This window comes from Eupeodes corollae, chromosome 3, assembly GCF_945859685.1.
Source record: "Eupeodes corollae chromosome 3, idEupCoro1.1, whole genome shotgun sequence".
Classification (NCBI taxonomy): Eukaryota; Metazoa; Arthropoda; class Insecta; order Diptera; family Syrphidae; genus Eupeodes; species Eupeodes corollae.
The window spans coordinates 122,449,126-122,737,483 of record NC_079149.1 but is presented as its reverse complement, the minus strand read 5'-3'; the positions used below and the strand labels follow the sequence as shown (position 1 = coordinate 122,737,483).

General features: G+C 34.0%; 2 protein-coding genes across 2 annotated transcripts; one reads left to right on the top strand and one right to left on the bottom strand.

Annotated features, from left to right (window-relative positions):
* The first annotated feature begins 46,206 nt into the window (after positions 1-46,206).
* LOC129952828 (protein dachsous) lies at positions 46,207-278,234 on the top strand. Its single transcript, XM_056065679.1, has 13 exons — positions 46,207-47,358; positions 71,520-73,664; positions 219,485-219,665; positions 219,903-220,397; positions 227,728-227,906; positions 228,776-229,582; positions 239,314-239,896; positions 240,749-241,251; positions 244,843-246,142; positions 259,085-259,570; positions 259,845-260,217; positions 269,962-271,364; positions 273,986-278,234. The coding sequence occupies exons 2-13, from the start codon at positions 71,676-71,678 to the stop codon at positions 277,405-277,407; spliced, it is 11,721 nt and encodes a 3,906-aa protein (XP_055921654.1). The 5' UTR covers positions 46,207-47,358; positions 71,520-71,675; the 3' UTR covers positions 277,408-278,234.
* Positions 176,143-178,358, bottom strand: LOC129952829 (myb-like protein X). The gene is made up of 4 exons (XM_056065680.1): positions 178,144-178,358; positions 177,411-178,083; positions 177,228-177,351; positions 176,143-177,167 (listed from the first exon to the last, which is right to left on the bottom strand). Exons 2-4 carry the CDS (start codon positions 178,071-178,073, stop codon positions 176,686-176,688), a joined length of 1,269 nt encoding a protein of 422 aa, XP_055921655.1. The 5' UTR covers positions 178,074-178,083; positions 178,144-178,358; the 3' UTR covers positions 176,143-176,685.
* Positions 278,235-288,358: the final 10,124 nt, after the last annotated feature.

Below are 288,358 nucleotides of genomic sequence, written 5' to 3'. Positions count from 1 at the left end.
GGCTAGGGCCACGAGGGATACGTGTAAGAATTGGAGCAAGATGGTCATCGTTGATCTTCACGGGCAGCCATTAGCGAGCAAAAGTGTAGTGAAGTACCTCGGTATCTGGTTAGATCAGTATTTATATTTCGACAGACATATATATGCTGCTCTGACTAGGGCCAGAGGATCCTTCGCTCTGACGAAACGGCTGTTTTTTAGCGGTCGGCTTGACCCCAGAGTGAAGGTAATTTGCTACATGGCCCTTATACGGCCAATGATCGTTTATGGTTGTCCTGTGTGGTTCAACGTTGCCCCTTCCCAGATGGAGAAGTTTCGGATGTTCGAGCGGCAGTGTTTACGACGCTGTACCGGCTTACATCTAACAGCCGAATCTTCTTATGTGCATTACTATTCCAACGAGGTCCTATACAACGGGGCTCGAATCAACAGAATTGACAATTTCGTGATAAAACTCGTTCGAGGTCACATTGCAAGAGCTATGTCTTCAACCAACAATTTAATTTTCGGGGCGTTTTATCCGAACGACGAGTATTTTGAAAGTGCACGCTTGAGCGGGTTCATTCCACCAGAGGCATTCCTCTTTTTAGACAAATGCGCTCTGATACAGGATAGATTGGCAGTTCCGTTAATCTACCACGTCAGACGAAGAACCGTGGATAGGCGACTCCCGTACAATCGGGACGTCATGGCACAAGGCGGAGCGGAGCTCCTTGGGTTCAGTAGGGCTGTGTCCGAACGGGACCGAACTGATAGGGTGAAGCAGGAGAACCATTTTTGGTGGCTTCAATCGGCACTTGATATTGAGTAGTCGGGATGGGGTTTTAAGCCTTGGCCGGCTTACATACTTGTTTTATAGTTTAAGGGTTTAGTTAAACATTAAAATAAAAAAAAAGAAAACATGGAATATAAAAAAAAAACAAAAAAAAAAAGATTTGCTGCTGTGGTTGTTCTAGTTTTAAGTAGTTTATAGGTAGAATAGGTAGTTTAAGTTAGTTTAAAGTTTTATTTTAGGACCTAATTTTAAGTAGTTTGTAAGTAAAAATAAAAAAGGATATTGATATTAGTTTTTTTTTTAAATTTTTCTAATAAATACAAAAATAAATAAAATTTAAATGAAGTAAAATAGATTCTAGGGCCGAAAGGCATTAGTTTTAAGTGTTATAGTTTAACTTAGAGTGTCTGTATGGGACCATTAAGTTAGTTGTAAGTTATGGATAATTAGGCTAGTTTTATGAATTTTTGTCTAGCTTTAAGATAGGTTTAAGAATGAATTAATAAAAAATGAATTATAAAAAAAAAAAACTGTTTACAGTCTGCAAGGCTGGTGAAATTCCTTAAACCAGCTGTAAGGCACTACTGCTAACATCTGGAGTCTGGACCTTGCAACTGCTACTAAGTTTGAATTTAATTACATTGCAAATTATCACAATCCGCGATGTTGGCCTGTCCAAATGCCAAGTAAAGTGCAATATTCGAAGATGCATAGCAGCCTCACATCTTTAAGCCAAACAAGATCTGTTTCATAATTCGCTTGAACCAGCGTCAGCGCAGCGAAACGCATAAACAGATGGCCGCGTTTCTTTAGCCATCATCATCTGCTGCTCTCAAGAGGACGAGAGCTGCCTTGAAGCCTGCCATGTAGTTTCTTCGAGAGCACATTTTGGTACACACGATGTATCACGGAACACAGCTAAGAGCTTGAGGATTGAGATTAGTGAAAATTTGAATGTGAGTAGTGGAACGTATCTACCTACCTATGACTCTTGGGAGTTCACGGCATGAGGTCGATCGTCGCCGTGGCGGTCGTAGCTTCGCGGCTGCCTAAAGAATCCGTGTATTCAAGCTGATGATGATTTTATGTTAGATGATGGCCAAAAAACAATTGCGAGAAGGTCTTTTACCAAGCCTAGAGCTCTCGTTGTTTTCGCCACTCGTCGTAGTCTTTGTAGTCGTCACGTAGGAATCTACATCGCATCATCGGCAATAAAAAGAGAGAGTGGTAGCGCGCGATTTGTGCTTTCTTCACAAGCGTATATAAAAAAAAGAAGTTTCGCGCAACTAGGGAAGTTGGTAAAGATAGGGTATACGTACCTTGGAACATAAGTGGCGCAGTTTTTGGATTTCCATCTAAATAGTGTATATATGGTCGCGGATCAAAGTTGAAAACGTTTTGTGAATCGGTTTTGCATGCGCACTTTTTTAGCCATATTATTTCATTTCCTTCCATCAGATGCAACGAAAAAGACAACGAAGAGAGTGTGTGGTTTGTTTTGTACTGCAGCGGACGGTGCGGCGTTACCTATGAGTAGCGCAGCGTTCCGTGCATATGGATTTTGCTATTGAAAACAAGCCTTAACCCAAAGCCGACTTGACTCTAGGGGTACCAAGTATATTGTAATCTTTTGTATCTGCGATTCTTATAGCATTATTATTACAATAGTAGTTATCCGCCAGAGTTGAATCGTGCACGTTTTTCCGTCCGAATGTTTTGCTACATGTTTTTGTAATTTTACTTTTTAACGTAGAGAAACGCATTTTACATTTTATTTGTGTTTTCTTTTTGTATTAGATTCCTTAATCGTACAAAAGTCACAATAAACCTAAGGTAATTGTGAATGAAAGTTTGAACCAAGAGCGGTAATAGTAAGACACAATTTTTGTCTTAAATGCAGAAAAATGTAACTGTGCTCGATTTTAATGAAAACAAAACAAAACAACTGAGACTAAGACTAAGACTAAGACTAAGACTAAGACTAAGACTAAGACTAAGACTAAGACTAAGACTAAGACTAAGACTAAGACTAAGACTAAGACTAAGACTAAGACTAAGACTAAGACTAAGACTAAGACTAAGACTAAGACTAAGACTAAGACTAAGACTAAGACTAAGACTAAGACTAAGACTAAGACTAAGACTAAGACTAAGACTAAGACTAAGACTAAGACTAAGACTAAGACTAAGACTAAGACTAAGACTAAGACTAAGACTAAGACTAAGACTAAGACTAAGACTAAGACTAAGACTAAGACTAAGACTAAGACTAAGACTAAGACTAAGACTAAGACTAAGACTAAGACTAAGACTAAGACTAAGACTAAGACTAAGACTAAGACTAAGACTAAGACTAAGACTAAGACTAAGACTAAGACTAAGACTAAGACTAAGACTAAGACTAAGACTAAGACTAAGACTAAGACTAAGACTAAGACTAAGACTAAGACTAAGACTAAGACTAAGACTAAGACTAAGACTAAGACTAAGACTAAGACTAAGACTAAGACTAAGACTAAGACTAAGACTAAGACTAAGACTAAGACTAAGACTAAGACTAAGACTAAGACTAAGACTAAGACTAAGACTAAGACTAAGATTAAGACTAAGACTAAGACTAAGACTAAGACTAAGACTAAGACTAAGACTAAGACTAAGACTAAGACTAAGACTAAGACTAAGACTAAGACTAAGACTAAGACTAAGACTAAGACTAAGACTAAGACTAAGACTAAGACTAAGACTAAGACTAAGACTAAGACTAAGACTAAGACTAAGACTAAGACTAAGACTAAGACTAAGACTAAGACTAAGACTAAGACTAAGACTAAGACTAAGACTAAGACTAAGACTAAGACTAAGACTAAGACTAAGACTAAGACTAAGACTAAGACTAAGACTAAGACTAAGACTAAGACTAAGACTAAGACTAAGACTAAGACTAAGACTAAGACTAAGACTAAGACTAAGACTAAGACTAAGACTAAATGTTTTATATCTGAATTGATCTTCTATCTTATCTCGAAAAGAACCTTCCGATTCCACATCTCAAAATTTTATTCCACCGATTTTATCACTTTATTCATATAACACTCCTCCTGATTCCATTCACTCGCTTAACAACGAATTCAATCTCAGAGTAGAAACCCTATGTTCAATTTTCTAGTGTACCGCTATACCGCAAGGAGTTTATACCTGACTATGCACTTAGAATAATGGATTTAATTACTATCACTTCACCCAACATCCAAGAACAAGAACATACACGGTTAAGCCTAGATATGCACAAAAACGAAAACAATCGAATATCCACATTAAAATTCACCTTTACTCTAGGTTCTATTGGGTTGTAGGTAGATAGATACGTACATAGATGGAGAGTTAACCGAATTCATGTTCCACTTCTGTCTTCCTAAAGTAACAAATTCGATCGCCAGCGTCCTCGATTTCGAGCAAATCTAATGCTTTGTTTATTTAACTTCCTCGAACATCAGCTCGAGCAAATAGCACTTCTTCTATCCCGAGGTTCTCTTTTTCTGATCCCGATTTTCCCTTTTCCTATTTCCCATCATCAGCTTCAACTTCACCTTCATGTATCTTTTCTTCTTCACACGTCTGTAGTACCCTACACTTTGTTGGCTGAGTTGAGAGTGGCTTGAGAAGCTCTCAAATTTATTATCCATTTTGGTAATGGACCTATAGAGAGTTGTAGAGATGAAACTTAACACGCGGAAGAGCCTTGCATCATATCATCATGAAAAGAAGCTAATACAAAAGAGCCAGAGCCTATCGCCACCACTCTAAGGCTACATTAAAAGCCTCAACTAAAGAGCTATGGAGCTATAGAGACTTTACAGAGAGCCGAGACCAAAGAAGACAGGTATTAATGTAAAAGTTCATTATTTGATGTCTTTATACGTAATAATTTGCGACTTTCATGAGATGTGTGTGCACACACCGCACACAGCCCGTCAGGAGCGCAATTCATCTTTGAACCATGGCCATGTGGATGTGTGGATTGGGTAGCCCCGCGTGCAATGCATCATCGCATCTGGCAGTGGTTTGGTGGTGTGGCAACGGCCGGCGGCGCGGCGGCGCGGCGTCCACTACACGATTCGTATATAGGAATTTTTTCACTCTTCGTCATGCGAGCTCCAGAGTCCAGAAGATTCACTTTTTCCCCTATTTTCAATGGGAATTCTATAAGCGTTTTTTCTTTCTGTTGGTATTTTGAAATGGAACCCGCGCGTTCGATGTTCTAGCTCTAGCTGAGCGGGTCTAGATGATGGGATGGACTAGGAGAGGTTCTTCTTCGTCTTCGTTTTGTCTCTTTATGGCCACTAGGGCCATTAGTTTTGTTGCGGTCAATAAATCCAATCCATTGGCTATGGGGCTTTAGAGGATATTGAAATTTGTTGTTTTCGTCCAAGAAAAGGGTCTTCCTCTTCAGCTATGGTCTCTGGTGTAGATGTGTGGCATTTGTGTTGCTTTTCATATAAAAGTGACCAAGCCGCAGAAGAACTCTCGTCGACATACAACGTGGAAGACGAAGCGACGCGACGCGACGATGAGATTATGGTGGAATAAAGTTTAGACGCATGTAAGTGCCTAAGGGGAGTTCTTACGATGTGCATACACATTACACATTACACGTTACACAATGGGACCCGATCACACTTCTTCTTGAGGATATTAGCTCGAGACTGGAACTCTGATGCTTTGGCTAGAAGCAGCTCAACACAGCATCAGACAGCATTGAGACACTTAAACCGAACTGAGAATCTGGATCTGGAGGAGAGTGCTGCGCGAGTTGATGATCCTTTTTCTGCCTTTTTGTCTGATGGGCTACATCATCATCATCATGGCTTTTCATTTTGATTTTATTACTATTATTAGGAGATCTAAAGTGCTAATTGATAGCCTTTCAGAGAGTCTCTAGCAGAAAAGTATTTGTAACATTATTACGTGTGAAGTCGATGTGCTGATCCTTGTCCTTGTCCGCGTCCTCATCCTGAAGTGCGTGCATCATTCAATATCTATCAATTTACATACTAGATGCATAAAGGGCAGTCCCAGAATCGATTACATTTAAATAAAGTGGAAAATGGATTTGATTTCTTAAGACTCTTATCGCCAGATATGATGTTTGTTCAATCGCAAGTTCTTGATAAGACCATCAGGGTTTGTTTTGTTTCTTCTGAAGCCTGCAGGCACAAATCTTAAGTGTGTAGCTACCTGAAGAAAAACATTTAAATTTTAAAAGCAGGAAGCATCATCAGAATGTTGATTATTATTCTGGAAGATGATTGTTGCACTCAGGACTCATAGATATTTTCTAGAGAACAGAGAATTGTTAAAATGATTTCTCAAGAAATAGAACATGAATAAATTATACCTTCACCAATTTTTTTTTAGTTTATAAATACTTTAGAAAAGGGTTCAGAAGTTCAAAAAGAGGCTTTCTATAAACATTCACAAGATCTTTACGATATGGCGTGTCAATTGAAGGATTGGGGTATTTAAGTTCAAGCCCTGTAAAAATTGAATGAGGCTTATTTATTTTTTTAATTTGTTAATTTCTTAAACACCTTTAAAAAATGTATATAAAAATTGAATCTTACTACTGTTTGTATTTAATTTCATTAAGATCAAGATCAGTGTGTCTTGAATTCTAATCAACGTGTTGTAAATATTCGAAAATGTTTTGCGAATTAATAAAAAATTAAAATACTAATCTTAAGCATTCCTTTTTCCATTTCCATTTAGAACTTCAGGAGTGGCCTGCGAACTTAAAGTAAATATTTTTAAAGAACCTTGACTTTTGTTTTAAGTTTCCAAGTATGTTAAAGTTGTGCCAAAAATTGACGTTTCAGAACAAGAACCGTTCACAACTTCACAAGTCGAAAACACCACTATTCTGAAAATTGATTAAGTGACGCTTGACATGGCCAAAAAGGTTTTAGTTCTTGAAGCGTGTAAAGTCTTTATGCATAATATTCATCAACGAAGAGTTTGAGAGGTGCAATTGTTGGGCATGACGATGTGTTGATGTGGAAGGCTCTTTAGATACACTTTTTAGACAATATTTAGCCCTATCACGAGTTTCTTCTTAATCGCAAACTAAATTGAAAAAGACGTTCGTAGTTAAAAATCTAATAAAATTTTAATTTCGTGATACATTTTTTTGGAATTCGTAATAATTTTTCCATTACTTTGGAATTCGTGACAGGCTTCATTTTCTGCTGTACAAGCAATTTTGCTGGAATTTTTACATCTTCTGCAGACTTGATTTGCTCACAAATTTAAACGATTTTTCTGATTGTACTTGTATTTGGACCATTAAATTCACCGAACTAATCACGAAGGGCACGATATGCATTTTGGTTTGACCGTCCTCTTTCATAATAAGCTGGAACAACTTTAACGCGTTGCTTGATTGTGTATTTTTCAACAATTCAAATTGAGTTATTTTAAAATTGAGAAAAGTCAAATGAAATTTAGAAAAAAACTTGACGTTTAGGTTTGGTTCACATTCAACATCGGCCTTTAAAATTTAACCACCCTTTATGTATTTAAAATTGTGCTTTTGCATGTCTAATTTGTGTTTATTAATAGGTAGGTACTTAAGACTTGTTAAAGTTCTAATGTCTGGAAATCGATTCATGGAAACGTTATTCATTTGCTGTCAAAATAAAAATACAATTTGATTTTTCCCTATATTAAAAATGTCGTTCTGAGACAGTTTTTGTTTTAAACGGGCCCAATGCTTCCTCACGAAGTTTTGAAAAGTACAAAGGGCAGTTCTTAAAAAAAAATCTGACAGAAAAATTAACCTAGCCTTACTTAATAGATGAAGAAATGATCACAAGTTTAATTCTCTTGGGAAAGAGAACTTTTATCCCATACAGGGTTAAAAGTATCAGACCTAAGACAAACGCATGGTTTGGTCCTATAGCTGTAAAGATGTTATTGGTGTCAAAGAAGTGAGTTTCTGTTGCTATAAAGCCAACCCTTGTGAGGAAAGCTGGAAAAAGTTCAAACCAGTCAGGAAGGCCTGCAACGCCCATATTCAAAGGACCAAGTTTTTGCATTAAAAAAAAACGGAAAAAAATACTGCAATGTCCTAAATGTAGTAAAAATGTTTGGTCATTTGTAAAAACGTGAGGAATTCTTCTTCTTCCTTGGTTAATACGCTCGTTTTCAATGACACTCCTTTTCGCTAGGCATTTCGCCGCAAATTTTACGCTGCTAGTGAGTGTTATGACTCCGCCTGTACTTGAGCAAGTTAGAGATTCTATGGGACCAATATTTTTTCGCTCGTACTCGTATTGTTGCAAGAGTCCTTAGAGACTAAACACACATAAATCCACTGGTTCAGATGGTATCCCCGCTATTGTTCTGAAGAGGTTTTCTTCAACGCCGGCAACACTACTGCGTAAGCTTTTTCATTTGTCCTACTCCTCAGGGCTCGTTCCGAGCGCATGGAAAACTGCATTTTTCCAGCCTATTCCCTCTAATTACCGATCGATTGCACTTACGTCCCCTTTTCCCAAGGTCATGAAAACGCTGATTAATAATCAGCTCAAGAAATATCTCGAAGACCGAAAACTTCTTTATGACCGACAATACGGCTTTCGTAGCAATATGTCCACTGGTAATCTCATGGTTCATCTCACCGAACAGTGGAGCAAATCTTTACTTCGTTTTGGAGAAAGTAAGATTATTGCACTTGATATTTCAAAAGAATTTGATATGGTTTGGCATCAGGCTCTCTTATCGCAAGTGCGTGTTTTGGGTTTTCATGAATCCCTGCTTCATTGAATTAATAATTAACTTTCGAATCCTTGAATACAAGTTGTATTGGATGGATTCAAGTTTGAAAACCACAAAATATATGCTGGTGTGCCTCAGGGCTCTCTTCTTTCTCCAACACTCTTTCTCATTTTTATTAATGATATCCAACGTTTTCAGATTCAGATCCCTCTTCTTCTGATGTGGAACTGCATCGCCAAAATATGATAAGCTCATTAAATTATGACCTAAACAGCATTATTCAATGTAGAATTAAAAACCGCGTGGAATTTAATGCTTCCAAAACCCAATGCTGTCTTGTATCGTTAAAGCGAGATATACCCCCTTTGCCATTATCCATGGATGAAACTTGCGTGAATGAGACTAAACACCTCGATATTCTCGGTATTCTCACTCATCTCTTGTTGAACGATCACATACTCGATGTCGCCAAAAATGCCGCAAGGTGTTTGTGTTTCCTTAGGCGATGCAAGCAATATTTCACCCCTTCTGATTTGGCTGTTATCTGCAAGACTCATATACGTCCAAAGCTTAAGTATAACTCCCATCTCTGGGCTGGTGCTCCTGCAACTTACTTAAGCCTCTTGGATATTATTGAACGTAGAGCATTTAAATTGATAGATGATTATATCATCATAAGTTAATTTACTTCGCGTGAACACACTTTGTTTTTCCTAGTCATTGTAATATTCAGGTATTCTAAACCAATGAGCACCAACATCTCCTTTCAAACCCTCTATCCTTTCCTAGTGCTCACACTTTGTCTGTAATAAGGGTAGTAATAGCTCCTTGAGTGTGTGCTCATTTTAAAAAAGGAAAAGATGATTAATTTTCCTGCAGCTCATAGATATACAATTTTTCAATAATAAATTTACAATTAAGATTCTTTGTCGAATGATCTGATAAACAAGTCTATCTTGTCTACATCGTTATTTCTAACCTAACCTATAAAAATACTTAGCTTAACCAAAAGCTCTAAATAATTTTATGGATTAAAAAATTCCATTATGAAAACAATACAAAACAGAACCTTGCGTTGCAAGTAAACAAACCATAAATCGTTAATAACTTAAACCTTGTTTAACTTTAGACAGCCGTTCAATTTTAAATAGTTATAAATTATTATTTTGTTTGTCATTGCAGCACTGGGTTTGTTATTATTGTTGTCTTGAACACACCGCATATAGTATTCACCGTAAACCTTGACTAAAGTGACATGTTATTTAATTTAATATTTATTTTTATTTTATTTCTATAACTATTTAAATTTTAGTTGACAAGCATTAAAACATAAACAATTGCACATTATTTATGAGTATTCAATTAATTTTCCGTAATTTTCTGATCGTTGAACGCAAAGAAGTAAATAGATCAAAACTTCAGATGAGGCATTGAAAATCTTTGATTTGAGATCAACTTTAAAGTAAAATCCTTTAGCTTTTGGATGCAATTATTTTGCTTAAAGTTGCGTAGGCTTTAATTCGTTTCTTAAGACCAAAAATACCTCATTAAATTTTGTATTAAACAAATTCAAAATGGTATAACAACAATTTTAACAATAAAGTGCGTGGTGGTGTTCTTCCGCCGCTGCCGATATCCATTAAACTTTGAACATAAAGTGTGCGATTTTAATCTCTGCACAAAGCATTTTCCTTTCAGCAACATTTATTTAACGAATAAATAAATCAAACGACTATAATAGAGTCGGTGCGAGTTAACACAAAAATAAAACTCACCCGTCATCACATCCAAAATCCGCCATCCGCCAGCCAGCCCGCGCTCTATACCATTCTTTAGCGTTAGGTTACGAATATGGTTATCAATGGAGCCCAATTCCGTTCCAAGAGTGAGGCTAGATCCGAGTACCGCACAATGTGAATGTGACTGAGATTGTGACTGACAGCAACCGTGATTTCATTGCCAGCATTTACTGTCAAATATTGCAATTTGTTGGGTACTTTACGCCAAGATCGCTGATCGTTGATCGCTGATCACAGATCCCACAAGCTCGGGCACCAGAGTCGCAGCCAGAGCCACCCACATCCACCATTAACCATCCACCTTAAGATATAACCATCGTAATTGCAATATTAGGTTGATGGTTGCGTTGTCGAATGTCGAAGGATATAAATTTGATGTTTTGATTGTTTTTGTTTGGCAACATGTTGCTATGGTAATTCGGGTCTTCAGGTACATGTTTGGGTAATAATTACAAAATGACTGACAGACCAAAACAACCAAAAGCAGGCGAAAAGAAAATCACCATCAGAATCCAGAGCAAAAGAATCTGTCATTATGGTCGTAGTTTTCCCACAAGTTGCAGAAGTGAAGGGGGAGGGGGGTTGGTGTCTTTTTGATGTTGATCTCTTGCGGTGGTGGTGCTGGATAGACAGGCTTTCGACAGAAGAGTTATAGGAGTTCTTATGTACCACATGTCGATATCCAAGTCGCTGTTGTTTCCTCTCCAAACCCCAACTCTTTGGTGGTGTCTCTGGCCTCAAAGCCGAAAACCATGCCCATGCGTTACGTCCAGATCGTCAACGCTTCATCGGCATCACCGCTGTTGTCGATCGTCGTCGCATCGTCAACGCAACTCAAGTCAAGTTGAAGTCTGTTTGTTGTTTTGTTTTTGGTGATTATTGACAAAAGTGCGTGGTTGGCATCTCTAGTATCTCGGAGTTGTCGTCATCTCATAACATTTTGCTGTCGTCAAAGACTTCGTCTTTGTCGTTGTCGTTTGCGTCTTCGTCTTCGTCTGCATCGCATCGTCAGAGTCAGCTCGAACCGATCAGTGATCGTTGATGCTGCGATGACGACCTTTTCAACATTCGATCGATCTATGGCAGCCGTAGCATCCCCACATTTGGCCATTTGGGCGGATGGATAGGATATGCTCTCGCTGTGATGCTGATGATGCTCGTTGCTCCGTAATGCCTGTGCTGTGTGGTGCGATGCCGTTGTCGTTGCTTTTGCCGATGTCTTGACGGAGTTATTCCCGAACATGATTTGCCTGGAAATTAACAAACGAAACCGATCTGTTCTCCATCGATGGATCTCAGATGTTGCTCTCTGGCTGTGGCTTCGCCGGGCTGAGTGCGTTTGGTTTCGTAGAACGTTCTGTACAGATATTGCGGATGCCGCTGTTGCTGCGCTGCGTCGCGCTGCTTGCATTTGGCAGGCCTAGGCGCGCTGCTTGTATAACTAGTCCCCATGTGGGAGCTGTATAGACATAGGTTAGGTACCTAACGTTCTATATATAGGCTCTATGGGCTGTGGCCAGGCCCGTGTTTGGGATTCCACCTCCGCTGCTGTTCCTGTAGCTGTAGCCCTCTCTATGGATATGCAGAGTTCTGAAGCTGGCTTCGGGAAATTGCTAGATGAATTATTGCTGGCATTTGTTTCGTTGACAGTAAATATGGAAAATAGAGGATATTCAATAGTTATTGCTTGTAATTTATTTCGGTGTGTAGTGTATGCACAGAGTGTGCGGTGTAATGTTCTTCAGCTTTGGCGCAGCAGCGGCCGGCGCGGTTGCGGAGCGTACACAAGCGTTTGTTTTAGCTCGTTCATGGTTGATGGGCTCTTTGGACTCTTTGCTCTTCAGTTTGTGCTGTATGGGATGTTGTATACGTTTTTCTTTTTTTGAATCTTAAGCTAATATAAAATATAGAGTAAAAGTTATGTTCTTCGAAGAGCAGCGCATTTGGCGGTTTGAAGCTTTGAAAAAAAAGAAGACAAAAATTATAATAAATAGAAAAATTGTGTATTTGTTAGGTTGTTAATATTCTTGTCCGAAGGTACTTGGTATAGTTTTTTGTTTGACTGATATTGTGGGCGTATTTGGTAGACATTGAGGAAATATAATATTTGAAATGTTAAATTACTTTGTTTTGTTTGTTGTTTCTCTTTTTTTTTTTTTTTGGTTGTGTCTCTAAACAAAATTTAAACAGGATTTGAAGACATTTGAAAAAGTTGTTTATTAGAAAGAGAGTTGTACAAAAGAATTAAACATCAAAGTTTCTATACATGATATGATACATTCCGGAAAGGTAACATGATGTTGTAAAAACGGTTCTGATAACATAAAGGTTTGGTTACCTTTTGATAGGAGATAAATTACATACATTGTTTTACAACTTAGATAGAAGGAGGCCAAAAACAATAAATCTAAGGGATTTAATTATAAACAATATTCCAAATGGTCTAATAGTCCAAAATTTATAATAGTTCAGATGACGTAATGGTGGAAATGGCTAATTACAAAGATGGTTTTATTTTTCAGATGATTTAAAAGAGTTTAAATGGTATAAAAGTCAGCATCATATAAAAGTCAAGACGAATTAAAGTTTTGATACTATAATAGTTTAATACGGAGTGCTGTAGAGTGTTTAAATATTTAGATGTCCACATAGACTTAAGAATCAATATGTCATAGTTAAGATCTTCTGGCAGTCCAGGCGCTCTTATAGTCGACATTTACCCATTCCTTAGATGGTCTAAAAAGCTATACATAAATAAATTAGGCTACACAAAACCTCGTAGAGAACCGATTAGTAGTAACTTACAACTCTCAGCCTTTTCTGTGTGCGAGTATTGCCGGGAAAGGGGGGACCTACATTTTGTATGTCAAATATGAACAGTAAATTTTAATGTCATGAAGAAGAAGTAATCTTGGGCGATTTTCAAATCCCTTGCAAGAGGCATCAAGCTGCGGTGTCTAAAAGTCTTAATTTTCTCAAATAGTTTGGAGGATGCATAGGATTTTAAAGTCTAAAAATCTAGATTGTCTAACACTGTTCATAGCCTTATGATTTAAAATGCACTTACTCTTGTGGCTTACATAACCCAATAGCTAAAATTGCCAAATAAAATCGAATTGATCGTGAATTATTGGTCTTTATGATTTAAAGGTCTACATTATCAAATGGTCTAAATAATTCAATACTATGAAATTTTGATTGTCAAATAGTCTAGATGGTCTAATAGACTAGAAGGCATAATAGTCTAGATGGTCAACTATTATAATGGTCTATCAGTCTATATAATGAGTAATTTAGACGATCTTTTAGTATAGAAATTATAATAGTCGGATAATGTAAATGGTCGAATAAATACAATAGCAAAGTATATCCAATCAATACCTAGTCAAGATGGTTTAAAAATTAAAATTGTATTATAGTCTTGACAACTAGAATGGTTATTTTTATGAATAGATGGTCTTATAACCCAGATGGCGTTATAGTCTAGATTAAATAAAACTTCTACATTCTGAATGGTGTAATTTGTAGTCTAGATAATAAAAAGGTATAAAATTCCAATTGACTTGATAGTCAACAGAGATAGAGTAGTCCTTTTTTTAGACAGGTGTAACTTGATTAATGATCATTTTGATTTACCAATTCATAGCAATTAGACTTACTTTTATTACCAAATTTTCAGTTTAAGATGGTTAAATTGTCCCACTGGTTTAAAAAGTCTTAAAGGTATAATATTTAATATATTTTATTTAAATGAGTTGGTGCTAAGGCTTGTGTCCAACCTAGTAGTAGGTACTTAAACTCTAAGGCAGTACTCTTGAAAAAAACTAACGCCTCGGATACAACAGTATAATAGTGTAGATAATATTGAACTCTTCATGGTATAATAATCTTGATTTCAAAGTAGTATACTGTTTAATAGTCAATATGGTCTAAGAAATCAGGATAGTTTAAAAGGTAATAACAGGCGATCCATGCAATGTAAATGGTCTAAAATGTCTTTATGGTCTAAAGAGTGTAAATGATTAAAACAGCGCAAATGGTCCAATTCTCTAAGTGTTTAGTTAGTTCGTGCATGACACAGATATTTTAAATATTATTTATGTTGACTAGATCTCTCTGCATTATATTAAGCCTAGCTGTTATAAACAATTTATATAATTTGTGTAGATCGTCTAAAACCTGATGGTATGAAATTTGTAATTGTTTTACCCTTTCTTTCATTTAATTGAACTACCTACTTTTTTTCAAAAGCATCTGACGACGACGCGACGACGTATTTTTTATTCATTGACTTGCAGTCCTTTTTGTCTAGAAATCTTTTTTCAGATGCTCGGTGATGGTATAACAAATAATAATCTGTCAACCAAATGACTTAAATCAAAACCACGTTCTTATTACCAATGACATTTACTCCTTTGATCATTAAATCTTGATCAAAAAAATATACAAACAAAAAGTGAAAATAAATCCCCACAGCACCAACGTAGTATATTTTAATCCTATGCGTCTGCCTTGACTTATGGCTAATCCCTTTCCAATGTTCACAGAATCGCTTGAGCAACAAACCGCTCCGCTCCAATTGCTGGTGCTTCCGAAGCTGACGCTGAAGCTGAAGCTGATGCTGGTGGTGGCGATGATGATGATGGTGATGGTGGCTTAAATCGAATTAGTTTTTGTCCTATAATTTCGTCCGATTCAGATACAATGTTGCAAAAGTTTATTTTTTGTTTTCGTTTTTATATTAACCGATGTCGTCCTGCCAATGTACGTCAGCGTGTTTCGCACTTTTATGCGATGATGAATGCGGACCCCTCTGCTGCGCTCGTATTCGTCTTGGTCTTCATCTTCGTCTGTGGTGTGAACCGCACATGGTTTGGAGCACAAATACCATTTCTACCATATTCAGCCTCATTTGTGGGATTGTGTTTGATAACCCAGGAGAAGCACCAGCAGAAGCAGCACAACAGCAACAACAACAACGATGAAAAAAAAATCCCAAAGCCTCCTGACTCTCGGCTTGGACCGGGACTGAAACTGGGACTGGGATCTGGGACCGACATATATTTCGTCGTAGGATGTCTACCGATATGTTCTCGGCCTCAACGGGAGAAAAGTTGGTGGTTGGTTTGAATAGCCTTCGATTCGATTGCAGAAGTAGCCGGCACGGTGCTGATAGGCCGCAGGAGGCGACACAATTTTCCCTCGTCGCGAAGCGTTGCGTCGTCGTTGTCTTCATCGTCAGCGGTCAGCCTTCCCCATCAGCTGCTAGATCCGTTCTCGTTGTGTTAATTTATTAATAACTGGTTGGGCATGTATAGTTGTTCGTTTCGTATCACAACGACGACGGACAACGATGACGATGATGATCGTTTTGGCTAAGAGGCACCTCTTTGTGCGCAAGTCGTCGCGGAAACTGGGAGTGCTTGGAAGAAATGCGTAACGCGTTACCAATGGTTAGGTGTTGTCTGTCAGCGCGGTGGCGCACCGCACTGGAGATAGAGAGCTCTCTTCCTATTTGGTGGCGTATAGTTGTGGTAGTTGCGTTTTCATATCTGCGGATGCAGACGGACGAACGGTCGAACGCGACTGCGAATTGTGAACCGCGAATTGCAGCGGCACGGCAGCAGCAGCCAGCAATAGCGGACGCGTTGATGCGGACAGCCTTAGCCCAGCTGGTTACCTCTGGGGCTGGGGGAAATTAATTAAGTCCCTTGTTGTGGAAACGTTTTCATAAATAAATCAAAACTTGAATTCACAGCTAATTGTGTGTGAGTACTGTTTAATTTTAGAATTTTTCTTTCATTTTCGTCGTTTTTATTTATTTTTCGTTCGTTTTTTTGGGCGATCGTGTGGTTCTGTTCGAGTCCCGATGACGATGATGGTGATGTGGGGCTAAGGCTGATCAGTTCAGCTTAGAGTTCAGATCTCAGTCTCAGCCATAGTCATAGTCAGTTTTAGCCTCAGCTTCAGCCTTAGCCTCAGCCTCAGCCAGCATGCCGTTAATTGTGTAGGAATTTGAAATGTTGTTGAAGCTACTCGTAGAGATGCTTCCTGTTCATTTATATATTGTCCGTGGTAAGATGACGATGATGATGATGATTTTATGGGAAATACATATCTTTTATGTTTATTAGAGGACCTGAGAAGTTAAATGTTTAGTGTGTTTTAAGAGAGAGAGAAAGAGAGCTTATCAAAAAGATCTGTAGTTATGAATTATAATATGACTTAAAAAAGGTTATAATGTTGATTAGAAGGAAGCAAGCAAATTATTGGTGATAAATGGCCCAGATAAAAGATATGGTAGAACTTGGAATGCCACAGGAAACTAATTTAGCTGTACAATGTCATTTGAAATTAAAAATGACGTGTGTCAATGTAAGGAAAATGTATAGCGACAAGATCCTTGGCAATATTCCAATTGTCACTTCATTTCATCACTGTGATTAAATCTGCTTTTATAGAATTGATACACTTTATAACAGAATTTAGAACTTCACTCAGAACAGGTGAAATGTTTTTGGCTGCCAAGTTTTCCCTGTGAATAACACAATGGACAAGAATCATTTTTGGGTTCTCATCTTAAGCAACCATTATTCTTCCTCATCATACTAGAAGCACCAACTGCAGCGCAAGATGATACAATTTTTCAGACGTATATTATAGAATTCTAAGTAATCTTTAAGCCTACTAAATATATGTTGTGCAGTAGTGGTGCTTTCTTAAGATTTGCATAAAAGCATTTCTTCATGAAATTCACATTCGTCAATATATCTTACATAATTTAAAAGTACGGCTTCACTCAGTCTTAAAGTGGATTCATCCATTTGCAACGAGAAATTTCTTGTTTTTAGTATTTCAATGAGTTGCATTTCAATATCCTCTATCATTTCGTCTATTCTTTTGCAAACAGTATTGTGACTTAGTGGCATATTTTGGACGTCTTTGTCATCTTTTTCCAGAAATGTCTTAAAAAATGTTGATATTGATGGTTTAATTAAATTCTCTTCTATGGTATTACTTTTTCCAGATTTAGCGATGAGTAAAGAAATTCGGTAACTTGCCTCAAGAGTACTATTGATATTTCCATGTTGAGTAGTAAATAGGGTTTTAAGTAATTCAAATTTGAATTTATATGGCTTTTATGTTTCGCCTCCAAATGTACCTGGTTTCATTGATTCGTTGCTCAAGCTTCGTTGGCATAAAAGACAAAAAGGGGAACGTTCAACATGAACAGCAGGTATGGAACCAAATTTTAAGTATTCCTCCAAATACTGCCGAATTTGGTTCTTAATTGAACCACCTATTTCAAAGAAATAAAATAATATATGATTAAAATAAAAACTTTGATGTTTATACCTATCTGTGGGAAATAACAAGGCCAGGCTGATAAATCAAAGTGAAAGAAAAAAACTGATTCATATTTGAAGGAAAGTGTCATTGATTGAAATAAAGTTGGTAACAGTTGATAAAATTGTGAAATACAGACCATTGGTGCGTTCAGAAATATATTTTCAAGGGTTGAAACACAAGAACTATACATTATTCGGTCTAATGTCTAATGCAGCATAATTTTGAATTGCCCCCCTATAAAATCAAATTGCCCCCTGTGGGGCGTGGGCCCAAGTTGGGAAACACTGTGTTAGACTATTAGCTCATGAGTCTTGGTTCTTCTATAATTCTAAACATTGTCTGGTAGGTCTCGGAATTTTTAGTCGCTGATGATGTGAAATACCATTACTTTTAGATGGGATCAGATCCATAATTTGATGCAATATTATGTCAAATCACATAGATAGGTCAGAGTTTTTTCCTAGTAACTAAAATGCTGTTACTTTGCTACAGCAAGTTCTTTTTTCTTTTTGGTGTGTTCTTCTATTTAAAATGTTCATACAATGTCATCAAAAGCTATTTGGCAGTGTTAAAGTAAGTTACGAATATTTCTGTACTGTTAACAGACATTGGAACATTTGTTTCGTTTGTCAAGTTAATGTTCGTCAATTTTGTTTCGTTTAGTTTGATCAGCCATTTTTCGTATCAGAATCATCTAGTACCAATATAGAAGTATTATAAGCAAAGGTGGTCATGATAGCGTTGATGTCCACTGGAATACTTTTTTTGTGTATAAAAAGACTAGGTTGGTCCTAGAACACTTCCTTGTGGTACAATAGGTTCAATTTTCTTTAGTTACGAGTAATTTTAGTAGAGCCGTTTTTAATTTAGTTTACACTCAAGTTTCAAGTGCCCAACACTTTAGAAGCACTTAGAAACTTATTTTTTCTTGAAGTGCCTATTTCACTACATCACCAATTCGATGTTCCTGGTATATCGTGGAATTTATATTTCTAAACCAAAACTGATGGTTCAGAATTAGCCACCTTTTTTCTTCTATTTTAATGAGCTTTTTCAGTAACAGTTTTTTTTAACTTTTGCCATGATTGCTTTAAGTGATATTGGTCTGTAAGATGTTATTTCTGTTTGTGGCCTACGTACCTTTTTTTAGGTATCACAATGACTTCTATAATTTTGTGATGGGGTACATATTTAAGTGTAAGGCATGGACTTATTACAAATTGAAGGATATTTTAGGCATTATGAGGAGTTATAAGATCGTATCATGAAGTTTTTTATTAGATAACTTGCTTCTTACTTTTTTGAACTTGAGAAAAGAAGTCCAAAAACATAAGTGTGCGAACATCAAACTTTTACTGCCCTTTTAAATTTTTCAATTGATACGTGTCATTCCTTCAAGAAATTCTCCATTTTTTTTAAATCCTACCTAAGGTGTCAAATGTCAAACTGCTTCTTAAAGGTTACCAACACTTTACTATATAGAAGATGGTTTCGATACAATGAAATCTCACTAAGATTTAGGACTATCCCATAGTAAACGAATTAAAAAAAGACATTTCCAACAACAAGAATTATGGATCATTCCCATGTTGATTTATTTTCCTTAAGATTTTACGACTTTTTATCACCATTGACAAAAAGTAGTTCACAGATCGAACTCTCCCGTTTTTTTAACTTTACTGGTTTTTCTATTTAAGCCCTTTATCCTTTCAAATATAGGAACCTACCGATATCATTGTAATTGTTATTGTCAATAAACTTTATAATTAAGCATTTAGAATTTTTTTTCTTCAAAAATAGTCGTTTGTCTCTCATCATATTCCTTCAGCTCATTTGGAGTAACTCATTTAACTGCTATTAAATTAGCTTAAGTAATAAAATAAACTAGTTTCAACTCTGCTCTCATATATCTCCAAATACAAAAAAAAAACAACTTTCCTCACATCTTATTTCTACGAAATCTGCTTATCAAAATTTGTTGATAATAAATTCAGTTCTTAGTTCTCTTTTTAAAAAACATATACTAGACTCAAAATATGAACAATAGTCACCAAAAACAACACAATAAGAACAAAACAAGCAAACAAACAAAAACACACACACAACATTTTTTCCCAAAGTAATTACCATGTTAATGATTATCAACAAGCGTTAAATCAACTTTACATACAACTTGTAGCACTTAGGCGTTTATTTATTGCCTTTATTTCATTTTTGGGAGCACAAATCCCCCATCAGTGACAAATAAAAAAAACAAAATAAATTCTCAAATTTCAACACCCAACCATTGCCGCCGTGGTCGCCGCTGCACCGCACCATCATCAACATCAACATCACCATCAACTTTATACCAATAAATTAATCGAAGACATAGAAGAGAATCTACATACGATTGACCATCACCATAGACTATAGGAAGACTACATCTCATGGTGTTTTGTTTCCGACTCTACAATTCAGGCCAGAAGATGAAAAAATGTCTCAATAGACCTCTGTAAGGTAAATAATCACCAAAAAATATCTTTTAGATTAAAATTCAAAAAAACTAACAAAATCAAAGAAGAATTGTTTTGAATTTTCTTCACTTCAAGCTCTAAAAACGTCTATGCAGATGAAGATGATGCGGACTGTGGATTCGGTCTTTGGCGCGGTGTGGACTGTTGGCAGACCACCGCGGCTGTTCTTTTTTTTCGTCTGTTAATAATGACTTAGCTGTTAACTGAATTTAGTCAACACCGTAAGCTAATCAACCATCGAAATATGTAGCTTCTTTATCATAAGAAAAATGTCTTATTCTTTTTTTTCTTTTGTTGGTGATGCTGATGGTAATCTTGATGCGAAAACGTTGAGGACACACGACCATCGGCCATCAACCATTGACCATGCATCTTGGTGGAACTGGAAGTGATCATCATCATCAGTGCAGTGCCAGTGATCATGTTGACCCTTTTTCTTTTTTGTTCTTTGACTTTTCGATTTCTTTTGTATAATTCTTTGGAATCACATTTAAAGAAAAGACACATCAGGCACTTATACTCGTTGTTTTATTCCGGTTTGTTGTGGTGGAATTTTGTGATCAATATTTTTTGAATTTTTCTCCTCAGAACTGTTGGAATGTAGTTTTGTGACATCTCAATATATGCGCTTAGATGATGGGGACTTAAATTTTAATGGAAAAAAAACAATACTTGGATAAGATCTGCTGTTGGTTATGGGAAAAGCTTGAGGTTACCAATAAGTACAACTTAATTCCCTTAACTTTAGTATTAAAAACGTTTAAACTGCAAAATTTTGAAAGACACAAAAATAAAGCTAGCAAAACTGAACCCAAAATAACAACTGTCACTTGGACACTTGACTCTTTCCTATTCTATTGGTATCAAACTTGAACATTTAGTACGGTTAAACTCGGATTGATGTTCAAGTGGTAGACATGTCAAGAGGAAACAAGCGTCCACAGGTTTTTCTCAAAACCCACCTCTGTCTATCAACTCCTACTCTTACCTCCCCGCGGTGAACATCGGGTGCCTAGTACCTCAACTGGAGATTGGGTTCTAACGCCCGTGGAAAGTTTTTTGGGCAGCAAACGAGAGGGGGGGAGCTCGTTTCACACTACATGGTTTTGACCATACGGCAAACACCGGACGGTGACATTTTGTTAGAGGCGCGAAGAAGAGCATATACGGTTCCATATTATATGGTCATGACAAAATGAAACCGTCTACGGCTACTATAGTATACGGCAGCCGGAGACGGCGCGAAAAGCTAAGTGCATTAAGGATCTAGGTGTGATGCCTTTTAAAATACAACTAGTGTAAAAATTGAAGCCCAATGACCTACTGCAACGTAAAATTTTTGGTGAATGAGCTCTTGGATAGTTGGCCGAAGACCCATATTTTTACCGAAAAATTGTTTTCAGCGACGAAGCTAATTTTTGACTCAATGGGTACGTACGAGTAAATAAGCAGAATTGTCGATTTTGGAGTGAATATCAGCCAGAAGCATTGTAAGAGCATCAATGCTTTCAATGCATCGAGAAATAGTGACAGTTTTGTGCGGTTAATAGCCTGGTGGCATCATTGGACCGTATTTCTTCAAAGATGATGCGAATCGTAACGTGTCTGTGAACGCTGAGCGCTACTGTGAGGTGATACCCAACTTTTTTTTACCAAAATGCAAGAGCTTGACTTGCATGACATGTGGTTTCAACAAGACGTTGCCACAGGCAACTCAGCACGCTCAGCAATGAACTTATTGAGAGGCGAGTTCGGTGAACATTTTATTTCACGTTCGGGACCGGTTGATTGGCCGCACGGATCGTGCGATTTAACGCCTTTAGACTATTTTTTGTTTGGCTTTGTTGAAGCTCATGTCTATACAGACAAGCCCGTTTCAATTCAAGGCTTGGAAGACAACATTGAAGCATTATCCGTAAGATACTGGCCGAAATGTTGAAAAGAGTATGCTAAATTGTACTAAGCGGATGCTCCATTTGAGGCGCAGTAAAGGTCAACATTTGCTTGAAATAATCTTCAAACATAAAATTATAGGGAATTATGAATTTTATGGGTTCTTTTTCATATAGCTTTTAAAAAATCACCCATTATGAAGAGCTGTTATTAAAAGTTAGATAACAGATCTAAGAATGTAGTATTAAACTTTTGTCGAACGAAATCATAGCAATTTTCAAAAAAATCAAAAATGGATGTAATCGTTGATTGCACTGCATAATTACTCATTTATGCTTGGTTTACACTTGTGCTTAAAACAAATATTGATTTCATTTTACAGCTGTCAAACATGAACTTAAACCTTTGTATGCGGATTTCTTTTTTTGGAAAATTGAATTTAAATACAAATAACACATTTTTAATTATAATGGAATAGGACTTTTAATAAATCTTAAGTATGCAAATTGTTTGATTCAAAAAGGATGGAAATATACAGGGTTATCCATTTTGAGTTTTCAAAAGTAAACGTAAATAAAACACATAATTTTTAACGTTGAAGTTATGTGTTCAATACTACATTATTTAAATAAGTACCAATCGAATTGTTTGCTAGAATCGATTGTGTTTAGGTAATTTTCGACCACTGTTTGACAAATAGTGGGCGGTATCACCACCCCTACTTGACGAATGTTGCCTTTTTAAGTGCTCAAAAGTTAAAGGTTTCACGTAAGCTTACATAAAAAAGTCCAGCTGTATTAAATCGCATGATTTTAGTGGCCATTTGATATCGGGATATTTTTGTGAAACTAGCGAAACGATGATGCACAGGCCTTTAAATATTTATAACCAATAAATTCTCTTCAAATTTCTTCACAATTTTTCCATTTGCTGGCGTAGTTGGACGATTATGATAACCATAATCTCCTCTTAAAGCACGAAATGTGTCTGTGGCAGAACTACCATTTTTGTAGTTGGTTTTGTTGCGTTATAAATGAACATATTTAATAAATTTAATATATTTAATTTACATTTTTAATAAAGACGATGCATTTTACATCCACTTATTCACTAATATATGTTTTATTTTATATATTCGATTTGACAAATGTCACATTTGGCGGGACAGCCATAGTCCTTCTGACCATGGTTCTCTCTGTCATTTTCGTGAAGGAAAAAAAAAACAAGTTTCGTTTCATGTCACAATAGAGGGATTTTTAGAAAGAGATAAGACGGACGGTCTTTCGGCGTTTACACGAGACCGCGATTTGGAAAATAAAAGACTTATGACCAACGATTTTTTTTTTATCAGAAACCAAATTTTATTTCGGGAATATGTTTCAATTTTTTTTAAATGTCGTATTTACAATTTTGTATAGAATTTTGGTATATCTCGCTTAAAGTAAAATTTGATTAGATAAGTATTTTTTTTTAAAGACCCGATGAAGCCTTTAGCGTTGTTTTTCAACTATATTTTATTCTTCTATTATAAATAATGCGGTTTGTTCTTAACATTTTCAGCCCTTTACGGTTTAATCGAAATACTTTATTTCGTCTTCTCGAATTTTCTTTTGATTGTTAGTTATATTCACTTAAAGTCATTTTCTTTTTTAGGATTCGTTCAGCACTAAATTAAGCAGGACCGCGAGAATCTTATCACAAGTGGCTCTCAACAAAGCCAATTAAGACTGGCCATTGATGAGGTGATTAATATGTATATAGGTGGGCCTAAACTTCACTCTTGATTGGGTTTTTGGAACGAAAGAACGAAAATAGAATCGAAAGGTTAAAACATTTTGGAAATTAAAAATTTTGGAACATTTTTTGGACAGCCATTTTTATTTTTGAGAAAGTCGAGGAGACGAAGAAAATTCTGCAAAATTTGGAGGTTTGATTTTTGAAACGAGGAGTGGTAACTATAAAAGAAAAAGGTTGTATTTAATTTGAACAATTTCAAAAAATTATTGATTATTCGGTTCGATCACATTTTGGCTTTATTTTTTGTATTCCTTGAATAAGACCTCAACGGTCCATCTTGGTCTAGTTAAATTTTTCATTCATTGTATGTACTTTAATTATTTTTCTTTTTATTTTTCCAGTTTTCAATTAGTATAAACAATATATAAAACATAATCATTTGGCCATTTCGGCAAAACAACATTAGTGCAACAGTTTAAGAAATTCTTATGCGTTGTGTGACAGTTAAGCGACCCATTTTCGTAAATGTCAGGCTTTCAACTAAAAAGAAATACACTGGACACTGACGTGTCTACCTCAGCCTCGTGCGAAACTAAGTAAGCTCCCATCACACCGCTAATCCTAGCACACAAAAAAATTGATGCATTGATAATTGGTAGTCTTTTCAATAACCATTTCTGATGGATTTTAACCGCAAATGTGACAATTCTGATAATGAAAATCAGAATCACGGAAGGTTTCGCAAGTAGACTGCAAAATTTGTATCATTCTTCTAGTGAATTTTAATAATTGTAATGAATACTTGAAACGTACATACATCGTTCCATTTTAAGACAAATCTCAAGATATGAAGCTTCGAAAATGACAGCCGGCTATTTAAAAATAAACCTTTAAATGCAAAACCCTTAATAATTACTACAACTTTCTCTATATCTATCTTTAAGTAAAAAAGTAAAAACAATTAATTTTAAAATCTAAAACTCAAAAATCTTATGTTTAAAAAAAAAAACAAAAATAAATACACTAATAAATTCCATTCAACAGATAAACAACACTAAGCCCTTCGATATTCATGAGATTGAAAGTTTTGAATATTGTGTGGTTGTTTGTTATTGTTGAATAAATTAATAAAATGAAACTTCCTCCCACCTCACTTTTTACCTATGCCTTATATTTTTATTCTATGTCATTTTGTCATTAAGATCATAAATAAAATCACTCATATTTTCATCGCCATGAAGTTGTATAGATATTGTATCTTTTTTGGAATTTTTAATTTTGCTACTTCTTCAGTAGGTTCGTATATTTACATATAGTATGTATGTATGTATATGCGATAGAGCAGAATTACAAAACCAAAAAGAAAACAAAAAACAATAACAAATATTAATATTAGCAACATTTATAATCATTAGCTTACAGAAAATATATAAATTAAATTAAAAATCTTGACTTAAAGTAATAAATCTGTTAAATGTCAAAATTTTCATATTAAACTCCGAATTTATTAATAAAATAATAAATTATCATCAATGTGAAAAGTCATAAACCTACCTTCCTACTCAATATTGATGATTTAATATTCTTCAAAATTTTGTCGACATTATGGTTTTAAAAAAGACGAACAAGAAAAGAGATTCACTTTCTGAGTCTTGGAGACAAAAACAAATAATCTAAATCCAAATACCCTCAAGTTTCTCGTTAGAATAAAAAATTGATACAAGGAATAAACTTTAGCTGCATCACATCAATCTCTGACACAACTCGATTTGGAAAAAAAGAAAGAGAGAAAAACTGTAAATTTAGCCAATTAGTCTCAAAACCAAGCCAAATCACTCACATTGTATTCCAACACGGATATTCTTCTTTTTCTTATTCGACGACGACGTCCAATGATGTTTTAGCTTATCCAAATCCAATGGTATGGTAGATAGGTTTGGAAAGGTATAGACACAGATACTATATACTTACCTTTAGCAACATTGTGGACAAAGTTTAATTTGTTGCCAAAACTAGGAGAGTCTCGCAGGTAGGATCCCAAAAGTCAACCAAAAAAAAAAAAAATAAACAATCTTCTCCGAGTTTTCCAAGAATTCAATTTGCGCCATTGCCATTCGTAGGAGACGAAGACGATTCTTTTCCTCTCTCTGTGGTGCGGTATCAAAGTCGTCCGATCTTTCTGACATCACCAACCACCAGCAGCATCAGTTCAGAAATATCGCGACGACCGCGACGCGACGACGGAACCCAGCAGCAAAAGCAGAAAAAGCACCAGCACCATCAGCACCATACCACCAAAAAGCCTTCCACTCTCCAGAGTCGTAGTTGCCGCCACGGACGTCCCAGAACATGTGGGACCATGTGTACCACCTCTTTGGTGGTGGCATAACTTCCAGAGCACTGTTATGATACACTCTCCTAGAGCAAAAGAATCGAATCGAAACTCCTCACTTCACAATGAGACCCTAAATCATCACCATTTGCGCGAGTTCAAGCTTTGGATTGTATATGAATCCATAGCTATGTAGCCAAACGGCTTTTTTAGGTATGTATGTTTGGATGGATACGTACCACTCTTTTTTGTTTAAAGACCTCCTCCTCCTACTCCTCCTTTGTTTTTGTCTTGTCTTTGGTGTTTGGAGATTTTTCGGGTGCTTGGAAATACCAGAACACCAGAGATTCATCCCTGAAAAACAGACAACTCACATAGCACAGCCCAAAATACTCTTAGCGCAGCAATAAAAAAATGAAGTTTACAATAAAAAGGGAAACGAGGAAGACCCGATGACGATTATCATCATTGGCTGCTAGAAGCCATCTCCTGATGTTGCTGAAGCTCCAACTCGAAATATTCAGAAGACTGGCACGACCAAAACAAGAATAAGAAGAAGCTATTCTTGCGAATTGGTAGCCAAACTGTGTTATCTTCAAACAAAAACGGACTATAAACAGGGTGTTGCAGGTGAAATGCTGAGTAAATCAGTGAGCTATTAAATAAAGGGTATCATTAATAGTGAAAATTCAGGGTCATCTGAAAATCAACTGATTTATTTGTCAAAACTTTATATTCAGTCACTTAATCAGGGATAAGTGGGTAAGTAAATTAGCGACTTATCGAAATAGTGAGTTACACAATCAGGGAATCTGTTGATTAGTGAAAAAGTTAATCATAGAATCAGGAAGTCCGTGAATACAAAAGCCAGAGAACCATATGTCAACAAATCATGGATTAGGTGGATAAGTGCAACTGAAAATGAAGGAGTCAGTCTTCAAATAATCCCTGAAAGAACCATAGGGTCAATGAATCACAGAATGTGTGATTAAAAATATCGGTGAATCAGTGAAACACTGAGCCAGTAAAAATCAAGGTGATCAGTTAATTGAGTTATCACAGGATGAGTAAACAAGTGACTACAAGAATCAGGGATTCAGTGAATCAGTTACCCTGAGAATTTGTCAGCCAGATATTTAGGAAGCAAGTAAATACGAATAAGTGAAACAGAGACAAATCTAGGCATTATATTGGTGAATTAGCAAAATAAATGACCAGAAAGTTAATAAATCTATAAATAATTGAGTTAGGAACCAGGGATTCAAGGAATCAGTTAATTCAGAGAATTTGTTGTAAGTGAGTCAGTAATTCAGCGGGCCAGTAAGAAATCTGTGATTTGATGAATAAATTATTTAGGAGTTGCAAATTTTACTAACGCTAATGCATATCAATGGAAAAAACACCCTGTATAACGCCTACATGCTGACATATATGCAGGTGTATCTCTGGCCGGCAGTGTGGGGTGTCATTCCACCAAATTGGCGGTCGGTGATGCTGTGTGTGCTGTGAGCGCGAGCGCTTCTCTCTCCCATGGATCATGGATAACTCCGGGTTCTGGCCACAACTCACAATACGTACGAGTGGTTCCTTTATTCTTTAAATATTGTTTTATTTCTTCAGTTTGATTTTGTTTCCTTTAAGGCCAAACTACAAATGACACGATGATGGTGATGGTGATGGAATGGTAGGAGAAGAATTCTGAAATTGCACCTTAAGTGATCTGGTTTTCGGGTGGAAATCATCAAATTTGATGATGTGAAGATGGAAGAATAAGCAGCGTGTTGCGCGTATCTTGTTCCTTCTGGCTTTTTTTGTTAGTATTTATTCTTTTTTTTATTTCTGAGTTGTTCATTGTGTTTTTTTAGGTTTGTTCTTTAAATCCTTTTGAGATGATTTGAATCTTGAAATTTTGGAAATTCAATTGATCCCAATACAATTCGAGGAGATCTTATGTTATGAATGTAGAGTGAAGAGTGAAATGGTAGTCAAGGCTGAAGGAAAGAAGAAATGTGATTTTTGGTTTTGTTTGCAAAGAAGATTCAATCGATGATTTCCATTTTGAAAACATTGTGAAAAGCCCAAAACACAAAATTATTGTTTTTTGTTCATGTTTTTTTTGAATGGGTTGGTCTTAAGCCCCCGTTGGCGTTGGCACAGATGATCATTTCAGCTTTGGAATTCCTACAAATAATATGGGGATACGAAATATGTATGGAGGTAGAAAGGTATATGGTAAATGGTAAGTTTTATTGTGGTTTTTGTGGATATTTCTTTTTTTTTCAGAATTTGTTCATTTTTTTGAAATCTGTTTGTGGCCATTGGGGTGGCAAATTTTTATAATTGACGTGACAATTTTACTTCAAATAAAAATATGTACCAAATTTAAAGTTCGAACTTTAAATATTTTGAGTGTTTTTATATGGGTTACAATTATCATACTATAGGCGCTTAATTTAAGCTAAGAACTATTATGACTTAGGAACTTCTGGTATACCTCCAAAGTCCAAATTAAATAATGAACTGACTTTTTTATATGTAAAATAAACTTAAGTTTATCATCATTCTTAATGTGATTAAAGATAAATAATGAGATTTATGTATAATTGGAAATTTAAATCTATTAGTTCAGTACGTAGTCTGGCCATCATAAAAATCACACGGACATAATTGGAATCCTTAAAATAGTTGTTCTCTGCAAGGTTATGATTTAATCTTCTGTAAGTTATTTTGTAAAAGGAATTTTGTATTAACCTTTAAAATGACTTCATACAAGATGCTTTTAGCGGTTGTTAAATCCTCGATGGGTAAATTAAAATTAATTTGACATTCTTCAGCAAGATCTTGCTACTCTCGATTCCAAGTGTTTTGATCTTGTATGGATTTTATGTCTACTTTTTTCACGACCCGTGAATCATTAATTTAAAAAACGTTAAGCAGGAAAGTCTGCTTGCAACTTCAATGTTCTTATAAATAAAGGAAAGAGACCCGTTTCCAGCATTATTACGTGGCGTATTTTTCGACAAATTCAATATTCTTTTTATAAAGTGCGTTAGGAGTTTTCAACCGAATTGTACTTTTTACATAACCATACCTGCGATCCATAAAAAAGTATGATCTCAGCTACTGCTTGAAATACTTTAAACTTGCTACTATCTGCTATACATTCATGAAGCATTGTTTCCAGGCCATATTAATAGCAGTTTTTGCTTTAACCAATTTCTACTTCAAGTGTTTATCCATATTTAAATTATTTGTACCAGTTATGCCATTATGGCTCCATTTTTCATTTAATTTATTACGACCATCACCACTTTTAATAACCATAACCTTCGACTTATTTATATTTACTATTAAATTCCATAGCTGACAATACTGGTGAACACTGTTAATCATGAGCTACAGAGTTTCCGGTGAATGCGCAAACATGACTATATCATCTGCGAACAGAAGTGCCTTAATCCGCATCCCTGCGAAATCCACTCCACCCGGCAGATAGTCTAAAAGGTCATCTATGAATAATGCAAACAATGTAGGGCTTAATGTACAACCTTGTCTCAATCCCGATGAGGTTCAAACTATGTTACACTTTTCTTTACTCTTATTATTATTAATTAACACAATTATTAAACAAACGAAACCGACGACGGCTGCGTAACGACGACGACGACGACGACGACGCACGCAACGTTTCCAGCAACTCGTACTCAACCGAGTACGAATGCGACACAAAGAGAGAACAAAAAAAGTGCAACAATACAGCTCGTTGACGAAGCTGTAACCGCGACTGCTCAGCTGGGCTGGGTTCTTTTGGAAGAATTTGTTTATGTAAATTATAACAATATTGATCGATTTTTAATAATCAATCAAATTGCTATAATTTAGAAATATGTTATTACAAGTACCTACAGTGGGGTACGTTGCAATAAAAGTGGGCGCCAGGAATTTTTTTTAACAAAACGAAGAAGAAAATTCCAAAACTCTTATGATGAGTGAAGCGAATAAAAAAAATGACAAACGTTTGACTTTTGACTTTATAAATTTATTCTTTGGGAAACCGTGGGATTGAAGATCCCTGGATTAAAACCCAAAATGTTTTCAAAATAAAAATTAGCGAATCACAAAAAAAATTTAATAATAAAAGAAAGCAAATTAAAAAAAAGAAAATGGGCTTTTACCACCGGACGCGTACCGAACAAAAGAACAAAGAACACAACAACAATAGCTACTTATCTTTTCTATTCCCTCCTCTTAAAATTCTCACACCTCGATCCTCGAATCTCCAATTTGTATTCTTTCTTCGAATTCCTCACTATCTTCCTTCTTCTCAATCTTTTCCTTTTTCCTTACAAGTTCCTCCTTTTCAATTCCTCGAACTTTCCCTTTTTTTTCTGGTTTAATCTTGTCGCTTGTAAGGCTCTTACTAGAGTGCCTTCCAAGCTAATTTTTAAAACTACTTTTTTCCTCCCTCGACCATTCCAGTCACACACACATTCATACAACACAAGCATCCGTTTTCGTGATTGTCGGTCACGGTATCGCGGCTTCCTGGAAGCTTTACGCTCATCAGGAAAGCCACCGTTGCTGACTCTCAGCGAAACTTTACTTCCACACACACAATCACGGTTTCAACAAGTTATTGGCTGAGTTTCCAAAACTTGCCGAAACATAATGGCGAGTTCAGACCCCTTCCCAACTATTCTTATTTCTCGAGAAAGTTCAAAGAAAAAAACAAAAAAATCGAGAAGAAGTCTAAACTAGGCATTTTCCTATTACAAATTACAATTAATATTACACGCGAGATTCGAGGTGTGAGTTTTGTACCAAAAATGAAATTAAGCGACTTTAAAAACGCGGCGTTAAAAACCCATTTCTTTTTACAAGATATTAAATGTTAATTATTGATTCTACGTTAAGAATTGTAAATGTTAAATTAAAATAGATGTGTTGTTGTTATTGTTGTCTAAGTAAGGGTCCGCCTGACCTCATACTTCTTCGGCTCATCCGCCGGCATTTTCGACCTTGTCGAAAGAACTCGTTCTCGATCACCTGTTTTTGTTGCTTTTGCAAAATAAAGGCTAGGTACACCTGTGGTTGATGAGACCATGGTTGCCCTCAACTTTGCCGATATTTTGCAGCCACAACGGGAAAAAGAAAACAGCCAAAGGCTGGTTTTTGTTGCGGTAAAATTTACCGTAACAACTAGTCTGAGAGTTCTTTACCTGTCCATACAGCCGCCCTTGTTCCTCTATATAGGTGCTCAATAATGTGACCAAACTTCAATGATATCCCAAGACTATAGAGCTTATAGAATATTGCACTTCTATCGATAGTATCAAAAGCTGCTTTAAAACCGATAAAAAATACATACATACAGCTTTTTACTTTGTTTCAAGAAATTATCTTCTAAGCTCCTGAATATAAAAATGTTATCTATTTCTGAATATCCTGGTCTAAATCCAGCTTTGAACTCCCTTATCTTGTAAGATGCATTTAAAAAGGAAACCCCTCTGCATCAAATAACGATCCTCTTTTTGTGTATTGGAAATATGATAGCATCTCGAAATTCATCTGGTGTCAATTCTCCTCCAAAACTGTATTGAAAAGTCTTATAAGGTGCTAAAAAAAATGACATTGGAATACCATTCGAACCAGCTGCTTTACAATTTTTAAGCGTCTCCAGCGTTTCTTCCAACTCAATAAATGTAAATTAACAGTCCAGAGAGTCGACTTCGAATCCAGGTGCTGCAAATTGCCACTTGGTCGGCGTTATTACAGGATTTAAAAGATCCTTGAAATGGGAAAGCATTACATTTGAAGACAGTTTTGTGGGGATTTAAAAATCAGCTTAGTTTTGATAAGATTCTAATCGGACTGCTTTTTTTTCAGCGTATAACTTGGTTCCTCGATTCGCTTTTTTGTCAGTTTGTTTTTGTATATATTCAAAATGTAGTTTGACGTTCTGACAGAGCTGAAACAACCTGGTAAATTTTGTACTTCTAGTTATGAAATTATTGTAATATCTGACAGTTGTGTGTACTACACGTAAAAATTAATGGAAATTGTCAAATTGGATTTTACAGAAAACGGGGTTGTCAATTTAAGACTCCCCTTAAATTAAAAAAAATCTCTAAACAAAAAGAGAAGTGTCTATTCTTAACACGTGCCTTTTAAATGTCATAACCTAAAGTTGTTATTACCATTATAATTTTCTACAAGATCTTATTGGTATACATTAACGTGATTTTATATTATAACTCAAGTATTGAGAAATATAATAAAAAGAGTAAACCACATAAATGTGGTTTTAATAAATTCTAAACTCTACCATGTAATCAAATGTTATTGTTATTTGCCCGTTTATCTGGTCTTAAAACCATTTTAACAACTCTTCTATCTATTCATAGCCATTATGAATATTACCACCATTTTCATTCTTCATCATTTGACATGAGAAAATTAATTCAAAAAACCTTTTATATTCAAATCTTAATTTACATTTATGAAATAAATATATCAATCTTTTTTTTTCTGTATCCCAACTGTGATTATGTGTATTTAAATTAACTTAATAACTTTTTATTACTTCCATTTGTACTTTTACTTACCTTGAGAATACAAAACTGAACTGAAATAACCAAAAATTGTATTTTTCTCACTAAATAAACAAGAACAAAAAAATACTATAATTCTAACGAAGTCATATTTTTATGAGTTGTCATTTTGGAACTGATGGGTGGTCATCATTCTTCAAACCAAACTAACAAACCAACAAACTAAAAACCATATAACTCTCCAGAAGTACCTAAAGCAACTAATTTTATTTTCTTAACTATAAAAAGTTAACATCGCTTATGGGTTCATGTTCTTTTGATTCATAAAACCCAAACAAAAATATATAAAATAAAAGAAAGGATAAAATTTCGATCAATTAAATATGAAAGGAAAAACGATTTTATTGCCTTACAACGTGTTGCATCGTCACCAAATATTACCACTTTTAAAGAAAATAAAAATAAAATTTAACAAAGAATCCCCCCCCAAAAAAAAACGGTCCTCATCGGCTCACTAAAAGCTTACTTCGGCTTCTCTATGAATATATCGAAGGTATCTCCTTTCCTCCCACTTTTTTATGGATTTTTGAGGTTTAATTGTTTGTAGTTCGATTATGTTGGTTATTTATTTTTTGGGATATATTTTTACTACCATGATAGATAAGCTATATCTGCTTTGTCTCCTACCCCAGCAAAGACTTAGAGAAGGGCTATAAAATGACAAAAATTTGATTGCTTTTTATGTTCGTATAGGACGACAACTACACTCCTCCCTAAAATACCAAACATTGTATCGATTTTTAGGGTTTTATTACCTCAATATACCTACCAACGGAATTGTCTGAAAGATGGTGCTTTATGGCCTTTAGAAAAGGGGCTTTCATCGTTGAGCCATACAACTTTGAAATGGAATAAAACAAATAAGATTTTGACAAATTGACATAAGATTTACTTTATTCGAAACACGATTTTTTGGCATACGACCGCCATGACTTTTTACAAAATTTTTGACCATATCTCCTCTTCAAGTGGCTTATCAGAGCTGTGGTGGCGTAGCGACTAGCGATTTCATATATCCCCAAAGAAAATAGTCAACTGATCTGCCCTCTTTCATTGCGCTGTATAGGAGTGGATTCGATTAGTTTTCATGTTCTCTACGTGACCGAGACACTTCTGGCCTTGGAGTTGTATCTTTTTGGCTAAGTCTACTTCACTGTAAAGCCCATACAGCTTGTCGTTGTATCTTCTTCTCCTCCACTTACCTGCTATTCATACGGGAGCGTAAGGGATCACGCGAAGGACTTTTCTCTCAAAAACGACCCGAGCTCCTTCTATCCGCTTTTGTCATAGTCCATGCTTCTACACCGGGTAGGACAACGGTTCTTAAAAACGACACTTTGTTGCTAGAAAGAGGACTTTAAAACTGGATTGCTTTCTTAGCACAAAAAACAGAGGTAGGCAAAAGTAATTTCGGCACTGGTGTCCTTAACTACCTTAAAGATATGTGGTGTTGTAGGCAATTTCTTGATGACAACTTGTACTTTCTTTTTCTGTCTGTTTTAAAAATTATAAAAGCCCTACACAAAAACAATGTTAAAGACATGACTAGGCACCACCCTGTCCTACTCCTCTTTTAACATCAAAAGGTTGTTCCCAACCTTAATGGAGCAGTGGGCATTCTCCATGGTCATTCTGCACAAACATACGAATTTGGCAGGAGTGTCAAAACTATACATGGTTCTTAACAGTTTGTCCTTGACGATGCTGTCATATGAGGCCTTGCAATCAATGAAAAGATGGTAGGTGTCGGTTTGATGTGTTTAGGCTTCCATTTTTACAAAAGAGGACTTCATAGCTAACCATGCGAACCATGATTTTGGGGCATCTATTCATGTTGAAATGTCAAACCAAAATAAACTTGACAGCTATCAAAATGGATTTAATAAGAAAACCCTATCCCTAAATCTATTCACATTATTTGTATTTTCCAAAGTTCCAAAGGCACAAATCTCGGCAGTCGGGTGTAGGCCTTCGACTTGAAGAAAAAACGTCTTTTTGTTGGCTTGCGAATGTGTGTTTGGCACACGAAATTTCTTCAGAAATCGATCGCATGCGATATAAACATTTAAAGAATGCCAGCGAACCTCAGCTTTCAAGGTAATGATGAGGTAAGATGGAGATCCGGAGAGGTAGTAAAATTTCATCGAATAATTCCGATAGAATTAAAGAGCTGGCCAAAAATCATTCCGGTCATCCTCCGTTCCCGATCCATCGGCGTCCCGATTCTCAGCAAGTCCTCTGATGCAGAGCTTAAGTCGTAACTCTTGTGCTATCCCCATCTGAAGATCAGCGTTGATGCGATGATGATGTCTGATGAACGACCTGGGCCCGTCGTCGTTTTCGTCGTCATCGTCATCATCATGGGCCGTCAACGTCTCCTCATCTCATCTCCGTTTCAGAGTTAAGTTTAGTTTTGTATCCTTTTCTTCTTTGTTTTTTTTTTTGCAATTACCAGAACCAGGACCATTGGTTTGGGGGATTTGACTACCTTCATACTCCTGATGGTTCTGGAGTTTGAACTGCTGCGGAACATGTATTGGACCTTATCAAGTCTACTCGTATATCTGATGCCAGTGTTATTGTTGGGAGGAAGTGCTGGTGCTGCTGCGGCTGCTGCTGTTGGTTGTGTTGTATTTAGCATCGATTCCAGCAATCGAGTGTGTAAATGAAATTATCACTTGAAGAACGAAGATGAATATATCCGAGTGATGATGCACCAAGAGTTCCTCAAATCATTCAAATAAAAAATAATAATAATATGCATATGCACATTGCATCCAGCCTCAAATCACACTGAAGATGCATCAGAGCGTTAGCGTTAGCGTCAGCGCGTTCTGCAACAATGTAACGTTTGTTAGTGCTCCTGGAATCTGTATATGCATAAAAGTTCCCTAAAACCTGTGGAACAAAAGACTGAACCGTACCTAACCGATCTTTCTTGGGATAAGTAGTTTTCAATTTCAATTATGATTCGAACACGATTGCACATCGCAAGGGTAATAATTTTCAGTGATTTCTTTGACCATTTTTTTTTATTTTTTTCAAAAACTCGAAAAGGAAAAATAAACGAAAACGAAAACAAAATTAAAATACGGGACTGCGGCCGCCAAAACGGTTTTTAGCACAAAATGTGAACATCAACCACTTCACCACAATTTGAGCCCATTAATCAGCAGGAGGTCCGAAAAATTAACTGCGTTCAAGATAAGAGAATGAAGAACGCGTTGTGTTCATTAGTTAATCGAAAAGAATGAATGAGTTATTTTTCGTTGTTGTTGTTGTTTTATATTTCTTTGGATTTTGATTAAATTTGTTGTTGCTTCTCCTTTTAATACTTAGATAGAAGTTTTATAATGATGGGATTTTGATTTTTCTGTTTGTTGACATTCAATATCAAGTAAAGATGAGATATTGGTTTCTAATTTCTTTTCCAAAAGAATAATAGAAATTTTATACATTTATCTGATTGAATTAATTGTTTTTTAAAAGGTTATTTGTTGGAAGTTAGAAGATCATGATTTCTAATCAATTACTCAAACTCAAAGGTGGTCTGATTTGTGAGTAGTCAAATATGAGGAAACTTTTACGCATTCATAAAAATTGATATGATAATTGAAATTAAGTAAAATACAATTAGATTAATGGGGGATTTCAAGACTTGAATTGTGAGACTGATACATTTTCTTCTTTTATAACTTTTAAAAAGTAGTTAAGCAATCAAAAACCATGCGACTCCTCTTTATAAATACATTTCTGCTTTAAGTTAAAAAATTTGACTTTTTCTCATGAAACCAATATTAAACTTAAAAAAGGGGCCGGGATGCGGCCCATCCCGTTTGTCGGTTTGTCTTGCTTAAGAGATTGTCAGCTGAATTATTCTTAAAAAGATTATAATTATCAACAATATTTAAAAAAAAAAAAGTTTAGTTTGAAAATCTAGTCTTGTTAAATAGATTTTTAGTCAAAAAAAATATTACCAATCTTAGTAGCATTCCTTAAATTTTTACAAAAGGGATGGACGAAATTAATTTGAAAGATTTCAAGAACCGAACATCAATTTTTACCAAATTTTCGTATAATTTTTTGTAGATTATATTTTTTACGATAAAACGTACTGTTGGATTTTTAAAAAAAAAAACTGCTGAATATCGAAAACAATGTTTCATGTGAAATAAAAAGAGTTTAAAGACAATATTTTTAATTTTTAAAAGATTTTTGAGTAGTAAGTAAATTTTTACCAAGTTTTAGCATTGTTTTTTTGTTAGGTACTTATTTTTTGTAAAAAAAACTGTCCATTCAAATATTGAAAACAATATTTTTTTAATAGATAAAAGTTATTTAAAGCCAAGATATTTGAGTCAAAAATCAATTTTTACCAACTTTGAGTAATGTTTTTTTTTTGAGGTTTTTATTTTTTATAAAAAAAACTGTCAATTCGATTTTTTCCAAAATCTTACCAGATGTTAAAAATTTTATTGTTCGTAACAAAAATTTTTGGAGATAAAATCATTTTGTATTCGTAAAAATTTCGAGGTGACAATTTTTTTTCAGTTTCTTTGATTTATAACAAAACGTTAATTGGAATTTTTTCAAAAAATATATTTGTTTGATATGACGTTATAGTATATTATATACAATTTATTTCAAGTCTCTTGCGTTATTGGTTCGTGAGACATTTGGGGTTCACCAAAATTTTCACCTCTTTTTAAAGCTGCTATATTAAAAAATCCACCGACGCAATTTTTTTGAGAGCTGTTTATGCATCTTTCTACATTATTATCTGTGTAACTAAATTTATTTGAAGTCGATATCTCTTCTGGTCCTTGAGCTATGGACGACGAAAAAAACGTCACGCACAGATATCTTTCTAAAAATCTTTTAAGTTGACTCTACACCTTCAAACTTGGAGAAATGTCAAAATATTCAGTTTGTCAAATCGGACCCATTACAATAACTTAATATGGGAAAAGTTAATAAGGTCGTTGTCAATTCGAAATTACTGTCATATTTATTAAATTGTGCTTATTTCCTGTGATACTCTTTGCGTTGACCGTTATTGAAACTTGATTAATGACTCTGTTCGACAGTGGAAATTTTTCATTACTTTAAAATTTGGTTAGCTTGAAAAACGAAAAAAAAATGAAAGTTGTGCCAAAATCTTTATATTTTTTAGATTTACATTAATTTTCCAAACAGAAAAAAAAATGTTTGAGAGAAAAGTTGTCAAAAAAGAAATTTTTCTAAAGATTTTGGAATCAATCTTCTGTGTCTTTATCATATTCGAAGTTTCTAAAAATTGTTAAAACATAAATCTTATCCTTTTTTTTGTAGAGGTTTCATGGGCGCTGATTCTTTAAAAAAAATATATTTTGAAAATTATTGGTTTTTGAGACTGAAGTTTGTGTTATAATACTTAATCTCACTGTCTGGAGCGCATTTTCAGGTCTCATATTGGTTGCTTACCAATCAATGTATTGAAGGGAAGAATGATCTGATTCTCCGGTATTCACTATAAAGGCTTATTTTAACTTGGACTTGAAGGTCTTTCAAAATCAAAAAACCTTTGCTTCGTCTCAAAATTATTGCGGATTGTTTGAAATGGCATACTCTAAAAACAGAAACTTAAATATGTACTACGTGTGGAGTCACGATTTATTTTATTTATAAACACTTTAAAAACATAAAGAATATTGAAAACATAGAAAGTTTATTAAACTACATTTATCATTAAATTTGATTTGATAAATTGATTTTTGAGCTGTCCAATATCCATTGTAAAGAGCCATATTTGAACTTTTTTCAAAAAGAGGTTGCGTTCGTTTAAAGTTCAAATATTTTGATTCAGTTTATTAAAAAGTTTAGGTGCTATGACATTTAAAAAATTTCGAGTATAGTGAGTTTTGTTAGAGGCTGGAACTTTAACTAAAAATTTGCCATTTATTCACAAGTTGTACAAATTTGAGTTTCGAATTGCATAAAGAAAATTTGAATTAATTTATAAAAATAAAGATATTTTAGCGGTAAGATATGAAGATTTTTAAATAAAGGCTATTTCCTGATAAATCTGTTCTTCTATCAGATAATTCTAATTATATGCTTTTGAGACAAAACAAGATTTTCAAGTGTATTGCATTGAGTGCCTCCCCAACAAGACATACCATATTGCAGCTTCGATTGAACGAGTCCATAGTATATTGTTACCAATAAAGATTTTGAGCAAAATGGTGTTAACATACAAAGTTTCGAGTAACAGATAACATGCACTATTTTAACTGTGATGTGTGTAGATAAACAGACATCATTTTCGTTGTAATTTTTGCTATAACAAGTGTGCGTCGACATGCAAATTTTCTTACGTTGTGCAGAGTGAAAATAAATGTCGTAATCAATTGCTTTTACATTTTGTAAGCTGCAAATCATAAGTTTTGTTTTTTCGCTTACTCATAACTCAAATCAAATCAAATGGGGTGGCGCAACAGTCCGTTGTAAACCAGGGCCTAGTGACTTACAACTCTCAACCATTCCTGCGTGCGAGTACTGTAGTCAGGAATGGAAGGGACCTACGATCTTAGGCCGAATCCGAACGGCTAGTTTGAGAAAGCACTTTTTTCATGACAAGAATTACTCTTGAATGATTTGTCAGTTCCTCGCAAGAGGTAGTACCCGCGAAAATTAATTTTTTTAAATTAAGGTGGCACAGGCAGGGATTGAACCCAAGACCCCTTGCATGACAGTCCAACGCACTAACCATCATGCCACGGGTACTACTAACTCATAACTCATGTAATAAAAACCATCGTCTTAAAACTTGCAAGTCTTTTTGTAGTTTAACTAATTATTCAAATAAGTGACTGCTTTCGTAAGTAAAACCCAGATCATCCAAAAGCCGTTACAGTACTACTAAAATGTTGCTGAAATATGGAATTCACATATATTAAAAACAAAACCGGACCCAATACAGAACCTTGTGGCACACCAATACTAATAGTCATGACCTCGCTAAAGACATTTCCAATTTTTACTTTTTGAGTTCTGTGACTTAAAGCAAACCTGTTATAGATTCCACATCTGACACAGCTTTATTAAGTTTGTTCAAAAGAATATCATGATTGACCATATCAAACGCTTTGGTCATGTCAATAAATAAAGCTATGGTATTACTTTTTTTTTGTTAAAACCCTCGCATATTTTGTTGAGCGACCTTTACGAAATCCAAATTGACCATCAGTTAAAAAACCTGTTTTATTTAAAAATGTTCCCATTCGCAACTTCAAAACCTTTTCAAATACCTTGGAGAAAGAAGGAAGTATAGAATAAATGGACCTTATATTGGGTTAAATATTTTCTGCTGCCTTTCTCAAACAATGGAATAACTTCCGCAACTTTTAAGGGTTCTGGAAAAATACCACAAGTAATACTCTTCTTAAACAAGAAGGCAATATAAAAAGCAATTATTTTTTAAAAAGATTATGGTTATACCTCGGAGGTTTTTGAATTTTTTTTTTACACAAACGACATTATACATTTGGAAACTTAATGTGATGAACAGGGTTCAAAAACAAAACTATTATATTGAAAACCCTAACAAGCCAAATAGGAGAGCGCATGGTTTTGATTCAGTTGCAATAGGTACAAAAAATGTATTGAATGCATTTGCATTGAATATTTGATTTTCCACTTCAATTTGCAGTGTATCTTCTTTGTTAATTTGCCTATTTAAGATAATGTTAATAGTTTTCCATTCTTCTTTTATATTTCCTCTGAAATTTTCAAACTTATTAGTGTACAAATTCTCGCGAGACGATTTTAATTCCTTTATAACTTTCTGATTAAGTATTATGTATTTTTGTTTAAGTCTTTGGGTATGAGGATATCGTTTACATTTATTTCTCATTGTATTCTTTTTGTTTATTTTAATAAGTAAACTTTCCGTTAACCATTGTTTAAGTCATTTGAGCATATAATTTTTATTTGACCTAGACTATACTATAGTTGAATTTTTAAATGCATTTTCAAGACTTTAACGAAAATGTCATAAGATGATGATGTATTAGGTTCTCTATAGACTTCGTCCCAAAACTCAAACTCCAAGTCTGTATTTAATTGTTCAAAATTAATTATTTCTTTGGCTGGAATCGGTGTGTTCCTTTTTTTCTGTTCGGTATGAATTTTTTTGTGCACTTTGAAGGTTTTGATCAACTTCTTGAGAATAAATGTAGTATAAATACGTGATACAAAGACATTCAATCTTTTAATATGAATATACCGTGATACAGCTGTAGTTGGAGCTCTTCATGGAGAATTGATAGTTAAAAATCGACAAATCAAGGATTTTGAAAAATAAATCAATATTTCAACTAATGCAAATTTTCAGTTGCCACAACAAATATTATGGTCTTTTCAAGCTAATAATGTAAATGCTTGTTAGAGACAGTTTTTATATGTCAGTTTCGGTTAAGAGACACAACACACTGTTGTCTTTAGATTGAAATTTTAGCAGACCAATTTGCTTGAAACTTTGGACAGAATTGGAATTCCAATTATTTCCAAAATTGATTAAAATAAATCTATATTGAACTTCTTCACTCTGACGAACTTCTTTCCAGGCTTTCAGCAATTATAACGTTAATTCACGGAAAAAATAGTGTGTGGTTTTTTTTTATTTTTTATTTGAAATTTAAAATAGAAGTTATCATCATTCCTTTTATTTTTTGAAAACAAGAAAATTGGAATAAGGTTATGAAGAACAAATCACTATGAAAATTGAACTTTCAAAAACACCTTTCCATCCATAAATTTGTTTATGAAATTTGATTTTCGGTATGAAAATCTTAAAAAAATGCAATTTCATAAAGGAGCACTTAAAATAAAGTTTTTACATCTCAAATTCACGTTTGAAGAAAAATTTAAACAATGTATTATCAACCGGAAACAACTACGAAAAACTTTTAAGACTAGGAAATTAAAAAGGATAACTTTATACACTTGTTTTAAAACTATAAAGTAATATTTTAAAATTTTCTCATAAGGCAGAAACGATTCTAATCGTGGGTGGGGGGAGGCACTTAGGTCACTTCATCGTTTCTAAAACTGAACTGCTTTTTTTTTACTTTAGATAAATACGACTGTTCTTTTGGTAACTTTTGTTTAACCCACTTCCTTCCCCATTGTAAAATGTTGTCAATAAACTTTCTTGTCTTTATTTCAAACAAAAGTTGAAACAAGTTAATGGAATTTTGTTGAGTTCGCGTTGTTGACAGTGTTTGTACACGTTCAGTTGGTTGACGTTAACATTTTCAAAGAGTTTTATCCAATAATTAACAAGTAGAGTGTGTGTACCTAAAAATCTATATCTATCTACGAATGTAGAAAACCGCACAAAGTTTGATTCTAAAAACGTAAACTATGGTTTAAAGTACAAACTATTCATGGCTAAGACACAAAAAGCGCAGTGTATAAGATCTAAGATCTAAGAAAAAAAACTCACCAAATTATTATTGGAGTAATGAATTGGTTGTTGAAAATCAACATTAAGGAAACACTTCTGCAAAACAGATTAATTTCTCACACATCTATTCTCCCAAAAAAATCTTTGCTCATCACCACTTATTCGATACAAATAATTTTAAAATGTTGATTAAGCTGACTCACTTCTTGAGCTTATGTGTGCATTTTATTTAGGTAAACAAAATATGTTAAGTTTAAGGAATTCTAATTCTGCCCTTCAAATATTTACTCCAACAGTTAAAACTAAGTCAAATATTTTGTCTTTCCTGTTGACACAACATAAAAAATTCCATTCAGAGAGTTAATCCCTTTCTTCTACAAATATGTGTTATCTTTCAACAATCCCCACTAAAAACCTCAAATAAAGTTAAGAAAAAAACATACCTACAAAGAGGATAAAAAAACTTGCTCCTGGAAAACTCATCTTCATAATTCATGCGCATAGCATTTAAATGCTTATTGATACCATCACCAGCTATTTTTGTTTCTAAGCCTTATATACCCACTTCCATGGTTCTTTGCTATCATCATAATATCATCCCATGACCAGACCAACAATACGTAAACATATATCCACTTTGAAGCAGCATCAGCTCAGCATCATCAACCCAAAAGGTACTCCGATACCTACTCTCTCATGGCTCAACAACCAACAATCCTACCGCTGCGCTGCGTTGCGCCGCTGGCTGCCAAAGAGAACCTTCTTTGCGGGCTGCTATTTGTACAATACACTGTAGAAAAATGTTTGTCAATTCTTTTGGCTGTTCTTTTTTTGTTCTTCTTGCTGTTTGCTGTGCGTCTTCTTCTCACTTCTATCCCTCTACTCTAAGCCTTTTTCTCGCAAAGTCTGTCTGATTCAGGGACGAAACAGAAATAAAACAAAATACAAATAAAAGAACATCCAAAACAAGGAAACAACGACATAAGGGCTCAAAATTGGCCATCTAGCCAATTTCTGTTGAGATGCCAAAGCAGCCAGCCACCTAGCGCACGGCCAGAAACACACCACAATTTGGTGCTCCACCACCGACCGAACGTCTTCTGCGCCATCTCCATCTCTCCATCGTCGTCTTCCAACGTCCATCGTCCATCGTCCGTCGTCGTCTGCCAAGTGCCAAGCAGCCGCAAAGGACGTTCGTTCGTCTGTCCGTCCGTCGATGGAGACAAATACTCCAACTCCAGGGAGAGATAATAACCATTGCCGCCGCGCATGCACACCATGTGATGCCTTCAGAATGATTACTAATTCCAGTTGGTATTTGTTGTTGCTCTTGTGCTCCTCTTTAGGTATAAGTCTCCTCATCCACATCCTCATCGTCATCGTCGTCGTCTTCGTCTTCGTCTGCATCTTCATCTTCATCTTCTTATAGCCATCTAGCCTGCTTGCTTCTTCTTCTCATCCTCTCGATCATTTTAATGAAACTCCATACATGTGTGCTAAGGAATTTGAATTTCACACACGGGGAATCTTTTTTTTGTGGACTTCTTTCAACTACCATTTGGTGGTGGAATTGAACTGCTTGTGTCCCAACTCGTATATAACTCGACTGACTCTTGAAGAACTTGCGATGCTGATGCTAATGTTTTCTTGGATACTTTGCTGGGACTAGGACTGGGGACGGGACTTCATCGTCGCTTCGCTCGACCATCACAGCGAGGATCACAAAATACTGTGTGTTGAAATTTGTATTCATACAAAGATAAATGGAAAATATTCGGAAATAAGGAAAAGGGAATAGAACAACAACAAAACCCTATAGCAAAAAAATAAAACGCACACACATGAGCAGAGTTATAGATTTTTGTTTGCTTTTTCTTTTTCTTTTTCTTTCGTTTTTGTTTTATTATTAAATTCACCTCTTTACGGAAATGGTGTGGAGTTGAAGAAACCTGTTCTTTTTTTCATTTATTTTTTTTCTCCTCCTATTTGTTCCCTTAGCGCTGTTATATTTGTTTGTGAAGTTTCTTTTTTGTGTTTGTTCTTATTCTTCGAGTAAACTTAAACTATTTAATTTCCATAGAGGGTACAATATGCTTGGGTGTATGTGTAAAAAGCAGTGGTGTAGAAATTGGTCATGAATTTTTAAAAATTTTCATTTCAAAAAATAACTTTTGATAATTTTAGCCCAAAATAAATAAAATCAAGAAAAAGTATTTTAAGGTTTGGATCTCAGCTCTTTTGATTAGAAGTCAAATTTGTTTGTTTTTATGCAAACGATAAGGTTTTTTTATTTTGGCTATTTCTAGTTCTAAAATCAAATGAAAACAAAACAAAATAAAACATCTTGAGGTTTGTAGTCAAGTCAACAAAAGCTTTAAGAAAAATCTGTTTTTACTTTCGTTTTGACTTTCATTCGGCGATTCAACAACTCTCCTTTTCAAAGATATAGAAAACTTATTGAAGTAAATAAAACTTCAATCCCTTAGATTGTTTATTTAAATGTAATTATAGTACGTGATTTGCTAGAAGTTTAGCAAAGAAAATATAATAATATGTTTACAAAATTCTTTTGAGAAGTATTTTGAATTATACATTACAATCACGCACCGACAACACAAAAATTTTTTTGTTTTGTTTGAGTGGAATTTAAATTATTTAACTCTACGTCTATTGTCAATCGTCTATCGTCTATCGTCTGTCATCTATCGTCTATCATCTATAGTCTAGTGTCTATCATCGAGGGTTTCTTTAAAAAACAAATTTATAAGGGTGTTATAAACCCCAATTCGTCTTTCAACCACGCAGTCAATGTTTACTTCTCTCAGGTTTCTCATTTCTTTAGCATTCCCTTCGAAAAAAAAATCAAAAGAAAAATCTCAAAATACAAAACTTCCTCAACTAAAAGGAAAAAAATCAAAGAAAAAAACGACAACCACACACAAAACAAACTGGAATAGTTTATCTGCCTAGTTGGTTCATGCTTATAGTATAAAATTTATTTTCTCTCTCTCTGTCTATATCTCCAAATATTGTCCTCCCTAAGCACTTACAACCGAATAGAAAATAAAAAAACAATTCTTTTTCTGATGTGTAGTGTGTACCTGTGCGCTGTGCCAACTTTTCGCTCTCAGGAAATTCCATTCTTAATCTCACCACTCCAAATTCTCTCTCACATATTCTCATACTCATAGTCTATATAAAATAACAACAAAAACTACAACCAAATGATTTCAAGCCCGCGACCTCGCTCTCTATCTCTTTCCATTCCTCCATGGGTTACTTTACTTTTAACTTCTTTGAAAACTTCTTATATTCCCTCATATTCAAACACAGTTACCTAGCATTATCTTACCTTTTGTATTTAATTTGTGCATACAACAAGTTGCTGCGTCCCCTTCCTTCCCGCATCCCCCGCCCTCGTCGAAATATCCAAACAATTCACTGCAGTCTCTCGCTCTCTATTCATATAATGGAACTGTGAAAATCCATTAAAATACCACACAATCATGGTTGTGTGGGTGAAAATGCATACAAACACAACGAATGCACCACGAAACGAAATGCATATTTTTATTCACCTCGTGCTCTCACCATCAACGGACTGCGCCTGGGCCTCACTGCGCTGAGCTGGATTGCTGCGTACCTGTCGAGCTGCACTGGCCAAACTCTTCGCCCACCACAACCTCCAACTCCAACTCGATATAGCCCTTGTGTATTGTCCATCTGCAAACAGGTATTATGTACCTCAACACTCACCTTACCACCGTCGCCGTCACCGTCAACGCCACTCTCTGGCGTTCTCTCCTCGCATCTATCTGGGTATCTAATCAGTGTGGTTGGTGTCTTCTGTGGTAGATTTTACCTGAGAGCAGAATACAACCAGCAAAACAAATAATCACCACACCGATCTTGGCCAGCTATGGTATGGTCAACTGGATGTGCCCGCTTCAGTTCTTCGATCATACAGTTTCAATGTGGAGGGTCTTTTGTCGCTCGTGAATTATTCGATTTTTTTAACCATCAATTTTCTGCAAATCTTTCAAGTTTAACAGTTCGAATTCTGCATAAAAGTTTTTGCAAAGTCATAAATCAAAGAAAATTGCAAAGTCGATAAATGCAAAAATATTCTAAAAGTGTTTTTGAATCAAAAGTGATTCTTACCATTTTTGTTTTTCAAACAGGATTTCTTCGGATCTAGTGGAAATATATCGTAGAAGAAAAAGCCGTCGCGGTATTTCGTTGGGAATTTAATGAAATTTTCTATCAAATTGAGTTTTTTTTTTAAATTTTACTGAAGAAATATTTTTGAGTAAAGTGGATATAAGAAGAAATTAAAAAGAATACAAGAAGAAAAATCAAATTGGATAAATCCAAAACCAGTGAAATGATAATAAATGTATGTACGGAGAGTGCAGAAAACGAGTTCTCCCTGATTGTGTTTGTGTGAGCAAAGAAAATCCTTGTGTTGCTCTGTGATTCAAAAATAAAAGAAGCAAAAATATTTTCCATTTTCTTAACCCAAAATATTATCTAGTTTTTTCTTGTGAAAAAAATCAATTTTTCGATCTTTAAAAGGAATAAAAAAGTATTAAAAACCTCAACATACGGTCGTAAGTAATATAATTAATTCCAAAAGCCCTCCTCATCATCTTCTGTGCCGTCGTCGTCGTGGATAATGTTAAATCATATCAAATAAAATTTGCTAGTGTATACAATTTTCATTCGAAGAAAATCGAAAACTTTTAGCAAATTCGAAGATTCGTGTCGGTCGAGAAAATTGTTCGCGTTCGTAAATAAAGAATAAATACGAAGAAAAAGGGAAATAGATTTATAAATATTTTATCAAAGAGAAAATAAAATCCCTTTTCGTGTGTTTCTATAAAGAAATTGATATATTTTCCATTCAATTCTTTATATTATTGGATTACCTGTCATTGCCTTGTTTTATTTGTGGGATTATTCTGTATTTTTGTCGTCGTCTTTTCGTTATTATACCTGTTGGCTTCTTCACAGTTGGATACATATAAATATATACCTACATACGTATGTAACAAAAAGAAGTATTTTCCATCTACCTGATATAGCAGTTTTCTTTTGTGGATTATATAAAAAATAATATAAAAGGTGAGACAAATATTTCATAGACAGAAAAAAAAAGAAAATATCTATCCTAAGGGAAAATGTGTTTTTTTGGGGGCTTATAATAACTTAATTGAGGTGTAGAAAGGAGAATCAATTCAAGTTAGTTTTTGATCTAAAATACAAATATGGCAAGAAATACAAAACTTGTTATTTAAAGCCACTGAAAGAAAAACGATTGTCCTGATGGTTGAAACAAAAGAGTTGAGTTTCGAACTTGGGAATTGTAATTCATAAATTGTATCGTTTGATTCGGTTCATGTGAGCCTTTTGAAGTTCGTACGATTTAAGGAATTTAAAAGAATGTACACTTAAGTGGTGAAGTTTATTATAGGGTTACAATGGCTTAGAAGTAGCGCTTGAGTTTCGTATTAAAAAAAAACGCTTAAATTGTATTTGGGATGAGAAAAAAAGCTTGAATTGGATTGATGCTTATTTACTTATCTTGCTTCTTAAAAAAATATTAAGAATTTTTAAGAATGATACTTAAATAGGTTCATTGTAATCTTTAATTTTTTTTCAAATACAGATTAAATGTGTTGTGGTTGTTTGGGCTATAAATCACTCACAAAGTCCCAAATCCAAGTCACTAAAGCCTCACAAAATAATTTTTATTTTACTCAAAACTTGTCAGTTCTTTTTTCTGTGTTTTTCTTACATTGAAAGATTTCATGTAACTAGAAAAATTGAAGTCAAGAGACCATCTTTTGACTCTAAGTTTAAAGTCATTGTAATGGGTTCTATGAGTCGAATGCAAAACTTGATATAATTCTACAGGATTCATGGTCACTAGATTCTATATACTTCAATTGAAGAGAAAGTACGCCTTCGTATATTTCGAAAGCCTATTTTGTCTCATCATATCTCAAGAAAAACTGTTAAACAATTAGATTTTGTTTAACAGAAAATAAAATGAAAATATGCTAAAATTTCTTTAAAAAAAACTCATCAGATTATCAAGCCAAAAGTTCGTTGTTTTCCTTGCATGTTCTTAGAATACAAAATATATTGCCTTGAGAATAATTGTACTCAACCAAAACTGCCGTTATTAAAATCTGTTAAAATGTTTAAAAAAAAAATAAAAACCTACCAAAACTTATATTTAACATTTATTTAGCATTGTATTTAGAATAAAATGTCTTTAAAAAGAAAAAATGTGTTTGTGTTGATAAGAATTTACAGACAGTTGGTTATTTTCTTTACAAAACTAAATGAAGACCTTTTAAACATACTTTTAAAAGGTTGTTTAATGATAAATTGGTATATTAAAAAAGACATCAGGTGTGATTATTGAAACCAATATTTTATTTCTAATTTAACTTTTGTACGCTGTGTCCTCTTGCAACTGATACATTTCCTATTTAGTGATTGCTTTTTGGTGTTCTATTTTCACATTTGTGTATTTTTTATTTTTGGGTCAAAAAGGTCCTCCTCTTAACTCTAGCTTTTTTCTCAACTTTTATTTTTTAATATATAAATTACTGAAGTATATTTACTGTTGAAATGTAATTAAAATAATCATTTGTAACCGAAAAACCCAATCTCCTTCATTGCTTAAAATTACTTGTTTTAAATTTAAATTTCAAACTCTTTTAAAGGCTAATGAACTTTCATTCATAGATTTGCATTGGGTTAGTGTTTTTGTTTTTTAAACACAATGGACAAAAGAATTGGACAAATTTGTTCGCAGTTAACTAATAATAACAGCATAATTTTAAAATAAAACTCTTTCATTGCCACCGCAAGTTCATGGACTTAATTGATATTCCCGTTCATTAAATCATTAATGGTAGTTTTTAAGATGAACCGCAATTTCAAAGTTCAAAAAACCTTTTAAGCAAAAAAAAAGAAATAAGAAACATTATATCCGTTGAAATTACTTTTAAAGATTAGCTATGTATCTGCCTAATCTGTCTTAGTTTCTAATTGGACTTTAGAACTTTCACCTTTTGACCTAAAAAGATTACATGAACTTAACTGAATTTACACTTGAAACAAAAAAGCAATTAAAATTAATCTTAGTCACATGTATTTGATGATGCTTTGACTTTAATTCACACAAAAATCCCATAAAATTAGTAAAATAACAAACATAAAAATCAAGTTCGCAACTCAACTCTTTTGTTTTAAAAATTTGTTCTTTCATTTATTCTATAATTTTGATCCAATTAACACATTATATTATAACTTCAATGCACCCTCTTTTTCATAATAATTTTTTCTCACATATAATCCGTGCATTGTATATTCTAATTGAATATTACTAATCGACATGTTTTGTACTCATACAAGTGTACCAAGGGTATTATGTATACATTCCTAGCGCCTCTGAATTAAACATTTATTAAATTCTTTGAATTGTTAGTTGATTTTTTTTTGTACCTGATGTCTGAGGGTACTTATCTTCATCCTTTGTTATTATAAAGAAATATTTTTATTAATAAGATAATTAAAAGTCATTAAACTGAAAATTAAACTCTTGGAATTTTCATTTATGAATGCACAAGCTCACATGACTGTGACTGTAAATGCGTACGAGTAAATGAGAATGTTTTTTCTATGAAATTTTAAGAGATATCAAAAATTCATGCATAAATATAGATACATACTAATGTTAAGGGGGGTGAACAAAAAAGCACTTAGTAATAAAAGAAATTATAAAACCTATCTTAATTAATGGCAGTGTGGTTTTACGTTTCTAATTTAATATTCCTTTTTTGTTTCAAAATTGTTTTATTATATTCATAACATCAAAATCAAATGGGGTGGCGCAACAGTCCGTTGTGAACCAGGGCCTAGTGACTTACAACTCTCAACCATTCCTGTGTGCGAGTACTGTTGTGAGGAATGGAGGGGACCTACAATTTAAGGCCGAATCCGAACGGCTAATTTGAGAAAGCACTTTTTCATGACAAGAATTACTCTAGAAGGAATTGTCAATTCCTCGCAAGAGGCAGTACCCACGAAAATTAATTTTTTAAATTAAGGTGGCACAGGCAAGGATTGAACTCAAGATCCCTTGCATGACAGTCCAACGCACTAACCATCATGCCACGGGTACTACATATTCATAACATGGGTTAGTTAAAAGTATTAGTTTCAAAGCTAGTATACATTCATTATTATTTTTGTATTACTCTATGTTTTTAGTATCACCATTAATGTCAATTGAATATTTATTTGTCATTTGTACAATTGTGTTGATGGGGAATATTAAAATTATTCATTTGTAATAACGTAAATTATGATAAATTAAAGATCTTCACACACATAACTTATTTTTCTATACGATTGTGAAATTTAATATAGAAATGAAGTGTATGCTTAAAAGTAGATATTTACTTTGGCAGATAAGTAGCAGGTGTTTGTTTATTTAAATTTGATCTTTGTCGGTTAAAACTCTGAGGATAAAATGGTACTATGTTTTCTTGAAGATTATCAGTTAGAGCGGATGTTTAATTTTCAGTAGGAAATTCTCTCTTGTATCTTGACATTTGTTTGTGAATCAAAAAATTAAAATAACAAAAATTACTACAAGAAGGAATAGAAGCATCTGTTGTTCTATTTTTTAGTGTTATACAGTAAAGAATTGGATCAGAAATTCTTAGGATTTTTGAGATTTTAAGTAGTATTTTTTATAATAAAAATGTCACGAGACCACTTATAGAATTATAATATTTAATGGTTTATAGAGATGTTAAATGTATCATTTTAGAATAACTTTTATCGGACCACATTTTTTATATTTTGATTGTTCTTTAGCATTCAGGAAGAATATTTAACATCATAACATGAAATTTAGATTCTAAAATCATTATTTATTACATAGCTTGCAAACTAAGGTTTAAACTTTGTTAAACGATCATCAAAACAAGTCTGCCACTAGTTTTAGGTTAGTTTTAAAAATCTCTTAGATGGAGAAGTTTAAAAGGGTAATGTTGTCTCTGTGTATGGTCTTATATTATTTCATCACAACTTAAGTCTTAATGAATAAATCAATTTGCTTAAAATTAGGTTTGAACTATTTTTTTTAATAGAAATTTGCAAATTTAATACTTTTTGGTTTTAAGTATTTAAATGCATATAAATAATAGATATGATCCTAAAGTCTTTTAGAATACTGTCAGATTTCTAGGTTTCTGTGTATCGAATGCTTTGAAAATGTCTGTTAAAATTACTTATGAGAGTAGAACGTTTTGTAGAAAAAAAGCCAGTTTCACTTCAAATTTGATGTTAAGTAGAGAGTTTCTATTTTTAGCGGCACAACAAGATTGTGAAAAACTTTACCCTACTTTGTTTTTCCCTTCTATTTTATATATCCCAAACTTTAAGACTATGGTGCATTAATGTTTCTTCTTAAATTATTTCCTATTTTCCTAACTCTCTTACTGTGATTTGACATTAAACAATGGTTCTCATAACCCTTTTGAAAACAAAAGAATGAACATTGTGTCGCATTTACGATTTTTTACTTAAGTATTGAGTTTTTCGCAGTTCCAAAAAAACGTAGCTTATTTATTTATTGATTTAATATTCTAAAGCTCTTAAGTAGGTACATTGAATTATGTTTACTATTACGAGGGTTGCTACTTATATTTCTGGCCTTATAATGAAAAAACAAAGAATGACGATTAAAATTGGTTTTATTGTTTTTCAAATTGTTCTCCATGAAGAGCAATTTTCGTAGCACTTTTTCCACTCCGATTGAGGTACCTCCAAAACATAGTTGTTGAATGCATCAACGGCGAATTAAAAGAAGTCATTGATTGCCAAATCAAAACTATACGGTGGATGACTCTATAATTCGATGTTTTGGCTGGTCAAAAATTTCTTTGTTTCAGCCGATGTGTGAGAGCTTGCATTGTCATGATAAAGAATGATTCGCCTCTTCTTCTGATTTTCGAATTTCTCCAATGACTTCTATCAAAAAATTGACATATACCATTCAGAATTGACCAACTTAAATTGCTCGTTACTGTCGATACGTGAACGGTAATGCCGAAGAAACTGACAACCATTTGCTTCGATGTGCTTCTTCTGCGAACAACTTTTGTTGGATTTGGATCATCTTGGAAGACCCATACAGTTGATTGCTGTTTTGTTTCGGGCTCATGCGCATAGATCCATGATTCTTCAACTGCGCAGATATTATACACAGTCTTTGATGCACCTTGACCGTATTTTTCTCCATTTCCTTGCACTAATCGACACGAGCCTTCTTTTGAGCGTTTGTCAGATTATGTGGGATCCAACGCGAACAAATTTTTTCACGGCCAAATGTTCATGTAATATCTTATTGATGCTAGTCATACTAAAGCCTAAAGATGACTATATGTCACCATATGTAACATGTTGATCTTGCTTTATCAGTTCATGCACAGCATATATATTTTGTGGCACAACAACCGATTTCGGACGACTATGATTGAATTCGTCGCTGTAGAAAGAATTAAATTCATCCCTTTACTCTTGTTGAGATAATCTACGTCAAAAGTTATGAAAAATAATCACACGAAAATGTTCACGAGTTAACTCCAGTTTTTGCCCGAGATGCATTTTTCAAGTAACTGTCAACAACACAAATAGCACTTAAACGAAACATGTTTCGTAGAAGGTTATGATTAAAAATTTCCATAAAATGTCCAAAAAAAATGTCAGATGGTGCCTGCCAAAACTTACTTTTACCTAGGCTAGAAATATAAGTAGCAACCCTTGCTATTTATATACAATAATTTGTTCACAAAAGTGAATCGATTGCAAACAAGATAAACAAAATTGGTCTTATAACACTTTCTTGTGGTATCCCAGCAACTTTTGTTTGTAAATTGAAAAAGTCCCTGTAACTTATCTGGTATAAAAGCTTGTAAGAGTGTGTTCTTGAAATATGAATACTACTCCTCTCATTTTTTGCATTTGTGAAAACTTAGTAATGTAATATTTAAGAATGTTATTAAAGTTGAAGATGATGTTCAATAAACATTAGACGAAACATCGAATAAGTCGTAACATATTAAATGTGGCAGTCCACGATTTCAAAATCAGCAGAAGAAATATGAGCTTATCAATTTAAATATCGTATAATATTCGGCGTAGGAACTGGAGTTAAGATCCAACTAATCATATAAGAATTGTCAATTTCCATCGATTTCTCTAACCACACTTTTTTCTACCATAAAATTTACAAATACGAAAATTAATTGTGAAACATTACACCAAAATGTGTTAATTTTTAATATTTGAATAAAATCAATTAAGCAGGGTTTCCCACACTTACCGCCATAGAAGACTTCTTTTTTAGAGTTACGAAAACGTATTCATATGATTTGCTTTAACTGCTTGTTACCTTAACAAATTGCAACCGAGATTTGATGTTCGTGTTTCATGTAAACAAGACTATGTAAACGTTTACGCTGCTCACAAAACTTATTTTAAATTTAAATTCAAATAAATTTTTTAATTTTACGACTGTTATTTCTCCTGTAACTACCATTACTTCAAAAAACAAACATGTTAGGACATTTTAATAATATAAACCCATTTTGTTTGTTGAATTAATAACTTTTTTTTACACACCGACAATTAGAAAATTAAAAATATTTATTTATTGTGCAAATATGCACCAAAAGCCTCTTTTTCGAAATTGGTACCAATTTAATTAAAATCGGTTTTAAGTTTCATTTTGACCAAGTTTGTAGCTTATATATAAAAGGCACCTTTTTTGAAACTGAATAATTATTTAAAAATTACATATTTAAATACCTTAACTGGAATCACTTTGGCCATGCTTTAATACCATTTTTAAATATTATTCACCATAACAAGAGTCACACTTTAAATCGCTCTAATAGCTAATATCTCAAACATAATACAAATTTATTAAGAAACAAACCAAACAAAAACAACAACACAAAATACATTGAGGCCAAAACCAGTGTTGTATAACGATTTTTCTCACATTTTTCATGCTCGAGATCATTTCAATAAAAATACAATCCATACAAAGACATTGTTGCCACTTAAAAAAAAAAGTATTTATTATATATGTCAACCTACAAAGAAGACAACAACCCATCATCATTATGCAGACTTTTAGCAAAGAGTTAAAAATCATGAAATACATTCAAAATTAAATGCCAACTATGGTTATTACCACTTTCAATTCATACTGTGTGAAGTTAGCAAATTATGCACAAAATAAATCATTATATTGAATAAATACACTACCAGTAGCCAAATGTATTCCGACAAGCAATAAAACATTTATTCAAAAATCACATAGTAATAAAAATGAATTAAAAAATGTATTTTAGTAAAAAAACACCGCCATTTAACAAAAAAATAAAAGAAATAATTAATTCAATTGTTTTTTTATATAAAAATAAACTAATTTTATAAAAATAATTTTAATGAAATAAAATTGATTTTTGCATTTAAATTGTCAAAATATTCAAAATAAATGTTTAATTTTCATTCTCACGAATTTTATAATAAAACTAAAAGCTTCTTCTTGAATAAATAATTTTTGAATGCGAAATTTTTTAGAGTTTGGGCTATGAAAAAAAAATGGTTATGAAATATCTGACAAAGTTTAATTATTCATTTGATGCTAGATTAACAGTTAGATAATTACCCTTTTTAAGCTACCTCACGTCCCATAAAGAATAACAAAATATTTACTACTTGAAAAATGTATTTTACTGCTGGATGGGATACACAAGTGAAGAAAAATAAAAAATAACCACAAGACTATGCGAGAGTATTTGATTTTCACACGAGTGTAACTAATTAATTCTTGTATACAGTTTATCACCATCTTATGCTTCTCCAAGCATGCCTAAACTATGAAGATACAAATTCATACATCTCTTCTTAACTCATTACCAGCTATTGTACTTAAGAGACTTTATGGTACTTGTATCTTTATGGTTAACTGAGAAGAAGAAACAGAATACAATGAAAAAACCATCTCTATTTGTTGTTAAGTTTTTCTTGCAGAATACCAAATTGGATGTTAAATGGTTTATCCATCCGTATACACAAACAAAATACAACACACTGCACATAACATTTCATCAGGTTTCCAAAAAGAGACGAGCCAATTGATCATCATCAAGCATAAAAAGAAGTTGGCTGCTATACTTTATAAGGATTAAACATCATGTTGTTTATGGTTCTTTTGCGAGCTCATTTAGAATTCAAATTCGTTATCTTGTCTCCTGTTTTGCATGATGGCGATGGTCTTTTACTTTATGTTTGTTCTTGTTTCAATCCAAAAAAAATACAGGGGGTGTTGAATAGTAAAAACATGCATATACTGCGAGAAGAACTAAACCAAACAAAAGAGCTGAGAAGCGAACTCGAAAAAAACAATATAACAAGCAAGACATTCCGACTTCGTGACACGGTAGCTGGCGGCGGCATTGTTTTCTTGTTCTATTATTTATTGTATACACTATGTTAAAGGAAAGCAAAAGTTCTTCTAGCACTTAACATAAAAGCATTACAACAACAAGAACAGCAACAACGATCACTAAACAATTACAAGAACTACCAACAAGAACACTCGCTCGCTTAACAACATAGCAGCTTCAGAAGCTGCTGCAGCTCAAAAAACTTAAAAAAAAAACAAATAAAAATACTTAAACTATTGTGTATTTATGTCACGAAATTTTAATTTCTACTACTTTTGTACCCCATAAATCGTGTGTATTGCAAATGAGGGCGAAAGAGGCGAGTGACTTTACGGCGGCGGCGGAGCAGAGAGTTTCTATATACCTGTACAGTACCTGCGACTTTGACATCGATGGTACGACTTGTATATATACAAAACATTTGCCGCTATTGTCGTGTGTCAGTTAGTTTTAGCACAAAAATAGATCGTTAAATGACGATAAAACCCCCAACAGAACTTAACTGAGCGGCACTTGTGTATAATTCAATAATCTTTATGTCATCTGACAGCTTGTCTACTCTTTGCGCCACCATACACTATACCGAATGCTCAACTCATGTAATAATTCAATTTAATTGTTATTTTTATTCATTATTTTGTTGGTTTTGTTATTCTCCAAAGATCACGCTACTCTACTCACTATATAAAGCTTCCAAGTCGCAGAAGTAGGATTATAGGAAGTAAAATAAATTGGCTTTAAAAATTTAAATTTTCATCTTAAAAGTGTGTTGACCATTTTGAGAACATCATTTTTATAGCTCTAAGATGCTTAGATGGTATGAATGTTTTCTAGTTTTTGTTTGGTATCAACTTTATTTTCTTTTTTTCACATCACCTTAATCTGTGTTTTTGAATAAAAAATAGGTTTAGCTATTATTTTTGATGTGTGGACCTCTTTTATTTGACATTTATTTTTATTACCATCTTTTGTTTTGAAGAATCACCATCGTCGCGTCGTCCATGAGGTTTAAGAAAAAAATCTATAAATCAGAGGACAGTGGTGTCATAGGAGTAGGTACCTAATTTTAGTATTATTTTTTGTATAAATTCTGAACCAAAAAGCTTTAATCTGTGTTGAATGATTAGGAAGCAGAAAGAAGCTTACATGAAATTCCTCCCACTGTAATTGCTCTAAGATTTGATGAAACCACTTTTTTCGTCTAATCGTTCCTTTTCCTTTGTTTGTTTCATTGTATGTGTATGTGCAATTAAGTCTCCATATTTTGATGATTACATCTTCCTTTGGCTAAAATATAATTTTATAAATTATTATGATGATGATAGAAGATGATGTTGATGGAAACAGCCTCAACAACAGCGCAACACAAGAAAAACGAAAATAAATAGGTTTACCATTTGGAAAGGAAAATTGTTTTTTTTTTAGGAGGCATTGTGCGTATAACTACCTATATAGTAAATATATATATGGATATATTATATAAAATAGCTGCGTGTGTGGTCTGGTTTTTGGTTCGTGATCTAAGTACCTAGGAAGATGTTGTTTGGAGAGTTTGAAGTTGAGCAATTTAAATGACATTAGCTGATCTTGATGTTATACCAACAACAAAAGGCAGCAGCTGAAAAGCTAAACATCAAAAATATTATAAATATGAAGATGAAATAGAGAAGATATTGCATTTGTATAATAATAATAATACCCTATGAATGTAATGCTTTTTCTTATGTTTGTGAATTAATTTATGTTACTATCTTAAAATTATACCGGAAGATGTGTAATGGAAATGGAAAAACAGGAATGAAAATAATGACACGCATTACGGAGAAAGCTTGGAAGGTATGTTAGGATATTTCGAAATTAAGCAAAAAATTTGAAGAAGGCTTAAAAATTAAATTAGATGAATAAGTAGATATTGGCTTTAAAGGACTCGGAATATTTATTGCGGTAGAGAAGTAACATTGAGACTTATCTTTTGAGTTGCTGATGGCTTTGCTAATCGTTAGGGTATTAAGTCTGATATCAAACATACATGGGAAGGGATATACAAATAGACAGACAACTTTTACTAACGCAGTAGTATTTCATGATTCTCGAATTGGAGTATTAAATGGATTTTGTAGGTCATTAAAATATTCTTTCAAAAATACGATTCCCACTGGACAAGCTTCACTTCTGTATCATAATTCAGCTGAACAGTGTTATGAAATGTCACGGTATTTTTAACACTCCATTGGTCTGTTCTAGACGTTTATGTTTGTTTTGCATATGATTTTTCTTAAACCTTGTTCAAACTTAAATTGACCGTAAATGAAATGTTTAAGTAATGTTGTAAAGATGCACTTATTGGCCACGACATTTTTAAAACTAAAAATTGAAATAAATCACAAAATATTGTCAATATTCGGTATGAAACAATTCAAATTTAAAACTGTAATAAATTGAATATATTGTTTTCTACACTCAATCGGGCCTTAACCACGTGACTGTGGAACTTTATTCGTTCCTTCATAATTCACACATTTATAAAAACACAAGTAACTCTATAAATATTGAAAGCAAATAATGTATTTTTGTTTAATCGCGTCTATTTTGAGGTTTCAGAAACCTACTGTTTATTTGCATGATTTCTGGTTATTGCTACATCACTGTTTCTCTCAAAGACGTACCTAATTCAACACTTTTTTTCATTTCTAGATAAAAAAAACTCAAGAACTTTATTAACTAAGTTCCTAATTTTAGAAGCATTTTGATTTATTTATAGACAAAACAAAACTCCAACAAATCTATTAAATTAATTTTATGATCTAAGATATAACCAATCAGAACGAGTTTATTATATACTAAATAATTCAAAAATAAGATATTAACTTTTGTCTTTCTAATTTACCGTTATATTCAACTATATAAATCATTTTACATAAATACACTCTCATATATAGTATGATGACGATTAAAAAAATATTTCTGATATTTTACGACCATAATCTACATAATTTTCTTCCATATATTTTCGTTTTGTGGTTGTTGGTGTTGTCTTGAGAGTTCTAAGGCGTCTTCATCACAAATCATAACCTATAAAATTACAAGACACAGAGAGGACTAAGGTATATCTTGAGGAAAGTTGTTCTTTCTTTTTTGTTCCTTTATAATTGAGATCAATTTTCCCACTCATCATCGTAGCTTTGGTAGTAAAGCATATTTTTTGATGAAGGTGTATAGATTTTCATCGGTTTAGTTTTTTCTAAGAATTATTAAGAATAATCTCCACCTCACACCCTACTTTTTGAACACTCAACGCATCAATATGTTATATCTTTCTTTTTTTTAAATATATTTTTAACTCTTAATAAATGAACAAGAACTTGTGTTACCTCATTAGCGCAGTAACTCGTAGTTTTATTGGCTCATTTGCTTGCTTTGAATTTAATTATTTTTTCCCTATTAATAACAACTTATTTCAACACCAAACCAACCTAAAGGAAGATTAAGTTTAAAAATAAAAATATTATTCAAATAAAAAATAACAACACCACTTCTTCACTCTCTGTGATGATGATGATGATGGAGCTTATCAAAAAATTTTCGCTGTTTTTGTCACGTTCGATGATGGAATTCACCTTGGGGATTGCACTCTCTGTCTCTCTTCATCACGTCTCTTCATAACTATAATACACCATGTGGCTTTAGTTCGCTGAAGGTTTGCTGATGCTGGGTATACTTAGGAAGATCCAAATGAATTCAAAATCCGGATGAAGATAAGGAAAAATTCTCCAGCCACAGGCAGCAGCACTTCGTATATATGTATGTACATAACGATACGCTCAAGAAGTCTCAGACATGAGAACATGGCACAGGTTGACTTGACTCATCCGATCGCCTCTGCGCGCCTGTCTGAATAAGAGATAATAAAGCCACAGAATGATGCAGGAAAATTGACAAAAAGACGAATTAAAAGAAGAATAAACCATCGATGGAACATCGCACGTCGATTAAAGTCGTGAAATTCTTATTAGTAATAATTACAAGAAAAAGGATGACTGTGTTATCGGTCTTAACACCTTTTCCTATATAGGTAAGGTTCGGAGTGGAGTCGAGTGCGAATCAACACCCAAGATCTACGGTACAACTTTTTTCTATGACGGATGTCAGTGGTCGGTGGTGGTGTGATAAGATTTCGGTGGTTGTTCTTATGCATCTAATTAGAGAAATTCAAAGACTATTTTTAGAAAAAAGCCCAAGTGTCAGTTTAATCGATAAGGTTTTTTGAAGAGCTGTCAATCATTTCTTGGTTGCATTTTTTGCAGTGGGATAGGTTTGCTTTTACGGTTCCTAATTAGTTGAAGAAATGCACCATCATATTTTTTCTTATCGTCTGTGGGTAGTATCTGTCTTTGTCTGTTTGTTTTTTCTCCCGCTGCAGTCTCGCTGCGCTGCTGGGATGCTCCAAAACAAAAACAAAAACTGGTTCAAACCTCTGCGGAAAACCAGATTTGAATTTTTTTGATTCCGACAAGTCGTCAAATATTCAGACACATTCATGTCAGAAACTCGTCTTCATCATCATCATCTCTCTATGGGTACGGGTATATACGAGACAAGAGCAAGAAAGCATCACACCACACAAATTCTTCCTCATTTCCTGAGTGCCATCATCATCGTGCGTCCAACGTCTTCTTCGTCGTCGTCATCGTCATCGAAGAAACCCCAGTCCAGGTATCTAGCTAGCTTTGCGTCTGCATCTCACATTTCTTGATTTTCATAATTCCGGCAAATCATCTTTTTCCCCCAATTCTTCTGAGACTGATGCTTTTGGCCATATGCAGAGATACACTAGGTGCCATAGTGCCAGTTGTTGTTCTCAGTGCCAGTGCCAGTGCTAGTGCCACAGCTCGTACCAGGGCGAAGAAGAAATGTCCATCAAGCTGAAGCACCACCAGGATCCAAGTTCGTCTTGGTCGTCATGGCCGTCAGTCGTAGTAGTCATCATCTTCGTCGTTGTCTACGCTCTTCTGATGCACATCACGCAACAACAACACAGAAAGTTAACAAACAAAACGAATGCAACAACCAAACCAACTAAAAAAATCGATTTAATTAATTCTTCTCACATTAGGAGTGAATAATTACATGGAAATCTACCACCATTCTCCACCATCACAGAGCACATCAGCATAGAGTACTGTAGGTATCACCGAACAGCACCATCACCACCACCGTCCCAATACTAGACATTTTATTTTTCTGTGGAGCGCACCGGAATGGCAACGGCGGCGGGCTTGAGATGTTCTTAATCTCTTTTACACTGAGAAATTCAATATAGCTTTGCATATGACTTTGGTATAAAGTTGGTGTTTGGAGTCTCATACACCTACCCAGAGACGGTTATGACTTGTTTTAATGAATGTGGTTGATGGCGGTGGTTTGCGGTGTTAGAATCTGAGAATATGTCCACATTGTACATCGGCATTAGATGTTGGTGCTTCTTTTTTTCTTCTAAAGAAGAAATATGCAACGACAGCGATGTTGGAACTTTGAGTATTATGTGTGATGCAGAGGTTTGCGTATATATAAAACACCTTTAACAGCAACGATGAGCAGACAATCCACGTGAAAGGCTGTCAAGCTGCATCATCATGTCAAATCCTACGGATTAGATGTCATCATTACGATTTTTACCAATTGACGAACAAATAATATATAGTTACCCTGCTTCCAGCTATATAATTACATACTCTAATGAAGAGTAAGAATCATACTCTGAAGCGATGAGTCTTTTCGTTGTGTAGTTTCTGAATATAAGTTATGGGTCTATCTCAGGAAATTCAACGCTTGATTAGTGTTAGTTGAGCTTTAATGCAATGAGCTGATACAATGCATATTAAATATATGTTTTATTGTTTTTAATAATTGGGTATGCACCCAACATGGCGGCAAATCTAAAGGAAGGACCACATAGTACATAAATATTTAAAAACAAAGAGTGCAGTTTTAGAATGTTGGTATTTTGGGTTTCCTGCATTCCGGAAAAGCTCATGTCTATACAGACAAGCCCGCTTCAATTGACGAATTGGAAGACAACAATGAATCATTTATTCGTGAGATACCGGCAAAAATGTTGGAAAGAGTATACCAAAATTGGACTAAGTGGATGGACCATTTGAGGCGCAGTCAAGTACAAAATTTGGATGAAATAATCTTCAAACATTAAATTATATGGTCCGTACTATCGATTCAAATAAAGATTTCATGTATTTTTTTGAATATTATGTGTTTTTCGTTTAAACAATTCTATAGCTTTTCAAAAATCACCCTTTATATATGTTAGTAAAACTTGACTAAGCCATTTTTCAAACACATTGAACAGGCTCCTCACCCAATATAGGAAGATGCTATATTTCTTTCAAATGTTGACAAAAGTCAATTTTACTTTGACGTTTGTCAAGTAAATAGAAAAAGCACATTAAGAGGATTTGTAAGTGAACTAACTCTTAAATATTGTTTTGGTGAATATTTCTTTACCATGGAGGTGACAACTTTTTGCTTGCGATAAGTTAAGACTTTTGTGTCACCTTCTATAAAATTTACTTTTTTACCACAATGCTCCAACGGCCTTACGTTGATCATAATCCCTTAGATCTCAGAAACTCTAAACATCATTATCAAACAACCATCATAATGATCCTTATTTCTAAGTAGACGACTGAAAAAGACAACTTGAAGAAAAGACTCAAAGAGAAAAAGGAAAAAGTAAGCAGTCTTCTTGGTGTGGGGGTTCCAATTTCAACTTCCACATGTATTTCTTTTTTTTTCACTGGATATGCATAAGCAACAGTTATTCAAAATCATATTATTTCCTTTTGGGTAACTGTTTCATGCAACACTCATGCAACAATCCACCATTAGTCGACTCAACAGAAGACGAAAAAAATAACGACATTGACGATGATGCTGACTAATGAAACCATGTTGATGGAATGAAATACAAATATGTGTATATAACGTCCAAAGAATTCCAAAATATTTTTTTTTATGTTTGAAACCTTTACAAAAACAAACTAAATAAAAAAGAACAAGATTCGAAAGGTAAAGAGAAGATTTACTCATAATTTATCATTCCTATTGGGGGCTTGTCGTTTTTTCGGGTTTGAATAAAATCTGAAGGATTCTTTTTGGCGAGATGGACAAGTAGGTATAAAAATAAACTTTACCGTTAACTGATTGACAGAACGTAAGAAATAAAAAAGGTCTGAAAGATGTAGTGTAGGTTTATACTTAATCTATTGAAACACACTTATTTTGTCTTGGTTCAATTCAAAAGGTCCAAGGGTCCTTGTTATTAGCAGAAATTTTATTTGAAATATCAATTTTAAGACAATTTCTGTACCTGGCATAGAAGAACACACACTTTTAAAATCTTACTCATGAGTATTGAAACTTAAAATAATAGAATTTGTCATGGAAATACTAAAATTGAAAAATACATTCCTCGGAAATAAGATTTCTAGAGGATGTTTGCGGTTTCTTCAGGTAAAATTCTTAATTTCATTGACCAGTGGAAAAATTGTATTGATATTGATGTTGATACCGAACACAAGAAGGTTTATTTCAGTTTTTAGTGTCAATTAGAGGTTAGCTATTTCACTGTTTTTGCAAAATAGTAAAATAAAAAAATAGTCAAAAACAGGACATTTAGAATACCATATATTATTTTCGAAAACGGTGGTTATTGTTAAAAAACTTATGGAAACCCTCAATAACATCTTGAATAATGGAAGCGTGCTGGATGAATTTAAACACGCGATATTATTCCCAATCCATAAAAAAGGAGATTTATAAGATCTAGACAACTATCGAGAAACTGTTCTTTAATTATCTTATGAAGTTTTAAGGAATCGCTTAACAGTTTGCAATAAGCGAAGTGGATATTTAACAAACAATAACATTTTTGTCCTAAAAAGCATTGTGAAAACACTCTTGCAGCAGAAAAAGAAGCCGTATCTCCTATTCATAGATTTGAACTCCTTGAAATTACTAAGATTTTATGTCAAAAGATGTTTTTAACTAAAGAAAAATACGTCAAATTGTATGGTGATCATTCAAACTAGACTGTCTCCGCTCTTTTTTAAAACGATTAAGCTACATAATGAATATCTTTTGAAAGTTTTTAGCATGTCCTATCAATTATTGCCAAAAGTTATAGCTCTGTATATTATTCAAAAGGAGAGTCTTTGGTTCGAGAAATAAAAGGAATTTTACCCTCAACGAGCAGTCATGCAATAAAAGAGATGTCAGAAATGCACTCTATGATCTCATTGCCAAATTAGACAAAAAATCAGGCTTGAATGTATCCGTCAAGCGATTTTATCTGTACATAAAGCCACATATGTATTTCTTTTAATCTTTAAAACATCATTTACAGTGAATGAATTATGTCAATTGCTAAAATATTTTTGCATCTAAATAATTGTTAATCGATATTTTGAAAATGAAATAAATCTAAAACAATCTAATTTCAATCTGTCAATTTTTGAGTCCTAATTTATTTTACTTTAATTAAACTTCGTGTTGTCCTTAAATGGTTTGGTAAAGTGAGTTTGATATGTTGAGCGTTTTTCAGAATTTAAAAATTTGACGTTTATTTCATAACTTTATTTTAAGACGTATTTTATTATTATTAAATAAATCCCTATAAAATTTGACAAAATTGAAGTATAAAGATTTTTAATTTGAATAATTCCATAAGTTTTTAGCCAAATTTAACAAATGAGCAAGATTTTGTATGTAATTATTTTCAATTCTATACACGATCCCATTTGTTCAAACTTTGCCTTTTAAAGCACCCCACAGATAAAGGCCGTTGAAAAAAACAAGCAGATAGCTTTAAATCCGCATTTTTGAGACATCTAATTATTGGAACTTGGTCGTAGTGCAACGCTATGAGCAATGGTTTTTAATAAAGAATCTGTGGGTTCTGTGTCTTCCAAATTCGTCAATTTTATTTATTAAGGCCCATCAAGAGGAAAAAGTTAGAATGTTCGTCATTGAAATTTTGTCCCAAAAACCGTCAATACAATTTTATCCTAAAAATTAGGGTTTGAATAGGTCATTAAAATGACAGAATTGCATTGAAAAAATGTATTTATTTGTAAAAATCGCCAAAAAATGGTGGAGTTATATTAATGTTAAATAGGGTACATCCAGATGTGGGACAGTTCTTCATCATAAATGTCCAAAAAGTAATTTAAAACTTTAAAAAAAGGTTGAGAAAACTATTCCAGTTAAAAATCACGTGTGTTCACAATGAGCGAACTGAAATATTTGTCTGGTAATTAAATTGTTATCAAAATGAATTGAAAGTAGGTTACAACTTACGACTTATGTTGACAACTTTTTTGTTTATTATCAAATACGTAAAACTCTAATTCGAAATAAAAGCAAAAACTTATTTCATAATTTACCTAGAAGAACAAAACAGCTACCATCCACATCTTCCCAAATATAGAAACACCTTCTTTTAACTTCGGCCCAATCCATATAACAGGTCACCAAAAATATAGAATCATTATACAACAACAAAACAACGTATAGAGGAAAAAAAAGTAAGAAATAAAAATACTCGTCCAAAAAAAAAGAAGACATCTCAACAGAAAGTATAGCAACAACAACACCGGTGGCAGCGGCGGCGTTCAATGACGGGTGAACGGCGGCGGCTAGTGCGGTGGCAGTGATGGCAGCAGCGCGGCAATGTGTTACGCACAGTGTGTGTGGATTTAGAAGAATTCACCACCAAATACCTGTTTCTGCGGGATGGTATTTCTTTTTATTACCTTATTCCATTCCATTTTGTTTAAGCCCAAGATCGCTCTTGTGCTGTGTTGTGTTGTATTTTTATTTGTTGTTGTTTTTCCTTAACGTTTTTAACTCTTTGTATATTAATGTTGTGCGCCGCACACTCTATAGTGTCCTCCGCGTGGTTCAAGAGGCTAACTTACTTCGTATATGCTGTTTCTCTTTACTATACTTTAACACTTACACTACTATACTACTATGAGACTACTGATGTAAATGTTGTTGTTTAAGTTGTTGTTGTTATTATTATTTTTCTGAATGTAAATAGAAGAAAAAAGTTGAGAGAAACAAAAAAGACAAAAAAAAAAGAAATACCGCGCGCACTTCTTTCACATTTTGCTTGAGATTCTTCTTCTTTTCTTTTATTATTATTATTCATCTTCTCTTTCTTTTCATCGTTTTTTGCGCTTGCTTCTACAATGGACCATTTCTTGGCAATCATCATCATTTCTTTGACTCTTTTTGAGATGGTTTTGTTTGAGATGAATTTTGTATTTCCTTTTTATTCTCTTTATCTCGCTCATTCTCGCGTTTCTCTATTTGGTTCTGATTTTCTTATTCGTTTTTATTTTGTTTTAAAGTTCGTTTTTATTTTTGTGAAATTAATTAAAAATTGAAAGGTAGCTAAAACCAAAAAGGAAAAAAATATACAACCTTAGAATGGTAAAAAAGAAAATACAAAAACACATTTCCTTGGATTTAGAATAAAACGAAACAAAAAATAAGGAAATAAATGAAGATTAGACTCGTAAGTGAAATAATTAGAAGAACATAGATTAATTAGATATTTGTGGTCATCTGTCTTTTTATAGAGTGTGTTGAGAGAAGAAGTGCTGAAGTTCCTGCAACTACACAACAGCAGGCCAAATCTATAGAGAGTGTGGTTTTTCTTTTAACAAACTCGCAGCCGATTCGCAGATTTGTATAAAGAGAGTCACCGCCACCACCACTGCTACGCTCGCTACCTTCAACCACGTTGACGATGACGTCTGAGCAAATTGAGATTGTGCACCAGGCACACGGTTTTTCTATGTTGCATTGGAGGTCTTCTAGTTTTTTGTTTCAATCTCTTTCTTTGGGAAAGTTAGATTCGTTTGTTAGGAAGTAAAATAAAATACTTATGGCGGCTGTATATGAGATAAAGTTGGATTAAGATTGAGTTTTCATGGTAAAAGCAATTTTTGTGCTCTACTTGTCACCACAAGAAAAAAAAATGGAACACATCACAACCAAAAGGGCACAGAAGGGAAAACCAAGATTTAACTTAGATTTGTTCGTTTTCTGAGAATGACTTTCTCAGAAATTTTACATAAATGTCTTGAGAAATACTTTAAATTTGACATTTTGTTAAGGAGATAGTGAACTTATTACCATGAACTAGAAATAAAAAATGTTGAATTTAAATTTCAGCTTAAGAAACAAAAGAGTTGAAGTACGAACTTGAATTTATATTTATCTACGTTTTGTTGTAATAGGTAGATTTATATCACAAGGAGTCTTAATATTTATTAAAGTTCTCATATTTTTGACACATTAGATCAAGCCATTTAACTATCAGCCATATCTATGGATGAACAAATCCCACAAAATGCACTGTGGTGTCATATTATAGGTGCAATTTTAACAACTTTATCACATTTGAAACTAAATGTTATTGACACCATCAACCTATGCAAACACACTTTAACTTAATTTATTTTTGGAGGCATTAGAAAGACAAAAAAAAAAACATATTTATATATTTTAATAAATGCAAATTGCTAGTAGTTCATTAGCAAAAGCAAAATCAATTTAAATTTTATTTTTTCTTTCATCTAAGAAAAAATTAGCATGTGTCAAATAAATTTGACAAACAAAGCATGAAACACACAATAGAAAGATATGCCGTTTCTATTGATGTATTCAAAAGACATTTATGCCAATGTTTAACTAAATCTTTTTGTATTTTTTTTTTGATTTTTTGGTTCTATTTTGGGGGATTGATAGCTTAATTAAGTAATCGTGTGTGTGTGTTGATTCATTTAAATGGTATTCTGCTAATATTGAGCAATTATTTAAATATTCGATAAAACTTTATAATTTTGGAAATAAATAATAAAATAAATTATGTGTTGATGTATAAATATTTTTGGAATAAAATATATTAAAAATCAGTTTCAGTAGATTTGTATTTGATAAATAAAATTGATTTAGGAATTTCTTTTTTTAATAAAATCACTTAGGGCCTTGTCTCTGATATTTGTCAGTCGAATGAAAATAATAATTTTTGATGATTCATTATCTTGGTATGGAGTCAGAAATTCTACTCAATACAACCACTTCCAAATATGTAGAGTTGAATCTCGTGTTGGGCGCCACTCTCTTTTAAATTGAAAGTGAAATAACCGTTTTGGTTATATTTAAAAAAAAACAACAAAAGAAAACATGAACTTATAATAGTCAGCTGAATTTTGTTAATGTTACATTTTATTTTATTTATCAAAATATCCAACAACCTCATTTATTATCTATTGTGTATATGTATGAAGTATTGTGTTGGGCGCCACTAAACTCACTAGAAGCAAATATAACGAAGAAGTTATCTCTTCCTATTTTTCCAAAGTTCGCATTGTGTTTTAACTTCAAACATATTAAGAATATTATTAACCCCTTGAGTGCTTGTAAATTAAAACAAAAATCTGCGAATGCTAGCTAACTTGACTTAATCTGTTCACGCTGAAATAAATAAATTAAAGTTATCTAAGATCCTAGAATATTAAATAAAACCACAATCAATAACTCCACATTATTTCTGTCAGCGATTTTCCAAAAAAAGAGGAAACACAGAATATTTTAATAAAAGGTAAAGTTTCCGAAGGAGAATGCCAAGTTTTTAGAAGAAAAACAAAATTTATCCCAGAATGTATATCTAATAAGCCTTAACCGTCAACCTTTCAACTGTTCAAAGATTTGTTAAGCCTCACGTTGGGCGCCACTTGGGTAATGTGAAGGCAATCATATTTTTTACGAATCATCGCTTGAAAACCAACACAAAACTTCTAACGCAAGTACAAACAGAAAGAGTGGTTGTAACTGAATCCCATGTTGGGCGCCATTATTTGAACTATGTATATAATAGAAAAATAAGTAAATTTTTGTTGTATTAAAAATTCAAAGATCAGTAGCTTCCCAAGAATAAAAATTCTTTGTTACTTTTAAAGTTAAGTTTTCTAAGAAGCATGCTGTCTTCTAAGAAATCGTGAAAATTTCTTCTACTTTTTCTAATTGAAACTATCTCCACCCTTTTTAATGTAATTCCAGCTCAAGCATTAACTTTAAAATAATTCGTCTTTTAATAGAAACATTACTTGTCCCAAAATTACGAATATATATCCTATTGACTACTCGTTGTGAATATGTTATCTCCAGAAGCTAATTTCGTATTCATCTGATCAACACTTCACGTCTTCATTAACCGTTCCAAAATAAAAATAAACTAAAATCAGAATATTGTTATGTATGTTGTCAGAACACATCCGACAATCTATAGGCAGAGAGGATGCAATCGTGTCGTTGTCTTTTATATGCACCATATAGCGCGCATCCCAGTGTGTGATCAGAAGAAAAACAGTAGATCTACTAGCAACAAAACAACTATACAGAAAAAAAGAAAACCTTTTATTTCTGTTTTGTTGAGAGAGCTCGATTCCAGTGAAATAGTCATTTCGGATGATAAATGTCTTCCTTACGTGCATCGAAATCCAAAACCATAAGAATAGGCCAACAAACCAAAAGTAACAAACAGAAAAATAGAAAAACCTCTAAAAAAAGACCAAAATCCAGAATAAGAAAAAACATGAACCACCAAAAAGGTAAAATCCTAGTTAAAGGCCTAAAAGCATTTAACCCCCACGCTTTGGTATCTTTCTCTCTTTGCCCTCGAACGCATTCCATTAAGTTCTTTAGGTTTCTTAAGGTTAAGACACAGCGTTCCGTCTCTATTTTTTTTGTTTTGCGTTTGGTATGCTTTCAACTTTCCTGTGTATATGCATCTACCTACCTACCTTGCTATCTACCTAACCTACCGAATGGAGGAAAGGTCGGTCGTCCATCAATCTCCGGTCCAAAGTGAAGTGCCTATTTGTTAGAGAATGAGAATGAAATTCGAAAGAACAAAACAAGATATAAAAAAAACTTCGGATCTTTTTCTTTCCATTTCATTTGTTTCAGGTGCCTTTTGAGTCTTTTGGGGCAATAAGGAATCTTTCCAACGCCAACAACAACAACAAAAATCATGTACAACCAAACACACAATACAATTATTACATTTCAGAATCTGAATGACGAGGTGAATTTTTTATTCGTAATGAAATTATAATTCGAATGAAAATAAAACAACAAAAATAAAAATAAATGTTCATGTCTGAGACAAGGAACAATTTATTTTTGATCTTCAATTTTCATGAGTGACTATGCAGGTCTTTAGCCGGATTTTAAAGAACAAATTGCTTGGTTATTAAATCAAGTTGCATGAAGACAACAAAAAAAAATATAAGAAATTATGGTTCTTAGAAATTATTGTTTGTTTCGATTTTTGATCATATTTGCTGATAAATTTCATTTAAATTTGATGAAGTTGCATATTTTGTTTGAGTTTTTGGGGAAGATTGTGGTGAACTTAAATTGAGGATCACTTATCGTCTGGGTGATGACGTCGTCATTGGCTTCTGGAATTCATGTGAGAATTGTTCTTTATTATGATATTTAAATTGTGGTTAGAGATAAGAATGGAATGTTCTGGTTCAATGAAGAAGAAACACAACCTCGAGTACTTGGTATTCTCGAGATTGAATTTTGAATGAGAGCAAGCGTGAGAGAGATCCAAGCGATAAATTAAAGGGCAAAGTCCTTGTTCTTATCTAAGACTAGTACATTCTCATAAACATCTTGAAGAGCATAGTTCAATTATAGAAAAGCTTGTTTAACTTATTGAATAATCAACAAAAATGTGCCTTTCATTGCAATTCATGGAATTTACTTACTTTGCACAAGTAAGAATTGTTCAAATATTCATGTTGTAAGATATCCCTAGCTATAGCTGTCTAATTGATACATAAATACACATTAGAGTTTTATATTTTGTTACGAGATTAACGTCATCAAGTGTGAGTTATTTTTTCATCTACTTATATGAAAATTTTGGCGAATCAATGTTTATTTAAAATTGCTTGATTTTTATATAATAAAACATCAAATTTTCTTTTTTAATTTACCTGACTTAAGTTAAATCCTACAAATATAAAATTCGTTTTCTCTTTTGCTGAGTCTTAAGGATAAGCTGTGCCCAGATTGGGATTTCCATATAATTATTATATATACCAGAGCTAGTTGCATCTGTCTTAAATAAAATATAATCGAATACTGGGTTGATTTAGATTTGTCAACTTATTTCATATTATTATCATTATTTCATATGAAAAAATGGCGTCCAACGTGAAATTTCCCTTTGCAAAACTACCCAACAAAATGATTACTCTTTATTCTGTAGCAAATATCGGCACTAGAAGGATCTTTTATTTCTTAAGACTAGCACCTTTTGAATCTCAACATGATCTTTTTTAAGAAATGGCGCCCAACGTGAATTAGATATTTGTTTGTTGATCTAATTTACTAGGGATATATTTCAAATTTCATATTAAAAGCATTTTTTTAACACTATGCTCTCTGAATCTTTGCAAGAAGCCCAAAACATTAAAATTGCACATAATACGAAGCTCTTGATTGAATATACATATGTCATATTTCATATTATTGAATAAACATTGTATCTAATTTATAACTTTTTAGTTGTATTTTCCCTTACAAATATTCCATCAAACTAAAAGAAAACATCGTTTGTCATTTCAGATAATCCTCATCATTGGACATTTTAAGCTTGCTTTGAAAAATATAATTAAACTCATCAACTATGTCACCGTCATCCCTCAATCGGTGATCTTTGGATGTTATCCTATCGTCAAAACGACCAAAACGACGATCCCTAATGAATCACACGCGAACGAAATGTCAAAGGATTATCGAAGCCACATGCAAATGGGCTTCGTAAGAATGGCTCAATATTTATTTTGTAAAAAATCCAAAACCAAGTCAACAATAAATAAAAAACAAATACAAATAAAAACAATAAAAACCCATACAAATATTAATAATAATAAAAAGAACTTAAGGCTGACAACACATCATTACCATCAACATTATCATCATTACCATCAAAATAAAAACTACGACTTAAGCATACAAAAGAGCATCAGGCGAAATCCCATGGTTCTATGGATTCTTGTGATATGTATAGTGTTTTCAGCGACGGGTGGTGCTGCAAGCGAATATGTGCGAAATTTGGAAGTGTCCGAGGGGGTGCCGATCGGGCGTCAAATCGGTTTTATCGGTGATGTTAACGGTAGGATTGACAGTGGTCCGCCATATTTGATAGTGCCTGTGCCGGGTAGTGCTGTTGAAACTGATTTGTCGATAGATCACACAACCGGTGAGATACGGACTAAAATCCAGCTGGATCGAGAACGTCGTGCATCGTACAGTCTGGTGGCGATACCCCTCAGTGGGGATAACGTCCGCGTAGTGATAAAAGTACTCGACGAAAATGACAATGCACCCACATTTCCAACACCCGTCATGAATATCGAATTCCCTGAAAACACTCCGAAAGAGGTAAAACGCACATTGAATCCGGCGCGAGATCTCGATCTGGAACCGTTTAACACGCAGTCGTATAGTATCGTGTCGGGAAATACGAACGGAGCGTTCCGTTTGGCGCCACATCGTGAAATGGACGGAGTGTACTATTTAGACCTACAGATCTTCGGATTCCTCGACCGGGAGACAACGCCAAGTTACAGTCTGGTCATCGAGGCAGCGGACGGTGGCAGTCCACCCCTGAAGGGCCAAATGACCGTCAATATCACCATCCAGGATGTGAATGACAATCAGCCGATTTTCAACCAGAGTCAGTACTTCGCCCAAATCGCCGAAAACGTGACGGTGGGGACTAGCGTGCTGCAGGTGTACGCTTCCGACACCGACGCCGACGAAAACGGCCTGGTGGAATACTCGATCAATCGACGCCAAAGTGACAAGGAGCAAATGTTCCGCATCGACTCGCATACGGGCATGATATCCGTCAACAAGCCTCTCGACTTCGAAGCAAAGGAACTACACGAACTGGTGGTGGTGGCAAAGGACCACGGTGAACAGCCACTCGAGACCACCGCCTTCGTGTCGATCACAGTGACCGATGTCAACGACAACCAGCCCACTATCAATGTTATCTTCCTCAGTGACGACGCTACCCCGAAAATCTCCGAAAGTGCCCAGCCCGGTGAATTCGTTGCTCGAATCTCAGTCAACGACCCCGACTCAAAGACCGAATACTCAAATGTGAATGTCACGCTGCAAGGTGGTGACGATCATTTCGGTCTAACCACACGTGACAACATCATTTACCTGGTCATCGTTGAACTGCCACTGGATCGTGAAATGCAACCCAACTACACTCTGAGTGTTGTGGCCACCGATAATGGCAATCCACCGTTGCATGCCTCGAAGACGATCTACCTTCGCGTGACCGATATTAACGACAATGCACCGGAATTCGAAAAGGACGTCTACTATGCGAATGTTATGGAAGTAGCCGATCCGGGTACCTCAGTCATTCAAGTGGTAGCCGTCGACAAGGATGAGGGCAATAACTCAGCGGTGATTTACTCCTTAGTTGATACGCCCGAAACGCACTCGCAATGGTTTCAAGTTAACGCACATACTGGATTAATAACAACACGAGCGCATATAGATTGCGAAACAGAACCGGTCCCGCAATTGAAAATTGTCGCTAAGGATAATGGACATCCACCGTTATCGTCGACAGCTACCGTTTTGGTAACAATTCACGATGTCAACGACAATGAGCCTATATTCGATCAGAGTTTCTATAATGTTTCAGTGCCGGAGAAGGAACCATTGGGAAGGTGTATTTTAAAGGTGAGTCTTTTATTTGTCTTATTATTTGGTATTGTATAAGATGTGGGTTACAAAATTATGGGGAAAATGTCTCTCCTTTTTGTTTCTGAAAAGGTCTATGGGGAGATTGTTAGAAAAATCAAACGTGATGATGAAGAGTTTAAGGAAGTTGAACAAAATGAACCATGTAACCTTCCATTAACCATCGCTCATATAGAGGGGCTGCAACTATCAAGCTTTAACCTCAAGTCATTCCGGCAGTACGAAAGTAGTTATTGTTTTTTAAACGAGCCATTTAAGATAATTGAAAAATTGCAATGGGAATGCTGCCAACTAGCGAATTACACCCTTCGAGGCAAAAATAAAAAGAAACCAAAACAACGAAGAATTCTATTGTTCTTTTGTTTTTGTTGGCTTTGTACGTCTATGAGGCCTGAGCAATTACTCACTGACCACAGTGAAATTGTTTTTCCATCTAAGCTTATTCAATTGTTAACAATAACAACAACAGTGGTAGATGGCGGTGGCGGTGCCGGCGTCGCAACATGACACATTGAAGGGTACAAAAACATAAGAAGACAACAAGAAACTTAAAGGAAACAATTTTTGTATTTTTGTTAAGTGGAATTCTACAAAACGGTCTTCCCACACACAATCGACTAATTTATCTTGGTACTTGTCTTTCGGGTTGTCAATCAAATTTTCAATAATTTTGTATTCGTTTTTGTTGTTGTTTTGTACTTGAATATATTTTGTTTTAATTCAATGTCATGTTGGGTCTAAAGATATCTCCCATATCTCATTACATGTAATCGTAAAAAAGCTTTCTCTTGTCAAATTGTGAAATATACAAAATAACTATGGGTAATCCTATTGTTTTGAGGTGTGTTTAACTGACCATTTTTATCGATAATACCAAATCTATTGAATTTCATTTGTGCCTGTGTTTCCCATTATGATTATTATTTTATTTTAAGGTAAGATGAGGCAACAGTTTTTTTTGTTTGTACTTTAAGGTTTGAAACGATAGATGGATGCGATGTATAGAGACTCACGACTTGGCCTCAAAACAAAAATATGTCTGAAGTCAGATTTTTCTATGTTTTTGATATGATGATTGAAGTTTTTTAGAAAAGCAGAAGAAGAAGAAGAAGAACAACTAAACAAAAATTTTGACAACTTAAAATAAATTGAAAATATGTTTTTTTTTTTGGAGTTTTTTGATGGACATATTTGCTAAAAACAATGAAATTTCATAAATTATATTTTCGTCTTATTAAAAAGCTTTTAGTTTATGCAAAAAAATAAATTAATAAAACAGCAGGGAATTGATTAATTTGGAGATATCAAATTTTTTAAGTGCTTGTTAGTTAAAGGAATGAAAAGTGATGTCTTAATAGGTTAAGTACTTTGATGATTTAGCAATTTTTAAAGTAGGTAGTTAGGCATTTGGTTCAATCACCTTAACATCACTTCTATAAATAAATAGACAATGGGCAGCCACTTAGGTATTTTTTGTTGTTAATTGCCATTAAGATGTCATTGTGGAATTTTTAAAATTTTAGATGAAGGTATAGACTATTGTAATCCTGAAAACAGTGGATAATAATATAAATATACCCGAGAAATTATAAATAGCTCAATTTGGCTGTAAATTCCTTAAGATTATTAAGCAAGAAATCTTTTATTATTTGATCAATGTATGTGCATATTAAAATTGCGCTCAATATGAGAGTTGTTTTAGTTAGTTATCTAAAAACAAGTTGATTGAATTACTGTACAAGAACACGTTGCAAAATGTAGGATTTTTTGATATTTTTGTGAGGTTACCTGATTCTAGTGTAGAGTAAATGGCGCCCAACAAGAGTTTGCCATTTTGTTTCTGTTTGCCATTGAGGTTTCTTAATTACTAATTCTAGTAGCGACCACCAGAGAATGTCGCCTATAAACAACTTTTAATGTACATACATTAAACTATTGATAAGTTGTTTAAAAATTGTTGCTTAACGCAATTTCTGTTTCTCTGTATAACTAAGACAACTGTATTATCTTTCGAAATAAAAATGGAGCCCACTGTGGTTTTTATTAAGGTAAAATTTGAATGTTGAGACGGTAGCTTTTTGAATTTGATTTCTATAGGAGAGTTAATTGGGGCCCAACATTACATTTCGTTCAGAAACATTGACTTTACATATATTAAGTTAGTTTCAATTATTTATGTTAGGAAGTAGATTGCTTGTTATTAGATCTACTTCAATTTATTTATTTGACTAGGCGAAATGGGTTTTGGGCTTAAGTCTGTGCGATTTGTTTGGAATTTATATAAATTTCATGTTATTGGGCAATTTATCGAATAACTGTATAATGTTTTTGCATGTTTCATACTAAGTTATTTGAAACCGTGACCCATATTCAGTATCGGTATTAAATTAAAAGTATACAAAAAAACCGAAAATTCTAACTCGCTTTCGTCTCGTGCCCGTTATTTTCGGTACAATTTAAAAGAAAACCCAAAGTCTAAGCACCTCTTTTGTTAAAACAGCTGTCTTGATTGATTTTTTTGAGAATCTCAAAGAGTTCTTAAGTGCGAAAGATTAATGATTTGTTATATTTTACGAAATTAACGTCTGCAAAACTTTAATTTATCTTCGAGCGAGTAACAGTTATTTCATTTGTTTGCAGATTAATAATGATTTATTTCTGTGTTTTTATTGGTTAACTATTAATAAGAAACTAAATTGTTTTATTTTTTTTTCTCCGAGGCAATCATGCCTGGATGTCTCCTTATTAAACCTTTCATCCTCCTTAAAATTATTTTAAAATGAATGTAGCTTCTCAACAAATACTTATTCAATTTAAAACTCCCAAGGCTTCCCAATTCTTTGTGTTTAAATAAGAAAAAAATATCTAACCACTTGCATTGAGCTTTAAAATTTTTAAATGATCCTAAAACATTAAATATCTAATAAAATTAAACAAAAAAACAAAAAACAAGAACCCAAAAATGGTTGGCGGCCATGCTCGCATGCTCTCTCACAAATACACATACACACATATAGCTAAAAACAGCCTGCTGAAAACCATCGTCATCATCATACAACTTTGGCCTCTTATTCTCTTTGAGTTTAGAGATTTGTCTTAAATTTCAAAGACATTCACCATCAAACAATTTTCTTCTTTAATGCAAACTTTGTGTCTATTTTGCTATGTGTGTTTTAATACACAACACACTACATCATGCACACATTTATTAAATTGTCTAACACTACACTAATACATTTTTATTTCTTAAGAAAAAGAATAATACAATAAGAATAAAAAGTAAGAAGAAAAAAAACAACATTACAAACGTGAACGTGCCATTAAAATGGAATTTCTTACAAATCTCAATTTAGTATGCCCATGGGTAATGGTCCACACACAAGCCCCACAAGTTTTATAAGGAAGGTATGCCTATAAGTTTTTTTCTCTCTGCATGTTATTCACTATATCTCTTTTTCCTTTTTCTTCTCTTGTTTTATATTTCTTCTATTTTTTGTATCTTTTGATGTTGTTAATGGTTATATTCTCGATTCTCTCTCATTTCATAGCCATCTCATTATGCAGTGTGGTGAGTTTTGAAAAGTATGACAAAACAACAATAACAAACAACAAACAACAACAACAACTTGACAAAAACACACCGGCACATAGAGATTTTTACGATATTTCAAGGCGCACGACCGACACACCAAAACCAAACCAAACCAAAGACTCCAAAGCAAAACCGGGCTCTTGATGTTTGTTGCTTCTAAACTTCCTTACCTTACTTTGCCTTTGACTTGAAAGCATGTTCAAAATACAGGTACACCGAAAGAGAGACAAACAAAATACAAAAAATTAAAAAAAAAATGAAGAAAAATGAGAGAAAAACAAAATTCAAAAGAAAAGAAAACCGTTTTAACCTAACCAAGATGGCTGTATCTTGTTTGTGTGTGTGTGTGTAAATCTTGTTCATTTGGCATACAAAGAGCGAGGTATGGTATAATAATAAGTGAGGAATGAAGCACCGGTTTAAAGTAAGATGCCTACTCACTACTTGAACTCGCTCTATACGATGTCTGCACACACAGAGTTGTTAGTGAGGGTGTGAGAATTTTTCATATAGAATTTCTCACTAAGATTGATGGAAAATCATATCATTAATTCAAGTGCAAGGATGGAATTGGAATTGCATCAAGAGGCATAAGAAAATTTGAATATGTTGAAAATAAACAATAAAAATGTTTGTGAATTGTTAAAATCGAGTTCGGATACCAACTCTTTTGTTTGAAATGATTGATTTATTTGTTTTGGTGGCGTATAACTGATTTTTTTTGGTCAACAAGGTTGTTTCTACAATATAAATATGCAAGTTCAAATGTAAATTCCCACATCAGCTCTTTTGTTTGAATAGTGGAAAGTATTTTGTAATTTTAGATTATATTGAAAAGTTCATGAAATTAAATTATATTGCTAATGATAAACTATAATCAAGTTCAATGCTCAGCTCTTTTTTGTTTTATGAAATAATTGAAAAAAATGTTTTAACAAAAAAATGAAAGCAAAATTACGCAGCTTCTTGTTTAAAAGAAGTACATAATCGAACTTTTAAAAGATAAGATTTCAGTTGTCTTCTGTGTATTTGAAATAAAGAAATCATTAAAGCTTCGACAGTTAACTTTGAAACAGGGGTTTTAATAACTATGCCTCAAAATAACTATGGCACCCCACACCTTTTTAAGTGAGGCAGTCTATAAATTTCAGATTTAGATGCATTATTAAAGAAAAAATATCTTATATCCCGAATATCTAAAAGCTAAGTGAGGAGGGGGATTGAAAAAAAATGTATTATCGAAATTTCAATTCAGAAATAAGTCTCAACCTAAACCACTCAATATTCCCTTTCATTAACACAATTTTAATCTTATTCTTTTAAATCTCACACCATAACCTAACCATAGTAAAAACTCCATTGTTGCCACATTTTCTTTCTTATGCCGTAATTATATCCATTTTCGCATTCTTCTCTCTATCTCTATTATTCTTCTGTTCTTTTTAAGTTTTGCTATTTAAGTATGAATGCTCATGCTCATACCTCTACTAGTTAATTCGTTTATTTTTAAGTCTTCGTTTTATTTTCTTTGTAGAACAAAAATTACTGTGAGTTTTCTCTAAGTATTCAATGTCTACATTTTTGTCTCTCTCTCCCTCTCCCGGGCTCTCCTTCAGTGTCATCCTTCACTCCTTTGGCTGCAATTTTCTTTCTTCTTCTCCAAAACAAACCAAGAGTCTGAGTAAAAGAAGAAGGAAAAAAAGAGGAAAATTAAATTTTCTTCTATTTTCTTAATGGATTTTCCTTTTTATCGAAAATTCATTTAGTTATCGTTTTGTTTTGATGGTCAGTTTTTTTCTTTTCTCGTTTCGTGTTTCACTTCTTGTTTTTGTTTTTTTTTTTTCATTTTTAACATATTTTATGTTCCACTTTCATTCGTCCTACCGTTTCTCAATAATAATGCTGGGGTTTAATATTTTAACACCGATATACCAACCGACCAAGGAAAGAAAATAATAATGCAAATGTGCAGTAGCCAGTTAGCCTAAGGTGGTGTTCTTGTTTTGATCAAAGCTAAAACAATGTTGAACGCACGAAACATCACACAATTTTTATATATACGTACATCCAATCATCGTAACGTCATATTGTTTTTGTTGGTGTGATCGCGTCGATCGTCTTCGTAATTCTGGAGTTATGGATGTATTCATTTTAGGTTTGATTCGTAAGAAGTGCATAATATCAGGAGAGAAGTATAAGATGGCTGGTAAAGCTGTTGTTTTGTAGCCTTAACTCATATATATGATACGGGCTATACTCTCGCTTAGGGTAGAAGTTTCATTTTCTCATAACTTACTTTATTACTATAATTATGTTTATAGTGAGTCATTTGTCACTTCATTGCAAAAGTGGTTGTTGCCTCTGTGAAGATGGTTTTCTGCATCAACATCAACATCACCATCAGCAGCAAGCAGCATCATAACCTCTCTATGCAATGCAGGTGTAATGGATTCATATGGATGATGGGGCATTATGTTTGATGATGGATTTTCTTTCAAGTAAACAAAAAATTTTGTATAATTTATGTTTTTTTAATTTTATTATATTTTTATTTTTTGAAAGGGAATATAATAACTTTGTTTAAGATTTTTTGGGAAAGTGATTTACAACTTTTAATGAAAAGAAAAACACAAATTTTGAAGACAAAATAAAAATTATGCAATAACTTGGTGTGCGTAGAGCTACACTGTGGCGCTGTATGGAGGCTATAGGCTTATGAAACTTAAAACATTGTTTTATTTTAATGGTGGACAATTTATTTTTATTGGTAATAAAAATCTTTTCTTAAATTTTGTGTCATTTGACATTTAGCCCCCATAAAATGTTTTAAATTATTATGAAAACAAATTTTTATGGTGGTTTATAAAGCGTCTGTTCACTAATTGATTTGTTATGAGAATTATGAAAAAAATAAACAACACACATAAATATTTTCAAAGAAATTTATTGGTTATAAAATAATGGGGTCACAAATGAGAATGCATTAGTTTCAGGTGTTTTTTCCCACCATACAGTCTTAGAAAATAAAAATAAGCTTATGGTTTTATTTGAGACACCCATTAACGTTTTCAAATAAAACACAGTCCTCATTCCGAAGTCCTCTTAAGCATGATCAAGAATGAGATATATATTTATCATGACACAAAGATCAAGCAAGATCAAAAGAAATAAGGAACTTTATTACGGAGACGTGTGGAGGTCTTGGAGTCCTTACAAATGGGGTTTTCTAGAAGCTCTGCTGATGAAAAGGAAGAGCTGATCTTGTAAACATACATCCTTTTCTATCACAAAGAAAAAGATCCACTTAAGAGACTTCTAGTATAATTAATTGTACCTAAAAATGTTTCATTATCTCCAAACACAAGTATCAAGTACTATCACAACGGACTAATTACTGGTTCAAATATGTTAGCCATTACTGCCAGTAGGCACTTTTGCTCTCTCTACTTGGACCTATAAGGAATTTTATTCAAGTTCGAAAACCAACTCTTTTGTTGCTTTGGTATTTGTTAGCTGTCAATTAGGGAAGAATAAGTTTATTTTAGAAATAAGCCAAAATTTAATCAATTAAGCAGAATAATGTTTCTGATGATGTAAGTTCTGTCCATTCCGAGTTATGTAGTTCACCAAACAGGAAGTGAAAAACAAGACTTCAAATATTAAAAAAATCATTTTTCAGCTACATTTCAAGAATATGCAACTCTATTTTTCCCTACCGTTTCGAATACTCGTCCCTCGTTTATTTAAATTCAAGGACCAAATATCCTACTTCTTAACATATTCCGCAAAAAGAACTTGAAATTCAGATTATATCTCGTAATTTAAGAACAACAAAAAGATATCATATTTTAATGAGCTCGATTTTGTTTAAAAGACGATTAAAAAAATAAAGATTATTCCAAAGAACCAATCTTGCGCGTAGAGTACTGACAATTTTCTTATATAGACCTGTTACTTTGAATAAACCAATTCACGACAAAAACAGATTCAAATAAAAATAAAAATAAATTAAACAACAAAAACGTGGTTTCTTTTCTGCGAGTTTTCAGTCATTCGTTGATGGACGATATGGTTTATTTTGTGACACAAACTTAAGAAACAACAACAACACCAGTCAATGAAACAAACGACGAACGTCGTCGTCGACGCGACATTGGTACACACCAATAAATAAATAAAAAAAGTCAAATAAAACACCATCCACATCGATCCGATGACGACGAACGGAGGGAAGAGGTTAGAGTTGCTTTTTGATGCTGCTTGTCCCTTTATTTCGTGCGTTTATCCTTTTGCTTTTGTCGACAACGACGATGACGACGACTACGACGACGATTTAACCAAATATATTTTTTTTAATTAGTTAATTATTTCTTTTGGTTCTCTGTTTCTCTGTGATCTCTCTTCTTTTGGTGATATAGAAAACTCTGGCTGTTTGGTGGTTCGTGGATATGTTCTTTCAATTCGTTGATTATGTGTTCTTTTTTCTTATATTTTTGGTTTAAGAATCTGTATCCGTGGATCTTTTCGATTCCTAAAATGTCATGAATTTTTTCGGTCTTCTGTTGGCAAAGAAAATGGCTTTATATGACAAAATAAAAAAATACAAAACAAACAAAATAACAGTGTAAGCAAGTGTCAAGAAACTTTGTTTCGAAGAGATGAATGATAAGAGCATCTTTTTTTCGGTTCTGTTGGTGTTGTCGTCGTCGTCGTCTTAGTTGACCAGCATAAGAATTTTAAATGAAAAATTTTAACAAATTGCATTGATTTATGTTCGTGATTAACTTAAAGTGAGATGCTGTCTTCTTTTTGTCTCTGAAGTTTTTTTTTGTTCTGTTTTTATGATTTAAGTGTGAAAAAAAGTTCGAGTGTCAACTCTTTTGTTCTTAATAATTTGAATTTCAATTCATGTCACTACAATTTAATTTGTTATCAATGTGGAAGCAAAAACCCAATTAATACTAATTGTAAACATTATTTTCAAAAAACGCTTTCAAGCGTATTTCTTCGAATTCACTATTATGGCAATCAATTGATTGATCAAAACTTGAAAGAGATACAAATTATGAAATCTTTAAGTTGAGATGAGTGTTTGTCTGTTTAAGATTCATATTATTGCCTTTGTTTTCATGCTTTTGATGACATATTTAAAACAAAGTTCGAACGTCAACTCTTCTGTTTTGATGTATTTAAGTTGGTCTTAACCAGTTTGAATATATTTTAATGAGCTACGAAATGTTGTAAATCTATTAAGATACAGTTTGGAATTTTTATTTAAAACATAATATTTATAAAAATATCACTTTTAATTTATGAATTAATAAACACAGAAATTCCACGTGGTTCCATTTTCTCCGAATTTTGTGTCGTTTTTTATTTATCCTAAAACATCAATAAAGCTATAAATTATACGTGTGCTTCATTCGCGTCCACATTCAGTTCATAGCTCTTTGGTTTAAATTATGACGGACAAAAATAAATCACTAGTAGGTCCTAAGTTTGATTTTTTTCGACCTTTTGATTAAATTTCAATATTAAAACTCATAATGAAGATTTCTCAAAATAATAACTACCATAACACAAAAATTCGATCTTCAATCAATTAAAAGAAAAATGCCTATTGAACAAAATCGTGCTAACACTATACAAGAAGATATTTTTGTTACAAAAAGTAAGAAAAAAAACGATGGAAACCAAAATTATTGAAGATGGAAAAAAGCTTGTTTCATTATAGGAACACGTATTTATATACATTTCGAGATACTAAAAAGAAACCGGAGGCTATTCCCAACCAATTGATACACAATTTCTTTTCAGCTGCTTGTTGGTTTATGATTGTGGCACCGATATAAAAATGGTTGAATGTCTTTCTTATCTTTTTAGGTTTAAGTTTATATTTCTTATTTCTTTCTATTTTTCCTGTCTGTCTATCTGTCTGGATATATGTAAGAGGGCGAAGCGCATTGCTTTTTATTCTTATGTATTTTTGTATCTTCGTGTTGCTTTTTTTATTTTATTCTTTTAGATTTAAGAAAAAAAAAAAGAATATTTATATTTATGTATTTTTATTTTGTCTTTTCTGCTGTGCAGCACATTTGCATTTTGATTGAGACCACACGAAAAAACAAATGGAAAAAAAATATACATCTACATATTCGTAGAAAACATAAAATGCATAACAGAGAGAACGGAATTTGATTATAATATTTAAGTTAATATATTGGTGTACTTAAAATGTTTGTCTGATTTTTTTTGTTTTTGAAGAATAAAAGAATAAAAATTGCGTGTTGGATTTATTAGAATTTGATTTTATTAAGACCTTGAAAGGTAGGAGATAAGTAAATGAACGAAAATAAAAAAAATATTAAATCAATGCAATTGTTAAGAGAGTGAGTTCTTTATGCTCTTTAGATAAGACTAATAGAATTGTTTTTTCTTTTTTTTAATACTGTTTTTAACTTTCATTTGTTATTTGCATTTTTCCTCACCCACATTATTTTGTGTGTATTTTAATTGAATTTCATGAATTTTGATGGTGGGTGTTCACAAAAATTTGATCTTAATGTGGATTTAAATGGAATATATTTTAATCATTTTTTTTCTTAAATTTTAAATGGGTCAGATTTTCATTCATTAGACTACTAGATAAGACAACCAGACAGAAGAAACTTTCAGAAAAAGTTTGATATTTTTTGAAATTTGCTTTTAGACGAAAACATATCCAATTAATTTTATTCTTACATTTTTGAGTATAAAATTGGATAACATCGAAGTAGCAGAAAAATATACTCAGAAGATTAATTGATAAATGTTGAATGTCCGTAAATATTATGTCTTAAAGAGCTCACGGGTTATTATTGGAGGCAGAGCTAAAATGTATATTTTAGAATCTCGTTAACATTGCTCTATTACCTGAGATCATTGATGGTAACAATCTCGCTTCTTTTCCAATTATTACTAAACTAGCAGCAGCAATAGCCGCGTTTTATTATCACCATGATCTAATCCAGATCATGGATTTACATGCATTACAACAACAAATCAAGATCCAGCTTTGTGTTTGGATCTTAATCTGAAATCCAAAATGTATTTCTCTATTTCGCACAGAGAGGGATGCAATATGTAATATAACATGTAAATGTTGGTATCACTACCAACTATTTTAAATATAACCCATATTGCCATAGTTACATTTCCATCCGACTGAAAAAAAAAAACCAAATATTTAGAAAGTAAGAAAAATTATTTTTATTTACTTTTTATATCAAACACACAAAACAAAAACTTTTGACAAAATAAAACATAAATTAGTGAACTTAAATTGAATAGGTGCAAAAAATGTATATTTAGCCCAATTAATGGATATCATTTTTCCCTAAAAAGAACAACAAAAAAATATTCATGAAATAAAATGTTCTGTGGGCAACTCTGCCCACACAAAATGGAAAACACAAATTAATTGAAAGTAATTTGTAAATTAAATATTCTATCTATAACTTCAAATATGAAAGTTTATTATAAAAAGACAAACAAATAAAACTAAATACTTAATAAACCACAACAGCTTCCATTTTCGGCTTTTGATTGTTTTTCTTGCTTTATTTTAAAATTTCACTTTTGAAAGAACGAATTTGACACTGCTGCCAAACCTAAAATAATAAAAAATATGATGATCCAATGCTGTTTTATTATCATGATCTGATCCGGATCAGATCATCGTGATAATAAAACGCGGCTTATAATAGCTTCCTTGCCATAATTTTTGAGTCAGATTATTTTTTTGTCCAAAATCTTTACTTCTTTATAGTAGTGAACCTTGGCCATTACATGAACCATCTCAAAAATATATTTGCATTACTCTTATTCTCAATTCTTAAAAGAAAGTTTTTCTTAAAGTTTAGTCTTTTAAATTTTGAATATTATCACATAATATGTAGTTTGCTATTTAAAACAAGATAAATTTTGCATATTCGTGTAGTCCAGGTAGAAATAGATCTCCGTACTTTACAGTATTTTAACATTTTGAAGTACATTGCAAAAATTTCGCTAGGCTCTTGTCCACATTATTAATTTTATATTTGAATTGGATGTCGAAGAAAACTATATCATTAAAATGATGATAAGGTGTACAGTGTACACAGAAGATTCAATTATCAATAACAATATAAACAAAAAACGTGGTCCTTAAAGACTGCTCTAAGGAACACTGATTACGAAAGAATGAAAATCTTATTTTATTCTGTTAAAAATAATTATAGAATAATGTCAAATTGAATTAACGAGATGATAAAATATTTTGTGTAAAAATTTTGAATATTTTTAATTGTTATCATAAGTTTAACTCACAAATTCAGTTGATTGATTAATCAACGATTAACATAATACAAACGTTACTTTAACCATCAGTTCAATGAATATTTATATAATTTTTTGTCTTCTTTAATCGTTTTGCATTAGCACCTGCAGTTCTCCAGATGTTATGGACATTTGTCATTGGTATTTAATTTAATTACCAAACATGCACAAAACATTGTATATAATCAAAGCGACAAGAAAATGTCCAATAAGTAATAAACAAAAAAAAAAAAACAATGAAAAACAGAAGAATACTCACTGCATAATTTTGAGAGAAACGGACAATCACAAAAAAGATACCTTAAACGCCCTGAAATGTACTCGCGTATAATAAACGAAACAAATCGAACAAGTTCAATGGGCGAATTTCCATTATTTTTGGCCAATTTAATTTTTTTATATTTTTCTTCCGTATACACTTATATACATTTTGTTCCCTGAAGCCAATAAGGCTTCCATGTTCCGTCAATAGCAGCACATTGGACGCCGCCACCACCATCATCACCATCACCATTGCCGCGCCGCCGCCGTACCGCCGCTGTTGTTTAATATAAACTATACAAGAAAGAAGAAAAATCTGCAACATTGTTGCAATTCAGCTCAGACAAACAGAAGACATTTTGGTTTTTATTAGGCTTTTTTCTCTGTTTTTTGTTATTGTTTCTGTTTAATGTTTTATTGCAAAGGTCTTGTCTTGAAATGGTACGTGATTAACAAAGAGCAGCGCTGAGCTTTTTTTTTACTTTGGCTCTGATGATGATGTGGCGGCCTCAGCCTGACCTATTAACATGGCACATTTACTTTTCCATTCGCGCGCAATATAGATATTTTTATATTATAGTTGATTTTTTCCCTTTTTGAACTGTACAACTTACGGTTTTTGCTTCCTCTGTCTGGCACCTTTAATCACATCAAATCACAGAAAGCGACTTCTAGTTGGATGCTGCTGCAAGTATCCTTGGAATTCAAAGAGATTATGCACCATACCTACGTTGCTACAACTTTATTGCCATCAATTTTATTTCATCGCCTGCTTCAGAAGGTCTATCCATTTCTATTTTGAAGATACCTTCCTTCTGTCCAGTGGATGAGAATTGTCGATGGTGCAAAAAAAACAAGAGAATAAAAAGAAAGAGAAAAATCGCGTAAATACAAATGGATTAGATTTAGTCCAAAGTGAAGTGGAGTTGTATATATTCTCTTTTAAATGAAACAAATAAAAATCGGAAATTGAATAGCATTTCACAAATTGGTCTACAACCAACCACTCAGACGTACATTTATATACTTACAGCTTCACCCAGATAAACCAGCAAATGGAATCGAGAATCGTATCGAATTGAATTGAATTCCCAATGGTATCAAAAAATAAGAAACTTGCATACATCATCCATTGAGGCTGACCTAATATCAAGTTCAAAAGTTGTTTCTTATATTCCTTAGTGATCTTATATGAATGTCTGTATCTGTATCTTTGTCTCTGTCTATCTAAAAAAGGTATAGGAGTATGGTTGGTATAGGTATACGCTTGAGGGAAAATGATGATGGTAAGCTAATGGGAAGCCCAACTAACCTTAGACGGTATTGAGGTCAACCACTTAGAACATAGCGGTAATTTTAAGTACCTAACAATTTACCATTTAACAAAATGTAACGATCTTTCATGAAACAGAAACAACTATCCAATATGTAGGTACTATCGTATGTATAAAGATTCAAATAAATCTATGTATATCCAAAGCCAAAGCTACATACCTCGGCTTACATATAAGCACAAAACGTTTTGGTTATGGTCAAACTTATGGATATTATTTTCCTGGAATTCTATTTTCATCGACAAAAAAGAACAAAAAGTGGTTACAAAAATAAAAGCTATTGGATTACGGGCAGCAGGTCGCTTCTTTTACTTTATCTTCGATTGAATTCATGCATCAGATTTATGAAACTAGTGAGCCGAAAAAAATGTCTATCCATGTATCGAAAAAATGTCTATCGTTTTACTATTTAGCCACCACGAAGTGGTCAAGCTTGTCTCTCCCGGTCCAGCAATGGTCGAAAGACAGACGGCGGCGATTGACATTTTAATTATTATCTGTCAATTTATCAAAAGATGATAGGGGAGAGTGAGAGAGAAAAAAAAGGAAGAACAATTTTTAAACTAAAAAAACGGAAAAAAAAGAAGACATTTGTGTGTTTTATAGCGATGGTTGCGGTGTTATTGGCAGATTGCGTGATGCTAGCCAGTGCGGTAGTACAATTGATAGTTAGCATCAGACTCAATCTCTATTCAACCCAAAAGTATACAATTCTGGTGGTGGTTATGATGATCACCAAAGTATCTTTGAGTAGGAAGTAAGGTCATGATTGTGGCAGCGGCAGTGATTTCTCATTTTGCTATTGAATCACTCGGACAATTGAGTTTTGGAGGTCTTTGTTTTTAACGTTTTTATTGTTGGCGTGATAAAGTTTTTCAGTTTTTGTTTTGTTGTTTCTTCAAACTGGACTCGTGGTGCAAATTAGTAAAACTTTAATCGGTTTAAGCTCAACACAACACACATGTGATGTGGATTTTTTTTTCTTAATCAAAGCCAATTAGAATCACATTTACACGGTGCTATTAAAGTTTCCTTGGTTTGTTTCTCTAGAGAGAAAAATATTATTGTTAGCCTCTGGTGAGTTAATGGACACGCAGAGATAGAGATTATTTAAGATTGAAATATAGAAAATAAAAGTTAATTGAGTTTCTTTTTTGTCAATTAAGTTAATAACATGCGTGTTGGGAGTCAAAGATTATTTTTTTTGTTTTTATTAGAGATATAAAAGTTTGCACCTCAACTCTTTTGTTCTTTAAATTGAAAATAGAAAATATAATGTATTATTATGATCTGATTACTTTGTCCCTGTGGCTTGAATGCGTATAAAGAACATTTTAATCTTATTTTAAAAATGAATTGAAATTTTTTTGAAAGCGAGACTAATTTTAAGCCTCATTGATAATGAGTTTAAAAATTATTAAAAATGATTTTCTAGGAATTTATTTGCTTTAAGCTGGATTAATTTTTCAACTTCAAACTTAGACAAATTTGAGTTTAAAAGAGAACATTTCGTTTCAAGCTTATCTAATTTCCTTTACCGATTTTAAAGGGTTTTGCATATTTCAACAGGTTCTCAACACTATTAAAGACTTAAAACTGCATTAATTGGCTTTTTATTTTGTCATTTCTTATTTCCTTTTAATTTTTATGAATAACAACATGAATTTATAACCAGCGATTAAGTGTAACTTAATATCCTTGTCCTTCGTTTACAAATATGATATATAAATATAGCTTTTTTTTACCTACTTACTCATAATGCAGAAACAAAATATTAAATACAAAACTCATATACCTATAAACAATTAATCAAAGCTGTCATGTGCACCATTATATGACCACCATGGTGGATGGCGGCAGGATGGTGCATTTTGTGTTTTTGTTTGGCATGTTTTTTTATTGTTTAACTAATTATTATTGCTATCAAGAAAGACAGACACTTGCAAAATTCCAATTATAACTTATGAAGGTATAACCTTATTAATTATGATTATAATTTTAAAGGTAATTAAAAATAAATAAGAAAACTGAATTTAAAATTTGAAGAAACGATTTTGTTCTGATTATTTGAAACGATTATTAAAAATTAAAGTTTTGTAGTAATATCTTGTTTCAAGAGAAAAATTTTGAAGGAACATAATTGAAGAAGACACTAAGTCAATTTTCTGAACAAAATTGTGGCCTTAAAACTCCTATTAGGGCAAAATTAAATCTCAATTTTATTTTTTGTATTACTTGAACAAATCAAAACTAAAATACCAACATAGCAAGATTTTAAATTCTGTAAAGAAATCGGATAAATAAGTACAAAACTAAGTATCGTAACAATTTTGAAATACTTGTAGCTAGGTTCCAACTCAGTTATAAAATACAGGATATTCTTCAATGTTAAAATTTGTTAATTGTTTTCACCTAAATTATTAATCTTTCTTAATTTAGATGTGTAGGATATTTTTTTTTCAAATATAAAAAAAAAATATAAAAATAAAAACTAAAATTATTGACGCATTGATGCACATTTTGCTTGAACGTTTATTAATCCAAAGAACACTGAATATTCAATATACTTCTGTGTTTGCATTAACTTGCGCCTTTATCAATCCAAGCGAACAATTCATAAAAATTAAAGTTTAATAGAAACAAAAACAGAACCAATAAACAAATGTTTAACAAAATTTTAACAAATTTAGAAAAGAAGTGAGTGAGTGAGTGAGAATAGAACCTTGTGGTACGTCTCTTTTAATAAGAACATTTGGATAATGCTTCTTCAAATTTGAATAGTCCCTATGTTACTCTAATTAAAAAACATTCTCCTTTTTGCTTGTGAATTTTTAACTAAAATTATGGACAGGATAAAAGCAAGGCTTGGAAAATTCTTTGATAAGACTCGGTCGAAACGAGATTTTCCTCGTTTTGTCCATTAATAATTTGTCTCTTTTTCAAAGATGTGCTGCTAAGAGAAAGAATATTAGAATAACTTATGTAAAGAATAAGACTCGTTTCGAAACTTGATTGTTTGTTTTAATGTTTTAAGTTTCTTTGGTTGACTTTCAAAATCTGAGATTTAACCTACTTTTCTCCCAAAAATATTGAAATATTGTACCATAAATATAAATTTTCCCTGAATCATAAATTTCGTACAACATGCGTTTAAGTAAAAAGCCATTATTGAATCTTTATTGTGATGACCTGATTTCTGAAAAATACTTATAATCCCATCGAATTATTAAACAATTTCGATAATTTCGGTTAAAAATTTTTAAAGCAAAATTTAAAAAGCTCCCATCAAATTAAAATCTTGATAAAATCATTCATTCATACTTGAACATAGGAGTATTGAATCATTCATGAATTTATTTCCGCACTTACCAACAAAAAGAACACTCTTAATGGCAGCAGATATAGTCCCGTTTTAGTAGTTAGATTTTATTACCATCTAATGGCAGATATTTCTTTCATCTCCACCTTTACTGTTCGTCTTCGATTTATATGTTTTCTTCTCAAAATTCGGAGAAATTCATAATTTACCATCAGTAATTTACTCTCAAATACAAAAACAAATTCAAATATGTATTAAAAAGCAAGAAAACTGAACGCCATAAAATTCCAATACCACATCATCTTCAAGAAACATGATTCGTGTGCTGAGTTAAGTTGTGTTGAGTTCTTTTGCATTTTTTTGTATTTCTTTCATAAAGAAATAAAATAAGACCCATAACCATGAATTATATTTCATTTCAGAAACTTCTGAAGCATATCATTTTGATTTTTTCGATCTTAACATTCCCGAAGGTATCAATCTCAAATCAATTCCAGAAAACCAGAACAGAAAATACATCAAATCGCAAAAACAAACCAACAACAACAATAACAGCCGGCAGAGGCAGAATAAGCATGAGCAAAGGATAAATACAAAAAGAGCGAGTGTATATATAGAAGAAGAAGTGACCATCAATAATTCATCCTTCGCGTAAAACACACAAAACCAGTGTGCGAGATACGTGGATTTTGTTGCAAAATGTATCTTTGAGTTTGAAAAATAAAAACAACAAAAAATAAAAGAAAATCAAACCAAACCAAACGAAGACTTATCGCACATGCTTCTTCCCCAAACAAATCTTAAATCACAAATGAAGAAGCCAGAAAAGAGCTCAATGTCACGTATATAGAAGACGACGACTGACGACGAACGATGACGGGTAGAAATATTGATCCACCACCAATGTTGCATCAGTAGATCATCATCATCTCCAGCTTCATCGCCATCATCGTCTTTTGGAAGTGTTTTAGTATTCTTTGAGCAAAGTTAAGAGATAACATAGAGGGCAAAAGTGGAAGAATCGAAGACAAACTGATGCTGATGCGAGAAACTCTGTCAGACATTTGAAATAATACAAAAATTGATATTATTATGCGCGTTATATTCGTGCTACCTACTTCTACCACTGTCTCAACCAACATCCTTTCACCAAATCCAACAATCTATTATTATACCTTCTTCCATCGTTGCTGTTTTGGATTTTGATAATACTTTGGTAGATCAAACAGAAAAAGTGACGATGATGTAAAAGACCGATACTTTGATTTCATAAGCAAACCTTATGTAAGCTTTATGGTTAAAAAAAGGAAGGCAACGCCTCGAGAGTGCATTTCAAGTGTGAGTCAGAAATCGTGTTAATTTGATTTGGTCTCCCTTCGATTAGCAATACCCTTAGTATACTTTCCAAGTTTATAAGGTCTTTTTATTGGTTTTCTCAAATTTTCTATACGTTAAATGTCAAGCTTTCGTAAGTAAAGGGTTTCCACCTAGAATTGACATATTTAAAATCTGGTTGATTGTATCTAGAGTTCTGTTCAATAGTTCTCAGCGGTACTGTTTACAACTGCTTGAATTAAAAACATAATGTGGACTATTGGAAGAATTTGGAAAATTTGGTTGTCATCTAATAGTTGACAGCAAATATTGGAAGAGTATTTGTATGTTATATTTTGCAAATTGGACGAAATTCCGAAGAGAAAGAATCAATATTAAACCTGATAGAACTAAAGACTTACAGAGATACTATTATGTCGTCAAAAAATAGTGAAGAAAAATATTAGAATTTTTTGTGTTATTTTCAAAAGATCTAAACTATTCAATCTTTCTAAAAGTTGATATTGAAGTCCTCGCTTTGGGGAGCGTGGAGCTGCTTTTGATCTTTAACTTTTGTTTTCTGACATTTGTATCAGTTTTTTTAATTTGAATTTCTGAAAAATTGATAATTTATTACTTTTTTGGCAAATTGCAGGTTGATTACATATTATTTCAATTAAAAGTTCATGATTTGGCAGATATAGACAACCAACTATATTTTGACATCAGTTTGAAATTTTTTGTTTGAATGAATTGACATAAAGCTTTTCGTATCATGATGGCCTGCAAAGTAACACTTGGTTTCTAATAATTTTTCTAATATAAAATATTTATTCAGTCTAGAGATCAAAGAGAGAAGGGATTTAATGACATAATTTTCAGCAATTTAGCCCTAACGCTTATAAAATTAAATCTTTTATATCGTTTCTATCATTCCATTATGTTTATTTTCCTTTTTCAAGACTTCTAAAGACTTTTGAAACTAGAAGTTTCCAACTGAGCTCTAGTTCATATTATTTAAAAAAGTATAAGCTCCTGAAATGTTAACAGTTCATAAATTCAATGCTCCTGCTAGAAAATTTTAAAATAAATCAGCTATTTCTGACAACCTTGTGTAGCTCCTTAGCTTATATTTGCTCAAATATTTGATATCAATAAATTGCAGTTATAATCGTGCAATGTCAAAAAATGGTATCTCCCTTTCAAAATGCCTTAGATACTTTATTTTTCTTTATTTTGCTATCAAGAAACAATTATAAATTTATATATTTTTTCAATTATTTCTTTTTAATTTAGAGCATTTTTTAATTGTACTCATATATAGACTTATATCTATAGACTTCCCTAAGACACAAATTAAATACCTTTATCAACCAAGAATAAAAAGCAACAGAAAAACCAAATAAAAAAAAGAAGGAAGGACAGACCTCCGCATTTACCATGAAGAATCTGAGTTATTTGCTCCCAGGCGATATTATACGACATCTGCACGTGATGGAATCGCTACCATTATGCCCAGCAGCAGCAACAACACCAACAACAACAAACAAAAACAGCAAAAGCAACAGCAGCAATAAAACTGCTCCCTGTTCACACCTACTTTCTTGTATATTGAACACATATACTATAGGGGGGCTCTATATTTTATGTTTGTATTGGTGGTAAATGAGTAATGTTGCAGTGGTGTTGAAGGAATGGATCATTATGGTTTTTTTGTTGTTTTGTTTTATTTTATTTTCATTTGATTATCGATGGTGAGGAGTATGGTGTGAGTTGCAATAGTTTACCATCGTCATCGTACGTCCGCCGTCGTTTTGGTCTTTGGAGTCTGTCTGTTGGTTGGTTTTGGTTGGAATTAGACAAACAACGAGGAATCGATTGATTGCGCACTTTGGATAGACTTTAAACCTGGCTCAAGTCCCGTTCCAGCAGAGGTGGCAGTACGGCAGCTTCACTGTAAATATATAGATACACAAATGGAAGTAATGGAATATCTTCTAGATACATTATTTTCCTTCATTTTATTTTTTTAAACTATTGTTGTTTTTTTTATTTGTTTGGCAAAATAAACGATGTTGGTAAAAATTGATATTCGAGTCGAGTGTGAAATGAAATGATCATTTATCAATTTATATTATTTCTATAGATTCTAGTAATGTTTCTTGGTTGTTGTTGTTACTGTTGTATAACTAGAATGAAGAAAAATAACCAACAACAATTGAACAAGAAAGAGAGTGCAGAAAAATGTTATAAAGTTTTTTTTTCTGTAGAGGTCTACTGGGGTTACGAAAGGTATTTATCGCCCTCGACTCATGTATCCGCATTTTAGTTGTGTATTTTATATCTCAAAGCCTTAAATCTGTTTTTTTTTTAAAATAGAAAGTGTGAAAAATCATATTTATGTGCGCGCTTTAGGGGGAGGTTGTGAGGTTTAAGGTAAAATGAATCTATGATTTTTTACAAAGAAAACAAAATGAAAATACGAAAAAAAAGCAACTAACTTAAGTGCAAGGTTTATCAGTATTTCGTGATTTAACATCCAAGAAACACTATTTGCAACATTGTTGTCAAACAAATACAACAATAAAACATTCACTCAGCTCAGATTTGTAGCTAAACTGTTTTGTCATATGTTTAAATTTTAAAGAAGAATTAACACATTTTTAATATCATGGGTTACCTTTTTTTAATGTTAATTTAATATAGCCCATAATTTACTTTAGACCTAAGTCGCCGTCCCTAAAATGACACAAGTAAAAACAAACAAAAGTTGCTTTTGCTTCAAAATATGTTTGCTTCCCAATCGAAAGTAATGTTTTCAACTTGTGCAAGTTCATAAACAGTTTAGTTCTGTTACGTACAATTAAACTTTTATCGATTCTTTTTATTATAGTGTTGACTATAACTCTTTTATTTTTGAAATATTGATAACCTCTTAATTGAATTTTGTTTGAGGTTTTTATTTATTTTCTACTGCGTTTGAGTCAAATTTGTTTAAGTTCTGCGATTCTTAAAATGTGTCCTTTCAAATTTTGAGATTTGTTCAAAAGAATATGAAAACTTAAATTTTTAACTAACGTCTGATCTCATAACGAAATGCATGAAAACGGTTTAAGTGTTTACTTTGTTAGACAAATTTTTTAAAATTAAAAAAACTATTCAAAACCCTAATCTTAAAGCTTATTTTATGAAATTTGTTTGGCATCGCATCGGTATAAAAACACCATCTTAAACAAAATTTTAAGGCACCTATCCTTTTAGTAAAAATATATTTTGATAGACAAACAAATTAAATTCCTGAAGTGCATTTAAAAAATTCATCAAATGTAAGAAAATCTCATTCAATTGAAGTAGAGCTATGAATTTTCATATAAAATCTTTGAGTTATCAATTATTAATTATCATAGTTAAAAATTAATTTTATCTAAAATTCAAATTATTTATGCTTATTAAATTTTGTACTGCTTTTCATTTTTAATAGTGTTCGTAAAGATGAATATTTTTCCTTCAACTTTGCTATAAATTTGTCTCAAATTCAATTCACAAAACCTTTAAATTTTTATTAGAAAACTGTAGCTAGAGAAATATGTGTACAACATTTCAATTTCTTTCAATTACCTAATTTTCCACTAAAAAGTTTGTAACTCCCATAAATAAAATATTTAATTTTAAATATAAAAGGCCTACGATATATAAATAAAACATATATCTAATAAAAACATCAAATAAAACCGCCATAACATTTTAAGTACAACAAAAATTGATCTCTTAAATTCATCAACAATACACTAAGATCATTTTTCAAGCTTAAACTGTCATCGAAAAAATTGACTAAAAGTAAAATATACAAAACCAAAAAATGAAAAATATAGATACAAATACAAAGTAGGAATAAATTTGCATATATTTTCCGCACCAATTCCATAATTTTCAAGTCACGTCGAATCGTCGTTGTTTGTCGTCTTCGTCTTCGTCTCCGTCGGTCGTTGGTTTTCTAAGTTGTTCAATCGACTATACTCGTATCTGCTGTGCGAAACTGTTCTTAAAGATATGATTCAAATTTAACAACAACAACAAATTAAAAAATAATGTCAAAACTGATTAATGTTAGTTCCTGGTTCTATAGATACATTTATAGATACTTCTACAACAACCCATAGTCATCATCATCATCATCGTCATAATCGTCGTGGTCGTTCGTCGTCGTCATTGCGCCATCATCATCATCATCATCTTATATAGAAGTTGTTATAATCTTTGTCGGCTCAGCCCACAAGAACCCACCTCGCGCAGCAGTCATCATCTAAGAGTTATATACGAATATGCAACACCACACCGCATCATCACATCCAGTTTCGCCGTGCCACATCTTCGCACTTCATTATCGATTATATTGAGAAATAGAAAGATTTTTGTTGTATTTCGTTCGTCTCGAGCTCGAAAAAAAGAAAACAAATTAAATTATTTTAACCGCGATAGAATTCGTCTCCTTAATCTCGCTGGCTGTGAGTAGTTTCGAATCCTTTCAATAAATTTCACCAATTAATCTCAATTAAATCTGACTTAAACACTCGATCTGCATTCCAAAATGTGCAATAGGGGTCACAACAACAACACCATCTCCCAGGATCGCCCATGTAGCCGTATAGCCTCATCTTTAGGCACTCGAGAGTCGAGACCGCTAGTGTGGGGATTGCTCTAATGTGGTACATATGTATATGATGCTTTAGGCTGGAATTAGAGCCCAGATGGGAAGGTGGTATATAATAAGTTGGCCAATGCAGCGATATTTTTCTATGAAAATTCCTCATCATCATCTCCTGGTCATCATCTTATGGCCATGTCGTCGTAGTCGGTCGTCGGTTGTAGTCATCATCATCATCATCATCATCATCAACATCGCGGATCGTGGATCGTGGTTGGTCGTTGCATCCTATCCCGTTTTTATTCTCTTGTATAGTTCTTCATCTCTAATGGAATATGAATTTTCTTATATTTTAAGATTTCTTCTTTTTTTGATACAAAACGAAGAACGAAAAACTTTGGTATAAATTTCAATATCATTTGACGTCGGATAATTAAAGCAATAAACCATCGTGTCAAATGGTGTATTCCTTGATAAAACTATGATGGACCACAGCATCACTCTCCCAGCGCACTCCCGAGTACCTATGCGTCGAGTGGTAATGGATATCTTGTTGTTTGTGGTGATGTTGTTGTTTTAGAGGCTTTTGGTGGTTATGGTGTATAATCTATATGCGAGTCTGCAAGAATGTAGGGAAATATGTTAAATTGAAAATTATTTCCTTCACAAGCGTTTATCTGGACTTAGAGCGTTTGGATCGGACATCATCATTCGCGCACACACGATGTTGCGATGTTACGATGTTGTGATGATGCTGCGGATATTACTGCAACGATGACGACGACGCTACGGGTATACGACGACGACGATGCTATAGCTTGGTTGGTCCGTTTCCCGCTTAGATACACATTTAAGTATTTAAGCAAATTTGTCGGCAAGGTATATTCATAGATATGCTATGGAGTGCAGAAAAAAAAGCGAGTTGCAGCACAGAAACTGCACACTCGCGCTCATTGCTCGTTCACCTCACATGAGATACAAATTTGTTCGGTTCAACAAATGTGAGATTTATGACTATTTCGATTGCTGGTTTCGGTCGTTGGCTAGCATATAATACCGTTTTTCCTGGTCTTTGGGGTGCAGTGCGGCAGTGAGTGGCGGGCGGCCGGCCGGCGCTGGAATGGGATTCCCGCAGCTTCTCACAGATTGTGGTGTACCGTGGCTGATGTGGTGCTATTGCTGGTGTGTAGCGCAACATAGTGCAAGATGATGATGACGATTTATTTGCATCTTGCATAAGTATATCTGCACATTAATATATCAACACTCTTATATGCATATAGTCTTATTAATTTCTAGCACTATACTTCTCTCCTGCTTGCACTCACTCTATAATGGTGCATGCAGTGTTTTTTTTTGCAGTTTTTGGTAAGTTATGTTGTCTGCACCGGATTGTATGATGAGGTAAGTCCGTGTCCATCAGAATGTTACGATTTGCCGATTTGCAAGAAGATGACAACAGGAAATACATTCGTTTTGGTTGGTTTGGCTTGGCTCAGCTTGGTTTGGCTATTAGAAAGATGCAGTGTGAGCTTGTGGTCTTCTTGTGCAGTGCAGTGTGATATGATGCCCACCGAATATGGTTATCTCACCTGCTATCATGTGTGTTATGTAATTATAAAGTTATTTTTCCGCTTTTCCTTTGGTTTTATTTTTTAATTTCGTTGAACATTAAATTTGCATTCAAATATATTTGATAGGTTGGATGAGTTTTGATAGGCTTTTAAGATACAATGTTACAGTCACGATTAATTTGAGTGCGTTGTATAGAAATTAGAGAAGTTGTCAGTGTGTTTATTGCCAATACAAACACTTAGACATTTTCTGCACCCATCATCATCATCATAATCCAAGGATATGAAATGGAATTTTGTTGTGTTTTTTTGTTGGCTTTGCTTAAGTTAATGTGGTGATTAAATTTCTTACAGTTCACTTAGTTTTACGATAAGATGTAAGTATAAGTCGACTGTCATTTGATATTTCAAACAAGTTTTTGAAGGATTAATAATTCAGAAGTGGTTTGAAGTGCTGGGTTTCTTACAAATTTATCGCAAAATGGAAGCTAAAAGCTCAAGGATCATGATTTTATTTTTGTTGTGGAAAATATGTTTTCGTATTTCCTACTGTTGAGTCGTTAAATTAACCAAAACTGCATTTTCACTAAATTGTGAAACTGATTTTGTGTGTCATTATTTGATTTTGTAGTTATGCATTTTGATGGTTTTGTAAAAATTTATTTCTGTGTTTTAAAAACCATTTTCAATTTCGGTTTTCCACTTTTCTTAATAGGACTTTGACCATCCAACAAATCAAATACATTATCTGCTTAAAAAAAACTCTCCACGATTTTTACACAAAATTAAGTCTTGCTAATATTTTTGCGAAATATTAAACTTCCCCGTTTAACTATGGGCAATAATTAATGAGTTTTATTTTTGTCTTTTGCTTGATTAAGATATTAATTTCATAGGTTATAGTTTTTCCTGTAAAAAAAAAATAAAAACAAATTGCAATACGAAAAATCAAAATCAATTTTCAAGCAATTAAAAGCAATGATGTTGTTTTCTAGCTATTTAAAGTTGTTGATTTCCTTCATCTTGCTACATATACGTCAAAACCCATTAGATGGAAGTTTTCAGTTTTATTGTTTTCTTGCCTTTAAAAGAAAACATAAATAATTAAAATGAAATGCCGTGAGCCCATTGCAAATGTTTTTTTTTTCTTTTGTTATATTTTTACGACTTTCCATCCTTGGGCCTTTAACTTTACGTTTTATTAACAATAATGATTGTTCTTTAGCTTCTCATGGGTAAAATAATAAAAATTCCTCAGCTTAATTTGATATTGAACTATTGATTTTATGTTTATAGACTTTTTTATATGTTTTGATGGATAAACAACAACATCAAATTTTACACATGTTATGTATGTACTTTGATTTCTTGAAAAATAAATAAATATGCTAAAACAAAATTATTAACTTCGGAATTAGATGTTAAACATTAAGATGGAGGTACAAATATAAATTGATATGGTGAAAGTATAAAACTTTTACCTAAAAGTAAATGGAAACGGGAAAAAATAACTAGAAAAATACATTTTGAAATTTATTTGACAATCATCTTTAATATTGTATTAAAGTTAAAGTTTTAAACATTTAAGGAGATAGAGGTTACAATTTGCCTATAGGTTGTTTTATCATCCATACATTTTGAAAATATTAATAATTGTTTCTCGGAAGCACAAAATGTACCATTTTAAATGACACCTAAGATTCCTTAGAGACCTTACCTCTGAAAAAGAAAATTTCAAAGAATACATTCTCCATAAATTTCTTATAAATAATTCTTGAAGATTGGACAAATTCCTAGGGATTCTTTTTTCTTCACGGTAGCTCCTTTGTTCAGTATGATTTGAACTCCCTTTTTTTAATAGCTAAATAAAAAAAATACGTACGAAATATTTTTCCTCTTGAATTTAAGTACAAACTAACTTTATTTACATTAAATAGTTTTGGCCTCAACTTTTTTGTTCTAACAACCATACAATTTAATTTTAAGGTCAAAATCGAAGCTCAAAATTTTATCTTAATATTTTAATTTTCCCTGAAATTTTAATTTAAATCTGTAGTAGCTTATCTTTGAATTTTAAAAGTTTTGGTCAAAACTCTTTTTTCCTTCAAAAATATAACATTGGATTTCAAACATTTTCCCTTGACATTTAAGGTTAAAATCACTCTCAACTTATCCTTGACAAATTTCAAAGTTCTCAGTTCAGCTCTTTTATTTACATAAACGATTCTCAAAATATTTTTTTTTTAATTTTCAATTTCCCACAAAAAGTTCATTGGCAAAACATAATTTGCAATTAACTTTCGAAAAAATCTCAAACAAATCGTAACCATTGCCCCTTAAAGTAATTTGTAATTTGATGTGACATACCGAATTGCTTCGACCTACCACCGTACATTTTTCTGATGTTGGAAATAAAAATAAATAAAAACTGACAAAATAACGGGTGGACGAGGACGACGGATAACAACGCACATAAGAAGAAAAACGATCGAACCAAAATACAAACAACAAAAACAAAATTAATACAATTTATATATTTCTTTCATCTTATATCCTCATTAAATTGCACGTTGTTAATTCACTAAAGCAGTTTAGGGCATCGCATCAAGAATCACCAAACTTTACCAACAAAAAAACAACAACAACAACAACGTACAACAAAAAATATGTCAACGGCTTTAACCACACTGACCTGTCCAATTTTTGCTGTACAATGTACACCCATGCCATACTCGTTTCAGTGAAAGAAGTCAAAAAGGAGTCCTCATCCTCATCCTCATGGTCTTTTTTGGTCTCTAACGAATAAGTTGTTCATTCTTTTTGGGTTGCCAATATGTTTGCACTGGTACATTATTATATTATGCATCATCATCATCATCACCATGTTGTGGTGTAGTTGTTGTTGTTGGCCCTGTTACTGGTGCTGTTACTGTCGTCGTTGTCTTTCGTTTTCTCGTCGGTATTTTTATAAGAAGGAGGCAACCAGCAACGTAACGCACTCTCGCAAAGTCCTTTTCATTCTTCAGAAGAATTTATTACGCGACGAGACCCCCGAAAAAAAAGTTACATACGTCCTTATAACTACACCTATATTTTTTGGTCATAAGAGCAAGGAACTGAGTTCAGTTTAGTACCTTATACCTTATACCTACTCCTGCGCAGCCTGCGCTGGTCCTTCCCTCTTCAGCTGAGAAATAAGTTGATACATGAAAAATTAATCATTGAAATGTGATATTTTTCCGCTTAATGAAACATGTGCACAAATTTTAGTCAAACTCTTCTGCCGGCTTAAAAAAATCCCAAACCAAGAAAAACACAACCTCAAACTGTGGTGTATTTATGTGTATCTTAACTCAAACCCAAGGGATAGGGATATTGTTACCGGAATAAAAAAAAGATAAAAACAAAAAGTTCATCGGATTTTGCCTTCGGTAAAAGTTACACATTAACCATAACCCAAGAGGGCATGGTATTGGCTTTATGGGTTCCTCACCATTATCAATTTGAACAAAGCGCGATTTTTGGTCAAGTTCGCCAACTCAAAATCATCCAAAAAATAATATACCTATGGAGGTAAAGATTTTGGGAGCGTATTGAGCTGGCTTGCTCTGAAGTAACAATTGCATTGGATTTTTTCTTAAGTTTCTTAACTTTTGTGGTATTTACTTGAATTTTTGTGGACTTTACGTAGATGCCTTCGAGAGAAGAACAACTTGAACCCTAACAAATAAAAAAATCTTTTCATGTTTGTATAGGCGAATGAAGAGAGGGGTGAGGAGGGCCTTCAATCCACGCCAGGTGATTCTGATTTGGATGGCTCTTGGCTTATTTTATTTTTATTTTTCGTTCTCATGGTTATACTTATTTTTTGGGGGATTTGCGATGAAATTTATTTGAGGTGAAGATTTTTGTGGCCTGTTGGCGAGGTGTTCTCTTATTTTATTTATTTAATTTTTGGCTGGGTTAAAAAATACTTGAGCCTTATTGGAGTGAATTTATTTTTTGTCAGAATTTTTCTGTTGGTTTTTCGGAACGTCGTCGTCGCTACAAGTCAACGATGATGACGACGGAACAAAAACAAACAGACAAAAATTTCTTAGCTTCAGGACATACTGCCGCTGCTGGTTTAGAATGGCCGGTGGCGCGGGGCGGTTCCATGTTGTCGAATTTACACACAACACGGATATAAATACCGCGCATGCGCAACGCGAATTTGCGTTGGTCGTTAATTTGTGACCTGATCTTGATACCCATATCCTGATATACGATGCACTGGTGGTTTGTACCATCTGACAGTTAGCATTGCTCAGAACATTGAAAGAGAATTATTTCATTTGAATTCCTTGGAAAATTTGTTATTGCTCTCGGTGTTGTTTCTGTTCTGTTCCGTTTTTTGGGTTTTACGGTGCGGTCGGTGGTTTGGTACGGTCTCAAATTATGTAGTACCAACTTCTTCGTATACTATGTGCGGGTTGTGGTTTAACATTTTTGGATATTTTAATTTTTTGTTTGTTATTTAAACGACAAGCGGAGGATGTGCGTGCTTGTAGGACATAGGTTACATTAAAAGATTTATCTTATTGAACTGATTCATATCATTCAAAACGAAAAAACCAAACCCTTAAAAAAGGTGAGAATACTTTAGTAGGTGATAAAATGAAAGTTTTGGATTTTTGTTTTTTTGGCGTTATGCGTGGTAAATGGAATGATGAAAGGGGCTATAACTAATCAGACACGATGGGTTGGAAATCAGATTAAATTACAAAAAGGAGTTTGAAATTATTTCGATTTCTTGAGAGTATAACGAAACACGGAATCAAAATGCACATATCACTATTGAGACTCAAGAGATCTTCGATGAGAACTTCAATGTTTACCTCAACAAACAATGTTGGCGTGGCATAAGGTGCATTTTCAAAGAAAACCACAAGATTTCTAACAAATTGCAAGCTTTGTTTTGTCATTCATTGATGAGATATCTAAGAGAAGAGGGAGTGGTAGAAGATGGCGATAGTTAATATTTCAACGACCGGCATAACACCTTTTGAAAATTCTAGAATATTGGTTTTGAAAACAGGAAATAGTTTGAAATTATTTCGATTTTTTGAGAGTATAACGAAACACGGAATCAAAATGCACATATCACTATTGAGACTCAAGAGATCTTCGATGAGAACTTCAATGTTTACCTCAAAAAACAATGTTGGCGTGGCATAAGGTGCATTTTCAAAGAAAACCACAAGATTTCTAACAAATTGCAAGCTTTGTTTTGTCATTCATTGATGAGATATCTAAGAGAAGAGGGAGTGGTAGAAGATGGCGATAGTTAATATTTCAACGACCGGCATAACACCTTTTGAAAATTCTAGAATATTGGTTTTGAAAACAGGAAATAAGGGGAAAAATATGAAACATAAACTAGTTATTAAAAATACAGAATTCTCTATTAACTATAGATATTATAATGAAGATTGAAGATCAAAAAGTTTGAATATGGCTAAAAAAAAAAAATCTGGGATCAAGTACAGAAAATAAACTGCAAAATCGAAGACTTTTCAAGTCCGAAATCTTCCCCATTTTGATTTTTGCCTATTTTATTTGATGCACAAAAACAAAGACATCAAATTTAGTTCAACCATTTGAGTGTTCTGAGAATTTACAAAAATAGAGCTGCAACATTGTCTTGCTTAACTAGAGATGAAAACCCACAGCAAAATTGTCATTTGAATGGTTTTGTTAACAGCGACACCTATCACATAAAATTTCCCAACCCTCTCCCTGCAATGCACCAAACCAACTTTGTCGCTCGTTGTCATCGCTTGTCTCGTTGGTCGTCTTGCCATATTTAATTTCATATGCTTTCAGTTGATTTCTGTCAAATTGTAATTCAAGATTATTTTGCATTTGCATTATTTGCATACACATATAACATAATATATGAAATGACATTATTTTGTCAATTTCATTTTGTTTATAATCCACTTGTTGCCTCGAATAAAATAAAATTATATTGTATAACTTACTCAACTTGCAGAACAAAAACAAAAACCTCAATCTTTATGTCTGTAGACTTCTCTTATGCGGGGTAACCACAGAATTTGTAGCATTCAGTTTGTCATTTGTGATTATTTTCCCTTTCATTTGGTATATGATATGACAATAGCAACAACAATAAACTAAAAATAAAAATAAAGACAAAAACTGTTTTATGCACTGCATGTTATTGCAGTGCACAATGTCATTACACGTTGTCATGTAATTTTCGTATTCGTATGACTTTTTGTATGCGGTGCTCTCATTTTCTGTTGATTCTGTGTTTTGAATTACTTGTACCTCAACTTTATTTAAAACTCAATCATCACCGACCGCCACGCCGCCGCCGATGGACCATATTCATGTGGGCTTACATGTTTCTGCATCTATATATATGCAGTATGCTGCATGCAGCAAAATAGTTTAAGATGCTAAAAAGTGTTAATGAATTACTTCGAGGACGTCTGCTGTGGCTCTTGCTGGGCTGGATTTGGCTGACTTAAGATTACACCATCAAAAATATAAAAGGATCAACACAACGCTATAACTCATAGCCCGCTCGTCACCACCGCCGCGCTTCTACACCACCGCCTTCAGAGAGTAAGTCAAGTCAAGTCAGTGTGTTGACATAATTTGATGGTATAATAGCATTGCATTGGCATCGTATCGTGTCGAGACGAGGGGTATTGTTGTTTTGTCCTTTTGTTGGTTTTTAATTAAGCAGATATGTGGTTTTCTTATTTGTCACCTGCCACCATCATTGCTGCAGCATCATGTCATACGGACTGGACGTCCAGCGGCGGCTGTGCTGCGCCTCTGAAGGGAGACAATTATTCTTGTTTTGCCATCATCAGAAAGTCTGTATAACATTTATATGTGTGTATGATTCATGGGCTTAATTGAACGATTGTCCAATCTTAATTGACATTCAAATATTGAACGAGATCCCCTCTGATGTTTATTTTAGGATTCTTATATATTGACTTGTAAATCCTTTTTTAAAGGTTTTAGTTTTTGTTTTCGTCTGTTAAGTAGATTGACAAGACTTATTGTGGAAGTGGTGGTGGCGAGACCACCTAAATCGCAGCCATGACAAGTGAAATCTTAATGGCATTGGCACTCAATCAGAATTGCGTATTTTTTGTGTGTCTTTTCTCCTCTTTTTTTTGGTAAATGAAATTGTTTTAAAAGGTTATTGAGTTGAGGTGACAGTGTGAGAGACGCGATTAAAGGACTAAATTAGCTATGGTTGGAATGAAAACTATGCTTACAATGATGCAAAAATGCGTATACTGAATCTCAGACAGCTGTTAAGCATTTAAACATATTGGAAGAGCCTTCGTACAAGACCTTCTAACTACAGTCTGCATAATTTGCATAAATATTCGTATGATGAGGCTTTGCTGTTATCTCCTTCGGACTCAGTATATAAACAAAATGGAAAAATGCAACACTTCTTAACTGTTTTTCAAATCAATTATACATTATGTACAGAAAAAGAAGCAATAAGGCTTTTTGGGTATTTTAACACTAAATCAGATAATTTTTTTTCGAAGTGGTTCGAATGTGCTTCGAACATTTTAACATACTCTATAATTGGTATACTTAAAAATTAAGTAATTTAACCCGTTTAAAGCTTTTTCAACATTTCCCTATTAAGATGACATACTAAGAATAGTATTATGATAAAATACTTATATAATGATACATTAAAAAGATAAAATTACTAACTAAATCTTTTTCTTTTTATTCCAGGTAAGCATCTCTGACTATTAAAATAAAACTTCTTTTTAATCTGTAAGGAAAGTAAGTTTTGATTATGTATACTTTAACTTTTTTCATAAAAATATTATTGCAGTTTCAAATCTCATAATTATTCAAAGGTTCAAGTTATTACGTTGTTACACATGTACATTTACAGAAATCCAAATATCAGTCCAGTGAAAAATTAAATTTGGACTTTTTTTGACTACCCACTTTAAGCTCAAAAGGCATATCCTTGAGCAATAGGTACCTTTACTTAAATCATTAGCAAGGAAAAAGAGAAAAACGAAAAATAGTTAACTCTTGATACTCGCCTTCAACATTTTTGCCATTTCTCAATTAAACGCAGCCACATTTCACAGAAAATCATGACTCAAGTTGTAATTTTTACTTCTTTTTTTGTTGTTGTTAGTGCTGCTGCCACAACCAAAGGTTTCTATATTTTATATCTTTCATTTCGAAGAAACTAAGAAAACAAAAACAAACTTATATTTTTCCAACAACCTAGCGAGGTGCACAGTGCATACATAAACTTCAAGTCTCTCTAAAACTTACTTAAGATCCACATAGTATATACTCCTTGCAATAACAACAACAACGCCACCATCATGACTTGAATTCGCATCGGACATGAGCATGAGTATGAATCTACAAAGTTGTGCGAAACCTTGTGTACGAGTATAAATGCCGCGCACACGTTTCCTAATTCTCCTTCTGATGCTGGCTGGCTAAATTTCTGTGTTGTCTGTTTTTGAAGTCTCTAGCTTATAAGATTGGAAGTGCCCCCGAAACAAAGTTGCACTGGAGTATCATAAATACTCTGACTAAGCTGAATTTGTTTTCCCTTTTTTTTCTCACACAATTCTTGACTGTAAGGAGTTTTTTCATGTTTTTCAGTTGGAGGTTTTAGAGTGAACAAAAAATAAGGAAGCAATCAGCTTTGGTCAAAAGATGTTAACAAAAAAATCACTTTGATTAAGAAAAAAAAATATGAATCTTTAGAAATTAGCAAGAAACCATAAAATTTCTTGTATGTATTTATTAATATTTATGCCTTAAAATCTAATTGAAGTACATGGCATATAACCAATATCCTCCCTGCGGGTCAACACATGTTCTCTCCCATCAAAATCTATGAAAATCGCAAATAAAGTATACATTTTTATAACGAGTAAGTGCATTCAGTAATTAAAACGATTGAATTCTCAGATTGTTATAAAATACCAAACTCAGTACTCAGAGGCACTGCATTTTCCTACTTCAATTGAAACGATGAAAAAATATTATGTTGATTTTTTTTAATATATAATCGTAGACATGCGTCTAATAGAATTGTTTCTTTTATACTTGAAAGTATTAAATTCATAAATTATAGACTTAAATGGTTGCATTAATACGATAAAAGTCTATGACAGCCGCAGAGAAAAAAAAGAACATCATCAGCAGCAAACCTAAAATTTATATTATACCAAAACAGAAAGGGGATTAAGTTGTGCGGGTTTTTAATTAAAGGTAAGTAATTAATATTGCTTGTCTTAAAAAGATTCGATAAAATAAATAAAATGTAATGATAAATGTTTAAAGATGACTTGAATTACACCCACGGATATATCATAAGAAAAATTGATAGTAAAAAATAACTAAGCACAAATGTTGAAACAAAAGAGCTGAAAACGAACTCGAAAAAATGTATTGTTTTGTTTTTATTTTTGTTAGCGGATGTTGATGACAAATTTAGTCAAAAATTGATGGGTTGGATGATTTGATATATTTAAGGAGTCTGATTTTTTTTGTTCAAAGTAATGCCTTGCGCTGATTTTTGATTCCATCAAAAAATTTGTTTGCTAAATTTTCACTGAAGGTTTTCATTGTTCCGATCGTAAGTTAAAGAAGATTATTTTTATCGAAAGAACCTCGAAAATTGCAGTCAAAAAATTTAACTGTCTTTGAAAATTCATATCGATTTCACAAGCAGTATTATTTTTATACATAACCTGGATTCAACCTTAATCCTGATGTGAAAGAATATTTATTTGGGTAAGTTTAACCTACAACTTGTTTATTTTAAGAACAAGTTCAGCACAATTTATGTCTAAAGCCAAATTTAATTTTATATTCAAAATTAAAAACTGGCGCTTACTTAAATAAATACAAACCATTTTAATTTTTGCTTGGAATAAGAGTTCTAAAAAATTAGCTTTACATTGTAATTTAAAAAGCTGTTAGCTATTGAATTTTTCAAGGTTTTTCTGATTTTTAAGCTGAGTTTTCAAAGATCTTAATGCGTTCATCAACATTTCATTCCTTTTGAAAGATCTCAAAAATTGCTTGTTAAATATTGGACTTCCAAAAGCATTGAGTTCATGGCTATTTTAATCTTCCTTATTTGCAGGTTCCCATCTCAAATTCTCATCAATATTTAAATTTTTTCATTTACTTAAACTACCATACGAAGGTAGATGAAATTGGAGTTTTTCTTTTTCTTTTTAAATTTGTATTTTTATTTATTTGTTTTTGTTTCATTTTAATTACCATCCCACATTTGTGGTAATTGTGGTTACCTTGACAATTGCTATCCTCTCTGAAATATGATACATGTACAGACATATGCATACCATACAAACTGATCGTAGTTGTTGATAGTAAATGATGATGTGACCACAACATTCAACTTATATTCCATCCGTGAGTCTTTTGATATTATATATTTTATGTATAATGTCCATTTGCATCCATACGCTGTCCTTTTCAATCAAAATTCCTTCAACTGAAAGACATGACATTATCTTGCTTTATATAAATTTTCTTCTGACGAAAGATATACTATACACATTGTATAAGCATCTTCCTAGTTGGACATATATGTACATATCGAATCAGATAGAAACGTTAATTAAAAGCAAAACAACAAGAAAAATATAAACTCTTCTATATCTGACCATCTCATCGGGAAAAAAGACTTTTTAACCAAAGGAAATGTTGCTGCAATTATTGAAAGTTTCATATTTCATATCAACATCTTCCTTCGTCAGTTGTTGTTGTTGTTTTTGTTATTGGTTACAAAGTAAATAATATGTTTGTATATTGCAGCGAGTGATGCTCTTGTAAAAATGTCACAGAAAACTGTCAATGTCACAGAACTCAGCTGTCTGTCAAAACATTTTCATCTTGTGGTTATTTTTTTAAAAAAGAATGAAGGAAAGAAAAATCATTGTATGTTTTATTTCGAAGATGTTATAGAAGTCAAGACTTTACAACATAAAAGTGAATTTCATATCCTTTCGGTCTACTATACTAGTTTATAAAGTTTAACGATGCGAATGAGTTGTGCAAAAGTTTACAATAAAGTATAAAATATTGTTGTTGTCTTCGTAAAAATCGGAAAAGCACAGAAATCTCATTTACAATTGACATTTCAAGTTTCATTTTACCTCTCTTTGGCTTTGAGATTGTTTTGCTAAATTATTGATGATTTTAACTAAGTAAGGTGGTTAGTTTCAACTTATTTAGTTATCTACTTACAATTTTTTTTTTATTTTGTGTTAAGAGAACTTTAAATGCCGTAAGGCCTTAGTCCTTATTCAAAATACGTTATAATGTCGTTTGTGAAAAACTTTCTTCGATAATTCTGGGTTTTTGTTTAAATAACATGCTTCAGCAGAAATGTTATGAACTGTTGTAATAATTGCTAACAGCTAAAATTTTTCTAGCAGGCTGTTTAAAATTTAGAGGCAAAGTGTCGTAGAATAAGTAAAAATAAATTCTTCGACTCCACGGAAAATATTCTTAAACTTTTTTTGTCTAAAGCAAAAAAAAAAGATTTTGTTTAGCTTCTTATTCCATTTATTTTTCTTTATGTACCCTATCCTACTTTCTTTTTACAAAATATTATATTCCCATGAGTATTGAGTACCCTCCTCATTTGGCCTAATCCCAAACGAAAACTCTAACATACCACAAAGAACATTTGATATAGTTTGACCCAGACAGGTTAGATAGTTGGTCGCAATAGGCCAAACAAACTTAAACATTACTCGAAATATAGGTAAACCCCCCAGGCAGGTACATGGCCACAGTTATATTGGACTAATGTCGCACATAAGGCTCGAACTCGGGTAGAAAGTGAATTTAAGTATACATTTTCGACGTTGCGTCGTCCGTCTAAAAAATAAAAAAGTCCTTCTTTCCGAAGTATTAAATGACACAGACATCAGACTTGTTGAAAGAGAGGGAATCAATACGACAGGGAAAATAGTGTTAATTCCACTTCTATCCCTCGCTACATAGCTCATCTAAGTCTGTAAGACTTAAGTTTTTCGATATACCCAACTAAAAACCCAACCATCGAATGTGTGCAATTTCAACCTCCAGACTTGGAAGTCTATATCATTTCACCTTATACAATAATTTTTGCAAAATCAACCCCTGCTGAGTAGCTATCAGGCTATGGCGGGGCTATACGTTCGAATGTGAGTACGACTTGCGAGTACGAGTAATAGAGTTAGTTGGTTTGAGATACTATTTCGAAATCCACCCGTTTCAAGGGGACATAGAAGTAGCCGCAGTCTCAGAGAGTCACAAGAGTATGACTGGCTGACTTGAGACTATTGGGTTGGCGATATGTGCGAGTTAACAGATTGAAATGTGCACCTAGACGCCAGATTATGGTGTCAGCATGCTGATACAAGCTGCAAGACATAAGCGGTAGTTGAGTAACTATTTATACCTATATTGTTTTCAAAACGTATAATATCACACGCTATACGCTTTATACAACCACAGCAACGTTTCATCGTTTCGTCGTCTTAACGTTCGGCATTAATGCACTTTGGTCGGTTTTTAACGGCAGCGTGGTGTCTCGGCACGGCGGCTCGGCGGCGCTGAGGCGGGTGGTTTTCAATTCAGCATTTTTATATCTGTGGACGCATATACCAAACACAAAAAATAAGTGTCATGGTAAGGCAATAGGTAAGGTATACCGTCTGCCAGCCACCATCATGAGACCATGGATATACACCATAGACTAAACTCTTACATATGTTTCCTAGCAGGTGGAAATAATATTAAAATACTCAATGACAAGAGCTTTACATTACCAGAAATAGGAACCATATTCGATTGCAATAATAATGCACAGCTCGCACATCGTTGTTCGTGGGTGTTGAAGATTTTGTACCCATCTCGATTTCAGTGGTGTGGGCAAAAGTGGGTATATCAATTTACCTACAAACAACAAAGTATTTACATTATATATGTATTTACAAATAAAAAAGGCACCAAGTACAGACTTGGCCTCTTGTTTTTTTTTCTTTTGAAAAAATGGGGACGGTATATGAAGATATTTTGTCAAGCAATTGGACTTTTTTTTCTTTTCAATGACTTGACCAAAGAAGATAAAATAGGTTCAGTTATGCTCTACTTCGATGACTGCTTTTATATCTTGTATTTTTATTGAAGAAATATGTGTAAATCAACAAAAAAAGAATTTTAAAACAAGATTTGAAAAATGTTAGCAAAACTAACAAAAATTTAGAACTTTGATTTATAACAGTGTATGCTTAAGAAAAATTGATTATAACACAAGATAAAAAAGTGTTTCGATATCACTCACTCTAAAAAGTTTCAAGCACTTAGTTCTATAGGAATACTAATTTTTCAACTGGGAAGAGATGACTTGACACAAATCGAGGTCATGGGGTCTATTATTTATATTCAAATATGTCAGTGCCAGTTGTTCGGAAAATAAACTGTCCTATTTTCGAAACCGAAACAACCGAAAAGAATATAGGTAATATACAATTAGAAAGCTTTAAAACTCTTGCCACGAAACTTCTTATAATCATTCAGATTTTTCGAATTGAAAATATATTGACATTTCTCGTCTTTTCAAGAATATGTGTAATTCTATCGTTTATAGAAAAATGTACGGTACGTAATTTTATTCCGGATATATATTAAGGATATTTAGAGATATTGACTTCAAATAATGTTTGTTTGAAAAGTGAACAATTTTTAAAAATCTAACGAACAAGTAGTATTTTTTTGAATAAAGTTTCAATCTATGTTTTTCAACGTCTAGAAAATTAATATTGATCGTTTTAGTGCTCTTAAAAACATGTAAAAAATCTCATTAAATCTTGTGCCCCTGTTGCAAGCTATAGAAAGCAAAGCGTCAAGATTTATCAATTTAAATACATGAATTAAAATTTTATTTCCACAAGTAAATTCAATCAATCAGTAGTATCACATTCGTGTAGTACGGCTAAAGAACTAATCTTTACACTTGAAATACGACCATTCCTGGATTCGAGAGTATTGAGGTTGAATTGATTGAGATGAATAAAATGCATTTGGCTATTTCTATAGACCTAGAGCATAGTCTTTTGAAATAACAGTGAGAAGAGTGATACAAAAAAATGTAGGATGGCGTTTGAGCTACGTTAATGATTCGAAAATGATACAATAGCCAATCAATTTAAATGCTTGACGTTCAAGGCTTTCCAAGAGACTTAATTAATTTGCAGGAGAATCAGCCCAGAGATGGAAGTTATACTCAACCATTGGACGTATAAAAGTTTTATAAATAGCAGCCAGATCAGAGTGGGAGACAAACATTTTGCATCTTAGGACATCTAAGCACATAGCGACATTTTTATCAACATGGCGTATGTGATTGTTCCTTAGAGCTGATTGAAAAAAAAAATAACTAGAATTTCGTAGTTTTCAGCTTCCTTGATGAAAGTGCCAGTCAAGGTCAGTGGCTATTGGTTATCTTAAACGATAGTAGGCAGCATTAAGTTTTCGACTTTTAACTCCTCTTTGAAAAATGCTGCCAAGATCAGAATTTACTGTGCTAGAATTTCAAGGTTAATGAAACTTAGAAAAATATCGATTTGTATATAATCACAGAATATACGTCTTTCCTATAGTTTTCTTGGGAAGTTTGTTTGTTTTAATATATCTTGTAGATTTTTTAAATAATGTTAAGGCTTTAAAAAAAGGTTGCCACACAAAAACATGCAAACTTCAAATTCCTTTATTTGTATGTAAACCGATCTACTAAATTTTGTTCCAAAACGATAAAAATAAATGATAAAAATACCTCACCAGGCCTAGCCTACATCAATATATGACTCTTCAAGGTCGTCAGTCATGTATACCTCGGAAATTCATACAAGATCGAGTATATCTCTAGTCACACCTAAATCATAGCATTTAATTGACTGTCATTATTTTTTCCACAGAAATTCCATGCCACCAGGGTGACTTTTGCCTATACCTTCATGTGGGCTATTTATTTTGGAATAAAAATGTCCACAAGATCATGCGTCTTTTCAAAAGAAAAAAAATATAAAAATAGCAAAAGAACCCCCTGGTGAGATGCCGGAGATTTTGTGAAGCGTTTGCTCCTATTTATAAACAAAGATGATACATACGAACAAAAAGACGTACCTACAACAATATCACCGAAAAGAAGTATCCCGCGTGCGTCTGTCGCGTCGTCGTTGTTGTTATGCGTCGTAAGTTGTTGGGAGAGTGCGTTAAGGCCATAGCTTACCACAAAAATATAATCAAGACAACAACAAAAAAATAAAGTCTTAACTAAACGCAGTTTTTTACATCCAAATCATATTTCTTTTGTTTCTGTTTCTGTTTCTGTTTCTGTTTGTTGTTGTTGTTTTGCTTTTGTATCTGTTTGTTATTTCTTTATTTTGTTAAAAACTCTAGCCCCATCAAAATCAAAAAACATAAGATACAAAAATATATGCATGCGCATTCTCTACATGCCCTTGGCTTCAAATTGGAGTTCGATTGGTTTCTTCAGTTTTGTTTTTGTAGATTTAACTCGAGGCAAGGCTGTTACCTCTTGTTGTTGTTGATTTTACAGGTTGTATGGTGGATCATTTTAATTTTTAATCGGTTTTAGAGAGCAGCAGCGCAACCACAACATGTTCCTTCCGTACATGGTTATGCGATGCAGGCGGGTGGTAGTATCTCCGTCTGAAGACATATACCTTACCTCTTTGTAGGTACTCTTCTTAAGTAATCATCAAAAGCTTGGTGTGGTTTTTTTCACTATGATGATGCACTTCTGCAGCTTGTCATCATTTTTTCAGTCGATGTTCCATCAATTATACCTTATAGATACTTTTGTATCTTTTATAGATACATTTCTATCTATCCGCCACTATATACTGTTTACGCGTACCAACCTATAGCTTGGTATGTTGTTAATTTTTTATCTGGAAATGAAAGGGAATTATTCTCATTTTGAGAGATTATTTGTAACTTGATACGAGAATTCGCAAAAATTAAAAATAATAAGACAAAGTAAATCGAGGCTTTTCCTTGAACAATCTGTTGCATCGTCGTCATCGCTGCTGCTGCAAAAATTCACCTCACCGACTCACGCGTGATTTCGATTTATTTGAGTTGGAGAGCTGTTCATCTGAAAATACCATAAGAATCATCAGAATTCGGTCCTGGAACGTGCGGTTCAAGATCCGCATTAGAGCGAGAATCGTGAGCGAGCATTAAATAATATAGGACGAAATTTGATGACTATTTGAAGGCTTAAGTAGTCTTAAGTAGACACATGTGATGATGGGATGTACCAAGAGAATATATTTGTTGGGTGAGTGACTTCTCTCTTTCTCCACGATTTCTTAGAAATATATCCGAGTCGACTCTAAAGACCTATAAAATCTGTCTGATAGAAAATCTGATCGGATTATGTATCCAGCGCACAGTGTTTAATTACGTATGGCTTGGCTGATGGCTTTGTGCACATTTTGAGTGCATCAGATCGAAATAACTTGATCTGTTCACTCTTCTTCCTCTTTACAATTTATAATTAAACTTACGTGATCGAGAAATTAATATTATTAAAGTTTTTGCAAAGAATAAAAAATAAAATTCAAGAGCCGATGATAAGATTTGAATCTCAGAAAGGACTTATTATAGGAGACTTAACTTAATTTGCAATGAAAAGGTTTTTGTTAAAAAGGATTCATAATATTGTGGTGAAACTTAGATTCCATTATGTCCTTGAACTGGTGATTGGTTGTTGTCAAATAGAGGGTTTAACTAATCTTAGACTATCTTTCGATCTTAAATGAAGACTTTAGCTGAATTGCTTTCAATTCTATTTTTATAAAATAAAAGTACTTGCCAAGTTTCGCTTAAGGAATAATTTTGTATTACTAATCTTTTAATGCTTCAAGTTGATCATTGTTTTATAAAGTTGAGCATTATAATATAAAAGCTGTGTTCAACTCCGACTTAATAGTTAGAGCCTATACTGTTTTATAAATATGACCTAGGAGTTAAGTTTTTTTTAATTTTCTTAGCAAAGAATAACTAGCACAGCTATAACAACTAAACACTTTAAGAGCTATCAGTTCGGTGCAAATCAGGGATTAATTCATTTTCAAAAAAGATATCTTATTGGCTTATAAGTAAAATTGATACACTTTTTGAAGGTTGCTAACAATTTTCTTCACAGATTTTGGAACTTGAAAGTACTTGGTTCTTGAAAGTAATGGGTTTTGAAAACAAAGCCCTTTATAAAATATCTATACCAGTTAAATCATTAGACCATTTATTAGCACCCAAAATACCTTCGTTAACATTGGATACCAAAAATTACTACAAAATTACTTCAGCCCTAACAGCTGGGGTCTATTGATACAAGATTAAAACTTTTGAATAACTCATCATTTTACAAATAACGTCCCTTTTTTTAAAAGGTTTGTCTTTATCTATTATGTCCACTATTTTAAATCCCATTTGATGTTTTACAAGCAATACATTAACTTAACTTCAGTCTGAAAACTACATCCAAGTTTAGGACTTCCCATAAAATTAATTATTTTGTAATTGAAAACAAACAAATTAACCATCTTCCTACAACGGTTTCGAATCTCAACCAAGAACCAGAATCTTCTCTAAAATCTTATTTATTGTTGTTTTCGAATAAGTTCTTAGGCCAAAACAACCTTTAGCGCATCAGGATGGGGACTTTAACATCTATACAAAATTTAATTACAAAAATTGTAAAATTAAAAAGAATCTGAGAAAGAGAAACACAGAAAACCATCAACTATTCGTATACTTGAGCTGAGGCGATCCGTTAGAAAAGTTTACCTTTGATTAAATAAATAATAATTTTTCCATTAATGTGGTGAAAGCCGAGGTATAAAATAATAACAGCTGCTGCTGGATGTTGGTATGAATCCTCTGCAGTCCATCTTTCACCATAGATACTACCTCTTTTTAGTTTTGACCGGTTTGCGCGTTTATACCTCAAAAAACAAAATAACAATAAAAATGAGAAAAACTATCTTATCCACCCACTGTTGGTATTTTGCAATTTTTATAGCCAAGTCATACCAATGCTTCATAAACTTATAGACCATCTGCAACTACTTTTTGAAATGGATGTTGCAAGTGCTGACGCTGGCGCTGCAGCCGCCGCCGTGCAAACGCCGCCACTGACACTGCTGCTGTGCTCAAATCTTTCAATCAAAGTTTTCATCTTCCGCATTATTGTCGACAACAAAACCGACGACGACCAACCATCGCGTCGTCGACCGACAGAGGCATATTACACTCTCGCGTAGCTGTTGATCATGTTTTTGTTGTTGTTGCTTTTGGAGGCATGTACTACATTCGCCTATTAGTGATTTACGAGAAATCATACTCATACGCCAGAGTAGCTATAGAAACTTTGGTATATCCGCACAGTCCGCACATAAGTGGGCCGGCGGCTGCGGTGCATCGCCATATTATACAAGGGGATTAAGATGCGATGATGATGATGCAAGCAAAGTGAGGCGATACGTTGCGAAGCGATCCAATACGATGGAATGGATTAATTGCAAAAAATTCCATAAATCACATTTAATTGAAAACCGAATGCATGCTGTGATCACAAAGCAACCATCAAAATATCTGAGAGACGACCATGGCATCAGGCATCATTCGGGAGAGTTTTCCTTTTTCCACATGAAATTGAATTTAATTTTTCCTCAACGAGACGCTCTGAGCGTTGCGACGAAGACTACATCACTTCCGCAGGTAAAAGATGAAAAGTATAAAGCTTCTCGACCAACTCACAACTAGTATTTTTCAAAACGGAGAAAAAGAAGTAGAAAATGCAGATCGCAATCGCGTTACTTACCACTTAGAGACATCATTAGAATGTCATAAAATTGGTTAAAATATCGACGTCAGCTACTTAGGAGGAGAAAAATGAAATTTTTTAAATCCTCGCTAAACTCTGATGCGATCCTCACACAACTTGGGTGGCTAAATGGATCAAATGAATGCGGGATAAAACCTCCTCTGGTGACAGCGAGATCCTAGACTTCATCAAAAAAAAAAAACAACCAACTGCATCTCCCAAGAAGATTTCTTTCATTTTGTTTGTTCACCTTCTTGCAATAATTTATTGTTATTAAGTTGAAGAGTGTGGTGATGGAGAACAGTGGTAGGAGCGGAACATAGGACTTGAATTTCTTATATTCTATATCCTGGTTCTTGGGTAATTATTGCATATCCATGATTTATATTTATTACATTTAAGATTCAAGATGAAACAGATGTTGAAAGGGGAATATAGGAATGGTGATGAGGGCGAGGGTGACTTCCGAAGTAATTACATGGAGAGGAAATGCTGAGGAGTCAATCCATATCTGAGCACGGAATCAAAATATTTAGTCGCACGGTCGTTCTCGTCATACAGCGGCGGACGTTGATGGTATATAAGTATACCATTCTCTCTGGCCCACAAGATGCTGATGATGATGATGCCAATGAGAACATCAACGTTGAGCAGACAATTCCAATGCTATGACAAGGTCAACCAAACCTACGAAATACGAATTAAAATCATCGAAGATGGCGCTCTTGCTCGATCGCCTATAAAAACACTTTAATGGAAGACTTGATGATGTCTGGAAGTGAACAGGTTATATCCCAGCATCAGGATTTGTCGAAGTATAGTATAATGTACGTATGATGATACACATTTTGTGTTGAATATGTTGCTTAATCTTTAGTTCTTAATTGTTATTATTTTTAGATTTTTTTCTTTTGAGTATTATTTACTTTTACGATTGTGGATTGACGGAATAAAAGGAAATAATTATTGTCATTATATTTCTGCAACAACAACAAAAAAGTAAAATAAAATTATGCATACTTGAAGAGATCAAGCTTTCATTTTGATGTTGTCATTATTTGTTTATTATTACATGAATGATTTGAAATATAAGAATGTGTTAATTTTCTGCACTAAACCTTACATTTAATATACCTTAAGGGTTTTTATTAAGAACTTCCAAAGTCTCTTATTTTCAAAAGTATAAAAAATCCTGATTGAAAATTTTCCTTTGTTCTTTAAGTTCGAAATTCAGTTCTTGTGTCGACTTGAGATTTTATTATGGTTTCTTAACATAAATGTTGAAAAACATTAAAAATCTATTCAAAATTGCATTAAGATTGGAAACGAATGATAACTAATTTTCAAGTTCGTTGCTCAGCTCTTTTAACTACAGAGAATTTATTAAAATTAATTCAGCTAAATCTATCTAAATAACTTGAGGAATAAAAAAAGTAATTTTTTTAATAAAATTGGAATATGGTCTAAATTTTGAATTTAAATAAATTTAACCATTTAAAAGAATTTAATCTAAAATTACAAATACAAAGGATACATTTTTGATCATTTTACGTTTTCTGTTTCATAGTTCACTTTACTTTAATTTTGTTTTGATCTTAAAAAGGATAGATAAATTGTTTTTAAAATAACAAATGTGCTGTATGTTTTTATTTTCCTTTGTCAAGTTTTGTTATGCGGTTTAAGTTCTCGACATTTTACCGTTAAAATGATTCAGTGGTGTCTTTTAGTATGTTTTTTTTTTCAGGGGTTAAAATGTGTGTTTCTTATTAAAATAGGAACATTTTTTCTAAAAAGCTTTAACGTTCAAACCAAGGGAAAGTAACTTTCTATTTCTATGTCAATTTTTCTTCCGTTTAATATTTTGACTTAATTTTACCGTTGATCTTAAAATATTATTCTTTAAGCTATCTAAGAAATCGATTAAATATATATATTGAAAGAAAAACAGATGCACACATTGTTATTTTTTGTTTGTGACAGAAAAACAAAATTTATATTTTACATTTGAATCCAACACGTGTTTTATTTTGTGTGTTCTCGAGAAATGCTACTACTTCTTTGTAAAATATTATAATTTTATACAATCGCAATCACTCAAAACAAGTTACGACTCCCTAGGGGGGCATATGCTTATTCTTATACTGATGCTGATGCTTGATGTTAATGCTGATGTCTCATAATCTAATCAAAATCTTCGTTATCTTTTTTTTCTTTCTTCTTTATCTAATTTCGAATTATTAATTGAGATTTCAAACAATCATACTTATCTCATTAGTTAAAAATTAGTTTATAAATGTTACATTTCCAATCTGTATTCGTTTTTGTTTTTTCTTATCTTTTTCAACCTTTAAGCAATTTTGATCAAATTTTTTTCAAACTTCTATCAGTGTAGAATTAATTTGCTTTGAATATTTATACCTAATCATCATCATCAAGAAACAGGTACATTGAACTCACTTAAAGCTTCTTTTTTTCTTATAATTTGCAATAAAAAATAATAATAATTTTTACAAAAAGAAAAATAAAATAAAATTTAGTCGATGAAATCTCAACAAAACAAAGAAGCTACCATATACTTTTGTTATGCTGGATATGATGACTATCAACAAGTCATAAATTAAGATTATACACTGAATTTTGAATGAATTAGTATATTTAAAAGTTTCTTTTCTTTATTATTTTTTTCGTTGTTGTTGTCAGAAAATTTATATTTTGCATAAATTATTTTATTATTGTTCAACTCTGTGTGCTGAGTCTCTGTTCCTTTCATCTTCATCTGGTTTATAATATTGGTTCAGTGATCCAGTTAAAAAATCGATTACTATACTTATCTTACTATATATATATATATTTTTTTTTGAGACAAGTTTATGAAAACATTTATTGCTGATAATTGCTATTCTATAGTTTTTAATTTAAAAAATATTCAATGAGCATCACATTGAAATACAATTTGTGATTAGCTTAACTAATGAGAATGGCAAAAGGGACAATAATTATAATGGGGACTTTGAGAGTGTATCTAAATTAGTTTTAATTAAGAATCTAAATATAAAGTTGTTATTTTGTAGCATTCTAAAGAGGGAGACATATCTTGAATTTAAGAAGAAAAAAGGTATGATTTATGGGTATTTTGTATAATATATGCAAACGGTAGTTGGGACTAATGTAAACGCCTACAAAAATCATCGATAACTTAATAGAGGAAACTGGATTTGATTCCTATGAATCATTTATTGATGCGTGTCTTTTAAAACCACTTTGTTTGTAGCATATTTCTTCAACTCAACAAATATCATTCCTAAGCAGAACAACATTTTCAAAATTTATGGGTGGTCTAAAACAAAAAAGTTCATTGTGTTATTATGCCTACTAGATAGTTGATATTTACTCTTACGATATTACTCCAAGCCCTGCATGTGTTATGCTAATAAATCACCATGATCTTTAGGACCTAAATAAATACGTTATAAGCAATACACAACGAATTTCACTCTAGGAAATACCCTGATACCATATTTTAGCAAATATTTTTGTTTCAGGAAATATCCCTTGAACGAAAAAATGTGCAAATTATTCGTTTATTGTAGACATTCATTCAATCAAAGACGTCAAAAATATGTAAGTATCTTCTTCAAGCAAACAAAAGAACCGAGCAGCGAGCTTTACTATAACGTTGTCTGATAAACATTTTAATTTTCCTCCGAGAATCCACAGTTAAATAATTTGTATTTTAATATTCTCTTAGTAAAAATATACATTCATCCATTTTCGTATAAAAAACAATTTAGGATTATGCAAATTTGGAAAAATGTACATTTCGATGCCGACAAACACTCTGCACGTGTATACAGACAAATTTCCCTAAAAATAACAACAACTAAAAAATAAAATAAAATACAATAGATGATGAAAATTTGATGCTTAAATTTACGATGGTCATAATCCAAGCTTATCTTTATTCCTCAAAACTAATACGTATTATAATATATCTGTGAGATTTTCATCATAAAACTTCGAATAATAAATTGAATGTTTTTTTTTTCATTTCATAGTGTTTTATTCTTTTTCCCATCAAGTTTATCAAATAAAAAAAAGAAGAAAATACCCACACAATCAGTTATTTTATTCTTAAGTTTTAAATCAGGTAGTTCCAGTCAGTCAGTCAACTTGAGAAGCCACACCATAGACAGAAAGATAGATCTATAATGCTTCTTTAATGACAATCCAGGTGCCAGGTTGTGCTGTGTGTTGTGTTGCTTGATGGGGCGAAACAACAGCATCCAAAACAACGACAACAAAAAAATCTAACACTAACTCTGTCCCAGATCAAGTAGTGATTCCCTGGCATTATGTCAAATTGACGACTCTAGAAGAACAGTTTAATCTGTGAAAATTCTTCTATACTATAAATCCGAGTACCTCCATCAAAGAACTGATATCGTTCCATCCCGTCAAGTCATCGCCGTTACCAGTATGTTGCAGTTGTAGTTGTAGAGTTGATTGAATGAGTGAATAGGTATTTCTTCACTTACACTTCGTGTAAATGATTGCAATTTTATGTGCGGAATTACAGAATTACAGTGAGTGGATGAGTGTTGTGTTGTTTTGTTTGATGAAATTGCATCAAAGACTCACTGCCATATGGTTATTTGCTGCGAACAGTTCTAGCTAACGGTATTTGGCAATTATTAGCTACAAAAATCACCTTCTTGAACATGCATTTAAACTGTGTTCCGGTATATCATACCTCTGAGATTTATATAATTTGATGATAAAACCGCAGAGGACAGCAGCAGTTGAAACAATAGAAACAATAGATTTCCAATTTAATTTTGTTCATCGCACACATACTGAGGTGCACAGGTAGAGTCAGAGACAAAGTCCAGAGAGTGTAATAATCCTTTTTGCAGTATTAGCCATAAATTCTCATTTATAATGTATCCTTTTTCACATCCAATAATCCCCGTATCTTCAACAACAAACTTCTCCGAGTTCCTAAAACACATACAAGACCAAGCCTTAGCTCTGCAAGAGGAGATTCTTGAGGCTGGCTGTAGTTTTGCAGTTGTTTGGTTGCATAGGGCTGACTTACTGGTGTTATATGCGCGCAGGAGCACACGCACGCACCCGATGATTGCTCTTCATCTATATTTTCAAGCCTTAGCCACAACCTTCGGCTTCTTTACCGCCACCGTCGTCGCCGCACCGCAACAGCAGTCATCCTCATCTTCATTGATTGCATCGAGAGCTAGTCGGTTGGCCAGTCGCTCGGTCGGTCATCGTCATCTCCGTTCGCGTCGTCGTCTTCGTCTTCGTCGGTCACCGCACCACCGTTCGTAGGCAAAAATTTGTAACGTTTAGTTTTTAAATGGTCAACCATTTTAATTTTCAGCTTCGGTGCAGACTATTAAAGCTCATTAAAGTTGATTGGGTTTTGCATTTCGTAGATACTTTTTAATGATTAGCTTTGATGCATGGAAGATGGGAGGCATTTTCTATATTACAAAAAGTCTCTCTCTCTCAGGTTAGCCAGGATGGTTCCGTGGTGGTATGCTATACGAATATGTTATGGTGTCGCACGGTTGGTTTATACGAGTATATGGTTAGGGTTTGTTAAAGTCGATGATGGTAGAGAGAGGAAGGAGTTTTTACTTTTTTTTTTTTGGGTTGCACTTGTATCTTAAGCATAATATGAACATGAGTTCGATGATGTTCGACGCTACTGCTTCAGTTTTTATTTTGGTTGATGATTTTTAAAACTTTTTTTTTCTCATTATTAATTCTGTAAGGAGATAATGTTTTTTTTTTGCATTTGGCTGCTTTTGGAAAACAAGTTTGTTTGGAGGTTTGGAATCCTCTGCATGTTGTGGCATCTGTTATTTTGATTCAATGTTGCAATTTAATTTCAAATCTTCTTCTTTTCGACGTATTTTTTGTATCGGCTACAACGATATTTATGGGATAGTTAAGTTTGGAATTAAATGAGAGAAGGACAATATCGAATGATGGGGTATAGATGGAGTATTAAACAAATTTTTACAACCATAGTTAGAAAGGAAAAATGGAATGCAATTAGATAAGGAATGCTAATTGATATAGTGTAGATAGGACGAGTATGTATTATATAAAAATAATAGGTTATATAAAAAGAATAGGTTATAGCAATATGCTGTTTTGCTACAAGTCACAAATCGGGAAAAATATCTAATTTATGGAACATTTCAATGAAATGGGATGATAAGGGAGGATGAAGTTCGCATGGATCTATTTTTGAAGGGGTTGACATCTGATAAATATGTTGGTTTTCTGACGTTGTCTTAAGTATGTGTTTAATCGAAATCGAGACGTTTTAAATTTTGTTTGAAATTTAAAAAAAAAATATAAAATTTGTAGCTTATGAAAATATTAAGAAATCATAAAGTCAGCGTCCTTATAATGAAATTCAATTCTTGTTGAAAGTTACGTCGAACTTCCATCATTTTTATTTATTTTTTATTTTTGAGAAAACGTTCTAAAAATTATGTCATATTTTATTCACCTACAACCATAATATTTGTCTAAGGTGGTTGCACGGCCTTAGTATCTCATTTGTGGGATTTTTACAATAATAAAAATTACCACTCATAAATTCAAAAATCCCATAAATCAAAGGATTTACAAGAAATTATAAATGTCACTTTAAAAATTAGTTGATTTGTTACAAATACAAAACTAAATGAGTTTTAAATATAAGATGTATCCCACTTGGAAAATAATAAATAATAATTTGTTTGGTATTTTCAAAATAGAGTTCCATTCTTAAAAATCACAAATATTTCTTAGGGATATCTTTTGCGGGATTATAGAATATTGTGCTGGAAATTTAAATTAATAGTCATCAAAATTCAATTAATTGTATTGATTTGCAATATTTAGATGATCATTTCAATAGTTTTTTTTCAAACAGTTTTGGTCTATCTGGGATTTTCAAAATTTTAGTTCTCCACTTAAGAAATCATTAAATATTCATAAGATTTTAGGAGTTTTCGAGGTATGGTGAAATAAACTCCTTATAAGTGGGATTATTGAAAGAAAAAATGAATATCCCTAAAGTGTCAATTACATGAATTGGAAAAAATCACTTGCTTTTCATCTTGAAACTCGAAAAAACATTTTTTGTGGTCTCACTGTGAGAACAGTAAAATTTCTTAAAATATTTTGTGTCTCCAGGTTAAAAAAACCAACTCTATGATTATTTTAGTTTATAAGTTGTATGGGAATAACTAAGTTCAATCAATAATACTTTGTATTTTTAAAAGAATAAAGAAAATATTTGCATTTTTGAAAATTCCAGCTTGTGTAATTTCCAATGCGTTTAAAAGTGTTTTTACTTTAATAAGGTCCATACATAATAATACATATTTTTCTAAAACAAAGCCTTGAAACCTATTTAAGTCTGTTGTAATAGTATTTTCGAGTTCTACATCATATTTCACCTCAATACATAGCATTTTTTTTTCTTTAATTATTCTTCACTCAAGAATACAATATCTTTAAAGACAAGCTTCCAATTCAATTAAAAACGCGTTAATTAAAAAATTAATTAAAATTCTGCACATAAAGTCAAATACAATTATCCGCCTAAGAACTAAAAAATATCTTGTTATTTTCATATCAAATATATTATACCACATCAGACACAAAATGGTGTTATTCTTTTTAGATACGTGAATAGTAAAAAATGCAAATTTAAATCGATGATTCACTGCGAAAAACATGCAATCCGACCACAAGTCATTCTTTTAAACCTTATTTTTGCTCCCTCCACCACACTTTAAATTTGCATTCAAAAAAGTATTCTAATCAGCTCCGAAGCATGTTTTCACACCCTCGGTTGATCTCTTTTTGCGACTCTAAATTAAACACGTGATAATTAAACTCAGCAGCAGCTCTAGCACCAACACCAACAACAGAATAAAGAATTATTGAATCAATCATAGACCAAAAGTCCTTCAAACCGCCAAAGCAACCCACAATGTTATTTGTATGTTTGTTTTTTTAATAAACAAAACTTAAATGTTTATAAATACGTATAAACTGAAACGAAAACAGATCAAACCAATTCCAATTAAAAATGTGCATAAACACTTTTTTCCCCTCCTCTCTGCCTCGAAAACATCATCAACCAACAACAGAAGTATTCGATCCTACCAACAACATTCTTTAACCAGTCAGAGTCTCAGTACCACCAGCAACTAATTTATGCAACAATCAATCAATTAAGTTGCCAGGTTTAGTTGCCATAAATGTCATGTTTAACCAATTCCACGAACCTCTTTTGGTTCAATCTTAAAACTTCCCACCACTCCACACACTTCATCTACCTTCCATCTTGATCCGTGTTCACAAAAATTCATCATCATCCATCCGAAATGCTAGTTACAGTTTTGTGGCACAGTCTTAGACTCGGTTGAGTTCTCCAAAGAGTCTCCGTCGACTATAGGCTCTTAATGGAATAGCGTTTTAGGAATCGGAACAACACAACCTGCACTGCATACCTGGGGTGTTATGTTGCTATGAATTTTGGATCATACTTATCAACTTGTCACAATGCCCAGCTATTCGCTTTGACTATCATCTAACTGTGTCCTTAAAAGTGCAAATCTCAAATTGGTGTTAATTTGAGTGCAACTTGCAAATAAAACAACCTGTAATCTCAAGACCTGCAACTGTCAACTCTGCAAAATGCAACTGCAACTCCAACTACAACCAAAGATGCAGAGATCCTGATCACAATTACAATGCCTAAATAAATGATTGATGGATATTTCTCCATCGGATTTGTAGTTTTTCGTTTTAATGAATGAGAAATTGAAAAAGACACCTCAACAGTAAAACCCAGTTAAGTTGTTATTTGAATTTTGAATCAAATGAAATTTCAAGGTGCGCCTCCATTTTGGTCCGGTGGTAAATCATCGATCAGTCGGTGATGGCGGATAGGATTTGCACGATGCTTCAATACCAACACGATAACGACGCGACGCGAAGAAACGCAGACGATGGTGTTTTGCAACGGTTTTGCTATGCAAACAGCGTTAAACAATTAAAACACACTAGCAACCATTTAGGGATGTGAAATAATTGCACATCACTATAATTAGGTCATAGCGGCGACAAGTATGTAATGTTCGGGCCTTAAACGGCTAAAACGTGTTTGCAAGCGGCAACGGATCGGACGGACTAGACGAAATGGACGGACGGCCGGATAGACAGATCGGACAGACGTTTTGTTTTTCACGAGACAACGATATTTTTCTTACACCTAATGACAAGCTTTGAGAGTAGTTGAGCTTGCGCTTGCATTTGAAACAGTGCATTCTGCTACCACACACTTCATCCTGCAATCGCTGAGAAAATTCGATTACTTTAATGGACAAGACAACAATCGTTTTGCTGCCAAAGTCTGCCAAAAACTGATCGATAACATGTGTCAACATTTTCGTACCTCATTTGAGTTGAATTCGATGCTCGATGGTCCTACATCAGAGTATTGTTGTTGGTTTTTTGAGGACAGACGATTATTTGGACTTCGATTATAAGTGGCTATGTTTATCGGAACAACGGTCTTCTCTGCACGGGGGGAGGAAATATTAATGTTAAACGTCATTTTGTGTGACCAAATTCGAAGTCACGTCAATATACACAGCGACAGTGGTGTACCAAACCATTGGCTAGCGCAAAATGCATCTAATGATGAAATATTGCAACCGCAACTCAGCAGCAATATGCAGCAGCGCTGCAGTGCAGTGTAATTTATGTTGATGCATATAAGATGGATTTTTCTTGATTTTATGGTTTTTGAATTGGATTTTGGATCGATTGTATGTGGTTTTTTTGAGTTATTTATTTGCGTCGATAGATTGTATTATTTTTATTTTTTTCGAGTGACTTCAAGACCAATTGTAAGAATGTTGAAATGATCCTTTTACCAAAAGTTAACTGCGATTGAATTGATTTTTGTTGTTCTGTGGTTGAACGAGAGTGGCTGTGGTCTCTTCTATTAGACGCATGATGCAGTAAGATGTCTGAAGCTTTGTAGTCCATATTATGCAAATGGAAATTACGTTCGATTAAATCGAATGTGCATTATTCAATTGAAACAGATTAATCGATTGGTTTTATTTGTTGTTGTTGGTTTTTCGGATTGCTGATTCGGATGGGCGTGTTAACTTGGTTTTCTTTTGCAGTACCGTTTTGTATACATGCCTAAAAAAAGAAGAAACAAAAACAAAATTCTTGAGAACCAAATGTATCTGATTTGAGAAAAAGAATTTGCAAGTTAGATGCCTTTGATTGGATAAGGTATGAGGTGCTACGAGTATATCGCATTTTCTGCATACTCGAATACTGAACTAGATTATAATGTTGGTGCATAATTGAGTAGATTTTCAAATGAATTCTTCATCCAATAATGACAGCTTTAGAATTTAGCATTTCTCTTTTTAAGGCGATAATAATGTAATTCAGGTGATCTAGGTTATTGGAATACTTGACTCAGAGTTATGCCTGATATCTATTAAACCTAGAGACTTCTTTCGATTAAGTTGAGTAAAAAATTTGACTTGTAGAATGACAAGAATTTGGTCTTCATATCAACATTTTTGTTTATTTTACTTGTTTTGATGAAACTTTGGTATGTGTAGAAAAATTGGGATTTGAATACAAAAATTTATTCTAAGAGAATGCGTAATTCCAAAAGAACATAAATAGCGCAAAACGTTGAAGGTCTTAGTGTAAATATGGACTTAATTGTATTTCGAGCTTAATGCTTGATAAAAGAAAGAATTTGCATGGAATTTGGTACATTTAGACGCTTTTAGTATCAAGTGGAATGCAACCTTATCTAAATAAAAATACCAACTAATTATCGTGGCCTGCATTATTTTCTCTTGAGCTCATGCTTTTAAATGGGAGATTTGGTTTTTGAGATATTTGAAGGAAAATTCCCGTATTTAATATATTATAATGCCTTTAAAGAAGCGTCTTCATAGGTTTTTAGCAGTCTTTTTTTGAAATCATCGTCTTTGAAGGAATGAGACCAGCCCATTCTCCGAGGCTCAGCCTCAAATCGATCATTTACGTTATTTTAATTGGTAACATTTTTCTAACATTTCGGACTATGCCTTAAAAAAAGAGGCTGGAATGCGACCCACACTGATAACTTCCCACCCCGTCTGTCGATTATCATACATACATTGGGTGGCGCAACAGTCCGTTTGAGAACAAGGGCCTAGTGACTGACAACTCTCAACCATACCTACAGACCTACAGTTTTAAGCCGAATCCGAACGGCAAATTTGAGAAAGCACTTTTCATGACAAGAATTACTCTTGGAGAATTTGTGAATTCCTCGCAAGAGGTAGTACCCGTGAAAAAAACTTTAGGTGGCATATGCAGGGATCGAACTCAAGACCTATCGCATGACAGTCCATCGCAATAACCACAGGCACGTCTGTCAATTTGTCTTGCTTAAAAGTTTGTGTATATGTATCAATGTTTACCTAATTTGCGTACTAATTTTTGTAGATGTTATTTTTTTAAGAAAAAACGGACTGTTGGATTTTTATAAAAACATTACTGAATATTGAAAACAATATTTGCTGTGAAATAATATAATATTTTGTATTTTTGCAAAGCTATTTGATACGAAATTAAATTTTTACCAAGTTTAGTATTGTTTTTTTTTGTTGGAAAAAAAAACTTTCATTCGATTGATTTTCAAAATTTTACGGTATGTTGACAACATTTTTTTTGAATGATAAAAGTAATTTAAAGCCAATATCTCAAGCTTTAGAAAAGATATTTGAGTCGAAATTCGATTTTTACCAACTTTGAGTAATGGTTTTTTTAGGTTTTTATTTTTTATAAAAGAAACATTATTCTTCTTTGCACAACATTGTTTTGGAGATGAAATTATAGGTAGTCGTAACATTTTTGAGGTGACAAATTTGTATTTTCAGTTTTTTTTTTGATTTATAAACATCTTATCATCTTTGAACAAATACTGTTCTATGATTTAGCCAAACTTTTTACAAAAGTTTTTAATATAAGACCGAAGAGCTGCCTCAGTATGTCGAATAAACTGACCATAAAAAGGAAGAAGCGCCATGAATTTTCTCAACAGAGCACTTATTTTGTTCTCTCGCACTTTTTCGTTAGATCAATAAATGAATCACATAATTTCATTTAGTATTGTTTTAATTAAAAAAGCTATAATATGTCATCAGTTTCTTTAAAGTCTTCTTATTTTGAATCTCAATTATTTTTATCAAAACCCTAAAATGAAAAACCGCGATTTCGATAGAATGAATTGTGCTTAATCACTTTGATTTCGATAAATGGAATTCTTCCCTTAACTTAATTTAATTTACATCAAAACTTTTTAATACAACATTAAAAATTTCAAGGCACTGAATTTTTCCTATATACGTTTAATTTGCTTCGATTGATGATGGTGGGTTATTTTTATCACATGCATGGTTTTTAACATTCTTCATTTACTGGTATTAAATTGGTTAGATTAGATAATCTATTCTGGTTTATAGACAAAGCTTTTATTATCGTAGCATCTGCGAAGACCCTTATCCTAGAACTTTAATTTGAAAATCTTCGAACACCTTCCATTACATACATTCTTCTTTTTCATAATTCAAACTTCTAGCGTAACAACTTTAATAAACCCACTTCTACACTGTTTTTAGTTGATTTCTTAAAAAAGACGAAGTATATCCGTCATATACGTTAGTAGAAGAAAAATAAAGTGCATCTATCTCACATAAAATGATGTTGGAAGATGTCAGGTAGGAGGAGTATAAGATTGGTACTATACAAGCGAAACTTAATTTGATTGCATTACATAGATAGCGTGCAAAAAAGAAGGCGCACCACTTTTACAGAAATATAGATTAATTTATGCCTCTCTACCCCCCCTCCACTATATCTATACTCCTATATCCATACGCTATAATGTAAGCAGATGAAACTAGCCTATCTTTTGGATAGATGGACATGGACATGAATACAAGAGAGTAGGTATAGTGTTAGGTAAAGACTTTTAGAAGGCAGGTAGAGGAGCGGAAGAAGAATAATTTTATATGAGTAGATATGTAAGTCCAAGAACCATAACAGAATGCAATTAACGGCAGATGCTGTCTAAAAGTAAACTTCAATTTCAGCCAGAAGTCAGTCCATGATGCGGTATAAACCTATACAAGAGCGCCGCCATCGTCCGTCGTTCGTCGTTGGCAACCTGGACGTATACCATTTGACGTTCACTTGCTGAAATGAAGACGACGCATGACGCGCATGAGAACGGACATCTTCGTCGTCGTCGTAGTCATCGAGAAATTGACCACAATCGGCGAAGCACCATCGCGGCTAGATAGATAGGGATGATACCAAAGTTTTAATACCATATGCAGTTTTTTTTGTAATGCTTGACTCTTTCCCTCTTTTAACTTCCTTTTACCTGATGATGAACCTGATGAGTGTGCTGTTAACATTTTTTTCACAGTTTTTTCCTTCAATATTTTTGTAATTTTTTTTGTTGTTGGCTTATTTCGGGGCGTTCCATTTATGATATGCGCCAGATTATTATAAATGCACCACATCCATCGATAGACAGAGAAAGAATGAATGTGTCGAGTCCAGTCGAGTGCAATGAGTGAACATATGCCCATTAAAATGTTTTCCCAACACACACGGTACTGAGGATATAGAATGGAAAAATTACGATCCTGATACCATCCAGCCTATTTCCTTGAACGATAAAAGCCACCAGTAAGCTTCTTATACTCCTTTTCCAACTCCACAACTCACAATCCACATCCTCGCCCCAAAAGAGAGTTAACATATTTTTTAATTGTTGCTACCGCACCATCCAGCTCCTGGTGTATATACAAGAGCCAGAGTGTACATCCAAGCGAGACGACACAGAGGGTTCATATAATATTTTTGTTGGTGATGGGATATAACATGCGTTGTGTTTTTCTGCATATGGTATGGTTTTGGTCTTGCCTTCGATATGTTTTACCCATGTTCAACCGACACCAAAAATTAAGGATTATTAATCGCTGTTCCTAATCAATTATCTTTCCATCTTTAATTAATTTTCTATATGTACGACCATTAAACAAGAGTCGAAGAGTTGAGCTTGAGTTTAAGTTTTGAGTACGCAGCGAGGGCACGTACTTGAATGTTAATTTATCCTCCCTTCATAACGTATGAGTGGTGTGGTATATAGAATGCTGTAAAGGTAACTAACTGGATGTTGCTCTTAAGACAAAAACCAAGGATGACCATAAAATATTTTTTAAATGATTCGCACATTAAACATATTTTTGGACTTTTATTTTTTTTTCTTAAGAAGCTTTCATTAAAATGCTCCTAACTTTTTTTTACTCCTTTTGCGAACTTCAGGTGTAATGGGTCGTAACAGTTTTGTTAGGTCTTCTTTTTTTGAGGATTAAAGGAGGTGTATCTAGAGGTGATAATGATCTTGTTGATTGGTGGTTGTTAGTTTTTTTGAAGTACAAAAAAAGGAGAATCTCCTATACAAACTTCTGAACATGATGGCTGGGAGCTTCGTTAACTGATTTTCATGTCTTAATTTCCGGTAAAAGGTAAAATTTCAAAACAAAAAAATAAAGATAACTTATACCTAGTTTACTGTTTTACTATCCCGTTATAAGATACCACCCACTCGTATTTTTTTGGCCGACAAAAACAAAAAAGCAAACCAAACGGAAAAATTATCTTCGACAGCCACAGAAGATGTCAATTTAGGTGAAAAGCGATAGTAATGTCAGAGAGGAAGGTATAAAGTGACAATAGGATAAAAAACACAAATGTACAGTATACAATGGTTAAGGCGATGGTGGCTACGCTCAAGTGAACGCCACCGACTTAGGTATAAAGCTGCTGGCGTTTTTTCTTTCTGCTACCTCACTTAAAAATGTCAACTGCTTCAGTAGGACACATAAAATAGCCAAACCTATATTAAGGCAATGTTTAGAAGTGTTTTCTATTATCTGCAGGCTGCTAACTGGTGGTGTGGGGTCTTTGGATAATTTCAAATGTTTGGCAATCTAAGGGAATGTGACAGTTTTATTTCTTTCTTTTCTTTTATTTTAGTTTTTGATGTTTATGTTTTTTTTTTTTAATAGAAAAAAGCTAAAAGTAGTAGCTTCTTCGACTCATGTTCTCCGTGTGATATAACCATTTGAAGAAAGAAGACACTTAAGACTGTTTTGAAGTTTATGCGTCTATCTAAAACAGTAGTGTCGAAGATGACTCCATTAGATTAAGAGAATTTTTAGGAGGGATGTTGAGATAACTTTCCTTTTCTCTTGAAATTTACAAAACCAAACTTTTCCACCTTAACTAATTTTTGACTAATATGACACAATTTTAGACATAAGTTTCGAATTTTGTGTGTCTATACAATGTTTTGTTTGCAAAACTCCGACAATTTCATAACTTGTCGATGAAAACTTCCAATTCATTTAATAATCTATTGATAAATTTAAAATTTGAAAACATCTTGAATTTACTTAAATTTCCGATATAAAATGTAATCATCCCAAAACATCAAAAACGTACTGAAAGAGTTTTCTACATGCTTCACGGCTTTGTATTGTTAACTGATCTGCCGAAGAAACAACTTTTTTTAACAGTTTCGTTTCAATTTTGGTCACACACAACTTACAAACGGTATTGAAACACTAAGAACAATGTTAACAGGTGTGTTTTTCAACCTGTCATTTATCCCAAAATTTGTTTGCATCATTTTTTTCTCTCTTGTTCTCTTAAGGACCAATTTTTTTTAGAAGAAACCAATTTTTCTTCCTCCAATCTTTTTATGATCAAATTAGTTATATGTATATTATAAAACTTTAAGCAAGATTTTCTTTCTTTTTTCGCTATATTCGGTATAATTTTGTTGGTCATAAAATCTGCAACATTTTGAAAAAATCAATCAGTTTCAGCGTATTTATGTATGTTTTTCCCTGTTTTTTTTTTCGCTTTTATGGTTATAAAAATAATGTATTAAGAGTCATTATATCAAATTTGATTTGGTAGAAAGAATATATAAAATACATTAACAATATAGTGTTCATATATAAATTTATGTGTTTTTCTTCCTTGCAATATTTTCTTTTTTATTTTATATAGTAATTTTACAAATTGATCTTTAAACAGAACAAAAGAGTTGACGCACAAACTTTTGTATGGGAAATTGTATGTTCATATTAAATAGTTATAACAAAACTTGAAAATTCTTAGAAAATATGTAGGAAGTATGTAAATTCAGGTTTTCATATAAATCAGATTTACGCGAATTGAATACGAAGTAATAAGAAGCATTTCACAAAATTAATACAAATACTTTCTTTTAAAATAACATGAGTTCAATGTCATTGCTTTGTTGTGGTTTTCGTTTGGTTTCTTTATTTTAAAAATTTGTTGAATCATTCAAGCACCTAGTTAGAGATACTGCAGACTTAAATAATGAGTAATATAGTCCAATAACTTTTCCATTGAAAACGGTTTGTCTCCAGGTGACAGTTCGTTAAAAAAAGCAAAACCTTAATCAGGGAACGGATTTAAGAAAAAATAAATTAGCTGGCGCAACAGTGCGTTGAGAACTAGGGCCTAGTGGCTTACTACTTTCAATCATTCTTGTGTGCTAGTACTGTTGTCAGGGATGGAGGAGACCTACAGTTTTAAGCCGAATAGCAACGGGAAATTTGAGAAAGCATTTTTCATGACAAGAATAACTCTTGGATGATTTGTCAATACCTCGCAAGAGGCAGTACCCATGAAAAAAACTTTAGATGGCACAGGCAGAGACCAAACCCAAGACCTCTGGCATGACAGTTTTACGCCCTAATAATCATGATAATATCATATCAGAAATTTAAAAGTAATTTCGACTTATCAAACCACTTAAAGTTAAAGTAACTGCTGTTAGACTTTAACTTCCGTAAAATGTTTATCGACAGTAAGATCGTAAAATCATCTTTTTTACTGAAACAACATCCAAATTGCTTAAAGTTTAGTTTTGTGAATTTATTTTGTATACATTTTTTTGAAAAGTTTAAATTTTTATAAAATAAATTTAATCACCTCGGTTTAGGATTCATTTCAATAAAAGTAAAAAAGAAACAAGTTCGATTGTATGCATATTAAACAGGAAATTAGTTCATACTAAATAAATGTTTTGTTTTTCCAATTACTTATATGCACTGCACATATCTGTATGCTTTTTTCAATCAATTTCTTACTAATTCTTTTTCTTATTTCTCTTTCTAGGTAAGTGAAAACATTGTACATACTATGTAAGTATATTAATTGATAGAATTAGCTTGAATACTTGAAAACTTGAAGAACATCAAAATAGCTGTAAAAAAAAACAATTTTGTATTTCTTCTAAATTTTGTTAAAAAGTTATAAGATAACATTCAAATTGCAATATTAATTTAATGTCTATTAAGATTCAAGGCTACCTACGACTAGTAAATCAATACTGACAAAATACAGTGACCAACTGAAAAATAGAAATAATCTCAAATCTCGAACTCATATTTCCGTTAATACATTCTTGCATTAAAAACTTCTAACTTATATCGCACAAAAAAGTAGACGAGTTCGCTTTAAAATAACAAAATTTGAAGACATTTTATGTAAATATACAATTCGCCATGTTTGTGCGTGGAGTATACCTACCTCATCAGTGTATCTTCAGTCAGAAAAAGGACCACCCCTTTCATGATTCGCTGTTGTGTTTTTTGTTCAAATAGCTTTTTTGTTCTGTGTGTTTAATTTAAAATACACACGTATGCCTATCCTTTATACACTTTGTATACATCTCTGTACTCTTTTTTGTATCATTATTTTACCACAACTCATAATTACCTTTCGACCATCACATCAAGAAACATCAAACAAGAAGACCAAAAGACAAAAAACAATATTTCGTTGCAAAAAAAAACAACAATAACAAAAAAAGCGTTAAAGACTCAACCAACGAAGAGTCACCACAAGAAGCCAATGGAAGCCATTTTACTTTAAAGTTCCGCCTTTAAGATAGTTTTTTGTTTGTTGTTTTTGTAAATCTTTTGTGTGTAGGTAAATGTTAGTTTCTTTTTTATTATTTTTGCTGTTGTTATTTTATGTTTAATCTTGTTGGCCGTTTTTGTTCTCATCATTATTAACTCACTCACTCTTGACTCGCAAAGACGAAAAAGCAAGACAACAGATGACAGAATATACTTACAAAAAAAGGTTTACAAAGAATGAAAAAACACAAATAACACACACACACATTGAGAGAGACACCAACCAACCAACCTACCATACTCCAAGAACCCATGGATGGATAATTTAAAACCACTGAAGCGTATGCAGAGTGAAAATTACACATTCTAGAATTAATAACAACAACGACGACAAAAGTAACAACAAGAAAGAATAAAAGACACGATGAAAATAAAGAAAGATATTTTGTGATAATGGCTGATACGATATGACCAAAAAGAGAACGAGTCAGCAGCAACAGTTAAAGGAACATCAACAGCAGCAGAAGCAAAGAACACTTAAAAACCCAACCAAGCGCCACTTTATACTTCAAGTAGACCAACTTACAACTTTTAAATAGCACAACGGCAACGGCCCAGCCCGGCCCGGCCGGCTGGCTGGTCTGGCTAAAGCGGCTTGTATGAATGGTCTAAAAAATATAATATGTCGGGTGGGGCTATAAGGGTTTTTTCTATATGAGATAGAACTTGAACAATAGTTATCTATAATACTCGGCCACAGGTGAACCAACAAGAACAGACACAAAAAGAACAACACTCCTGATTGTATTTTCGTTCTTAAAAGCTAAAGTCAAAAAAGAATGGAGTTTACGATCAAGCTATTCATGATGATGATCATCATCTTCATCACCATTGTCATCGTAATCATCATCGTCTTCATTGGCTTCCATCATTATTATCGCGCGCATCATAATTCCATGGTGAATTGTAATAAAAATGATGGGATTTTGTTGCTCGTATTTTGCTCTTTTTATTGAGTTTGTTGATTTACCTTTTGTTGGTTATTTTAATTTTTTTTTCTTTGTTAAAAAAGATAAAGAATTTCATGTTTTCTATCCAAAGAACTTGGAGTAATGGATGATGATGATATTATCAGGAAGAAAAGAGCACAACAATTTTACTTGAACAAGAAGAAGGCGGTACATCGTTTCATAGTTTTCTATGTTCGTACGAGTATGACCGCCAACGAATATGTACGCAATGTTTGATGTCACGTTTCTCATCACAGAGAGTTCCTCCTGCAAATTTCTTTAAAATTCTTCAAATACAACCTTTTAAAACCTAAGGAAATTGCTATTACCTATCCAAAATTGAAATACGCTCTGAGGGGAATAAGAGAGTAATTTTCCGTCAAATAAAATTTAAGGAAAATTATAAATTTCTAGAATTTCTACGTCTTTGTATTTTTGGGGATCATCACGAAGCCAGTAATTTATATTTTCGAAACAGAAGAAGAACCTTTCTCTTCTTTCTTTCTTTGCATATATAATTATGCTACTTTAATTTTTGTATCTACAAATTATAGGAAAAAAAACCATGGACGTTTTTGGACTTAGTCATGGTTCTTTAATCATGAGTTTTCTATACTCTTGGGTTTATATTTTGAGGGAAAAAAAACCTAATTTTGTGCCGATGTATCAAGTTAAAAAATTATATCTAATTGCTACTTAAATTGTTGCTTAGTTAGTGTGAGGAAACTAATAACAATTAAGATAATAACATTTGAAAAATAAAAGAACATTTACTATATCAACCCACATTTAAAATTATGTACATCGTTATTTTACTTTTTTATATTTTAACAAAGGGTGACCATGGATAGCAATGAAAGTTTTTTATAATATCATTTTTCAGCAAAAGTCGAAGTTATTAAAAAAAGTCTTCAAATTTGAACCCAGTTTTAAAATAGCTAAACTTCATCTTGGGATCGGTTGTGATCGTGGTTTTGAAGCTATGGACAGAGTCTTATCATGACTTAATTTGTTTGGACCCTACTTTAAAAGCCATGAAAAACTTAGTAAATTATTAGTTCATAGGAACAAAATATTAATCCATAATACGATGTTAGCGATAATAAAATGACATAATTCATCGACTTTCAAAATCGCATTCGCACTGTGAAAAAGTCTTAACCACATATCACTTTGTTTATTTGTATCATTTATATTAATTTGTTAAACTTTTTTTCTATACCAAATGTGAAAGAATCAATATTTTCTCAAATTCAAGTTTGTTGTTCAGGTCATTTGTTTCAAACAAAGTAATACAAACTCAATGTTTTTTTGTAGATTACTTTGTAATTTCTGTATTCACCTTTTAATTTTTTTCCTTTAAGTGGTTATTATTGTGTTTATAATAACTTGAAAATCTTAAAACTGTTTGACTTTTATACCAACTTGGGCCTATACACCGCAAAAGTATTTGAAATTGGTTATTTTTAATATTGCATTTAAATAAACGACTATGTTAAAAATCTAAATTAAAACGAACACAATCCATTGCAACTGTCTTACCAAGCATTAGTATATGCATAGTTTTCTGCTCTGTATTGCATTTATTGCCCGAAATCACTAAATATATGATGTTTCAGTCAATAATTTCAAGTATTGGGTGATTTTTAAAAACTTTTTGAGGCAAATAACTCGAAAATATGGAATCCACAGAGTTAGCATTAAATTAAAATGAATTTTCCGAGCCTGAACCACAGTTTCCCAATTTTATTTATAGTTAAAAAATGAAAATAATTCTGAGGAATTTTTAACTTCTGAATATTCGTTTACTCGTATTTCCTTATCTATTTTTCTCGTGAAAGGCACCGTCATTTTTTCATTAAAATAACTTTTCCAAGGTAAAGCAAAAATGTTTACTCCACCAAAATTCTATTAGAACCACACACATTAATTTATCTTGAAAAAAAAAACAAGAAAACCATAAGAATTTCAATTTAATTGTTTCATGATAGAGTGAAATTAAATAGAAATAAAAATTTACAAAAAAAATCTTCCAAAAGTGTTTCCCAACACACACTGTCGCGGCGGAGTTAAAACTCGCTTCAACTTAATTCTACTCATTTAGCTTTAAGAGCGTAGCCAAGCCGTAGCGTCGTAACCCCATCATACCACACAAAAAAAATCTCTTGTGTGTGGCTTAGCCATTTTAATTGCTCAACCGATATGGTTAAATGAGTGGTATTCACTCAGAGAAGAAATTAAAAATAGACAAAAACTTACAGGAAAACAACAAAAACAAATCTCTTATATGCCTATAAGATTAAAAGAAATTCAACAAGTTTTCAACTATTGAATTGACTCTATACTCACAGATAAAAAAAAACTTCGATAAGACTGAACTACACTAACGCTAAGCGACGCAAAGCAAGCATCAATAAGAAAGCCTTATACATTCGCCTTATGCGACTCTCAAAGTAAATAAATTGCAAACAAACTCATAACAGCTTTTGCTTATGTGAAAAAGTCCAACTTCAACTCTCCAACCTGACATAAACCGGCCATGTTTTTGATTATTACCATTACCATTATTAATATTAATATTATTATTATTTTTATTATTGCTACTGCAAAGTCATAACTATCGGAAGTTTATTTATATGCTCGCGACTTGCATAAGACTTCTTCTATATATGTGGATGTACCTCTCTGAATGGATGCAGCAGCAGCGTCTCTTCTCTTGCAAGAATTGAATTGAATGCAAATGGAATCTTGACATAATTACCCGATAAGTTATCCTTTCGGATGCTTAGAAATTGGTTTTATTGGCGCGTACTGTGAAATGATGTTTAAAAGCTGCTGAATGGGATGCGCAGGTAAAAATGCATGTTAAATTTTTGGTTTGATCGTTCGCAGCAGTTTTATTGAAGAGGCGATTTAACTATGCAAATTTATTTGTCACACATAAAATTATATATATATATATATAGGTATGTAAGTAAGTGTGTGAGATAAAGTAAGTAAACACTCTAAGCATACCACATGGCTTGTTTGAAGAGGTTTTTTCAATCGTATAATTTATGTTTATGCGGAAACAACATTGTAGCGTAAGTTAAGTGTTGTTTGTGTTGAGCTTTCTTGTATGTTGTTTATTCGGAAAGCTAAAAAAAAGGAATAAAGTTGTATAATTCTTCATGGTGTTTATCTTCTGTTTTATACAAGGTCAACATTCTGAAAGTGCGAAAAATCATGCGAGATTCATACTAGTGTTCTGCCTCTACCATCAATATTCTCCCTTAACTTGTGCTCAAACCTACGAAAATCTATAATTCTATATTACTTCATTCATTTTTATTATTTGTCTTCATTTTTCCAGCACATTTCCAAACTAAATCCAAAAAAAAACAATTTTTCACTCAAAATCAAGCTCGCTACTCAGGTCTTCTGTTTCAAACTAAAACAGAATAAAATAAAATGCTTCTTCTCTCGAAGTTCACTTCGCTATTGTATAAGAGTTGTATGTCGATTCAAATATTTCTTCAAATGCTTAACACTGTTTGCCTTTTATGCCAATTCTAAAAGTTCATTACACTGCGGCTACAAAGTATATACCTACATTTTTCTATATTTATATAAAGGAAGGTATATATACAGATTTCTGAACAAAAGCCACAGAGAATATTATCTCTCTCGCTCTTCGGATACTGATACTGAATAGGGGGATACCTAAATGCTTGCCTCATCGTCGTCATCGGTCGTAGAGAAGATGCGCATTGCATTTTGTTTTTGGTGTTGATTCAATTAGCAAATATCTCTTCATGAAAATATATTCACAAAGATGTGTGATAATATTAACTCAGAATCTACACACCACACAATGCTGATGATGCAGTCCACTCGCATCCTCCAGTGGCAGCATCAGAATCAGCATCAGCGCAAGGGCCAAAACATTAGCAGCAGCAGAGCAGGAGCAGGAGCATCAACATACGGATATAGCATAGAGCATAGCGCAAACACCATGCTTCGTCATTGCAGTCGTCCCGTCGTCGTCGCCGTCATCTTGGGTCGTGCGGTGGTTTTTGGTTTTCGAAGAGTGTAGTGTGGTGTGGTGTTTTTCTAGTCAGCGGGTTGCCGTATATGCAAAATAGTCTCCACAGATTCTCGTACTTTTCTATTTATCTTCTGTTTTTTTTTTGAGTATTTTTACCAAAGCTAAAGAAAACATAGACAGCACTTAAGAACAACGAAAAATTTTCCGTATGAATAAATGGATAAAATGAAGAAAATAATAAAAATCCTAGAAAATAGCACAAATAAATGGAAAACAAAAAACCGAATACTTTACACTGCCTTTCTCTCTCTTTTCCTCTGGCATTCAATTTATATCTCAAGCTTTTGTTTAGTTTCATAAGAACTTCTTAAATAGCGAACACACATCTATGGTGTTTTGTTTCTCTGGCTGATGCTGCAGCTACTTTTGCTGCTTCGCTGCTGCATGTGATGCTATGCATAAAGGCAATGTCACGACAATGCAAATTTTCCTTCTTCATTCCATCAATATAACTAAAAATATATGAACAAACGTATGCAACAAAGTCGCATGCATACAACAAAATTGAACTCAGCACCATCATCATGGTTATGGTGATATTCCATTAAATCTATTTTCCATCGGAATGGTAAGTAGCACAAAAAATGAAAGAAACAAATATTGTTGGTGGTAAAATGCTCACTTTTCTCAATTGTCCCTTACTTGGATGGCAGATACACAGTAGTTGGCGATTATATAATTCCAATTTTGGTTCGAAGGATGCTAATGCAATGTGCACAAAATTACCCTAAGCTTCCTTTTTGGTGTTAAAATCGAATCCTGTATAATGTTCGAACATGAGCTCTAGAGAGTCTATCTCTTCTCTATTTCAATGCCACTAAGATTCTGGTAGGTAGGTAGGAGAGTGGGGGGGGGGTAGGTGGTGCAGGAACATGTGGATGTCCTTTGCATACACGAACAATGAATGACTACAAAAGACTACTTATACGACACCGAACATAAAATACTTAGCCATAAGGGTTATTAGTTAGTTAAATATACACCGAGGACGGTATAGACGGAAATTCGAAGTATCCTCTACATAGTTTTGTTGTCCCTTCTAGCCACTTTACGTCGATCGATTGAAGCGCCGCGTCCGAGCCAGCCGAGGCAACGCAACGCTGGCTATCACAACCTTAACGCACTGGGAACTCTTTTACATTTCTCTTCCTCCACCAACTCTCTCCCGCTTTTTGAATGAATGGCATTCAAACAAACAAACAAATAAACATCCACTGCATTTGTTTTTATTTATTTCTGTTTTTTTTTTGGTATTTTTGTATGTGTTACCAAAAATGGTAAGAAATTTTAAAAGTGAGAAAAACAATTGCATCTCGCATCGCATTGCATCGAAGAAGATGAAGGAAGTTTCCATTTTAGTTTGAATTCTTTTTATTTTTTCTTTTTCTTTTGTAAACTTAAGAAGAAACAAAAAAAGAGAAAGGAAGGGAAAATCAAATGAAAAAATATATAATTTAACAATCCACCATTGATATCTTTATTATAAAGAGAGACAAAAAAGAACCTAGAGTCAGTCCAAGCCAAAAGACCAAAACATATCGAGCACGTTCCTATATTGATGATAGTTTGGAAAATAGATTTCTCTATAAAGCACCATCACCACCATCATCAGTAATGAAGTGATTATATCGCTTCGTGGCTATTGTTTTCTTATTTTTTCATTTGTATTTGATACGAGTGTATATGTGTTACTGTATGTCTATTAAGTATTTTCTTAAGTGGTTTCTTAGTTAATAACAGTAATAATACCACCAACAACAGTAACCAGCAGTAATCCACAATATAAACAGAAACGAGCAATATACCGGAAATTATTTTTACAATAATTGGTACAAAGGACTGTATTTGGTAATATTGTAACTTTCAACTGAACATTCCTTCATTACTTGTACGAGTCTCAGGGGAGCATATTATTATTGTTGTTTCATGCTATAGGTATCTAATAATTCGATGAAAAACAAACATTATACTACATGAAATAAAAGTAAAATGTTATTGTAAATTTGAAAAATCAGTTTCAATTGGGTTCGTAATTTGACATTTCTGGTGAATGTACTCTCTTGTTATTTGGATTTAAAATAACTAAGAAGTTAGATTGTAGCAATCGTAGCTAGAAGTCTGGGTTCAATCCCTGCCCGTGACACCTAAAGTTTTTGTCACGAGTACTGCCTCTGCAAGGCATGATATATCTTTCAGTAGTAATTTTTTTCATAAAAAGTGCTTTCTCAAATTTGCAGTTAGGATCGGTATAAGCACTGAAGGCCCTTCATCCAAAGAAAAGGAAGACAGCAAACGTTGATTTCCCAAATTCTTGTAAGAACGTACATTTCTGTTTTGAAACCGAAACTTTCCTGCCCTTTGTATCAATTAGATTGTATGTTTTTGTTTTTCAACTTATTTATTATTTCCATTTCCAAAGAAACACTAGTTCATTTTTTTCCACAGAATGTGAATGATTTTCATATTTGTAAAAATTATAAAAAAGCCTCAATGCCTCATTAAATCCATTGTGTCCAAAATCATGTTTAAATTTGTTGGACTATCAAAACTTTGTTATAGTAACACTACATTTATAATCATTTTAAACACAAACTTAAAATCCTATACAGTTTGAATTTTATTGGTTTACTTAAAAAGTTCACACTTTTCTTCAAGTAATCTCAACAAAGAAAAGTTTAAACGAATACAAGAATTATACCAATAGCTTTGAATTTAAAACTTTATCTTCAATATTAATTGAAATGTGATAATATTCTATATAAATAAATTAGGTTTAAGTACATTTTATAAACATTCTTTAACAATTATACAAACCAAAGAGTTGAGCTGCAAACTTGATTTTGTAATAGTAACCTAAATATATCGAATGTAGGTCACAAATTCTCATTTTCCCTTCTAAACAAAATTATTTATGAGTTACAACATAACAAATAAATCAAACTAAATTGACAAATAAATTCCAAAACGAACCTAAATCAAAAGAAATGAGTTCCGAACCTTTTTTTATTCCTATTTAAGCTAATTTATTACTTAATTCTAATCTTTCTACCTTAAATCTCATCATCATCATCTATTCGTATGTAGGCAAAATTAAAACAAAAATAAAGTGAAATATATATAACATGATTTAACATATGCATCTAACTAATTTTGATGTCTGCTCCAGTATCCATGATCAAGCTCATGATAACAAAACAAAAATTAAAATAATAAAACAAAAAAATGTTTTCAAAATGGCCTTCAACAAAACCATATCAAGTTTCAACCAATAATGGTGACCATCGTTGTCTTCGTCGATTGGACAATGTCAACAAAATTAAAAAAGACAAACACAAAGACACTAACAAGAGAATCATCAGAAGAACAAAAAATTAAATAAGAAGAAGAGGAAAACTGAACCACAAACTGACAGCAACATTGGCTAAAAAATCAAGAAGAACAAAAAAAAGTTTTAAGATGAAAAAGAAGAAGGGCTAAGAAAAAAATGTCCTCAAAAATTGTTGATTTTTTCTCTGCTTCTGACGTCGTTGTAGTCGCTCATCGTCGTTTGGTAAGGATCCTACAGACACCACATAGGAATCGAGAGGAAAAACAAAGTGACTTTGAAAAAAAAAAAACAAAAACAAGAATGTATGTCTTCAAATAAATTGATGTCGAAATCTAAACAGAACAAAGTATATCTTGCTTGAGATATACGTCGCTTTGTCCTCGTCTTCGTCTTCATCCCATCGTCGCGTCGTCTGTTGCTGGCCTGTCCCTCGGATATTCTTTGCGCTTTGGTTGGGCTAACTACTTGTATAAAGGACATTTTTGTATACCCACTGCTCCACAAAAGTAGCCTGCGCTTACTGTTAATGCTTATTCCTTGTCTTTTTTTCTTTCTTAACTTTATTTTGTTCAATTCTATGAACTGGGATTCAGCTAGTTTTTTTATTTGTAATTTTTATTTTGCTTTTGCTTCTGCTTTGCATTTCCGAAAAATGTCAACTGGTTATTTTTGATTGAGATTGACCGCTGAGCCGTTGCCGCCGTCGTCGTCGCGGCAGTAGCCGCGGTCGACCGAATAACTTTGTTGAGGGCTTTTCAGATAAATTTACCGTCTCGGTCGGTCTTCGTCGGGTTACTTTTAACTTTGTCCACTTGCGGTTTCTGTTTTCAATTGTTTTTTTTTTTTTATTATTTTATTTCAAACTGACACTGACTCTTTCTTGATATGCAAAATGATTGCAACTGACTTATGAAGACAGAAATTGTCTCAAGGAGACAAAATGTCAACCAATCGGTAAAATGCATCGAAAAAAGGAAGGAAAAGAGGATACCCCAAAAATTCATAGATGCTTTTCATGTCAAAAGCAATAACAACAACACCAACAGAGGGCAGATTTGCATGAGGCTATAGGACTATGAGTTATGCGGGTATGTGATGCCAAAGGCCAAGTGCATCTGATTGGGTATTTTGTATAGATACATTTACCGACATATGTAACATTGGACATATATATATGTTTTTTCATCGATGCAACTGCATCGATAAGGATTTTAATTTAACGAGATATGTCAAGTGGGTATTTTGAAATGTGCTTTTTTGCCCATTTTTCGTTTGTAGGTTTTTAAAAATGTCTGATGTGTCGTTCTTGTTTCTTGTATTTTTTTTTGTTATGTATACTTCTCTGAGCTCTGAGAGATTTCAGAACATAATGACAATACAAAAGACTTTTGAAGATATTCAAACTGATTTTAATCGTAGTTTTTCAACAACAAAAGATACGCCATTGACAACAAACCAACAAAAAAACAGACTCAAATGAAATGAAGGAAAATAAGAAAACAAAAACTCAAAACAAGAAGACAAGTTGCGAGAAACAGATCCACAAACTAACACAAACCAGCGCGGCTCAGCGATATGTTTCCTTGTTTTTGTTGTTATGTATATATTTTTTATTGTATCCTTGATGTAAAAAGATGTTGCCCAATATTCTTCTAAAGGTGGTGTCGTAGTGGTGCTGAATATAAAGCCCCCTTTTCTGCCCTTTTCTGGTTCTATATTTATGCAACTTTTTTTGGTTGTTTTTATATTCGCTTCTAGTTTGCTCTGAATATCTGTGGTCTTTGGTTGATGATGGTTTGAGAAAAGAATACATTTGTATTGTTTATTTTTTTTTTTGAAATCTGTCAGCAGGTGAATTTATGTTGGGTACTTGACCAGACTGTAAATCATTTGGTATGACTTTCTTCCTTTTTTCGTATAATTTGTATTTATAAGAGATGTAGATAGATTTGCATTTGAAAAAAAAATATTTTTTTTTATTTTATTTTGTTGGTCAAGATAAAATGTAAATTTCGTATTTTTAAGGGTTCCATCTTGAAGTGAGTGCCTCTCAGACATTACCACATTTATATCCACATTATGGAGAGCATCTTCAAAGAAATTTCAATAATTTTTAGTTTAATGTTTCCGTTTTCAAAAACTTCAAAACCAATCATCAGTAATTATGGGTCACATTAATCCATCTTTACTTCAGTTTCTTAGAAGCATTACCGCTTTTTGTGGCTAAATAAAACAATTCAATTCATTTAACACTTTTTTTTATTTTAATTAATACCTTAACAAAAGAAAATAAAAACAATAAACATTGTAGGTATGTATTCAATATATTGCTGCATTATGTATATTGAGCCTTTAACAGAAGAAGACACGAAAAATGCATTGTCATTAAATTAAATCTTAGGTTTTGTTGTATGCGCGCCACTGGTATTTCTTGTTTTGATTTTAATTTAATTTTCTTTTTTTTTCGATTTTTTCTTTTTGTTGTCTTTAATCCCAATTAAGCCAAAAGAATCAAGACACAAAAACAAAATGACCATAAAGTTTTTTGTTTTGCATATTGTTAAAGCTTACTGGTCTTTAGTGACAACCAACGACGCATGGCGGCTGCTCTGCTGTGGCATAGCCACCAATGACAGTTAATTCATGAATTTATGTCAATAATTGAGAGTTGTTTTTTTTTTATTTGGACTTTTGTTATTTTGTTTTTTATTAACTGCTAAATGAATGTTATCGTTGTTTAAAAGGCTTCGAACAATTGCTTCTTTTTTGTATCTTATAATTTTGTTATCTTTATGCAATTTTTAATAATTGTGTTTCTTTTTTTCTTGTCGTTGAGAGAAGCGTGTTATTGTTTTTGTAATCAATGCAAAATTGGCTTAATTTTATTTAATAAAATCTGTTTTTATAAATAAAGACTAGAACATTTAATTTCGATTTTTTAAAAATTTTATTTCTAAGGTTTTATATGGACCATATTGTCATTAGTCTTTAAGTGTTGCAGCTTCGATGGGTAACACTCATCGTCAAATTTTCAGAGTGACTCATTGCAAATGCATTAAAAGTAAGTATATAGTTTGCCAAACATCTAAAATTTAATTCAGCTCGGAATATTACAGAATGCCAATTTTTAAGCGTTTATATAAGCGTTTAGAGCGTATAACTTCGCCATAGTAATTTCTGAAAAATAAGTACATTTCAACAAACTTAAGGGCAGAAACATTATAAAAACTGTCAATATCTAACCTTTGTCCACAATTTAAACTTATATAACATGGGATCTTTATGAATTTGGATCACACCACTTTCCATTTGGATTACACCACTTTTTTAGACATTCCATGTTGTCTGTAATAAAACATCTTCAACTTATTAAACAAAAATTATTTGTCTTAGAAATTTAGACCGCCACAAATATTTTTGAACAAATTTTACAGCTTGAAATTTCTTGATAAAGTTTTCACTTTCAAAATGACATTATCAGTAGTTCCATTCATGCATAAATAAACATAGGGTTTGTTCCATGCTATTTTATGATACTCATACTTATATACTATACGATTATTATATGGTTTTATTACCCATGTACCTTGAGTATAGAAACTCAATGAAAATATACACTTTACATGTATCGACAATATCTCTGAGTTAACTTTCAACAACTAAATTATCAATTTGGTCTTTAAGAAAAAATCAAAATAAAATAAGAAAATCAACAAGCAATCGTGTGCTGATTATATTGTGCACACAGGTTGAAATAAAAGAAAATCATAGGTTCATGCAACATGCTGCATATGTATATTCACTGCACATACCACTTCATAGAGTACAGTAGCAAAATATTTGTGTTGTTGTAAAAATAAAAATAGGCGTGCGTTAATGTTAACGTACCTACCTCTATCTACATACATACATCGAACTCTATGCTCTGACTAGTCATTTTCAGTTAGCCATTGGTAATAACAGGATTTTTATTTTATCGGAGATATAATTTTTTAAGCAAATAAACAGAGGACAAAAAAAACACACTAAAATTAAAAAGCACAAAAACCACGTAACTACGTACGCCGGCCGCGCCGCTACCGACGTCTTTGCCATGCAGGAAAACGGAAAAAAGGCAAACATAATATATTGGCAAACCAATTTGGTCTGCAGCATAAGACAAGAAAAAAATAAGGTACCAAAAGAAAATTGTTAAAATAAAAACGAGGGCAGATTTAATTGAAGAAATGATTGGGCCATTTGCCATTTATAGATGTTATTGTTATTGTTGTTATTATCGTTGGCAATGAGATATGAGGCTCTGGAATGTGTGTTTAAAATATTATAGTGATGGACATGGTTCTGGTTCCTCAATTCCTATGTAACATATATTATTTGATCTTGAATCTGTGCCAATAATATGTGGTGGGTTTAACTCAACTTTACATATACTCAGTGCAAAGAACTGTTATTACCTTAACATATTCTTGTACGGTTATTTTACTTTACCTCTTTGATTAAAACCATTCTTTCTTAAACATTTTTAAATTTCCTCTGACTAGCATATACGTCCACAGTCCACAGTGATATAAATAATACCGCATTTCTGTCACTTAATATTGCGTGAGTCTTTTAACAATAATAATTTAACTGTTAACTTATTGTTGGCCTATGTTTTGAACCAGTTAGTTTCTGCCAACGGCTATTTTGATATTATAACTCAAAGATGCCGATAAAAATATCAGTTAGCTCAACAGTCATCAAATAGCCTTTCATCTGCACCTGCAGTTTTTATAAAGTATAAAAAAAGTTTTGTATCAATATAATAACAGTAAATATGGATTACATAACCCTATAGACTTTAAGGTATTAGGTTTTCTATTTTACAGAAAAGTTTGAACCTGCAATACAACTTGAGAACTCTTTATAAGAAGTATGTACTAAAACTTCAACTGGTTACGAGGGTTTTTTCAGGCTTTGCATCATCTGTACCACTCGTTTTGATTAATACTATAAAAAGTTACTAAACTGCAGTAATATTTATCAAAACAGAAGAGCTGATGTACGAACTCTAAGTTGAACATTTTTGAAAAAAAGGTTCAGGGCGCAAATATTTGCATTCAAATCTATTCAAATAAAAGAGTTGATGTGCAAACTTTATTGTGCTAAGTTTATTATTTATTATGAAATTGTATTTGAATAAGATAATGCACAAAAGTGTTGTAAATCTGATCTTAATAAAGGGACGGTGTCTCAATATAGCTCTTTTTTTTTGTGTTAATGTATCTCAACTAGTAAAATTCTTAAAATTATGAATCTGAACATATTTGACCATGACCCATAACACACTGGCGCCAATTTAAAATTCACTGCTATTCGCATAAATAACCATAAATACCACTTAATATACATGTGATTTAATTTCGTAATATTTTTTTGATTGATGAAATATTGTAAACTACATAAACTTTACTAATTTATCTTAAAACACAGCAGTTACCCAAATCAATATAGATTTCTCATTTTCTCACTATATCGCGTATGAACCGTTAATAGGTTAATTTTTAGTTATTACACGCAGACGTCTAGCAAGCTGAGAAAAAATATTGTTCATATTGATTGCGAAATTTTCCGCTTACATCATTCATTTGTCTTTTATTTCCAATATAAAATTCTATATATCTTCTGTACCTGTGAATATGTGTGGTACAGTGCAAAACGTTGTAGCTTGTATAAATCCCCTCTCCCGCAATATCGCAGGTAGTTTAACGGTGCGCGCGCTAGCTTCACAATTACCGTTTTATTTTTGCGCAATGTCTATTAAACTAAATTAGTCATGCTGGGTGGTAATGAAGAGAATTCTCTAAACACACTTCAACAAAAAAAAAGGTATATTGCAGAGGCATAAAGTCTTTTAAGCCATCCTCGCGGTCGGGTCGTTGCATTATATGGGTTGAATTGGCTTAAGACTGCAGCGTTGCAGTGAGTGTGCCTTATTCGCGGAAAAGCTCAATTTATACACCTCATTGAACTATTTATCAATTTTCGTCTGTGGAAGATTGGTATTTGGGTGAATTGATGTCGGGACGCGCCCACAAAAAATCCCATTGAAATCTATGCCTTTAAATTTTGTTACACGAGATAGGTTAGTGTTTCCAACCCCATATACTAACGGAAAATACATTATGCCAAATATAATTTTATTTTTTACTAAACAACATTCCAAATCCAATCAAATTCACTCATCATAAACATTTTTGTGTTTTTGACAAAAAAGAAAAAGAAGTTAAAAATTGAATTTGAGTTGGATTTTTGATGTTGGCTATTCAGCTTATAACGACGTTGCCGGCCGTCGCATCGTCGTTGTCCGGCTGATCTACATGTCTTCTATGCTCTATAACATGAGATAGAAATTGAAGTTAAAACTTTACATACACGAGTCGATTATACATATATACACATTATATATTGAGAGAAAGGTTGATTGCATGTCTTTCACGGTAACATGTGCTTGATGTGTGGTTTGTACAGTCTGTACCACACTCATGTAGACACAATCGGTGCGAGAGTGCAATTTGATGTTTTAATGGACACCCGGATATGATCTGCCATTAAAACAGGGATTGATTGTAGACGAAAAAGAAATAAAATACAAAAAATACCAAAGCATATTAGACAAATATTTGAACCAAAAGACTATGGAGCTTGCAATGGACCAATTACACGAGTTATTTTTTTTCTTATTCACAAATTACGTAAATTATAATGGATAACATATAAAAGAGAATTAGAGCCAAAGTGAGATGAGATCCGTTTTTAGACTGCATTAAAAAGATGAGTGTTTTATTGTTCTTCAGGCGGAACAAAATTAACAAAAATCGAACAAAACTATCAACATTTTAGCGCTTTCACTTGAAATCCACAAAAATATATTTCTCACTTCTTTTATGACTATAAGGCTATAAAAAAACAAAAACCTACACTTACGAGTAGATCTCAATTTTATTTATAGGCTTGCAATAGCCGCAGAGCTTTAAGATTCAGACCCAGACGTCAGACTATTGGTTAGGTATTATGTTTCTTGGGATAACTTAACTCTCAAAACTCTCGCAACCTGTCTATCATCATAAAGCCATCGTAAGGGTATCACAATTTAAGTTAAAAGCAATCTATGAAGCAAAACCATCATCATCATCCATGAGGTACCACAATATATAAAGAGAAAGTAATATAATGTACTCGTATAGTAAATTATTTTTGTTTTGTCTACATGAAATTTAACCCGAAACGAAGGAGAGTTTTTTTGTGTACGTAGTTTTTCTTGATGTTAAGACTCGCAGTTATTGTATTATAACTATCAAACATCATTTCACATATATTGACAGGTAATATATGAAGTGTTCATATATAATAATTTCATCCATCAGCTATCCATATTTTATGCCGTTAGGGTTATGGTACTTCGTTTTTGCTTTCAATAAAATTGCGCTTTTGTTCGATTTGATATAAAAAGAAATGAAAAGTAAATTCATGAATATTTCTTTTTTTTTTCAAGAAAAATGGAATATGGGTATCATCTTTTTCGAGAGGGAGACGAATTGTTAAGGTTGAGGAATTTTTTGGCCAAGTTAATCTGTTTATTTTATATTTAAAAAAAAAAGACAAATGAAATATTGACAAGTTGTTATGGCCGCCGTGGTTCTAGTCACATGACTGATTATTATTTAAAATACAAAAAATACATCTACAAAACAAATCTTGACCGTTCAGAGATAAGTTTCGAGAGAGAATTCAGCCTAAAACATCACTTTTATGTTCAAAAGTGCACACGAAAATCATTAGCAGCCCGCTTTCTTACCGGATATTTGTACTTTAGGTTTTGTTAAACTTCAATATCGTACTTAAGTTTGAGAGGGAATACTGTCTATTTCAACAGTAAATTGATAATATCATATAAATATTTTATTAACATCAATATCAATGAAAATTTTGTTCATTGATGACCGCCAGACTAAATGGAAGGACGAAATAACTTTCGGCAATGGAGACATTTACATAACTTAGCCCAATTTTTGTCAGGATCAAGAGATGATATGTGATTGACATACTTAGTACTGACAACTAATTAGTTAATAGCCGTTTTTGGTGTGGATAACAATTTAACAACAAAAAACATCATCATTCTTTCTGGTTGAAGTTCTACATCTAAAGGACAAAAGTTTTAATCTAGAAACGAAACTTTTGTAAGGCTTCGGAACGTTATTTTCCTATGTCTTCCTATATCAATCAGGATTCATTGATTTCCATATGGATGGATAAGTGACCTGCTTTTAAGATTCTTAAGCTAATTTTTTCAGAAGGGTTTTGTTCTTTCTAAAAAAAGTACGCGTGGCATGATGGTTATTTCGTAGGAATGCCATGTCTTGCGTTCGATCCGTTCCTATGCCATTTCACGGGTACTGCCTCTTTTGTGGAATTGACAAATTCTCCAAGAATGATTCTTGTCATGAATATTGCTTTCAAAAATTAGCCGTTCGGATTTGGCTTAAAACAGTAGGTCCCTTCCATTCCTGGCAACATTATTCGCATAAAGGAATGGTTGAGAGTTATAAGTCACTAGACCCTAGTTCTCTAGCCACCGAGTTAAACAAATAGTGTTGTTCTTTACTGGAATGTCTCCCCAAATGTAAAGAATTTACCTTTAAATCAAATAAAGCTAAGAAGTTGAAATAAGTTATTTATGGTTAGATTATTTGATTTAAAAAGAGTTGAAAGAGTTGACTCACATAACAGTGAACTTCAATTTTGAATCAACTTTTATTTTGTGTGATCTCTAAACTATCGATGTAAATAGATTTATAGGTTTGAAAAAACACTGTATTTCATTTAGTGTTTGAAATTAATCTATCCCTAAGAGAATGTAAGCAAAAACACAATAATGGAAACCAAACTTCTTAGGTAAAATCAGTGAAGGTCAAATTCATTTATTTTGATTAATTTCCATTCAATTTTAATTGATTTTTCAATGATTTACAATCCCAATACACTTGCGTACTTATTTAACATTATTTAAAAAAAAAACTCTTATGCCAATCTATAGTTTTATTGTTTGTGCTCTTAAGACCTCCATTCACTAAAAATGACCAATAAAAGTGAAATTTGTATTTTATTTAATTTTTTTGTTTGTGCTGTTGTCTGTTGTCTGTCCTCTGCAACAAAATCGTGCATTGTATATAATTTTCATATGTATACTTGCATACAGCTGCTGCACTGAAGAGAAGAAACAAAAATAAACGTAAAAACAAAAGACTTAAAATGCAAGACCAACGAGTAGGTACTCAATTACAAATAATTGCACGCACAATCTTTGTTTAACATTTTGCATTCATTCGTATTATGCGTACGAATTCGTGTTGTTGTTTTTACCATAATACAAAGTCTGTCTACATGCGGGACGTTTGGGGTTTAACAGTGCAATGGATAAAGATAGGTAGGCATAGATATAGGTACTCCACCTATTTCTGCGAGGGGCTATGAACGTGAATTCACATCATCTGAAGGTTTTCAGTTGTTGTTGTTGCTGATGGTGGAATTCAAGCACTTGTCCAGCTTCGATAATATCCATATATAAACATACATATGTAGGTGCATTTAAAAAGATATAGTGGATCGTATTCCTCGCCCCCTCGTTTCGGTTACATTAAACAATAAAATCATTCGAATTACTATGTATAATTCTTGTGTCGGTCGATTGGTCTGGTCTTCTCAGGTCTTGTCTGGTCTGGAGCCCTAGATGATAGGTCTGATGATCAGTCGGTTTATGTGAAACAAGTATTGAACGATATTTTTCGTCTTATCCCACATTTATGTGATGTTCATGCTGCATGCGCAAGCATCGCAAGCAAATTGTAATTTTCTCTTCATCTCTCATGTTGTTAAATGTATATATGTAGGCATCTTTATTCATATATATATATATATACATTGTCGGTAGGCTATTATGTTATTTAGATATCGTTTCAAGATTACAAAAAAACATTAAAAAAGTAAAAGCAAATAAATTAATATTGAAGAATGTATAGAGGGTATTAACTACACAGTCTCCTCAATTGATTATTGTAATTACTTAATTTTTACTTATACATAAGTACATACCTACATATATAACGCATTACATATATGAACATATTTTTTTGAAGTTAAAGGCTTAATTATGATTGTTGTTGTCTTGCAATTATTTTTCCAGTTTTCATCATTAAAGAAAATATAATTAAATTGTCATCGAAATGAAAGAGCTGATCCGCGAGCTTGATTTAATTGGTTTTTTTAATCAAGCGAGTTTTTTTTTAGTGCGAAAAAAGAAAATAGTATTGAAATTGATTCAAATGGAACCATCTAATAAAAAGTTTTTTAATAGTTTCATTCGCAACATTCCACAGTTTTGATGTGCTGCAGAAAAAGTATCTCTTTACCTTAAACTAAAATTTAATCTAGGTTTATACACAAAATGCATAACTAGATGTAATTGACTTACATTTTGGTCAAAATGGTATATCGTGTAATTAATTGCTTTATTTGAAGGAGCACAAGAAACACTCTAGTTTTTATTTAATTTTTGTGCAGAATAACTCAATCTTTTTAAAAGAATTTAATGCCAAATTTTAAATAAATTCATAGAGCTATTCGTCTTTTATGTCTTCAAAAATAGTCCTTCAATAACTCACATCCAAATCGAAACATGCATACACATAACTCCTGTCCTTATTTGCATCAAGTTTTCAAGTTGTCAGAAAAATTAAACTTGTTACACATTTGTTTTAATTATTCAACGCATTTTAATGTTGATTTGCAATCAAATTGACATATGTAACTAATCCGCCATATAAATAAAACTCGCAATTTTCATGCAGAATCAATGTTCAATTACTGTTGCAATTCCATATAAGAAAAACATTTTTAATTCCAATCGCCCATAAACTTTTGAAATAATTGGTTCAATAAATAGAAACCAACACTTTAGCACAACTTCAATAATATAAATTTCGAAATAATATTTAACACAAACTATTAAAAAAAAAAAAAAAAGAATCTAAACAAACCAAAAACTTTGAACCACATAAATCCAAATCATCGACTCATAGACATCAATTGACTAAAACTACAAAATAAATGAATCTTAGTTCAGCCATTGACTGGTAATTGCCTTTAAATGTTGCTATTTTTCACACCTCTCTTCGTTTCGACACTAGAGATATAGATTTTGTTGTTATTACATATAGGCACCTCTTTGAACGGGTATCCCAAGACGGTATACTAAAAAGCAGCACAGCACCATCACCAGCAGTGTTATGGGGCGATGACGATGTCGCTTATGGCCGGGTATTGAGTGAATTTTCCTAACTTCGAATGGCAAATTTAATTGCCAACAACCATTCTATTTGCGTGCACAAATGTGATTTTTTTTCCTCGAGAAACTTGTGGAGTCACATGTACAGAGTGAAGGGACATCTATTTCTATAAGCCACCATCTTAGAGTACTTTTTTTTGACAAAATAACTATTTCCAGCTCCTAAATCAGAACCAATCCTTAAAAGACAACAACTATTTGGGCTTTAAATAGCCGAATCCCAGAGTGCACCACATAAATCAAATTTTTCATACAGTCAGAGTTGGATTTTGTGTATCAAGATACATATGGCTATACTTAGAGCCGGGTTTGGTATTTAACTTGCTCTAACATCCAGTCAGCAATACTACTAATAGCATTGGTGTAGGCTGAATTTGGAGGCCGTGATGTGGTTGCATTCTGCACAGGCACACATATGACTACCTACAATCGGCGCGACGGGACAACGGCGACGGACGGACGAACGACGATTGACGACGACGTGTGGCAGGTATTTACTCTCGTTTTGTTGTGCATTGAGTTCCATTAGATATTTTTATTTATATCTTGACGATGCGAAATGTTGAGTGTGTAAGTATTTGTTGTACGATGACGCAAGTTTACGTATCTCATTTGGTTAGCTGAATTATATTTTTGACAAACTAAACAAAATAAAACGAAAACAGGAAAAATTTAACTTGCTCTATTTCTTGTAGTATTTCGATGCATATATTTATTTCGACTAAAGCTATGATAAATGTTGTTTAACATTAAAGATAAAGGTATATTTTCCGCTTAAGGGATTCAAGAGATTCCAAAGGTTATTAGTGAAAATATGTCAAAGGACATACGATACAAAATTAGACATCAAGTTTATGTCCTCATTTGATATCTTTATTTGCCTTTTGTAGAAGACTTTGAATAAGAAAAAATGTTATGTCCAAAATAAGGTTTGTATATTAGTTCTTTTATTTTATCTTTCGCACAAATAGTTGACTTTTTCTATATTTTTCAAAAAAACAATTAATTTCGAGTTTGAGTATCAGCTCTTCTATTTCCACAGCGTTAATGTGTGCCTATAGTGCTAATGCAGTAATTAAAGATGAATGCTTGAATGAACAAGCAGTCGGTAAAAGTGGACTTCCGATATATTTTTGGTGTGGTGCTTTCGAGAGTCTACCCTTCTGTGTGTCCTTGTGCCTTATTCCTCTGCAATTTGTTTGCTCTCTTAGTAACTAGCTACTTGTTTAAAATTTTTCTTTTAAAAAGGATTCTTTTGTGATCTTAATGAGGAAAAATTTAAAAATTGATTGCCATGCATTTCAGACCGGGAATAAAGTAAAACATATTTTTCTTTTCTTGATACAAAAAATTCGTTTAAAGCCTTTTATCAAAATAAAAACTTCTCCAAGGGGATCTACTTAATTTGCCTTTAAAATAATTAATTTAATTAATAAGTTCTTAGAAACTTACTATCAGAGCACTCAGTTAGTATTAAGGTCTTGCTTGGGAATTTGATCCGACCTTTTTGTTTCAGCTTCAAATAAATCAACACATTTTATCTGCAATCACGCAACATGTATTGCCCTCCCCGAGTTAATTTTTCAAGCAATCGTGGTTTACTTCTTTAGTTTTGAGTAATATTTTGAAAAGTGAGCGTATGTATAATTATTTTTTCATATGCTCTTTAGTTTAACCTCAAAAAAGTGCACGATAATTTTTTGGTTTTCGATTTTGGTTTTTCTAGGAAGACACTATCCAAAATCAAATCTCAAATTACCTTTTAGAATTCACTAAGTCATGTTTTTGTTCTTGCATTTGAAATAGACATGCGATAAATATTTGTCTGCATATCTTAAAAGTATGTAAGTCTTTCTGTACTCGCATATAGAAAAACCAAAACAAAAACAAAATTGAAATAATTATAAACCTACGTAGTCGTCGTATCTGTTGTTCACGCCGAGCGTCAAATGGCCCAAAAGATACATGACTTACGATATTTTATTTTGTTGTGTCTATATGTGGTATTAATTATCTTTTGAAGAAAAAAAACCTATATACACCTACATCTCTTATTCGATGCTCAAATTCATTCAAAACGTGATTCTTAAAGCTAAAATGCCAAATTAAATGAAGTCTTACAAAATATAATCACACGCGTTAGCTTTAAGAAGGTGGTATATAAATGTTAATCTATAACATACAGTACACATTTCGAATATATTGAGTGGGAACATGGTTGCAACTTTACTATTAAATTGATGATAGCTTTTTTTACAACTTATATATGTACATATTTTTTGTTTGGTTGCCTGCTTGACTGCCTGAATCACAAATTTTACAGCTTCATATATTCGTACATAGAATGTGAGGATAACGTCTGACTGACCCCACAAATGTTACTCAATATATTCATGGATTTTTTATTTGATTTTGTTTTTTAACTTTTTTTGGATCGTTCATTTAATTTAAACCTTAATAGAAGTCTCAGAAATTGTATAAAGGAGAATTAAAGAGCTATGTGGAAATATCTCACCATGGGGTGGTAATTGGTTGTTGGTACATAACTGTATTCGAATCAAAGAAAATACTGCAAAAATGCTGTGTGAAAATTTAAATTGCAATTTGTTGCGAAATTGATGGATTTATTTCGACATCTTGAACAAAAAAATGAAAAGTCACAATATTGCTGCAACTTTAAATACAAAATATATCCAAATGTCGTATTTGGGCAGGCAGTTTCAATGAGTCCAAGATATAATGTTTTCAAGAGGACCTTAATACAGGATCTTAGAACGACGAAAATCGCCTTGTTTTTGAAGGCATATCTGTTAAAAAGGCTGTCATTTAAATTTGGTCGTTTTTTTATAGGTTGACATAATTGTTTTATGTAGAGGGATATTGGCAGCATGGTGACAAAATTTGATTTCACTTGTAGCCACTTAGTCCCGGAAAGGTACGATTTTGTGAAAAAATTGTCCCTGTCGAAAGTTTGCATTAGAATGCGATCAACCTATGTTACGTAGAAAACTACATCATCTGCACCCGCCACAAACTCAACTAGCCTAAAAGAAAATAATCATAGAAATCGACAAAGTGTGTTTTTAATCTGATTCGGATGATATTTGCAAACTTTAAGGAGTTTTTTTTGACAGTCCTTTCAAGAAGTCTGAGTTCAAGCCAACTAAAACTTGTATTAATGGGTCTTGCTAGGAATCGGTCCTTTAAGAGTTATTCTTGTCATAAAAAGACCATATTGAAACGAATTCAGACAAATGCCTTTATTACAATTATGTTAACTTTTATAGAGTCGTAGCTGCTACTCTTTTAACTTCTATTTTAACAAAATGTTGTCTACTTCAGTTTGACATTTAAAGTCAGTCGCACAGTTTAACACGTGTCTATTATTCACAAGCAATGAACCTGTTCTTGAGTATTTTAACAAACAAGAAACCTACATGTCGAATTATTGACTTCTTAAAAATCTAAAGGCAAAATAAAATGGCCAATTTTATTAATCAACATTCCAACGTTCATGTCAATTTTCATTAAATATAAAAAAAAAAAACAGATTGTATTTCGAAATTTATATAATTAAAAGATATCTAAACATAAATAAACTTGCTTGAAAAACACACTGGAATACACACTACCCATATGCACTCTTATAGTCAATCAAATTAAACAATAAACAACATTCCGGACACAAATTCAAATTGTTGTAAATTAAAATTTAAAAATCCATATGTTTTATGCATGTTGGTGCCTTTTTTGACTCAAAACTTAAAAACAAAAATAAAATTCCATACCACTGTTGATTTTGGTTTGGTGAATCAAGTATTAGCCTCGAGGATAACCAAAACCAAAATCAAAACCAACATCCTCGAATGTGAGACTCTTTTGCGTTTTTATAAAGGCGGCGATTTATATAAAAATGGAAAAGAGTCTCACAGACAACGTGTTTAACAACGAATTTATTTTATGTTGCAAACAAACATATGTAACAAACGTGTGTTTGAGTACGTATAGAATTTGTGTAGGCCAAAACTGGGTAAAGTTGACTCTTTAACTTCATCTAAAGTATTTTTACACTGGATGTAGTTTATCTAGGTATGGAGAGTCCAATCGTATCATAATATGCCCAATGCCCATATGCATACAGAGAAATTGGCTCATACATGTGGAATGCCAGACGGCGGCATAAAAAAACTGTACGACCGACAACAACGATGACGGTACGATATTATTACTCTCAGGCCCCCATGCTTCCTACAAATATACTAGTGTGTAGCTGGGGATTATATGGGCTCTCCAAAGTCTAACCCATAACCAAAAGCAAAAATCAATTTAACATTAATAATTAATTTCTCTTATCGCCGTACTGGCCATGTCTTTTAAATCAACAAAATCAATATTTAAAATCGAATCAATTTTATTCCGGGCCGTTGTCGTCATCGTCGTCGCATTGCGTCGCGTCGCACGTTGTCCGACTCTGGGGCACCGCACTGACTCTAGCTAAGACCAACACCAACCACCGACCGTGGTGTAATTTTGCAATTTTTTAAGCTTGGCAAACGGCAAGGACGTAAAGCGGAGGAGATATATCGCATTTGCAGCCGGCATCGGCATCAGCATCGGCCTCAGTGGCGCTGGAGGACAGGCTGAGTATGGTGAGAAACATGTTACTTGGCACTAATGTGTGCCCGGCAAGCTTTGCGCTCATTTTTATTTTTGTTTTGATTTTTTCGTATTTTATCACATTGAGTTGTCGTTAAACTTCTGGTACATGGTTCCGAGATAGTTGTAGACCCAACGCCAACCAATGGTGGTGTTTGGTTGGTGGTAGTTGTTCGAGAGGCGACTAATGGCAAACCATTATTAGACACTGGGATATATCGATTTATTATGATATATCAACAATTTTTGGTTTTTCTTCGTCGTGCGTCGTTGCCATCACCAACCATACCACCGACCATACGTCTCTTCATCTGTCCAAGTCCAAGTCAAGTTTTTGGTCATGTTTTTTGGGGAAACAACAACTTAAAAACTAAAAAACATCTGAAAATAGTACGTAAACATTTCGAGAATAAGAGAGCTTGCTTTTGCTTCGAGAGAGAGAGAAAGGTGAGGTGATGTGATGGTAAAGACTATGCTGCGTTTGCAGAAATAAAAAAAAACTAAAAGTTAAACGATAGACAGAAATGCTTCGGCAAATTATGAGATAGTTAAATCATGTTTTAGTTGAGGTTGTATCTACGGTTAATGCAATTTATTCATTCACTAAGATAAGAGTGTTTTTTTTTATTACTTCACTATGGCAACTAACCACATCAACTTAACTATGGCGACGGACGACGACGCGATGCTTGGTTCTGGTTTTGAAGTTGTTTTCTTTTTTTATTGCAAAGATTTGTGTTTATATGCACCTGCTGATGGGAAGCAAATTATTTATTGATAAGAGACGATGAGGTTATATTTATCATATTTTTAAAAATATTTTTGTCTTTCTATGGCTCTATGAGCAACGTTATAGTATTTGAAGTTTCTGGCACAAATTGCTAGTAGTTTGGAGCAGATATCTCTCCTGATGGTGAATAGAGAAGGCTTTGAGGGGATAGAAAAATAAAAATAAAACCGAAATCCAATTAGTTGAATGAAATGAGAGTAATTATTCTTTTTTCGATTTGAAGTCGAACTCTGCTGTGCAAGAGTAGTAGCTGCAAGCTGATGGTATTTTTCAAAACTTTGTTGCACACGCCGGTTGTTTTTCGTTTATATGCAATGAAATCCATGACCTAGATTAAAAAAAAAGAAATGATTAATCTACTAAAAGTTGCAGCGATTTGCTAAATGACACTAATAAGCTGTTACACACCGTATACGTATACTGTAGGAGTTTATTTCACTCACGAATTGTGGGTAGGTAATATTGTTACTAGAAGAGGTAGAGAAATAGGAGTAACTTTAAGCTAATAATTGAGTTTGGCTAAAAAAAAATTGCTGTCGAAGAAGCAATTAAGTTCATTTTAACTTAAAAGGTTATGCTTTCAAAATGTGACTAAAAATTAAAGGTGATGCAGTCATGTTAAAATCACTCTTCATCCCTATGTAGATTGGTATTATGCAAAATTCGACAATTTTGTTTGTTGTTAAAGAATCCTGCGTCCGAAAAAAGGGGAATTTCCTGCAAACTTTCATGGATGAAGCTTACGTTTAGCCCACATACGGTTGTTGGTTCATCATTTACTAAGCAGTGGAATAAAATGTATCCACTGCACTAAGAAATAACAATCTTGTTAGGATTTCTTATTTGGTTGAGTTTGGCAGCTATCGACTGTCAGAGTTAAGAAGTCCCTCTTAGAATTACACATTTTTATTTCTGGGCTCAAAGAACCCTCTTTTAACCCAAAAACTTAAAATCCCAATTCTCTACTGAGTCAGAAAGTGTATATTGAAATCAAATCTTATGTTTTTCATCTCGAGCAGGAAATCATCATTTTACTGCATCAGCGTAATTTAAAATTGTATTAAGCATATATTTTTCCACACGCACGCAAACGCACACACTCCTTTTTTTCATACACAATCAAAACGATGACGACGTGCACTGCATTCATCTCATTATTATATATTTTTTTTCCGCTGAGCTTTTGTTGTTATTGCTGTTTTTTATTGTGTATAACATAATCCATAAATATTTCGCGTTTTATTTGATCAACGATACAAGAATTTAATTTCCTCACAATTTACGTTCTTGATGGTTGATGGTGATGCGCCTTTGGTGAGGGCATGCCATGCCGCCATAGCCATAGCCACAGCTACATCCATAGCCACAAAAACAGGACGCCCGCCCGCTCGCCTGCTTGTTCTGTACTGTTGTTGATTGCTATAAAATCGTCATTCTTTAAAAGATGGATTACAATTTGCAGCCAGAGTCGTCAACATTACAACTATACAAATAAACCAGGAACAAAAACTCATCACCCATTGGAGAGATAGAATTTTATGCGAATACCACAGAGGATGCGATGAAATCAGATGAAAGATGAAATTAAAAAAAAATAATAAAAACAACAACAATAACAGAACTGCTTACATACTGTATACTGTTATACTCGAGTATTCGAGAGATAAGTGATCGTATAATGAAGAAAGGTGTGTACTTGCTATAATTTGAAATTCCCATCTTTGGTGGATTGTGGCATTTTTCGACAGCCAATTGCAGTGGATTGTTGGTTTATTTTTGTTTCTGTTGGTTCCTTTGGATAATGTAGGGAACAAAAATTGACGGATGGTAGATTGATTGCGTATATATACATCTTCTTTTTCTTTCTCTCTTGACGACTGTCAAGTTCTCTTTCTCTGGGTTTTCGAGTGTGTGTCTTGTGTTTTTGCTTTATTCTGTCCATCCTTTTATTAGAAGTGAATTTTTGTTTACTTCATCATCATCATCATCCTCATCATCTTGAGGTTGCTTGCCTTCAGCGTCTCATAAGACTTCCATCTGACTTAAGAGCACCATACCACCAAAACTATATGCACCCTCAAAAAAGAACAGAGCAACTACTGATAGCTATCATCGTCATCATTATACCCAAAAGTAACCATTAAGAAAAACTTTATTATTTCCCTTACCCTTTGAGGTCTCTCTCTTCCCACTTCATTGCGCTGTGCTCAGCGAAATGGGCCCAACAACTGAAGTATGCACATATTTGGAAGATGAAAAGAATATTTTTCGAGCAAATTGAAAGAGACAGGGGTTTCAGATTTTCAGTGATTACAAAGTCACTAACCACCACAAAACCCGGTCAAAGTAAAAATGACCAAAAGAAACCTTTTTTCCTTGGGTTTGATGTTACTTCTTTTGGCCAAGCATTGCGAACACCCAAAGCTTTCAGCACCATCATGGTGCTACATAAAAATTAAAGAATGATTTGATTGTTGAAATCAAGAGAGAGATATCCCTGGCATCATCATCAGTAAGTGAAAGAAAACACAACAAAAAATAAACCTTCGGACAAATTTTCTGAGACTTGTTCCTTATTTTTGTCGTTTTTGTTAATTTTTTGATTTTGTGCCCGCCGTTGATGATGATCCATGTGTCAGTGGCGTATACGGCGATGGCAATAGCGGTGGCGATGGCGGCAGCAGAAGCAAAGTCCCCTCAGTCAAATAATAAAGAACAAACGCGAGATATATATACAATTCACTATACACCACCAATCACCTTGGCTGATGCGCGTTCAGGATGATGTACGCGTTCCTTTATACAGTAAAAGCAAAAACAACTGCAACAGAAACATCAGAAGCAGAAGCAGCAGTAGTGTTGTTGTTCGACCAAATGAAGCTAACATGCTGAGAGATATAAATTTTGCTTGATTACCCATCCGCCAACAAAATGAGATAATAAAAGGAACAACAACAACAAAAGAATCCTAAAATTGAAGGAGTAGATAGTTATATACCACTACACATACACACAGGAGTTTATTCTATAACAAACAAACGAAGAATGGCAAAAAAAGATCATGCAGAGTAAGGAACATGATTATGTGTAACATAAAATTCACCTGGCCTTCTAATTGGACACATATTTGACATGCGCTTTAATGTGTGCTTTCGCTTAGGTAAGATATATATGCACATATGTATGTAACTCAAATTTAACCTGTGGCTTATTGCACAGGCATACACAAATTAAAAATAAAACCCAAAAAGCAATCAATTTTGTTTTAGGGGTAAGGACATATTGATGAAGAACACACAAGTTTACTAACGTTATATGTAAGTCTGTGTGTGTGTGTGTATGTATGGGTATATATGTATTTTATTTATGACAACAACAATTATGTCAAAAATTATGATTATAAAACATCATCTTGTGTCGTAAAATTGATTTGTAATTTTCTTTTTAATTAATCAGAACGAAAGAGCTGAGCTTCAAACTTTTTTTGTGTGATTTTTGTAAAAAAGGAAAGGTGAAGAGAAACAAATTGTATAAGTTGTAATTTTAATTTAACAATCAAAGATATGCATATTTTTTTGTACATTTCCGATGAAATGATAAAGTCATGCTGTCGATTTTACAATAAAAGTCAGATTTTTTTCCAATTTTTGTTTGGGCAATTTTGCGACCTTAAAATATAAAGAACTGGACTTTGAATCACCGCCCATGCTTTTACTGCAATTTGAGGCTAAGTTTAAGCCAGTTTTTTTTTATTTGAAATTCGGTATAGAAATTTCTTATGTTATTGAATAGAGAAGAAATTGCAAATTTTTGATTAAGATGATCTGAAAATTGTAGTTTTCTTAATGGTTTGTATTTCCTACCCATTTCCTCAAAATAAATTGTAAACAAATTTGACAAAATTTATTATGCTTAAAGTAATTTCAACAACAACAAATTAGATTTTAGTTGAAAAATCACTTTTGTAAAATAAAATATATAATGTTTGTGTTATGCTCTCAGGACTTTAAGAAGTATTGTGTTATTTTCTCCAACATGAAATTTATTTTGACACAAACTTCAATCTAAAAAAGAACATATCCTGTAAGTTTTTATAGAAAGTTTTGTTCTCTAAATAAAGAAACATTAATTTAAAAACCTTGTAAGTGTTTTTTTATTTTCTTCACCGAATTCTAAAAATGTTTATACTCCTGGCCACATATCCTATAAGCTTGCAATAGATTTGCTTGTCTACGATTTTTTTTTTTAAAAGAACCTTTATTTTGAGTTATTATCTTAAACTCGTTTCAGATAAAGGTTTGGTTGTTAAGTATTTTTCAAATACCTCTTTTAAAGATTTTTTCTCAGCAATTTCGTTGAAACTTCCGTTGAATTTTAAACAAAACATATACGTTCACATGTGAGATAATACTTTTCTCCTATTAACAAAAAAAAAACAAAAAATAAGATTCTGGATGACGACATGGACGACCATATTCCATGCATAGTGGAATGGTACCTCCCTCCGTCATTTTAATATGTAATTATCTTTCATCTTGAATTGAATTTTATTGCCACAGAACTGCCCGTACTAAAAATACCGCATCATCAGCCAAAGCACCCAGACCCTGAGTCCCTATTACATATTATACTTTCTTGCTACCACCTCTGTACACTCGTACATCTCGCAGATGATGATGCAGTAGGTAGGACTGTGATCTCTTCTATAGCAGCAGTAGGTAGGCTCATATAGGAAGGTACCACATCTCGCTCTTTCTAGTTTAGTTTGATTTTCCTTTTTTTTGTTTAATTTATGATACCATCCCAAATGGATGCAAGTCGAAGTCAAAGTCGAAGAAGAACTACGAGATTTTTCACAACTAGCTAGCTATGTATTTCCGTGTGTGTTTGATATCCCACAAAATGGCTATGGGCACACCATCATCATCTTTTACACAACACCACAACTCTATATCCAATCACTTGTAAAAACTTTATAAGAAATAAAAAGGAAAACACTCTCGTATGTACAAATATCGTCGAGAATGAAAGCAAATTGTATTGGGAAAAAGGATGATGATGGCATGACCTCAATGCTAGTAATAACCTATAATCAATGGTGGAACATCCGCCACCGCAACAAAACCGAAAGGAAATATCAACGGCAAGTCAATTCCCAGGTGCGGGTATAGGCATAAAGGTATACCCTTAGCTATGAAATGGATTTACCACAGTCTCTAAGTTCATGATGGCTCTCTGGACTGGAGATGGAGACTTCACCATCAGATTAATTCTTCGTCTTTGGTTTCTTATTTAGATGTCAATTTGTGTTGTGCAATGTGCGATATAAGATGAGGTGTGGCGTGGTGTGATGATTGCCTCGCTCTCTATACTTGTCGAAAGGTGCGAAATACCTAAAGTTTGCACAACTGGAATGTAACTTATGATGCGGAACACGATTGTTGGCTTCCACATCATTCCAAACCACAAACATTATACACCGTCCACACTACAGTGGTTGATGGTGTGGCCGACGACCGACGTGGTGCGGCGCAGCACTAATCGAAAGAAGAGCGAGTGCAACCCTTTTCCTAACAAGCTGCTGCACAGCGACTCCCCATATGCACTGAACCTTTTGAGTCCATCCAACTAACAAGAAATCAAAAGAAGACAAAAACAAAAAAAAAAGTTAAGAAGAAAATGATTCTTCGTCATAATTTCCCTCCCCATCCATTATTTATGGCGCCAAAAAATCAGATAACAGCTGCAATTCACAAAAAGTAATTTCCGTTGATTTCCGATCCGTTGTGTTTTTGTTTTTGTTGTTGTTATTGATGTTGGATGGCAGGCCGTGCCGCACTCGCATATCACATCCCCAATCGATACCACTCGCGCATCCTCCCCACAACAACTCGATTCCTTCCTCTCGCTTGATGATGATGGTCCATCTGATGCTTGGTCGTCTTATGGCTGGTTCTTAATCCTTTTGAAGCGCGTTGACCACAACATGAGCATGAATGAGGTCCAATGATGATCGAAGATTCAAAAAAAAAAAAAACGCAACAACAACATAAGAATCATCATCAAGCCACGTCTTCGTCATTGGCGGCGGCGTCGATCGTCGTTCGTCGGTCGTCGTCATCATCATCATCATCATCGTCATCATCTTCCATAGAGAGATGAACTGGACATGATGGGCTCGCACTGAGAGAAAAGATGACCCAGCAAAAGGCAAACCATCAGCACTTAACCATCCGTGAAACGTCTTTTGTGTGATTTTTTTTTCATGGAATTTAATTCGATTATTAAATTTTTGTATGTATATCAATTTTATTTTTCGTTGTTCAACTTTCAATCACTTTTTTTATTTTTGTTGTTGTTTATAAAAGAAGAAGAAGAATTTTTTCATATACAAAATAACTTCCCCAGCGAGAGAAGAGAGAGTGTGCACTCTGTGGTTGAAGCTTAAAACTGCTCCTGCTTCTGCTTGATGCTGCTCCTGTGATTATGGATGGTTTTTCTGTGTTGAGCCGAGATACTTTGTTTTTGAGATACATTTTGCGTAAATAGATGTTCCAAATGGAATTGATGGTAAAATCATGATATATTCACATTCACAAGACCGGGCGATCGAAGAGCGCGTAAGTGGTTTCACACCGCAACTTCCTGGGCACGTACTTCAAGGAGAAAATTGTTTTTGAGGTGTTACTCTACAATTTTAAGCTATTTTATGTTGATTGGATCAATGGTTCTAACCGCGATTCTATATAATGTACCTTCTCTTATAATCTGTAGCTTGGTTTTTTGATTTTGGTAAAAAAAAAGTAATAATAAATGATCAACATGCGCATAAGAAAGAAATATTCCTTATGCTGTAACAAGATTGGTGGTTTTTCTTGTGTTCTATGTGATATTATGTATGGGGTTGATGGTTGATGAAGAATTAAGAATGAAGCACCATCATCAATTGGAAGTTGAACAAGGAGTTAATCTATACGGAAATTGAGATTGACTTGAGTTAAGATTGAATTGGTAAGAATTAGAAGTCTGTAGAATAATCTGGATCAAGTCATCGGAAAAGGAAAAAGAGTAAGAAACATACTAAAGCAGCATCAGGTTTCTAAGATGCATTCTTCATCAGGTGCTATTAGTAGAGTTTACACTGGTTTTTTAGTCCTATCATTTTTTCAAAACCAACTATTCTTACCTGTTTAGTGACGAATACCATTGATATTTTTAAATGCTGCCTTAAATGAAACAACCCTCCGTAATTGGATCGGTTCCCTGAAAGACGGTGATTTTAAAGTTGACAACAGTTTTGGTGGAGAGAATCTCTTCTAAGACCCTGCAGTGAGAGAAGTGGCACCATATAAATGATTCAAACACAGAAAATTTGAATTACTTATGAATTGCAGCAAAGAGACCTTGAGTGTCATTATTTTCCTTGAATCTAGCTAGCCTAAAAATAAACAAAGTTTTTGTTTTTCATCACTTGAAATTTAAAGAAGATAAAGTCATTTACTGTCATTTTTTATTGTTAACGCGTTAATTTTGCTGAATATTTAAGATACACATTTCTATATGTTTAGTTAAACCTTACTAACTAGTTAAGTTAAGTGGTGAATTGGATTTTTAGATTAGATAGATTTAAGATTTGATTTTTATTTGTATAACGTTGATCAAAATTTGTTTACAAAGTTTAAAAACAAAACCAAAAAGAATGGTTTTACTGCCGTCTGCCTATAGTTAATAAATCATAAAAAATAACTTAGGTCAATAATATATTTAAAACCTTCAATTTATAATTCTACTTCTATAGAGAAGAGCTAGTCTGCAAAATTGATATAATTTTTTAACTTCCATATTGTTAAGCAAGAGTATAACTTGATTGGAGTCAATATTTCGCTACCAAAATTACTCTTCTTATTTCTTTAAGAACTGGGAATCTTCCAACAAACTGTAAAACATCTTCCCTTTCCTTTAAATTGCGCAATGAGCATATAATTGGTAAGTCATCTCTATGAGGTATAAAATTTAGCTGCATAACTTCAAAGCAAAAGGTTAAGTGTCATTCCACATTCTCTTGCCAAATTTATCCAATCAGCACACCAACTTGTGTTAGTTCGTATTACTTGAAGCGCTGCTATCTTCGGACATTGCTCATCTTTATAACTTTCAAGATGTAATCGACTTGAATTTTTAGGGTTCGTATGAACGTAGGTGATAATCCTAAATCCAACATAATAACATAGTTGGTTGATTAATGGCAATCTAAAAATTCGCTTAATAAAGTATCGCAGAAGTTTCTCAACTGTTTCGTATTGTTTCGTTCCCCAAGTGTGTGCCGCGTAAAACATGACAGACTCAGATAAAAATATCTAAAACTTTCTGCTATGTGCTATACTTTTGTTAGAAAAACATATTTTCCAAGTTGCTCTAATTGCACCATTAAACTTGACTAGTGTCCATGTTAAAATTTTTCGTTAAGTAAACTCTAAGGTATTTAAATTTCGTGACAACTTCAATGACCTGTCCATTATTGAACCATTTTTCTTTCGCCGAATTGCGGTATCCTTAGAAATCAAAATTTTGGACTTATTAAGATTCACCGTTATATATAACATTGATACAAGCCGTTTATCATTAACTACAATGATTCAGGTGATACTGCCAAAAGAACAATGTCGTCCGCAAACAGCAATGGCGAGGTCAATGCCACCTGGTAAGATCTTCAATAAACAAGGCGAACAGACTCGGACGTAATGTACAGCCTTGTCTGACTCCCGATTGTGTTTTAAACCCTCTCAACAACTCTTCTCCATTTCATACCTTAGGAATTGTATCTGCATATAGATTCTGAATAACTCTCCCAAACTTCCATGACATTTGCGTTAATATACAGCTTGTAGATAAGCGCATGTCTATCGATCATATCAAATACAGATTTAAAGTCAACGAAAAACGTATATAGCTTCTTGTCCTTATTAAAGAATATTTCTGCGATACTTTTAAGGGAAAAAATGTGGTCAACCGTCGAATAACCTGTTCTAAAGCCTGGTTGAAATTCCTTTAAGAGCTTTTTATCTTTTATCCATTTATTGAAACGTTTTTGCAAAACCAGCTTGAATATTTTATATGAACATTTAGAAAGGATATTCCTCCATAATTATACACATCGGCCAAACTCCCTTTTTTGTGAATCGGGAAAATGATAGACTCCTTGAATTCTAGTGGTATCATTCCTGTTTCCATAAAATTGTTATATATAGTTGTCAGTCGGTTGATTAACTCTAAGGTGCCATACTTATAAAATTCTTCTGGTATGCCATTCAGTCCGCATCTTTAAGTTCCATTCTACTTCTATTTTATAATTTTAAGTTATATTTCATAAAACATCAGTAACAGATTTATGTTTTTTCAACTAAGCAGTCGGCAGATTGCCATGTTTTTTTCTTTGATTTTTGTAAACAATGTAAAATATTCAAGGCAAGCAATACAATTTATCTATTTAGATCGGTTCAGCAGTAGAATTTTAGAATAGTAAAACTTTCTTTCTTTATTTCTTTGAACTCTGAAAAATATATAATATTAGAGGATCTTTTGACATACATATATAGAGTGTAATCTAAGCCTCAACTTCACGAATGTTGGTTTTTAAGTGCTCAAGAGTTTAAGGTTTATCTTCGTTAATTTTTCAATTTTTCCGTAGATCGACAAAAAAAAACGTAAACCGGTGTCCAATCGCTTGATTTTGGCGGTCACTTAATATCAACATGACGAGAAATTACGCGGCCAGGAAATTTCTCTTGCAATAAAGCCATAGTTGTGTGCAAGTGGCACCGTTTTGTTAAATTCACATGGTATGAGACCCAGTTGTATCCAATGCATTATGAAAAACCATTGTTTGGTGAGAATGTTGGACTCTCCAATGACGCCAGCTTATATTTGATTGTAACCCATTGTTTTTTTTTTTTCAAAGCACAACTTTCAAAGTAGATCGATGATAATTTGTAATCTCAAAATCCTATATTACAACATTATTTACAAACAAACACTAATTGGTTTGTAGTGCTATTATCGGTACATTTACAGCGCCAGCAGAACAACTATCAAAATGAAACCTGATCAAAATGATACGTAACGTTCTTACACCTACATTCGACTTTTTGTATTAAAAATCAATAGATCGTGGGTGATAATAGCTCAAGGAATAAAAATAAGGAGTAGCTTCATGAGTCTTTTGAAAAACAACAAAAACATAAGCATGAACATTGAACATTGAACTTAAGCATTATAGATTAATTCGCTCTTGAGTGTCTACAGATTTTCATCGAATGCTTTTGATATAGAATTTATTTTTATCCTCAGAACCAGCCTAGAATATTTTTTTCACTTTTAACGTTTTTGTTGTTTTTCAATACAAAATACGTATGGTGGTGTCTCGTAAATTTTAACCGAAGCCTAGACCATGAAGAAAAACGCACCTCAACATTGCCGCCATGTTTTGTTTTACCTTTTATTTTTGTTGCTTTTTTTTTGTTTTTTTTTTGTCTTTAAGAAATGAAAAAGAAAGAAGTTAAAAAGATATCAACTTTATAAGAATAGGTTACAGTTGGAATTTATTTTCCAGATACGAATTTGCATTTTGTATAGCTTCAGGCAATTTTTTTCAATTTTTCTTTTATTTTGAAATTTATAATCGATGCGTGGGCACATCATACTGAACTGTGTGTGGGGATCGGGGGCTTTATAGTGTCTAAAAGTCGTTATTGGATTTAAACTCTTATGGGCTCTTATGAACTCTCGAATGCATATACGCGTGTGGTCGTTACATACTCTTCAAGACAGACAAAATAAAAGTATAATTAGACTTAATGGGATTTATTGGATTAACACAATTATGCTTTGCAGAAAATCTGCCTCGCTGCATATTATTTACCAAAACCATTAAAACTCTCTTCCATACACTAAATCAGTGTTCTCTCAGTTCTTTCGAAAAAATAGTAAGAAACACAAAAAACCTCATTGCATAAACTCCTTATATGTACATATCAAGTCTAAATTCGCATCTATAAGACGCGACAGCTTGTAGCAGTTTACTAACAACAGAAGCAGCATCAGCTTCAATAATATTGCAACAATGTTGCATGATGATGATGAATAATCTGGGGAATCCAACTCCTGTCCTGTCCTGGATGGCTTGGTTCGAAGAATAAATTCAGAATTATTCTTCTTTTGAAGCTTCCACCATCATCATCAGTATCATGACCAAGTCTTTGGCTACAAGGAACCACTATAGGTGCAACATCACGTGCATGGCTTTTAGTAATGGTGTCGTGCAATCATCATATGCGCCTCTCTTGTTGCAGCATTCTTCTATATTGTATTGCAGGTAAAGTCAGCGTGAAATCGATCATTACATCCATCCAGAAGAAACCTATGCCAGAAGTTCCATATAGCAACTCAGACTTGACTTGACTTGACTTGGTCTGATGATGTTCTAGCTTAATGCCAACAGCAAACGAAAAAAGGAAATACCGCACGTTTTGATCTTTAATTTAATGTTGTGATGACATCCGAATAAACACCGACATGTTTAGATTAAATTACCGTCTTTTCTCCATCATCATCATAGGAAACACATAATACATTGTCCGCGGCCATATTGTGTTGAAGAAGCTGTTGAATGCCAAGAACCTTTTCCAAAATTAGATCCATCGAGGATTTACCTCTACGAGCTCTCGAACGCAACCACACCCAATATATTTTCCCTTCTCTGTGTATGGAGGTGAATGTGGTGAAATATGATCCACAACGGTGAAAATACTTCATTACTTAAATTCCATAAATTTTATAAATTACTTATTCAATCCCGCTCCTTAGCTGCAGCGGCAGGTATGTAAAAGCGCAAGACGAAACTAAAAGGCGGCCTCTCTCTAATATGCGATATGCGGACTTTTGGTCTCGGTTTCGGTCTAAATGGCTTTCAATCCTCCTCTGGATACGCCAGTATATGTTGTGTATATGATTTGTATGCAAATGCCATTTATCCATTGAGCTAGTGTAGTGCTACTGAACGCGATGCAGTGCAGTGCAGTGCAACATATTATATGCACGCCATCGACAGTGCAGTGCGCAGCAATGGACCCATTGATTTCTTAAGATATTCCATCTAGTGTTTGGCATTTGTGTGTGAATTTCCCGCATTCGCACACATAACACACAACACAACACAGAAGGATAGTGCGACGATTACGACGACGACAAGCAACGCGACGCGACGAATGCTCTTTGTGCGCATTTTATGCAAAATCAAACGTCCAAATCCATGAGCATGCAAATAGTATTCTAATGCGAACATGTTGCCAACCATAATGTATCTTGGTATAGATTACGTCTTATGTTTAAAAAGCACATCGTAAGTCGCGTCGTTGCCAGTAGCATTCTTAGTTTTTTCGAACTTAAGTCAACTGAATCCTTAATTGAATTAAAAAATAGTTTGTTTCTTTATGAATGGTGATTGAAAATGAATTTGAAAGTTTTGAATGAATATTTTTTCTTCAACTTCATAAATATCATATTACCAATTAGCACAGATATTTTTCTTTATAAATACTCAAAAGTTTTATTTAACTGTTTTCTTCTTTGTGAGCAAGAAATTAGTAAGACTGAATTTCTTATGGTATTTTTTTTAATCCAATAAACTTCAATCCGATCAAAGATTGTATCTTTTGGATATTTTTTGTATCTTGCTTTTTTTTGGGGGGCTGAAGCAGCTGTCAATAATTTAAATGCCAATTAATTAGCGGTGGGGGCTTGAGCCTTCTTTTTGGGGAGATTTTTTTTTTATATTGGGTTTATTTTTGTTGATAGGATTTAACTTGGCTTTAGCTGCAGAGATTTATTAGGTATGCAAAGAATATAATATATTGAAGCCAATGAACTCTTAAAGCTCGAGAGTTATATAATATTAAAAACGGAGATGTTATTTTTTTTTTAAATGATACACACCTCCGTTTTTTTTCTGGATTTTTTGGTGTTGATGACATTTGAGCATTTTGCTTGGAGCGGAAATAGAGTAAATTAGGGACATTTCATTTACATAATACTTAGATCAAATAGACTGCAGTGCGGATTTAAGACGGGTTATCCATTTTGCGGTTTCAAAAGTATATAGGGCTGGAATTCGGCATTTGTCAAACAAAGTTGTTGAACAAACTTTTGGTTTTTAGTTGAAAGTCTGACATTTATGAAAATAAATCGTTTAACTACCGCAGAACGCGTACAAATTCTAATAATTTTTGTATTTCATACATTCTTCCATTATCTCAATATTCTGTTTATGAAGCTCATATAAATAATGTTAAAGATATTGCAAAAACTTTGATGAGAATAGTTTTATTATAATCCTTGGAGATTTTAATTAACCAAATGTAAAATGTTTTTTTTTTTTTCAAATGATGATGAAGAATATTTTCCTTATAACGTAACTAAAGATTTTGAATACAATGTAATTAATAGCCTATTGGCATTAAATCTGCCACAAACTAATAATGTTCAAAATTTTATTGCTAGAATTTTAGATCTAATTTTTATTGATAAGAATCTAGAAGCTCAATTAGATGAGGTTAGTTTCCTTTTGGGTGAAAATAGTGTTCATCATAAATCGCTTGAAATTAAATTCAATTTTTCTGTTTTAATTGAATCACAGTTTTATTCCAATATTATAGCTCATTAACATGGTTTTAAATGTACTGATTTTGTTTATATGAACTGATATTTGGAAGGCGTAAATTGGAAAATTATTTATAATTGCAGTAAGTTAGAGATGGTTTTTGCTATGTTTCGGAACATATTAGATGATGCTGTTGCTAATTTTGTTTCTTTAAAAAAAATCGAAAATTCAAAAAGACCAATTTTGTTTAGTAAAAGTTTGTCTTGGTTAAAAAATTTCATAACTAAGCTTTGCAAAAAGATTAAGATTTCGAAACAATTTTAAAGATCTAGGAAAGAGTACAAATTCTTAAAAAAAAATGTATTTGGTCTCTTGAGTTGAAAATAAAAACTATTTCGAAGTGTTTTTGTTCATTTATAAATACTATCTAAATGAAAATAAATGGTTTTTTTCTGAAAACTTAGAAGATATTTGTAATAACTTTGCTTTATTTTTCCAATCGAACTTTTCTGATTTTGGTTTAGATTATAATTAAACACTTAGTTTCAATTCTAACACTAATGTTGACCTTTCTTTATCGACAGTTGATGTATTAAATGCTTTATCGTCGCTTGATATCAGTTTCTCTGCCGCACTGGACAATATTCCACCATTGGTTTTGAAATTTTCTAAATATAATCTTAAAACCCCACTTTGCTTTCCTCTGATAACTCCTTTGCATAAATGTGGATCTAAGGCATCTTTGGAAAATTGTAGACCTATTGCTTAGCTTCAGCTGATCCCGAAATTATTTGAAGCAATTGTTAAAATAAAACTTTGTAGTTTAGTTCAAACCATATTTCCCTGCATCAGCATGTTTTTATGAGTGGTAGGTCTACTGCAACAAATTAAGAAATTTTTACAAATAACTGTCTTGGTTGTTTAGAAAATTGTACTCAAGTGGATGCAATCTACACCGATTTTTTCAAGGCGCTTGATAAATCTTCTAAAATGGATCAGAAGCTATTTGGTTGGACAAAGACAATTTGTTAAAACTGGTGATGTTCTTTCCAATGAAATACAAAATTTGTCCAGTGTACGACAAGGTAAATTTGAATGTAAGATAGTGTAGTATTGTAACGTTTTCTAAAATAAAGGATATGATATGTTTTGATTACAAAATTGTGAATCAGTTCATGATGAGGTTAACGAATCACTTTGGTGTGATTTTTGACTTGAATATGAATTTTTATTCTCAAATATGATAATGTTATTTCAAAAGCAACCTGCAATTTGGGATCTATTTCAAGAACTTCCAAAACATTTGAAGAACCTTATACTTTAAAAACTTTTTTTTGTCCCTTGTAAGACCTTTAAGTGAATATTGTTGCATCATATGGAATCCCTTTAAACAATGAAGTATTTTAAGGATTGAAAAGGTTCAGAGGAGATTTATAAAATATGCTTTACGAAAGCTTTATAATTATTCAAATATGTTGCCTTATGAGACCAGATGTGCTATAATTGACTTAAAACCTTTAGTATCTCGAATAAAATTATATTCAGTTCTCTTTGCTTACGATGTGCTCAACTATAACATAAATTGTTCATTTTTGTTGTCTCAGTTTAATATGTTCGGTCCGGAGGAGTGATTGGACCTTACTTCTTCAAAAACGACGACGATGGGACGACTGTTACCGTAAATTCAGATTGTAATGGTCACATGTTAACCGGCTTATTCTTGCTGATATTGAAGAATTCGACTTGGAGAATATGTGCTTTTAACAAGACGATGCCACATGCTTAATAACTCGAGCGAATATGGCTTTATTGCAAGAGACTTTTCCTGGCAGTGTAATTTCTCGTCGCTGCTCGAAAGAGCGTGTTTATGCAGATAAGCCTTTAACTCTTGCGCACTTAAAAACTATCAGTCGTTAATTTATTTCTGAGATACCGCCCAATATGTATCAAAAGGTGTTCGAAAATTACCTCAAAAGAATCGATACCCGGAGATTTAAATGATGTGGTGTTTCACACATATCTAATGTCAACATTCAAAAAATCATAAAACCGAAAAATGGATAACAATGTATTGTTGATAAGACTATATTTAAAATATCAAGAATATTTATAAAAATCAATGAAGCAATGTTTACAATCGAAGTTTAAAAACGCCATATTTTTAAATTTATCATTGATCAATTGAAAGTTGTCGAATTGAGGCCCAAAAGTCATCAAATAACACCCTAGTTCAAACCGAAAGTCACCAAAGAATTTCTTTAAATCTCCAATTAAATGAAACTTCAAATTAGTACTGTTCTGTTCCAGAACGATATTGCTTGATGTGTAGAAGACCCTTTTGGCCCAACCTTGACTTTTTTCCTTACGATAAAGGTTCTTCGAACAATTACAAAAGTTCTTAACTAGTTCTCAAAACAAATTTATAAACACAATTTTACCAGCTAAGATTGAACTGATACTTAAGTGGCCATTACCATCTAGCACGGGGCACTTAAGTGTCACCAATCTTGTGTAAAACTGTGCCTTCAATTTGACTCATATCTTCAAGTTTATCCTTGTTTATATTTTTTTGAACCTCTGTTACTTTCATGGCTTAAAATGTATTCAATTTGTTATCTTTGACGAACTTTTGGCTTGTTTTCTTGTTTTTTTGGCTTTTGGCTGTTTCTTGATTCCTGTTCTGTGAAATCACATTCTTCGATTAAAACTTCATCACCACTTGGCATAGATTGATTGGAACTTTCAGCTGAATGATTTTTACACCTTGCTTTTTCCCTCTTCGGACCACATTTTTGATGCTGACTTGATGGATTTCTACACCTTGCATTTTCTCTCTTCTGACCACATTTTTGATTCTGGTTCTTAGAACATCCAAAGACATTAGGGCATTTAGAATTACATGCATTTAAATGTGTCACAGTTTGACGTCTGTTCAACAAATTATTATCACTTGAACTAGATTCATTCTGCCTACCACAATAGGTCTTACATTTTGACTTGCACTGTTCATTTTTTCTTTCTTGTTTATTTTTTTTTATCATTTCACAAAGAGTTTGCATTTTTTCAGTACTGCGACGATCATAATATGATATTCCTGTAGTCAAAATATTATTTCAAAAAAATTTTAGACTGTTGAATCATTTCAAGAACTCACGGAATTTCAAATCCTGATGGAATTTCTTCAAGACATGTTCAGAATGTCCAACTTGACAAGAAAGTTTATTTATCTTGTCAATACAGCATGCAAAATATCTCACAAATACATCCGTAAAAGCTTTCTAAGAAAATGAAGAAAAATTTAGAAGAAGTTTGCAAAGATGGAAGAATTCTGCTCAACTTTAACAACTTCTTCGAATGATTCTCGAATCAAATCAAAGAGATCTTCACAAGGATCTTCATCTTCTCGATTAAGCGATGATGTTTTATCCCCCTTGTCATTTTTACAGGAAAAAGATGAAGCAAAACGAGCACATTCTTCTTCTACTTCTTCTTCTTCTTCTTCTTTCTCTTTCTCTTTTTCTTTTTCTTTTTCTTCTTCTTCTTCTTCTTCTTCTCCTTTTTCATTTTCATTTTCTTTTTCGTTTTCTGCACAACAATGTCGACAGCATGATGAACAACAAGAAAGATATTGTTCGGAGGGTCTTTTTCTACACGAATTGTTGGAAACTTTTTCTTTTGGTAGCTGTGGAACTTGTTGTTGTTTTTCTTGTTTAGGCTTTTCTTTTGTGATCTTCTTCGGTTTTTCTACTTTTTTAGGCTTGGTTTCTTCTGGTGGTTTCTCTTTTTTTTTTGTTTTTCGCTTAGGATCATCAATTTGAACATCCATAGCTCTACTTAATTTAATTGGTTTTTGAATGAATTCAACGCATTCTGAATAAGTTAATGGTCTACAATAATTAACTAGTGAATTTCGGCAAGCCCTTTCGCATTTTCTAAGCAAAGATGGCCTGATACAATTCAAGTCTGGTTCTTCAACGTATATGCTTCTTTCCAATTGCATCAAGACGTGACTGTAAATTCAAGAATTCTCAAGAAATGAGCTATTAGGGGTTTGTTGCTTTTGTACTTACTTTTATAAGATTTCTGTAAGGAAATTAAAGTGCCGCATCGACTTCTAATTTAACAGTTCTTAGCAGAATATTTTTCTTCACGATTTTTTTGAATTTTCCTTAAAGACATGCAATTTGACTTAAAATTTTGTATAGAAGATTTGATTGAAAGACTGTCAAAAAATTTCATAGACTGCTTGATTTTGTTTATGTATTTATAAAAAAAGTATTTTTAAAAAATCATTATTCTGTTTAATTTGGGAATAATGAATAATAACTCAATAAAAGGTTTTTTTTCAATCACGTTTTGACAGTTTTGAACTTTTATTGTGAACGCACACTTAAACTACGAACTAAATTTTCAATGACCATTATTTTCATCAAAGAGTTAATTGTTGGCTAAGGGCCTTTGTGTGTTATTATTCTAATGCTCCAAGGGCCACAACAAGTATGGAGTAATTTTACTAACGATGGTGCTTTGTTTCTGCTGAATTGTTTCCCTCACAACAGCACTCGCACGCAGGAATGGCTGAGAGTCGCAAAATCACAAAGGCGTAGTTCTCAACGGACTGTTGCGCCACAATTTATTTATCATGGTCCAAAAGATGGCGGTAGCTTTTTTCTAAACGTGTTGAAAACTGTTGATATTGTTTTTAAATATGTTGTCATACATTTTAAGAAGGTTTTAGCCAACGATTTTATCGAATCAAGTTACTTGTCTTCATTCCACGGATGGCGTTTTATGGATCTTAGACTTTTTCATCTACTAATTATATATAAGTGAAAGCCTGACTAAACTACTATCGGTATATCTTAAGACTGCCGTGACTACTATCTCCAGGGCTATAGCATAAACACATATCAACTGAAAATTAATCAATTTTTTTGACACAAGTCAACACTAATATTGATTGAAACTAAATGTTACACTTTTATCTTTTAAACAAGCACCTACTGTAAACTCGATAAGCTTCACTTTGACACTATAATCTGAAAGTCTAATCAATTTTCATTGGCGGTCTGTGTTATCTTTAGCTTAGCCTTAATTTCTTCTTTTTAAAAGACATTTATTGGAAAACATAAATTAATCACTCAACGACAAACACTCTTTAAAGAAAGTTCCCGGAAAATGTCTTTTTTTTTGAAAATTCAAAATATTTTGCATGAGTTAACCATCAAACAAATAGGATACAAGTCGAGCTCACACTATTTATTTTTCGATGCATAACATAATCAAATCCTCTTTCTACATACGAACCGAGTATATCTTAACATATTACACGACACATGATGCCTCAGCAATCCATTAAAATTGTCGCATTCAATCTCAAGCAAAAATCCATATAACTTCTTTTCCTTTTTTCGTGCTAATTATTATTACGAGTTTGAATACAAACATATTTTCCCCCATCATCATTCAACATCCCAGTTTAGGAGCTAACTTGTAGTCTTATAAGTCATGCATTTTGTTTTGATATGAATCCAATCAATTCGTCGCGTCCCGTTTTTTAGTTGCAGCAAAAGACAGCTCTGCAGCAGCAGCAGCAGCAATAATCTCAAAACCAATCAATAAGCGAAAAATGTGAAAGTGCTATATCATGTGTCGCACACGAACCGAATGTCACTAATGTCGCCACTAAACACGACACAATCATCCTCGAAAAATCTTCACTAAATGTCCCCCTCTCGCTAGAAACCATACACTTCTGCAATAGGTTTTTAGAGAAGACCGCAAAGGAGTTTTGAAAATAAAAGCCTAAAAAGTGTGCACACATTTTTTGATATACATTATATGAGTAGCTACCTTTACTACTTTCTAAATCGATTATGACATCTCTGGCAAAAGGCTTTAAAAAAACTTACACAAAATTCAATACAAAACGATATTCGATTCATTTTTGTGTGATGCAGTTGTAGTCAAATCTAAATCCAAGCCGACCAAAAAATAATCCAATATCTTTTGCGCTCTCTCACGAGCACGACTTTTCTTCCTTAACTATTTTTTTTCCTGAAGTTGAAAATCGAAATACAAAACCATCGCATCGCATTGACGGAAGCAGCGGACGACGAACGACGGACAAAACGGTCTCTTAACTCTAACTGCCATAGAATTCGGCTTAAAGCTTATTGAGCGGAATCAACATGGAGTTACGTGTGTAAAAGGTATGCATGTTGTTACAACTTATAGCGGCTCATATCTTTTTGGACACAGTATCGGCCATAATAAACGGTCTCTCTGGTTTCTTGTTGTTCGCTGCTTCTCGCGCAAAGACCAAAAGACAAAAAGAACTCGTTCGCGTTCGTAATAATAAGATACGAATATAAATTGAACAAGCCTTACATTCGCATGGTATTCGAATAGGTAGTTTGGGCACCCGTATAATTCACATTTAGCGCGACTATATCCAATTAAAAGCCACAAATCAAATTATAAAAATGTTCCTCAATAAATTCAATTTATAAATCAATTAAATTGCATTAATAACTTTTATTATATTTCTTTTTCATTACAGGTGAGTGAGTGAGTGTACCGCGTTGCTTTTGGACATCTGAAATTGAGAGACTGAAGAAAAACAAAAAAAACTTTCACCCTAAAAAGGCGAAAATGTTAACAGGTGGTATTTTAGAAATGTAAGGACATTCAACTTATCGACTTTAGGTTATAGGATGAATTAAAAGTTGATCGTGTTATAATAAGCATCAGTTTATAGTGGCGACAACCACCAATTAGTCGCTCAGTGGGTAAGTCTTTTTTAGGTATTTTTTCTGTATAAAGTTTCATATGACCACCCAAAGTTGGTTGAATTGTTAACTATACTCTTTGATAGCTGCTTATGGTAACCTGATGGTTGTCCATGGTGGCTTTGACTGAAGCGACGCATGGTGGTGGCGGCGGCGTACAACACTATGGTGCTACTTCAATCTCTAAGTGGATGGTGGCCTTTTTGACACAATTAAATCAAAATGTCTGCTGCAAGTCACAGGCAATTACACACTTCTTGGCAATGTCTTTCCTCGCATTGGTGTTTGGTGTTTGGTGCACATGATGGGTATGGGATAATACAACAATTTCAACAACAAAAAACAACAACAAAAAATTAAGACACATACAAAAAATTGAAGCCAATTAAAATATTTCTGTAATTGCGTCAATTGCTATGGCACACCATGTGTAACATGTTTTATATGTATGTACGTAAGTACGTAACTTTATTCACATCATCAGGTATCGCCAGGCCAGAGTCAGAGACGTAACGCAATCGATTGATGGTGGTAAGGGTAACAGAACAGAAACAGAAACAGCAATAGCAGAAAATTCGGACATCAAAATGTGAAATGATCCTTTGGAAACAAACATAACAATTTTTTCCATGCCAACTTCACACCGCCACCACACCGCAGCGCAACCACTGTCATTTCATGGACTCAGCGTAAGCAAAGGGTGTTCTTGGCTTCTATTAGAGAATGAGTCAGCGGTTTAATAAGCTGTCGAACTTAAGGTAGCTTTGTCATATCGTCTGTCAATAACATTGTGTTGGTCTACGTCGACGCGAGTGTTCTTAACTTGTTAAACGGATAGATAAACTGACAGTTGACAGATTAATTTCAAATTTGTTTACATTTAAATTTAATTGTCAATTCCATAAATGAATTGATTGATTGATAAATAAATGTGAATTTAAATAAGTTTGCTTAACTTTTTCTGTTCGTAATAATAGACAGTATGATTTTTTAAGAATTGAAGTAAACCATCAAAACTTAAAATCAGCGTGACAAAATCTTACAACTTAGCGACTTATTGACCTTTATTAGGCTGAAGGAATCAAATAGCTGGTTGTCAAAACCTTACGGTCACAGCAACACTACGAAATTAATTCAATCAGATATTATCTCGGTAGACACTGAGTACTGCATTCCTACTTTAAACCTTAGTAAGGGTTTTAAGGTTATTTTAACATCGAGAGAAGATTGGGAGGATGATATCGTGTCGTCTGACGTCTCAAAGATGGAGTGCGGAGTTGGTTCTGGAATCTTTTCTGAGTCCCTAAATGTAGCCAAATCCTTTAGGCTTCCTGACTTTGCTAGCGTTTTTCAGGCTGAACTGCTGACAATAAGGGAGGCATGTAAGATACTTAAACAAAACCCAAACCAAAACCGAAATGTGGCTATCTTTACAGACAGTCAGGCAGCTGTCAAAGCCATTAACTCGGCCATATCCTCATCTAAATTGGTCCAGCAATGTCGCGATGAGCTTGCGAACCTGAATATTAACCTCGGGTCACCCTGATCTGGGTTCCAGGCCATAGTGATTAGTGGTATCGTGGGAAATGAACGGGCTGACGAGCTAGCCAGGCAAGGATCGGCCCTTCATAGCTCACTTGCGGAAATGGTTAACATTCCTCTTGTTGCTATGAAGAGTAAAATCTTTTCTATCTACCAAACTGAATCAAACTAAAGGTGGAGCAATTTAACCAACTGCATTATATCTAGGAAGATATGGCCCACCTATTACAAAACCCATACAAACGATCTGCTATGCAGGCCAAGGCAAGACATAGCCAGAATTGTTGCGGTTTGTACCGGACATTGGCCTATAGGAGTTCATGCAGAGAAGTTGCGTATCTCTTACAACACCTTTTGCCGTAGTTGTAGTGCGACCAAAGAGAAAGTGAAACCATAATCCATTTCCTCTGCAAATGTCCTGCTTTTACAAACACCAGAATGAAATTCTTTGGAAAAGCATTCTTTCAAGAACTCGATGAGCTATCTTAGGAATATATTAGAGACCTAATCTTTTTTCTCACTGCAACAAAATGGCTCTAACATAATCGCTATGAAGCTTCTCTATCAATCTATCCCTTTCAATCAAAGGTCAAACGAATTTTTGGTATCAAAACGGCGCACTACAGCGCTAATTGGATCTCAGGCTAGGTTGCCTTGAGATCGACATTTCTACCTACCTATAGCTTACTCTGCTCATTTTCCATTTTCCAGCTTAAGAAAAATGTATTTTAATTTTTACTCGAGAATTTTAGCAAATGCCCCTTTTTAAACCTTTCATTTTTCTTTCTTGGCCATGTTCCGATTAAGGCTGTCTCAATACCTCCAAATCAATCTCAATAGAGACTTGTATTTATATACAAGTTGTGTAAGCTCTAAATTGTAATCTAAACGTATTATCGATTGCGGAATAACCATGAAAAAGAAGAATGTAATGAAAACAATCATTTTTGGGAGTTAATGCATTCCCCCTTTCCCCTCCCTACTCGCTACAAAACTATTCTCTGGATGTATGTGTTTCAGATCATAAAAAAATCAACCATTTATATTTAACTAAAGTTCTATTAAATTAAAACGTACTTTACTAAGAAAAACTAAGATTTATGTAACCATCACAGAATTATCAAAAACATATTTTTATACACTCAGCATTCGTTCCTGTTCACACCGATCAATTAATTTCGAGAACTAGATCCGAAATAAATCATAATTTTCATTAAAAGTGAGTTATAGCAAGGAAATCACTGCAGTGCAAATCTAGAATGATTTAACAATTAAATCTGTACTGATTACTTATCTAAGTTACCAACACTGTAGCCATAAGAGAATATTGCTGACAAAATATTTAAATTGCGGCTATACGTATTAGCTTCATTTGTCTGTGATGAGTACATTAAAATGTAATGAGTACATAAAACGGTAAAACTTGCATAAATATTGACTAATGACACATATAATGTGTGCTCAGATAAATTAGGTTGCACAACAGTCCGTAGATAACCAGGGATTAGTGACTTACAACTTTCAACTATTCCTGTGCGCGCGTAATTGCAGGGATAGAGGGGACCTACAGTTATTATACCGAATCCGAACGGCTTATTTGAGAAAACGCTTTTTCACAAGAATTAGTCTTGGAGTGAAAAAAACTTTAGGTGGCAGAGGCAGGGATGGAACCCAAGATCTTTTGCATGACAGTCCAACGCACTTTTTTTTTAAATTCATTTTTATTAATTCAATCTTAAACCTATCTTAAAGCTAGACAAAAATTTATAAAACTAGCCTAATTATCCATAAAACTTAATGGTCAAATACAGACACTCTAAGTTAAACAACAATACTTAATACTAATGCCTTTCGGCCCTAAGATTTATTTTAACTTCAATTCAATTTTATTTATTTTTGTATTCATTAGAAAATTTATCCAACGCACTAAACATTATGCCACGGGTATGGCATGATGTGTGCTTACATTTCTAAATTGAAATATAAGTCGAGTATAATATTATTTCGATTGCATAGTAATTGAATTTTAGTTATCTGTAACCAGTACATAATTTCAATATTTTTATCACATGAATTATTCTTCTGAAAAAAAGAACACTTGTTTACAGTTCAACCTAAACTTTCACAATGCAAAGATTTAACTTTCAAGTCACTTGTTGAACAAAACTTCCACCAAAACACCCTGTATTAAGGTACCTTATAATCTCAATCCTAACAAGGGAGAAAGAAACAATTCAATTTGAAAAATGAATGAATGTTGTTCCTTCTCCCGACAAACATAAACCATTCAAACGGAACAAAAACACAACAATGCCTCCTGATCATCGTCTCATCGATCGTCATTGAGTTAGACGACCAAAAGACAATAGAACGTAACGTACAAATACAATACGGACGGACGGACGTTGAGCTAGAGACAGAGACGAATTGTTGATAGACAATTTTGTGATTCGCCATGTTGTTGTTCAAAAAGAGAGGAAACAACACTCTTGAAGGAATCCCTGGGTCTTAAATGAACCGAAAACCGTAAACAAGAGCCTCCAAAGTTTCAGGATTGTAGTTTTTTTGTCCAGTACTTTTAAAACAAAACATCAACATTACAATTGTCCATTCATCTAATAATGCAATAGAAAAGGTATAGTTAGTAATTCTCCTGAGTTCAAATTTACCCCGGGTGCTCACACAAGACGTTCAAGACTCAAGAGTTAGAAAAATGTTTCTGTTGTTTGTGCAGAAATTATACAGAAAAATGAAAATCAAACGTTGTTCTTTTGTTTGATAGAAGTTTGTGGTTGGATTGTCATTTGGATCTTTGACGACTTATAGAATAGAAACGAAGGATGTCAAAGACATCCACAGAGTATCACTTTGGCATAGTAATGAGAATTACCATCACCAGGATGACAGGTGGCGTGGTTGGCGAAGCGGCTGAGGGTGATCAGACTTTTTAAAAAATTTACATAATCTACAACGTGAAATGAAAACAAGGAAAACTGTCTATAAAATAAATAGAAGTCCTTAAGGCTCTTTGACACTAAATTCTATTCAAACTACGTGCCAAATTGCCATAAATCCCCTGTTTGCATACTTTGACATTGAAGTTGTTAATGGCTTCTTACCAAATGTAGACAAGCAGGCAAAAATATTGGTAGCTGCTAGTTTGATAGTTTGTAGAGAGAAGCCACAATTCGCACCCATTTTGAATATTCCACTCTTTGTATGTTAGTGAAGGCTTGACCAGACCATCAGGCCAGACACTACTGGTCTTCGGATGACTTCGAAGCGATAAAGCATTAACCAAAAATAGTCTCTCCACTCGCACAAAACCGAGAGGTTAGAGTCCATTCACATTGCGATTACGAAATATTCATGTGGTCTTTCGATTTGTTTTCAGTTTTCGAATACACTTTGAGTATATGGAGATCCAGGATGATGATGGGTTTCACTTTATCAAATTTCAATGAATGCGTGTGGGTTGTTTTGCCATGGATGGCGCATGCACCTTTACCAAGTGGTATAGCTTATAAGAAGATGGAGTGGCAGTGGCATGGCGTTTCGGTTTAAGAAGAATCCACGCATTTGGACATAAAGTTTTGTGTCGCGACTGTTGACATTTCACGTTTTTTTATATTTTAAATGCCTATGGCGTTAACTTGGGTGGAGTTTTTTGATGCTTCCGAATTTGGAAGTCTAGTATTTTGGGTTGCATAATTTTTGTTGGTTTTGGTGTCTATTTCAATTGGAAATAATTTGAATTACATTAATTTTTTGGTACATCAAAGACATATGTGAGCTCGTTAGGTGAGAAGGTGGAAAATGGTATGCCGCGATGCCACTGCCATGTAGTGGTGCGATGTGCAACAGAGAGGTATTCTTTCTTTTGGGAGTTGAGGTATTCGGTTTCACATTGGGTTGGGACATTATGTCAACATTCGTTTTATTCAAAGTATTTCAAAATTCGATTATACTTAGATGCAAATGGAAGTCGAAAATGACATGCAAAGCCGTGCTTATTTTTCTACGTGGAAACTCAAAACGAAATTGAATTAGGATTCAATTGTACTTATGTTTGGTTTCAATTAAATTTTCTTGTTTCGATTTGCATGGGTTTCAGTTGAATGGATTAAAATCATTCTAGTGGGACAAATAAAAAAAAATTAGATGGCAGTTGGCATTCCTTAGTCCAAATATTTTACCTGAATCTTAATTGAACCAGTGCTCGATTTCAATGATAATTCTCTATCGAATTTAAAAAATAGAATATTTAAGGAATGGAGATAGCATTAAGTTTTCTTTTACCAAGATAATTTAAAAACTGAACCCAGATTCAACCAGAATTAGGATGAAAGTTGGTTTTCTTCTGTCAAATTTGGACTAAGTTCAATCCGAATTCAATCCTGTGTGAAGTTTGTTTCATAAAATCGAATTTTTCGGTATAAATTAATAATAGAAGAAATTTAAATTGATTTAGTCAAAATTTCTATAAACTGAACCTGAATTAAAAGAGATTTCTCAGTCCGGTTTAGAAATGACAGTTGGGCTTTTAAAGTCAACGTCTTTATAAATTGAATCCAAATTCATCAGGAATAGAGTTGAGTTTTTTCTAGTACGAAAGTATTGCTTAGTTTATGTCCAAGTACGGTCTCTTTTTAAGGTAAACAAATTTAACCAAAACCTTAATTAAGGATCGGAATCTGTCAAAGAATACAATCTGTTTTGATTTGAATACAAAGCTAGATCAATTTGTTTTTTCATTCAAATTGAAAAAAAATCAATCTAAGTGACATTTAAAGCTGCGTACACATTTATCATATGCTGATTATTCTCTATGAATATTTAATGTGTTTCAGACTTAATCAAAATTTAAAATATAGAATTTTCATATTACGAACAAATACTAAATTGCTTCTATTCATCTTTAAAATGGTCATGCGGGATATGTATAACATTTTTTTAGTCTTATAAACTTTTGAATGACAGTTGTAAAATTAATGAATGCTAATCAAATCCCAGTTAGAAACTAATTTTACACAAAAATTATTCAAAATGTCATTTTGTGCAATGCGCAGTGCAGGCATTTATGTATTTATATATGAATACAAATATAAAACCAGTCCTATATATTTATCTAATTCAATCCATATCAAATTGCCGTTACATTCATTGTCCAATTAAATCAGATTTTTCTTTTATTTGATTGACATAAACCTTTCAAAGACTTATATTTATTTTTTTTCTTGATTTTGTATTCGTTCTAGACCAAAATAATATAAATTTTCATGACTTTAGGCCAAGTCAAATTATTTGTATTTTAAATTTTAAATCAAACGAATTAAAGGTATTTTTCTAGCCCATAATGTCAATTGATCGACAGTCATCGATGGAAATTGAATGAAATTTACTTTTCCAGATCAAAATTCATTAGGCATGCATTTTTGTTGGAATTGTGCAATTTTGAAAACATTTTCTCATGAGACTGACAGAGATACAAAAACAAGAAAATAAATAAAGTTGAACCAAAGTGAAACCTGTGCCGTCGTCAGATACAATTAAAGTCACATACTTTAAAATCCCACTAATTATGTCGGGTGATGGTATGGTGAAATGTCATTTAAATTAAAGATGACCGCCCACACGCAACACTGAGACTAAAACTGACTTAACTCGTACCTTTAAAAAAAAGACAACAATATATATATACTATACGATATGTGAAATGTAACCAGCTCATTTTCTCGATGTCTCAGGACCGTTCCACGATGGTTGGTTTGACTTAAGTTTGGGTTTTGGTTTTGGATGAGACAGCGAGAGGGCGGGCGCGTCGTCAGCTCACCAGTCCCAATCATTCCAATGTGAGATGTTTTGTGTCACCTTAAGTTTTAAATTGAGGGGGCAAAAGTGTATCTTAGTATGTTGATGGTAGATATACCCGTAAATTAATTGGACCCTTTTGTCAGCAAAAAACAAAAAAAGATACACGTGGGGATCTTTTTTGCTGGATTGCATTTAAAGACTTTTTTAATTTATCTGTGTTTTTTTTTGTACCTTTCCTGTGGCAGGGAAGCGAGAAGTTTTAAACAAACAAACAATTAAGAAACAAAATGTGATCCTGTTTGACTTTTGAAGGTGGCATTCAAGTCAAGTGGAAGAGAAGAAAATATTTATGTTTCGCCATGAAAGCGATTGTCGAATAAATTGGATCGCTCTTGGCGTTTAAAAAGGTTAAACTGTAATTTTGTTGAATTTTCAAGACTTTGACAGGTTTCATTTAGCTACAGTATCTTTATAAGAAACAAGGGTACAGTTAAGCATTAGGAGAAGCTCTCTATGGTTTTTCAGTATTATTAAAAAAAGACTTGTTGATAAATTGTATAAAGAACTAAAAACTCCAACGTAGAGTTAAAAATGTCAATTTGGGAGTTTTTAAACCAACATGGATAATTTTAAAAGAACAGTGATAACAAAACCTAGTTTACATGATTGGATTTACAGATCGAGTTGAATCCGATTGCAGTCAAGATAGTGCAAAATAAAAGAATTCAAAGAGAATGGAAGTTAAAAATTAAACAGACATTTTTCGTTTCAGTGTAAACGTATGCTTAAAATCATCAACTTTCATCTCAAATTAAGCGTTATCAATTATTATTTTAATTTATTTGAATTTGGATTCAATTTGTATTTCATTCAAGCAAACTCAACTCTATTTATATGAACTTAGATAACTTAAAACAACATTGACATTCTAAACCTTAAATTAGATCCGAAAATCTCATTTCAATCATACACATTGACAGAAAAAAGGCAACTGTCATTCAACTGTTAATCATTTCAGATGGTAAGAGAAAACAAGTCCAAATTTATACATGATTCCATTCCATTTATACAAATATCTCATTCTAAAAAATGATTGATGTTAACAGGACTGAATCCAGATTGAAAACATTCAATAAATTGGGTGGCGTAACAGTCCGTTTGAGAACTAGGGCCCAGTTACTGACAGGTCTCAACCATTCCTGTGTGCGAGTATAATGTTGTAAGGGATGGAAGGACCTACAGTCTTAAGCCGAATTCGAACGGCAAATTTGAGAAAGCACTTTTCATGACAAGAATTACTCTTGAAGAATGTGTCAATTTCTCGCAAGAGGCTGTACCCGTGAAAAAAAAAATCCAGATTCAGCTGACGCATATTTTGACATAAGAAAACCAACTGTTATATCCAAACCAAGATTTAGACCGAATCGAATTCAAATTCTTGAAATCGAAACTACAAATTTTTGATATTGACAGGACTGAATCCAGATTCAGTTGAGGCAAATTTTGACATAAGCAAACCAACTGTCACACTTATTTCAAGATTTAGACCGAATCGCATTCAAATTCAGTTTTTATCAGTTTTGACAGAAGAAAGGCGATACTGTCATTTTTATTTTTTTATTCTTAAATTCTTAAAAAAAGACAGCTAACTGTCTTTGTCATTTCTGTTCTCGGAAGCAAACACAAAATTTCAACCTGACGCAATTTTGTGTTGACAATCGTAAAAATTACAGCTGACAGAAATTGGCCAGTTTATATATTCAAGTCGGTTTTCAAATTAATTTTTTTAGGGTGATTTAATCTGTCGTCTAAAATGTATTTCCTTAAATCACTTGAGTTAAAATAAGGCATAAGGATGAAGCAAAAATGTGTAAATTGAAAATTATTGAACACAAGTGTAAAAAAAATGTTAAAAATATTCTTACACGAACTCCGGTCATAGAATTTTTAGGATTACATTTTTCAACAACTCCCTGCCTAAGAAAATTCTGAGACTGTTTAATAACCATCACATTAGTATTGAAAATAAACGTCAATGAATCTGAAAGAAAATCAAAAACTCAGTATTTTTTAATATAATCAAACTGTCAATTGGAAGTGTCAAAATATCACATAGTATTCTAAAAGTCTTTTTAATAATTGCAAGTTATAATATGATCTTTTGATGTTTTGTGCGTTATTTCCACTGAACTTCTTGCAAAGGTCATTTTAATTCTATACCTAACAAAAATATTTACGGATAATTTAAGAGTCGATGTATTATTAATTTTATTTTAGCCTAACACTAACATTAAACAAGAATGGAGAAAGAAGCGCAGTGTTTTAAGTCATTTATTCGTCAAAAAATATCAAAATGTCAAAGTTAATTTAGCTAATTTAGTCACTTCCCTAGTGCTTTGTATGCTTCAAATCTCTTGTTCTTCATCGGATACAAGATAGAGTTTGCTCACCTAAACAAAACAAAAAAAACTATCTTCCATCATGAATTAGTGTCATCGTAATTTAAAATGAAAATTACACTAACTGGTGATTTCGTCTACTCTATCCCACGCCTTCATTCATTCAGAACTAAAACTTCCCTTCAAGCAAGACAAGACAATATTCTAGCGCGGGATCTTAGTCAACCGGCTTCGTGGCGGAGGAAAAAAGAAGCATGAAACTTTATATTTTTTTCTATGTTATGCTACTCAAAAAATCATAGCATATCACTCGACATCTTCTAAGAATAAAATGTCAAGTCATCAGCACAAGAGCGAGCGTAGAGTTCTGATTTGATGCCGATTCGTTTTGATTTATTTTTTTAAAACTCTTCAACTCTAGATTGGTCATGGTTATGAACTTCTGATTTCAGTTTAAAGTAATCTTACCTTCCTTACTTCCTATCCCCTTTAGATCTCATACCTATGTTTTATGTCGTTCATCATGAAGGCTAAAAGTTAACATCAGCAGCAGCCAAACATACTTGAAAACTCACAGATCTGTATATTTTGTATTTTGAGAATTTTCTTCCAGAGCCTAAACCTAACCTAGACATAGGTATACGAGTATAGAGGGTTAAACCTTGTTGGCGATGTTTGAATGTAGTTTGAGTTTATTATTTTTTTTGTATTCTGCTTCTTATTCGGTGAGATACTTGACTTGATGATGCGAGAGGATGAGGACTCTTGAAAAAGCAAACTTGAGGTACTTTTACATCCTCTTTTCTGACTTCTTTCACGTCTTGGCCAGTTGGTCTATCCGTGTGTCCATGTTCCACAGCTCAGCTAGGCTACCTATCTTACTCACCAAACTCATAAAGGTGGTGTACCTTCCTCTTTGATTATTACTATTTTTACTGTTCTTCGGTGGTGTAAACGGTTGTCATGTTTTGTTAGTTTATTATTCTGTGTCGGTTAACCGACTGCTCTTGTTGTTCTTTCCGTTTCCTTAACTAGCTTGAGTACCTTACCTTACCATACCTTACCATACCTTACCATACCTTACCATACCTTACCTATGTCTCTCTGTAAGTTTGTTGTATATTGTTTAATATGAACTGAACATTGGAGGAGTGAAGGGGGCAAGACCATACTCAGATGTACACTGTTGAAATTTTCTATCTTTGAAGTGTCGTAAAATCAGTCATAAAGTGTTCCAGTAATGGAAATTACAACTAACTTGAGCCTTGACAAGACTTTAAGAGAATTCTTTTTTCTTTTTCTTTTTTAACGTTTATAAATGGGTGCTGCATATTGGGAGCTGTTGTTCAGGTAATAAGAAGTTAGAATATTCTGTCCACCTACATGCAGTGGCAATTAGAAGCATTTTTTTTGTATTATTTGGTTGAACGGAAGGTACGACATAAAGCGAGTTTTTAAATTTATTGGCTAAATGAAATTTTGTTTTTCTGAAAGCAACACTTAGAACTAGTTTCGTTTTTCATAAACAGCACAGGTTATAATAGGTTGGATAATAAGGCTATTTTTGAAACTCATCAACAATTTTTGAAATTCAAATTTGTTGTAAGAAACATGATTTAAACTTATACAGTCTTATTTTCTAGACCATTTAATAATCGACACAACTTTTGAAAGTTTTTGAACACCTTCTTACTCTTCTTTGAAAGTGGATTTTATTTTATTTTTAATTTGTAAGCTTTCAGTTTTATTGTTTTTAAAATCGTTAAGCATGTTTCTTTGAAAAAGTAAGGTTACGCCCTAGATGACAAATACTTGTTTTTTTCGCTGTTGAAGCAGCTACATGACAGCACATCGACTGTCATTGTCGAAGTCATCTTATGGTTTCGAAGGTTTCGGTCGAGTCTCTTCTCATTTTGACGCACCAACGAGCATTATTTTCCAGTCATCCTGATAAGTCGTATCAGCTTGGTAGGGATACCAAAACTCAACATAGTACGGTATAGTTCGTTCCTCTCTACACTGTCATAAGCTGCTTTAAAATCATTGTAAAGATGATGTGTTGAGATGTTATGTTCTTGGGTCTTTTCCAGGATTTGGCGTAGAGTGAAAATTTGGTCGATGGTACATTTTCCAGGCCGGAAAATATCTTGAATGTGATGATTAAAAGTCTAATGCCTCTGTAGTTGGCGCAGAGAAGGCGGTCACCTTTTGTATGGACCGGGCAGATGGTGCTTAGGTTCCACTTGTCGGGCATGCTTCCTTCCGACCATATTTAAGATCTGCTCCAGTGCCTGCAGACCGTCTTCACCGACCGCTTTGTTCGACTTCAGCTGGTGATGGCTAGTGCCACCTCACTCTGGTCGGGTGGGTGAGACTCCAGATCGTCAACCAAATGGATTTGACGTGGCTGCTCGCTGGCGGAATCGTTGACTTCATCACCATTAAGCAGCTGGTTGAAATTATCTCTACAGATTTTTAGCATTGACTGCGTTTCAACTACCGTATTCCCCTCCTAATCTTTGCAGTCTCCAGGGCAGCTAGTAAATCCTCCTGTTTTCTTTTTAACTTAATATAAGAAATGATAAAATACTATTTGTTAATTTAAGTACAAGGCGTTCTATGGCATCAATAAATAAACTATTCAAGTAAATATTAGCACAGAAAATGTATTTAAATTCCATATTATTACCATAAGGCTGAAGAGTTTGCTTGTTTGTTCGTTTGTTTGTTTGTTTGTTTGTTTGTTTGAACTCACTATTCTCAGAAACGACTGGTCCGATTTGAAAAATAATTTTAGTATTAGATAGATCTATTGGGGAAAGCTGTATAACATCACGCTTAGACTAATACGAGTCGAGCCCCAATAGAGAAAGTTTAAAAAAAGCGGATTTTCGTTCACTTTTGAGAGCTTTTATAAGTAGCCTATTTTTCTTAATTGTATAGAAAACGATTTCGGATTAACTAACAAATTGCCAAAACATGCAAGTCAATGATTTCGTGATGGTTACTTAAATGTGTATGAAAATTAAAAAGATGGAGTCTCCAAATTCAGTTGTACATAGTATATCAAGAAGAAAACTTCTTATTGGAACATTTTTACTTACGACTGTTTATCTCCAGCTTATAATCGATTACTTGACTCAAACTTCCTTTTTAAGAACACTAGTTCGTATTCTTATCAACATATGTAAGGCACTATTGTTATCCCTCACTCATCCTAAAAGTGTGCCTTTTTATTTAATTAATTTAATTTAGGTTTTTGAGTTTTATCTTAAACCAGAAAAAAACATTTATAATTCTCATCGAACTCATCACCTATGTAGAATCCCAATGCTAAATAAATTGTGGACACACCCTTTCGACCTTAGCTAAGGATATCCGCAATCCATCTTTATATCGCCATCTTATATATATACATATGTGTATATATATATATAAATGGCATACCTACCAAAACATAAAATATATCTAATTCGTGATTTATTCTCATTGTGGTATCTAATGTTGAAATTGAACATTGAAGTCGTGCAATCAATGTAATTTATTTAACAGTTTCATGTGTATATAGGAGCATAATATACAATCGATGGACGACACTACCTTAAAGCATCACACATTCAGATACAAAGTTATATTCGTATATTCACATCATCAAAGATCTAGACAGAGAGGTGTTAAATGCGCGAATGTGAATCTGAATCCTTGTAAAGGCGCAGCTGGTCCAGATGGGTCCATCGTGCCATCATCGCTGCCGCTTCTGCAGCGGCCAAACGTCGTCGGTCATAGTCGTCGTCTCTCAACAAAAACAAAATCACCAACAACAACAACAACTGACGGCCGAGCGACGACGCGACGGTTAGTAGAAGATTCTACCATAATATGAATTCGTACATAAATTCCAAAAGCCTTCGGAAGACAGACCAAAAACTCCGGAAGACTTGTTCTTTGTGCCTGATGCCCGAGCACAAAATAGATAGCTCTCTTTCCCTCTCATGGCAACGTTATCTGGTGGTGCCGGTTGGAAGATATAGTGTGAGGATGTTATGTTTTGTTGCATTGCATGGCAGCAATAATGGTAGATGGAGGTGGTGGTTGGTGGATGGCGGGTGGCGGTAGGCGACACAGCCTAAAGTAGGCAGGTTTGCTATAGACCATCTCTCTATTCATATGTCATACTTTGGTGCAACTTCTAGTGTCCGTTCCGCTCTCCACTTCACTCCTTGATGATTCTAAAGCAGATGTCTGCTGTTAGGAGAACTCCTTGTATTCCTCCTCACCACTTCGACCAGCAGCGTAGCCAACACTGCTGCTATTGCTGCTGCTCTTGCTGATGACGGTTTTGCTGCGGTTGTCCAAATGGTCATGTTCTTTGAAATGCCATCGTACCGACACCCGCCATCACACCACCCCTCAAAATAACAAAAAAAAACTCAATTCTGCATCTAAGGCCGCTAACTTAGGATTAGTTCCACTATATACGAGTATAGTTGGTCCAAAACTAAAACTTGAAGCTCATCACTAGCAGTTCCTTCTTTAACTTCTTGTTCTTCTTCTTTGATTCTTTCGGTCTATGTACCATCTCTCTTGAGAGTATAAAGAAATGGAATGCATTTTCTATGTACACTGATGCGCGGCACCATCATCATCATCATCAACATGATTGCTCTTTAGTGGAAATCTTTAAAGCGATAACATCACTAAGAGAAAGAAAAATTGTTGGAGACAGCAAAAGAACGGAAAAGGTTCTGAGAGAAAATGCACCAAAGAAAAAAAAATGAATAGAAAATGCGGCGAAATGTAAATTTTGTTCTACCTCCTCTCTCGCATCACTTGCTGTTTGGCCTTGGAAAAATGTGCGAACATTTTCCATGTTTAAATTTTCTTCCTCCGTCGTCGCTCAGAAGAAACTTTTATACCTCTTGTGTTGCACCGAACCATCATTAAGGTATAAAGGGAAAGGTATTGGTATTGTCATTCAATAACTCAACATTGGCAACTTTAGTGCTTTTGTACTATGCTGTGTTCTGTGCTATGGTACGCTTCTCATTCAAAAGCAACAAGTTCTTCGATGTTGCATCAACCACAGAACCAAGACGACCAAAAGCTACGAGAATGACGATACATGATATAAACAGTGGGACAGCATGCAATCTATTTGCTTTGCATAGAAGAATGGCCGAAGTCGACAAAATAAATGGGGTGCCTCAGGATTCAGTTTTGGTACCGTCACTTTTTTTTAATACTACCAAAAAAATTAATAATCAGTATTATGCGTTTATTTTTGGACTATTTGGAAAATTATCTTAATTGTAGACGATTGTGCAGTATCGGCATATGACTTATCTTTCACGTGCCCCAAACAAGATCACAAGTCCTCAGTGTCCTTCTTGTGGCAATCTCAAGGCGGTCTGAAAACAAACTTTTCTTGCTAAATTTCGATTATTTTGTTGCTGTTCCTATTTTGTTTTCATACCACTCATTTGCTTAAAATAAAATGAAAGAATTCAAGTTAAAGAATATTAAACTTCTAAAATTCGTATTTTTTGTCCCACTGTCGGACGACGATGACAATGGTGTTGGTGGAGTTGTTGACAAAGGTTGAACGTCGTCTTCTTCGTTGTCTTGGTCGTCAAAATCGTGGAAAATCATGCATCGTCTCTTGTTCATCGCATCGTTTTGTTGTTATTGTTAAATTGTGTTTTCGTTGTCGTCGTCATCATCATCATCATCATCATCTTCATCACCATCATCGCCATTGTCACCAAAATAAAAGGGTGAACCAACAACACCATAACACTATCGTCGTCGTTGCCACCAGCAACATTCGACTTGATGCAAAAATACAAAAATTGTATCTCAAAAGAAAAAGAGTATAAGCTGAGTATAGAAATCTCATTACCATTAAATCGATTGTGTGGAAATGTATTTCTTCCCTCCTGCCTACAGGCCTCGGTTAGGTATACCTTATAGCAGTTTACCTTTAAGGTTTTTTTTTTGGGTAAGCTGCGGAATCTTGGCTGGCTTGCAACAACTTATAAAGCTATGACTTAGCTCCTCCTCCTCACCTACTTGGCAATATCCTATCCATTAACCGACGACGCGACGGACGAATGAAAGGAACGAAGAATAAAAAAAAAGTATCTAAAAAATATATTTCCTTCGTGAAACCTATTTTGATTAAATGAATGAGATATCATATGGAAATATGGAAATTGATTAAATGCCTAACACTCACTCCATACGAATATTATATACGATTGCTATAGTAGTAGAGTACTATTGGCACTCATGTATAGAATTTTCAAATAGCCAAATTTTTGTATAAGTTAGACAACAGGTAGAATGTGTAGGAAAGAGAAGGAGGGGAGGTGGGGAATTACTAACTTTTTTTCTGGGTGCAGGCTGGAACAAAACAAATTGCAACACTTTGTCATGCATTTGGCACTGGTATAAGAAGTACTATACACAATATACTCTCTACGTAACGTATGAGATATAATGTACGTGGCTATAATATTAGATGTATAACGGTGTTTAAGTTTGGTGCAATCAGAAGGCTTGGTATTCAAATATTTTATTCATTTGCATTTGACGATATTTTAACAGAGATTTGAATGACTTATTAGGTAATTCTAAACAACACAAGAGAGGTGGCCAGAAATGAGTTAACTCAGAAGAGAGCTTGGTACCAATGAGTTTACCACCTTATTCATATGTGTATATATCTCCCACCAGAAAATCAAATCTCCATTTTGATTGTACTTTGAAACACAGACTTTAAACAACATTTGTGCTACAAAGTTTAATAAAATTCGGTTAACAAATATTCTAAAGCAAATGTGTAGAAAAAAAGAGATTCGCAAAAAAACTGAAAAAATAACCATTAGAATCCGTCAAATGCGTTGCATTAAAATAGAAATGTTGACTATGACGGATGTAAAGGACACGTCTAAAGATTATGTTAAATATTTTGAAATACCTTAATTTATTCAATATGTAACCAATAGACGATCAGAAAGCGTAAAACGAGTCTTAAAAGACTATTCCTCACGTTGGGCGCCAATTTCAAAATTAAATTGTTTTAACTATTTCAACTATTAAACGCCTCAACTTTTTAAACATGCAAAAATTGACGATAAACAAGTTTGAAACGATTAGTAAGATACCTCTCCCCACGTTGGGCGCCATTTTTAAAATTGTATTCAAAAACAATTTTTGTCAAAGCTAACTGATATTTAAAGGACACTTTTGCAATATTGTGAAATATCAGATAGTCAAATCAAATCGGTGCTGGCTTCATTTTACATGTATATCCATTTATTTCAATAGTGAGCCGACGCCATACATTAGCGCACTCCAAGGCTTAAACGCCATCTCTTCAGTTAATGCGTGGTCTGGCACGCTGTCCCCTACCATACAATTTACTACAAAAACTTACCAAGCTGGTTCCTCTTCACTTATGTGTTCTAAGTGTCTAAACCTACCACTGAGTTCAGCGAAAGGATTTAAAAACCAAAATTAGAGAAAATGCGTTTGTTTGGAAAATTCATGAAAACGAAAAGGAAAATATGTTTTATTATATGTACATTGGTGTATTTGTAATAAAAAGAAGGTGCTACAAATTTTAACGTTACTTAATTAGGAATTTACCCTTAGTACCTGTGACATGAAGGTTAGTGCGTTGGACTGTCACGCTAGAGGTCTTGGGTTCGATCCCGGCCTGTACCACCTAAAGTTTTATTCACGAGGACTGCCTCTTGCAAGGAATTAACAAATTCTCCAAGAGTTATTCTTGTAATGAAAAAGTCCACTCTCAAATTAGCCGTTTGGATTCGGTATATAAACTGTAGAACCCCTACATCCCTGCAATTACTCACACGAAGGAATGGTTAAGAGTTGTAAGTCACTAGGCCTTGGTTCTCTACAGACTGTTGCGCCACCTAATTTATTTATTTTAAATTAGGAATTTTAGATCAAATTAGTAACTTTGAACCGTGCTCAAATCTAGTGATTGGAAAAACTTTCATAACTTTTGTGTGCTAAATGTATTTAAGGCAAAATTACTTGAGGAAGAACCTGTGAAACAATTCCTTTTCTTCAACTTCTATAAATCTTCTTCTCCTGTCCCCAAAGATTCCTAACAAATCTGTTAATTAGTTGTATTGTAATACACAACGATGCAAATTCAGAGAGCTCTATGATTCCATAAACTTATGTGTAGTAATTCTCATATCTCTTTAAACTTTCCGTCATTCCAAGTCCCTAACATTCCTGAGAACAACAAAAAACACGTATATTATATGTCTAACAAGTCTCTCATCTCTTTTTTTCGCAAGTGATTTTCTGTCCTTAAACAAAATGATCCATCATAGAATCACCTCCGTACACATCCCTTTTAAACATTTACCTAAATAAAATTCAATATGGAAAAAAAATTAAGAACAGATCTCACATGCCAATTTAGTTATAGGTGTGTTTAGTTTTGTATCCTTTTTTCCTTGCGTATAGTACCACAACGTAACCACAAGGAAAACTCCTCGACAAGCCTCAACCACTACCTGTCTTCAAATTGCAATCATTATTACCGATTGGTAACTAACTTACTAACAATCCATCATCATCATCGTCATCAGCAAGAGAAGAATAACCACAATATATATGAAACTAACAACACACAGCACACACACCTATCACACCGCACTCTTCAAGTTCACTTTGTACAACTCTCGCACGCATCTCCAACTATCCCCTGAACCCCTTGAGAAAAAAAACCGGAAAAAAGCCAAAGGAGATATTGGAATAGGAACATCATGAATGATGATAATAACAATGATGACCAAACCATATGATGGTCAGAGATAGGTTGTTGTTTGGCGTTTGGGATAGTTGGGGATAGCCAAGCCACACACGCGATATCCTCATTTTCACCAAATCCTTATTTATATCCACACCATCGATGACTTTTTAAACACTAGTCAGTCCGGAAGAACTCCTGAGGGATTCGAGATGCGTTGCACTACAGTTTTTTGGGTCTAACTTCGATGGTATACTCGTATATCTCCATGTGAGAGATATTTATGTTGTGTTGTATCTTTAGAATCATCATCATCAGCATCAAGAATATACCATCGCATGATGTAAATCAAAAATCAACTTATCAAATTCTCGAACTTGAAGCTAAAGCTGAAGCATCAGCAGCATCCATCCCACTTAGTGACTTAGTTTGTTTCTCTATATATTTTGTGGGTATAGTTTTATGCACCACCATCGCAGAGTTCGTGTCTGATGTTGAAGTCGTCGTCGTAGTCATTTGGTCGTGTGTACTTCATCTCGATGGTGGCTCCTGATGGCCATGCAGCAGCGGCGCAATGGCGGCGGTGGCGTAGCGGTGCGCTGGGTGCATGACGGGATGATGTGGTCTAAGAGGAGGTTTTAGTTTATTTTCTGGTGGCAATGAATTTTTCATTCTATCGAAATTCATTTCACTCTTTCTCGTTTCGTCATCATCCGTTGGTCGTCCATCGTCCATCGTCCATCGTCGTCGTGTCGTCATATAATCGATCAACCCCCTAAGGGTAGACTCTGCAAACAACTTACCGAACGTAGCTCATAGCCTACCAATGTTATTTTTTTTTTTTGTTGTACTTCTTTCATTTGGGGAGATATTGCTACCCGTGTTTAGTCTTTCCGATATTCCCAACTTAAAGTAATTCGAAAAGAGAGAAGTTTTGTTGCGTACTAAGTTTGTTTGTTTCTTTTTGTTTTTATGTTGTCTGATGATTACATCTCACAGTTGGATAGAATTATTTTTGCAACATAATATTTTTGCAACATTGTAGATGGGAAAATTGATTTATTGTTTTGAGTTACATGTAAAAACAAGCTTTAAGGGAAACTTGAAATGTTTGTACTGTCGTACACGAATAGATTGGGTATGGAGTGTCCTTACGAAATTATTAAATGTGAAGGTTAAAAACGGGTACCGACATATTTTATAAGGTTTTAAATAGGGTTACAAGATCTTTATTGGTTTTACTTTTTGTCACTCTTTTATGATTTTTGGCAGGTCGTAAGTCACTAGGCTCTGATTATCTACAGACTGTTTCGTAACCTAATTTATATTTTAGAAATATATTTAAATTCTTTTTTGACACTTGTATACTTTCCAATTCACTTAAAGAAGGAGCCTTATTGTTGAGAGCAGTATTCGACTTTTAAAAAGTTTATCAAGCAAAACGTTTTTGTCTAATAAATATAGCATGGGAGTTGTCTAATTATATTGGACTCTCAAGCACAAAAACGAGAGAAAATGATCTTAAGATACGGAACCTTGCTCGACTTCGTGCTAAAAAACAATATAACCTTTAGTTATAGACAGTTTTCTAAACTAATTAAATGACAGGCTATTCGTCAGAAGTACAATTAACAATATTGCTTCTAATAACTGCAAAAGTTTGAATGTGATTATTGATAGAACTTTTAAATATCAGAAGCTTAAACAAATTAAGAACTAATATCACAAAGGTTTCAATTTGTAAAATTTTTAAAATTTGGCTAAGCACTTTTTTAGGCTTTCTTAATCACAAAAGGTGTCACTTCCTTGTGGTTTTTAGTCTTTCCTTCTAAATATTCATCTATTCTAATTTATTATTGGGATATAAATTTTTACCAGAAAATACCATCAAGATTTAAAATTATAGTTAAAATATCAATGATATGCTATTACTGCTGCACTTTATAAGCTTTATAATTTAAAAGTATTTCGCTTTTATAGTCAGATTTTGTTTATCATTTTTTGCTATTGTGGAATATATTCTAAAATATTGCTTTCTTAGTTAAGTGTTATTTTGTTTTGCTGGTGTTTTTATTCTTTAACGCTCAACACCTCATCACCACAACCATTGAAACCCTTTTTTTGCAACATTGTAATTTTGTTTAAAATCTCTTCTGACATAGAACCCATTTTATTTTTTATATCCCACAGTTTCATTATAGTCTGAGGGGTTAGGTTGGGATCACCCAAAATTGTATCGTTCGATTGTGGGGTTGTTAAAATAAAGTTCCTAGAATTCTCAATAGTTATACATTATATTCTATATAGGTTCGTCAATGGAAACGGTTTTGTATCAAGAGTATCTCAATATAATCGGCACTTTATGCCATAATTTAAGGTCTTATTCTCTTTAAAAAAAAAAATCCGAATTGTACACCTGGGCGTATACGTACTTTTTCCATATTTCTAACAAATTCCTTTTTCTAAAATAAATTAAGAGACAAACAACGTCTGAGTTTTACTTTGAGTTTCTACCTTGCTGCTAAATTTTTGTTTTCAGCGAACTATGCATCGCTCTGCAAAATCCAACTCTACCCCCTTGAACTATTTTGAAAAGGGCCCGCGATCTCGTGCAATCATTCTCATTTCACACCTTTCCTTTTTGATTAGTCAGTGGTTTGATTTATTTTGACATCTTATCAATTCGGCCAAAGAATTTATTGCATATTACCTACTATATGGAAGAAAATCTACACATCACGTCTTTTACCGCGCCATCCATGCCGAACTTATGTGTGAGCGATCGTGAGCGCGTTCGTGCAAAAAATAAAAAAAAAAACTTTACAAATTGAAGAGGAAGTTAGTCTTTCTTGACTTCTTCATTCAACTGGTGGATATATTGCATATGAAGTTAAGCATATAGAGAATAAAAAAGGAAGCTTCAAGTCAGAAACCGCAGGTAGATTGAACAATTTTAAATGAGTTATTTCTAAGTTGGAAAATTAGAAAAAAGGTGAAAAAATAATTTCAATTAGAAAACTGAAAGAAGTTGAATTGAGTTGAGTCTTTCATTTTATGTTATATTTTTTGTTGCAACTACATATATCCATCCCCTGTCGCGAAGAGTCGCGCCACAACTGTTAAATTTGTATATACATACTTTTGAGTATATATGAATTAGGTATATAAAACTTGCGTAGACGTAAGCCTATCGTTACCCTATAAATTCTAAAAATATTATCTGGATTGATATTTGATTTATGAACAACGAGTGGGTAATGAATTTAGTGTGCTGTTTTTTCTGTTGCTTTCCTTTTTTATTATTATTTATTTTCATCCTATTGCACATTATCCAATGAGGTTTACGGTTATATTTTCCATGCTCGCCGCAGCTTGCTCAAAGGTTTTACTATAATCCCGTATGTGCCCGTATGGCAGTTGACATTTTGTGGTTGTGTTTTTCGTTTTAATTTATGCACCGGAATGCAAAATGAAAATTATTAGACAGACAATATGAATATTCAACACAGAAAAAGAGAAAGAAAACCGAAAATGAACTTTAAAACAAAAGAGTTGAACTTCAATGACACAAACTATGTAATATAGGCCATTTAGTGTTTTTTTTTTTTGTTCGAAATGTTATTGTGTTTTCAAGGCTTATATAAGAAAAAGAATTTAATTTTAAAATAAAGGTTTTAAATATGAGTTTCATATGATTAAAAGGGTCATGGTCTAGAATTTATAATAAAGTACTTTAGTTAAAGATTGTTCAATTATTCATGATAGAAAACCATTCGACTCTCACGACTTACTTAATCCTGGAGTGCAGAATCAGAAACCAATAATAACTGCTTGCTTTTCAGTTACACACCTGCTGATTAAAGCCTTCGTTTTTGCATGGTTTTCATTCTTTTCGAATTAAATACCCATCAAAGGTAAAAATTGTAGAAAATTACCATTAATCTGCGCTACGCTGTAGCAAACTCCTCACACACTATCCAATCAACTAAATCCAAACATGAAAGCAAATCAACAAGACTCGAAAAGATACATACACACAATACAAAGAAAAAAAGATACCCACAAAAGAAAAGATGAAGAAAAACAAAAATCCAACAAAACAAAATAAAAGCCAAGAAAATTGATAGCAAGAGTTTCTCTTACTCTGGATGTGGTTCTGGCTATCCTAGCAAACAAACAGTGATACCCTTTTAGAGATATTGCATATTTACATAATCTGGAAAATTTTTATTGATAAATCATTCAAAACATTGTACGCGCCTGTGCGCTGTGTGCTGCGCTAGGGCAAAGATCCCCACTACACATCTATCTCTACTTTTGTATGCCTTACCAAAAGGGCAACATTTTGCAACAATAACCAAAAGAAAAAATACATAAACTCTCTCTCACTTAGTGTGCATTGTATCAGCCACTAAAAGTGTAATCGTACAGGAAAATAATAAAAAATGAAGATCCTTTGGAATCGTGGTGGATCTGATGCGAGTTTATAGAGAGTGCGGATTGGATACGGATAGACGTTGAACATGGAAATAATAGACCTTTAACAAAACGCAGTTCACACATTACCACACAACACACAATGGATCTTTCAAGCTTTTCACTGTTCTATGGAGTGTGTTATGTTTGATATTTAACCAATAGTTATATAGTTGCTTAGTTGATAACAGGGTGTTTTTTTAGCATCTCATTTTTCACCAAATAATTTAACAGAATTATCGGGGTTGTTTTTTGAACTTAAATGTTTGGTTTTTAAGAGACAATTATTCCTCCATTCTTTCAACATCATCTATTATATTGCTTGAGATACAACTTTTTTATACACCCTGTAGATAAAAAAGAAGTTTTTGTTCAATAAAAGTCTTTGACATATACTACGGTACTGACTGACGCTTTAAAATTTGCCCTAATTTTGCCATTTGGGCATTTTTTAACAATATATCAGAGATTTTCTCATATGGTTCGATTATTTTCAAATCCGAAATAGTTATTAAAAAGCTAACCATTCAACTGAAACACCCTGTTTCTTTATTGAATTAGATCCTACGATGATGCATGCGTCTTCTAATGGCTATAAATGGTTTAGCTGGATTATAATATACATGCAGAAAGGGGGTGAAGTATAAATTCTTCCATTTCGAGAAAAACAAGAAATCGTAGTATCCACTGCAAACAAAACAAGACAAAGAAGCAACAACAACAACAAAACAAAAAAGAATCATCATGAACGCGCGCATTCGTTTCAACTCAAAAGGGATGCAAATCAACTTATAGAAGATGAAGAATGTGGTAGTACCTATCTAGCAGAGAGGATGAGATGATGATGATGGCTAAGGCTAAGGCTAAAACCTAACATCTCTTAGGGTCCCGTGTGTTAGCTTGTGCAACACAAAACAAGGAACTCCCAAAGCAAGTTTGTCTGAGTTGCATTTCTGTGTGTATTTGATGTCTTTTATACTCTCAACCTAACTCCAACTCGACTCGATCGTACTGCATCAGGCTTATTGCTGGCTGCTGGATGATGTCCGTTTATTATTTCTGAACTGCGATATTTGTTACACACCCCACTACCCTACCCTCTAGGCCGTGGTTCTTGGTTCCTGCAATGTATTATTGTTGTTGTTGGCCTCCTGCGAGTTTCATATATTCGCCAGTGTTGATGGCCGTTCCTCTTGAATTCTTCTTTTAGTTTTATTTTTCCTTTGTACCTATAATGTTAACCGAAGACAATAAATCATTAAGATACATGCACGATGATGTATTTTATTGCGAAAAATTTTTATCTCTCATTTAACTGCCTTTAAAACGCGCTGCATATGAAATGTATCTTTTCTGTTTTTTTTTTTTTGCAATTTTTTTCTCGCAAGGAGAGTTCTTCTTCATCTTCTTGGAGTTTTCATTGGATGTGAAGTTATAGAGAGTTCCTGTTTTGGAAAGAAGAAGGAGCAGTTGCAGCATCAGGCAGTGGTGGGTATATTTACGCTCAACCCGGGATATCTATACTTTTCATTTGGGGTTCTTCCTTAATTTTTTTTCTTTTTGTGTTTCTATCGAAGTTTTGAAGTTTTATTTTTATTTTTCTTGCAAATGTTTATTACTGCTGATGTTGTTGCGTATACTCAAGACGAACAGAAAAAAAAAGTGAAGATAGATTCTAGCTTCGCGGCAATGTATTGAGTGATGATGATTGTTAATGGAAGCTATTTTGTAGAAGGCGGTTTATTATTATTTTCTTAAGGTCTTTTTTTTATATTTGTAACCGTTGAGCGTGTTTGTTGCGTGTATAAAGCCTTGAATATGGATTATTTTGTTGATGGGTTGTGAAAACCACTTATTCTACTTAAAATTATGATAAGATAATGTATATTTTCCGAAACGAAGTGAAGTTTTAGTTACCAAGTAAAATATATTTAACTTGACTCTTGATTGCTCGTGCTCAACCTGATGACGGTGGGCTCGATGTCACAAAAGTATTTACGTATGTTCGTTTCTATAAATGTGTGTCATTTGTGGTGGAATTACTTTCACAATAAAATATTGTTTGATTAATTACAGCAAGATTAATTGACAGGACTGTACTTGTGCATGATTTTAAGAAAGGTGGAGACTACATGCGTATTTTTTGAACTGTACTTGTTAGAGAAATTACCAAACATGACTGTCATGAGAACACCATGTGTAGTCTTTACAAATCAGTTTTAATTTTTGAAACAAAACCAATTAAAAAAAAAAACAAGTTCTTATCTCAACTCTTTTGTTTTGTATATTTCAATGACTTTTAAAAAGATATAAACCATGTGCGATGTTTTAGGAAATTTAGATATGAGTTTAAAGTAGATTAAAAATATGTATTTATAATGTCCGAGGTTGCTGATATGTCCACATGGGAAAATTTTCGATAAAGTCTATTCTTTGAATTGGAAATCATTGTTGACTTATCTACACATTTCGACGAAAACGGATGCTTTATTGGGTGGCTATTTCTTTATAAATAAACTTTAAAAGAGATTATTTACATGATCAAGAGTTTTTAATAAGACATTTTTCCTACTGATTGTGACTTAACAGTGATTTTCAAAAATACCAAAACACAGCTCTATTATGAAAACTCCACCATACATTGTGCTGTTTCTTAAAGCACTTTAATATTTTAATCTGTTGTTACAATTTATGCAAGAAAAAAACAAAGTTCGCTGTTCAGCTCTTTCGTATGTAAATGATCAAATCAATTCAAAAAGCTCAGTATTTTGGAGCTTTGATATTTTATATCAATTTATAAGTTATTTTATAAAAATATGTTTTCAAAAGAATCTCAAATGAATCACCCTACAAGACATATCACAATTATCCATTCAAATTAAAGAAAAAATACACAAAGCACACAAAAAAAATAAACTCTCATCGTAAGACCCTTCACAGTCGGATGCAGATAAAAAGATTTATTACCATTTGAAGAGATGTCTTTTATGCATATACAATTTTATATTCGATTTTTCTTAAATGAGTTCCCTTCTTCACTTTTGTATATTTCCATAATGTGATCGAAACTTCTTGAAATAAAGACCAATTGCAAAGAGAAGCAAAAAAAGAAAACACCGAAAGGTGATGAGAAGATTGAAGAAGATGTACGAAGCAGTAAAAAAAAAAAAAAAAAAAACAGAGCATATCCTGCTGTAATTTGTTGCAAAACGATTTCCGATAGGTGTCAGTGTTAAGTTTACAAGTTTTCTTTTATGGAGGGGTTTGTTATATATTCTTTATTTTTATTCAAAGGAAATCCTCTTCTTCTTATCAAAAAAACACTTTCGATAACAACGCACTTGAAACATCATTAACACCTCTTCTTCATCCATCATCACAACCAAATGCAACATTATAATATTATAAATATATGGATGATGATGATGGTAAAAAAGAAGTAGAAGAAGAAACGATTGAAGTTGGATTGGATTGGATTGAATTCAGGTGATTCAAAGAACAAAGATGACTCGACTTTTTAATTTTGTAGCTAATTCTTGGTGTTAAAAATACATAAGAGAAGAATATTCAAAAGGAACAAGAAAAAAAATCTTTGATAAAAATATAATAAAGCATCAAAATGTTCAATCTTTTTTCTCAGATGAAGCATAATAAATTCCAAAATAATTACAAAGTGATTCAGCTGTAAATTATATCTGATTTTGTTGCAAGTGCACTTTATACCTTCACTACCACTAAAAGGCTACCATTGTTCCTGAAAAAGAGTGTGGTAAAAGCTTCTTAAACTGCACCGGCTGACCGAACGACTCATGCAATTCAGAGCTTCTACTTTTTTCATTCTATTTTAAATTACATGTTGAAAATGAAGAAGTCAGTAAACCTTATTTGTCTTACTCGTTTTATTTTATTTGTAAATTACACAAAGAAATTTAAGTCGGCGATGATGATGAGATGATGGAGATGGGTGACATGAAACAAATTTTAAAATTGTAGCTAGATGTGGTAAAAAAGCAAGAAAAATTTAATAAGCATATGAAAATTACTGCGTTGTTATTTATACCTGTAGAGTAAGAAAACAAAATGAATTTTCGCACACGCGACTATGTCTTGGTCGAAGCCTGGATAGAGATGAGTAAATTACAAAATTGCATTTATAATACAGAAACTTGTATCATTAAAAAACATTCATGACCATTTTTCTGTTTTGTATTTGTTAAAAGTGGTAAAATCTAAATGGCAACCACTTTAAATGGAATAAAAAATTGATTACAAATGTCATTGCTTGTTTTTTTTTTAAGAATAAATTATAAAAATAGTCTCGTGATTGTGTGATTTGTAGATTTAACAACACTATTCTCAACAACTCATCATCATCATAGTTTGTATAAAATAATAATGAAACATTTTCAAAAATGTTAGTTACTCATTTCTCTGAAAGGTGGAATGCAATCACTTCTATTCATTTATTAATAATTTGAAAGTTTTAAATAGTTTGGCAAAAATTCGAATTCTAAGAAAAATGGTAGAAGACTTATTTCTGATTTTTATTTTGTAAGAAATTGAATTTCATTAAAAAAGTGTTTTGAGATTATTATAAAAAATGTTTGCTATCGGATCATTCTTTCATATTTTTTCTGTGTTTTGCTGATATTTTTGTCGTCGATGTTTGGTTCAAAAAAAGTCAAGCATTGTACTTCAAAGTATGTCCATCAGTTAAACCTTCATTACAATTTCAAACTTACTGATACGCATTGATATTTTTTTTGTAGCCGTACACCAAGAATGTGAAATTTCTGACCTTATACAATGTTCTATTATTTTGATATTGATTCATTGATATAAATTTGTACAGCTCTGACACTTCGAGGTGATTTTGATATACCACATATTGACTTGATTATATTCGAAGAAGAATCCTGCCTTGAAACCTGTCCTCATTCTTCACAATCCTTGTTCTTCTTACAGCAAACAAGTTGTATTAAAAACTCAAAAACTCAAAAAATCGAATTCTCGATTTAGTCTTTTCTTCTGACGCTTAAGTACTCCTGTTCTAGAATCTAGATCAGGAATTACTTGTGTTGATAAATATCACCCCCTCTTATACATTTTATTTTTAAATTAAGTAATCACCTTACTGAACACAGTAATTCCTTTGATTGCTTATATAATTTTGATTTCAGAAGTGCTAATTTCCAGCTGTGGTCTGAAGATTTAACCATTTCTAGAATTGCTGATACATTAGCATTCTCTTACATTGACGAAGCAGTTTCAACTTTTTATACGATCCTTCCTTATTTTTTAGAAAAAAAATGTGCTTTTCAAGAAATCATGAAATACAAACTTAAGCCACCCTTAGTACACGAAAGAATTGCGTTTATTGCGTAACAAAAGAAGTAAAGCATGGACAGCTTTTCTCAAAACTCTGTTTCCAACCAATTTCTCTTTTTTTATGTTGAACTCTTTAACCAATTTAAGTCTCTTTTTAATTTTATGTATGCTATTTATGTTACTGATATGGGCACCTCTTTGAAAGAGAGTCCTAAAAAATTATGGAAACTTGTAAACTTAAAGAAAAAATCAGATGGCTTTCTGATGCACTTACAAAAACCTTTCATTAGATAAAACTGTTGATATCTGTAACGCTTTCGCAACAAATTTCCACGAGTCATTTGTTAATAACCTTGAAGAAGTTGATGAAGTATATTTTCATAATCTTCACTCCTTTTCGCAAATTAGCTGTAGTCACATCCCTGTGCTACAGAGTACGATCATTCGCGTTGAATGATGACTGTTCAACCGGTCCCGATGGTGTTCCCCCGATAGTACTTAAAGAGTGTAGTAATGCTTTTGTTCAACCCCTTACGTTCTTATTCAAACTTTCTCAAAAAACATACAAATTTCTAAGTATAAGGACGAAGTCATTTCTAACACCATTTTTCAAGAAAGGTAACAAGGCATATATAACCTATTACATGCCCATTGCAAATCTTTCTTGCATTCCTGAAGTGTATGATTAAGTTTTTAAAGAAAATGTAGCATTTTTTATGAAAAATCTCATTTGCAAACAGCAACATGGTTTTGTAAAAAAAAATGAACCATTACAAATCTCCTCACTTTCTCAAACATATTTTCAAATGATTTAGAACAAGGTTATGAAGTTGACTGTGTATACATTGACTCTTCTAAAGCTTTTGACCAACTAAGCCACGGATTTATTTTATTTAAACTAAGGGCTCTTGGTTTTCCACCATTTTGCAATGCCGTTTTTACCGTTTAAATAACGATAAAAAAGGGTCAGACAAGAGACCTTACTACGATGTTCAAGCGAAGTAAATGCACTTATGATGATATCATCTTCTATCAATTTAAATGCTCTACGTTCAATACTATCCAAGAGCTTTAAATAAGTTGCAGGAGCACCAGCCCAGAGGTGGGAGTTAACTCAAGCTTGTAGATAACAGCCAGATCAGAAGGTGCATAACATTTCTTGCATCACATAAGGAAACCTAAACACCTTGCCGCAAGGATCGTTCCACAAGAGATGGTTGGCGATAAACATACCGAGAATATCGAGATGTTCAGAGCTTATCATATTTTGTCGTTGCAGTTCCGAAGAAGAAGTATATGTGTCTGAAAATGCATATGAAAAGCTAAGAGTACTATCGTCAGCGAAACAGTGTATTGGATTAGAAGTTGCAGAAAGGAGATCATTAATAAGAATGAGAAAGAGTGTAGGAGATAGAACAGATCTAGGGCACACCAGAATTTATTTTATGGACTTCAGACTTAAATCCATCCAATACTACGAGTACTTGTATCGAACGATCCGAGAGGTTTTTACTAAACCAATGAAGCAAGGATTCATGAAAACCGAAAGCACGCATTTTCGATAAGAGAGCCTGATGCCAAATTCTATAAAATATTCTTTTGAAATATGAAGTGCGATAATCTTAATTTCCCCAAAGCGATGCAAAGATTTGCTCCACTGTTCGGTGAGATGAGCCATGAGATCACCAGGGGACCTATTTTTCGAAAGCCGTACTGACGGTCATTAAGAAGCTTTCGATCTTCAAGATATTTCTTGAGCTGATAATTAATCAGCGTTTAAATGACCTTGGGAAGAAGGGACGTAAGTGCAATCGGTCCGATCATTAAAGGGTGGGCATATAGTTTTCTATACTCTTGAAAAAGCTTACACCGTGGTTTTGCAAGCGTTGAAGAACACCTCTTCAGAACAATAGATATTATCCATACCAGCGGATTATGTGTGTTTACATCTCTAAATACTCTTGATTGGTTACTCGCTCAAGTACAGGCGGAGTCATTACACTCACTGGCAGCGTAGAATTGGTGGTGTACTGCCTAACAAAGGAGTGTCATTGACAACGAGCGTAGGAAACAATGAAGAGAAAACAATCTTCTTGTTTTTTACAAATGGACAACAAATTGTACTGTCTTTTTGACATTGCAGTATTTTTTGCCGTAATTCTTGTTTATGTAAAAATTTGATCCGTCGAATATAGGCATTGCAGGCCATCCTGGCTTGTTTGAACTTTTCCGCTTTCCTCTGTACGGTTGGCTTTTTAGCAACGAAATCTTACTTCTTTGGCCTAATAACCTCTTTACAGCTCTCATCAATGTTTTTCTTCGGTCTGATACTTTTAACACTGTTCGGGCTTCTTCTCGTATTGCCAAACGGTTCTCTTAGGAGCTCTTATTTAACTGAACAGTTTTGACACGAGAAATTTGCTGATATAACACAGTAGTACCCGTGGCATGATGGTTAGTGCGTTGGACTGTCATGCCAAAGGTCTTGGGTTCGATCCCTGCCTATGCCATCTAAAGTCTTTTCACGGTACTGCCTCTTGTGAGGAATTACAAATTCTCCAAGAGTAATTTTTGTCATGAAAAAGTGCTTTCCTCAAATTAGCCGTTCGGATTCGGCATATAAACTGTAGGTCCCCTCCATTCCTGACAACATTACTCGCCCACAGGAATGGTTGAGAGTTGTAAGTCACCAGGCCCCTAGTTCTTCATGGACTGTTGTGCCACCTAATTTATTTATTTTTAACACAATGGTCAGATGTGCCTAGAGGAGATAGAACATTAACAGTGTATTTATCAGAGTCAGAGGTAAGAAACAAGTCAAGTGTGTTTTCTGCTCGACCTTCCATGTCCGATTATCGGGTGGGCTCGTTGACCAGCTGAGTTAGGTGGTTTAACTCAGCGAAGATTTCAGCACACACTCGTGGCCTAAATGTTGAAGCCATGAAGAAGTGTGTACATTGAAATCGCCCGTAACAACGATTTCAATGTGAGGATAGGATGAAACAATTCTTTGGATGGAATCAGACAAATAATCAAATTCACGACAGGTTGATACTCTGTCTAAATTAATTAAATTTCACCCTTAGCCAAGAATTAACAATAATCTACTCTGAATTGTCCAGTCATTGCAAAATAAAAAAAATGTCTAAAACCAAACAGATAAAATTATTTAATTTTTTTTTTAATTTGCGTATCTAAAATTGTACGGACAAAAATCATTTTTAAAACATAATTCTGTCTTTATCACAACCCGCCCCTCAACCCTTCAGACTTTGCAAGAAAAATATAAAATCAAAACTCTTTAAAAACGAATATAGGCTTTCAGATTTTCAATATTTTCTGATTTCATTTGAAATATTTAACAGAAAACGTGGTTGCCACTGAAGTTGTTAAGTTGTTAGGGATAGTCTTCTATTCTCTGAAATGTCTCTTTAAAAACGAATATAGGCTTTCAGATTTTCAATATTTTCTGATTTCATTTGAAATATTTAACAGAAAACGTGGTTGCCACTGAAGTTGTTAAGTTGTTAGGGATAGTCTTCTATTCTCTGAAATGTCTACCTTATCATTTCTAAATATATATTGGTTACAAAAACCAATGGGTTACTAAGTTCACTGTCACATAATTACTCGTCCGGGAGTTATCCTGAATCTCACCTTCTTTTATTGTTATTTCAAAACCCTTCAAAGAGGTTAAACGAAGACAATCGAAATAAATTCCCATTCTTTCTAAATTGCAAACATTTCACATATTTTATTTCCTTCCATACTAATTTACAAAGCCTCAGGTCAAGTTTATTTTTATATATCGACATTCGAAATTATACTAACCCGCAGTTCTACAGGAAGTAATTTATATCAAACACGAATATTCTCTCAATGACTATCATCAACAAAACAAAATGTATTCTCTTCATAAAAGAAACCGCGAATCTAATATAAAACTACTTCAAAGTTGTATTTTTTACATATTATTTGCCACAACAATAAAAAATAAAAAAAAAACAAAAACAATGTAATCACCTTCCCATTTAACAATGACATTAAATTCAAAAATCAAAGAAAACATTTAACAAAAAAAACTTCACGCGCGTGCATTTATAACATTACCCGTAACTAATTCAACCAAATGCCATAAGGGCATGTAAAAATCAACCATTTAATGCTTAATAGCATTTGGCCAAGTCTCAACTATACAACAACAGCAAAAACTATAATAAATAAATAAATACAAGACTCAAAGGCAATCAGAGGCAATTATTGCAGCAGTGCTACCAAGCAAATTGAACAACAATGCCGCGCAAATACCATCTTGACCAGATGAAAAGATGAAAGGGTGAGCGGCAGTGCGGTGACGGGAACAAATATGATGCCCTCTCAATTCAATTCTGAGGCTGGGCTTGAACAGAGACTTCAAAAAAATGAAGTTGTCAAAGTTATAATTTGGTCGAAAGGCTTTAATACACAAACTGAGAAGTAAGTTCATGAACATCTCCGGCGCGCCATCGTCACCGCTACAACAGAGCTTCTGAAGACCATCGCCAGCGTTGGATATATTTTGGGTTCTCGTGGCCAAAACCACATCACATGTACCATCATAAGTACAACGTCTTTGCTGTCGGTCGGTCCTAATGTGCGAATAATTTCTCATTCTTTATTCTTCTGCACAGATTTATCCCACCGCACCGCCACACCATAGCGCGCTGCTTGGATGATGTCCATCGCTAGTACCACGATGGTAATTTGCATCTCTGACCGCTAAGATGAACTTAACACCTGACCATATTGAGTACCCAGTATGGGGTTTTCCCTCTCTCTCTCTGCATCGATCTTTGGAAACGTTTGCATCAACTTGGATCTTGAAAATTTGTTGAGCAAGCGTTTTGAGTAATACTCTTGACTTTTATTATGCAATTGACCACCCACACAACAATTGATTTGATTTGGTGCTGCAAAACGGTATGTTTCTTAAATTTGTAGTCCTCCATCGTCGTCGTCGTCCACATATAAATTGCAATTTAAAGAGAACACCAAACAAAAAAAAGGACGACGACGTACTTACTTCTTTCTTCCTTAATCCAATTAAAATAAATCACTTCTGTCCTGATTTGAAGTCCAAAAGAGAACATTTTGAGCTCAAACGAAAAGTAAGAAGACCCACAAACGAAAAAAAAAAACATATAAAGAATCCCCAAAAGCGGCTATATGCGCTCATTTTTATCCGCTTATAGCCTGGAATGTAATTTACTGTTTGAGCGTCATCGTGCGTTGTGTCCGTGCGTCTTTCGCTGTAAGCGCATTCGTCTTATGGTGTGCCACATCAGCCACAATGCATCTCATCATAACATACCTCTATACAAAATTTTTGCTAGAGGGCCTTCACATTATATACAACGGGTGCCCCATCATTCAAATTTTCGGGGATTAATTTGTGGTCGTTAAGGATGGGTTTATGGGTGAATAAGAGGGCAATAAAAGAACACATAACTGCATCTGCATAGATATAACTTGAATATTGTACACTTATGATGATGACGAGAGAAAAGATGAATTGACAGGGCAGGGATTTTGTTCCAGTTAAGTGCTTGTGTCGGAGAGCTTTAAGAAAAAATCAAACAATAAGAACGAAATAAAAAAAGAATACCTTAACAGAAGATCAAAAAATTTAAGTCAAGCGTCGTCGTCGTTAAGGAAACGACTTTATATCTTACTTTTTGAGAACTCAATTTGCTCAAAGACCCAAAAAGACGACGACGAACAATGATGACGAAAATAACGACGACTCAAATGACAAGCAAACTTATGTTTTAATTTCAGGTTTCGAAAGATGTGAAGTGTTTTGGGAATGTTCGTTTTTTTTTTAGTTTTTTTTTTTTTATTGTTATCTGGTTTTTGAAGCGATTAGCGTGCAACATTTAACACTTTGAAGGTTTACAAGTGTTGGAAATATTCGCATGCAATGTTTCAAGACAATAATTTTAAGAAACTAAATCATAAGTATGACTTATCATTTAAATTATATAGTGTTTTACACATAATCTCTAAGTTCAAACTTTATAAACAAGAATAAATACTTACTTACTTACTCAAGGGGGCGCTACAGCCCGGGGTGGACCTGGGCCTCAACCAACATGCGTCTCCAACTAGCTCGGTCCCTAGCTAGCTGTCTCCAGTTTCACACGCCAAGTTGGTTGAGGTCTTCACCCACCTGCGAGTGCTATCTGAGTCGCGGTCTTCCTCTACTGCGCCGTCCCTCGGGATAAGATTGAAAAAACTTGCGGGCTGGAGCGCTGATGTCTATTCGCGCTACATGACATAGCTATCTAAGCCGTGATACTTTAATTCTGTTAACTAGGTCAGTGTCACTGTTCTCCTCCATTCTCTATCTATGCGTACGGGACCAAAAATCACCCGAAAAATTTTTCTCTCGAAGCATCCTGAGCCGCTATAGATGAGAATCGGGTTGATGAGTGTCTTATAGATGGTCATTTTAGATGCTCGAGAGAGAACTTTACTTCCCAATTGCTTTCTAAGTACAAAGAAGCAGCGTTTTTGCAAGAGTTATCCTTCGTTTGATTTCAGATTTTAGCGCTGGTGTCGTTTTCTGTGTTAATAGCGGTGCCTAGGTAGACAAAGTCCTTAACTACCTCAAAGTTATAGCTGTCCATGGTGACGTTTTGTCCAAGACGTCGTTGTTCAATGTCCTTTTTTGATGACAGCTTATTCTTGGTCTTGCCCTCTTCTTCGCTTCGGTTGCAATACTCAAAAACGATTCACTTACATCACGTTTTGATTATGTCAATATCATCTGCGTATCTGAGTAGTTGGATGGATCTTTGGAAGATTGTGCGTCTAGTGTTGACGATTTCAACGGTATTGAAGAAGTCGCACGACAGTGCATCGCCTTGTCTAAAACCTTTTTTCGACCTTAATAGAGCAGCGAGAATTCTCCATTGTCATTCTACAAAGACGGATAAGTTTGACAGGGATGCTAAAACTAGACATTGCTCCGTAGAGCTCTTCCCTATGGATGCTGTCATACGCGGATTTAAAATCGATATAGCTGTTCATTGTGACGTTTTGGCCCAGACGTCCTGGGATCTGCCGTAGTGTGAATATTTGGTTGATAGTGGACTTTCCTGGTCTGAAACCACACTTATCAGGACCTATCAGATTGTTGACGAACGGCTATAGACGTTCACGTAATACGGCAGAAAGGATCGTATATGCAATGTTAAGAAGACTGAGGACTCTGTAGTTGGCGCAGTTTAGAGAGTCTCCTTTATTATGTATCGGACACACTATGCTGAGATTCCACCCATCGGTAATGCTTTCCTCCAACCATAGTTTGCAGATGAGCTTGTGCATGCTTCCTACCAAGTCATCGCCTGCTGCTTTGAATAGTTCAAAAGCGATGCCGTCAGCTGCAGCCTTGGTTGAGTGGTTCTATCTCCCTTAAAGTGGAATTCGGTTCGTTATCGCCATTATATAAAAATCGGACCTATTAAGATATATTTCCTGTTTGAAAATAATCCCAAATCGAAGAAATCAAACTCAAAATAATTACAAAATGATGCATGGGCAAATAAATTAATGGTCATTCAAAACTCATAAAGTTTACTTTATTACTTGATGTCAACTTTTAATTATTACCTATTTCTGTAACTTCATGAACAATTTACCTTGAAATTCCATCCCACCTTAAGTGTCAAAGTGTTAAATTTAATAAATCAATAACAATCAATTTTATTATTGGACAACTTAAACAGCTCATTTAGACAAATCTAATCTATGTCAAAGGTTAATATACGTCCAATACGATTGGCGTCTTACAAGACAAATAAAATAAAACAATTATTGTTAAATACCAAAGAAAATTAATTTCCATCACCTCGCAGTTGAAAACCCATTAAAAAATACAAAACAACAAAAATACATGACGCCAAATTACCCGCTGAGCTGCTGCCGCCGCCGTCGTACACATTGAATTACATACCCAACTTAGAATCCAAAAATGACTTTAACTTTAAAAAATAAAAATTATTCATTGCCATTCAATTTCAAATCTAATTTGCAAAACAAACATAAACTTTCGAGTGCAAATAATAAACAGCACCACAAGCCCCAACACTTCAATCGATATACCCTACCCTACCCAAAAAACCAAAGACAAAAATAAGGCAAAAAGATCAATAAATGCAGCTTGTCCTCCGTTAAACGGATGGAAATTAGAAAAATCCGTCCACATCGATCGAAATACTCGTACCTCGACCAACCAAAGAACCAACCAACCATCAAGAGAAACGAAAAAAGAAGTGTTAAAACCATTTAACACTGCTGCCAGCAGTGAGTTGTAGGTTTTTGCATATAAACGTACGTTGAGATGAAAACAACGCAGTTTTTCCACTCATGGTTTGAAGCTGAAGCTGAAGCACAAAGCAAACTTGAGTAAAACACCCCCCAGGCTAAACATCGTACACCCAAGTCTGTTAATAGTCGCCTTTTGGAATTTTAATTGATCGCAAAATTATTTGCAACTTTTTTTTCGAGATCGAATTGTGGTGCATTTATGGTAATATAACAGAGCTGTCGGATGATGAACTTCACTTGGAGTTAAAAAGGAAGGCTCATATTAAGTACTTAATCACAAAATAGGTTAAAGAATTTCCTGTCCAATTTCATATGAAATTTAAGCCTCAAGAAAAGGGTTCCACTTGTGTCCTAAATCTTTAAAAACCCATCAAATTTTCACCAACTTTTTCTAATTCCAAACCAAAAAAGAGGTTGGAATGCGACCCACACTGATAACTTTCCACCACGTATGTCGATTTGTCTTGCTTAAAAGATTTGTAGATTTTCGTGTGGGGTAAAAAAAGTTGTCAGTTGAACTATTCTTAAAAAATTTAAAATTACCATCAATATTTTTGGTATAAAGAAATAGTTTGGTTCGTAAATCTAGTTTGGTTAAATAGATTTTTATTCGAAAACAAATTTTTACCAATTTTAGTAGCATTTCTTAAATTTTTATAAATTGGATGAATTAAATTATTTTGAGAGATATCAAGAACCGAACATCAATATTTACCAAATTGTTTTCTCATAAAAAAGTTACTAAATATCGAAAACAATATTTTCTGTGAAATAAAAAAAGGTTGAAGACAATATTTTTAATTTTTGAAAAGCTATTTGAAAGCTATCGAAAGTAAATTTTTACCAAGTTTTAGAATGGTTTTGTTGTTAAGTTTTTTTGTAAAAAAAACTGTCAATTTGATTTATTTCAAAATTTTACTGAAAGATAAAAAAGCTAAATATAATTGAGTCGAAAATCAATTTTTAAAAACTTTTAATTATATTTTTGTTTAGATTTTTATTTTTTATAAACACAAACTGTCAGTTCCATTTTTCTAAAAAATTGTCTGAATGTTCATAACAATATTTTTTATAAGTTAAAATTAGTTGAAAGTTATAATCTCAGAGTTTTGAAAAGATATTGGTGTCGAAATTTAATTTTTAACAACTTTTGTTAAATGTTCTTTTAAATTTGTATTTTTTGTAAAAAAACTGTCAGTTTGCTTTTTCTCAAAATTTTACCGAATGTTAAAAATTTTTTTTCAAAAAATATATTTCTTTGGTACAACTTTACAGTTTATTATATAAAATTTAATTCAAGTCTCTAGAGTTTTTGGTTCATGATATATTTATGGTTAACCAAAATGTTCACCATTTTTTAAACTCCTATGGTAAAACAAACCAACCACTTAATTTTTTGAGAGCCCCTTCAGAATCTTTCTGTTTTATTATCTGTATGACAACATTTTTTTGAAGGCGATATCTCTTCTGGTTCTTGAGCTATGGACGACGAACATCACAGACAGACATCTTTCTAAAAATCTTTTATTTCGACTCTAGGGACCTTGAAACGTCAAAAAATGTAAACAAATTTCATTTCGACAAATCGGACCCATTACAATAACTTCCTATAAAAACAACCTCCAAGAGTACTTTATTCCTAATTGTGTTATCAAGACGACAGCCCTGTTGGCTATGGGTTGGTTGATTGCTAGCTCTATAGAAATAATAGATAGGTAGGAGGAGGTGGACTTTTTAGCATTTATGATCTTTAAGACCCGACCTATTATAACAAGACACATACCCGAATAGAGAATGTGGTTCCTTTTTTTTCAAAACCTATATATTTTCAAAAAAAGTCTAAAAACAAAAATTAAACTAACGCAAAATTCTTTTTCATTTTTCTTAATCTAAACAGGTGTCTGCAAGTGACCCAGATTGCGGAGTAAATGCAATGGTTAATTATACCCTAGGTGAGGGTATAAAGCAGCTGGCGGAGTTCGAAGTACGCCCCGCATCCGGAGAGATATGCATTTCTAGTGACCTGGACTATGAGAAGCGTTCATCGTATGAATTTCCAGTCATTGCAACTGATCGAGGTATGTGCAAACATCCCACTTGTCTGTCTCTCTGTCTGTCCGTCGTCTGTCAGTCCATCATCACCATGCAAGAAGAGAGTGTGTATATTTTGAGGCAGGCTTTCGCTTAACTGCTGCTGTGATGATGATGATGATGATGATGGGTGCTTGGATGTGCAGTGTGCAGAAAATATAAATTACCATAGACAAACTAAACCTAAATTCTTCTTTTCTTTTTTCTTGGATTTTTCATTGCAGGTGGTCTTAGCACATCGGCCATGGTTAAGATCCAACTCATCGATGTCAATGACAATCGTCCTGAATTCTACCCAAAGGAATACAATGTGTCGCTGCGTGACACATCGACAGGGTCAATGTCCGATGAAACGCCAGTTGTTTCGGTTGTCGCCACCGATCCGGACTCAGGTCGTAATGGCGAAGTGACCTATCGCATTGTGGCCGGCAACAAAGATGGCATATTTCGAATAGACAAAATGTCCGGTGAGGTATTTGTTGATCGTCCGAATTTGCTGTCCATGTCGATGCGCAGTCATCCTTTTCACATATTGAATATTTCTGCAACGGACGGAGGTGGCATTAAGACTTCACAAGATGCTGTGATTTACATTAGCATAATTGATTCGACACAGAGACCGCCGATTTTTGAGAAGTCGCGCTATAACTATTTTGTTAAGGAAGATGTGGCGCGGGGGACGATAGTTGGATCGGTAATGGCAACCAGCAGTGATTCAGGTGAGTCTTAACTTTCCATATGGATATTCGTACCTATGAGCATCATTTAGATATACATTTTCATAAATTAAGATGGAAATAAAAAAAGATATTTATGTATAATTATAATGCAGGTGGATTTTATTAAGTATTTTGTGCACAAATGAAGGAATTAAGAGAGACAAAAATCTTAAGACTATTTTTTTATTGCAAACAAAAATGCCATCTTAATAGGAGCTAAAATGCCTTGAAATAAAGCTATTATGAGTAGGCTGCTGAAGGCAGACGAAACTATTCACATAATCATAAGGGGAATAATTTATTGGAATTATAGGATACTTAAATAAAGGGCTAACTGGTAACATTACAACTTTGTTAGCAGAGATTGAGACATGGAATCATCATGGTCTGCTAAAAACAGACGTTGAGACAAATTAAAATGGAGGTATTTTACTTTGCATAATTTGGCCACAGAAGCAAATAATTTTGTGTACATTTTTGTAACATTGACAAAAGTAGAAAAAATTTCTCTGTTCTCTTTTAGTTTTCAACCTAAGCGTTGTCTTCGTAAAGAAACGATACTATCTTTTTATATATTATGCGCACTTAAGGGGATATGAATACCCATATAATGATTCTGCACAGTGCGAGTGATTAGGAAGCGAGGATAGGATTTAAAAGGAGATACCGATGCACGTTGGTTTTGACTTCCTTCACATTGTAATGAAAGGGAAATATTGAGTCAGTTAAATTAATTTACATTCGTGTAGTACGACTAAAAAACAGAATCTCTGTACTTTACAGTACGACCGAAATTGGGCTCAAGAGTAAGCTGATGGGCATTCCTAAAAGAACGATTATTATGGTTAAATTGTAGAGCGTTGCTTATAGAAGCAGCGATAAAATAATTAGAGACATGAAACCATACAACGGTGTTCTAGCGATGCAAAAGTTTTAGTTAGACAACTGTCACCTATGATTTTAAGAGCTCTCTTTTGAATTCTGCCTAGAAGACTCAGTGGGTTATAGAAGCACCTTTCTAAATATGGGAATTGTACTCAAGTTTTCGACGAATATAGGCTTTATAATTTATAGCTAGATCAGAATGGGTAAAAACTTTCTGCTTTGTCTGAGAAAACCTAAAGACTTAGCAGCATTTTTGGAGGTGTCAAATACGTGATCACTCCACAACAAGTGGTTTGTGATGCACATACCTAGGTTTGATAATTGTTTAGTCTCCTCGATGCAAATACTACTCATGGAAAGTGGCATTGGGGAAAGGTTAAGCTTTTGCTACAGTAGACAGAGTTGAGTTTTCGAAGCAATAAATTCTAAACGGTTTTTGACTCCTCATTGAACAATGCTGTCAAGATCAGAATTTAATGAGCTTATTATACGCTGCCGTTGGTAGTCCACATCCGAAGAACAATGATGAGAATCTAAAACCGAATATGAAAAACAGACGTTACTGTCATCAGAAAAACAATTTAGTGGGTTAGAAGTTTCAGACAAAAGATCATTATTAATGAATATGAGGAAGATAGTTGGAAACAAAACAGAGCCTTGGGGCACACCAATGTTTATTTTGTGGATATCAGATTTGAACCTGTCCAATACTACTTGAATTGAACGGCCTGAAAGGTAATTTCTTACCCAACGAAGAAGGGATTCATCAATACCAAATGCACGCATTTTCAATAAGAGAGCTTGGGGACGAAATCTATCAAATGCTTTTGAGACACCGAGTGCAATAATCTTACTTTCTCTAAAACGATGTAAAGATTTGTTTCACTGTTCAATTAGATAAACTATGAGATCACAAGTGGACCAAAAGCAATACTGGTGGTCGCTAAGAAGCTTCCGTTCTTCAAATATTTCTTAAGCTGCAAATTGATCAGCGTTTCTATGACCTTGGAAAGAAGGGATGTAAGGGACGATAGTTAAATTGTGAGAAAGATTCATCTTTTTTAGGGACAAGCTAGACAAATGCACTTTTCCATCCACTCGGAAAGATACCTGTACATATATAAAAGCTTATGCAGGGGTTTTTCCAGCGTTGAAAAACGCCTCTTCAGAACAATAGTGGGGATGCTATCCGGGCCAGCGGATTTGTGTACATCAAGGTCTTTTAGTACATTTGCAACTGCACAGTGCGAAAAAAGATTCGTCCCATAAAATCGTGTACGCTCTGAAGAACCGGAGGACGCATGGCACTCACTGGTAGCGTCAAGTTATCAGCAAACTGAGATGCAAGCCAATTGGTTTTATCAATCGAGTTCACAGGGAGTGTCATTGTGGACGAGCGTTGGAACCGAAGATGTCGTGGTGTTTCGTACGTTTTTTACAAATGACCAGAAATTTTTATTACTTTTGGAATACTGTAATATTTTTTTCGTTAATCATGCAAAAACTTGGTTCCTCGAATATGACCGTTGCAGGTCTTTCAAGCTTGTTTGAACTTATTCCGGTTTTCCTCAATTGGGTGGGCGTTGCGATTCTAGAAACTTACATTTTTGATCCTAATAACCTCTGTCGAAATAAACCATGAGTTCTCTTTGGGTTTGATATATTTTATCCTATTCTAGATAAAATTTCTCATTTTGCAAAGATTTAAGTGAGTAATCATATCTGCACTGGAATCCACGTCACTATCGAGGAAGCATAGTGACCAGTTAAGGTTCCTGAAGAATTCATTGAGCCCGTCCCAGTTGGCTTTCTCATATTGCCAAACGGTTCTCGTAGGGTTTTTTCTTTTTAACTGGAGTTCTTTGGCATGAGAAATTAGCATATATGACACAGTGGTCTAATGTGCCTAGAGGCGATAATTTACTGACCGTATATTCATTAGGATCAAAGGCAAGAAACAAGGTTAGGGTATTGGCGGATTGACCTGCAACGTCATAAATCCGAGTCAGGTGGTTTAACTCAGCAAAAATCTCAACATATATTCCTTCGGATGTTGTCTGACCAGAATAACGCAGCCACGAACAATTATGTACATTAAAATCGCCCGTAAAAACGATGTCACTATGCAAAAAATGGGATACAATTCTCTGGATAGAATTCGTTTGGAGTCGAATTACTATCCAAACTTATGCTGCGATAAATAAAACAAGTTTAAATGATGCGCCTTTAAACAGTAAATTTGACCCATATATAATTAAAATTTGTATTAATACATTGGCCATACTGTGGTAGAAGCTGGTAGGCAACATTATTACGCACGTAAACGTCTAGACCGTGTTGAGAAAAGAATAATGGCACTAAGCTATAACCATGAAGGTTAAACTCCATATGATCAGTGTTTTCGCCAAATTGGGTTTCACTTAGTGCTACAACAGCTAGAATGTTGAAAACATACTTCATTTTAACATTGAAGGGCACAGTTGACAAGCGATCTTTTTGAAGTTAATGTTAAGTCTTTTTTTTAAACCTTGTGTGATATTCGTAACAGAATTCCACAACTTTAGGAAAAAGTCTTTACTGCTTTTCTAATATCAGTTCTTATTATTATTTTAAAATTTCAACTTGCTTTTCTATTTTTTAAAAGAACTAGAAATAATTTGGTTGAAATGGGCGGATACCACACCCTTCATGTGAAATTTTGAATTGTATAACTTTGTACAAAATTAAGGCGAGTGAATTGATTTGGATTACGACTTTCGTCAGTCTTTTTGTGCTATATTTCAGCAGTCACTAAGAGACTAAGCTTTCGGAAGTCAACATTTGAGTTTTGGGAGTTAAATTATTTCTTCAGTTGATCCCTCGTGATCTAGGGTGATATTTCGAAACTAGCTTGACTATTATGTAACTTAGCATGTAGATTTTTTAATGCAACTGCGAATATAAGTGTCACTAAATTTTAAAACTGACATTTCTTAACTTCGAATTTAAGTTCTTTAAAGATTCTTATCTTCAAAATGGCAAATTAAAGCCCAAAAAAACGTTCCATTTCGTCCCAAGTGTCTTCTGCAATTAATACCATGAAAGTAACCTTCAGCGATGTGTTGAATGCTGCTGAACTAATTGCTAATTTGAATTTGCCCAAAAATTGTTTGTTCTCGAATTATGCACTTCTCAATCCGTTGACAGTTCGTTTGGTTTTTAACTTGTCAGCATGTCATCAGTTGACGCCAATTTTCTGCATTTTGCTTTCTCCACACATGATCAACAGCCCGAATTTGCATTATTAAAAAAACAGAAGAAATAACTGTTAAAACCAAACTGGCGATGCGCATAAACAAATCCCATTGCTAATTTAAATGTGATACCCTAAAGTACCACAAAAGAAGTACATTCACCACACACCATCAGACTAAGAGACCATCAAGGACCAGCATATCATCATTCTCATATAAGAAACAAATGACAAACAAAAACAAAACAATAAGAAGGAATAAAAGAAGGCTTCTGTTTTATAATAATTGGTCTTTTTTTGTTTCAAAAATTGAATTATTTTTTCTGCCATTATTCGAACAAATCTTTCGCGCATCCGAAAACAACAGAAAAGATAAAATAATATCGGACTTTTGTAGAGCGCATCTCATACACTGCAACATATTGATATAGGACACCATCAGTAACTAAAGCAGCACCAGCAGAACAAAAAAGGACATTTCTTCTGTTATGCCATTGATTGATCGTGATATGGCTTCTGCAACTACTGCTGCACCACGTTGGCGTAGCTTCGCTATACAGCAGCGTAAAAGAGGTTGCCGCCACCAATTTTGGTCGCATTTCTTCCAATTTCAATTCTTTCCTGTTTTTCCAATTTTTGTTTTTTTTTTGGAACCTATAGATTTCTTTTTTGTGTATCATCATCATCTCTGGACCCCTCAACTCTCAAAAAAAAAACAACAACAAATATCTTCGTTTATTTTCTGCAATTTTGTGTTTCGTCAAATAAATTGCTTTCAGTTGAGTTCGTTGTTGTCCCGATGCGACGCACGATGTGATGGTCTTCCTCCTCAGAGTCATCATCTCACACACAAATGAGACCAACGAATTTCAAAAAATTAAAAAAAAACCTTATTCCTTTTGGATTTTGCAAGTTTTTAAATTTAAGCCGCTTTTTTCAATCGAAAGAATGAAGTGAAGTCAAGTGACCAAGACCATCATCAGCTTCTTTTTGTTTGCTTCATTTCTGTGGAGGAGCATTGTAGGCATCGGACACATCAGTTCAATGATTTGGAAACTAAAAATCTGCACTTTTGAGGGACAGGATGGGAATTTAAATATTGTGCATTGTTTGTCTGACATTTTGGGTGAAATTTCAAGAGGTCCAAAAAGCAAAAAAAGAACGCAACTGAATAATGTTGATTTTAGACCAAAAACGTTGTCGGCTTGGGTTTAACTTGTGCCTTGCTGATGTTGGACCAAAAGGAGATTGTCAAAAATCTTCGTTGATGTATGCAAAAAAGGATCTCTCCGGGAAGCATTTCTTCTTTTGACATCTCAGAGCATATACCTGCTGCTTTTGTGTGTGTGTGTTAAAGTTCTTGATGGCACAGATAAAGAGAAGACTGATACAAAAAGAAAACGGTACCATCCTTCACCACCGTCGTCGTTCGTCGTCGTCGCCGTCATCGCTCTGGTCGTTTGGTGAATCAATTTTAATGATCTTTCAGAAAAATGGCTCCCACATCACATATCACCATCAGCACACACAACACACATCGTTTGTTTGTTTATTTGAATAAAATGAAAATTGTATTTTTTCGTGCATGAAGCCATTAGGGCTAAAAGTTGAAAAATAAAGACCAATATACAAAAAAAATATGGCCGCATTTCTTCCATCCATCGTCATTGCCAAGAAGATTGACCCAAACCATCATCAACCGCAGAAGAATAAATAAAGACACAAAAAACGAACAAAACTTAAAGAAATAATTGCTTCATTCGAAGTTATACTAAAAAATGCAAAGAAAAGATTTTTTTGGTTTGAAAAGTGATGAATTTGAAGAAGAGAGACATATTTCCAAGAAATACCATTGCGGTGGTAATCAGGAACACAACACACAATTTTTTGAATTTAACTTTGGCCAAAATAAAAGAAGATTAAACTGAGATAATTCGAAAGGAAAAATAAATACAAAAAAGAAATCTTTCAATTGTTATACTTAAGTTAATTTTTTTTTCTTTTCCATTTCAATCCAAATCGGTGTGATATAAAAGTTTAATTGGAGTTGAGTATTTTTTGATGTAATATGAACTCAAATTGATGCGATCATTTTCGATTTCTATAGAAATATTTATAGTAATGATGCTTGGTGATGTGAAACTCTGATTGAGAATCATATGACACACCTCATTGGATTTTATTTAAAAACACAAACAATAATGATTAAGTGTAAATGGCGCCCAATGCAGAACACTTTCAAGTTTCTTTGCTCTGCTTGCATTCTTTTGGAAACAAAAATAAAAGGTTTAACTAAGCTCATTATATCATTCATGTACCTTAAAGATGTATTCAACAGTGATTTATGTAGAAAGCGTTTTAAATAGAATATTATGATTTAGTTGCAGAAAAAAGTCATTACCAAAGCTACAGTACATTTTTCATATTGATTTTAGTACAAATGGCTCCCAATATGTAACATTTGTATTTTTTGGTCTTACCTAATTTTGGAAATGAACATTTATGATTTAAATACAAAAAAGATAAAAAAAAGCTTATTTCTCAAGTTGAATACCTACAAAATAAATGTTATTAATATTGTGTGTGAATGGCGCCCAATGTGGAGCGATTCTGATATTTTATTCTTTAATTGGTTAGTTTTTAAAACAAAAACTTGTGATTTTACTGCAAACATGGTTTTATTAAAACACAGATTTCGTTATAGTTTTGTTTAAATGGCGCCCAATGTGGATGCCGACTAACACCTTAAATAAACTCAATGCTTCACTTTTGTACTATATCAACATATTCCAGAGAGATTTAATTAAAATGGCGCCCAATAAGAGAAGCTTTTAATGTTCTTTTATTCGATTTCATGCTCGTGAAAAGTAAATCGTTTTATTTAATTGTACATGTACAGAATCAAATTTAATAATTAGTTTTTGTTCTTAAATAACATATACCATAAACCATAGTGATTTTGAATAAATGGCGCCCAATGAGAAACACTTTTAATGACCTTTTCTTCAGTTTCTTAGTTTTCGAAGTTGAAACTTATGAATCATTTTTAAAAATAGGAAGCATTAAGCTCAAAACTTCATTTGTGTACCACAGAAACATATTTCAAATAATGATACGATAAAGTGGCGCCCAATGTAAAACATTTAAGCGTTTTTTCTTATTACTTTCTTGCCATTCATTATTTAAACATTTTGTCTACATTTTTTTTTACAGGAAGCCGCAATGTTGTCACTTATTCCATCTACACTGGTGATCCTGATGATTACTTTACCATCGATAAGAACTCTGGTGATATTCGAGTTGCAAAACCATTAGATCATGAAGCCAAACCACAAATTCTACTAAACATTCAAGCTAAAAGTGGTGATCCACCAGCTTATGGACATACTCAGGTAAGTAGCATAGAAGTTCTTTGAACTTGCTTAACTCTCGGATGAGAAGAATATATGATTTAGAGATAGCTTCAAAGCAGGTACCTTTATCTCTTCCAATCTTTTTATTTTTTGCTTTTGTCTTCTACAAGACATCAAAATTGTTCAGAAATAAATGAGAAACAAACAAGAAAAACAAAACAAAAACGTTTTTCTTTTACTAAACTCTTACAATAGAATTTATTCCATTTAAATTCAAAATGTAAGTCCACCGAGATTGAAGCAATTTCCCACCATGAAATTCTCTGAATTGTGGGATGTGACTTCTGCTTATATACGTACTTATAGAGAAATACGTTAAATAAGGAGTTAAATAGCTTTGACTCGCTCGCTTTCTGCTGCCATCGTCATCATCATCATTATCACACAAACGTGATACAAAACTTTGTTTAACTGTTGCCCTATGGAGCACCTCGCTTGGTGGATCTCCACCACACTGACCATGAAAATAAACAAAAATACAAACGAGATCTCGAAGAGAGATGCAAAAACTCAGACAGAGAAGACCAAAAGCTGAAGAAAAAGAAGAAACAGCACAAGTTCCTGGGTGGACCCATCCCGTACAACCAAAGCCAAATCCAGTCGAACCAATCCCAATCCCAAATCCGTATCCAATCCTAATTAAAATACTTAGGACGTATGTTAATTAAGCAATTGTGTGCGCAATTTCTTGCATTGGATTTCGAGGAACTGTTGTGGCCATTTTGTTTTGATTTTTGTTGTTGTTTCTTATTTTTTTTTTGTTTTTGAAAAACGACTCACGATATTGATTTTTTTTTAATTGTTCGTTTGTTTGTTTATTTATTTTTCGTTTTATTTTTATTTCGTAGGTCAACATCGATATCGAGGACGTTAACGACAATCCACCCGAATTCGAGACAAGTATGGTCCGTATCTCGGTGCCAGAGAACGTCGAACTTGGTGCGCCACTGTATGCTGCTCACGCCCGCGATAAGGACTCTGGCAAAAGTGGCATTGTCACATACAGTCTAACAATGATTGGTTCAATGCCATCACATCTGAATGTGACAACGGCAGCAGCAGCCGCAGCAGCCATGTACGGTGGTTCATCGATGTTTATGTCGCCAGGACCGGCATCTGGATCTTCATCATCGTCATCAGTAGCATCATCGCTGACATCCTCGTCCTCATCGTCATCGTCACTTTTATCATCTCTAAATGGTGGTGGTGTTGGTAGTGGAGGAGCTGGGGCAATGGGAAGACTTTATTCCATTCGAAATGGTAATCACAATCAAATTGGTTCTGGATCTCAGCAACAATTGTATGGCATGGGTGCTGGTGGTGGCAGTGGAAGTAGTTATCTCCTGGCGGCCAACTCATTGCCACTAGACTTGCAACAGCAGCAGCATCATCTAGTGCGGCCATCTGCCATGAACCAAGCTCAACTGTTTGCCATCGATTCACGTTCCGGACATTTAACATTGTCACGACATTTAGACTACGAGACATCACAACGGCATTCGTTAATTGTCACCGCAACCGATTCTGGTGAACCACCATTATCGGCTAATTTAACTATTCTCGTCGAGGTACAAGATGTTAATGATAATCCGCCGGTCTTCGAGCGTAATGAATATTCAATTAAGGTGTTGGAATCGATGCCGATTAACTCGCAGGTAAGTCAAACTATACCTATCTTTTGTTTTTGTAAGTCTCTCAGCTTATGCAAGATCTTCCTGGACCCCTAGTTTTTTTTTAGTCTTGCTTTCTTCCTAAAAGATACAAAAACCAATATTGTACACCGAAAAACCTTACCTATGTAGGTCTTTTGGCTAAAAGAAATGTTGTTTTTGTTGTTGTTGTCGTTGTTCCTGAAATGAAGCCTCTCCTTTGCATTTACTGATTTTTCCGGTAAGATAAGTGGACAATCTTCATACTATATTATATGTACCTCCTCTATGCCTATATGATGCAAGTCTCGCTATAATACAAGTGAACAAGAACTAATGACATACATGCGGGGGAAGAGTGTTTATGTTTATGTTTTTTTTTTTTCCTAAGTTTAACTCTCGGGTGAGTGACATCGATCGGTGAGAAGTAGAAAAATCACTTCACTAATGAACGTCACGAGAAGAATATTTTGCTTGGCTTTATTTTTCTTTTTATTTCTGATTTTTTTCTAAATGACCTGAATACCTATTTCAAGGATCCTGAGAAAATATTTCTCATTTCTTGTAAAGCTTAGTGAGTGATGAGACTTTTGCTTAAGGAGGGATAACATGAGCCATGGGATCAGAACAAATTAACGCAAATTTCAAAGCTTTGGAATGAAGTAGACTCTAATACCTCATAAATGAGCTATTTTTGCTATGTTTTTCTTAGAAACTATGGACCGTTAAAATATCTTGAAAGTGTTTGTAGAATCAAAATACTTTTCATAAAATTCTCTACACAAATATCTTGAAATCAATGCTTTCTATTAATCCACATAACTTAAGCGAAGACAAATACCTAGTAAACGATGAATTTTAATACCTCTTATATCATTATACCATGCTTTATGTAAAAAAGCTTATAATTTCCTTCAAAAACTCATAAGAGTAATATGGTAAACTTGTCCAAATAAAGATTAATTCCAATATCTCTCAAACATAAGATACAAAAAGAATGTTATTGAAATATCTCTCTTTATCAAAATGCAAGTGTTATCAAGTTCTTCTTCACCAAATAATTATTTCTAAAAATATAATTTGTTACCAAAAAAACTCACTTCCATAACAAATACATTGCTTTACCTCTCTAAACGTATTATTACGATCAAAATTTGTTCAGCTACAATACCCTCATTTACTTCGACCATTTAGATTATTTTTTCCTCCTGACAAAGTTTATCATTATAAAATAAAACACATAACTCATAAGTCATCCCATTATATACAAACTCTTTCAAAAAAAAAGCCGTGAATAAGTCAAGTGTTTATTGTTGAAATATCTTCTAACTTAAAAATTCATCTAATATGAAAATTCATAAGGTGTTGAATGCTAATATCTCTTTAATATAAATCAAAAAGAAGAACTTTTTAAAAGCTACAAAGCTACAAAGCAAATAAAAATAATTTAAGTATTACTACTTACTTACTTAAGGTGGCGCTACAGTCCTGTGTGAACTAGAGCCTTACCCATCAAACTTCTCCATTAAGCTCGGTCCCTAGCTGTCTTCAGTTTAGCTTTCCAAGTTGGATGGGGTCACTTTCCACTTGTGCGCGCCAACTGATACACAGTGCGAGTGTGGATTCGAAGACTTTCTCGGCCGGAGCATTGGTTTTCAAGCGCTCTACGTGAGCCAGCCATCTTAGCCGTTGTATTAAAGTATTAGTACAATATATTACATTGAAATTACTTTTTAAATCGATAAATTGCCATATTTTTGTACACAAACAAAATAGTTTGTAATAACTCGTCAAGAATATAAAAGATTTTGCATTATAAAATACTTTGCAGTCGTGACTTCTTTCCAAAAATAATTTTTCATCAATTTTTAAACAAGAATTTTGTCAAGAAATCAGTGGAACAAAATATCTCATAAGTTAAAAATTACAATAACTCCAAAAATTAAGGAAAAACAGAGGGATATTTAGTATTCCTTAGAAGGTCTTAGCTTCGAATTAAAGCTTTTTCAAGAGATATTAACGAATAGAGTGACCTTTGTATTAACTAATTTCTTTTAAACTCAAATTTGGTGGGTTAGGGAGTTTATGTTCAATACGGTCATTAATTACGATTAAACAATCAATGCACTCGTTGACTCTCTGACTTATTTTAGCACACCGTCAATGCATTGACTTTCACTTTGACATGACTTTTGGAGTTATTTGACATTTATTTTGACGTATTTAGATTTTCTATTTCCAGATGTTTCTTAAAAGCTCCGAAATAGTAATTTTTCTGTTAAAGTTCAGATTTTTTGTAGATGTTTCTTAATACTTCGTGAGAATTTTTCAGATTGCAGATTGCCAGGTAGGAAATAAGTTTCAGAAACTTTTCACTTTGTCGAAATTTGAAACTTTTGTTCATCTTTTACTTTTATTGCATACAAAAGAAGACAGCTTATATATGCATTTCCAAAAAAAAGTAACCCGTGGCATGATGGTTAGTGCGTTGGACATATCTACAATTTTGTTTACTTTGTATTCATTTGGATTGCTAACAAATCACTCTTGATGTTTAATTGTTTTTTGTTGTTGTTTACTTTGCTATTTGTCAAAGTAATATCTTCTGACTGGTGACTTCGTCGCTGCATTTGACTGACACGTTATTTCGCTTGTTCAATTTGATACTTCGTTTCATGGTAATCATTTCATTCGATATTTCTCTTTTTCGAGTCATCAATTCTATCGGACTCGATTATTTTTTCAGTTAGATTGCCTAATTCGTTGGTTTTATGATCTTGTTCGTTATTTTGTACTCGTTATTCTGTATATTTTGGCTATAATTTTGTTTAATTTTAATCTAAATTTTACTTACCATATTTCACATTTTGTCAATATGATTCCTATAATAATTGTCTTTTTGGTTCGTTAGTTTGGTTTTTCGCATTCGTTGTTTTCTTTTTTTAAATGCATTCGTTACATTGTCTTTAACTGTTATCATGATAAATTACAAACGAAAAATCCGACTAGTGGACCATTTTAAACTGTCAGTGTGGGAAATTTAAAATACCATAGCCCGTTTTGTAGCTTATGCTTTTAAACTCCATTAACATAGGAGATTATCCAGTTGTTCCCAGAGTTAAGCTTTTAAACTGTTTTCAACTCGAATCCATTTTCATACTCAAAATGATTCTGCGAACAAAATTAAACTTTTATTCTCAGTTCTGTGATGGCTAATTTTGCCTAATCGCTTATGACCTCGACTTCTACTTTTCATAAGTTCTCTCTCCCCAATTGCTTACGGTATAAATCAAGTAACGATTTAACCAAAACTTGTCAGCCCCACACAAATTGTTTATCTATATGAAAAACGTAGGTTTTTCCAAATCTATACAATCCAAGCATAGGTACATGAAAACTAAACCTGCATTTTGACCAAAGTCAAAAGCAAACCAAGTTAGAAGTTCCTATACACAACTATAGACCAAGTTTTTGAAAAAAAAATCTCCTATGTTGGATGAGGGTCAATGAGGGATCACCAGAAACGAAGTCATGCGCGCATTTGAATGCGATCACATCCGTTGCTTGCATCATATTATATATAAAGCACACATATATATAGACACAAAAAGAACGGTTCCCGTTGCTCAAGAGTATGTTACCAAACCACGATGCAGTGGCGGGCGGCGAGCGGTCCAGCGGACAGACATATTCTACATTTCATTACTTTTATGACAGTATTTAGTTAGCTCTATAGAACTAGATACAGTATGTTTGGCAAGAGCATATAAAATCAAAAAAAACAACCATCTACAAGATGACTTAACATCAAAACAGGGTAACACAAAAAAGACTCATAAGCTAAGAAAACTGAGGGAGATAGTAAAGCAGGGAGAGAGCGAGATAGAGAAGGAAGAAAAAGACCGATTACCAACTGACTTGGGCATTTCTGCATAAATTCGTTTAGAGGTTACTAGAAAATGTGTGTCCTGAATGGCGGCGGCATTAGTATCAACATCCGTCGTCATCTTAGTCGTTTTTGTTGCTCCCGCTGAATCCGTTACACATCCCAGAGACCAACCAAAACGACAACGATGAGTTTACGACAAAAAGACTATATGACCGACTGACAGACGCAGCGACGACGCGACGGATAACGAAAAGGAGGACTCGAATGACTTCAACGACCGACTACTCCGTTGACTCTGTTGACTACGACGACGGTAACTATGACGACGACATCGAATGCGCAATGTTAGTTAGCTGCAGCTTGGCCTTTTTTGCCTATAAGACGAAACATGGTCTTTGGAATATTTTCGTTCTCTTATTTCAATCAAGGCGAACCGCAAGCTTATACTATAATATGTATGCTAAAGCGCGCTTCCTAGATTCACATGATTGTTGTTTTGTTTTTGTCCCGCGCTTACTTGGCTTGTTTACTACTATCTATCCGCTGCTGTCGCGCTATGGCACAAGAGCAAGAGCTACAAGGTACCTATAGGTATTTTATAATGGAGCTTCTCATCTCTTAGCTGATGCTGTTTTTCTCTGATGCTAAGATGCTATTGCTGCTGCTGCACAATTTCTATACAAATCGTGGTTACAACTCCATCAAAGGCTCGTAACTCATTTACATATACCTCCGCTGCGCAGAGTCAAGCCAGCAGCTCAGTGAGTGTATATACTGTCTCCCGATGACAGAAGAAATGGGACGAAATATGGCCATGAGGAGTTTAAAGAGCTCTTTGGAATATGCCTGAAGGAAAGTAGCAACCAGCAACAACAGCAGCAGGAGCAGTTAAAACACCAGCAATATCCAACAAAAACAAAAAATAAGAAAAAAACAGGGAACGACAACAAAAAATGACAGACAAAAAATTAACCAAGTTAACCGAGACCCAAAACAAGCAAGCGGTATGCGCTCAACTTGGCGGCCAACGAAAAAAAATCCTATAACCAGTCAAGCGGTCATACACTCTAAACGGAATTTTCAACTTATATCTACTATACTTCCCCAATAACATTCTCTCCCCTACTGTCACTGCATCAGCTTGCTCATCTACTCTCTCTGTCTATCTTGTTTCACTTGTAGGCTGTGCGGTCTGTACAAAAGTTTATTGTCTTGCAAATTGAGGGTGGCTTCTGGCTTGAAGCAACATAAGCATTAGGCTGTTTTTTCACAATTGGTTTATAAAATATTGCCTACCTCCTTTGAGGAAATTAATGTGAAGAGGGCCTTAAGATAAAATATCTTCTATACTTCAAACTATTTGACAGATGACAAATTTAGGAATTTTCTTTTGCAATTTTTTTTTGTTGTGTTTGATGAGGAAAAACTTTGAAGAGTAAAAAAAGAGATATGTTGAAGCTGTCAGGTTTGACAGAAAAGTGCAACTTTGTATTTGATCTCATTTAGGGAACAAAATGTTCTTATTCGGCATTTTTAAGAACTGTTTTTCAATGTTTGCAGTATATCTAAAAAATGTTAGGCTTGAAATTAAATAAAACATTTGTTTCCGTTAGGCAAACAACTTATTAAAATGTAAGCATTGTTTTTGTATTTTTTTCAAATTTCTGGATGATAAATTGAATTCAAATTATGTCGATATGAGCATATGAATTTTAGATCTTTTTCGAAAAAGTCATTTTCAAGATTTCCAATTGCAATTTTTTGAGCATTGTTCGCATAATACAAAAAAATATGTTGAAAATATTGAAACAAATAAATGTTTAGAGTTATAAAATTTTGCTAAGAATTTCTTTACATAAAATTAATGAATTAGGTGGCGCAACAGTCCGTTAAGAACTAGGACCAAGTGCACTATTCCTGTGTTCGAGTTATGTTATCAAAATACAAATAGGGGAGCCTATCATTTCGAGTTGGATGTAAGAGCACCCGCCCAAATATGGACATTTCTTAGACGAATAATTTTGTACAAGTTTTTGAAATGATATCACATGATGAAGCTATTTTGAAAAACCGAAGTAGCAATACTCAATTAAATTTCGTAACATTTTATTTTGAGGGAATTTTATTTTAGAAAAAAAATTTAGAATTTGTAAAAAGAAATAATTTTTAAGGTTTTTAATAGCGGTTCAAGAAAAAGAAACATTTTTGGGACATTACAATACTATTAAATATGTTAACTATAGAAATTTTAAAACTCTAAGAAAGGAGAGGCTTTCGAACTAAATTCAACTCCGTCGGAATTTTTCCGACGAGTTGAGTATTCATACGAAAGTTATATACGAGTAAACTAAAAATAATGATGAATTCTCATTTCAACACCCTTTCACACTAAATAAATAAATAAATGAGGTAGCTAACAGCTCAAAAGAACTATGGGCCTATTTATTCACAACTCCCAACCATTATATTTTAAAATTAATGGAAATAATTAAGTCAAAAACGTGTTTTTTTTAAACTTAGAATTTTAAACTTTTGAAATATTACATTTAAAAAAAAATGTTTTCAAATTTATTTATGAACATTATCCTTTCAAAGTATGCATTTTGTTAATATTTCTACGAAATTCTATAAATCAAAAAATTTGGATGAAAGTATCAATCATTTTCAAAACCTGAATGAAAACAGTTCATCTGAGAAATTTCTTTGAATCTGCCATTTTTCTTAGTTCATTTAGTTTCTCACAAAAATATGAACAGATAAATTTTCTTGACTCAATAATGTTTGACCTAAAAATAGAAGAATCCAAGATAATCTAATAGTTAGAAAAAGGTTATATAAAATGGTCCTGAGATTTTAAGTGATTCAATAATACAAAATTCTTTTGAAAATTCTAATTTGAGTGTTTTGTCGATCTGACATTTTTTTTTTCAACTAAAACTAACACTCCAGCTACGGCCCTGGATAAAATTCTTTCGATAAAACATGAAAAAAAAGAAGTTCAAAAATTCGATCTTAACTTTTATGATGGCTTAGGCCACGGTGCGGCGTTTAGTATCTGTATGCTGTCTTGTGTTCTGTTAGGCCCCTTGGGAATATTTCGAGGGCAACGTTTGAGTCAAATAGCTGACAAGGCGAGTTTAGTTTTAGCGAAACAATATGTCGCGCAGACTTCCCCAATAGTCCCTTTCTTCCCTATGGAGAGAAAAAGAACATAACTATTACCTCACAGCCACACAATTATAGCATTTAATGGTCGCATGCAATGATGGATTTTTATGCATTTTCGGTGAGTAAAACGATTTACTATAAATGTCCAGTTTCGTTGCGCGTATAGCTCATTCATTAGTCATTCGAGCAGCAGCAGCGGTGGCGACGGAGGACCACGACAACGTTGATGACGATGTTGGATGATGATGATCATGATGGAGGTTACTTTGGTGGTTATGCGGCAATGATGATGATAATGACGCGACCACGAGAGTACCACTAAACCACAAAAGAGCCCGTAAAAATAGTAAAATGCTTTTATATGTCTCGTTTACGGTCACTCCATTGCTCTCGAGCTCTACAGCTCCAGCTCTAACTCTGGCTCTAGTTATAGCTCTGCTCGAAGAAGCAGATCAACAAAGTCTTTACTTCTGGGTTCTTTGGGGGCTAAGCTATTATATTATGGCATAAAAGAACGAGAAGTTGAAGAAGTAGTGGCTTCTGGAAAGTTGTTTATAGATATGCACATTTTTCTTTAGTTCTTTGGTTTTTTGTTTTTGTATTTTATTGAACGTGAACTGAGTGATGTTAGGTTGGCATTCAAAAGAGAGTGCGAGGATATTCTGCCTTTAGTGCCTTTATACGGGAGCGAGATATGTAGAAGCAAAACGGTTAACTGGTTTTTAGAATTTCCTTTGTTATAGATTTTGAAATGTGGAAAATATGAATATAATGTTTAATTCAGTTTAGTTTTTCTTTTTTTTTCTCTTTGCTGGTTTTTTTTATGACAGTATTTCTATGCGATGGGGTATACATAAATACGGGACTATGACGGAATAGGGAAGCTTTCAAAATGAAAATGATCTATTGTGGGAATAAATGCGTTATAAAGGAGGACATGTAACAAATAGATGGAGTCTTGATGTACATATTGGAAGGATATACATATACAAACACAGCAATGTTATGGAAATTGGACTTAAGACTTATATAGGCTTAGGATTAGGCTTAAGATTATAGGAAATAAAGAAAAAAACTATATGGGTAGGGTTTTTGACATGAAACATCATACATTGTTGCAACTTACTTCCGTATTTTATGCCATAAATATTATAGTCAAGTTACAATACAAGTCAATTATATTTTTCTTCAAAAGAAATTCTAAGACATTTGTTCCACGAAATGTCAGGCCTTGACGACAGTTAAAAAGGGTTTTTCTACAAAATGTTATATTTGGCAAAAATTGAGTAATCCACCACCGTTTTATATATTTTATTGTTTTTCCAGTATTTTTTTTAAAATAATCTGGTGAAATAGCCAGTTGTCCTGCCCTTCAAACTATTCCACTGTTATTCACGAACCTGCAGGAATTCACATCACTTAACTATAAACTCAATTTTAAACGTGTTGTCAAGTGAAGAGATTCTTTTTTTAGCCGCACATTAAGAATGTGAATAAACAATATTCACATATTTATTTCATATTTCAAATACTTAGACCCATATCATTTTAAATGGTTTTAAGATAGACATGATCCCATCTTTGCAATAATTAAAATATCGGCATGCCTGTCACTAAATTACAGTCTAAGACGTCCATGTTTGATACTTTAATATTATGAAATGAAGGAAAATTAAATCAAAACTAATGAAAATATCACATAATTTGAAATCATGTATAAAAAGTCACGTGAATCGCATTGCGAGATGTTATCACGTACAGTTCTTTAAATGTCACTAAGTAACAACAAGAGATAGAGTTACTGTCAAATTATAACAATTGAAACAAACCATCAAAAATTTTAAAGTCAGAAATTAATTGAAATTACAATTTGCTGTAATATTTTCAAATAATAACTTCACAACAAAATGCCGATTAAGACAGCAGAGATGTCATTTCATTACATTTTGCGATGGCAAATGACAGATGTCAATAATTTAAAGTTTCAGTAGCGAACACGTCAAAAAAATAAATCGCAAGATATCAAACAGCCCTAAACCACAATCTGAGATGTTAGGTAACTAAATATTAGAGAAAATAACAAACCACAGTACAAGGTTATACTCGTATCATCACTAAATCATAATCAGTGACACGAACTGTCATTTAACCACATTAACTGTGATTAAATGACACAGATTTAGTTGGCAGAAAATGTCACACTTAGTCGCAGGTTAATTCTCAGCAAAAGAAAAAATGACAGACGTAATTTGATCATTCTAGATGTCACGTAATCAAAATTAGAGCTGTCAGATGACTTAAGATATTCTGTAGATGCCAAAGATCCCAGTTTCAGATTGCAATTCTCAATACAATGCAATTTGGAAGAGCTGGTGGTAGAAAACCAAAGTGACATTGCAGATGTCAATAAGTTACAATACAAAAAGCAAGCAATTAAAAGATTTATGTATTTTCAACACATCAAACGTTTCAATTATCAGGGGTTACATTTTTCCAACATGATGTGTACTTACGTTACTCCATAATTTCCCTTTTCAAGTAAACAAAGTATTCACAGACTTTTGAGTGATCTATAGGGATTCTCACCGTTTTCATTTCCCTTTTAAATTCATTTTCTAAATTTGTACAGTTTAAAAAAATCAGAATTTCATTAATAACATTTTTACTCATTTCCTTCCAGATTCTCCAAGTGACAGCCATCGACCTTGATACCGGCAACAACGCCCGCCTCACCTATCGTCTTACCGACTCTAATGGCAACAGTAGCGGCGATAAGAAATTCCTACAACCATCCAAAGCAAATCTAACCATTCCCCTCGGCAGCAGCAGCGGTGCCAACGCATCATCAGGCCTCCGTTCATTGGCAATGATGGCAGCCATCAAAGGTGTAACAAATGCCCCCATTACAGCAAGTTCCGATCCAAATCAATTATTTGGTATTTTCCCGAATAGTGGTTGGATTTACCTGCGTGGCACACTCGACCGTGAAACGCGTGATCGTTACGAACTCACGGTAATGGCCAGTGACAATGGTACACCGTCAGCTCATGCGAAAACACGTGTCACTGTCAATATACTCGATGCCAATGATAATGATCCTCGATTTGTGCGCAACACCTATGAATTTGCCATTGAGGAGAATATGCGACGTGGTGCAATAGTTGGCACCGTTTCAGCTACTGACTTGGATCTAGATGCTAATGCGGCGATACGTTATAGTTTGATACCGAGCAACACCAGCTTCCAGGTTAACCCAGTTACAGGTGAGTTGATGCCAATGTCAATATTCTTTTGCGTCTCTTTTCGCTTCTCAATCAAGTGTTTGGCAATGGCAAGCAAGCTCAGCAAGCTGCAACAAGCAATAGACCAGCAGCCTTGATGAATATTTAGATTTTATGCAAATAATGTGAGGTACAGAGAGAGAGTTTAAGTAGTGCAAGCAGTGGCATGGCAATAGCAGCAGCATCAGGCAGAAGGAGCAGGAGAATTGTCTTTCTAGAAACGTTGAGCTATGTATGCTGGAGCTTATTAGCTGCGGCTTTAATTAAATTAAACATAAAAATGCACATTAAAGTAGTGGTCGGACGGGCCTTCCGTTTGAGTGTGTTATTTTTTCTATGCCACAACTCGGTGACTGACATTTGACGAGAGAGGTAAACACGGCAACAGGAAGCACGGCGACCAAAAAACGGCCGTAAAACATCAGGAAGAAATAAATCGATTTTGACCGGTGATGGTCATTGATTTGCATTCGATTCTACCATCAGCTGACTGACCACATAAAAGACGCGGCGCGTCGGTCGGCAGGGAGTGGTTGTGCACCATGAGTTGAGTCCCAGCACCAGAGCCAATAAAATGAATGCACGAACTAACCTAGTTCTGAATGCGAATGCTAACCTGGCCGATCGCGCGCTACATCAATCAATCACGGATGCCTGGCCATCAAGTTGCTGGCTGCCACTGCCGCTGTTGTTGCGACTGCTGCTACTGCCAAGACATCAAGCTCTCAATCTCCATTGCCATTGCTGCGCTGCTGCCTGCTAACGACACGATGCGATATTCCAAATAGTTTGTTACAATCTCTTACTATTTTTTGCGTTTCATTTTATTTGCAGGCGAAATCATCACCCGCGAGCCGTTGGACCGTGAAACGCGCTCCCTTTACGATCTGGTCGCTGAGGCCCGCGATCAGGGCACACCGTACCGCAGCGCCCGTGTCGCAGTGAAAGTCATGGTGACTGATGTGAATGACAATTCTCCGGACATCGTTGATCCGCAGGAGGATGTGGTCAGTGTGCGCGAGGAACAGCCGCCCGGCACCGAAGTGGTACGAATTCGTGCCGTCGATCGTGATAATGGCCAAAATGCATCGATCACCTATACGATACTGAAGAGTCGTGACTCAGACGGCTACGGGCTATTCTCGATCGATCCGAGTTCGGGCCAAATTCGCACTCGTGTCGTATTGGACCACGAGGAGCGCAGCATCTATCGGCTGGCGGTGGCCGCTACCGATGGTGGTGTGCCGCCGAAGCAGACTGTACGTTTGTTGCGTGTCGAGGTGTTGGATTTGAATGACAATCGGCCGACGTTTACCAGTTCCAGTTTGGTCTTCAGGGTAAGTACTCGAACTGCATATATATGTATATAAAAGAACAATTTTCTTCCTTTTTGACTTCTTCACTCCACCGCCAGTCCCCGGCATCCATCTTACCACCACGCCCGCCATCACCAACGCCGCGCCGCCGCCGCTGCTGCAGCGCGACCGTGCCGTGTGTTTCTAAAAGTGGTAAAATTTTACTACGTAAACTGATGGCACGTTGGTATAAGTGTTGTCTGTTAGTTTGGCTCGGTTCGGTTCGGTTTGGTTGGACGCTTGAGCCTTAATGCATGTACATTTTGACCTTGTTCTTTCCGGGAATTGACCTTTCTGTGATGTTGTTGGTCGGATGGCTGGATAGTTGGTTGAGGCTTATTTGAATTCGTGATTTTGTCTTGTGGAATTCTTTTGCCAGCTCAAGCTCTGATGGTGCTCTGCTCTGAGTGCGGAGGAAGAGTGTCGAGATGATTTGTATCGTCACGTGACAAACGGCAAAGACACGATTTTTTCACTATATTTATATATTCCTTGCTTTTGTTTCTACTTATTTTATGTTGATTTCTCTTCCAAGGTTTTGAATATTAGAGTTTATTGTTTTTCGAGAGCATTTTAAAGTTGCGTGGGATGATTTCCTAACTTTATTCTGTCAGGCTACCTGTCCTCTGGGTTTTATATATATTCAGCAGAGCCAACTCACACACAATAAAAAAGAGCGACAAAACATATATTCATTGAATGATTAGGATCAAAATTGCGTTTATACAACACGCGTATCAGCAGCAGGGCAATCAAACAAGCTTGTGTACGCGATGAAAGACCAATTAAATATTCAACTTAAAAAAGAATCCACCTTTTATGAAATTGTATTATTTGTGTATATTAAAAAGAAACCTCGAGGTTTGGGGGTGACACGAAAATCCCCTTTGGGACAAAAGCCAATCTGATGAATTAAAATTAAGTACCTGTCCTCAACTGTCATCAACTTACACAAAAAAAAAGTAGAAAACAACAACAAAAAGACAGAATACCAAATGAAGATGATGACACTTGAAAATTCTCTGAATTACTTCATCAATTTAAATTTTGAATATCTACTTATATGTGTATCTACATTTTATGCCATGATAATTTTAATGCTTCTCGTCGTATGTCCCGTCGTCGGTGATATTTCTGTTGGCTTGGGATTTAAATGTTATTTTTTTGTATGGTTTGTGTTTTCATAAGACGCGTGATACTGTCAGTAAATTTGCTAAATTAACATGTCTTGTGACATGTAATTGTGTTTTTATATATTTTTTTTTTTATTTCTTACATACATATTTTAATATAATTCTTTTGAATGATGATATCGAAGAATTCTTTTAATTTTGTTACTGTGTCTTCTTTGTCATTCTTCATTTGACCTGGGCAAATGATATGATGGACAGGTGTGGAATGCAAAGTGGTTTTTGGGTTGTCAACGAGTGTAATTTATTATTGGTATATCCGATTGAAGAAGCTATACAAAATTTTGATAGGACACACACACACATGTACAGACACTTAAAATTGGAATAGGCACTAAATTAGGGGTTTCTGTGTTTACTGCTTTCTTTTGAGAGTTGATTATCTTTTTAACTTGCTGTTGCATGTGATCCAAAATTATTTAAAAGTGAACTTATTAAAGTAAATTTGATGAATTTGTACACCTTTAGCCCTGCAGGTGTAGGAAATAGGTATTAAAAAATGACTTTGTTAAAATCAAGTTTGTGCAACAGCTCTTTTGTTTCATTTATGTTTTGCGTTGGTTTGCAATCAATTTTTTAAGGAAATTAACGAATATTTATGACGAAAAATACTTTTAAATATAAGTCAATACATTCATATGAAATTTTCTGCAAATAGCTGTTCTAGTTTATTGTTGTAAGAGCTTCGTTTTGGGCGAGCTTAAAGTGGTCGTTAAAGTTTTGCTGATTCGGGTTTAATTGCAATGTTATTTTGAAAGAAGTGACCTGAACGTTTTGTTAAAGCTTGTTTAAAGCAATTTCTAATCAAAAATGATTGTATGTTATTTAGAAGCAAATAATCGACAATCGACAAAATTGTCGAGTCAGCATCAAAGTGATGGACATTCGCATGTGATATGACCCATCAGTAGATAAGTATATAATAACAAAAACTTTTAAAGAAAAAAATATTAGTAGGTAATTAATTGGTAGATCATTTTCTGTTAATTAGTCATTAGTATTTTGATTTTTTTGTTGTTCTTTTTTCGATCTGCTTATTTGAAATAAACTTAGGAAAGCTTCGCCATGAAAACAGGTCCAAAGGCCTTGTTTTACAGATTTCCGAGAGCAATGTGCCTAGTGCATATCAAGCTAGCAAATTTGACAAAACATTTAAACCTGTTTCTTTTGGCGCGTATTTAAATAACTTTGTCATTTAATTTTATCTAACAACAGCGGATACATAAATAATTCTAACACTTTCTCAATCTTTGCACTAAGACTTTTATTCAAAACATGAATTTTTGCAATAAATTCCAATTGTTAAATTTATCAACTCCTTCTTATTAAAAAAAACTGCATTAAGAATAATAATAAATAACTTATTACTTAAAGAAACAGAAACAAAAAAGAAACTCTCAAAACTTGCATGTCATTCAAAATAACTAAATCTTCCCAAAAACCTAAAAAAAACTTAATAAATAAAATTCAAAAATCCAATTGCACGTCAGCTCTAAATCATACAGAAGCATCCATATACCCTACACCATCATCCATATCGATGCGCAACTCCCCCCCCCCCTCTCTCGTGTACGAAAGAACCTGGTACAGAGCTCACCAGAATCAAGTGTGCCGCTCATATATCCACTAGCAACAAACAAAAAATACCACCAAATCTATACCTACAAGACTGTTTTTAACTTTCTTATTTTAAAAAACTTGTCCTTTTTTCTTGTTTGAGAGACAGAACAAAAAATTATGTTCCTTCTTGCCAAAGTGGACAGCAAATCCGTTTCTGTACTTAATATGCAAAACCTCATCTTCATGTCTCTTTGGTATTTTTGTGTAAAAAGACAGAGCCGCACCGACCAAAGACGACTACGATGTCGACGAACGCCGCCGCCACGCCGCTGGCTGCCGCCGCTACCGACAATGTAAGCGTCGCTTGTTGTCGTTGTCATTGTCATTGTGGTTGTTATTTTCGACGACGAGGTTGTCGTCAGCGGTCGCCTCTCACCGAATAAGAGATTAATTCTGCCAAGCGTTTGTCCCAAATAATAAGAGAACACAACAAAAAAAAAACTCTAACCAAACCCCCACATTGTGCTCCTGTTGACTGTTGCTGGTGCTGCTGTTCCTTCAAAAAGATAAAATCACCATTAAAATTATCATAACTTCACAAAAGAATGGTAGCTCGTTAAAGAACCTCAAAACCAAGAAAAAAACAAGCAAATAAGTCCCGTACGTGCAGCAGTCATCATCATCAGAGACTTAAAAAACAAAATTTATATTTTTGAATTCGTTCCCATATTTCTTTTTTTAACTTTTTTTTGCCCATCACTAGATTCCAAAATGACTCATCTCTAATCTTCATCTTTTTTTATTTTATTTTTATAAATTTTAGGTCCGTGAAGATGTACCAGTGGGTCATGTAGTTGGCTCAGTTGGCCCCTCAGAACGTAGTGACACCCAAAACATGATCGCCGAACCGGGACTTCACATAACTTACACTCTGACGTCACTCACCAAAGACACCATCGAAGGTGCCTTCGACATGGACCGCCAAACCGGCTTCCTCGTTGTTGCCCGCCGACTAGATCGCGAACAACAATCCGAATATCGATTGGAGATCCGAGCATTGGACAACACCGCCTCCAACAATCCACAGAGCAGCGCAATCACAGTTAAAGTCGAGATCGCCGATGTGAATGACAATCCACCCAAGTGGGCCGAAGATCCAATAATGATCTACGTCAGCGAGAGCACAGCTATTGGAGTGATAATCTACAATTTTACCGCCACCGACGCAGATACCGGCACCAACGGTGAACTGCAGTATAAGTTGTTGCGCCAGAGTCCCGATGGCGTCGATGTTGCTACTACTTCCCACCAACTGCAACTGCAACAGCAACAAGACCAGCAGCAGCTCCAACAGCAAAATCAGAATCATCAGGAACAGCAGCAGCAAAAACAATCACTATTCTCAGTGGACCCACTTACCGGTGCTCTGACCCTACAAGCTGCACTTGATTACGAAACAATCAGCGAGTACATTCTAATTGTACAAGCTCTCGACCAATCATCGAACGCAACCGAACGTCTACATAGCACAGTAACGGCTCGCATCCTCGTCGAGGACGCCAACGATAACGGTCCAGTTTTTGTGTCGCCAGCCGGAGGAAGCGACACCATCATAGAACTGAGTGACGCAACACAAGTCGGTCAATTAGTGGCACACGTCGTTGCTACTGATAAGGACTCTGGCGATAATGGACACATCACCTATGCAATACTTAGCGGTAATGAAGATGGACGTTTTAGGATCGATTCAAAGACTGGTTTCATCGAATTGGCCAAGCCACTGCCACAGATGATTGGTAATAGTGGTTCCAATAGCAATGACGATGCTAATGGCATCTATGGCACCAACAATCGTTTCAATCGAGACCATCGAAGTCGAAGTCGCAGTAGCAGCAATAGTAATGGTGGTCATAAGGGGAACAATAAATTTAATTTGGTGATCAGTGCCAGTGATCATGGAAGTCCACACTCGAAGCAATCGCATTTGAATTTACAAATTCTTGTCCATGGCACAACGAGCAATCCTCCGCGATTCTTGCAGTCTGTCTATCGTTTTAACATCTCTGAGAATTTGCCATCAGGAACTCCGGTCTTTAGTGTAGGCGCTAAGTCCTTTAATGGTGGTAAGTGTTTCTTTTTTGATTTTTTTTGATTTCTTTAAAGAATTATCATTTTGTTAGCTTTTAATTAGAGACAAGGTTGGTAACGATGCATCATGGAAGGTGAAAACATTTGGTGTTGTTGCTGCATTTTAGGCAATGCAGGGAGAAGGACTGTCTTCAGTATGCAGTGATAAATTTTATACCTTCACTTTGAAGATTCAAACATTTTTGTAAATTAGATTTTTTCACATAAAGATTAACCAAAAATCAAATAATTCACTTTAAATTCTATCCAGAACGTGATTCCTATAATTTTTGTATGAAAACACTAGTGAACCCGTACTTGCGTTGCTTCTTAATGAAATTCCTCTGATCTTCAACAAATAAAAGTTTCGATAAGGGTTTTTAGGCATTGGCAATTCTAAGAAAAAAAATTGTTAGATTTTTCGCCATTGAAAATATTACCAAAATAAAATGTATGCAACTTATAAGGCTCCAGAACTGCTTAAGTGTTTTTTTTTAATATTGTCAGATTTTATTTTCTAAAAACCAACAGTAAGAAAACAACTGAAGTGATAACACCCACAGCCTTGCCCACGAGACTTGAATATTTCAGCCGCTTTTGGGAATTGTGTCAGTCTCATTTAACTGAGTCACCTCTTGGTCCTGAATTTTAATTAATTTTAAATAAGCTTTTAAGTTTTAACTTAATGTTAACCTTGAAAAAATATGATGCAAGTATGGAGAAAAATGGATAGATTTATAATGAGTTACTTTTGTTAGCTATCAGTTATATCTATTAGTCGATAAAATTTTAAAATTCAATACTCAATGCATGGAGAAAACAAACCATATTTTGACACCTTTCTGGAGTTAAAATCTTAAATCTGAAAAATGTTGGTTTAAAAACACATTTCTTGAATTTGAAATTTAAAATAAAACTTTGTGTGCCGAAACTATAAAAACTAAAAAGTGAAGATAACTACTTGATCAAGGAGAATTATATCAAATTTTCGTCCAAAATGCACAGTCTCGGTGTCGCGTCGTTTTTTAATGACTTTTACCTAGTTTAGGCTCCTATCTTCATCTTGTCATATCATCTCAATTGCGACTCTTCTAGGTGTCTAGACCTAGATCCACAATATAAATAAAAACAGCAATGTATGGGACTTAAAAAAAATTGAGAACAGCAGAACTATATACTTTAGTAAAGTAAATTTTGACCACTGCCACGCCCCATTTTTATTTCATTTGACTTTTGGCCATACACAAATTAATGTTCTTATCTTTAAGTTTATCTAAGCATTGTTTTGAACGACAAACATAGCTTAGCCTGTTTTACATAATTCACTTGAATAATGAATTTTGTGTACAACAAAACAAATATAAGACAAATTAAAGGCTAAGGGACAAAATAATTTGTATTATTTCCTCAAAAAAGATCAATGATAGCACAAAATTTGACCATAACAAGATCTTAAAAAAAAAATTGTTATGAAGCAACGCAAAGACGTGTTCACTAGTCGTTTTTTATACGATTATCAAAATTTAAACTTGAAGACCAACTATTAAGTAATTTAACTCACTTATGAACCACACAATGCTTTTATTTTCAAATCGTAATGTTATTAAGTTTTATATATTTGTAATTTTTGCAAGAAAGATTACAGCCGTTAGAATTTGACAGCTCGAAAAAAAGTTTTTCAATATTAAAGTTAAAATATTTGATAAATCGATTCTCAATTGTAATCAATGAGATCTTAGTTAACTAATATCACAGTGTTAATAAGCGTTTTGTAATTTTTGTTTGTTGATTACGAAAAAGAGAGTTTTGACTGTAATTGAAAAGTTCAACAAATAGTCTGATGCCCAGCGAAAAAAAAAGAAAAACTTCATATGAGACAGAACACGAAATTATTGTTAAAATCCAAAGGGCTCCATGTTATCTTCAAATGTTCTTTTAGTTGTATGTTCTTTTTAAATTTTTATTTCGTGCAGTCTTTTCTTCGAACTTCTCTTATACTTAAGTTACAACAACCAGAAGTTTCAGTTTGGAGACTTTATTGGGTTCTTTTCTTATTCGAAGGAAATGGAATTCTTTTACGAAACGAAATCTTTAATTAGCACCTTTTGGTTTCTTCTTCTTTTTGTTTTTGTTAAGTTTCATTTACTCTGGGTTAGAGTTCTGCATTTTGTCCTTCTTCAGTTTGAATGGTCTTCAAAAATTACAACTTCGACTCTTTGTTGGTTTCTTTATATCTTATTTCGTTGCCATTTAATTTGCTTGTCGATTAATTTCGCCTTCAAGAGAGTGTCGTATATTTTTTTAAAGGTTTTGTTTTGTTTTTGATCGATTCTTCATAAAAACAACAAGAACAAAAATACAGTGGTAAAATAATCAACCACCAACAACAACAACAAGACGAAGAAAAAACTTACACTACAATGTATTAAGTTGACATAAATCAAAGTTGTAGCTGATTAAGTGTTTGATGTTACTATTTGTTTGATTCTTATTTTCTCGCACTTCACTTTATACGTCGTCGTCGTCGGTCTTCGCTTGACGTCGTCGACCGACGTCGTGCGTTGTGTGCTGTGCGTTGTTGTCATCGTCGTCCTTCTTGCGTCGCGTCGCCGTGTCGGTCCGTTTTGTGTCTCGAATGTTGTCTTCTTCAAACCTCCTCCTTCGTTGTCATCGTCGCTCGTCGTCTACTTTTTCTTATTCTTTATCATCATCAACTCGACACATCCCAGCCCAGAAAGTGTTGTCTGAGATGCAACAACAAGTGCTAATTAAAAGACTTCAAGCCCTTTTAGTTTGATATTATTAGCCCTGGTTTAAAAATGTTTAAATGTTTTATTGGTCTATACACACTTCATTCCTTTTTTTTCAATCTGCATACGTTGCACATTTCACAAACCTTCAAACCGATATAAGAAGTTTAAGAGTTGGATCTCAAGACTCTAGAGACGGTATATTTTTGTGTATAGAAACAAACATGACTGAAGTCAAATGGTGACAAAAATAGTAATTAATCGCAGATCGCCTCTTATACCTTCACTTCACTTTAATGTGACTTAAAAGATGTGGACTTTGAGAGGAGCTCTTTTGTATTGCATTTAAGGACACTGCCCAGAAGCACACATACAGTAAGTATAGTATGTGGGCAGATTGAGCAAGTTCAAAGCCATCAGTGATGCGATCAATATAGTTAATGTTTGTTCCGCGTGTGATTGCGGTGTTAATTTTTGTCTTTAGTAGAAACACGACTTAGTTAGACGAACAAGAGTATTTATCGTCCTTAAATGAGTGTGGACAACTTGACATTTAGTGTTTTTTGTGCTTGAGCTATTTTTAACGTGCTATCATTTTGCTAGCAACTTGTTTGACAATTTTTCAAACTTGTCTTTTTGGAAGATCATGACGTCTAAAGACTCAAGGACGTTGTTAATTTTACGTGGGAAATTGAATTTTAAGGAGAGATGTGAGTTCAGGAAGTAAGACCCTCTTAACTGTCACATAGCTTCCTTAAAGAAGTCACTTCTTGCCTACACCAGCTTGTCATCAATACTCAACAACAAAGCAGGAACACAACTTGTTGACAGTGACTTCTTTTTCACAATATTTTGCAGTCTGCATACTTTGAACTTTGATGATATTGACAATAATTTTTCTAGCTCACTTAACGACCTACACAATAAAGTCTAAATAGAAGTTTAAGACTACATTACAGGTATAGCTTATAGCAACTTTATAGATATATTCTAGTCGTATAGCTAAACTTGCTTGATTTTATTTTATTTTATGTCAACTTTAAGGCCGACTTGCTAAGAATTTATTTTTTCAGCTTACCTTTTTTTATTATTTTTGCATACCATTGGGTTGGTTATAAAGTTGAAACAACGTGTTTTTCTTGTTGTTTTTTGTGTTTTCTTAAACCACAAATGCGATTAATGACAGTGGCAAAACAATGAACCAATATTTTATCATCACTGTTTAAATTGAAGGGACAGGTTAAGCTAGCTACCTAGATAGCAAGTTACCTATAGATACTTTTTTTTGTTGCGCGTTGGCTTCTTATATGAATGCCATTTGGGTGCAAGGTTGGTTTTTTATTAACTTTTTTTATTTGTTTTCAATGGGTCTAATCTTTAGCTTCCTACTTAACTTAGAACAAGGTTGAAAGGAAGTTTGTGAGAAAATTGTATTTATTAAATGGTAGAAATTGCAAAAAGGAATAAAAATACACATTTTCTTATTGATGGAATTAATTTTTTTAAATAGCCCTATAGGCTTTTATTCGGTGCGACTAAACTATAAATTTCTGAAACTAAGGTGATTTAAATGGAGGTTAAAATTAACACTAAGCGAAATGAAGGACTTATTGTGAAATTTAATTTTATTTAATAGAAAATCCAAGCAAAGAAAATATTACAAAATTGATCCTTTCACTGTTAAAATGGAACAAAACTGAAGATTTCCAAAAAATTAGACCTTTCAAGAAGTGAAATGAAAAAAATTCATTTGAAATTTAAGCAGCCGAAGTAAAACTAAATATTCCTAAACAATGTATCTTTTTGAAATAAAAAGTCAAATGAACAAAAACTTTCCGCGAAATTCACAACTTTTTATTTTTCCCTCTAAAACTCAAGCCGTTTCTTATGTTTGCTTTGCTCACTTTTGCACTTTGTACAAAAAGAAATTATTTATATTTCACCTAAGACGTAAAACATCTTGATCTAAAATAAAACAACATTGTGAAAATTTCAAGTTATTTTAGTTATCGATTAAAAAAATTAAAACAAAAGTGAAGATTTTCCACAATTAAAGCTTTTTGAAGGTGGAATAAAATAGAGTCAAGTGATATAAGAACAAAATTTAAATTATTTGTTCTTTGAATTTCACAAAACAAGGATTTCAAGAAATTTATTTGCTAATAATTCTTTAATTTTTTTCCCATCAAATTGTCAATCTGTTAAAATTATCATATTCTGATAGTATTGACTTTAATTTCACGTGAAATACTGTGAAATAGTTCTTTTAATTTATATTCATATTCTTAAAGATCTAGTGGTATGTTAAGCTCTTATTTAAAGCAAAATAAGTTAATATACATAAACACTTCACATAAGGATGAATTTGAAAAAAAGTAGTATTATTTCGCTCGATTATAGTTTACGTATGGCTGATTTGATGATCACTTAAAATGATAATAGCGAAAACTCGATACAAATAACTTTAAAAACTCAGAGAAGAAACAGAAGAGTTTATGAGTAAAAACTTAATAATTTTTAATCGAGGCGAAATCAGCGTATTTATTTTTATTAAACGTAATTTCACTGAAGTGAATAAAGTTTGTAGTAAGAAATTATTTTAAATTAAAACCATACCTCAAGAACTTTAAAAAAAAAAGTACATTCCAACATTTTTATACAACTACTTCTGGTTTATATTAGCTTGTGGAACCTTGTGGAGTCTAGTGGAACTTATTTACATAGATTTCTATTTCATACAAATTAAATACGACACATCATAGTTAACAAATTAACATTATTGCTAAACTGAAGGTATAGAAGTAAATTGGAATCAGTACATTGTTTATATAATTCTTACTTCTTACTGTCCAAATAAGCAAGTGAAAGCTTGTGGAATCTAGTAAAAAAGGAACATCACAACAAATAATGACTAAAATAACAAAGATGAGATAAAGTCCTTAAATATACGTAATGAATAGCTGTAAAATTGATAGGTTACTCTTCAAAGCACTTAGGATACGTAGCATTTTAAAAGTTCCTTACGTTCCACATAGTTCCACAAGCACGACAATGTGGAAGTACAAAATTGATATCAACTTTTTTTGAGAGAGCTTAAGTGTACCATTAATTAAGAACCCTTTTTGGACATCGTAGTACCCGTGGCATGATGGTTAGTGCGTTGGACTTCCAAAGTGTGAAGAAGTGCTATTTTTATTTTAGTTTCAAGTAAAACAATTCAAAGTGTGTTAGGAAATCTAAAGTTGGCAAGTTGCCACAACTTTTTTAAATTCATCGGTAGCTCAGTGGAGGTGGCGTCTGCAGACGAATCCAGAGGTCGTGGGTTCGAATCCCGGGCGGAGTCGACGAAAAATATTATTGCTTTTTTTCATAATCGAGAAATTGTTGATTTCATCGATTGGGAAGAGAAGCAAATGGTTAAGGAGAAGAAAGCTGGGGTATCGAAAGATACCTCGGCCAACACATCAGGCGATATTACGGTGGTGCCAGTAACAGCACCACAAACAACAGCAACAACATCTGGTCAAACATCAGACCACTGGATAGAAGCAGCAGCAACTATCAAAAAAAGAAAATTAAAAAAGCATAGCCCAAACAAAGTGGAGAGGGCCAACTCTGCTAAGCGGCGGGACATGCGGAAAGAAATGGAGGGTGGTAAAGGAGGAGTTACCACCGAGAGCGAGTTTTCAGACTACGCAGAGTCTGAAAAAACTGAATACGTGTCTGAAGGTGGAGAGGGGCTCTTCAGGCCTCCGAATATGGATTTAATCCTATCGGAGCCAGAGCCAGTCCCGCCGACAACGAAGGCTTTGGAGGTAGTGGTGGACCTCCAAAATGAAATAGAACTGGTGCAGGCCCTGCAAACCAAACAGGCAGCCATCAGCCAGTTCGAGCAAAGTCTCAATAAGCTCAAGGAAGAAATAGAGCCCCTCCTCAGTGCACTTAAGCACAAACAAGAGGCGCGCCGACAAGAAGAGGCAGCGCAAAAGCTACATGAGCAAAAACAACTGCAGCAAAAACAACAGCAACAACAACTACAGCAGCAAAAACAACCACAACATAAGCCCGCTCCCAAAAACACAGGAGCGGAGCAAAATAAAAAGAAGCCAGCAGCAGTCACAGGCCCAAATGTTGAGGGCCCATCAACCTCAAGTAAAGCAATGCAGCAGCAACAACAGCAGCAGAAACAGCAGCAGCAGAAACAACAGCAGCAGAAGCAGCAACAACAGCAGCAACACCAGAAACAACCACAGCCCAAGAAGGAGAAGGTGCCACCAATTAGGACCTACCGGGTTGACCTGCAAGACTTGAAACAGGTATGTAAGTCGGCCACTAAGGGCAAATTTTTAATCAATATTCTGAATGAAAAAGAAAAGCGGTATTCGGTACAGTGCTTCTCACTGGCCGAATACAAATTACTTAAAGAAGTGCTGAAACAGGCCACCGCTGAGTTCTTCAGCTATACGCCTAAGAGCGAAAAATTCCAGACGGTCCTTCTGAAGGGCATAAGTTCCTGCACGGAACCAGAGGAGCTCTTAGCTGAGCTCCGTCAAAAAGCCACGGACGATCTCGATTTTATCGGGGTCAAGCCGTTCACTACGGTGAAGTCAAGACGAGGGGGTTATAGGCTGCCAATGTTCCTGGTAACATTATCGCCCCAAAGCAGTTTTGATAGTCTGAAGAATATCACATCTCTCGACTATCAAACTGCACGCTGGGATACATTAAAAAGGCACGACGGCATTTTACAATGTACTAACTGCCAGAGGTTTGGCCATGCCAATGCCAACTGCAATATGCAGTTGCGTTGTGTCAGGTGCGGAGAAACCCACAAAGTAGGAGAATGTAAGCTGGGGAATGAGCGGGTTGAGGATTTGACCCTGCTCAAGTGTGTCCTTTGTGGAAACCAAGGGCACCCGGCTAACTATAGGGGTTGCCCTAAGGTCCAACAAATGAAGCAAAAACAGGCCAGTCAAAAAGCCGAAAAAAGTCGAACAGTTCGACAGGCTCCAACACAAAAATTCGTGGATCCCAAATTCTCTTACGCCCAAATGGTGTCAGGGAGTGGAAACACGAGACAGGCTCCACCAACGGTTGCCCCAAAGGGCCCTGTGCCTAAGGCACCAGAGGTGCAGCCTGACATTGTAGCCTTGTTGTTGAGCATTCAAGGTCAACTAACAGGACTGCAAAGTCAGATAAAGGAGCAAGGCAAAAGGGTAGATCATCTCTACTCTTTGTTGCCTGGCCTGGCGCAATTAAGACCATAATGGGCGCGCTGCCAGAGACGCGCCTAAAAGTCCTAGCTGTGAATGTAAATTCACTGATTAGGATTGAACGAAGAGCCAATATGTTCCAATTGTTGAAAGACTACAGTCCCGATGTGTTTATGGCTAGCGAAACTAAGCTAAACCACAAACACAAATTGACTCATAAAAATTACAATATCGTAAGAAGAGACCGGCCCGACTCCACTCAAGGGGGCGGTGTCGCTCTCTTTATACGAAAAGGCATTAATTATAAAGTAATATACAACAATGAATTGCGAAAGCTCCAGACGCTAGAAGTTTGCGTTGTATGCATCTCTCTCTCTCAAGGGAAGCGGATGTATATGATTGCGGCTTATGCGGCTGGAGCTCCGCAGGTCACTTACTTTGCTTCAGAACTCGAGATTCTTTTTAGGGAACTGAAACTGAGCTTGGAAGAAAACTATTTCATCTTGGCCGGTGATTTGAACGCAAAACATGAAGATTGGGGAAATCAACATAGTAATCCCAGAGGTAATCATCTTTTTAATTTGATGAATCTTTACAGCGTTGAATATGGCGTCGACCTGCTGGCTACTGAAAGGCCATCGTATCCAAGAAGCGGCTCCTTTCTGGACCTTTTGCTGTACGACACCAGACTGACAGTTTCAGACAAAGTGGGTAATCACCCGCGAAACTGTTTACAGACAGTCGAGTACGACAGTGATCACTGCGGACTGGCTGCTGTAATGCAGATTCCGAACGAACGCGTGGAGTTGGAGGAATACGTTCCAACGCATTCTTACAATTACAGTAAGATGCGTTGGCCTCGTTTCACCAATTCCCTAGCGAGAGAACTTCGTTCGAGTGACATAGCCCCACCAAACAACAGAAACCTGACAAATACAGAAATCGACCAACACTTACAACAGATGGACGAAACAATAAAACGAACGATGGAACGGACAATCCCAAAGTACAAAGAACGGGACCAAATGGACGCTTACAGAAACGCGACAATTGACGCACTACGTAGGCACAAGAGTGGCTTACTGACCAGACTCAAAAACTTGCACAGACGACTTACAGACCCACGCGACTTGGAGGTTAGGACACTGAAATCGTCAATAAAAAATGTCAATCTGTTGATTAAGGAGAACTACAGGCTATCAATTAACAAGTACTGGGACCGCAAGATCCGGTCAGTTAATTCGAGTGACCCTAGTATGTTCCCCAAAATCAACAAGATATTCAGGAAAAAAAACGATAATGACCTTCCGTGTCTTAAACTCCAAAGAACTGAAGAGAACAGAAACGTACTAAGGACAGCGCAAATAGATCCAGAGGAAGCCATCTTTGACGATGACTTTTATATAATTGAAGATCCGAAGGAAAAAGTGGAGGCGGTGGGAGCTGCTTTCCAGCAAGTGTACAAGGTGAATGTTAGCATTCGCCCCAACCACGACCTGGAAAACAGAGCCCTACTTAATCACTTTTACCTTCGAAATGATATGACACAATGGCGATCTGAGAACCGCGGTTTCATGCGGTTCAATGACGATTCCTTGGCAAATGCCATAATCGCCGAGCAAACGGGACCAAGTCCCTTGTTAGTGACGAAGGTTGAGCTTCAGCTCATCTTCAATTCAATAAAAAACAAAAAGTCAGCAGGTGTCGATGGTATATCCAACGTTGTACTAAGACATTTACCGATGGAAGCAATTGACATATACACCACGCTCTTCAATAATGCACTGAATAATGCATATTATCCAGTGCATTGGAAGACCGCTGTGGTTCATCCTCTCCCGAAAAAGGGAAAGGACAACTCCAACCCGTCAAATCTTCGGTCGATAAGTCTTCTTCCGAGCATCAGCAAAGTTTTCGAAAAGATCATTAATAGGGCTCTGACTAAGTGGGCTGCGGACAACAAAATAATTCCGGATAAACAGTTCGGGTTCAAGGCGGGTCATGACACAATTCATGCTGCGTCTAAACTCGTTTCTGATATCCAATGGAATAAATCAAAACAACAATGCACAGGTGCTGTTCTGGTTGATTTGGAAAAGGCCTTTGACACCGTATGGTTAGAGGGTCTTTACCTAAAACTGAGCAGGCTTGGAATAAACAAGCCATTGTTGTATATACTTTATGATATGCTTAACGGTAGAAAGTTTGTTGTCAAGAGTGGCAATGTAACTTCTACCACAACATTCTCAATTAAAAATGGTCTTCAACAGGGAGCGGTGAACTCGCCGATTCTCTTTAGCATTTACACCAGCGATCTGATAGGTAGTCTTACAAAGGCAATTGCGTACGCCGACGATCTAATTGCGTACAGAACGGCCCGAAGGGTTGAGGTTATTAGAATTCTCTTGCAGCGTGATTTCGACAAGATTCAGCGATATTGCGACGACTGGAAACTGAAAATAAATGTCCAGAAGTCAGAGACAATTCTGTTCCGGACTCCGTTGGCTGGGGCCACGAGGGATACGTGTAAGAATTGGCGCAAGATGGTCATCGTTGATCTTCACGGGCAGCCATTAGCGAGCAAAAGTGTAGTGAAGTACCTCGGTATCTGGTTAGATCAGTATTTATATTTCGACAGACATATAAATGCTGCTCTGACCAGGGCCAGAGGAGCCTTCGCTCTGACGAAACGGCTGTTTTTTAGCAGTCGGCTTGACCCCAGAGTGAAGGTAATTTGCTACATGGCCCTCATACGGCCAATGATCGTTTATGGTTGTCCTGTGTGGTTCAACGTTGCCCCTTCTCAGATGGAGAAGTTTCGGGTGTTCGAGCGGCAGTGTTTACGACGCTGTACCGGCTTATATCGAACAGCCGAATCTTCTTATGTGCATTATTATTCCAACGAGGTCCTGTACAACGGGGCTCGAATCAACAGAATTGACAATTTCGTGATAAAACTCGTTCGAGGTCACATTGCAAGAGCTATGTCTTCGACCAACAATTTAATTTTCGGGGCGTTCTATCCGAACGACGAGTATTTTGAAAGTGCACGCTTGAGCGGGTTCATTCCACCAGAGGCATTCCTCTTTTTAGACAAATGCGGTCTGATACAGGATAGATTGGCAGTCCCGTTAATCTACCACGTCAGACGAAGAACCGTAGATAGGCGACTCCCGTACAATCGGGACGTCTTGGCACAAGGTGGAGCGGAGCTCCTTCGGTTCAGTAGGGCTGTGTCCGAACGGGACCGAACTGATAGGGTGAAGCAGGAGAACCAGTTTTGGTGGCTTCAATCGGCACTTGATATTGGGTAGTCGGGATGGGGTTTTAAGCCTTGGCCGGCTTACATACTTGTTTTATAGTTTTAGGGTTTAGTTTTAAGTAGAATAGGCATGGTGGCACGAAAAAAAAAAAAAAATTAAAAAAAAAAAACAAAAAACAAAAAATAAAAATTAAAAAAAAAAAAAAAAAAACACATTACAAAACATTAAAAAAAAAAAAATAAAAATAAAAAAAAAAAAAAAAAGACAACGAAATATAAAAAACAAAAATGTTAGATAGTTAGATTTGCTGCTGTGGTTGTTCTAGTTTTAAGTAGTTTATAGGTAGAATAGGTAGTTTAAGTTAGTTTTTAAGTTTTATTTAAGGACCTTATTTTAAGTAGTTTGTAAGTAAAAATAAATAAAAAAGGTTATTGATATTAGTTTTTTCAAAATTTTCTAATAAAAACAAAACAAATAAAATTTAAATTGAAGTAAAATAGATCTTAAGGCCGAAAGGCATTAGTTTTAAGTGTTATAGTTTAGCTTAGAGTGTCCGTATGGGACCATTAAGTTAGTTGTAAGTTATGGATAATTAGGCTAGTTTTATGAATTTTTGTCTAGCTTTAAGATAGGTTAAGGATTGAATAAATAAAAATGAATTTGGAAAAAAAAAAAAAAAAAGTGCGTTGGACTGTCATGCTAGGGGTCTTGGGTTCAATCCCTGCCTGTGCCATCTTAATTTAAAAAAATAATTTTCGCGGGTACTGCCTCTTGCGAGGAATTGACATATCCTTCAAGAGTAATTCTTGTCATGAAGAAGTGCTTTCTCAAATTAGCCGTTCGGATTCGGCCTAAAATTGTAGGTCCCTTCCATTCCCGAAAACAGTACTCGCACACAGGAATGGTTGAGAGTTGTAAGTCACTAGGCCCTGGTTCACAACGGACTGTTGCGCCACCCCATTTGATTTTTTTTGGACATCGTGAAATCCAGGGTTAAGTTTGTTTGCCTCTTAAAAATACCCTAATTTCCTTACCATTAAATTTTCGTATTTTTGAATTCTAAATATTTATTCACACCTGTGTGTTGATGGGAAAGGGGGGTGAAATTTCATACATCAAACAACTTTATTAGAGTTTTCATTTCATGCATCCTTAAATCATCATTAAATATCGATCATCAATATTTTAATGTGACTGATAAAGGTGTCATTTTGAAGAATCACCTCTTAACTCTTTGCTATTTTCTGTTTGTGTAAAAAATCTCATTCCTCCAAATATTTTCGAAACGATCATCTTTGCCAATAGAAAATATTAAAAAAAAAATAAACGTTTTCAACTAATAGAGTTTCTATTGAACAACACACGAGTAACGTCGATGATTATTTCTAAAACAATTTCCTTTAAAGGAATGCAACTTGGGAAACATTCCTCTACATAAAAAAAAAGGTTCCATAATTGGAAACTTGTACTTTGAAATAGAATTTCCTCGTAAAGTTATTAAGAAATTATTTTTTACTTCACGTTTTCTCGCTGTCAAACTCACTTCCAAAGGCAGCCATGATGTTACCAACATAAATGCTCGTTATGCAAAAATTCCTATTATAAAGTATTTTACAATTTTTTTTTGTATTTTGTATTTTTCAAATTCAATCGAAAATACTAATCTTTTGAATCTTTTTCTCATTTCTTTTATTCTTTTTCTTCCAAAACAGCAAATCTAACATATAAAATCCCATTAGGTGTTGCTAATAATCACTTTATTGTGGATACTTATCGTGGTACCGTCAAATCGCAAGGACAATTTGATCGTGAGACCAAAGATGAATACACGATACCAATCTATGTATTTGAAACGAATCGTGCCCCAAGTGTTGCCATACAACGATCACAAGCAACAACATTAACATCAGCAACATCAACAGCAGGAGCAGGAGCAGGCATAGGAATATCAGACACAGCACAATCAACTCATGTCACATCCGTTGCCGAGTCACAACCTCCTCAGCATGGTGAACAATTTGACATTGCAACAATTGTCATTAAAATAACTGACGTTAATGATCATGCACCTGAATTTCATCCGGACTCCTGCTATAGGATGTCAGTGCCAGAAAACAGTGATTTAGCGGTCATTCATACTGTGGTCGCTACAGACTTGGATGAGGGTGCTAATGGTGAAATTGTTTATAGTATAATTGGTGAGTTCATTAGCATTTTATTTTTTGATATAAAAATATATTTCGTGTGAAAAAATCCAAACTCAAAACAGACTTTTCTGACGGATTCAACGGAAGGAGAAGAAGAAGAAGTGTGATGTTAACCAAAAATGGAATCAAAAACTCTCTTCCTTCCATTGTTTGTTTTTTTTTTTTTTTGTTTTCAATGCAATTTCTCTTGATTTCTTTTTTTATTTAAACAAACAAAAATATATTTAACTATTTTATTTTCTGTTCTTTTTCTGTTAATTTGCAGGCGGTAACTTGGGAAATAAGTTCAGCATCGATATGCATACGGGTGAGCTAACAGCACGCTCATTGGATCGTGAACAACATTCACGGTATTCATTGCAAATTCAAGCCCAAGATCGTGGTACACCCATCACATATCAGGGCCTTTGTAATATAACGGTTTCGGTATTGGATCAAAACGACAATGATCCACGTTTTGAACAAACTAAATATATTGCAAATATTCCCGAGGATATTGCTATTGGTTCGTCGGTATTGAAAGTGACTGCAAATGATGCTGATTGGGATAGAAATGCAAGGATATTATATTCGTTGGCAAATGAAACAGAATGGCTCTTTGCTATCGATAATCAAACAGGATTGATAACCGTTGTTGGGTAAGTTTTCATAAAAGTTTATATCCAATATTTTGTAAAACTATTTCTTTAATATGATCTTCTTGTTGTGATCAATGTTAAGACAATTTTGACAAAATGAAAAAGGTCAAACTTAGTTTTGAATTTATTTAAATATGTGTAAGCATAAATTCAAGGGGGTGGTAATGGACACAAAGCAAATATTTTTAAATCACAAAATATTATTTTTTTGTTCTTTTATCATTTGATCTATTATTTTATTTCCGCTCTTTTCAAAGTCACAACATTTTGGAAGCGTTTCCATTTTTCTGTTATTTTCACAATGCACCAAAACATGCAGTAAGTAACAACTTTATCTCTTTAAATGGAAACAAGTGTATTTTTATGTACTGGAACTTTTTAATAACAAATATGGGTCCTATTCCACTCTCTTGTGGTGCACCAGTTGTTTAAAATGTCTAAATGCGAGTGCGGGAACTCTTCATTTAATAAAAATGGATCTAATGTCACAGTTTGGAAACATTACTGTGTATTTAAATATTTTAATGAAGAATAGAGGCCCTATATCACTACCTAATGGTAGACCAGCTGTTTAAAAATTCTAAGTAGCTGGATGCTATTGCTGACACTCTGTATTTAAAAAAAGTTGCTCATTATTTCGAAACAGTGTTTGTGTTTATATGTACTTTAATAAATTAATAACAAATATAGGCCCAATGACACTTCATTTTGCTTAACCAGCAATTTCAATTTTATCTCAATTAATATCGATTTTTTCACAGTATTTTCGTAGTTTGTATGCTAAAATAGCATAACTTCTTTTAAAAGTGTGAATCTAAATTTAATATGATTTTTCTAATTTAATTTACATCGTTTTGTAACTTAAGTTTACTACGGTTAAATGATAAGTATTGCTATCACACATTAAAGAAATGATACAACTTTAAGAACAGTCAAAATTCTGTTAATGCGATGTTAACATTTTATAAAGCAGTCCAAGAAAAGGGTTATTTCATAAAAAATAACGAATTGAAAGACTATACATAAGCTTAGTTATTAATTATTTTATTTTCGAATAAAAATCGAATCACTCTCCCTCTCTTTCTCTCTCTCATATAGTTTAATTCAATCCACCTTCAAAAAATTTTAAACAATATTAGCCTTGTCATAATCAAGATCCCATTATCAATAACGAATGTCTCAACAAAATAAGAAGAACAAAAGAGTTGTGTTCGAACTTTTTGTATCGTTTATAGTTTGTATTTAAAATAGTATTTCCCTTAAGCACCTTCAATTCTACCCACGATTATTGCCCACTATTATAAAATTGTATGTATATTCACTATAGATACCACATCGAACCTTTATTATATCCTCAGCTATGTAAAGGTTATCCCTATACATTTATTTAACTAGACAATTTTGTCCAACATGCGAAAGAACCCCGCCTTTATGGGTACATCGCTTATCCGGGCAAACGTTTATTTAGTATTTATCTTATGGTCTTAAAAAAGAGTTCTTATGTTTTTATTTTTGTTCTTCTTCAATATTACTTTTATTGTTGTTGGTTTTGTTTTGTGTTGTTTCCTTTAACCGCCACCCCTTTAGCTAATTTTGAAATGCAATCACTCAGGCTAAAAATTGCACTCTATGTGCAATTATGAATTAAAGACAACATCACGAGTTCTTCTTCATCATCATAATCATCATCATCAGCATCATCATCGTCATCATCATCATAATCATCTAAAGGTTTTCAGCTTTGGAAACAACAAGACACCATCATCATTGCACATTGCGCACAGACAAAAGGCAACAAACAACATGCAGAAACTTAACATTGAAGTTGCATTGAGATCTGACAATGAAAACGCAGAAAATGGTGAGAGAGGGAGACAGAGAGGGAAGAAAGACAAGAAAAGAGCAAAGCCGATATGATGATGATGGTCAGAGAAAAGATGCTTCGTCTTGGTCTGTGTTTAGGAACAAACCTTTTGCTATTAAAATTTCAATGTACGATGATGACTTGGATGATGATCTTTCTCTAGAGACTTCTTCTCTTCCTTGTCTTTTCCTCATCTTGTCTTCTTCATCATGGTTCTTGTGGTTTGTCGTTAGTTGTGTTGTTGTTGTTTTAGGAAAAACAATGCCAAAGAAGAAGAAGCAGGAAAAAAGATGAATTTTTGCTGATCTAGTGGAATGTGGGCACGCACACTCAATTTGAGACTTGTTCTTTCGTTTCAATACATCCATTGTCGAAGACAAAAGTAACAACAACAACAAAAAAGACGTGTCCATGGTGTACAATCAATAAAAATTAAAGAAATTGAGTAGGTCGTCACTGTCCACATCCTCCTATATAGTGTAGTTCCTTGTGGTTCAAGTCGTCATCTTCTCGTCGTGCGTCGTCATCGTCATCATCATCATCCACATCGTCTTCAATATTGTTACCAAAAGGTAATGCATTTGTTATCTTTGGTAAGCCATTGTTCTATAGAGCAAAAGCCTCTCAAGGAAAGAAAAACTATCGACAACTGATCTGCTGCCATGTTGTAAGGTTGTTTTGGCCTTTGATTGAAATCTTACCAGACACATCCATTTCACTCTCTCACCACCATCATCATCGTCATCAACCTCATCGACATATCGACATTGGCAATTGGTGGTCATTTTATTCTTCTTCTTCTATGTGAAGTCATAGCAAACGCAAGCAAGCAATCATGCAATCGCCACAGAGAACAGATTGACTCGTCGTCGTGGTATAACCTAACCAAAACCATCATCATCATCTGATAAAAATTCCATAATGTCTAATGAGCACACAATACAGTACACACCACACACCGCACTTCACTGAACACACACGGCACAGCACAGCAAAGCACTGATCATAGCACTAGAATGTCCAGCCCGTTCGGCCAGGCCAACCAGCCAGTGTGTGTCATGTTTGGTGTCCATGATCATCGTCATCCACCGACCGAATTAAAATCGTAGCCACCAACCGACGACGGCGGACGTACCAAGCGGCCTTGAGACTTCAGTTTGTCCAACGTGCGCACTTGTTCTTTCGGGATAGTACCAAACACAGGATTGCGTACAACAACAGCAAAAAAACAATAAAACAACAAAGCAACAAAACACACAAAAAGCCGATCGCCACAAAACAAAAAGCAAAAGTGATATTGCGTGTCGTGGTCGACCATTGTTGTTGTCTTTTTAGTGTTTATTCAGTTTTTCTGTGATATCTTTGTGATATCCTAGTATTTTCCTCATCCGCATTTTCTTTCGCACTATGGGCCCGGCTGCGGCTGTTGAAGTCTCCTTCTTTTTTTCCCTACACGGCTTAGGCCTCACGCAGCTATAAGGAGGCAGAACAGGCGGAATATAGAATTCATATGATATCTTGTTTTTTTGGTGCGCATTGCGTTTGCCTCGAAACAAACACGGCGCGGCTGCGCGACGATGACGACTTTGAGGCACAACTAACTATACCAGACCATACGCTATACGCCATACGACAACCCAACGAACTCTGGGACTCTCTCTCCCTCTATGATTGACTTAGACTTCGAGATATGGAGACTTCTTTAACCATCATCAAAGACCACATATTGGATTGTTACTTGTGATCTTTTTGTTGTTGTGTTTTTTATTTTAAATTATTTATTCTGTTCGGTTAAATCTATAAATGTTGTCGTCGATTGCCATAAGAATAAATTTCTCCACAGGGGGGGTCTCCGATGATTGGACACAGGACTCTCATACAAGTATATGTGATACTCTAAACATGTGTGTACGAATATTTCTGGATTGGAGTTGCTAAAATTGCACGCGGGGGGTGCATTGGCAAGTTGTTTGGGCGCGTTCAAGCCGAGTATATTGATTATTTTGATTTGGTTTTGTAGTAAGCTATGTCTATAGAAAAGTTGAAGCTGGTAATTTCCTTTTAGTTATTCAACTTCAAGATCAATTTTGTACAGTGGATAGCTGGTGGAAAAAAGTGCGAGTTGTTTACTTTTACTCATTCGTTCCTCAATACAACAAACATTTTGTGTTTAAGTCAAGCAACAATAAATATAGTACCCGTTACATGATAATTTGTGCGAAAGACTGTCAAGCGAGAGGTCTTCTGTTCGATCCCTGCCTATGCCATCTAAAGTTTTGTTCACGGGTACTGCCTCTTGCGAGGAATTGATAAATATTCCAAGGGTAATTCTTGTCATGAAAAAGTGCTTTCTTAAACAAGCCGTACGGATTCGGCTTAAAACTGTAGGTCCCCTTTATTCCTGACAACAGCACTCGCAAGAATGGTTGAGAGTTGTAAGTCACTATAGGCCCTAGTTACCAACGGACTGTTGCTCCACTCAATTTAACAATACATATTCACTTCGAATTTTTTTTTTTTTGAAGGGCTTTAAGGTCAAAGTCATCTTTTTTTAGCCTGGACCAAGAATTACATGAGCTACCATGTGCAGCTAGAACTTATTCAAAAAATATTTATTGAGTTTTTTTTGTAAATAAATTAACTAGATCCCCTTTCACCCCTCTAAGATATTTTGTGCCATGTGTAAGGGATATATAAAAACCTCATTCCTGAAATTCAGCCTCATTTTTCGGAGTGAGGCCATTTTGTATCAGTTTTGTGTATATATTTTAAAATATTTTGAAATCATTTAGTCTAACAGTGGTTCTTTGGTGGACCATAATCAATTTCTTAAAACTAAGGTTCTGTGTTCAAATACAAGTATTTCTTATAATTCAATGAATTTCTTATAATGTTCTCTATCAGTCCAAAAATGTTTGCCTTGATTTACAGAAGTCAAAACCTTTAAACAAGTATTAGAACCATAAAAAGCAAATAATTACGAGTGTAGTTTTATTACCCTTGAAGAATGTTACCGGAAATTTCTTAAACACATGTTTTTAATTGTCAAAAATCAAGATTGTATCTTACAGTATAACCTGTTCAATAAAGTATATGAATATGAATATGAATATGAATATGAATATGAATATGAATATGAATATGAATATGAATATGAGTAGAAACAAAAGATTTTTAGAAAGATGTAAAAAGATTGCTACATGAATATCAAGTGCCTCAAAATAAAAACAAAAGAGTTGACGTCCGAACTTTTTTAATGTTTTATATTTTTCAATTTCATTCATTATTCAAATAATTTCACAACACTTCAAATGAAAGTTGGGTTTGATTGGTGTCAAATGCTACACCCAGGAACGTGCCACGAAATTATTGACCGTATTTTTTCTGTGTTGCCTTGAATTGTATTAAAAAATAAAAATGCATAGTTTTCAATATTCAGAATTTAAGCCTGATTGTTCATGCAACACGAAAATTATTCTGATGTAGTTCTAAAGGATATTTACTTAAATGTTTAAACCCCCTAAGTAATTTAATTCGTCAATTAAATTCTTATATAGAGTTTTTTTGGCGCGGTTAGATTTTGGCGACCTGGGGCTGCCATTTTGTTTTGGTGACATCTGTCAATTTTTTTTTTATTATTCAGTTGTGTATTCCAAATCATCATTGCAAGTTACAATATTTAACAGCACTTTCAAATAATACGACTTTATTATCAAAATGAGTAATCGTTAACTCAAACGTAGCGGGCAATGCGCCCAATTACGTTAGATGAGGTTCACTGTTGACTCTTGAACGTCTGGCTCTTCAATGTTTGGTGGCCAAATTTAAGACGACCGGAACAGTAAACATTGAACCCACATCCGTACGTTCAAGAAACGCAAGATCAGCCGAGAACATTCCCACTGAACTCGGCGTTTCGCAGACTTCAACTTGACTAATTTTGCGTCTGGACTGGAACAAGATCCAACAGAACCAGGAGCTTAAAGTTCATAGCCATAGACAACACCGTTTGTGCGCTGACTGGGCTTGAAATTGTTTGAAAGAGGACCCCAATTTCGACCGAAAAATCATATTTAGTGGATTTTAGCCCGGCGCAGCGTAATTAGTCCGCACTTTTTTGAAAACGACGTAAGTGAGTCAATCACCGTCAACAGCTAGCGCTACAAAACGATGATAACCAATTTCCCAAATTAAGCCATATGAATTTAGACGACATTTGTTTCAGCAGGACGGCAGAACTCGAACCACTGTTTTCATACTTCTAGAGCCTTTAGTATTCTTGTATGATTTTTTTAATTTATTAAAACTTTAATTTTTGACAGTAGTTCATTGGTAGAATTTTTTTTTTAAATTTCTGTAAATTTACAGTGGTTCTTTATTTAACCTTCTTTTGATTTCACAATCACACAAATAATAATGAACCCTTCTTTTTAAAAGCTTCCCTAAATTTTCGACAAAAAATTGGTATTACTGCAAAATGTTCACCATTATATTTTTTTAATTCTTAGACATGGAAAACATGTTTTAAGAAAACGAGCTCAATTTTAGCACCTTCTTCGAGGCTATGCTAAACTTTATAAAAGAGATTTTGATGTATCAGTGAGTGGATGTTTGTCCTATTTGTTAATAATTCAGAAATTAAGAGTTTTAGCCAAATTTCTCATACAATTCGAACCACTGTATACAGGTACTTCTTTATCCTAGTGAAGTGATCCTAGAACCAAGTTTGTGATCTTGTTTAAATTTTCTAGGTAATTTGTTGTTGTTCTTTATTTGTTAATAGTTTTTCTGTTGTGTTGTTTTTGTTTATTAAAGTTTTTTTTATAAATTTTTTGATTTCATCGAAAATTTTCAACATCTCTGATAAATGATGTTACAATGTTGTCTATTTTTATTGCTCGTTAAGTTAACGCAATAATTCAAAAGAATTTTATTTCTGTTTCTTATTATTTTTCTTTAATTAATTTTGTGCAACACACATGCTGTCTTTTTTGTTGAGACTCCATGTTTAGTTCTTATACCACTCTGTGTGTCAATGTAAAAAGGAAGCATAAGAGGGGTGATGCTGTTTGTTGAAATTGTAACAGTGGGGATGCCAATATAAGGCAGCAGCATTTTCTCATTCCTCAGAATTGTGGCCTATTTCCAGAGATCAAGATTCAGTTTGTGATGAGGATATGTTTTTTTTAGGGAGGAGTAGAAAGAAAGGCGAAGTGGAGGGGGTTCGGTACAAAAATATAAGTTGGTGGATAAAATGTTTAATGCATATCTATATCCATTTATATAGCTAAAAAGTATATCGAGCTTGGCGAAATCGTAGTTAAAGTTGTAAAGTCTTCTTTTTTCTTCCTTATTGTTTTTATTGTAGTTTTCTCTACGCTTTGTTGTCCACTCGCCGGTGAATGTCATAAATCAATCGCTTGTAATCGATACATTGGGAGTTATTTTAATTTTTTCTCTTTTTCGATTTCTTCAGTTATTTTTTTTTTGTTAAAAAAATTTTATGATTTGTATGGAAGGAGAGCACAACGACTTAAAAGCAGCAGCAGCAGCAGCAGGAAGAGAAGTTAATTTTTTTTAATTGAACAAATTAAATGAGTCTATTAGTCATTGCCATAAGCTATTTATACGGATTAATCTTACCAACATACAAACTCGTAAGAAGATGGAATAAAAGTTTAATTAAAAAAATAATATTAATGAATTTATATAGCTATTGAAATGTATATTAAAAAGAATAATTTTAATCGATGATTGGAAAAATGAAATAAGTCATAAATCGTCGTTTATGCAGAGTTAATACCTATTTTATTGGACATTTTGTTAAGAACCGTTAATAGGAATAGAGATTTATTCCTTTCCATTCAAAAAGAATTAAAATATCTTATTTTTTTATTTAAACCGGGCTTTACAGTACTCCAGGTTCCTGCAAGATTTACACACCATTTAACATAGATTTTTATTTCTGTTTCTTATTTCATATAAGTCAACATTTTCTGAAACCCTGACAAACTTTTAAAAAACGTACAGTACGAAACTATTTTTGAAATAATAAAGAACATACAAATCTCTGATAAATAAATGTGTTAAAAAGAGACGACCCTACGTAAAAACAATGTATGAGAGGAATACAGAATTGCCAAATTTGCATTTGACATTATTCTGTTTTAGATCCTTTGACATAAGACATTCATGAAAATTTAACGCTGTATGTTTTTTGATTTTTAATTGTTTTTCTTTTAACTCGTTTTATATTTTGAAATAATTCCTCTAATGTTAATTGGTAAACTTTCATCCGTCAACTATAAAGAAATGAATTTCCAATGACGTAAAACTCTCAGCTTTATTCGCTGTTGAAGAAAAAACTCACTTTCTTAAACTTTACTTATCTGTCAAAGTGAGGTTTGAAGTTATCCGATTACTCTTTCTTTATCTGTCCTTTTTTTGAAGTTATCTGTTTATTTTAAAAGTTTTCTTAGTCTCTTTCTTCAACTCTCATTTATCTGTCAAAGTGAGGTTTGAAAATATCTGTTCTCTTCATATATTCTTGAATTCTCACTCATTTCTTAAAGTGACATTTGAAATTATATGTTTTTTTTCTAAAATATCTCATAGTCTTTTTCTCTTTCTGTTTTTTTCGAACTCTCAATTCAACAGTCAAAAGGACGTTTGAGGATATATGTTCTCTTCATTTCTATCTCTCTTTCTTCAACTCTCACTAATGTGTCAAAGTGATCTTTGAAGTTATTTTAAAACACCTCCTTGCTTAGTTTTATTCCTTAATTTTACTTGTCAAAGTGACGTTTAAAATATCTTTTCGTCTTTTCTCTTTCTCTTTTTCGAATTTTCATTCATCTATCAAAGTGATGCTTGGAGTTATTTGTTTGACTATAAATATGAATCCCTGGTTGAAAATAGTGACATTTCTTTCAGCTTCTTTGAGTATTATACCATTAAATGCAAAAACTTGGCATTTATAAGAATTTATCTATGTTCTAAATGTGGCACTCTAATGTTTTTGGACTATTCATAGTTATAGGAGGCTTGGATTTACTTGCCCTCTGTCTGTTATAAAAATTGAGTTTTCGAACAGTTTTCATTAAAAATTAAACTTTTCTACTTATTTCTCCTCGTTTAAAGAAAACTTCTACAAGCTAACGAAAAATAAATGTCTATCAATTAAGTGAAACCTGACACAAATGGCCTTATTTCTGGAACAAGAAAACTAAAAAACCTATTATGGCACTCGTCGATTAATAACACAATTATTACCGGGGCATTTTTTGTGCTTTACAAAAATAAATCAACTATCTCTACTTCTATATATGTACATATGTACCTTTATTCTTCCTAAGACACAAACCGAAATGGACACTATAAAACATAGCATCGATTGTCTTCACAATAAACTAGAAGAATATATAAGTTGACTGTAGTGTAGACTCGCCTTTATACCCAAAACGCATAACCCTCTGCATGCTGATTGTGTCGATCTGATATTTCTTTCCTCAACAACATACCCTTTTTCCCTTGTGCTTGCGTTCACCATCGTTTCGTAGTTGTAGTCGTCATCATGAACGTTGAGTCTTTTATAATATGCCTCCTAGCTGAAGACCATAACTCTCTCGTCGCGTAGTCGTCCTCTATGCCTCGCTCTATGAATAAAGAAACGAATGCCACCATGGACGTTGTGGGGCAAGTCTGAAAAACGCCCATACCACAACCCAAGACTTATGCATATTGGAAATGATTTAAACGCATCCCATTTGTCACAACATAAAATGAATGATTCGCCTATGATTCCCGCATAGCACACTCTTTGTGCTCCTTCTCCTTTATTATTTACTCATGGTTCTTGTTTTCTCTTTTTTCTTTTGCAGACCTCTGGATCGGGAACGTCAACATATCTACAACTTTGAGGTTGTGGCCACAGACGACGGACCCTATGACTCACGTTCGCAACGAGTACCCGTACAGATCATTGTGGACGACGTCAACGACAACAAGCCGATATTCGATCGCTACCCATTCCGGACACAGGTGCCGACCCTGAACCAGCCGGGCAAGGCACTGCTTGATGTCCGAGCTACCGATGCGGATCAAGGCATCAACGGTGAGATCTTCTATTCGTTGATTCAGGATGCGACTGCGAAGAAATTCCGCATCAATCCCAGCACCGGAACGGTGAGTGCCACACAGAGTCTGGCCAGCGAGAACGGCAAACTGCTGCACTTGAAGGTGAGGGCACAAGATAAGAGCAATCAGCCGCAGAGTTCGATCGGCTTAATTGAGATCCGTGTGGGGGAGCCGCAGTCGGGCAGTCCGCTGCTGCGTTTCCAAAACGATACCTATCATGTGCGACTGCGCGAGAACACCGCAATTGGTCAGTCTGTCATTCGGGTGAGTGCAGTGCGCAGTGACGGACGACGCCAGAAGATTATTTATTCATTTGGTGCGGGCAACGAGGACGATGCATTCTCGATAGACGCGATCACCGGTGAGATCAAAGTGCGCAACTCCGAACATCTAGATTACGAGAAGTACTCTTGGCCATCGTCGTCGTTGTCGGGCCATGCCCAGTCGTCATCCATGGCCTCGTCAAACGGACGCAGCTTGTTCCACGGCGACGATGGCAACAGCAACGATGACGATGACATTGCGACTGCGGCCAACAGGAGCAACTCCTTGAACGTGGCTGCTAATAGAACAACACAAACTGTCAGAAGAATGCGTCGTGGCATCACATACGGCAGCAGCAGTGGCAACAGCAACGATATGGCAGCAACATCAACAGCACTAGCAGACCACTCGAGTCCGGTGCCCAGTGAGATGCGATTAATTTTGGTCGCACATACCGAAGAAACGCCATTGTTGTACGGCTATGCGGAATTGCACATTATCCTGGAGGACGAGAACGACAATGGACCACATTTCACACAGCAACAATACTCGGCAACGGTGTGGGAGGGCAACAGCAAGGGGACGCTGGTGGTGCAGGTGCAGGCATTGGACGCGGACGCCGGCTCCAACTCGCGGGTGCTGTATCACATCGTCGATGGCAATCATGACAATGCGTTTGTCATTGAGCCGGCATTCAGTGGTATCGTTAAGACGAATATTGTGCTCGATCGTGAGATACGCGACATCTATAAGCTGAAGGTGATAGCCACCGATGAGGGGGTGCCACAGATGACGGGCACGGCTACCATTCAGGTGCACATTATCGATGTAAATGATAATCAGCCGACTTTTCCGCCGCACAGTGTGATTAGTGTTAGCGAAGGTAAGTCGTCTTATTCTTATTTTATTATTGTTATAGAGTTCCAGTGTTTCCTCGAGACCGACCTATAGAGTCTCTAGAAGTTCTTAGATTGGTGCTGACTTTGCAACAACAATCAATTCCGATTCTATTTCTCCATTCCCAGCAAAGGTCGTTATAATTATATGCATATGCAAGACGAACGACGACGTTGTCGTCGGACTACCGATCGAGAGATGGTTTATCTCGGTGTGTGATTTGATAGGTTGACAATGCCGATATATTATTTAGGTGACACGTCTTGTTACATACAGCCAGCCGTGTGTGTTGCACAAAGTTTTGAGCTTCAAAGTGTTTTGCATAATGATTAGGACTGCAGTTTAATGCAAATGATTAAGGTGCAAGTCTATATCTTTACCTATCCATAGCTAAGCTTTACTCTACGGACAAGTGCGGTTTAGACTTAGACTTCGACTTGAAGAAAGATTTGTTGGGACTTAAAAAGCATTTAGTTTAGGCCTTGAGATTTCAATACTTTGCTTGTTTTTGTCGATTCATTAGAGTCAGCTTAAATGTTTTTTCTTTTATTGTTCTTAGGCATAATGAGGAAGCTGTCAAGTTGACTTGTATTCTGTTCTAAGACAGATGTTAGACGATATATTATGTTTTCGTTTTGTGTTATAACGGAGGCAGGTATACTATAGATATTGAAATGTTAAAAGTTTTTTTTTCCTTTTGTAATCATGAGACTCAAATGAGACTTAAAGAGTGTTGGCATTAATTTCAAGATGTCAAGTATCAAGTTGAAGACGTGAAACAATTGAATTAATAACTTTCAAAGAGGAATTTTTTAATGACTTAGTCATCATTTAAGAGCTAATCCGTTTAGACGAAGTGACAGGACATTAGTTAAGATCAGGGCATTTACAAAATATGTGAAGATCTAAAAATTTTCCCACGTCAGTTTCACAGAAGAAAGAGTAGGCAAAGCTTTGAAATTTCAGAAGTAATTTTTCTGCGTCCAACTTAATTTTTCTACGAAATTAATGCTTAAGACCACGTTCTTCTTGTTCAAGTTCAATGAACTTGGAGATCCAGAAACACCATAACAGTTGTCAGTGTTTTTGGTACAAGATCATCTCACTTTCCTAAATTAACACGAGAAATGTCACAAGGCAATTTTCGCGTTTCGCTCTCACACATTATTTAGGAATCAATGCAAATATCAGCAATGAAAAAGCCAAACTTTTGAACAAAATCCTATTTTACAGTAAACGGTCATTTAGGCTTTCAATACGGTTTTCAAGAATAACCTGACCTGCATTCAGAGGTAATAGACTCTTAGAAGTTAGTTAACAGTTTAAGATCCATTTTAACAGTCACGTCAGTTGTAAACTTTCAACTTAACGTGTCTTTGACGTTAGTAAAAACGTCAACGTAGGAACATATTTAAAGATTATTTTTATGCTCAGAAAAATTAACCGAAAATTCCTTCGTCAAAAACTGAACTTGGAAATTAAAAATACAAGTTTTAACTTTAACAAAATTATCAATCGAACAATCTTTAAGCTCGATAATATTGTTTTGAACCTTTATGGTCTTGAAACAAGACCAAAAGAAAGACAAAGCCCCCAATTAAAATTTCAGAATAGTCTTAAATCTGTAAAAGATAATTTTCCAAGCAACATCATTAATCCGAGTTGCTAGAATTTTAGTTAGTCTTAAGTGTTGTCGCTTTTACTGTCAACTGTAAGTTTTCAACTGTCAACTAAATCCTTGTATATCATCGGAAAGAATATCAGCAAAGGTAAAAGATTATGTACGCACTCAAAATCAAAATTCTCACGAATCCGACATATGATTTATATGATTTATTTAAACTAAAAACCTCAATTTTAAACAAATAGCGTTGGAAATCCATTTGACTTCATTTCTGACATTTTCCTTATCTAAAAAGCAATGTAAAATATTTTTAATCAGCTTACTTCTTTTTTCAATAGATCAAAAGCTCTTTCAGCTGTCATATTTCTAAACTGTTAAAATCTTCTTCATTTCTCTTAGATGATGTTCAGATTAAGGTTCTTGACTCTAAAATCGAACGCTTTTGGTGGAATATCAACTTTTAAACCCTTTTCTTTTTTTATCGTTAAAAAGCACATTATATTTCCCTAAACAATTAGGTAGAACAATCAACTTAAGCTTTTAAGCCAAATGCCACAATTTTGCTCATGTACTTCTTACTGTGTTCTTGGTTGTGCTACTGCTTTTTATGAACTTTTGGCCATTAACTTACAACTCTTAACTATTACTGAGTGCTAGTAAAGTCAGAAATAGATAGAATCTTTTCCTACAAAGCTTTTAAGTCCTATATATCACCTATTGTATCGTCTAAATCAACAAAATTTAATGGTCTTACTCACAATTCCACAACCCCAAGAACTTATGATTTATGACCAAAATATTTTTATCACGTTTCAAAACTACAACACTCTTCTAGCCCATATATGAATTATCTACAAAGTTAGCACCGAATTCTAAGAATCAATCAAAGAAACTTCGACATTGACAGCCACTGTTTTCTTCTATTATCCATATTTCCCTCGCTGACCATTATTTTCCATTTTCTCTTCTTTTCTCCAAAACAGGTACCGAACCGGGCAGTGTTATTACAATAATATCTGCAAACGACGTCGACACCTATCCCGAGCTGACATATCGCTTTGCCAGTGAAGATGACACCACCAGCAACAGTAACAGTCACAGTCGCAGCCATACATCATTGACTTCTTCGGCAACAACAAGAACCACCTCAACCAGCATCTACGAAGAAAACACTTCCATCTTTGCCATCGATCGCTACAGCGGCAAAGTGATCCTCCGCAAGCGACTCGACTACGAACTGCAACAAGAATACCAATTGGAGATAATTGCATCGGATACAGCACACGAAGCACGCACCACTCTCACCGTTCGTGTCACCGATGAGAACGATAACGCGCCCGTATTCCAGCAGCTAGCTTATTACACCATGCTTCCGGATCAGATGTCATCCAATGGGGATCGGGATATCGAACTGCTTACGGTCAATGCAACTGACATCGACTCCGAGCGCAATGCACTCATTCGGTATAGCATACATCCGCCGCAAGCGGGCTTCTCCATTCACGAGTCGTCTGGAAGTGTCTATGTTAACACTAGTCGCATTAACGCAGCGGTCGGTCGTGATGACATCTATCTGACAATTCTCGCCACTGACTCGGGTACTCCTCCGCAGCAGTCATCAACTATTGTCATGGTGCAGGCGAATGCAAATAGCCAGGGAAGGGCACAATTCCTGCAGACGCAATACCGAACTAGCATTAACGAGGAAGCACCCTTAGGTACGGTGGTGTTGAGGTTATCGCAGGACGTTCTCGATACGGAGTTGACTCAGCATTTGGTGTTCACTATTGTCGCTGGCAACGAAGACGGCACGTTTGAAGTTTACCAATCGAGTGCCATCATTCTTGTCCAGCCGCTGGATCGTGAGCGTGTCGATTTGTACAAGCTACGGTTGATAATGAGCGAGAAGGGTGCTCCATTGCGGGCGGACAACAATTCGTCGGCGATCAATGTGTTTGTCACGGTTGAGGACGCGAATGACAACTCACCGGTGTTTGATTCCAGCGGACAGTATGAAGCGGAAATCAGTGAGTCGGCTCCGCTGCGGTACTCCATAGCACAATTGCTGGCTGTTGATGCGGACTTGGAGAACACTCCAAATTCGGACATTGTGTACGATATCACGTCGGGCAACGACGAGGGCATGTTCACCGTCGACCTGGTCTCTGGAGTGCTGTTTGTGAACAATCAACTCGACTATGACCGTGGAGCCATGAACTACGAACTGATCGTGCGAGCATGTGATAGTGCGGCTGTTCCACGGTGCAACTTGCAGCCATTCGCCGTTTCGCTGGTCGATGAGAACGATAACGCTCCACGATTCCCCGTTGCCGAATACATCGAGTTCATTGGCGAAAATGAAGCAGTCGGGACGAGTATTTTCACTGCACGCGCAACCGATCTGGATCGCGGCATCTACGGGAGCCTGAACTACTCCATCGATCAATCGGATCCGCACAACATGGCTGGCGATGAACTCGTCTATAAACTGTTCCGCGTCGATGCCACTAGTGGAGTCGTCACCTCTAACGCCATATTCGACTATGAACAAAGAAACCGCTACGACTTTGTGCTGCGCGCAACCGATACAGGCGGCAAGTATGCAACGGTCAAAGTGCGTATCATGATCGACTCGAAGGACGAATATAGTCCGCAGTTCACAGAGAGGACATATCGCTTTGTGATGTCATCGCCGGCGGAAGAAAACATGCAGCTAGGGTATACCGTGGGCCAAGTTTCAGCCAGTGATCGTGACAAGGGTGCTGATGGACGAGTGGTCTACCAGCTGACCTCACAACATGCCTATTTTAAGGTTAACCGGACAACGGGAGCAGTGGTCATCAAGAAGAAGCTCGATGACAATTTTGATGATGGACGTGACATCAGCTTGGTGATCACAGCTAGTTCAGGGCGCCAAGGATCACTCACCAACATGACTGTCGTCGAGATTTCCCTCGATCCATTGGGTCACCTTAACACTAACATGGCGAGCAACGTTGGAGCACCTAGTTCTGGCGGTGGGTTCGCTGACTGGGCACTGGGATTGTTGATTGCGTTCTTGCTTGTCATTTGTGCGTTTGCTGGAATCTTCCTGTTTTTGCATATGAGAAATAGGAGGCATAGACAAGTCTCCAAGCCAAGTCTTAGCACTGAGACGGTGGGTAACACCAACAGCTATGTGGATCCTAGTGCTTTCGACACGATACCAATTAGAGGTGGATCAGGAGCCACTGGAAGTGCGGGTCAATTTGCACCACCCAAATATGACGAGATCCCTCCTTACGGTCCACATGCAGCAAGCTCGAATTCTGGAGCAGCAACCACATCAGAACTCTCAGGCTCCGAGCAATCTGGATCAAGTGGACGGGGTTCAGCTGAAGATGACGGTGAGGATGAAGAAATTCGCATGATCAATGAAGGTCCACTCCATCGGGATCACCATAGAGGCAGCGATGACGGACGACTGTCCGACATCTCGGTGCAAAACACTCAAGAGTATCTGGCGCGACTGGGCATCGTCGACAATCCCAACACAACGGGAGCAGCGTCAACATCCTCCCGCAGATGTTCAGAGAGTATCGGTGGCAGCAACAAGGACTCCCATCTCCATCATCCCCTCCCCATAGACTCCCTTCACATGTTCGACGAGGAACCAGGCGGCGAGTCTGATATCACAAACCTCATCTACGCAAAACTCAATGATGTAAACGGAGGAAGTGACCGAGCCAGCAGTACTGACGAAGCCGCAACAACAGCCGGAAGCATCGGTGCTGCCGTCGATCACGTCATGGGCTTCGGGGATGTTCCGGTCGTCGGCAGTGGGAATGTCGGCCCCTCTATGAACGGCTCCTTGAGTTCCATAGTCCACAGCGAAGAGGAACTCACCGGCAGCTATAACTGGGACTACCTTCTCGACTGGGGTCCGCAATACCAGCCGCTGGCGCACGTTTTCTCAGAGATCGCAAGACTGAAAGATGACACCCTGTCGGTGCATAGTGGCAATAGCGGAGCATCGTCCAGTGCCAAAAGCAAGCAGTCACTGGCCCACTCCGCCAAGCACATTCCACCTCCGCTCCTGACAAATGTCGCCCCTCGATCCATTAACGTTCCAGTATTATCTAGCCGGGGGAGTGGCAGCCATCACTCCTCGGTGCCCGCCAATCAATACCTCCTGCCACGATCACCAATTAGTCACGATGCACCCGGCGGTGGTTTCAGTACATCATCGGCGATGTCGCCCAGCTTCTCACCATCCCTATCGCCATTAGCGACAAGGTCGCCATCGATATCGCCGCATGTTGTTGGTGGAGTGCCAACTGGCCATCATATGGTTTCACTGCCACGGCATCAACCGCAACCGCAGCAACGTAAAAATCTCGACAATGAGATGCGAGTGAGAATGTAATCTGTTGAATTTAATTAAAGTCCCTCCATGTCCCACCTTACCCCCGACCTACCCTCCTTTAAATCATGTGTAGTAGACTCTAAGTTAAGTAGTTAAGAGTGAGGTAACACTAGCTGACCCTCCCGGCTGTGGTAACAACAAACTTTAAACTATTTAAACAAAAAGTGTATAAGAACAAAACAAAACAAATACATTAATCATAATCACACTTGTACAGAATTTATTTTTAATCAGTTTGCCATTAAATTTTAGGATTTTAGCCATTAAGATAACAAACCTCATTAATTTTTGTCTTTGTGTATTTACATTTTTTCTTAAAATGCATTTTCAAATATTTTTTTTAATTTAATATTAATAATTATCACCCCCATACACCGCTCCCAAAATGGAAAATAAGTCGTAAAATTGTACATACTGTATCCAAGACTATAAAGCCAATAAAGACTCTTAAATAGTTGTATATTAAAAACATTTAAAAAATAAAAACAAAAACAAAACAAAATAGTAAATCTTAAAAATAAAATTAAAAAAAAAATATTAATCGCCATAAACAAATAAAATATTGTAATTCATTTAAATTTTCTGCATTTAAAAAAAAGTAAGACTTGCCAAGAATTAAATATTTTAATAATAATTTAAAAAAAAAATAGTTCTTCCATTCAAACAAAATAATATTAATTTTAACAAAAAATTGTATAAAAATAGAATTACATAAAATTAATAGCTAAACAAATTTTGTACAAACTTAAAAAATAAAAATAATAAATATAATTAGGTTAAAATAAAAATAATTCGTAATAATTTCTCATTAATTTTTTGTTTATTAAAACAGAATAAAATTTCCACAAATTATAATTTAGTAAAATTATTATTTTCTTTAAATGTTTAGATTTAATTTTATTTCTTTTTTTAAGAACTATACTACTTTTTGTAAAAGTAGTCTTATTAGTTTGTGTAAGGAAATTGTATTATTATTATTGAATAGATATTTTTAAAATTAAAAACAAAAAAAAACAACGACAACAAATAGGTTGAATAAAATGATGGTTTTATATAAATAGAAAAAAATGTGTGTGTTTTTATTTGTTTTTTAACTAATTTTGGGAAAAATGCAGGACAAAAAGACGCAAGAAACAGGTAAACTTGGATATTTAAATTTCTTACGGATCTGGAAATTCTCCTTTTGGAGAATTGAAAAATGACAACACTTTTTATATATTGAACAACAATAATATCAAAAAATAATATGTAGGTATACGACGAAGGAATGTGAATTAATTATTTAAGGTTTCAACGGTTTCTGACGACTTTTCTTGTGTCATCACATTGGGCGCCATTTTAGAAAATTGAATATTTTATCGTATAGATTAAATTCAAGAGGTAAGTAACCAAAAGGGCGCCATTTTATGGATTTTTATATTTTTAAAAGTTAAGGTACAATTAAAGAAAAGTGCCTGGTGTCTGGTTGTATATTTTAAGGCTTTTCAGTAGATTAAATATGAAATCTAAGGCCATCGCATTGGGCGCCATTTTTATTGATTTATTATCTAAGAATCCAAATCGAAGTGAAGAAAAGAATAGCATAAAAATGACTGTCTAATCGTATATAACTCACGAAATCTGCAATTTTAAGGATACATAATTTATAAAAGATATGTAGGTCTTCGCATTGGGAGTTAATATTTCAAGCGTCTGATTACTTTGAAGTGGAAATTACCCAATAGAAGTTCTTAAACGGTTTCTGTCAAATATTTTATGTAGCTCATATATTTTAACAATTAAATGCTACTTCATAGTGATAACATTGGGCACCTTTTTAAAAATCAGGAATTAGGCATTTATGTAAATGTTCAAGTGGTATTCTAATACCAAAGCAGTCAATACTCTTAAAAAATAAATTGAGTTCTTTTTAATGATTTATTTAGCTCCTATGGATTTAAGATTGAACTGCAGTTACAATCGAAAGATATTATTTTAAATAGTCATCGCATTGGGTGCCATTTACATAAATTAAACTTTGTAAGCTTCAAGTGGAATACAAGTTAAAAGGAAATTAATGGCTTCAAGTGCATTTACCAAGTGTTGGGCGCCATTTTAAAGAATTAAACATATTAACAATTTCAAGTGTCCATGAATGAAGCAAACATATCTTGGCGGCATCAAAGTTTTTCGGGCACCTAAGACCGCTCTAACCGTCTATTCACAAAGTTTAATGAAAAGTTCTAAAAAAAGGAAATTTAATAATTATCGAAAGAAAGTTAGAAAAAACTACTGTTCTTATTTCTCTTGTTACTTTTGTGTCTCGTGTTTTAAAACACAAAAATGTTAACAATAGAACGTGCCTTAGTATCTTATCCAATCTACTGATCAGATTTAGGAATTCATACTTCCATTGAAAACAAAGCAACAAAAACTTTTGCGACGTCGTCGTCGAACGACGCACAACGGACAGTTCTCATTTGTATACGTTCGAAAACATCATTGGTATAGAACTTTAAGAAAAATTTGTCTGTCTGTCCGGTCTGTCGTTTGAATTCATTTGAATCATTTTAACTTTTTTTTTTTAATTTCTGTTCACTCTTCTTCATGTTGTATATGGTTTGACTTTACCAACTGTCTTGATCTTTTGAAGCAATCTCTTTTTCAAAAGCCACGATCGGTCTCAGAAAATAAGAAAATAAATAAACAAAAAAGCAGAAGCAGCCAACGACGACGTCGACCGACAACCGACCTATCGTCTCACCTAGAGATCTTACAGGTACAAAGTGAGATTGCTCCCAAAACTAAATGGAAGTAGAGACCAACCAAATAAAAATTATACAGAACAAAAATAAAATAAAAAGTATTCCCAGACTTATTCCAGAAGGGGGTCGTAGATGACGACTGACTTCAAACAAAATAGTGGGACACAATCCAAGAAAATGAAGAAATAAAAAGTTGTACAACTTCTTCGTATGAATCAAAAACGAATTCTGATACTTTTAAAAATTATCAGACGTCTTCTAATACTCCCACAAAAGAGCGTTACCATGAACCCTTCATATTTATTTGCATATTAATCCAATTTTTACTGAAATATTTGAAGCAAGCGTGGAAATCATAAAAGTGAGTTAAATTTGGAGGTATTAAACATCAAATTTGTTTGTTTGATAAACCAAATCTTATTAATAATCTAAAATTATTAATTTAGCTCGAGTAGAACTAAAACCATTCTCTAATTCATTATTTTAACTCGATTTAAAATTAAAATTCGATTATACGGAATAAATGGGGCTTAAAATATATTATTAAGGTTTAAGTTATTTAGCTATAAAAAGAGATTTGTACAGATGTTTAAGTGTGAAACAGTCCAACGCCAGAGTAAATTAACGATTGTTTATTTAATGCACTATTAAGGCACTACAGTTATTCACTTAACTCAAGTTCAAAATAAACATTTCTCTGAAAAACTTTGTCTAAAGTACTAATTCATCAAGTTTACCAAAGATCGTCGTATTCATATTGAAAAAATCATCCTAAACTTAGTTATTCGCTAAAAGTAAAGTTTTACCCACGTTAGCCGCCCATTTGTTGAAGGATTAACTTACTAAACGTTGTCTTTTATCAGACTTGGTCCCACTGTACAATAAGCTAAAGAAGTAAAATATGATCAAAAAACATGCCACAGAGAATTTGCTCTAAAATTAATGAAGGCGTTCTACCTGCAATCCATTTAATTTTTATAAACGATCTCGTCCTAATGCCACTGTGCTAGTACGGCTATTATAAATTACACCCCAGCCTAGCCTATAGCCTATAGTTGAACTCCAGCTTAATTCTTCTTGAATCTTTGAGGTGCGCAGGAGGTATTTCTATATAAAAGAGAGACACAGAGGGCGCAAGTGAGCGGTGAGATGAAGAAGCGTGGCGGCAAAAATAGTGTTCCAGAGTTGAATTCGCAGCAGCAGCAACAGAAGTATAAAAATAAAAGACATCAAGACAGCTAAAGCTACAATCTAGGCTCTGTTGTGGTGATTGTCTAAGTCCGTACTAGAAAACTATACGAACTATACAAAGTGAAGAAGACCAAGTAGGTATTTTGTTTTTCATCGTCTTGCTCCCAGTTCGTCATCATCATTGTGTCGTCCTCTTATCCTCTATACTATGTAGTCACAAGAAGAAGGAGGCACAAGGCCGACAAATAGGATAGAATAGGTTAGGCATACAGGCTAAGGCCCCTTCCTTTCTCATTATTGGGTTTCGAAAAGAACTATTATTAACTTTTCGTTTCTGGCTTTTCAAAAACTACAGACGAAGAAGCACTTATAGTTTTTAGCAGGACCTCTACAGAGATAGAGAAATTGTTGCAGTTTGAAGAAACAAACAGCAGCTTGTGGTTATGCTTATGTCATATAGCGCACCGCAGCTGGAACACGTGCAGTAGCTTCTTTTTCTTCTCCATTTTTATTTTTCATTTGTTGCATCTTCAAGTGGGGCATTGAGAATGGATTTGAAATGTGGTAGCGCCTGAGAATTTATTGTGCTGTCCATCGTAGCTTTGTTGTGATGCTGTTCCTATAGAATATTAAAGCCACCATCAGAGTTAAGCCAAGTCAAGCCATTGCCAAACACAAGGCTAGGAAGAAGAAGGGCTTTTGGCTATTATTAGTTGTGTCCTGAATGTTTGTGTTGTTTCTAGTTGAAGACTTCTCATTTTGCTGTCTTGAAATTCTTTTATTTTTCTTGTTCTGAGACTTTTGTGAGTAGCTATATGCAGTTGAAAATTGTTTCTAGGTTGAACTGATTATAGGTTTGGAAAAGTGAAAAGACACCACCATAGAGATTCTATAAAAGTGCGGGAAGGGTTTCAAGTGTTATTGTATACCAAGTCCTGTTGAGTTATACAAAAATAAAAGTTGTAAAAGAAAAATCTGTTCTTTGATAAAAGAAAAAATGGTTGTCTGAGAAGAACGAAAGAAGCGAAAGAATTTTTATTATTGATGATTTCGTATACTAGAGGGTGGCATTAAAATTATGTTCAAATTAAAAGAAGAATATTTTGTGTTGAATTAAAAAGTTCTGTCACGATTTTGTTATTTATTTTCTCAGACAGGAAAGTGCAAATAAATGGCTTAGACTAAACATGTATAAGTAGATTGTTTAATGTCAGTTTTTTTTTGTTGAGAACAACCAAGCTTAAAAAATTCAGTGATAATCAAATATTAAGGATTTGAAGAAAACAAAAAGTATGTTACATTGGTTTTGGCTATTTTAGTGATGTCAAGAAGTGGTTGGTGTTAAATACACTTAAAGAATATTCTTGGTTTTATGAATTAAAAAAACGTGTAAGTTTCGAAAAGCATTGAACTCCAAAGTTATGAATTATGTATGGGAAACTTAACCTTGAAAGTCAGAAATTGTAAGACAAACACTGACACTTGCTGAAAAACATTAACAACCCACATTTTAATTAATTTTATTTAAATATTTTGTGGGACCGAATTTCAATTCTTTGCAAACAGAATTCCGTCCAAACTGCCAATTCTTGTTTTTGAGTTTTGCAAGACAAAGATTAAATGTTCTGAAAAAGGCTTTTTTAATACAAAATCTTGAATGAAGGTGATTTTGAAGAATTTTGTTTAAAATTAAAGAAGCATGATTTATGTACATTTTCTTGTTTAATTCAAATACACAACTTCTTTAGTGCCGTATGACATTTTATCATTTACGAATTTCAAGCGCGTTTAATTGATTTAAATTATAGAAATTGTTTCAGCACGACAATTAAAAAACATTACAATTCTTAAAAATAAGAAAATTTTTCAAAAGTATAGAGACGAAATGTTGCACCAACCTTATTTTATTAATTGAGTTAGTCTTTGGATATAAAATTAAGCTGAATTATGTGTGACCATTTTCTCAAAAAACATGCAACATATATCGATACATTTTATAGTTAGAAGACATTGTAGCGGTGGGTTGAAAATATACCTCACAAACATGTTCTCGAATTGTATTTGTATCATTGAGATATATTTACAAACTATCTGTTTAAGTCCCTCAAGGTAGCCATTTATGTCCTCTTTTTTTAAGCTAACAAGGGCATTTGATACGATATGATAGAATATTCAAGTGATTGAATACCTAAAACTTGGCATCTAGTTTTGTAGGATGGAGTTTTGATGTTCCGCCCAAATTTTTGAATCGTGAATCTTGTAAACTTTTTTGGACCATTTCAATTCTCTTTGATTGAATGTTATAATAAGGGTTACAGATTACACAACAGTGTTCCAAGATTGGTCTTACATATGATGTAAAAAGCGATTTGAGAGCAATAGGGTCTTTATGCTATGCTACTGCGTTTGATAAAACAGCATAGAATTTGCTTTGGATGGACTAAACATAATGTGCCTAACAAAGTTAAGTTAAGGGTCAAAAACTACACCAAGATCTTTCTTCTCCCTTACTCTTTCCAGAACTTGATCTCAATTTTGTAGTCAAAAATAATTTCAGAAAAGTTACTGCAAAAAGAAAAACATTGACATTTAGAGACATTTAAATATAATTGGTTTTTCGTGCACCATTGGGATAATTTTGAAATATCGTAGCCAAATATTTAAGCCATGAAAAAACTTTAAGTCATCGGCAAAAAGAAGTTGACTAGAATTGAGGAAAATACTAGGTAAATCATTTAAAACAATTAGGAAGAGAAGGGGTCCAAGATGGCTACCTTAGGGCACACCGGATGAAACAGAACTTCCTCATTGCAAACAAATTGAACTCGACCCTTAGGATACGATTCCAACCATTCCAAAAATTATGAATGAAAATCAAAGTTTTTCAATTTCTTCATTAAAATGGAGTGAGCTTATCTATCAAATGTCTTTCAAAAATCGGTATAAATTACATCAATTTGATGTCCTTCTTCGAAATTATTTAAAATGAAATTGGAGGAAATAAAAAGATTAGTCGTTGTTGATCTTCCTGCAAAGAAACCATTTTGTAGCGGTGCAATGTGTTCCTTAACTAAAAATTCAAGTTTTTCGTATATCAACCCTGATTTGTGAATAGGGTTTAAAAATGATTTCTTCCATGCTGGATTATTTTATTTTTTTTTAGGTTAGATTCAATTGATAAAACATAATTTTGAAATACACATTTGCTAAGAACATCGAATTCTTGTTCCAATTGAATATACAGTCAAACTTCTTTATAACGAACCTTCAAGGGAACGAAAAATGGATTCGTTATAAAGAAGTTTTATAAAACAATCGCTATATAGAAAACAACATTTTGTCGACAATGTACTAAACGATGCACCAAATTTTTGTGCAGCATCTTTTTTCTTTTCTCCCTTTTTAACTTTTTCATTCATCGATAACTTCTCTGATACAGCGAAATAAGCTTCGATAATTTGGCAACAATTCTAAAACTTAAAATACCAGCTCGAACAATTGACCTGCTGATATGCCTAACATTTCTATTACACTTCTTTTCACTTTAAGATAGTTCTTCCCAAAATGGGAAGTTCCCTTTTAAAATAAGGAATTCAAATCATAGTAAACTTTGTTTCCAAAATTGAAAATTGAAATTTCTTTATAAAGAAACAACTTTGCTTTTGGGCCACACAATTATCTCCTTATAAAGAGAATTTCGCTTTGGAGAATCTCGTTATACAGAACCTAATTCGTATGGGATATTTCTTAATTTATTTTTTGCTAGCAATCGAAAATATACTTCTAAATAATATTTGACGATAAAAAATGTGTAGTTCTTTTTCTTTGATCTTTATAAAATATTTTTTTTTACATTCGATATTTCAGATATGGGTCAAGGTTTTTCAACGAAATACAAACTGCAAAATTTATTTATTAAAACTTTAATTAACTTTTTATGAAAAATATTTATTTTTATTTAAATAAAGGTCGTTTCTTAGACTTGAGGTATTTAAGAAGAAATAAAACTTTTACAATTTAATATTGTGGCCAAGAATTAAACTTTATTCAAAAGATTGTCATTATGTTATAGAAAATGGCCAAGAATTAAGCTTTATTTGTTGTATGTTAAGGAAATATATTCGTCAAGTGGTCCCCTTGCTGGTTCGAATATTTTGCAACCTAGTGGGTCGATTTTCAGATCATTTTTTTAGCAATTGGGGCCGTATATCATAACGCAGCAAATTTTCTTTCTTAAGGTGTCAATTGTACCGCACCAATATTTTGGTAATAAAGTTACACGATTTTTAAGCTTTTATATGATATGGAAAACTAAACTGAGCATAAATAAAGTAACAGGTGTCAAGAAGATCAGATTGAAAACCACATGTCAAAAAAACACCCATTTTTAAAAATTAATTTGAAAAACGCTTTTAACACTTCCGAAAACTGCTTATTTTACAAATATTTAATAAAATGTTAAATTATAAGTCATCTTTTCAAAAATTTGAGATTGGTTACTAAATGGTTTACCTTCCCCTAGAAAGCCTTGTAGAGCCCTCAAAAACATAATTTCATATTGTCCAAATCTAACATTGTCAACACAGTGTTTTAGAAAAAAAATCATTGGACTAAAACCGTCAAGTTTAACATATGAAGAGACTAAACGGAAAATGCACCATTTACTTGAAACCAATCATTTTCCTGCTTTAAAAAAACACACATACTTTAGTATCCTTCTTCGTAGATAAAATTACCAAATAATTAGCAGGCTCCTGTTTTAAAAACGATAAATATCTGGTTATATGCTTCTTAAATTAAGACCCAGGGGTTCTCTTACATATCTTCTGTAACTTACAGGTAACGTAGAAAGTCGGCACCTTTGAACAAATTCAGATTAAGAACTTCTGAAGAACCTTCAAAATTCAAAGTGTGATTAAGTTATTATACTTGAACCAATAACTTTCTTAATTCTTCAAAGTGCAATTCATTTTGTTTTAACTTTATCAAAGTTCTTATTTTTTTCGAAATCAACGTTCCAAAAACACCGAACTAAATAACCTAACAATAAACATTTTTTTAAAATACATACATTTATCTGAATAATCAGAACTCACATCACCATCAGAAAAAAAAGAAGAAAAAAAGAAGAAAAAAAGGAGAGATTATCCTCAAAAAATTGTGCTCGCGGAACGATAATAAATTCATATCACGATTAAAAGTGCATTAGCTCATTAGCCACATTCATTAGTTTGTCCTCCCTTTTGTTTCCTCAAATATACATGTTGCTCCCCTCTCTAACCCTTTCAACCAAAATTTTAGCATGTTATATGATAAAAAGATGATGATGATGATGTCTCCTTGGTTGAGTGCTAATTTAGACTGCGGGAGGAATACGAAGACAAATGCCATCAAGTAAGCCTTCATTAAAGTCGGCTTCAAATATTATTTTCTTTTTGTCTTCGAAAAAAAAAAAACAAAAGATGATTTTTAAGAAATGAAAACTTAAAAAAAAATCAACCACAAAAATCTCGTCCTTGGCGGTCATGTAGACTTAGTTTTGACGTACGTTTCCTTTCGTTGATGAAAAAGGCCAAAAACAAGTCTTACAAAAAAACCCTGATTTAGCTAAAAATTTGAATGCAATTCAGCTTTTGTGTGTGTCCTTTGTCTTTGAAAGAAGCTATATTCCTATAGAAACTACTCCCCTAATGCGATCCTCTTACAAAAAGCGAAGGATGCATGTCACACAAAATGTACACACATAAATCAGGCTTCACAAAAAGGTTTGAAGGTGCAGCCATTTCAGGCTAAGCCAGCCAGGCTAGTTACCAGTTACCAGTTATAAGAAATGAAGTTAAAAAAAACTCAGCCTTGCTCCTTAATTTTGCATCCTTCTCATGGCTGTCTGTGCTTCTGCTCGTCGCCATTGCCATATTATTGACATGAAATAGGTTTAAGGGGCTTGAGAGGGAGTTTGGGTTTTGTTGGAAAGAAAGCAACAAACAACCCAAAAAACAAAACAACATGAAAAACATCCTTTTCGCCGGCACTGTCTGTGTGCTTCTCTGATGATGGCTACCTTGCCAGAGCCAGAACAAATGATGCATTCTTTTGGCCCGGCCAAACGGAGCGGCTGCGGCGGCCGCGGAGTGGCGAGGAGTCTTGAAACTCGAAAGCCGAAGCCGAAAGACGAAGAAGAATCGGATCGTGGATTCTATTACAAGAATATCAAATTGCATCGCAAGGGAATGGGAACGTTTAGGTATATACTCTCTCGCTCTCTCTCCGCCAAAATGGAACTCTAGAAGCAACCCATAAGTAGCTATAGTCATCCACCAACTTTGTAGTGCCCAGCCTTAGTCGCATACACCTACTCTTCATCGTCCTGACTTCCTCCTTCCAAACCGCGCCCTCAGCAGCACTCTTTCTATCCCGCTGTTGTTTGAAAGCAGACATCCCGGTTCAGTGGATTTTATTTGTTTTGATTGTTCCAGACTCTGCTCTTGGGTTTTCCACGGATTGATGATCACTCTCTGATGCTGTTGGACCTATAGTAGATATAAGGATGCCCCTCTGTTTGCTTGTGATGCTTAGTTATACCTTACCTACCTACCTTACTATGTCCTGCGTGTCCATGGCGGCTATGGAATAGCGTATAGCGGCAGCTAACCACCAACATCAGCAACAACAACAACAAATGGCATCAACGAACGATCATTATGCCGAAGCTAATTTGTCAAAATTGTTGACTTCTAATTCCAACTGACGTCGAACAAGGCACTGATCATAATGATCGCGATTTGTGATTTTTAGATCCTTAATAATATGTGAAGAGCGGATAAACAATGAAAAACGAGACGAGTTAAAATCTCGACTCGATGGCATGGATTGAGCTCAAGCAAGGGTACCCGTACCATCGTTCGTCGTCGTCGTCGTCAAAGATATTATATATTATGATTATAAGAGAAATAGGAGGAGATTGGGTGATGCGCGGGACATCCGTTGTTGCGTCGTCGTCGCTCGTCGTGTCCGTC

Bases quoted from the DNA above. Each gene is read 5' to 3' on its own strand.
- LOC129952829 (XM_056065680.1), bottom strand. From the start codon at position 178,073: ATGCAATTGGAAAGAAGCATATACGTTGAAGAACCAGACTTGAATTGT. The intron at 177,352-177,410 runs GTTGAGCAGAAT...TCATTTTCTTAG, and splicing joins CATTCGAAGAAGTTGTTAAA to AAAGCTTTTACGGATGTATT. The intron at 177,168-177,227 runs GTGAGTTCTTGA...TTTTGACTACAG, and splicing joins CCATCAGGATTTGAAATTCC to GAATATCATATTATGATCGT.
- LOC129952828 (XM_056065679.1), top strand. From the start codon at position 71,676: ATGTCAAAGGATTATCGAAGCCACATGCAAATGGGCTTCGTAAGAATG. The intron at 259,571-259,844 runs GTGAGTTCATTA...GTTAATTTGCAG, and splicing joins AATTGTTTATAGTATAATTG to GCGGTAACTTGGGAAATAAG. The intron at 271,365-273,985 runs GTAAGTCGTCTT...TCTCCAAAACAG, and splicing joins TGTGATTAGTGTTAGCGAAG to GTACCGAACCGGGCAGTGTT.